We start from the raw sequence: 206632 nt of genomic DNA, 5'->3' as shown, positions 1-206632 counted from the left end.
CACGTTGCTTAGCAACGTAAATCAAAGTGTTAATAGAGACTGGTAAGGTGAAAACTTACAAGGAAAGGCAGGCAGTGCAAAGTAAACGGATGCCGCCGCCTTTCGTTATCGAAATGCTTGATGGCTAAGGGGAGGGAGAGGCAGTCTTGCTTCCCAATTTGTCTTTGCAGAAAGATACCAAACATGCCCTTGGGAATGGAAATGGTACATTAAGTCCAGTCTGAGTCTGTTGTTAATTTATTGCGTAGGCATTCTAATGTGGGCACTGTGGTTAGCATGGGTTTGTTATGAATTTATTATTTCAGCAGGTAGTTAAGGACTCATTGTGCAAAGCACATGTGCATCACCACAGAATCGTCTTTATTCTTCATATATATCTGCAATCACCCGTTTTTATTTTTATTTTTTTTAAAGCCAGTCAAAGTTAGCAGTGGGGGGTTTATACCAACTTTAGTGACACTAATGTTAGTAAGTTCTCATAACCTACTACCATTGGACTAGCTGTACTCTTTTTTAAAATTTATTTTTTCAGACAGTGTCTCACTATTTTGCCTAGACTGGTCTTGAACTCCTGGCTTCAAGCAATTCTACCACCTCAGCCTCCCAAAGTGCTAGGATTACAGGTGTGAGCCACCGCACCCTGATGGCAATCACCCTTCTGTATCTTCTTGTGACGACTTTGCCCTCCTATCCAGAAGAAAGGCAAAAGGCAGGGAAGATGCTGAAATGCTGGGCATGCTAAGTGGGGAGGGTAAACAACTGATAGTTACTACCTGAAATCTTGTCCTAGGGGCTTCTAAAACCAGCAAATATGAAAACAGGAGTTGAGTCAAACTTTGGTATTCTAGCTCTCAAGAAAAACTTAACAAACCTTGCAACCATAACCTATTAGTTACACCCTGCTAAGGTATAGATAAATGTGGTAACGAATGGAAAATATCTGCAACTGGTTAAAAAAAAAAGTATGTAGGTAAAGTTTATTTTTTGGAAATTATCCTCCCAGTTGCTGCATCTACCGTGTAGGTATAGAAAAGGAACATCATTAGTTTAACTCATACATGGCTAACCGATTTATTAATAAAATAAAGGGCTGTAGTAATGTTTGGGTGGTGTAGTTCAATAGAAGGCCACCAGAGGGCACCCAAGTTTGCTTCCTACAGAACTCCACGGTAAGTTGTAGTTCAAAAGACTGGGACTCAGCCCAGCATGATTTCAACATCTGGAGGTCCTGTTGCTGGGAAGTATCATGGAAACACAGGACTGATAACCTCAGGACCACTGGTATGAACTGGAAGATGGTTGGGCTAATGCTCACTGTTAGATTCAAAAGTCTTGACCTTGTTTTCAATTGTGGTTTGCTGCTGTGTAGTAGGAAGTTCCTTCTCGCCTCCCTCTCTGTTTGCTACCTCTCTCAGCATTCTTGTAGTGGTGGTGGATGACGACAATCCCTGGGACAGTATAATTACAGCCTAACAAACAGATCAGTATGAATGAGGGGAAATGTGTATAATCCACAGACGAAGAATAATGAGTGAAATCAGCCCTACCTAATCAAAAGAACTTTGTCGTATGTTCTAAAACTTAAGAATTCTGGGCCAGGCCTGGTGGCTGGAGACTGTAATCCAAGCACTCTGGGAGGCTGAGGTGGGAGGATTGCTGGAGCTCAGGAGCTGGAGACCAGCCATCTCTACTAAAAACAGAAAAATTAGCTGGATGTCTTGGCACCCGCCTGTAGGCCCAGCTACTCAGGAGGCTGAGGGAAGAGGATCCCTTGAGCCCAGGAGTTTGAGGTTGCTGTGAGCTATGATCACACCACTGCACTCCAGCCAGGGCAACAGAGCAAGACTCTGTCTCAAAAAAACAAACAAATTCTGAATATTAGAAATCCCTATTATTTTCAAATATATATCTAAATCTCTTTCATCTTGTTTACTGTGACTTGTATTAATTATCTATTACTTCACTATAAGTAACCTCCAAATTTAGTGTTTTAAAACAATAATAGGTTGGGCGTGGTGGCTCATGCCTGTAATCCTAGCACTCTGGGAGGCCAAGGCAGGAGGATCGCTCCAGGTCAGGAGTTCAAGATCAGCCTGAGCAAGAGTGAGACCCCGTCTCTACTAAAAAAAAATAGAAAGAAATTATCTGGACAGCTAAAAATATATATAGAAAAAATTAGCCAGGCATGGTGGCACATGCCTGTAGTCCCAGCTACTCGGGAGGCTGAGGCAGGAGGATCGCTTGAGCCCAGGAGTTTGAGGTTGCTGTGAGCTAGGCTGACGCCACGGCACTCTAGCCCGGGCAACAGAGCGAGACTGTCTCAAAAAAATAAATAAATAAATAAATAAATAAATAAATAAATAAAACAATAATAAACATTTATTCCTGCCAGGCGTGGTGGCTCACACCTGTAGTCCCAGCTACTCAGGAGGTGGAGGTGGGAGGATCACTGGATGCCAGGAATTCAAAGTTGCAGTGAGCTATGACTTCATCACTGCCCTCCAGCCTGGGCAACAGAGTGAGACCCTGTCTTAAAAACAAAAAACAAAAACAAAAACAAAAAACCCAATTCTTATCTCAATGTTTCTGTAGGGCAAGAATTCAAGAGCAACTTAGCTAGATGGTTTGAGCTTGGAGTCTCTTTCATGAGGTTGCTGTGAGAATGCTGGCTGGGTCTGCAGTCATCCGAATGTCTGATTGGGCTGGGGGAGCCACTGCCAAGATGTTCACTCACATGGCTGTGGGTAGGAGGCCTCAATTCCGTGCCCCCTGAACCTCATCACAGGCTCGCTTGAGTGTTCCCCACAATATGGCAGCTAGCTTCCCCCAGAGTGGGAGATCTAATAGAAAGCAAGGTGGAAGCCACAGTATGTTTTCAGATCTAGCTTTAGAAGTTACACCCCATCGTTTCCTTAATGTCCTAATGTTTACGTGGTCAGCCCTATTCAATGTGGGAGGCGACTGAGTACCGAGGGTGTGGATACCAGGTGCTGGGCAGCACAGGAAACCCTACTGGAGGCTGGGAACCACTCACCTTGTTTTTCAAATGCATATTTAAACCTCTTTTCAAATGTACATTTACCTCGTTTAATGTTATTCTTCCCATTTTAAGAATGTATATGTGAACCACTTTTTAAGGGTATATCAAATGTTTATTTTCCTGTGAGTACAAAGTCCTCCCTATTCTGAGGATCAGAAAATAATTTCTGAAGAGGTTTGTGTTGAGGGGAGGAGGATGTCCTACCTTTAATAATATATATGCATTATTAAATATATATATAAAATATCTCACAACTGTAAAACTGATGTGTTAAAGAGAAGAGGTTGTTCACCCTGTGGTTGGGAATGTTTTCCTCATTTCTTTCTATATGCAGACTTTCTAGAAGATGGCAAGTTATATTAAACAATAAAAATCAATCAAAGCCATTCAGGGAGTTACTGGATCACTTTGCTTTAAAATTAACAATCCCAAGCCTCTTCTTGTGTGACCTGACACCGGCCGTCTCTGGAACGTAGCTGGAATGATTCTTTTATTTATTCTCTTTTCAAAAATGAGAGCTCTGAGGCAGAAAGATTTTATGCAACCTCAGAATTAGAGAATGGCTGAGAACTCACAGTTCTAACCTACGGAGTGACCTTGGGTGACATTAATAAGTTAAGAGAAGGGCTCTGACAATCCCTCAGCAGAGAGCCTCCATTTCTGTCAACAGCAGAGGCGGCACCCAGGCATCAGATAGCTTTGTCACTGATTCCAGCACAGTATCGGTGCTGCAACAATCCCAAGAGAGCGGCCCTTGGCTTCAGAGACTTACCTGAATGCAGTGCCCTCGGCAGCGCCCTCCAGTGGGAAAGGGCCCGAAAAGGTAATGCCAAGGCAGGAGCTTCCCTCTGTGTCAAAGTCAAGCTTAACGAACATCCAGGGAATTTGGTTGTTTCTTTTGAGAATAAAGAACAAGGCAAACAAGGCCAAACAGTGGCTAAGAGCAAAGTTACCCTCTTAACTCTAAAACCCTTTAATTTCTATATATGACTAGTAACAGAAATCCTCCCGTGGAGGCTGGAGGTGGTACACCAAGTTCCACCAAAACCATCCACCTCTGTCCCCAGCATACAGGACCATCCAGGACATAGTTTGTCATAGTTGTTAAGAGCATGTGGCTTTTGGAGTTGAAGAGATTTGAGTTTAGATTCTCCCTTCAATTCTCATTGGTTATGTGAGCCTAGACATTTTATTTCACCTTTCTAAGACTCGATTTACCCCTGTGGAATATAGAGATAATAATATTTACCTTCCTGGGTAGTTGATATAAGTGAGATGATCTAATCCCTACTATGTTCCTGGCCCTACTAGGTGGTCAATTTGTGGTAGCTATTATCATAAGAGGGAGGAGGCACAACATTGACATGCAAAGGTGGTTTACAGTCAGGAGTTTTATCTTCAGGCCAAACAATAAAAAATATAACATGACATTACACAGACCTTTTCTTTTTAAAAAATTGAAGAAACTCTCTGGGAAAAATCAGAGCACTAAGAATGTGTGATGTCCCAAATTTAGGTCCCCCACATGCTGGCATTTCAGGATCCCCAGAATGGTGGCCAGGTTCCCACCTGCTCACCCTAAAGCAAAGTCTGTTGGTGACAAATCCTGCCCACACACAGAAGTCCTAATCAAACATCCAATTTCCTGGTTTAAAAAATGTGAACAAATAGGCAAGAATCACCAACAAAGCCTTTAGCATGAAAGAAAGACCAGGATAAACAAACAGAAAACAGATATAACTCAGAGGACAGAAAAGCACAATTCCTCTAATTGGTGTCCCCGAGAAATCCACCAAGCAGAATGCTAGGAAATGAGAAAAATCAAAGAACATGAGCTCTTAGAAATGAAAAATTTTAATTAAAAATATTCTTAATTGAAGGACTAGACGGTAAAGATAAGGAAGTCTTTCAGAAGAAATTTTTTAAAAAAAGGCAAAGGAAGAAATTGAAAGAAAAGATTAGACATTTAAAGAATCAGTTTAGGAACCAACCTCTGACTAATGGTAGTTCAAAAAAGAGAAAAGAGAGAAAATGGAGGAGAGAAAATTATCAGAGAAACATAAGAAATAATTTCCCTGAGATGAGGGTATGTCTTCAAACTGAAAGTGATATTGAGTGTCAAGTCAAGTAAATGTAGAAAGACCTAAATTACTATGACACATCAGAGACGTCACATTTAGTGATAACACTAAAGATAGAGAAAAATAAAAAGCCCCTCAAAGAAAAATTAATCAGTCCTAGGAACAATCCTATGTACCAGGAATTCTTCCAGGCACCATTCCTCTATTAAATCATTTAATCCTTCCAACAGCCCTATGAGTAGGTATTATTATCATTCCTACTTCACAGACAAGGAAACTGAGGTCACAGAGCCGCAGACAGAAATAGAGCCAGGCAATCAGTTCTCTTAACCATTACACACACTGCCTCTCAACGGCTCACCTACCAGGAAGGAGACGCAGACCTCCCCAGCAATACTGGGTGCTAAATCAAAGTGGCTCAATGCCTTAGCATTTCCGAGGACAATTATTTCAACCTGGAATTCTATCTCCAGCCAAATTATCAGTGAAACATGTGGGAGAATAAAGACATTTCAGACTTAGAACACTTACTTCCCATATATACTTTTTTCTTTTTTTACATTCATTCATTCATTCATTTATTTAGAGGCAAGTTCTCACTATGTTGCCAAAGCTCGAACGCCTGGACTCAAGCCATCTTCCCCCCTCAGGTGAGTGCCACTGCACCTGGCTACCATATATTCTTTCTTAGGATGATATTTGAGGATGCAGTTTTCAAAAACAAGGGAGAAAACAAACAAAAAATATAATAAGAAAGTCGTAAGAGAACTGTCAGGACAACAGATGTATGTAATCCATTTTGGAGCAAGATGACTGAGGGTTCCAGGGGGAAAGAAGGACTGTATGGCATTATTAGCGTTATTGAGAACTTGATAAAACTTGAAGGTATCATAAAGAAAAAAACGCAATTTTAAACTCCAGGAAAACAAAATATTGTAGAAGATAGCCAGGGTCTAGTAAAAAGAGTTTGGGAGGGAGGAAGTAGTGATGGTGTGGAAACCGCACTTTTCTCTCCTTTTTTTCTTTTTAATTTTTTTTTTGTAGAGATGGGGCCTCACTATGTAACTCAGGCTGGTCTGGAATTCCTGGCCTCAGGTAATCCTCCCGCCTCAGCCTCCCAAAGCGCTGGGACTGCAGGTGTGGGCCACCGTGCCCGGCAGAACTGTACTTTTCTTCATAAGCCTCTGTGCTAGTTGGTCTTTGAGCCACACACATGGTGCTCTGATGTCAATATTTGTACCTTTATCCAGGTATAATTTTTTTCTTTTAAGGAGTGAAGCGTTCATAGTTGAGTGAGTTGAAATAAGGAGAAGGTGATTCCTTCATGCAGGAGTTCGTTCTAGAGCAAGATTCTGAAGCAAAGAAAAAAATATAAACAGGCAGCCAGGAACAGGGCAACTCTGAGCACATTTAAACTCTGAGAGAGAAGAAAATTTATTTAAAAAGTAAAAATATGGCCTTGAATAGATGGAAATAAACCTGTTTAGTATCAGGAGGATTTCTTTAAAGGCAGAGAAAGTTTACGGCATGGATGTTGGAGGTGAAAATGCATAAGCTAGTGATCTCTAGTGCTGATAGAGACCTGGCTCCTCACAAATTTTCACAGCAGATTTGCAAATTCCTTACACTGTAGCTCCTGAGGCTTGAGTAGAATCAGGGTAGAACTCAGGTCTGGACACACCATGACTGCGACTGCCTGGTGCTTAGAGGTGCTGGCCCCTTCCTCAAGGACAGTGCCCCCTAAAATGGCTGCAGCAACACAAGAGCACGGCGGTCTATGGACAAAGATGTTCACTGCAGCACTGTTTACAAAGCGAAGCAGAACAGAACAAAACCCAAGCCTGGAAACACCCTAAATGTATATTAATAGGGAACATTTAAATAAATTATGGTACATTCATATGATAAATCTTATGATGGCTGTTAGAAAGGATGAGTCTGGGCTGTATGAACTGATACAGAAAGATGTCAACCATATAGTAAGTGACAAAGGCAACTTACAGAAGAATATATATGCTTTGAGTCTGTTTGTATTAAACAAATAGAGAAGCTGGGGGTGGGGTACTGGGGCAGGGGAGAAGTTGGGCACAGACACTGGAGGAGAAAGCTTTGAGGAGCTAGAAAAAGACACAGGGGCCAGGAAGAGAGACAGGAGATGGCAAGGGGTTCTGTCCAGGCCCTGGCCCTCGCTTGCTGGGGGATCATTGCCAGTGGCTGCTCACTGGTGCCCAGCTTGGCCCCTCTGCCCTAGGCTGCCCACGGTCTGCAGAGCCCTGGGCCTGCCCTGTCTGCTGCCCAGTTGCTGCTGGCTTGATCCCTTCAGTTCAGACTGATGGGCACGCAGCTGGGAAGGACTCATCTCCCCTCTGGAGCGCCTCAGTTTCCCTCCAACGGTGGGGCAGGCGCTCACCACAGCCTCGAACTCCTGGGCTCAAAGCAATCCTCTCGCCTCAGCCTCCTGAGTAGCTAGGACTACAGCCGTGTGCCACCACACCTGGCTAATATTTTTAAAAAAAATTTGGAGAGATGAAGTCTTGCCATGTTGTTCAGGCTAGTCTCAAACTCCTGAACTCAAGCAATCCTCCCACCTCAGCCTTCCTGTAGTAGCTGGTACTACAGGCGCGTGCCACCACGCCTGGCTCGTACAGGAAGTTTTAAGTGACCTCAATTTTTTTCTGAGAATAGGTATCGTTCACATTGTTTATACATGATAAACTGAAGTGGCATGATTAGGAGTTATGTTTACAATAATTATCAAATTGTTTCCAGTCTGATTTCTTTAGGTCCTTTTCTTTCAAATTCTGGACATTGGAGCATGAACTAAACAGCTATTATGTGAGACTCCAGACCTCTCTTCATAGAAACAGTCAAAAGCTCTATGGTAACCACTGATTCTCAGCCAAGTGCATCCGTCTTTCCCTCCCTCCCTCCCAACTCTAGAGTAAGGAGCTGCTTCTCCACCCCGAGCAAGTCTCCCTGAAGCCAAGTAGGAGGACAGTGTCAGGTGCCAGAAAAACTAGATGAAGCTCCTGCAGGTCTGACAGCTTCTAAATCCCCCTTGTTGGATCCCCAAAAAAGATGCTTAGAAAGACAGCTCTTGGGATGACTTGGCCACTTGTATTAAGGCTATTTATTTTTCACCGACCACGCTTGAGGTCAGTCTGAGTGATTTCAGTCACATGCTAGAATTACTCTTCGACCCAATTTAAATTAATTTGGCAAGTCAGTCTTCATGAGCTGTGGCATTAACCACCCTCTCCAAGCCCAAAAGTAGATCCTGTGTAGGTGTAGCCTCTACTTTGAAAAATAACAGAGTTGTGCACTCATTGCAGCTGAGCACAGAAGGCAGCAAATAGTTGTTTTCAAAATAAGCTTTATTCATCATTTTAAAAAAAGATGCAGAACAAGTTCTCATATCAAGCTTGTACAAGGTATGAGAAGTCACCTACAGAGTGAATATTTATGTCCCCTTCCCAAATCTGTATGTTGAAATCCTCACGCCGAGGTGAGGGTATTAGGAGGTGGGGTTTTGGCGGGTGATTAGGTCATGGTACCCTTATAAAAGAGACACCAGACAGTTCTCTTGCCCTCTTCCCACCGTGTGAGGACACAAAGAGAAGCTGGCAGTCTGTAACCCAGAAGAGGAACCCCTCCAGAACTGTGGGAAAAAAAAAATTCTGTTGTTTGTAAGCCACCCAGTCTATGGTATTTTGTTAAAGCAGCCAGAATAGCCGCAGACACCAACTGTTGCACCAAAACAAAAATATGCCCAGACTTCTTGTTATCCTACAAAGGATAACAGACCTACTAGTCTCACCAGTTCAGAGATATCTCCTTGTATGTCATGAATGCTAAGGTACAAACCCAGCAAGGAGAACTCTGAGCATCATACAACTGATATTTTTTTGCTGATGGACACCCCAAAGCATACACGAGCTCACAGTGTGGCTGGCAGTGCCTGTCTCCCCAGGAGAGACCATGAGAGGCATTTGCTCCATCCTCTCCCACTGCTCTTATCGCCTTCTCAAGTGGAAGTCAGGCCTTGAAGGGCAAAGAAATCGGAGTAGACCTGGTAAGAGAAGGAACTAGGGGACTTAAAATCCCAACTGACTGGGCTGGGCTGGGCTGGGCACGGTGGCTCACGCCTGTAATCCTAGCACTCTGGGAGACCGAGGCGGGCAGATTGTTTGAGCTCAGGAATTCAAGAGCAGACTGAGCAAGAGTGAGATCCCGTCTCTACTAAAAAAATAGAAACAAATTAGCTGGACAACTAAACACATATAGAAAAAATTAGCTGGGCATGGTGGCACATGCCTGTAGTCCCAGCTACTCGGGAGGCTGAGGCAGAAGGATCGCTTAAGCCCAGGAGTTTGAGGTTGCTGTGAGCTAGGCTGACGCCACGGCACTCTAGCCCGGGCAACAGAGTGAGACTCTGTCTCCCCCCTCCCCCCTAAAAAGTCTCAACTTACTGGACTGGTATTTTGAAGGGTAAATAATCCACACTGTGGTGACAAATACTTCCTTTCCACATTTTCCTATTGGGACATTCACCCCAAGGAGGCACCCAATCAGGACAACTGACAGTCAAGAGGTGGGCATCTAGGGCGGGCTGTGCAGGGGTTGAAGGAACTTGCTCGCTGGCTCTGATGGCCAGCAGGTGGGGGACAGAAGATACCCGGCTTTGGGACACTTGAACTCATAGGGCTGTAAACCAGTTAGCAAGGACCTGAGAGCCAATCAATATTTACCATATTTACTTTTCTTTTATTCCAAACTGGAGTTACTCTTTGGTCTGTTTGATAAAGAGGATTGCTACTACCCAATATCAGATTTCCTTGGTCCCTGGCTTTTCACACCTGTTAATAGCTTTTTGGCCATTTCCTGTAAAGTGGCTGGAAATGAAAGGTGTGAAATGCAGGTTACCTTTACCATTCAGTGACAGTAGCTCTGAAAACAGATTCAACACTAAACATTTATCGAACTTCTATGTGGCAGGCACTGAGCAAAGCCACTCTATACCCTTGTCACCCTGCCTAGCCCCTGGTCATTTTTTGGTTTTCAGGAGAGTGCAAGGAGGCCTCCTAAAGCGCCCAGGTTCACACCATTGTTGCGGATTCATTCTCCAGTGCTCAGGGTAGTGTCAGGTTCACACCATCATTGTAGATTCATTCTCAAGTGCTCAGGGTAGTGTGAACTAAAATAAAACCTTAAGCCTCCCATCTGACTGAATGGATCCCTTCTTGGTCAAGGGGACCCCAGAAAAACCCTAAAGCTGAGTTGCTGGCCATGAGAAGGGAGGTAAAACACGCCTGGTCACGTCTCCCTCCCTTCCTGGAGACATTCTTTGTAACATGAGACACTAAATCATTAACAGGCCTAAGGCTATACAAGACAAAATACATGCAAGGCCATCAATTTCCTTCACAGATCACTTGAATTTCGGTATGGTGGCTTGTCTCTGATTAACAGACATCCTTATTTTAAAACATTCCAAGCCTTTAGACAAATCTTCATTTCTTTAACCAATTACAAAAAAAACAAACAAAAAAACTTTAAACCCACCTATAACCTGTAAGCTCCCCACCCCTTGGAAATGTCTCACCTTTCTGGGCCAAACCAATGTATGCCCTCCAGGTACTGACTTAGAGTCTTCCGTGTAATTCCTGTCTCCATGAATATATAAAACCAAACTCTAACCCAGCTACTGCAGGCACATTTTCTCAGCACTTCTTGAGGCCATGGGCTCTGGGCCAGTCACACACATGCAGCCTAGAATAAACCTCTATAAAATAAAATTGTTATACAGAGTCTGGGTTTTTTTCCATTAACAGTAGGGTGTGGGGTGTGATAACGGTATAGGTGAAATGTCGCTGTGCTTTTTCATGACAGTATTGATATTTCCAATAAGCTCTTCATGGCCCGGAAAACACAACCGCCAAACAGCCCTTTTTATTAGTTTTCTGGCTGAAAATGTTTGATGGGTGCAATTGCTTTCAGACCTGGCCAATGATCAGAAATAACTGTAGAGCTTTATAAAAATACAGAGCCAAGGCCCTCTCCCAAGGGACATGTCTCAGTTGCTCTCAGGTAGCGCCTACAGTCTGTATGTATTTCAGCCCTGTCCCCATCCCACGATCCTGATGAGCAGGTGGGACAGAGGATCCTGGGGCTGCAGCAGAGGCCATGGCCTGGGGGCTGGGTACACACAGGCCCAGCTCCACCACTGACAGGCTGTGTGGTGTCAACGTGTTACCGGCCTGTGCCTTTGTTTCTCTGTCTGCAGAATGGACACAGAAATAGCTGTTAAATTCTTTGAGATGCTGTCAGGTTTCAGTCTGAAATGTCGGTTCTTTGCGCACTCATGGCCAAAGAATGACCAGACATGCCATCCAAAGTTAGACAAGCACGAAAATGAGGTTTATTGAGGAGAGAAAGATGGGATTATAGAGCAAGTGCAAGATATAGGTTTACAGGGCAAGACACATACACCACAGATGACTGGACCCACTGTAGCAGCAAAGGGAGAGCAAAAGGAAGGGCGCAAAAAAGAGGGTTGGCTGTGGTCTGCATCGTGTTTTATAGTGCCCGGACAGAGTCACTTTGATTGGACAGTTGGGAGTTACATGACCTGAGCCTAAACTATGCATGCAAGTTGTTCTAGTTCAATTTCTGGACTCTATGGTACCCATGTGGCTTGTCCCGTGGGCTAGAGAGTCCTCTGCATTCTTTTGCAGCTGGTACGCGAAGTTACGATTGGCAGATTCGTAGGGCATTCCCTCCTCCCCAGGTATGGCAGCCGCTCAGGAGATTAGGGTGGGGCAGGACCAAGATGGGGGCACGGCACCCACTTTCATCCCTAGGAGACTGGGAATCCCTCGCTATCCGCCTAACAATGCTAGAAGTGTTTCATCAATGCACACTAGCAATGTGTGAGTACAAGTATCACCTCAACCCTGTCAGATCTGGGGATTGTATTTTTAAATTGCTGCCAATAGTGTGTGCAAAATGACGGATTACTGTTGCTCTCACTGCCCTTTAGTTTTCTTCCTCTTCTTAGGCATCTAGTAGTTAAACACAGACTACTTTTTTCTTTTGTAGTTTGCATATTCTGTTGTCTTTACACATAAAGCATGAATTTTAGGCTGGGTGCAGTACCTCATTGCCTATAATCCTAGCACTTTGGGAGGCTGAGGCAGGAGGATCGCTTGAGGCCGGGAGTATGAGACCAGCCTGGGCAATAGTGAGACCCTGTCTTTACAAAAAATAAAATAAAATTAGCCGGATGTGGTGGTGCACCTGCAGTCCCAGCTACTTGGGAGGCTACGGTGGGAGGATCACTTGGGCCCAGGAGTTTGAGGCTGTAGTGAGCTATGATGATAACACAGCATTCTAGCCTGGGCAACAGAGCGAGACACTGTCTCAAAACAAAACAAAACAAAAAAAAAACAACCCACAGATTTTAGAACTGGAAGGGTCTTTTCCTCATAACTGTCACCACTATCTTGAAATTTCCTAGTGAATCTTTTCCCCAGTGGTTTTACTATCTCCCTTGATTGTGGAACTCAGACCTCGGCAGAGAATCTTACCAGAGTGGAATGTGAAGGAGCCTCAGGACTCATTCTCAGATGTGCGTTCCTGAGTTGCTGACTCAGTCGGCAGATGCTGTGGTCTTTCTGGAGGGCTCAGCTAGACACGAACCCTTCCTTGGGAAGCCCCAGCCCTCACAACTGCAGCTCCTGCTGCAGGGGCCTCTGTGGCCACACATGTGCTCTCCTGCTTCCCCCCTCTGGCCTTGCTGATCAGAGTAGGGGTGGACAACTGACCCAAGGCAGGCAGCAGGCAGACTGTTCCGAGAAATCTGGAGATGGGACCCACCATCAGAGTCAGTCAGCTGTGGGGAGCTGAGCTGAAAAGTCACACAGAATCGAGGCCAAAGCTGGCACCATATCAAGACAGCACAGTACATGCAAGTTACACGGGAACTCGAGCTGCGTGGAGCCAGGGAGGCCAAAGTGTAGAGAGGAGGGTGGAGCAGATACACAGAGGCAGGTGGACAGCAAAGACCGTGTGGGCTGAGAGAGGCAGGGCCAGTCCCCAGGACCGTGCCTCCTACCTTTCAGTCACCTTGAATAGACTTCTCACAACTGACAGTCTTGAGTAGGACAAAGCTGAGTAAGGACTGGGTGACAAAGACAAGCATTTTGGGTGTGTGCGAGAGACTGTAGAAGCAGGTGGGCCCACAGCAAGGGCCAGGCGAGGCTGCTGCAAAGCCTCGCAGGGAATGGTCTTTTCCCAGAACACACACACCTGTCTAGTGCCTGTCTCCTGTCCACAGTGGGATGTCGGTGTGTACAACTCAGCGGGTGTGTTGTAGCTGGGCCTCTGCCATGTGCAGAGCCTCCGGGTGAGAAGAACAACACAGCAAAGCCCTCGCCAGTCTTGGACTGGGTGAGGCTGACGGCATCACAGAACCTTCAAACCACAGGGAACTTAGAGATTGTCCGTGCCAACCTCCTGCCCAGTACAATGACACCCTCTTCTGGTTTTCTTTTTTCCTTTTATTAGCACTTCCCTGTGGTAGAAGACACCCTCTTCTGTTTACCAGCCGCACCTCAACCACTTCCCCCAAACCAGGGCAAGTTATTCCATCTCAGCTACTGACGATGGCAAACACCCAGCTAAAATAAGTATTAGGTATGATGAAGAGTGTGCAACCCCAGCTCTACTTCCTGCCTTCTTTTCTAGTGCAAGTGATGCCCTAGTCTTGATCGACACATTTTTTTTATGTGGAAATCAACCAATTGAGCCCACTGAAAAGTGGTGTTTTTTTTTAACTGTTCATTAAAATAATCTTGTTTTTCTTTTCTACCCTTTCCCAGTTGATTACTTGATATCCATTTGCAACATCAGTAAATACAACTTGAGAAATCAACCTGCCGAGGTGTTTTCATTTCCATTTAAGCTTAGAGACTAACGTTGGTGGAGCTTTCTGATGAATCTTTGTGCAGGTGGTTAACAGAATGTGATCCCAAAGCTGAGTGTTTGATGTCGTTAAGGTTTCACTTGCTGATGCTGTCTGAAGGTGATTAAGAGTTTTATTTTTGAAGAAATCTTGGTGAGTAATAAGGGTTCACTATCTGCAAAAACTACGCTTGAACAGGAGAAGGCTCTAGCAGCTGTCAGTGCTACTTTCCATGTGCAGGGCCCAGGGCCGGGGCGGCAGGCCCGTGCCAACAGAGCGCCGCCTGGAAGTGGAGCATGCGCCTGCTCTCCTCTCGGGCCTTGGCTCCACCAGGGAGGGAGAAGCTCCTTATTCAAAGACACCAGTAACAAGAAAAGGGACGTTGTGTGGCTAGCACTTTAGCAAAAAGCTCCAGCTCAAGCTAACTTGAATTCTAGCCTTAGCTTTTTCACCGTTCCACCAGGACAGGATCAAGAACTTACCTTGGTTTTTCTCTGCTTTAAAACCAGTGCATCTCTTACCTCCCCTCCTACTATAGGAAATGTTTACTCAAAATTGCTTCCACGAACATTTGGCAAATCATCCAAGCAGCTGTGGGTTTCTCCTTCCTCAGTGCCACTCTCCTCCCAAATTTACCGTGGCAAATAAATGCCTCACTCCCTTATCAGCTTTTTGTGGACCCTCTGCCAATGGAGGGTTAATTCAAGGCCTCAGTCACTGAATGGACCAGGCATTTTCTTCCCTGTGTGACACAGAATTTACCTGTTAATCCTGAGAGAATTTGTGAAGGCCTCCAACACTGTTAAAAGACCCCCAACCCACTTCTCTCCCCACTTTCCCTGGCAGGAGCCATCTGCAGACGCCTGGGTTGTGGACGCGGGTGTGTGAAATTCAGGAAATGTCTGCTGAACTGCCTCTATCCTCTTCTCCCACTTAGTCGTCTAAGGAATGGTTCTTCCTTGAGAGCAGGGTTTCAGGTGTGTTCTAATCTAAGCTCAGTGGGGTAGAAATGGACCATTATGTATTCCTTGGAGTGGTCTTTAGATTACTTCATAAAAGGCATGCTCCTCTTTTGGGCTTGATTTTTGTGCATATCATTAATATATATATTCTCACTGTAAAAATATGCACATAAAGAGAAGTTACCTTTGTCTTGCCTCCTAGTCTCCTCCTCAGTAGCACTGTTAAGAGTTTGGTATGTTTCCTTTTTCCTGTGTTTGTATATACATATCTGCTCATGTAGAAATATTTTGTTTTGTTTCTATTAATATAAACGGAACCTTGACAAACACCCCTAAACTTAACTAGCCAAGCCAGAAATTTTCCCATGAGCCTGGCACTGAAGTCACTGGGTGGTCTTAGATGTAAGTAACCAAATAAACTGGCCATTTGCAGTCATTCCCGGGAAATATCTCCCCATCTGAATCTACAGCAAAAAAGGAACATGATTCCATAAGTAAGAAACTGCACAAGCTGAATAAGCATTGGAAACCAAATCTCAATAGGCAAAGCAACTGAGGCAGGATCCAGAAGCAATTATTTTTGGTTCAGGAAAGATAACTCTTGAGACTCTGCCACCAGTAGTTAGTGAGAAGTCAAACCCAAGAGACTCTGGGCAGGTGAATTACAGCTGTGGACAACAGCAGTGAAGAACCCATTATCTAACACACAGCTGTGACCAGGAGCCTGGCCAAGGTGGCTCTGCCCCTGGCTACTGTAGGACCCTGGGCAGGTTCTTGAACCTCTCAGTGCCTAAGGATTCACATCTATGAAACAAGGGCAATAAGAGAATCTAGGTTATAGGGTAGTTGTGAGGATTAAATCAGTTATATGAGTCAAATGCCTAGCATGGTGCCAGGCACATAGTAAGGGTCCAATAAACATGAGCTATTATTCTTCCTGCTTATCTAGTAACATAGGCGGAGAACTGGTGGTATGTGAGGCACATTATCACAAACACCCATTAACTTCACCCCTGGTGCCTGGCACACAGTGGGCATCAATGGTTTTTCATGGAATGATTAAATGACAAAGTGGTTGATAGGCTTTTGTTTAAGGAGAGACACTAGAATGGTAATCACAAGTAAGGCTTAGATGTCAAGAGGACCTGCCCAGTAAACTCCTTAATTCAACATTCTATTGAGATCACTGTATTACAGACACCCACTGTGTGTTCATAATGATCAGTCTTCAGGCACTGTATAAATCCTTTTGTCTCAGAAATTACCAATGATTAAATTATATTCAATGATGTTTTAAGTTTAAGCATACTGTACATTACTGTATTCAAATGCTTTAAACATTGGAAGTTTCAGGTAGAGAATAAATGGCAACAGTGAATTAACTGGAGTATTCTCCTCGATAGCAACACTTTGTTCACACCTCTGTGCCCACACAGTATTGTTACCCATTCACATCTCCATTTCCCACTAGACTTCTTATGCCTCGTGCTTTTATATCCCCAGTGCCTCACATATATTCATGTTCAGTATATACTTGCCAAATAAATAAACAGCCACTGTGTTTCATGACCACACCAGATTATAGTTTTTAGCCCAGCAACATATTCTTCTGGTGAACTTACACTTCCACAACACAACAAAAACCCTATATCCTCTTGAGACTGTTTAAATAGAGATTTCAAGATTTTAAAATATGGTACACTTTAAGAAAATCATTCTTGCAAGCCCTAAAATTTTAGACTAAATGACTTACCAGAATCCAATTTAAACTGGAAGCTAAAGGATCTGAAAAGTCCTTTGTAATTTACACAGTTTCTAACAATCAGATACAAGCCACTGCTTTTCTTATAATGAACTATTAAAGGCTTGTACTGCTGGCGTGTCTGTCAGACGTTTCATCATATTACTGTACTATGGATGGTGGTACCTGCTCCAAGGAAAGGAGGCAGGAAGAAAAAAGGATGGGAAATATTAGGAAAAGTGAGGTTAAAAAAAATGACTTCTGATCCTTCCTCTTAACACATTACGAAAATATTAGGCTCAGAAACATGCTCTGAACTCATGTCAGAAAGAAAACAGAATCAAAAGTAGAGCCAGCTTGTCATCTCCTGGACTCTCACATGAATGGCAGGGAAAATGGCCAAAGGACTGCAGCAGGTGACATGTGACCACAAGGCAGCTCCCCCTTCAGCGCAGCACTCCCCCGATCCCATCCCCCCACATTCCACTGGGAGTCTCAGCTCCTAGGAGGTCTAAATCACAGAGCCTACTCCACAGTCATGCTCTCACTGGGGTAACTGTAATGTAACGGGGGTCTCAAACTTTAGTGAAAGGATCTTGGCTTTAAAGGTGGAAATTTAGTCTTTATCCTGTGGATAGTGGGGTTTGGGTGTTTGGATTCAAGTAACGATGCCAAAGACAAACTCCAATGCCTTCACAATTTTGCCTGGCGTCAGCTCCATTTCCTTGGTTTAGGGGTGGGAGGGGGTGGGGAGGATGGAATTGTGGGAAAGAAAGCACACTCTGATTCGGCCCCAGGGGTGGAATTCCTCCAAAGACGGACCAGCATTCATGATGTATGTTGGGCAGGAAAAGGTTCCATAAAATGGTATTACCTACCTTTCAGCATTGTTTCTGAGGATTAAATGAGATAATATTTTAGAGCATATCACACTACTAGGCACATAGGGCCTGATAAGTGTTCACTGTTATTTCACTGATACGTGGCAATAATGATGAAAATAAAGTTTCCAAAGAAATTTGTTCACAGACTATTAGGAACAACTGTAAGTCTGCTGAAATCCAGAGCTGCGCATGATACAATAGAGCACAATCTGTTCTTTTTTTAAAGATGTATTGCTTGAGAAGTTACTGTGGCAACATGTAATTTCAAATCTTTGCAATGCCCCACAACTATAATTTTATTATATTTTGTCAGTTAAAACATCCTAGACTGGGTTGAGTTTAACAATCTCATCTATTAAATATGGCCTTCCTGTCCTGTGATGATGTGACATCCTACCAGAGATGTGCATCTCCCTTATCAGCCTTCCCCTCTCTCAAATTCACAGCTTACAAAGGTTTATGATCTTTGGCTGTCAAAAGCATGTCTGTCAGAGCACGAGGCAGTCCTGAAATAAAAAAAAAAAAAGATATGGGAATCTGGGTGGAAAGGAGAGTCTCCGCCATGGCCAACAGCTATATTTTAATATTAAATAAAGCAATTTCAAAAAATTAGTCAGGAACAACACTGGTCTAATACCTAGATTAACCACCCTACTTAAGAGATACCAAATGTTTAAGAGGCCCAAGCAGATGCACAGGTGCGATGAGGTAAAAGGCAACTAAAAGAAACCAAAGAAGCCAGGTTTATAAAAACATCAAAGCACAGCTTCAAGTAAGACACAGCTCTGCCCTGGAAACTGGTACTGGCACGGCCACCATGTTCAGTCTGGCAGGGACTGTTACCACAAAAACAAAAGACATGGGTACAGGAGACACAGGTCTGTTTCAGGACAGTACCATGTAGCAAAAAAGACAAGGTTTGGGGGGAGAAATATGCTATGAGCCAAGCATGTGGCAGGCACCCCAAGTTCTCAGTTCTATATGAATCTATAAGACCATTATCCCCTGGGTTTCCTTCCACTGAGCCTCTAGCTGTCAGGAACTGGAAGCTAACACGTATACCATGTTTGGCTCCTGTCTCAGAACAAGGTAGGATAAGACAACTTGAGGTGGGGCAGGGAATGAGAACACCCTCCTTAATCAGAATTTTATATTATAGTGTGAATGCAAGAATAAAAATCTTAGTGCTGTGGCACTCAACTTCAGAATTATTTGCTCAGAGCAAACAATGTAAAAATAATTTCTCTCAATGGCTAGATATTTCCTTGCTTTAATTATGTAATATTTTCTTGAATTTTTTGGCATTTGCTACATATCGGTTGCAAGCATCCAGAAGCAGCTGACAAAATGAACAAGTATAAAAACAACTTTTCAATGTGCTTAGTTTGCTAAAGCTTTTTTTGTTTCAGTGGTCTGGTCTGTTGGTATGATTTTGGAATTGCCTAATACATAACATGCTGTGTTAGAAAAAACTTTGACCGTGTACATGTATTGCTTTTATTTAAAAATGAAATCACAGAGAAAGATAAAAGAAACATTTTCATGCCCCAGGAATTGACACGAATCTTCTGTTTCAGCTGTGCCCCCACAGCCCTCCTTTGGTTTACTGGTATCATTTGCCTTATGCTGCTCAGTACGTGTCTGCCGAGTGGGCAGCGAGATTCCGGAGCAAGCCAGTCTTTGAGGAGCTTATAATCGGACCGGGGGAGACATAGCTTGAAATTTTGGAAAGGTATTTAGTTTCTAATTATTTTAAAAGGAAACAAAAACATCAGTTGACCATGATTTTTTCCATTTCTCATATCGATATCACTGGGGTAAAATAAGCTAATGATGAAAACTGCCATTTCGCTGCAAATTTAAATGCTCTTCTTTTATTAATGTGTGTATGAACATGAAACATGATCATCTGTTTAGAGCAAAGACAGCTTTGTTCTTTGACAACTTCAGAATAAGAAACTTTGGCTTTTCATTCCTTTTAAGAGTTTCTGTAGTTGATCATTTTTATCCTGCTAGACCATTCTCTTTGGATCTGTATTACCTTGGCTCCTCAGAGATACAGCAAGGATAGAGAGTCCTCATTTAAAAAACATTTCCTAATTTTACATGTTAAAAGCCAGTATTTAAGAAAAACCCTCTTAATCCCCCAACCCCAACTCCCATTGAATAATCTGGTTTAATACAAGTTAAGTCTATAAATAAAGTTGTTCTTTCTCCTCAAAAAACACTAAACTTTATAAGAATTAGAGGTTTAAAAAATTTACCAAGAGAAATGGAAATACTATTTTACCCCTGTTAACATACGGTGCTCAAGTATTCCAGCAGCAAGCCCTTTGCTCAGCATTCATTGTTCTGCTAGCATGCTGGCTGGGGTCTTCTTAGTCACTCTTCTCTTCTCCTTGATAGTGTCTGTACTCTGGCTTCAGCTCCCATGTGTTTTTGTGGATCCCTTTTACATTCTGAACACCAATTTCTTTTAAGATTTCCTTCAGGTACCCCTAAAGAAAAACAAAACAAAACCAAAAAACCCTAACAGATTAGATTATAAAGGTAGGAAACAAAATTTAAAATAAGTTATATGCCAAAGCATGTTTACAAGTGCTTTGTAGGAACCAACAAGATTCAAACAAGCCCCATCTTGGGTCATCTAAATCAAAATCTCTCAGGCTAGGCCCAGGAATTTCAACAAGTCTCTAGGTAACTCATTTGACTACACTAAAGTTCCACCACATCTGCTTTAAGGTCCTTCCAGATCTGACATTCTAGAATCTTTGAGTCCCTGGTGTGTTGCTTAGTTCTCGGAGCCTCATGATTGCTGGAGATTACGTGTTACCAACATAATCTAACACCACATTACACTGACTGATATAACGCTTTACTGTTCATAATGTCCTTTCAGTTAGGGGTAGGTTGTCACCTAGAAACATAACAGCTGATTACCACCTACACATGAGTTCTTTATAAGGCCCTGACAGCTTAGCTCTTCCTTGAGCAGCCTTCCCATTCTAGCAGCCAGGTCCCAGCAGGTGGCAGCAATGAGCCAAATGAACCCTGGGTTCCCCCAGGAAGCTTGCCAGCTTCCACACCCACAGTTGGCTTCTCTGGCAGACCTGTGTGAATGAGTGAGCATAAAGGCTTGAGACATCCAGGTAATACGCACGTCTGCCATCTGCTACTTCAAATTACATTTAAATTGGAACACTGTTCATAAACTACTTTCTAATTGAACAAGATTCATAAATGGGAAATGATGGGTTAGGCACAAATGATTCTCAATTTAGGTGCCAAGAATGACATCTTTGTAAAATTCCAAAGAATGGTTTATTATGAGACTGGCTGAGACACTGTTGCACAAACAATCACACAACTGTGGATGCACTGCAATGGGTCAAAAATGAAAAGAGCAATTGCCAGGAGCATTTTGGTGGCTTGATAGAAAACAGGCTCTTTTAACTTCAAGTCCAGTGTGCCCGTTTATAATCTAGGCACACAAAACGAAAATCCTAAAAAGGGCTAAACTCAAAATATTAAGAAAGTCTGCAGTGTACAAATTCAGTTGCTTTCATGTGCAGTCTACCTTAATTTTGGTCATCTAGCATGTTATGCAGAATATTTTTTATACACCAAGGTATCACTCTTTGTTCCTTGTAACAATGAGAATGGAATGAGATATTCATAGTCTGTCAATTTGTCAAATAACAAAATGGGATTAGGGTCACAATACCTAGCCATGGCGCAGATTTCTTTGTTTGAGGTAGTTGGTGGAGGAAACATCCTAAAGGATGTTCCAAACTGCAAGGTAAGACCACTTTACTCAAGTGAATTAGCTTGGCAGGGGAGTAGGCCAAAGTACTAGCAGAGAAAGCAGTAGTGATGACAGGGAAAAAAGAGGTCAGAAAATCCCTAAAGGGCAGAAGACATAGATAGAGACAGCGAGAATCGTGTCATTGCTCTGTCTAAAACGTTTTGGTGACTTTCCCTTTGGTCTACCGGTTGAAGTCCAAACTCCTACACAGGCATCTGCTTGGGCCTGCCTTCTCCTTTTGGCTTCATCTTCCAATACTCCCTCTTACACATCTTGTCACTTCCGTATCTGCATGCTTCTGGATTTTTCCCATTTGCTATTTTCTTTCCCTGTGATATTTATCCCCTTTCCTCAAATCTGAACCCCTCATCCTTTAAGAGCAGGCTCAATGTCACTTTCTCAGAGAAACTTTTCCTAACAACCTTACCCCTTAGATTTACATTTTACACTGCACATACTTCAATGATAGCTCTTATTATACTATATTATAATCCTTTATTTACATACCTCACTCTCCTCTTAAACACGTGTTCCTATTCTAGTGCCTGCTTGCACATCAGAGACCTGGTGTACTGATGCGCAGTGAATAGGATGTGCTTAAGAGTGACAGGCAGCTAAGAGGATTGTGGGGGTAGGAGGTAGATCACTAAGAAGGTCCATAAAAATAGACTATTTGAACTCTCCTTCATTTTCAGAACTCAAGCAGTGACCCAGTTTGAGAAACAAAAGTTTACTGACTAAACTGTACTACCTGAATTTGAATGACATTAATTACTAAAATCTGTATTGTAGTGCTAAAATATTGTTGGAGGCAATGTCAATTTAGGAAGAGATTTTAAAGGTTCTACCAGAATTGAAAATTACTTTATTTATGTATTCACTCAAATATTTATTCCAGCACCTACAATATGCCAGGTAGAATGGTACACAGCTATCGTCTTCACAGAATTCACAGTTTAAGATTAGGATGGGAGCGGGGCAGAAACAACGACATACAAGGAGCAATCATACAGTAATAAAGGTATATGTACAGGGTATTATAAGAGCACTGAGAAGGGGCACCTAACTCAGCCTGCATAAAGATGTTAGGTTCTTTGAGGATAGATATTTGATCATTTGAATTGAATAGCAATTATGTGCAGGGATCATGAAAAACAAGTTCTCCGCCTCTTACTTATTCTAAACATTGTGATTTTCCAATTTAACCCTTTGTCTAACCACCTGTATTTTAAACAAAAGATTCTAGAACTGAGTAGATTGCCTTTATGTCACACAGGATTGGGGATATTTCTCATTATAGACTATGTGCCATGCTGCAGCACAAGATCTGAATAAACTGGCTCAGGTCCAGCAATTCTTCATCAAAGAGATGTGTGGGAGAGAATTTACAGCAAGTCTTAATGCAGAAGAAAAAAGGGATAGAACATCACTGCTTCCTTGGAAAGAAATGGCACAGTACACACTCAAGAGGTCAAGTGATTAGGATGTTGTTTGCATTGGTGGGTCAAGGTAAAATTGTGGTGGCCAAAAAGCCAGAAACCTATGGATCAACTTCCTGATTTTTCCCCAAGACTGAGACAAATCTATGTAGAGTCACAAGGCACAGGAGCCTGCTATTTTAGTGTTTTTCTATTTCCTTCCCTCCCTCCACCCCCCACCATTTCTCATATCATCTTTTCCTCTACTGCTCTGTCAACCAAATGGAGGACTTACCTGTATTTCATTTGATCAGGCATTTCAGTGCTAAGCATTACATACGTAATAATAACTCAATTATATCTAAATTCTTAGAAGTTGTTTAAAAACATATACCTTTGACAGGGAGCTGATCATCAACTACTAATATGCTAATGATTTGGCACTACTAGGCTTCTAGTCACAAAATCTTCCCAAAAAGTTTAGATGGAATAAGCAAATCTACACAAAAGATGGCATTGATTAATGCAGTTACCAAGGGGAAATGCACTGTGTGCTTTTTATGAAGTGATCCAATGACAAGAAGGCATCTTTTGGTTCTGTCATTGAATTTCAAATTTATCATTTCATCTTTATGTGATTTTTGTGTGAATGACTGCAACTCCTTTAAGAGACATCAACAGAACGAAAGCACTTACTGATGAAGATGTTAGTGACTCCAAGGCACAAAATTCTTCCATTAAAAAATAAACTACACATTAGGAAGAAACTGTGAACAAAGGCAACAGATGTTTTTGCTCCTTGGGATAGAGAAAACTGTGAACACGAAAGGGAAAGTGATGCTGGTGACTTCTCCAAAACAGGGACTGGGACCATTTCTGCATTTTTCTTCTCCTTTCCTTCTGGTTCCACTTCCTCTTCCCCACTAGACCCCACCCCGTCTTCCTCTCAGGGTCCCACTGGCTGAATTCCTCCCTTTGAAAACTTCTTTTGAGAAGAAGCAGACACATGGGTAATGAAATGGTCAAAGCACAAACCCTACCCCAACCCCCCAGCCCTACTTTATTACTTAATCCAAATCTTGAAAGAGTGATTACTGCATTAATATTTTTGTGCTAGTAAATTACCTCACTTTAGTAACACCTCATCTATCTGGCACTGACAAATACTTCACATGTTTGAATATTCCAGATAAACAAAGCTTACTTCTTATGGGCCAAAATATTTAATTTTAACTTTGTTTAAAAAGATATACTGAACATAACAACGTTGGAATATTACAAGGTATTTATTCCAAGGCTGGGACATAATGGCTTCCAATCGGGAATCTATCTATCTATATGTATTTTTTAAAATTAGACTATATAGTCTAATACATATTAACTATATAGTTAATTGAGAAATTGTTAACTAGGAAAATATAATCAGAGATATTCAAAACAATAAAGATGAAAACAATAAAATTCCTTTTGAAATATAAAGCAAAAAGAATTCTTATATTTAGAGACATGTCAACTACTATTAGTACATTTGGTGTGAGGTACAATTTTGAATGTACAAAGAATAAGAAAATATCAATTGGCATAGTTATTATTAGTCTACTTGAAAATATTATTGAAAAATGGCAAGCAAGGAGCCCCTATAGGTGTATATTTTACTAAAAGAAATTTTGCAGTAAATTAGCTAATATTCCGAATGAACAAACATTATCTGCCTTTAAAAGATTTAAAAACAGAGTAAAGTTTTACTACAGGGCAGTGGAAGATAAAAGTTCTCATTGTCAGAGCCAGGCATGGTGTAGTACCAGCTACTTGGAAGGCTGAGGTGGGAGGACTGCTTGAGCCCAGGAGTTTGAGCCCAGCCTAGGCAACGTAGCGAGACCCCATCTCTTAAAAAAAAAAAAAAAGTTTTCACTGTCTAAGCACTAAAAAAACAGTGATGACAATCTGGCAGTTCCTCAGAAGGTTAAACAGAGTTACCACGAGACCTAGCAATTCCACTCCCAAGAGAAATGGAAACACATATTCACATAAAAACCTTGTACATGAATGTTCATAGCAGCTTTATTCATAATAGCCCCAAACTGGAAACAACCCAAATGTCCATCAATGGAACAATGGATAAACAAAATATGGTATATCCACTCAATGGTATATATTTGGGAACAAAAAAAGAAATGAAGTACTGTCATTCTTCCATATCTGTGGGTTACATATATATGGATTCAACCAACTGCAGACTGAAAATATTCAGAAAAAAACTGCATCTGTACTGAACTGAACATGTACAGCTTCTCACTGCTGCCTAAATAAGACAGTATAACAACTACTTACATAGCATTTACAATGTGTGAGGTATTATAAGTAATTTAGAGATGATTGAAAATATACGCGAGGATGCATGTAGGTTTTTTACAAATACTGTGCCAATTTATAATATATCCAGGACTTGAGCATCTTCCGATTTTGGTATCTGCAGGAGGTTCTGGAACCAATCCCCCTCTGATACTGAGGGATGACTGTACTGATACGAGCCACAACATGGATGACGCATGAAAACATTATGCCTAAGTAAAAGAAGCCAGTTGTAAGAGATCATATATTATATGATTCCATTTATATGAAATGTCCAGAACAGGTGGTTGCATGGTGGAAGAGGACAGAAGTGGGGAAAAGAGGGGAGTGACTGCTAATGGATATGAGGTTTCTTTTTGGGGTGATGAAAATGTTCTAAAATTGAATGTGCTGATGATTGCGCAACTCCATGAATATATTATTTATTGTCCACTGAAATGTACACTTAAAAAAGGTATAATTTATACTGAAAATAAAGGTTTTAAATTGGGGGGAGAAAAGGAGACCTCTCCAGCTTATAACAACAAATTAACATGACTATTTTTATTTCCAAATTATCTGGGCAAAGTGACACATCCAATAAACACTGGCTGGCTCTGTAAGTTAATCCATAATTAAAATATCTGTCTCGGGACATTCTAAAAAGAAGAAATGGCTCTGTATGCTGCAATACAGAACCAGTGCTGGCATTACAAGGTCCTCTGCCAAGCAGGCTTATCCTCTGGTATCTGAATCTACCTGCTGAGGCAGAGAAATGGGAGGCTTGGAACACTTATTCAAATCAACACAGTATTGTTTTCTCAAATGCATAGACCAATCCAAGAAAATTTCTTTCTTAAGCGAAATTATTTACATAAGGATGACAAGCCTAAAAACAAGTCTTTCTAGCTTGTTCAGGAACTAAATAAAGAAACCAGCAGAGGCAGTTAATAAGCTTAAAAATTTACTTTACTTCTCTTTAAAATCAAATGAGACTTGAAAGCATAGAGATGGAGATTTTATTGGTTAAGGGCACTTTTTTCAGAATAAATATAAATTTTGTGGCTTACTGCTTAATTGAAAATTGTATGTAAATTTTGTATATAAATAAATGCCCAGTTTTGTTTACTGGGTACTTATCTCAGATATTGCTCTTATCTATGCAATACCTTATATACAATCTTGACTCAACTGGTTATATGTTACTAAATTCACCCCAATTGTTACCTCATCCAGAAATGAGGTAAAAACCAACATAAAAAGGCTGAAACAAACCATATGGGAAGATAAAATGGATAATGTTACTGTTCCATAATAAACTTGATAGATCTTTGAGTTCTTCTATTAGAATCTATTCAAAAGGAAAGTATTAAGGCCATCATGTGAGGACACCTCGAGAAGGAAGCCTCCTGCAAGTGAGGAAGAGAGAGCCCTCACCAGCGCCCGACCATCATGGCACCCTGGTCTCAGACATCCAGCCTCTATAACTAACAAAATAAATTTCTGATGTTTAAACAAACAAAAAAAAGCAAAGTATTAAAATTTCAAAAATGTGTTTAAATCTTACCTACTTATATTCAACATAGTTAATAATTTATTTTAGTGTGACATTTCATATTCTAAAACTTTTAATTAAGACTCTACTTCATAAGGTAGCAAATAATTACTTTTTTTAAAACAGAAGTCTCAGAAAGAGCTGTCATTAATTAATATGCTGTTGGGAAACTGGTTGTCTTTTTAGTTTTAGTGGTACCATTCAAAAATAACAATTTACACATATAGGAAAAATGAAGAGAACTGAAAGGGAATATGTGAACAGAAAGAAAATGATGCAGATTTAAAAAGAAAAAGAAAAAGAAAAAAGGAATCAAGTAAGCAAACGGAGAGTATTCATCAGGACAAAGCATTATAATAAAAATAGCACTTATTAGGTAGTAAATTTGGGAATGAGCTCCAAATGTTAAAAATATCTATTTTTTACTTTTAGATTAGGAACTGAATGAGCTCAGATAAAGCTTAAATTCTATTCTCTACATACCTGGCTTAGATTGGTGATGATTCTTAAAAATATAGAAATTAGCAAGCAGCCTGCCTGATTGAGAAATTAGTTCTTTTTCCTCCCCATCAAAAAGGCATTCCTATTATTAGAAAAGTATTTTCCTTGCTTGTCCACAGATCTATATACATTTCTAAAGGTAGAAAAGGCAATGTGGTAAGACACATTCCTAGGCTGAAGTCACAGGACAACTGGGTTCATGCCAGTAGCCAGTTCCTCTCTCTGGATCCATAAATTAGAAAATGGAAGTAGATAATTTCTAAGATACCTTTTACCTTTATGATCTTGAGTCAGAGATCTATACATCATAATTTGTAACATACATGATGAAGAAGAAACAGGAATACAGGTGGCTTGAGCAATTCGGGGAATGGTGGTGTCACTTACTAAAATGAGGAAGTCTCGGGGAGACTTTGGTGGGCTGTAGAGTTCTGTTTTGAACAAATAACTAATAGCGATTAGGTCCTGACTCTGTGTGACACAAGGGTGGGAGATGCAGTGGGCCTTGGCTGGCCCCAGAGTACTCTTACTCCAACCCCTTAGTTCAAGAATGGGCATACAACCCCTACCAGGTCAATTAAAATCTTCCCTGAGGCTTTTACTGAAATATCCGGACAGATGTTCTCTTTTTTCATAGGGGTTACTAGCTGTAAGGTGCTTCAGGAGGCGATGTGTCTGCCATATGGCAAGAACCTCCCTAAAAATAAAGACAACAAACAAGAAAGACAGAAAGATGAGAGATATGGAGAGATGGGAAGGGAAAGCTATAACTAAATAATATTAGTAGCTGGATCACCTATCTCTAAAGCTAGATGCATTTTTGAATTTCCCAGCTACATAAGCCAATAAATTCTATTTTTGTTTAAGTCAGTTTGAATCTTTGTTCCTTGCAACTGAAAGAGTCCCAACAATTTCACAGACCCATATAATAACATCCATATACCTTGTAAATTTTTATTTTTGATAGAAATGCTCAGTGTCTTAAATTCTCTGGCCACTTTATTCTTTTAAAAAGCCTATGCTCCGAGGCTGGGCGCGGTGGCTCACGCCTGTAATCCTAGCACTCTGGGAGGCCAAAGCAGGTGGATTGCTCGAGGTCAGCAGTTCGAGACCAGCCTGAGCAAGAACGAGACCCCCGTCTCTACTAAAAATAGAAAGAAATTATCTGGCCAACTAAAATATATATAGAAAAAATTAGCTGGGCATGGTGGCACATGCCTGTAGTCCCAGCTACCCGGGAGGCTGAGGCAGTAGGATCGCTTAAGCCCAGGAGTTTGAGGTTGCTGTGAGCTAGGCAGATGCCACAGCACTCACTCTAGCCCAGGCAACAAAGTGAGACTCTGTCTCAAAAAAAAAAACAAGAAAAAAAAGCCTATGTTCCTATATCTTATTGATTCCAAATTTTCCTTACTTTTATTCAAGCCCTTACTTAGGCCTATCTGGAAACAAACTGTGAAGATTAGGTTAATGTCACTGTATTGTTGATACAGCACTGTAACCATTTTGTTTATTGGAAGTCTACCTTGCAAATAAGTAACTGTCTTTTGGGCATTATTTAAAGCTGGAGAATTTAAAGTATGTGCACTAAGCTTTTCTGTCTAGCTTTTCCTATTGATTTGAAACAATTTAATAAAAGCATACCAGTTGTTCAATTACATATTCTGAATTTAAAAATGGTGCATTGGACTGACATGATTGGGACCACTGATTCAGAAGAGATCATCAATAATCAAAGATAAACTTTCCTGATTCATGACCTGAAATTGGGTGGATGGAGCACAAGGAAATTAAGAGGTTCAGTTATAATCAGAGCTGATTTTCGATATGACACTTTCAATAGAAATGTGCAGTTAAAAGAACATTGGTAAATGAATGCTATGTTAGAGAACAGTGTGTTTGGGCTCAAGAGTGGTCTTGGCAGTTTGGTGTTTCAAAGGGACCAATTAGATAAAGTTTTCAATGGTTTGTAACTTCAAAGGAAATGCTGTGTATGCTTCTATTATACAGATATAACAAAATATGAAAAAAAACTAGCCATAATACATCCAAGGTTAAAAATCAAAGACTGCTGGGGAGAAATAATAGGCTTCCTCTAATCTTCCATTTTTGAGGGGGAAAAAAGCCAAAAGTTAAAACCATAAAATATTGGCTATGGGCTGGAGTGGTGGCTCACACCTATAGTTCTAAAACTTCGGGAGGCCAAGGTGGAAAGATTGTTTCAGGGTAGGAGTTCAAGACCAGCTGGGGCAATACAGTGAGATACCATATCTATAAAAAAATTAAAAAATCAGCTGGGCATGGTGGTGCAGGCCTGTAATCCCAGCTACTCCAAAGGCTGAGTGGGGAGGATCACTTGGGCCAAGGAGTACAAAGCCTGCAGTGAGCTATGATCGCACCACTGTACTCCAGTCTGGGCAACACAATGAGACCCACCTTTAAAAAAAAAAAAAACTTCTAAATCTGCTACGGTTTGAATATATGTACCCTCTAAAACTCATGTTGAAACTTAACCCCCAAGGTGGCAGTATTGAGAAATAGGCCTTTAAGAGATATTGGGTTATGAAGGCTTTGCCCTCACAAATGGATTAATCCATTCACGGATTAATAGGTAATGGATTAATGGGTTACTATGGGAGTGAGACTGGTGGCTTTATAAAAATAGAAAAGAGAACTGAGCTGGCATGCTCAGCACCCTTGCCCTGTGCCACTTCTCTCTGCACAGAGTCCCCACCAGCAAGAAGGCTCTTACCAGATACAGTCCCATTGACCTTGGACTTCTCAGTCTCCATAACTATAAAAAATAAATTCATTTTCTTTATAAATTACCCAGTTTCAGGTAATCTAAGCAACGGAAAACAAACTAAGGCAACACCCTGTGAAAATACCATGTTCCAGACTTTATATCAGTTACCAAAGCTTGGCCTTTTCAAATTGGCTTATTTGCCCTTGATAAGTAACTTTCACTCTTTCTGGTTGCTTTATGCAAGTCACATACTAGTGATCAGAGAAAAAGACTGGCCGTGATGACAGTTACTCTAATCAATAATTTTGCTTGTAGAAATGAAAATTTTTAGAAAGAAAAACTAATATAGAAAAGGAACTGCAAAAACAAGAAAATACTTCAGATTCACTAAACAAAATGCCAAATATGACATTGTAAAGGTCAGAAAGCAGATGGTATCAGTACTCCTAATAATAAAGATGTGCTAGAGTGATGGACTTCCTGGTTAAACACTTGTTATCAAAAGTGGCATTAGGGCTGGGGGCAGTGGCTCACGCCTGTAATCCTAGCACTCTGGAAGGCCAAGGTGGGAGGACTGTTTGAGCTCAGGAGTTCCTATATCAGCCTGATTAAGAGTGAGACCCTGTGGCTGGGTGCGGTGACTCACGCCTGTAATCCTAGCACTCTGGGAGGCCGAGGCGGGTGGATTGTTTGAGCTCAGGAGTTCGAGACCAGCCTGAGCAAGAGTGAGACCCCATCTCTACTAAAAACAGAAAGAAATGGTTTGGACAGCTAAAACATATATGTATATATATATATATATACATATATATATATACACATATATATATATATATATATGGAAAAAATTAGCCGGGCATGGTGGCGCATGCCTGTAGTACCAGCTACTCGGGAGACTGAGACAGGAAGATGGCTTGAGCCCAGGAGTTTGAGGTTGCTGTGAGCTGGGCTGACGCCATGATGACACTCTAGCCCGGGCAATAGAGCAAAAAAAAAAAAAAAAGAGTGAGACCCCATCTCTACTATAAAAAGAAAAATTAGCTGGGCATCATGGCATGTGCCCGTATCCCAGCTACTTGGGGGACTGAGGCAGAAGGATCACTTGAGCCCAGGAGTTTGAGGTTGCAGTGAACTATAGTGATACCACTGCACTCTACCTGGGGTGACAGAGTGAGACTCTGTCTCAAACAAAAACCACAAAACACAAAACAACACCAACAAAAAAAACAAGTGGCACTGGGAGCCAACAGAAAATGAAAGGCTACCATGTGAGAATGCCATTAAATGAATATGCTGAAGAACTGATTGGCACAAATAAGGTCTCTTCTCTTCTCTTTTACACAGGGCTCAAAAATGTGTTTAATACTACTAATACTAAATATTAGTAAAATACTTTGCAGTTGACAAATTATCTTTCACAAACATTATTTGTCACAAGGATCCAGTAAGCTAGGTATTATTTTAAACACATTTACATATTATAATTTCATAATATTTTGAACAAACTGGTGAATTTTATATTAAGTATGCCATATGTTAAATAAATTAAATATAAACAGTGTATTAAATGTACTTAAGTACCTTGTCCAGAACTGAGATTTCGTTACTCCAAATCCAGTGTTCTTCCCACTATACCAGGAAGCCCCCCTTTCCTGGATCACTGATTTCTATACTGGACTAGATTCTTCAATTCTCTTGGGTACTGCTCAAACTGAAATGAAATCAGTAGGGGTGTACTGATGACCATTAGTACAGCCTCACTTATGTCCTGGGAACCTCCTAAAGGGGAGAGGTACCTACTTGGAGGAGAGCTAGGCTTTGGCAATTTTCTTTCTAGGTCAATGGACTTTGCCAATCAGTTCAAATGTGAGAGGGAGTTGGAGAGGAGATGAAATAGGAGAGGGAAAGAATCACAGATTTAGAGCTGGAAGGGATCATAAAGATTAGCTAGTCCAACTCCCTCAATCTGAGGAATGGAAGTGACTTCCTCAGATGCCACTGAGGTAAACACAGGCCTGGCATCTGTGCTGACACTTCTTGTCCTCTCCTCTAGATGGGGGTAACTCTACCTCTGGCCTACCTCCAGCTGGGCAAAAGCATTCCACACTTTCTTGACACTGGGCCTTGTCTCCCACCTCCACCAGAAATGACATGAGGCCTGTCAAAATGTCGTGGTTCTTGAAGACTGAGAATTTTCCTTTTTTCAAATCAATTCATTAAATATTTACTGAATTTCTACTAATACCATATTTATGCTGTGGGCTATAAGAATATTTAGGGATAGGGATAACATACAACTGTGCCTTCAAGAATCTTATGCGTGTAGCTGAATTTCTGAAGGAAAAAAAATGAAAAAAAAAAGAATCTTATGCTTGCTGAGGCAATTTAGTCTCTAAATACTTAATAATAAAACCATTTTAGTTTCTGTATCAGTAGTTGTCTATGAAAATCTCTGATACAAACTATGGATCTACTCTTCAAAAAAATCTGTTATGTTTTTGCACATATTCAGGAAGTTAATGGATCCCCTAAAGCAGTGGTCTCCAATGCCCGAGCTGAGGACTGGTACTGGTCCGTGGCCTGTTAGGAACCTGGGCACACATCAGGAGGAGAATGGCGGGTGAGCAAGCACAGCTTCACCTGTATTTACAGCCGCTCCCAACTGCTGGCATCACTGCCTGAGCTCCGCCTCCTGTCAGATCAGCGGCAGCATTAGATTCTCACAGGAGTGCCAACTAATGAACTGTGCATGCCAGGGATCTAGGCTGCGTGCTCCTTATGAGACTCTAATGCCTGATGATTGAGGTGGAGCTGAGGTGGTGATGCTAACACTGAGGAGCAGCTGCAAATACAAATTACCATTAGCAGAGAGGTTAACAATGTAATAATAATAGAAATAAAGTGCACAATAAATGTAATACACTTGAATCATCCCGAAACCATCTCCCCCACCTCCCACGGAAAAATTATCTTCCACAAAACTGGTCTCTGGTGCCAAAATGGTTGGGGACTGCTGCCCTAAAGTCTATCCACTGATCATGAGTTAAGGGGCTCTGGGGATTCTTTGAGTACCACCATATAAAAATTATCTGAAGAACCAAAATTGAAATATATACTAGTAATCCCTTTTCTTTGATGTAAAACAAATAAACCTTATGTCCCATGTAAAGACAAAGAAATTGCTTTCCCTAGTATCATATGAATGCCCTTCTACAAGTGCCTATTTTCCCATATGTAATTTCTGTTGTGCTGTTTTACTCCATTATAATGTCTGCTTTCAGAGTTTCTGGAATGGCCTTTACATATACATATATTTATATATATAAATACAAAGATAAACTTCATTAAAATCAGAAGAAACACAGCTTAGCTAATCAATTATTCTATTTCAATTTTTTATCTAGCTTGGAATGCCGTTTCTAAGGCTTTGAGGCCAAAGGGAGTGAAGTCATTAAGACGAGTTGATAATACTACAGTATGAGCACTTTCTTCTTCTCTATTAAAAAATGTATTTAGAACTTTCAGAATTTAAATTAATTTCTTAATAAAAAGTAAAAGGTTAATGTACAATAGTAAAGAAATCTCTGCAGAAGAAACTGTACAATCAACACTGAAGTTTCATATATCATTTCCTAAAGCTTTGTATAACTCAGAAAAATATACCAGGCCCTTTAATAAATAGGTCATATGCTTATGTTAAAATTTTTAAAAAATCTTCTTATATATTCTGAATCAAATAAATGGAGTAGCAACAATCAACATATTCTTGAGTATACTGGCAGAGTGGACAAAATGGTAAAGGAAATGAGAGAAAATGTTTCCATTCAACTTTTTAAACTATAAGTACATACTGTTATAATTCAATCTGATATTTTGATGACATTTAGTGTGAAAAAGCTGAATGGAAAAAAAATGTGACTCAAAGACTGGAGAAAGGATATGGATGCCTTATTGTTACCAGCACTTTAAATGAATGACTAATATAAATTGTTAGTAAATAGGCACAAAATTCTAGAGAAGAAAAAAAAAAAGACTATTTATAGAACAAAGATAAACTTTCTCAAATATCAATTTATTAAATTTTTCCCTAAAAATGAAGAATATGGGCCGGGCACGGTGGCTCACGCCTGTAATCCTAGCACTCTGGGAGGCTGAGGCGGGAGGATAGCTCCAGGTCAGGAGTTCGAGACCAACCTGAGCAAGAACAAGACCCTGTCTCTACTAAAAACAAAATAGAAAGAAATTAGCTGGACGACTAAAAATATATATAGAAAACATTAGCCAGGCATGGTGGCGCATGCCTGTAGTCCTAGCTACTGGGGAGGCTGAGGCAGAAGGACTGTTTGAGCCTGGGAGTTTGAGGTTGCTGTGAGCTAGGCTGACGCCATGGCACTCTAGCCTGAGCAACAGAGTAAGACTCTGTCTCAAAAAACAACAACAACAACAACAACAAACAAACAAATAAAAAAAAAAAAAAAAGAAGAATAGGCCAAACCAACCACAATCTCAGCAAGCATAATTTGAAAAAGGGCAGTTTAGCTCAAGTATAAAAGGATCTAGTGCTAGGCAGATTCTAATTTTTTAAAAAAATCCACAAGACAGGGATAAACCCTCTCATCATGACAGAACAGTAGGATTCTTCTATGAGGCACATTTTTAAAAAAGAGAAGGAATTAAGCTTTTTCAGAGGGAGATAGGGGAACAAAAGACAGAATAAAAATGAAATAAACAAAGACTTCAAGCTTAATATCAAGGATAAATCAAAAGGAGGATAATTCCTTTTCTTTATATGGAATTGTTGATACTACACATATTTGAAATCTAAAATAACGAAGCTGATTTTACAAAAAAAAAAAAACAAACCCCAAATGGCTGCTTTAAGACATCTTTTCTGAGTGTTAACATAAAATTTGTCATTAGTATAGGTAAATGTAAACTTAGGCATATTGATTACAACACACTTTTCTTCAGTAATAACATGTTAATGAAGCAAGACATAGTTAAAGGATCAATATGAAAATATACATACCACAGGTTGTTTTGTTATGTCTACCAAGTCCTTAAGGTTATAATACTGATGTTTCTCAAAGGCTGAAAATAGCATGTCTAAAACATGTTGTTTATCAGCTCGGGCTCGCTTTCCATCTTCTTTCTTTTTCCTTTCATATTCAATCTATATGCAAAAAGCAAAAGAAAGGCATCAGTTCACCATGCTCACTCTGAAACACAGGCCTTCTCTTTTTAGTCATCCAGCAACGATTAGACTTTAAGTTTCGAGGCAGCAGGCCTCTGAATAGCAGTTCAGAACCTGGGGTCCTAGTTGCTCCGAGGGCTCCCCATACCTTCAATGTCTAACTGTAAACCATTTTCATCATTTCCTAAAGCTTTAGGTAGGTAGCATGCCCATTTCCCCCCAAAAAGGCTTTCTCTGCCAACATTATATCAGTTCAATGTGGCTAGCTGGTTAGCTTGTGTTGATCAGAAACTCCAACTTGCAGTTCCTTTGTTTTTGATTAATCAAAATACAGCAAAAAATAGTTTATTTAGTACATGCAGCTTGATAGGTAACATCTTTCAAAAACATAAGGTTTCTTGGGGGCAGACAGATAATATACTACAGGTTCTCCAGGGAAGGAGAAGTCTGAGAAGGATTGGTAAAAAGGAAAGACCATGGGCAGTGACAGCAGTTCTTTTCTCATCTGGACCCTGTGTGACCTCCTTGAACTTGTTTTTTCTCCTATAAAATGAATAAAGATTAGCCCAGTGTGATGGCTCATGCCTATAATCCCAGTGACTTGGGAGGCTAAGGAAGGAGGCTCGCTTGAGCCTAGGAGTTTGAGACCAGCCTGGGCAACATAGTGAGACCCTGTCTCTACAAAAAATAAGAAAAAATAAGCCAGATGCGGTAGTGCATGCCTGTAGTCCCAGCTACTCAGGAGGCTGAGGTGGGAGGATCACTTGAGCCCAGGAGTTTGAGGCTGCAGTGAGCTATGACTGTGCCACTGAACTCAGTCTCGGCAACGGAGCAGGACCCTGTCTCAAAAAATTAAAATAAATAAATATAGAAAATGAAGTTTAACAAGAGAAAGGGGTAATATTAATATATATACTCAGCATTTGGCCACAAGCAAACCATTTTTTTGAAATTCCCATTTTATCTTAAAACTTCACGTGATCTCTAAATTCACCTGTATAATACATCTTTATTTTTAATATATCTTTACCTTTAACACAAAAATAAAAAATAAAATACTTCCCATCCAAATAAAAATGACACTTTAGACCCATGTGTTATGTTTGTCCCATAGTTTTGTGTGCCCCCATGCACACCAGTTTAGAAAGCAGTGGCACTAAGAGAATGCAGATATTCTCGCCTACTGTTACCGTGCTGGGACTATTCATGTGTAAAGATTTACCTTTTTATTGAAAATGTGAAACTTCTATTCACTTATTTCAGTTAATTAAGTTTTTAAATTTTTTTTAGAAACACGTCATTTTTATAAAGCATCAGGAACTAGTTAGAGAGGAAATATATATAAACCTCAGCAGCCAACCTGGTAAATAAAGCATCAGTAGGCTGGGTGGAAACTGCCAAAGAACAATCTCCTGTGCATCAACTAGAATAACTATAATCTGGGGCCTAGCTTCAACAGCAATGAAGTGCATTTCAAAACTTACAAACTAAATTATTGCAAAAATTCTAGCCTCAGGTAGTTATAGGCTTACTCTCTATATTTTTAACAATAGATATTTGTTACTAAAAAGGATAAAATTTGGTTTTTATTGATGTGTTGATGTTAAAACTAAAAATATATCTTTACACATAATCAGAGATGGTCAAATTAGTAGCAAAAGGCAACTCTGACAAGCCTGAGTATCTATCTATCTTTCTTTCTTTCCTTTTGTTTTTAGAGACAGGGGCTCATCATAGTTCATTGTAACCTCCTGGGCTCAAGCTATTCTCCTGCCACAGCCTCCCTAGTAGCTAGGACTATAGTCACGCGCCACCATGCTTGGCTAATTTTTCTATTTTTTGTATAGACGGGGTCTCGCTCTTGCTCAGGCTGGTCTCAAACTCCTGGCTTCAAGCAATTTTCCCATCTCGGCCTCCCAAAGTGCTAGGATTATAGGCATAAACCACCACACTGGCCCTATCTTTTAATTAAATAAAATTAGGAGGGACACAGGGGAAAGGACTAACTTAATCATCCTAATTTTTTGATATGTCAATTCTGGTAGTACAATTCAAAATGCATTCAGCAGGTTAAGCATGGACTATGCACTAGGCACTGCACCATGATAAGGGGCGGATAAGACAGTGTTCTCTTTCCAAGGGTAAATCCTTCTTAGGGCTCATGGATTAAAATGTATATAAAGGGCCTTGAGCATTTCAAATGCAGTGACAAACCATAAAGCTACCTAGGGCAAGATCACGATGGTGAAAAAAAATGCAAATGTATGACTCAGACTATATTGCTGAGAAGGAATGAAATCCAGCCAGCCTCAAGATTTTCTGGATGAGAAAAGTAGGAAAGAGAACAACTATGGGCAGCTACAGAGGATTTAGAGAAGAGCCAGAAGCAAGACTGGAGAGAGGAGAGACCAGTGAAATCTTTGACTAAGGAGTTTTCCCAATGTGGGGAACAGGCAAAAACAGACCAAAAAATGCACTTAACAACAAAGGCAGAAGTGTACAGTCTGCCCCAATTCACCAAAGAAGGAAGCTATAGTGACAGCTAAGACCAAAGGGGATGGACCTGAGGTTCATTCAAAGAGGAATTTCCTTTTTCTAGGGTCAAAAGAAGGATAGAACTATTGTGGAGAAAGAAAATATGACAGACTAGGACAAAACTCCTAAATCCAAGCATCAGGGTCTTTGGATGAAAAAATGGAATGATATCATGGAATGTCTTTAGGGATAAATATTTTAAGCCTCTCTTTGCTGACCAGTGACTTAAACATACCATGTTTTTCATATTTACTTAGTTTGTATCCTGAAATCTCCTTTTGCTGTTGCACTGCACTTGAATGAGTTTATGTTTATATTGCATTGGATAGTCTAGAAAGGGGGCCTGCTGAAAAGTAGGAAAAAGTCTGGATCAGGGGATGAAGATATAATCCTTTGTTCTGGCCAAGCCTGGGATGAGAAACTTAACTTGGGACTTGGAAAACAGAAGAAGGACTAAAAGTAAGGAGAGGTGGGAAAAGCCACTCCCTTCCCACAGGCTTGAGTGGGATGTAGGATTTCATTTATAGCCAAAGGCCATTAGTCTTCAAGAAAGACAATGCAAAGAAAGTGCGTACCTAGCAACAGACCAGTGCTAGGCTTTTGTATTCTATAGGGGCCATAGCCGCATGATATTGTCTGACCTCCTTTTCCAGCTTTAATTTTTGCTGAAAGAAGATAGAAAAAGTTAAATTCAGGAAATAGGAAAGAGGAGAAGGGATAGCATATCCACTTTCCACACTTAGCAGGCTCTTCATCCCGTAAAATGATTGGAGAAGCTAGTAAGATTAATAGGAAAAATGTTTCCAAATAAACAAACCCACTGGTAAAGCAAGATAGCCCGCTTCAGGGAGGCTATTCTAGTTGGCAGTGGAGAGAAAAAGTGAAGTGTTTGTTATCAGGTTGTCCCAACCCCAGAGCCAGGTGCCAGAGCTAAGAGGGCCTGAATCAGAGGTAAGAATTTAGAATAAATTAGAAAGGAACTTTAAAATCAAAACTAGGGTTAAGATTAAAGGTAACATAAAGTTGTGATGAATAATGTTAATGGATAGTAAGAAAACTACCAAATTCTACCCAGATTAAAAAAAAAATCTTGGTTTACATGCTTCAATCTCATATAATTGCATTTCATGTTGGTGCCTTCCTCCTTTAAAATGAGAGGGAAAACAGACTAGAAATGCATGCTTATCTTTCTGTGTTAACCATGTCCATCACTGGCTCAATTCCCGGGAGCAGTGCACAGCCTAACACTACTTTTGCCTAGTGAACAAAAACTCTCGAAAGCGTAATCTGAAAACCCAGACATATAAATTAATAATAGCAATAAAAATAGAAATATTCCATTTCCCTATTTTTTAGAGAATTTTAACCCTACATTTGTTTAAAAATAAAAACAGGACCTGTACTATAGAATACTTTATAGAAAAGATTGTTTTAAAACAAAATTTTTGTAATACAGCAATTAGTTAAATCTTTTTTGATAATGTCTATGACAGGCTCATAACTCAAATCCTGCTCTTTGATATCAGATAAGTAGTTCCAGTGTATGTGTTAATTATAAAAAGGGATTTAAATAATTTCCATGGTTATTAAGTTATTAATATCTAAACTTAGGAGAAAACTAACGTCCCTGAAGTAGCTTTTCTTTTTTAAACTAAACAGTGTAGAAATGGTAATCTTAATATTATATTCACAACTTAGTACTACAAATAAAATTAATTGTACAAATAAACTACAAATGATATGAACTAGTCTATTTAGGAGAAGACTGTAGTTTTGAGATAATGTTATTTCTCTTCTTCTTAGCTCTTTTCCCTCTGGGCATTTTGTTTCTCACTGGCACACAGGCATTGTAAGAAAATGTTATTCAAAGCTGTCAGATATCTAACTTGTTAGCAGCCACTACAAATTATTAGTAAGACTGGAGTAGAAATAGCTCCTGTATTATGTGAATGTTAATTACTGATCTTCTACCTGCCCCCAATGACCTTAGATCACTGCCTGACTGCATAAAAATAAATGTCAGTTCAGAAAGCACTGTAAATTAAGTCTCCAGTTACAAATTTTTACAATCCAAAAAATTCATCATACACAATTAATTTTACTTTCACAATAGAACACAAATTATTCTCCACTAAAATGCAACCAAATGTTGAAAATCTATTGTGGATGTGGTATATAGATGTTCAACTGTCATTACTGAAACTTTAATCACTGACTAAAATTATAAATGCCACCTACTACCAATTAAAATATTATAATACAGATGTCTGTAAATTTCTAGATTGTTGTTTGCAGAAATACTTTGCTTTGTCAAGGCAGTCTTTGTAAAGGCTTTTAACTTTTGAAGTGAGCATGACAGCCTTGAATATCATGGCTTTGCGTGTCAAATCCTTATGAAAGATTACTCCCCCCACCCCTCAACCAATGCTTCTATTTCTGCCTAGTGTGTCATTATCTCTTGGGGAAAATTAATTCCTTAGAATCGGTCAGTCCTTGGTGTGCAAATTCAAATGGACAAAGCATGTAGTATATTTATACTATATAACAGGCAAATATTGCTGAAAAGCCTTCATGATACAGTCCTGCAGACATTCATTTTCATCAGTAAAATTCAAAATTTATGCATATAACTTAAAAAAAAGACCCAAAACCTTAGTTCTGGCTCTTAGTTAACATAGTTGGCTGACACACTGAAGGGAAGATCACATATACATAAAAATAAATTTCCTTTCCAGTTCCTGGGGGTTTACCTCAAGATTTTATATAGTTATTCTGTTCCTTCAAACAATCAGTTTTCTAGTTAAGCTTTTCTAATTCTCTATCACCATCTGACCAAGAGCTCTTACCAAGGGAAAAAAAAAAGGCAGAGAAAAATCTTTTTTTTCCAAACTGCAGGGTGGCAATAATAACAAAAATAAGAAAATATTAATTCTTTTTAAAAATCCTAGGTTTATTAGAAAGAGACTTCCTGGTTTCCTCCCAGGTACCATTACTGAACACCTTCCCCACAACCATCACATAGGAGATGGTAGGCAGAACTATAAAAAGTTCCTATCTCTTTGGATCAGTGGCTGCGTGCTTAATTACCCAGGGAGCTTAAAAAACTAAGATAGTTGGTTGTCCACATTAAATCAATTAAATCAATCTCTGGAGGTATATTTCTTTTTTAAAAAGCTTCCTGGGTGATTCTAGTCTAGTATACAGCCAACCCTGAGAAACAATATCTAGACAACAGACGACATGATTTGTCATGAGAAAAGGGATTCCTTATAAGAAAGGTTATAAAAGACTATAGAATACATACAAGAACGCTGTGAAATTTACACAGGCTAGATGAGGATGTACACACAAACAAAACACACATACAGAAGTACCCTTACTTAGATTCAAAGATGGAAGGAGTTGGAAGGAATCTTACACATCAGCTGACTCAGCCCAACTGTAATGCATTTAAATGTTAAGTCTCCACTCCATAGTGAACATGGGATGCATGTAACATATATGTTTATTCAGTATATGTGTTAAGACCCCCTTCGTGAATATTCACAGCTCATGCTGTAACCTGTTGAACGTGTATACTTAGCCAACCTGTTAAGCATAAATTTGTTCCACCGTCCCCTCCCTGGAAGTGCTTGCTTTCAGTTTTTGGCCGGAGCTGGGCTTCCTGCCTACAGGTTTCAATCACCGTCTTAAGAAATAAAACTCTCCTTTCTAAATTTATAAATTGTGTGATTTGTTTTAAATTGACACTTTGTATCAGCAATATCTAATATAACTTAAGGTATAATATCCACAAAGGTCAAGGGTCACAGTGCCAGTTATTGGCAATAAGCCTTCAGCTCCAGCCTTGGTGGTCATGGCTACATTTTCAAAAATTCCTTGCTAGCTAGTTTCCAGCTGGGGTTCTGCCAATGGGAGAATAAAAGTAGGAGAAAGGGAGATTTTTTTTCTTTTTTTTTTGAATTGTAGGAGCATTTCCTGCTACAGCAGCTTCCTGATCTTTGGTAACCATCCCCCTTCTCCCTTTTGCAACTTCAGCCCTTCCATTTTGTATTCATAAATCATTTGTAACCAACTCCCTGCATTAAGTCCCTTTCTGCTCAAAATATCTAGAGTTGATTTTGATTCTGTGATAGACAATGAGTCATTAAAGATAGGGCGTGACAAGCTATATTTAAAATGATACTGATAATTTCCTTTTTGGAATGGCCAAGTTCTTGTCACATCTGATTACATTGCCATTGTTTCTACCTCATAAAATGATTGATAAAGAGATCATTTTAGAAGCAAGATAAGTATTTGTTTTTCCACTTTCTTGTTCATATATGTTTGCTTTATTAGTATTATTTATAACCAACAGTTTCTTTGCACATTTTAAAGCCATTTCTTCATTATTTGAGATTGAGTTGAAAGCAAATGAAAATATGAGGGCACCACAGTCAGCCCCTTAGTGTTGAACCATTTCCACTCTTCTGCTGAAAAATGACTGACTGGCATACGGACTGCACAAGGGTGCCAGGGCCAATCTGCATAGTAAGTATTTCTAAAGCACCATTTCCTTCCTTTATTAGGGGAAGAACAAGATAAATGTTAAGTTACAATATTTTCCCCCTCACCCAATGGGCCCTCTTGTAAACCCTACTTTGATGTCCCTATTATTTCCCAAAATTTGTTTTCACTAATTCAAAGAATGAGAGAAGGAAAATTTGATGTTCAAATGTTTGCAAATTGCAGGATTAATCAAATTCCTGAAGGTCCCCCATCTTTAGTATATTCAGATGCAGTGTCAATTTTGAAAAGGGGGTGCATTATCAGAATCTACAAGTTCTTTTAACACAGAATCCTTTTTACACACCTTCCCCCCCTCCCCAGCAAACACAATGTTAGTGTTACAAAAACTTACTTTGGAAAACGCTGACTCACATGAACCAATTCAAGTTTTAGAAACTTAATGAAGATTTAAGGCACAGTAAATATCACCTAGGGAAAAACCCAATAGGTCATATCCTAGTAAGAGGAGGGTTTTCAAGGCTGCAATTTCAAGGAAGGTGTATTCTAAGACAAAATACTAATCATATAATTCTTTGTGGCTCAATAAATGCTTTCTGAATGGCAAGTATGGTAGATATTATATCCCAGAGTTTTGTGAACTAAGGAGATAAATTTGAAATTAATGCTTAGAGTAGCTTCAAGTACAAAACTGGATATTCTCCAGATGTAAATAATAATAAATGTAAATTCATTTATGTGCCATAGGTGGGTGAAAAGTTTCTGGGAGTAAATGCAAGGTAGTTTCTTTCTGATCAAATGTAGCAATATATTTTTGCAAATACTTACGTAATTTTCCACCCCCTCTTTCATTTATTGTACAAAATTTTTTCCTTATTTTTATTCTGAAATTGCATTCAATGTTAAAATGAAAAATACTGGGCTTCATGTTTATATAGCTCCATCTGGCAAAACTTTGAAAACATTTCAACATTATATTGAGTTTAAAGTTTTTTATTGAACGTCTTGATTATGTTACTTCTAAATCATTCTTGCTGACCTATGCTGATGTTTCTCAATCTTTTAAAAATAAATGTCCCCTCTGATAAATAACAAAAAATTTTATACTCTTTCTATAGTTGGTATTATACTACAATACTGAATATGCTTTTTAAAGCTAGGCAGGTACCCTCACCCATTCTGATATACTCGCATAGAAAATAATCACTGAACATTCAAATGCAATGTGGTAGATTATAGTCAATCTTTGTTTTTATGTTAAAAAAAACCTTAATCAAAGACTAATATATGATTCATTACTATAATGACTCATTTACACTATGACAACCTTAACACCTTGAACTGAAATGTCACTTAATGTTCAATGTTGTTAAAGTGGATGCTGTAGCTTTATATACTAACTAAGAAGGAGTTCAGAATATAATTTGTACTTACTTTAGTAGTAAAAAGAAAACAATGCCAAAACACACCAAAACATGACATTTGGTATCTGCCTTCTATATCTGCTAGGTAGAGCGTCAATGGCAGAAGTCAGAGCTCTGGTACTATCAAAGTGCCAGCTTTGATCAACCCAAGAGAGCTTTGCCTTTTGCCTCAGAAATGATGGTCTGCAGCAGTATAGCAAGGGTGACCCTTGCAGTGGAACTAAGGGAAAAATGATCATAATATAGACATGTGGACTCACTACTTGAAAAGAATTATACATTGTACCCCAACTGAAGATCTAGAAAGGCACAACCAGAGAACTGAAAGAAATGGTAGCTCCTTGAAGACAGGGATTTTATTTATTTATATATATACACCAGGGGTATGTATCTCAGGCACAAACAGGTATTTAAAAAATATTGGTTGTTGAGAGAAGATAAATGTTAGACAACTGTGGTAGGTACTGTCACGGCTGAAGGTCCCCCTGCTTTCTTCCCTTCCCATCCCAAAAGAAGAGCTTTACTGCTCACTGTACCAATTCAGAAAATACATGCTCACTATGACAACATCACGACTGGAAAAGATTTTATAAAGAGGAAAATTAGGATCAAATCACTCTAGATCCTACTATCCAAAAATAATGACTTAAAATATTTAACCAATCCCAATTTGGGACGGGATGTTTGTTTCCAGTCTTTTCCTATATTAAACAATAGAAAGAAACGTTGTATATGTACCTTTGGGCACTTGTCTATGATAAATTCCTAGATACAACATTGCAAAGTCAAAGGACATATCCTCTTATAATGCTTTTGACACAAATTACCAAACTTCCCGCCAGAAAGATAACAGCTCTTTACAGCCTATGGAAAGTGTGGTCCTTCCTGTCCTCACTGTGATGAAAACATATATGAGGGTGGAAACTGTATACAGAAGCCTGGCCCATGAGAGGAGGAAAAAAAGCAGAGGGGAAGCACACTAATGAATAAGAAAGATGAAGACAACTAAGACCTATACAATTTTACTTTTCTATTTCTACTGAGCTCCAGAAAATTGTATGAATTCCCATCTAAGAGTAGAAAAGGACAAGAAAGTAGACTTTTATCTATTTGTCTCAATCAAGGGACAACAGAAAAATACCTGTCTTGGATTAATTATCTGACACTCCTGTCTCTACTTATCGTGCCTGTCTTTATTTAGTTTACTTTTCCTCTGAAGTATAACCAGAGGCTGCAAAATGGAAGCCTGGCTAGATGCAGCTGAACTTTGATCTACTTAGTTTAATCCACGCAGTATAGCAATTTTAAAAATTTGGTTGTATTTGAAAGGGTCATGTGCTCTCCAGTTCACACAGTCCCTAACATTTACCTTCTTAAATGTCATCGTTCTACTTATTTAAGATGTCTGCTTAGCCCTGGTGGCATTTGCATTTGCTCTCTTTCATGTAAAATAACCATAAGGAACTCAAATATCGTACAGTAGTGGTTGGCAGATACTATTCTATGTCACTTAATAAATCTGTATATTTAAGCATAGTCTTAAAGAGGGTTTTGTTCCTAAACTCAGTGTCAAGAGGAATCTTAAGCAACAAAGTAGGACACAAGATTTCAACTGTTAATAGCTACTTAGCTTAGGCATTTTATTTTCAGGAAATCATCACACTGACTACATTACAGGTTTTTCAAAACCCCAAACCCTTGGCCCTTTTAGAATTGCTAATGAGCTGTGGCAACATACACAGTGGTTAAGAGTGTGGCTCCTAAGACAGACTGCATGGGTTCAACACCTGGTCTAGTCAATCATACCGTGTGACCTCAGGTAAGCTAACCTGTGTCTCAGTTAGCTCGTCTATAAAATAAGCATAAGAGTAGTAGTTACTTCATAGGGTAGTTATGAAGATTAAATGTCACCATTTATGAAGTACTCAGAATAGTGCTTGGCACAAATATGTACACAATACATATTATGTAAACAATAAATGTGTATATGACATATATAGTATATAAAAGATATATATGTCAATAAAAAAGATTTTGAAAACACATACAATAGCCTTTCCTCATCTTCATGAGATATGTTCCAAGACCCCCAGTGGATGCCTGAAACCATGGCTAGTAGTACCACACCTATATATACTATTTTTTTTCCTATACATACATGCTTATGATAAAGTTTAATTTATAAATTAGATATGGCAAGAGATTGATAACTAATAATAAAATAGAACAATTATAATAATATACTATAATAGTTATGTGAATGTGGTCTCTCTCTCTTTTAAAAGATTTTATTGTACTGTACTCACCCTTTTTCTTGTGATATGTTGATCTGACAACTGAGAAGGGTACTAAGTGACTAACAGGTGGGTAGGGTATACAGTGTGGATATGCTGGATAAAGGAATGATTCACATTCTGGATGGGATGGAGTGGGACAGTGTGAGATTTCATCACACCACTTAGAATCGTGCACAATTTAAAAGTTGTGAATTGTTTATTTCTAGAATTTTCCATTCAATATTTTCCAACTGTAGTTGACTGTAGGTAATTGAAACCATGAAAGTAAAACCATGGATAAGGGGGGGATACCGTACCGGCAGTCTTCACTTTGCAAGGTATATGAAACCATAAAAATGCCTCTGAAAGCTGAAACTAGGCAAAGCGATTCTAACAATCAAAGGGAAAAACTACTATTGCTCCATGACCTTTAAAATTTTTTGTCAACACATTAAAAATTCTCTTATGGTTAGTCATAAAAGTATAGGGGGAAAAAAGTAAAACTAATATTTAGTTCATTGTGATTTAGAAAATTAGTAACATTGAGAATTGAAGTGTTTTATTTCTTTGTAAAAAGTTATCAAGAGACATCTGAAGAGTGGCTGCCTTTTTCTCATTGTATAATTTACGATATAGAGCTAATATCTTTTCTACACTTGGAAAATTGTCACATTCCTTTTTATTAATAAGCTTGGATCAGGTACTATAATTCAAGCACCCGGCAGCAAGGTGTATGACTGCTGAGGTCCTTTCAAAGCCTAACACTCTATGATACAGAAAAGAACAAAGATATAACAGAATGAAAAGAGACACGCAAGACTTACATTGTACTGATGATTGGCAACAGGCTTGTAATTGGTTGTTACAACTTTGTCCAGTTGTTGTGATAGCCTTACAGGTTTGGAAGATTCTTCTATTTGCAATCTGAAAAACATAAGGCATTATTAACACATCTACTTGTTTAGGAGAATGAAACCTGAAGAGTTACTTCTATAATTCTTCTTCTTAATAAATAACAATTAATATATAAAAAGGTAACTTCAGAGAATATACTAGCCTTAATACTTGAAAAACAGACTGAATATATATATGACTGTAATGTAGAAACAAATACCATAAGCTAAACATACAAACTATCTCATCATAATTCCACAACATACTTCTCATCCTATATTGCACAGGCAAACCTCAACCACTAAAACCAAGAAACTAATCAACTTTAAATTTTTGGAAAAAAATCTGCATGTAAAAATGAATTATCTTAAATTACATGGTCTAAAACAGTGGTCCCCAACCTTTTTGGTACCAGAGACTGAATTCATGGAAGACAATTTTTCCACGGACTGGGGGCTGGGGCAGGGAGGATGGTTTCAGGATGATTCAAGTGCATTACATATATTGTGCAGTCAAACCTCTCCGCTAATGATAATCTGTATTTGCAGCCATTCCCCAGTGCTATCATCACCACCTCAGCTCCACCTCAGATCATCATGCATTAGATTCTCATAAGGAGTGCACAACCTAGAACCCTCGCATGAGCAAGTTTTCACTAGGAGTTGCACTATGAGAATCTGATGCTGCCAATGATCTGACAGGAGGTGGAGCTCAGGCAGTAATATGAGCAATGAGGAGTGGCTGTAAATACAGATGAAGCTTTGCTTGCTCACCTGCTGCTCACCTTCTGCTGTGCGGCCCAGTTCCTAACAAGCTATGGAACAGTACTGGTCTGCGGCCCCAGGGGTTGGGGAATGCAGGTCTAAAACTAAACAAGTTATTAATTCAAAACTTATATTCACCTGGTAAGAGATAAAGGTAAATGAAAAGAGAATACATCAACATTCAAGGTCTAGGGACTAGTGGCTCGCTTACTGGATAGTACAGATATAGAACCTTTCCATCATCACGGAAACTTCTACTAGACAGCACTGTTCTGGAACTATTGCAGGACTCAAATTAAAATATATTTCAAAATGCCACTTTTGGAAAAATAGCCATAAAATAAATATATGGCATCACACGGAGCATATATGTCCATAATACATACTCAAGTAACAATCTTGGGATATTTTGTTTTGTATTAAATATAGCATGACTCACACACAACCATTTATTTACAAATTAGATTAGTTCATTTGGCATATCAACACGGCAAATTTTAAAAACTGTTTTAAAGGGGAAAAAACTGCAGGCAACTATTTTTCACAAGCATCACTATACAATTTATATATATATATATATATATATATATATATATATATATATATATAGAGAGAGAGAGAGAGAGAGAGAGAGAGAGAGAGAGAGAGAGTCTCGATCTGTTGCCCTGGCTAGAGTGCCGTGGTGTCAGCCTAGCTCACAGCAACCTCAAACTCCTGGGCTTAAGCGATCCTACTGCCTCGCCCTCCCGTATTTTAGACTTCTCATCAGCAAGATATCAGAATTTAAGAATGTAATATATTTAAGAAAATTGCCTACCATATCTAGCTAAATTATAATTGAAGAGTATGAGTGAAATAAAAGTATTTTGGGGCAAAAAAGTTACATTTATCATTTATAGATCCTCACTTAGAGAAATACTCAAGGATTTATTTCAGTAAGAAGAAAAATGAACCCAAAAGGAACTAGTGAGAAGCAATAGTCACAGTAAAGAAATTGAGAACCATGTTAGAAAACTGCCTACTTAATAAAAAAGAGAGAGAGAGAAAGAGGTGATTTTTTCTAAAACAGTGGAACTAACATAAAAGATGGGAAGAGATCAGAATTAATGTATTTTAAGAATTCTGTATGTTTTCTAAGTGTTCTGCAATAAGCACCTATTACTTTTATACTCAGAAAAGGAAGTATATTCTCTTAAAGGAAAAAGAAATACTTTAATTTCTTGGAAGGTTAGTCTGAAAGCCATACAATTGTTAGTCATTTAAAAATAATACATATTCAACATTATATATTATTATTTTTTGAATGGGACTGTAAATTCTTTGGTTCAGGAGAATAGGACTAAAAATAATTTCCATTTAAAATCCCTTCAAAAGCATAACTTGAAGTATAAAAGGTATCTGTTTTTTTTTTTTTTGAGACAGTGTCACTTTGTTGCCCTGGCTAGAGTGAGTGCCGTGGCGTCAGCCTAGCTCACAGCAACCTCAAACTCCTGGGCTCAAGCGATCCTTCTGCCTCAGCCTCCCAAGTAGCTGGGACTACAGGCATGCGCCACCATGCCCGGCTAATTTTTTCTACATATATTTTAGGTGGCCAGGTAATTTGTTTCTATTTTTAGTAGAGACGGGGTCTAGCTCTTGCTCAGGCTGGTCTCAAACTCCTGACCTCGAGCGATCCACCCACCTCGGCCTTCCAGAGTGCTAGGATTACAGGCGTGAGCCACCGCGCCCGGCCAAGGTATCTGTTTTTATAACATTCTTATTATTTAATTCTTTGGATGAAGATAACTTTTAACTTCCGTTTACTTTTAGGTATATAACACCAAATTACTGAGAAGATATTAGATATCTACCAACTGCTCTTTAAATTTGAAATCTATAAATACTATAGGTTTTGTTTTTACTATGATTCCCAAATTCAGTATACTTATTTCTATATGAAAATATAAAACATTTTAATTCTTCCACTTATTTGTAAATCTCTATTTATTGTTTAAGTACATAAAATTATTTATTTTAGAAGTTGTAGGAAAAGTACCCTGGAAATGTATTTTAAATCTGAATGAATACATAACCATAAATGATATATACAATGTTACTTTGCTTTCCATGTGCCACATATACTTTCTATGAATGTGGATTACGTTTCCCTGTTAAGACTCAGAAATCACTAGCTAGAGTCTAGAAGGGAGATGTACACCCAAGAATGGATTTGGACTTAACGATCCTCTGATGGCCTCTTACTATGCTGGGGATGCAGCACAAGTTCCTTCATATGACTTCGAGCCAGTTTGGAACCTAGTCCCTTCTTGTCTCTTCAGCTTTCCCCACCATCCTCCCACATCTGCCTCAGGCTACAGCTGTGTCATGACCAGATTCTAGGAGCCTCTTGTTGGCAATCAACCAGCAGGTGTTTATTGGGTGCCTATCTCTGCCAGGCACTGGGTTAGAGGTTGGGAATACAGCAGTAAAGACTTGCTCTAGTAGGAAGCATTAAACAAATATCATAATAAACTGCAGTACTGAAGATGGTTGAGGAGGGAGGTGGTATTATGACAAATGATTGCATGTTGATATGAAAAGAAGATTAACCCCAAGGAGTGTATTTGAGGGTAAGCTGGAGCATTACCGCACGTGCTTATAAGAGGTGAGGCAAAAAGATTAGGTGGAAATGACTCCTCCAAGCCAAGATGTGTCAAAGCTACTAAGAAATAAACCTTCAGAGAGAGAAAAAGTGATTGAAGACAGATAAAGGAATGTTTAAAAAGTGTTAAGAGAACTATTAATAAACGTGTACTTCTTGAGGGGAAAAAACTAGTGGCAGCCTATTTCTGAACACACCTCTGTGCTCTAATTTTAGTCCTATCCGCTAATGTAATCAGCTCAAGAGTTTGGCCTCTCTAAATGGTAATCTATCTGTTATACTGCCACTAAATTATCCCCCCTGTTTCAGTCATCTCACCCCAAGATTTGATCTTATGAGACACTCAAGAAGGGAGGCATGCACTAGCTCCTTCCTTCCATATTAAATGATTGTTCCCATTACTTCACAATTTAAAAATTCCTCAGGGTTTCGGTTTGTTTAGTGAAGTACTTCTTTATAAATGGTAGCTTATTCTTGTCACACTCTTACACGTGTTTGTAGCCACTGCATCCTGATTCAGGTTCATGTGGTATACCTCCCTTTCAATTCTAATTCAACAATTCTAAAAGCCAATTTCATGATTCATGGAGTGTCATGTTATTTTTATCCTCAAAGTACTTAATCTTTTAAATATATAAAAGAAAATGCCAATTTAACTTTTTAAAAAAAATAAAGAGCTCATACAAAAATTTAACCTTCCTATTATACATGTAAAAAGTCAACTATGAGGGTTTTATTTTACTAAAAGAAGACATGTTAAAATTCAAAACTCAAAGATTAATCTAAAGACTGAAAATATATTTTTAAAGAACTAAATCTTAAAATACATTAATTAACCTTGAATAGTGTAAAATAATTTAGCAGGGTTCTTTACTTAACACTAAATAATTCATTTAATATTATCTCATAAGTGTCAGAACAATTTTTAACTCCATTTCATCACCGAAGAATGTACTAAATTATTACTTTTAAAAAAAACTTTATTGTTTCCTATCTTTTTTTCTATTATGAATAAAAAATTAAACATTACTGACCTCAACATGCTTTCAAAGTTAAGATACAGCTTATCTGGGTTTGTACAAAATAATATAATTCGGAGATAGTTGGTGTGTAAAGCAGAACAACAAACTACATACAAAGGTGTTAGGCTAGACTGGGAGCAAGCTAAAAGCATCACTGTTCTGATCATTTTTAGAAATAGGTCCTAATTTTTTCAGAAATTAAAAAAAAAGTGTTATTTTCAAGAAACAGGAATAGAAAAATAACGCTGGGCGCAGTGGCTCATGCCTATAATCCTAGCACTTTGGGAGGCTGAGGCGGGTGGATCGTTTGATTGAGCTCAGGAGTTCGAGACCAGCCTGAGCAAGAGTGAGACCCCGTCTCTACTAAAAAAATAGAAAGAAATTAGCTGGACAACTAGAAGTATATCGAAAAAATTAGCTGGGCATGGTGGTGCATGCCTGTAGTCTCAGCTACTCGGGAGGCTGAGGCAGAAGGATCGCTTGAGCCCAGGAGTTTGAGGTTGCTGTGAGCTAGGCTGATGCCACGGCACTCTAGCCTGGGCAACAGAGTGAGACTGTCTTAAAAAAAAAGAAAAAAAAAAAAAAGAAAAAGAAAAATAATGTTCTGTGATCACTTAGATATAGCCAGGCTTTGTTTTACTTTGTTTCATAAACCATTTGTAAAAATACTTGGTGCTAATTCAGAATATACATCTATATTTGTAGAAGGCAAAGAGAAGGTCTTTTTGTATTTCCCATAGAGAAAGTGCTTGGAAACATACAGTACGTTTATAAAATAATTACTGTGATAGTAATTATTGCTAGTCATAAATCATACTTATCTATTTGTCACAGTATAAAACTTCTTAAGTATCATGTAACAAATTTAGACAAGCTTGAACTAATACGCTTTCTAATGAAATAAAACTCCATTTTTTTAAAAATCCATAATTTTGAATTTTAGGTAATTTAGAATTGTATTCTTGGAAATTCAAGTTGGTGAAGTTTCAAAGTAGTTTCTAAAATATTTGCCTGAATTGTAACATCAAAACCACCAAAATACTTGGGGAAAAATAAAACACAGGTAAAATACTCCTCTGGCTGCTATGTGCAGAACAGAGTGGGGCAAAAATGGAGCTGGGTGACTAATCCAGAAGAAAGATAACATTTACTTGGAACAGGGTGATGATAAAGGAGTAAAAGCCAAGTTAAACAAATTTAGGAAATATTTTGAAGACAGATTCAATAAAAATTGGTGCCTAACTGAATGGGGGGATAAAGGAGAAAGAGATGCATCAAGAATTAACTGAGCTCAGATTTCTGCTTGAGCAACTATAACCTAAGAAGCGTGGACAGATTATATCACTGCAAAACTGTTTCCTATGGGATGCACCATGTTTTACTAAGAAATTTGTAACTGAGATGCTCCATTTTCAGACCTAGAAAACTACTCCAGTTGAAAATTAAGAGAACTGAAAAATTAACACCTATTTTGAATTCTTAATAAGTTTTACATAAAGATGTGAGTTTCTCTTTCTGCCTCACTTAGGTTAAAATAGATACAAATATCTTATGTAGAACAGCTTTAAGAGCAACTCACTTCTCCGGAGAAGAAATAATGATTAACAATTACTATCACTGCATAACCTTAGCCATATAAAATTATTTAGCTTTGTTACTATCATAAGGAAATAGTCAAACTCATTGAATTACAAGTCTTTCTACGATTATTATTTGAAGAGTCAGTTTTATCTCATAGAAATTCTACCAATCCCGCCCCCCAGCCAAAAAAAGCTCAAAGCTCAAGGGCTACATGACCTAAGAGCTAAAACACTAATAAAATGACAATAACTGCAACAGAAATAATAAGACATTTAAAGTGTACTTACTATGTGCTAGAAACTGTGGTAAGAGCTTTACCTATATCATCTCAATCTCACTGTTTCCTCAGAGTAAGCAAAAACACAGCTGAAACTCTGGCAGTTAATCATTACTTTAAATGGTCCCATAAAAGGCCGTATAATAGAATAAAATTTCTAATTAAAATCACACAAAACTTAGTTCAAATAATTCCTCCTTGACTGTCATCTGCCTTCCTACAACTAATCAATTCTACACATACAGAAACAATATATTTTCCTGTACAACACTTTTAAAAAAGATTCCTATTAAGGCAATGTCACTAGTCATTAGGCCATAACCATGGTTCATAATCGCCCTTATCAAAACTAGTCAGCCCTCCATATCTGAATGTTCTACATCTGAAGATTCAACCAACTTTGGATAGAAAATATTCGGGGGGGGGGAAGCCCCAATAAAAATAACAATGCAACAAAAAAAAATACAAATTTAAAAATATAGTATAACAACTCTTTACATAGCATTTATATTGCATAAGGCCTTATAAGTAATCTAGAGATGATTTAAAGTATACTGAAGGGTAGGTTATGCAAACATGACACTTTTATATAACAGACTTCAGCATCCACAGATTTTGGTATCTGAGCGGGTCCTGGGACCAATTCCCTGTGGATACTGAGGGATGACTGTACTTCTTCATTATTATAGACAGTTATGTATTATATGGGAATTAAAATTACTTTATATTTTGAAAATATAAAATTCATATAAACATAAAAGAATAGTAGCCATATACATCCTCCAACTATTTTAAAGGATGAACACTGGTAAGACTTAACAAAATTAAGAAATGCCAACTCTCACTCTAAGCTGTTGTCAGAGTTAGGAAGAGAACTCTATTAATTTTAGTCAATAAGTCCTCTATAAGTCCTCATTTATAAGTACCATGTTTTTCATGTAACAGCAACTCAATAAATATTTGTTGAACAAATGAATAAATGACACCTTTATTGGACAATTAGATCACAAAGAAAAAGGCAGACTCCCGTGTTAGCAAATACCATAATACTGCCTGGTTTCATACAAGTGGATTATTTTAACATCTAAGCAGAATTGCTTTGTTAACCTGGTTATCAACAGAATTAAACAACAAAAATCCTGAACAACACGTTTCCACCAGCAATTGCCAATGTAGGAGTCAATTCATAATGTAAACATCAGTTTAGCATTCATCTTTCCTTTATGCTGTAGCTATACTTGATTGCAATTTTTGTTACTGTTAAAATGATGGGTTTTACAAAAGAATGTGCATTTTCTTAAAATTTAGATTTCATTTTTGAAAGGGAGAGAGCGAAGCAGTGAAAGGAGGTAAACAGTGCCTCCCTCAAGGGGAGGAGGCGGCTGACATTTGCAGGGTAAGAGGAGAAAAATCACATGGCAAGGAGAAGCAGGAACAGCAGTGGAGCGCTAGGCCTGCCTGTGAGAAGGAGCAGGCACACCCAGCCCAAAGTCAGGTAATTAAAAAAGGAAGTTCCAGGAGAAGGGCGCAGCTTGGGAGCAGGACAGAAGGCTGGGGGAAAGGCCAGCTGAGGTAGTAACCAGGGTGAAGGCTGAGCTGCTTTATCAATATCAAAAGGTTCTCAAGAAGCCTAGCTTTCAGACGGTGTGTTTATAGGAAGTTTCAATATTTTGGGAGCAGGACAAAGCTTCTCAGAGGGATTGTAATAAGTATGTGTCAATCTATTAGAATGTGGATCTGAGTGGCGATGAAGAAATTTTAGGGCTTACAGCTAACAAAACAAGTAAATGAATTATATCCTTATCTGGCAGGGGTATTTGCAGAATTACAGATAGTAAATACTAAGTTACTTGGACAAATGTCTTTTTACTATTAGTATTTATTATTTTTAAGCTTCATAAAAATAGGGCCCATGAACAGGCATATGATATCAATGTGTTGAATAAAAAAAGAAGTTTTAGGATGCATTTAATCAGAGAGGATAATTTGGTTTCCAAATCATAAGACTTATAGTAATGTATGCTAACATTTAGATTTGGCATTTAAGAAAAGAGACATAAAATGTATTAAAGTTTATTTTTCACCTTGTAGGAAATATCCAATAAGGAAAATAGTCCACTATGGACTTGCACTGTCCAATATGGTGTCCACTAGTCATAAGTGTCTATTTAAATTAATGACAAATGAATAAAATTTAAAATTTAGTTTTCCGGGTGTATAAGCCACATTTCAAGTGCTTACTTGCCACATGTGGCTAGTGGATATCATATTGGACAAAGATATGGAACACTCCTATCATTGCAGAAAGTCTATCAAACAGGACAAAAATCACAAACTCAACCATGTACAGGGGCCTACAAGTGAAGCAGAAGGCAAAAGTGAGAGGTGGAGGTGATGGTGAACTGGAAATAAAGCATATGCTTCACCGCAGGTGGGCAACAAGTCCCCAGCTCCAGCTGACCCTTACTCTGTAGGGAGGTAAGCACAGTACTAATAGATCTCATTATTCAAGGAAATGCAGAGAATCAGATTTTTATGTAAGATCACTCATCACATTGCCAACTAATTCAATTTAGAAAATGGGCAACCTTGCGCTCTTTTCCTGGACTTATGGGGAAAAAAAAATAGGAAAAAAAAATGGGCAACACTCCCACCCCAAACCAACCAAACAAGAAACCCATTCGAAATCAAAAAACACGTATATTAGCTACACCAGGCCACCAGTTAGCAGCCCTTTGATCTATGTATCTATGTTCCAGGGGCTTTTTGTTTTAAACAAAGCAGCAGCAAAGAATTATCAGTAGAAGCAGCAAAGTCATGACACAAGCGGGAAATAACCACTGGCACCAAGACTACAGTTTATTGAAGGAACAGCAATTCTCTCCACCTCCATTCCCGCGCTCCCCTCCTGGGGAGAATCCAGGAGTTGGCTGATGGACTCTCGCCCAGGCTGCTCTCAGGGGAGTGCATTTCAGTCGGTGCACAGGCAAAGAATCAGAAAATATCTCCCTCTATTTAATACAGAAATTTGATCATTTCTGGCTTATAAAACTGGCAACTTTATATGATTCCACCTAATACCTCCCTCTTAATGAAAGACTTAATACTGAGTTGAATTCTTCTGTATGAGAAAAATACATTAATAATTTAAATCACTAGTTAAGACCCAGCATAGCTGTGACTTGCCCATGATCACACAGCTGGTCAGAGACAAAGGGGACAAAAATCAAGATTCCTTGTCTGGTGCTCACCACCTATATCATAATGGCATCTTAAATATAATGAAGTGATTCAGATGTCTCATCAAGTTTGGTAAATACATGCTCTCCCAATTTAAAATATTTATATCAATAGCTATTTAAGAAATCATGTGATGTCCACAACATGTCCATCACATTAGCTAGCAAGGGGTTCAGAAGGGCCTACACCCAGCGAGGGAATGATGATTCACACTGGACTTTGTTTTCTCCTAGATTTTTGTTAGAAACAATAGCTACCCACAAGTTGTTGGTATGTATTGAGTAAGGTAAAATAAATGACAGTGTAATGGAGACTTTTTGTTAAGTGTCTTGTTTTGTTTTTGTTTTTTTAATTACTAATTTCTGTTTTTTATGGAAACACTGTAAGACTGTCAATCTCTTACCTAATTTTCACTTCTCTATGAAGAATATACTACCAGCATTCCAGAGAGTATTTAGTTACCTCTGTTAGCTAGATAACACAACATCTGCACTAAACAAGTAAAATATAAGTATCTTACGTCACAGTCAGAACATTTTTACTATCATACATAGTTTCCTTTTCTCTTATATTCTTTCCTTACATAATCTATTCATTATCTTGAACTTCAAGGTATGTTCAGTAGACACCTTTACTGATAAAGCAGTAACATTACCTGTAAGTCACCAGTGCTCTGGTTGCACACAAGCACCACAGGTGCCCAAGCTCAGGAAGCGTGGCGAGAAAGGCAGCACACCTAACAACTGCTGCTTAGGAATCTGGGAGCAACAAGGTATTTAAGATTTGCACTGCCTGAAGATTTTGTTTAAATAATTATTATAAATTTTGGTTATTTTCCATTTATTCATTGCAGTACTTTTTTCTTTAGTTCAAGTAAGGCATGATTTCTCATGCCATCTCATGAAGTTGAATTGCTTTTCAGGATGGAAAGCTCGAGTTTCAAAATAAATGTGTATGCAATGGGGAAGGGGAAGGAGAGGGTATGAAAGAGGGAGGGGAGGCAGAAAGAAGGGACAGCATTTGATGGAAGAAACCCTTTAATGCTAACGCATTTCCTGTTAATCACTCTAGTTACTATTTTAGTACAGACATAATGTAGACGTGTATGAGGGAAAAAAAAGTTGAGCTGATCAAGGACCCTTTATTACTCCTCACTACACGACCAAGTGGCCATCCTTTCCATGCTAGAAATAAAATTACTTTAAACTTCAATGGATGATGAACAGGAAAATACTTCAGTTTCATTCTTTAAGATAATTTGGTATAGTTCCTAGGAGTGGTGGGTGAAAGCTTTTCTACCAAAAGGACCAGTAATATTTATAACTCAATATTAAAGAGAGCAAAAAAAGAAGTATCTTTTGAATTCGGATTCATGTCAGTAATTTCACATTTAAAAAATTAGAGACTAAAGCAAATTTGTGGCATACAGATTTGCCTTAAATAATGCTTAGAGTAAAAGAATGTACTACATCATGGTATGTATGGCAGGGTCTGAAACTAGATTTTAAGTTCCCAGTTCCACCACTAGGTGTGACCTTGGTCAAGTTAGTCAAGTTCTCTAACTCCTTGGTGTCTGCATGGAAAAATAAGGATTATAACAGAAATAAGTGCTATAATCTTTATAAAACACTTAGTGAATGGCCTGCCCCATAGTATGCATTCAGTATATTTTAGCTATGATTAAATAATACTTCTTATCACTCAAGTACCCATATTGAACAGAAATGTATGGGAGTTATTTGAATAAGCACAACTTTTAATAATTATATGAGTTTACCCGTTGAATCTTTTTTTTTTTTTTTGAGACAGAGTCTCACTTTGTTGCCCGGGCTAGAGTGAGTGCCGTGGCGTCAGCCTAGCTCACAGCAACCTCAAACTCCTGGGCTTAAGCGATCTGACTGCCTCAGCCTCCCAAGTGGCTAGGACTACAAGCATGTGCCACCATGCGTGGCTAATTTTTTTCTATATATATTTTTAGTTGGCCAGATAATTTCTTTCTATTTTTAGTAGAGACAGGGTCTCTCTCTTGCTCAGGCTGGTCTCTAACTCCTGACCTCGAGTGATCCTCCCGCCTCAGCCTCCCAGAGTGCTAGGATCACAGGCGTGAGCCACCCCGCCCGGCCCACATTGAATCTTAGAACCAAGACTTACGAAATTTGTGTTCATCCTTTATGCTGATGGAGGATATTTGGCTATATCAGATTAAAAAGCACTTTCTTTATCTCTTTTGATGTTTTCAAGGGTAAGAAAATTTCTCTCTAAATGCCATTCAGCTGCAGGTAAAACATGTAATGCTCATGGAAATGCTAATTAGAACTAATTATAACTTAATCACAGCACCAAAAGACATTAAAAAATCATGGTAGCTTACAGTTTTGGGTAACATACATCTGATTCAAATAACTCACTGAACTTTGGAAGTAAGCAAAATATTTTTTGAATTTAATCCTTTAGGGCACTCAAATCAATCCCTCATATATGACTCTCAACCAGTACTGACTAGAATGTGTGCCTGAGTTTAATAAAAGTAGAAAAACACGTTTGAGTGGAACGTCTCCTTAAATTACACAGATTACTCATGATAACCATTTTTAAACAACTAGTCTCAAAAATTATTTTTCCCCATCTCCCTTGTCATGTTAAAATATGATTCAAGTAGGTTATGTAACTGTCTTCACAAGAGACAAGGTCACCTTCAGACAAACTGCACAGTGGGCACAAATGAATAAAGTAACTGTTTCACACCCCTCCGCCCTTAATCTTGAACATCTGTTTTACTTGGCTAGTGTTCCCATTATTCACCTCCTTGACCTTTTTAGTTGATTTTCTATATAGCTCTGGATTACTTCACATCCATTATTTTACCTCAGTAGCCAAACACGCTAATGCTTTCAGAGAATATTAAATAATAACACTTAGGCCCCCTTCCTCCCATAATCCCAACAGATTAAAGTTTTATATTCCTTAAATACATTACCCAAATCTTATCTACACTGAACTTCACGAACTTTTGAGTGTGAGGCGGGGAATTAACGTAGACAGCATTTAGCAATCTTCTTGACACAATCATTTTACCATGGGCAACTCAGGAGATTTCACTATCCATTTCTCTCCCAGATTACTTTCAGAAATATAAAGTGAGTTTTGCCTAAGTACTAATTCTAGGGGCTCCTATTATTTAAACTCTCCCATCTAGATACGTAATTCATTCCAGCCTTCTGCCTCTTTCCTGGTTTCCAATCATCAACAAAAGAGTCCAGAGTCTCATGATGATGTCTGACTCAGGAATGACTGTATGTGGGCCCTGGAGGCTGCAGACACTGTGGCAAGTCAGTGTGATGTATTTGGGACGGCCAAACCCTTTAATATTCTTGAATCACATCATGTATATCTTGATTAGAATATTTGAGAACTGGATAATTTGTCCAGAAGGATTTAAATGAAATCTAGGCAGTGGCATCAGGGACAAGACTATCACATAAGAATTTCTTTCAGTCCCACTTTTCTATTTTGTAATTTTTAGTTTTATGCTTTTTGTGGTAAAGTCTCAGCAGCAAAAGCTGTGAGGCTAATACAGAAATGAAAGTATATAGATATAATTTCAATATTTACTTCATAAAATTCCCATTTAATTTGCTAAAATTTCATTAGCATTTGAAACTGCTAATCAAACATTAAAAATAAAAAAAAGATAGGTGCACCCCCCATAAATTTGTCCTAAGAAGCCAAGAAGAAAACTCAAAGTCTTTCACTATGCCAAAATGATGAACTCTAATGCATTACTCATGAGATAAACAGTATGCAAAAGCCTTTTCCTTTCATTAAGGATCGAAATGTATTCATTAAAGTTGGGATTTAGCTGTGAGACTTTATTTTCACAAATTTTACCTTTGTGGATAAAATTCTTTAAAAATTAAAAGAGAAACTGCTGGAAATTGCCAATAATATAATAAAATTAATTCAGTTTCATCACGGAAACACTAATGCTTTTAATAAGTTCACCATACTGATAATAATTATTACACTAAGACCGTCTATTTTCACAATTTTGTCAGTTCATGTTGTCAGACCTCTCAACAGACATTCAACTACCACTACCTTTCTGTAAGCTCCCAAAGTGCTTATCTGCCGAAAGATATCTAGGCTTGTGGTTTGGTACCACCTCATGGGCCAACATGCAAACTCTTCTCTTACATAGAACCCACGGATAGATTTTTAAAAAACTGAATACATCATTTTATGATTTTAATTTTAAAAATCTTTTCTTATTATTGGGAAGAAGGCATTATAGAAATGTTTCAGTCAGTTTTTTAAAATAGCTAGTCTTAGTACAAAGGCAATTAAACTTAGGAAAAGCATAGGAAAAGGATTTGTCAACAAGATATTTCTGAAAAGTCTTAATGATTTACAGATTTAGACTCTGTGTTATTTTATTTGCATTGCTAGTTCTATTTACAAACAGCTTCACATTTTAGTCACTTATTTTATAGCCTATAACTCCTACAAAATGTTAGGGATATCAGGCTATTCCTCATGTAGCGCTGGTTAGTCACAGAATGACTATTATTACAGGACAAAACCCAATGTATGAAGATGTTTTCTGCACGAACATGCATAGATGGTAAAAATTATAATACAGGCTATGTATAGCCATTACACATGCTCAAGAAATAATGGGAAAAAATCTATTTTATTTTTCTAAGCTGCTGATGCTTTGGGTCACTTATGTACATTTTTGCAAATGTTGCTTTGGTAGATATCTTTATATTGAAAGATGATGAGGTTGATTTACCAACAGGAAAGCATAAATTTCTATATTATTTTTATCCAGTTGTAGTGGTAGTTTTATAAAAAGTTCTTTTTCTCTGCTTCCTCTATGACTAACTAGAAGTAAATTCACAGTGTTGCTAACTGAAGGCAAGGGCAAAGTCTGTGTCCATGGTAGGGTAACATGCTCAAATGGCAACCAAATGGCTTTGGTTTCCTAGGAGCATAATCCATTCAATAAATGAGTTAAACAGGAAAAAAATGAAAAAATATATATGTATATGAACATATATATTCGAATGAACATAGTCTAGAACATGCTCATGTTCCTTCTGGTTCAATACTTACAGCCAAGAAAGAAATTAATAAGGATTTGAGCTTGTTGTGTTTTTATGCAGATCAAAATGGAAATATAAAGACTAAAAGGAAGTGGGCTTCTGTGGATTTAATTAATATACAAGGTAGATCTTAAATTATGGAGTATGTTTGATAAAAGCAATTTAAATATAAAATAAACTTGGCAGTTTAAAGTGAGACTTTACATAATTTATACCAGATGGTACAGTAATAATCTTTACATCATTTAAGATTAGATCAGATTCTTGAAACTGTAACCACTATCACCATGAACAGGCTACACAATCTTCCCCAAATAATGTCTACTAGTGAATGTGTATTTTTTGTAAAGTACATGTTTACCCTATGTGAAATCTGAAGGAAACACATTTAAAAAGTGAAAATAGATTTATGTAACTGTTAGTTTAAGCAGTGACTAAAGGAACTTAAAGTGGGTGTGTAGGAGGGAACAAATGAAGTAATGTAGTTCAAGGAGGCTGACCTAACAGAAATTAGACAATAAAAGATTAAAAAAATTACTGTGATTAGAAGTAATTTCCAATTTTCATATTTATACTAAAAACTGAAGGCTTATAATCAGAATTATTTGAAATTATTTAAGGCTAAGCATCCAAGATTATTAAGCAGCCTCAATTTCTAACTCTGATTAATTTCTTTGACTCTTAAAAATGTTTAAGTTAGGAATTAAATAAATAAGCTGTTTATGATGATGGGAGCAATGTTTCTCTAGCCAACCACTTTGATATATACCTCAAGTATGAATCATGTTTCTTAGTGTTTATGATCTGATGACTATCTGATAGATGCCAACAGAATACAGCGATGGGATCAAACAACTTCCATTCAGCAAATTTAAAAAATACCATGCTGCAGAATTCCAGTTTCCTCTGAGCAGAAATCAGAATTATTAGCCGCAGATCATGTCAAACTGTAGGAAGCTACCCAGGCATACACTAACCAAGACACTGTTGCTATGGTAACTAAGCAAATACAGCAAATGGCTACTTCATTAGTGACTCCAAGAAACTAAATGCTGGAATAATAGATGGGAAATATCTGGCAGTATGTGGGCACCAATGTGGGCTGGGATTCAGAGAATATTTCTTAAAAGAGAAGGTAAATTTTAATATATTATTTAGAAAATTAAGAAGAGATTCTTGTGCTAATTAGAGCCAAATCAAGCCAGAAAAAAAAAATTGAGAAAGAGTGGTTGACCTTTCAGGGAAGAAAGCTCCGTTTAGGACCAGCTGCTGTGGTGCTGATATTGATATTAAAGAATGAAACCACTGGGACTGTCATTAGGACTGCAAAGCAGGAAAAGACTCCTTATTGATTCGTGCCCTGTGGATGGGGTTTCAGGCTATACGGTCTTTCTTTCTCCATCAAGGGATGAATAAAAAAGTGAGAGGATTTCTGCACATGTTTCAACCTTGAGGAATTTAAACTTCAAATTCAAAAATGAAAATAAAAGCTGGATATGAACTTCTGTGATACAGTGACAAATGATTAATGCTAGAACTGGATTTATCCTGAAAAAGTTAAATTATCCAGTATTCCATATTCTTTTATTCCAATCTCACAGACAATGAAAGCTGCAAACCAAGACAAACAAAAAACCTAAATGCTTTTGTCTTTTCCTCGTGAATTTACATTGTCACTAAGAACTTTTAGCTGATACCTTATGGGAACTAACAAAAGATATTCTTACATTTTAGTAGATGTTAATGTTACGACCTTTTGATGACACAATGCCACAAAAATAAAATCCTAGTTCAAAGTAAGCATTGTAATTACATGACATGTACCTTGTTATGTAGAACATACTGTTATGAAAAATTACAGCATCTCATGATGGACAAGTACAGTAGCAATACCAGCTCTAGTTAGATTTCTCACAAAGCTACCATCATTATTGAACAAGACTGGCAAGACACAAAACTTTCTGACTTCTAGTAAACACTAGGCAATGCTATGCTTGTTTTTGTCCTTGCTTTTATAAGTGTAAACGTCAAGTGGAAAAAGCCATGCTTACTAAGCACTTCAGTTTATCCTCCCAATTTTCTTCTATTAGGTCCTTCTAATCCCATCGTATTTACCTTAGTAACTTGTGCACAGATGTCCCACAAAAAACTTTCCTCCCAACCACTACCCATCTCTCTGCTTTTCTAATACTTCCTATCTGAATGGCTTCCTCATCAGCATTGCTCAAGACATACACATTAGTACTGGAATCACCTCTCCTACCATACTCAAGCACCCTAACCACACACAGGTTGCCATTATTAAACTTTTTAGTCTAATTTCTTATATATTTATTTTACCTTCCTTGACAAACCGAAAGGCTTTTTTAGGGATGGGTAGGGAGGGGGCATGACCTGTACCTTACGTATCAGTCCTTCTTTGTAGAATAATGCCTAATTAGTGCTCTGAGTATTTCTTTCATTTTTTTTTTTTTTTTTTTTTTAAAGAGATGAGGTCTTGCTATGTTCCCCAGGCTAGTGCTAAACTCCTGGGCTCAAGTGATCCTCCTGCCTCTGCCTCCCAAGTAGCTGGGACTACAGTGCCATTGCACTGCCTGGTATTTTTGTTTTTTTGTTTTTTTTTTTTAGTGTTCTGAGTGTTTCTAAAATAAAATATAAGACATAACAAAAACCATTCCTTACATCATTGTATTTGTTCTTCTGACCAGGATTCCTTTCTATCAACTGCTAACATCTCACCTTCACCATTTCAGTGTCTTTCTTACCGCACCTTTTTCCCTCACACTGGATTATGAACAACCTCTCCAATTTCTATTAAATACATATATTAAATACATATTTATACTGTCTTCTCACCAGCCAACTTCTATCCCCAACAAAAACCTCTATTCTCAAACTGATATCACATCTCTAACCATCTCTCAACAGACTATCAGAAGCAAGCCCCACAGAGATAAACAATAGCATGTAGGAAGAGCTGCCACGGAGAGATGAGTAAAGCACACGGGGAAGATGGGGCAACTGCCGGGCAGCGAAGGCTTTTCTGGGGAGGTGATGGCCTGCCTAGTTTGCTGTGCAAAGAAGAATGGTGGGGTAGGGGCAGAAATGAAGGTGGTAAGTTCCAGGAATGACAAGGAATCCTCAGAAGCTCATGGAGAGAAAGAAAAAGGAAAAAAGGGAGAGCAAGAGAGATTTACAGATCAGGAGAACGAGAGGGGAAGAGAAAACAAAGGGAGAGAGGGGAGGAGAGGAGGAAGTCAGGCTGAAGAAGCCCTCATATGCCAACCTTAAGATATTAGGAACCAGTTGTTAAAGTGGGGGAGCTATAGGAAAGGTTCATTTAAACATGAACTCTGGCAGCAATAAGGAGAATGAGCCAGGATACCCAGAGACTTTGGTGTCAGGGAGAACAATAAACAAGGGATGAAGTCGGAAAGCTGCTCAATACCAGTGAGTTGAAGGGAAGAACAGTGTGTCAGCACGGTAAGCGACCACGAATTCAAGAGGTTTTGGGGGCCTAAAATAAGGCTGGCCCAGGGTCAGGTACTGCAGGAGAAACCAAAAGGAAAAAGCTGCTACCTAGTGGAGGAGTGGGCAAGACACGCTAGTATCCAAATGAAAGAGCTTCTGAACTTCCAAGGGTTCTTCATTGGTGAGTCCTGGGATTTGTCACCTTTTCCCCTACCCTCCAGTCCCTCTTCTTTGCATGGCAAACTCCTCCCTGAGTCATCACCTCCCTAGAAAAATCTTCCCTCACTCCCTAGGCATCTGCCCCTTTTCCCCATGTACTTTGCTCATCTCTACTGCAGCTCTCACTAGAGGACTCAGTATTCCCCTGGCCACCTGAAAAGTGAGCACAAGCACGATGTTAAAGAAGGCAAAACGATCCAATGTGTTAGTTACGTTCCATTTAATAGATTCAAAGTGCCTGTTGCTTGTCAGGGACTACATTAACTACTGATCTACACTCCTTCTAAAAGTCCATTAGCAAAAACTGTAATAGAAATCTTCAGTGAAAGCAAATGAAGGCAAGACTATCAGAGAGAAATCAAGCAGAAGTTTTATGATTTTTTTTTTTAGCAGCTTTATGGAGGTATAAGTGACATACAATAGACTGCAGATACTTAAAGTGTATAACTTGATAAGTTTTCACATATGTATGTACCTGTGAAATCATGTGCTATTTGTTTTAGAAAAATTGTTCAGCCTTATATTAATAATCTAGGTTCCTCAGTGCTGAATTTTGATCAATAAACTGAAAACTTTTTAAAAAGTTATTATCTCTCTGATCAATAATCTCAAAATTTTATTTTACATTTTTAATTGAATAACTCTGGAAATTTCCACATATACCCAATAGTATAATTTTAGAGCTATGGTTACAACATGATATACATTCTCAAATTTATTTTTGGTTAGGTAATACGGTAAACATGGAATAGAATTTGTAATGTATGAAAGGATACATGATTAAAAACAAGTCTTCCCTTAGGGCCCCTGGACAACCACAGACATAATTTCTGGTACATATTTCAAGATACATTCTATGACATTTTGGTTTTTTTCCTCATATAATCACCACTTATTTTATGATCATAGGCAGCCTATGAAAGGATGAAAACAGGTGCATTTTTCCTAATTCCAAGAGAATCTGACAATTCCTTTATACCTGAGTTAATTACAAGATCAGTCACAATGTTGACGAGGAAATTCAAATTGAACTTCCTATAAACAATGAGGAAATAAAATTTCTTGAAATAAAGAAGTAAAACAGGTACCACTGTCTCAAAATTAAGGGTTATATAACAATAAACCATTGTAATTAAAAGCCAATTAGATTTAGCTGGGGAAATTCTTAAATGCATTTTAAGATACAGTCTAGCCGGGCGTGGTGGCTCACGCCTGTAATCCTAGCACTCTGGGAGGCCGAGGTGGGTGGATTGCTCAAGGTCAGGAGTTCGAGACCAGCCTGAGCAAGAGCGAGACCCCCGTCTCTACTGAAAAATAGAAACAAATTATCTGGCCAACTAAAAATATACATACAAAAAATTAGCTGGGCATGGTGGCGCATGCCTGTAGTCCCAGCTACTTGGGAGGCTGAGGCAGGAGGATTGGTTGAGCCCAGGAGTTTGAGGTTGCTGTGAGTGAGGCTGATGCCACGGCACGCACTCTAGCCAGGGCAACAGAGTGAGACTCTGTCTCAAAAAAAAAAAAAAAAAAAAAGATACAGTATGACATTTCATGTTTAAAGAATCCTTGGGTAGAAATGTTTTGCCTTTGCTCTAGCTCTCTCTCTACTGCTGCCTTTGGGAGATCGCTTGTCATAGGCCAATGTTATTCTGATAGGAAAGATTAATTGTTGGTGAGGTATTTAAGAAATAAGAAATTATACTTACAGTCAACTACGGTATTCTGTCATTTTATCTCAATATAAAGGCAATAAGTAAAAATATAAGCCAGTGATTAAAAACAATAGACTTTTGAGATAGTTTAAATTACAGATGAAATAGCAATCACATTAAATATGGCATTATATTTTGTTCTTATCCATATGCTATTTGAAAGCTGCACTTCCTTGTTAAGAATTCTTTAGCTGGCCAGGTGTAGTGGCTCATGCCTGTAATCCTAGCACTCTGGGAGGCCGATGCAGGAGGATTGCTTGAGGTCAGGAGTTCGAGATCAGCCTGAGCAAGAGTGAGACCCCGTCTCTACTAAAAATAGAAAGAAATTATCTGGACAACTAAAAATATATAGAAAAAATTAGCTGGGCATGGTGGCGCATGCCTGTAGTCCCAGCTACTTGGGAAGCTGAGGCAGAAGGATTGCTTCAGCCCAGGAATTTGAGGTTGCTGTGAGCTAGGCTGATGCCCTGGCACTCTAGCCTGGGCAACAGAGCAAGACTCTATCTCCAAAAAAAAAAAAAAGAATTCTTGATCTGCTAGATTAGTATTTCTCAAAACATACTCTAAGAACCACCAACATCAGAATTATCAGGTTGCCTGCTAATAATGCATATTTCTAGCTCCAAATCAGATCTATTGAGTCAAAAATTCTTCAGGGAGGGGCCCTGGAATCTATATTTTTAATGAAGGCCCTAGCTGATGTGTACACATACACAAAGTTTGAGAATAACTGGGTGCTACGTAAGCCCCATAAACACAGAAATCCTGTCATTCTTATTCACTGCAGGCACAGTGCCTAGCACAATGACTGACAAAGAAGATGTCCCACAATGTATGTTGAAGGTTTAATGAATTGGGATTGACTATAGAATATTTTGATATGTTGTCAGTACTCAATTGATTTTGAAACTGCCTGCTTCATCCATGATAGAGATATGAATAAAAAACAGACAAACACCTTTGGCAATCAACAGCTCAACAGAGTTCATTTACTTGCAGGATTCAGTTTCAAGCAAAGCACTTGGAAAGATGGTAGGAAATTTAATTAGCAATACTTTATTATATATCTGAGTTTCAGATAGATGCTACAAGTGTATCACATTAACAACAAAGAACAAGTGACTCAAAGGAAGGGTTGTAAAATCAGATATTCTACATATTTTCTATTTTGTGATTTATTAAATACAATGACATCTGCTCTAACCAGAATCAGGAAAAAAGCAAAAAAGGGGCATCTCAGCAAGCAAAACAGATGTCCCAAGGCCAAGCATGACAGCTTTGGGCACTTGACTCATAGGCAAGCCCATTAGACCTTCACTCAGAGTCTATTCAGTCTTCTTTTACACACACTATTCATTCTAATGGAATTTTTAAACCGGACTCCTGGCTCACAGGAAATTAAAAACACTAAATCAGAAGGAAGAGAGGGGCTGCAACAGACAGTAACACAATCAACATGACAAAATGATAGCTGACAAGAGAGGACTGAAGAACTCTGTAAAACAAGAAAAGAACTTGCAAAGCACAATACTCTGGGGCCGTCTTGTGAAGAGGCAAACAACCTTCCTCTTCTTGACAGTGTTGAAGGCATCTGCCACATAATTCAGAAATGGGTGTTCATATGAAAAACTAAGTTAAAGAGAAGGCTAAATTATGGTCTCAAGAAACTCTGTATATGAGGTATGGATATAGGTAAAATATGAACATAGTTTAGAAAAATTCTTATTAAAGTGAATTAAATTTTTTTTTAAGTTACAAACTTTCAAAAAGACTTTAATAACAGCTATTTGGAAAACTCAACTATTAGGAATGACTTATTCCTCTAGTTGCAGGAAAGAAAAACATATAAATGTACCAAAGCAACGGAGATAATTTTCAAAACAAAATGTCCTTTTAAAATTTCAGTTATTTCTTTGTCAACATGGTTAGCAAAAGTTATTCTTATTTTATATATTTGAAAGACTATATCACATATACACTGTCATTTATTCACCATTTAGAGCCTACATAGAGATTTCTAGAAAAGTCATGGTGCTGTAGTCTGCGAATTATTTTTATCTTGAAGGATAATTTTTTTGATGAAAAAGGAATATCTAAAGTTATATATTACAAAAAAATAGTGCTACTGAAATGCACTAATGGTAACACAAATAATAATGTCTTTTTTTTTTTTTTTAATTGAGATGGAGTCTTGCTCTGTTGCCTGGGCTGGAGTGCTATGGTGTCAGCCTAGCTCACAGCAACCTCATGTTCCTAAGCTCAAGCGATCCTCCTGCCTCAGCCTCCCGAGTAGCTGGGATTACAGGCGTGCACCACCACGCCTAGCTAATTTTTTCTATTTTTAGTTGCCTGGCTAATTTCTTTCTATTTTTAGTATAGACGGGGTCTCGCTATTGCTGAGGCTGGTCTGGAACTCCTGACCTCAAGCAATCCTCCCTCCTTGGCCTCCCAGAGTGCTAGGATTACAGGTGTGAGCCACCACTCCAGCCTTGGTAACACAAATAGAAGTTTAAACTTCCAGTAATTTAATGAGCTACAATAAAACACCATATGGCATTCAATGTAATTATGTAATAAGAACTGAAAATTCTGTGAACAATAGCATTTGGCCATCACTACACCCACCCCTCCAAAAGTGGTGTGTGTACCAGACAGTACCAGTAAACAACAGATTTATAAATTAATTTAAAATATTTCTTGTTCATGTTAGCCTCATAAGGGATGTGTGTGTGTATGAGTTTCTCCTATATAACTACATTATTTTGGACTATGAAATCAAGTCTTAAAAGCTAAAAATCTAACCATAGCTCATCAAGTAGAATTAGTATTTACCTTTTTGAAACTACACAGAATGTTACATATCAAAGAACAAATTACCTACAACAAGCAACTTAAGGGCAGGAAAAATATCTTATTCACAACTTAAGGGCAGGAAAAATATCTTATTCACCTTTTTGTTTCTGACTGTCTGGTACATAATAAGATGCTCCAGGTTTACTGAATGGGTTTATACAAATCTGTGAAGCCTGGGCTGTAAAACCTTTGGTATTATGGTATACGATATGGATTCTGAAGGGAAAACTCTGCTCATCCTACAGTATTAACCTTAGTTTTAACAGGTAATGACATCTTTAATTCCTTATCCAAGCTATGGTACCTAGATGTCATATGTATGTATCATGGTATATAGTAACAAAGACATGCCATTTTAAAGAGAAAAGGATTTCTTTTCATTGAGATTCTAAAATTAACTTTGGAAAAAGTTAAAGTTAATTCAATTTTAGGAGAAGTCAACAAATAAAAAAGCATTAGAATTTAACAAAGGAAAAATATTTAGTTAACTTCAGACAAATCTTCAGATAAATGAAAGAAGCTAAAAAGATTACAATACACATTCATTCATGCAACAAATATTTACTGAGCACTATCATGTGCCAGGTACTATGCAAGGTGATAAGTCATAAGCCATAAGTAATTAATTAAGATATACTGGTAAGTGTTAAGAATACAATAAATCTGAGTAATGACCTAGCAAGTCACTAGACAGTGGTGGGGCGGGGAGAAGGCTATGCTATTTCACCCGGGCATGGTCAGGAAAGGCCTATCTGAGGAGGTATCATACCAACTGAGGACTGCACGGTAGAAAGGAGGCTGCCACTTCAACATCTGGTCAAAGACTTGTGCACAGGCATAACGATGAGCCTTGAGATGGGACTATTCTTGTTCTATCTGATGGACAAAAAGGTGGCCACTTTGGTTGCTACCTACTGAATGAGAGAGGAATGTGGTTGAAGAAGAGGTTGAAAAAGCTTCAGGATCAGATCACAGAGTTTCAAAGGCCAGATCATGCAGGATTTATGAATTTTAGTTTAACTGCAATAAGCAGGAAAGTAGGAAAATCAGGTCTACACTAATGAGTCTGACTGATCTTTGAAGAATGGTCTAGACGGGAAGCCACTAGTTAGGAGGCTACTGCAGCAGCAGATACAGGTCCAGCTTTATGGATAGGTACCCTATGCAGTCACACCAGCCCCCATTTAGAAGAGCTCTGTGCTTGACTTAATGCACCACTGTCATCGTTCTGAAATTCTTAATAATTATTTATGAACAAGGGGCTCTGTATTTTCATTTTGCACTAGGTCCTATAAATTATGTAGTCACTCTTGAATCTATATTCAGGAGCAAAAATGGCAGATTGGACTAGAGTACCTTCTTGTGGTACCCTGAATCCTACAGGACTCGATGATGGACTAGAGGTGTCTTGTCAAGAAAAGAGAAATCATGGATAACTACCAGGTTTTTTACCTGAGTAACTGAGTGGAAATGGGAAGACCAGGGGAGAGGAGGACACTGCATTACAGGTGGAAGGGTGGATAACAACCAGGAATTTAAATTTAGGTGTGTGAAGTTAAGACATCTAGGAGACATCCAAGTGGAGCTATCAAGGGGAATGTTGTATATACAAGCATAAAGTTCAAGAGAGAGGTCTAAGCCAGAGATACAAATTCTGGAGTTGCCATATGTATGCATATGTATTTTTTTTAAGTGGATGAGATCACTTACCAAGATAATGTAGGGGGAGAAAGAGTTCAGGATATAAGTAGGAGCCTACAAAGAAGAATAAGGATGGCACCAAAGGAGGAGTGTGCCAAGAACAGAGCCCTGAAGGAGACATAGGAAGCTCCCTCAGAGTAAAATATACTTAATCAGTGGCTCTTACTAGATCACCTCCAGCCTGTTCAGACTGGTACTGAAATACTCTATCATCAATCTAACACACCAGGCAAATTTTATGTATTCCTTTATCTATTTATCTCTTCCTTACCAGGATGATCTAAGATTCCTAAAACACTAGTATTGCTTTATCCTGATTATTCTATGCCTGACATCCATCTCTCCCTCCCTTCTTTATCTATTCAAAGTCTACTGATTCCCTTCTCTGACGTCATTGTATCAGTATTTTCTGAAATCTAGTATTTACTACCTGTACCAACCTTTCATAAACCAGCATAAAGTAATACCCTAAGTTATTAATTACATTAAATTAGTAAGATATATTTTCTAAAAAAGATAAGCTCTAGCTGGTTTTTAATGTTACACTGTTTAGTATACATTAGATGCTCAGTAAATATCTGTTGAACAAATGAGTAATAAATGACACTTGAAGCTAGGAAACATAGGGAGGTAACAGAAGTAGATAAATCAACTTGGTATGCAAATAGCTTAAAAAGGAATGACTCATTGTGACCAAACCCTGGGCAGTCTGCAAGACACAAAAACATAAACCCAAGTCACATACCTTCCATTCCTTCCTTTACCCAACAAATATTTACTGTCCACCTACCAGGTGCCAGGCACCCTTCTATTCATTAGAGACACAAGTGAAAATGAATCAGAAAAAAAGTCTTGTCCTGCATTTTAGTAAGAATACCATCTAATGGCATATTTTGTTTTGAATAACCTTACTAAGCCCACATCATCCTTTCCCATTTTTCTGACATGTCTACTATTTTTCAGTTTGAAAAGTTTCTGCCTGAACATTATTAGTTCCTTCCTTTGGGTTTTCCTCAAATATATAACATATTACAAGAAAACGGTTTTAGATATTCTAAGGCTTTCAAGTTATTTCAAAAAAATAGCATACAATATATGACAACTGTAATATCTGGGGTACATTTCAGACAAGTATAATAGATCTTCAAAATGGCACAACTACTAGCTTATCAAAACTACCCAGAGCTTTACAGATTTCACATAAACTTCACAAAAGTAAAATAATAAACTCCACAGACACATAAAATCATTTAATGTTCTACCTCTCTCTTGTAGATATGTGGAGCTTTGAAATTCAATTAAATCATGCTATCAAAGTTCATTGTCAAAGTGTAAAATTAGAAAGTAGATAAAAATTCCAAACCAAAACAATGAAGTTATACATCTTATATAAATCTTGTAATTGTTATCATATTTATTTTATAACGTAACAGAACCATAGTACTGACAATGTTGGTTTAAGTTGGGGCTTTAGGAGCACGGGTCATCCAATATAAGAGAGGAGAAAAAGAGTACAAGCTCCCTTCTCTTTTCCTATAGATAAGCCAGGCAACTTTTTGAACCTGTTAATTTCAGAAGAGGCAGCCTGTCACCTAATTCCCTTGGAATCAACTGTTCCTGGATTTAAATTCTAGCTTTGCCATTTATAAATTGTGACATTGGGAAAATCATCTAACTTTTCTACAGCCCAATTTTCTCATTTGTGAAATATAAACTAGCTTTTTTAAAAATAGGATAGTAACTAAAAATAACATCTAATTCATAAAGTATGAAGCCATTTAAGAGTGAGGGACCCACCATGCAGGCTGAATATTCTGCCTAAAGGTAATTTCCTTTAAGTAGTCTTTTTTTAAAAACCAACATCTTCTTTCTCTACTTATAAATTCTTACAAATTATAAAATACTTATAAAATCTTATAAATACTTATAAATTCCTTAAATAATTCAAGTTTTCTTTGCAATACATCCCATGGCAATTGCATTAGAGTCTCAAGCAAGACAGATAATACGTAACGTATTTATGAACCAGGTCTTCTTTTACTTTGAACGCCAAACTGATAAGAATATTTAAATCCTGATCATCCCAAAGTCTAAATTAGTTTTTCCAATAGTAAGCAAAAGGCTTGATTAACAGCATTTAATAGCCCCAGACCATTTTCTACCCTGTTCATTCAAGGTACTAAATGGGACCTTCTTTTTCTAACAAAGAAACATGTGGTATCTTTCCTTAGTCTTCAAATGCTTCAGAAAATCATAGACCAAGGGTTAAAAGTTCCAGTACCTGCAAGGACTAGGTAAGTTTATTTAAAATTACTTAAATTTTAAGTAAACCAGTAAGGAAGTAGGACACATAAACATGCAGCAAACTAGAGAGTGCAGCTCCTTCCTAGGTGTGCCCATTTTGTAGTGCACATGCCACGTTAAAGGGGCACATTCACATCAGAGACAGCAAAGATTCCTATTAATTACTGTGACAATTTTCTGGCAGATGGCAGTAACTTCTTGTTTAACAAAATCTGTAAATGAGCACAATTTTCGGACAGATAAAAATAAAAACACTTGAGGAAGGAGTACCATTTTTTAATTTGTACAAAGGCACCATATGTACTAGTCACTGAGGGTCCTGGTCCTGCCCAAGGGAATTTGGCCACTTCTGCGGGTCACCTTCAGCAGTCAGATTTAAATCCTCAGAAAAGCTCGCCAACAAATGCAGCTAGCTAGGCCAGATCTGCCCATTTGGCCCAGGAAGCAGAGACAGTTGTCCTGGTGACAAATCCTCAGGCAAACTAAAACAATTAGTTAAATTTGTGTTTGGGGCCAACCTATAAATGGTATAATTTCAATGACTTCTCTCCCTTTCCCATGGAAAAAAAAATCTGCCTATTCAAATTCCTGGAGCAGGTAATCTAATGGCTTTTATTTCATACTTAGTAATAAAAGGTTTAAAATCAAATGCCCAGTTTGACTTACGCCCATTCATTTTTAAAATGTATTCAGAATTGATAGACCAGAAAGGATCAGAGAACAAGATAAAAAGTAGATGCCTAAAGATAGACATTGCTAAGGGGGAAAAGTGAGAAAAGGAGATGCCCGGATAATAAAGACAAACTTTCCATACCTCACAGTTTTGCCTAAGGTTAGCCCAATTGATTTTCAACTGTGAGTGAACAAAGAGAAATTGTGCACTGAGGTATTTTTATCCTGCAAGGCTGTAAGGCTTTGTAGAAAAACACCACCACATGCCAATATTGCTTGTCAGGACTTGTAATTTGAATCTTAAACGCAGCTAACTGCATTTTTAAAAAAAGAGTATCAATTCTGGAGATTCATTAATTAAGGTATAACTCTAAATCCTTAACCTTAAAATGGTGATCTTTGCTAAGTTCCTCTGCTAGTGTTTACTGAACATAAGGCTCTTAGAACAAAGATAAACAAGATACAGTCCCTGACTTCAAGGACCTCACAATCTAGCAAAGATATAAACAAAAGTAATAAAAGTAAAATAAAAAGCAAAATGTGATTAGTGGTTTACTAGAAAAAGTATAGCAGGAGCATGGTGGAGATAGTACTTTCCTGTGTGGAGAGAGACAGTCAGGGAGATTTGACATCTGAGCTGAATCTCAAAAGGATGAATACAAGTTTGGCAAGTAGAAAAGCAACACAGAGCATTGCAGAGAGCAGGGCATGGATGCCCAAGATGCATCTGGGGAAGAGTGAAAATGACTGCCTTTGATATAATGTATACTTGAGTTGGAATGGCAGCAAATAGAAGAGGCCAGACCCCTGAGGAACTTTCTGTTCTATAGCCTTTAAAAATATCTGTAAAAAAAAAAATCTTTAATTAAAAAAAAAAACAGGCCCACATTTTAAAAAATCACATATTTGGGTACCTCAGGAGAGTGACCACCTGAGGAACATATAAGAAAGCAGGCAGAAGGGGTGGGGAATTGCAAAGATGACAAGATGTTCAAGATGAGACAGCTCTTAGGTACTGAAAAAACTCCCCCTTTTCTCCTAGCTTAAAGTGAAAATACCAGAGAGCTTGAAAGAAGAAAATTATATATATAAAACCTTTGTTGTTTATTTATATCAGTGCTTTAATATTTTATATATAGTCCCAATAGCTTTTACAATTGTTTGGAAATCCTGGTTTTGTCACAATAGTAAATCTTTAGGGGCAGTCTACAGCTGAAGACCTGTGGGAAGGATAGCTGCTAACACTCTTGGGGGGAAAAAGGGTGATTGCTACTCTGGAGTTTTCCTAAGGAGTCTTTCTTACACCAAACAGCATTCCCTATGAGGACCTGTTTTTAGTCTTTTAAAAATTTTTGGTTAAAACACCTTGCCTAGCTTTCTGTGGTAGTTTTATCTCATTGGCATTTTTGTGCTTTTATTATAGGTATTTATAATATATTTTATATTGTAAATTATTGCAGTTTTAATGACATCCAGCTTCTTTGACACAATCCTTCACTTTTAAGTAGGAAATAAAAAGGAGCAGTTCAAGGGAAAAGTATGTAGGAACAAGGACACTTACAGTAGAGACAGTTAGTGGCCTTCTCTACTTGGGTTAGTGCTTCAGAAGTCCTTTTTGTTCCCTGGATTTTAAAAAATCTTTTTTTATTTAAAAAAAAAAAAAAACACTTAAGGCCAAGTGTAGTGGCTCATGCTTATAATCCTAGCACTTTGGGAAGCCAAGGCGGAAAGGTCGCTTGAGGTAGGAGGTTCAAGACCAGCCTGAGCAACATAGCAAGACCCAGTTTCTACTGAGTAAGCAAATAAATAAATAAATAAGACTTATAGCTCCACATTTAAAAAATGCCAAATTTGGGTACCTCAGAAGAGTCACCAGCCAAAGTATCACTGCAAGAGAGAATAAGACTATTTCCAAAGACAACTTAGGAAAATTTCAGGATTATTGTTCTTTACGCTTTCCAGAAAGCGTAAAATCCAATAGGAGATTTATAAACTAAAATCCCACGAGTTTCTGATAAATACATACAATTCATGGTAGCCACAACATGGAGTCCTTGAAGACAAAGAACAGAATAGATGAGAAGATTATGAAAAGAGATTTTACTCACTTCCCTGGTTGTGAATGTGGAGAATATCCAAGTGTTCTAAACTATCCCTTAGGATTTTTGTTCTGAAAAGAGAATTATTTTTTTTTAAAGAGATGGGGTCTCACTATATTGCCCAGGCTGGAGTACACTGACTGTTCATAGGCATGATCACAGTGTACTACAGCCTCGAACTTCTGGGCTCAAGCCATCCTCCTGCCGTGGCCTCCAAGTAGCTGGGACTACAGGCGTGCCACCATGCCCAGCTCTGAAAACAGGATTGTTATCATGGACTCTGTAACAAAATCTTCAGATTCTTTCTCACCGATCTAGTTTTCTTTTGGCTGTACGTCTAATTCAAACTTTATTAAACTAATTTACCTACTTCAGGCCAGAGATTTAAAAAGAATCGGTCTTTTGTGCAAGTCTCTTCTCTCATGAGAAGACAAACTGGATAGGGTTGGGAATATCTTCAGTGGTTTTTAGGACAGGTTATTGTCTCAAGACTAATAGTTAACACTTCTTGAGTAAATACTCTGTGTCAGACACCCTGCAACTGCAGAGTAGTATTTTATTTAATCTTTATCACAACACTGAGATAAATGCCATTATCCCACTTTACAGATGAGCAAACAAAGATCATTTACTGTGCCCAGGATCACACAGTCAGTAAATGTCTTTTTTTTCTTTTTTGAAAATGTCTCTTGAGTCACACAACCTTAATTATTGAGGATTGAAAATGTTTTTTAATAAAACTATTTTTAGTTTATTATTCATTTTGCTATTTAATAAACTTTAGATAAAAATTCACATGAAAAATTAGCACAACCCTATCACACTGCCAACTTTGTGGGGCTATCGGGAAGCACACAACAGTTTATATTCACCTGGAGTGCTTTGCTCAAACCTAGAATTTCTAGTATAAATGTTCTAACTGCCAGTGCTTTCATTATTTGACTCATCTATTATTTCTTGTTTTAAAGGTTAGCATTTTAGTATGCCTGGGCTGCTTATATAAGGGGTGACCACATACATGTCCTAGTTCACCTGGGATGGTTGCAGTTTACACTGTTGTCTCAGTGTGGTGTCGTCTCTGGTTAGTGCCTGCTTTCATTATCAAAAGTATCCTGTTTTAAATAATAAATTATATGACCTCCCTATTTACAATTCACCTGGAGCTTCTTTTTTAAATATGAAGAGATATAGATAAAGCAATCATCCTAAAACATAAGAAAAATCACTTATGAAATTTTATCAATAAGAATCAAGATTACAAGTACTAAATTCACTTTAAGATGCTTGGGACCAAAGTGTTTCAGATTTTGGATTTTTTTGGATTTTGGGATATTTTGCATTATACTCAGCATCCCTAGTCCAAAAATCCGAAATCTGAAATGAGCATTTTCAATGAGCATCTCCTGAGTGTCACACTGGTGCTCAAAAAAGTTTTGGATTTTGGATTAGGGCTACTCAATCTGTATATTCAAATACTAGTTTAAATGTGGTGAGAAGAAAATGCTTCAGTGCTGTTATTAAGCAAAAATTTTATTTGCAGAAACTTCTTCAGGCACGAATCTAGTTCACTTGTATGAATCACATCACCCACAAATTAAGTAAAGATCTACTGAATAAGGGAGTCCTTTTTCCTCTTCCATTATAGGAAGATATTCTAAGATATCTTTCACCATATACTGACGTTAGGAATTTAGGCAGGTACGGCACGGTAACCTTTCCCCAGGAAGGAATGTGAATCACAACGTGCTTCCTGGTGTCTGGTGTCTTAGCATAGAAAAAAGGCTCAGATTTTTCTCTCCACACGTTTCCACAAGGGAGGATTTTCTTACTTTTTGACGAAAACCCACACTGACATAATTAAAAATGTTCAGATCAATCCAAATTAATGTCCAATAAAGAGAAAGTAATAGAGGTGTGGAAACATTTTTTTTCTTTTCTTTATGAAAAGATGGGTTGTCACAACTTTAAGACTGGCAAACAAAGTTATTAAGTTTTTCTTTTTCCTTTTGATTTTCTTGGTGTCTACCTGGATTCTTGCAGGATTTTTTATGATGTGATCTGATGAAAGAAAATTACAGCATAATGATTTCTTTCTTGGTCAGAATTTCATCAGTTAAAGGGTTTCCATATTTCTTGGGTTAACTGTGTGTATTTTCTAGTATGTATTTAATTTCCACATTAATCTAAATGAATGACAGAATCTTACTAATTTACATTTGATTAATATGGAGGTTATAATTCTCATAACATCTGGTTAATTTATTAGCCAAAATTTAATAGCAGAGAGCTATAAGATTTACTACTAAAATGAAATTTCCACCAAGATAAGACTGATCATTCTTAAAGAACAAAATTTATATAGATTAAATACATCTTATTAGCCATTTCTGTTACTAAGAGTGTAGCTCAGCTGCTGCTTGCTAAAATATAATACAGTAAAAACTCACTGAATAAAGAAAACAGACTCATAAACTTAAGGAAAGAAAAGTCGCTTTTGATAAAAAGCCCCTCTCCGCTATTTTGGAGACAGTATCTTTGCTCTGTCGCCCAGGCTGCAGTACAGAAGCACAATTATATCTCACTGCAACCTTGAACTCCTGGGCTCAAGCAATCCTCTTGCCTCAGCTTCCCAAGTAGTTAGGACTACAAGCACTTGCCACTATGTCCAGCCAATAAAAAGGCTTTCTCTTCTAGTCCTCTATAAATGGAAGACTACTCATTTCTTACTTTATATTTTGAAAAACTAATTTTTATTGTTGAAGGAACGTTTCTATATGTGTGTTGTAATCACTTTCCCCTTCTCAGAGCAAGGGATGTGTGCATGCACACACACACAAATATGTATATGAATAAAAAGGAAAAATCAAGTCCAGGATTTAAGTAGTTCTGAGCAAAAAAATTAAATAAATAAAGCTAACTGCTGATGATTCCCATGTTTCTGTACCTATCTCCACTATTCCTTTCTATTTCAATCCACTTCAACCAACAAATACTTTTATAATAGATATTAATTATTTGTAATGCACTATACTAAGTGCTGAGAACACAAAGAAGGAAGGAAGGAAAGGAGGGAGAGTAAGAAGGAAAAAGAAAAATAAACCTCAAAGTTTCTGCTCTCATGGAGTTCATAATCTTGAGAAGATGGAACTATGTACTACCTAAAAAGTAGAAACACAGACATTGATACATAACATTAAAGAAGAACAAGTAAGTTTATGGAAATGTAGAAAGGAGGAATGGAAGATCCTAACTGGGGTAGGGAATGGAAACTATGAGGAGGTTCTGCTGTATAACACTTGGGTTGGTTTTAAAGATTCAGAAGGATCTTGGCAGAGGGTAGATAAGACATTCGAGGTAGAACATGCAGCATGTAAGTAACAAATGCATAAGATGGGAAAGTGCCTAGCATATCTGGGATAACAACTTGTAGTGTGATATAATTATAATATGTGATGTCTATGTAAAAGGAAACAGCTGAAAATGAAACCAGAAAGTGAGACAAGAGCCAGATTATAAAAAATCTGAATGTCACTAAAAAGTAGGCAGTCAGGAGGAGCCTCTGAGAAATTTTGAGCATATGTGTGAAATATCTAGGTATAGGGTATCTCAGACTTGCCAATTCTGTTCTCAAACAATTTTACTTTAATGGCACCTACATCTGGAAATCTGCCTTTCCATTTTACATTCAATGGCACATTTCTATTCCTTTCCCCACTATATCGTAAGTAAATAGACTCTCTAGATAATCCTCTGTGTGTGTGTGTGTGTGTGTGTGTGTGTGTGTGTGTATGTGTGTTTCTTCAAGTTCAATGACTAAACTCTCTGGAGTAAGAATAGTATCTTCTGATTTTTTTAAATTTTGAGCTTCAACTTAGTTATAATATTGAGTAATTATCCCTCTCTTCTTATCAGTGTAAACCTTCCACTGCAATTCATAGGACAGGAGGGAGCCAATCTGGGATATTCACAGCAGGAGGTACACCCAGGCCACAGGAGTCATCAACAACTAGAAAAATTCCCCATCCCACAACCAAGGAAGTTTGAGGTGAGTTTAAGTCCTGCTGACTCTACCACCAACTATCCTCAAAATCTAGACTCTCATCTCTCTTCTGACTAAAACCGCCTTGTTTATTCATTCAGTCATTTGCACCCAGGTTATCATAGCAGCCTCTAGCTTATTCCCCTGCTTCTAGTCTTTATACTATGGTCAGAATGATCAGAATGGTCTATCTAAAATACAAATCCCTTCACACACCACCCAACTAAAAATCCTTCTCTACCTCTCTAATAGCTATCACACACAAAGTCCAAATTTCTTACCATAGCATCTAAGACTCTTTAACATTTCACCCCTTATCACTGAGTATTTATTGACTGCCTACTATGTGTCATCAACTATTCTAGACACGTTTGTTCATGTATGAGTGAATGAAATAGACAAGCACAAAAACATAAAACAAAATAACAAAAAAACAAACTCTTGTTTTCATGGGAGCTTTAACTGCAGTAGTGAGAAGTTGGCAATAAATATAAGTAAACTACATAGTTTAAGTAGGAGGTGATGTGCTATGAGGAAAATACAAGTAGGCAGGGTGGTCAAGGCAGGACTTATTGAAAAGGTGGTATTTGAGAAGAAACTTGAAAGAGGTGAGGAGGTGAGTCATGCAGTTATCTGGAGAAAGGCTGTTCCAGTCAGAAAAGAACATCTGGTGCAAAGCCCCTGGTGTAGAAGTGTGCCTGGAGTGCTCGTGAACTGTTAGAAAATTGGTGTGGTTGGAGCACAGTGAGTGAGGGGGAGGGAAGAAGGAGATGAGGATGGAGACAAGGCACAAGGAGTGGTGGGGTGCAAGCCCCTGCAGACCATTACAAGGACTTGGATTTTATTGAGTAATATAGGATGCAATGCAAGTGACACTCGAGCAGAGGAAAATGGCATGATCTCAGATTTTATTTCAAAAAAAATTTTTTATTTTTACAGATTTAGGGGGTACAAGTACAGTTTTGTTACACGTATATAGTATGCAGATGTGAATTCTGGGCTTTTAGTGTGGCCATCACCTGAGTAGTGTTCATTATATCCATTAAGTAATTTTTACCCTTCCACCCTCCAAAGTTTCCAGGGAATATTATTCCACTCTCTAAGTCCATGTGTATACATTATTTAGCACCCACTTATGAGTGAGAATATACAGTATTTTGATTTTCTGTTTCTGAATTATTTCACTTCAGATAACAGCCTCCAGTTCTATTCATGTTGCTGCGAAAAACATGATTTCATTCTTTTTTATGGCTGAGTTGACTTAGATTTTAAAAGAACTACTCTGCCTACGGTGCTGAGACGAGATTATAGCAGGGTGAGGGTGGAAGCAGGAACTCTACTAGGAGGCTACTGCAGTAATCCAGATGAGAAATAATGGCAGCTCATGTGGGTAGTGGGAGATGGTCAAACTAGATGTATAATATTTTGAAGGTACAGTCAACAAGATTATTCTGACACACTGAGTGTGGGATGTGCGAGGAGTTGAGATGTAACCAAGGTTTTTGAATTGAGAAAATGGGAGGACAGAATTGGCATTAACTTACATGAGAAAGACTGCTGGTGGAGCAGGTTTTGGGGGAAAGATCTCGAGTTCAGTTTTTTACATATTTGAAATGTCTATTGGACATTCAGCCAGGCTTTTGTATTTACGAGTCTGGAGTTCAAGAAAAAGGTCTAGGCTGGAGCTTCTGCCATCACCTCAAACAAATCCTGCATTCCAGGCTACAGAACTACAAGCAGGTTCCTGAGGTCTCTCCACGTCTTTGTGTCTGCATGTCTATTTTGAATGTTCTCGACCCCTGTCTTTTTCTACTTGGTCAAAAAAATCTCAGTCTTCAAGACTTACATCATCTATCATCTACTTCAGAAACTCACATGATCCTCCTGAATCACCTGTTTCCTTCTCTAAGTCATTTAAGCAAAGACTAAAATACAGTCATGTACTGCTTAACAATCAGGGCACATTTTGAGCAATGCACCCTTAGGCAATTTTGTTGCTACACGAGCATCGTAGATTGTACTTACAAAAACCTAGACAGGATAGCCTACTACACATCTAGGCTACAGGGTATAACCTCTAGCTTCTAGACTACAAACGTGTATAGTATGTTACTTCACTGAATATTGTAGGCAATTATAACATGATGGTTAAGTATTTGTGTATCTAAACATAGAAAAGGTACAGTAAAAATACAGTATTATAATCTTATGGGACCACCAAAATGTCATTATGTGGTACATGACTGTATATAATGGCTAGTCTTTTAGCATAATTGAAAGGCTAAATAATTTTTACTTTTTTTTTTTGTCGTTGTTGCCAGCATTTTACTCTATTGCCCATGCTGGGCTCAAGCAATTCTCCCGTCTCAGCCTCCTGAGTAGTTGAGACTATTCAGTGTTAGCCACTGGGCTAATTTTTCTATTTTTTGTAGAGACGAGGTCTCACTCTTGCTCAGGCTGGTTTCGAATTTCTGGCTTCAAGCAATCCTTCCACCTTGGCCTCCCAAAGTGCTAGGATTACAGGCGTGAGCCACCATGACTGGCCCAATTTTTATTTTTTTCGTTACAAAAAAAAAAAAAAGCAGGCATTTTATAAACGTAGTAGATGACTTGCATGATTTCATCATCAGAAATCTTTAGAAACCTTTTAAAGAAAATTAGGGCCACAGAAAAAAGATCTTGGCAAGCAGCTCGGTAACCAGATTTTGCCTTTTTCAATTTCAGTAGTTATTTGAAGAAGATAAATCTTCAAAAAGACTTGTATTATATAATAAACTTTACAGGCTAAAAACAAAGAAACATCTTCTGCATGTTTTCCAAAGCTGTTATAAAAAACTTTCATTTTGATTGTCATCCTTTTACTTGCCCTAGGGAGCCATTCAAATGAGAGGGATTATTGGACAAGAAAACCAGCCTTGTGTGATTCTCAGGAGACAGAGTCTAATCTAATCAAGAAAATGGGAAAAATTTTAAAGATGATGTGAAACTTAGAATCCAGCTCACCTGGCCTCTTTTATAGATGAGAATGCTGCTATCCAAGAGGTTGCTACTACATCAGCAGTTCATTCTCAACTACCAGTTCAGTGTAGCTGTAATTTGCTAAAACGAAAGCTCTGTGAAGGTAGAGGTTTTTGTCTGTTTTGTTCACTACTATTTCTGTAGCTCCTAAGAAAGTATCTGGCAGACCTTAAGTGCTAAATGAATGAACAATCATAATTCTAAATCACAAGGGGCTAAAATACATTAAAAATATGAAACAGGTAAAATATATTTCTTTAGGGTTTAAAAAACTGCTGACTGAAAGTCATAAAATTTGGGGCATCAAGAATTTGCAACCATCATTTTTAAATAATAAAGGGGCAGGGGGCAGATCCTGAAACAAAATCTCTAACAAAGTGCATACGTTTATAAAAAGTTCTCTGTAGATCAAGAGAATGGGATGATATTTTGGCAACTATATTTGCTTTATACAGTACAGTATTTTGGATATATATATCATTATGGGAAAATTACAGCTTTTGAAAATAAAGTAGTAAAAAGACTTTTTTACATGCCTTTAGGGTATAAAGATTTATAAGGTCAACTAGAAATCACAGTTTAAAAACTCTAATTCCAAGATATATTAACATAGTAGATTAAAATACCTCAAACAGCCCAGGTTCTGAAAGTTCCCTAGTGTCAAAGAAACTCTTACTTGGTTTTAAAACTAAACAGCCTTTGAAGCAAATATTTTCAACGATAACTATGGTTTTCATGCAGTTAATAGGCAATCTAATATATGTATCTCAATCTCCAGAGGGAAATATCGGGTATCATTTTAAAGTTATAAAACACCAACCTCTTTAATCTCATGTAGTTTTCACTGGCAGCTGGTCGGCATTCAGCTCTTTGTACCACTATTCCTTCCAATGACAGCTTATCTTGAATGGAAAAAAAAATAAATGTATTCAGACATAACATTTATCATTGATTGTATTTTAACACACTAACCACAGTAATATGACAATCAAATCTAATTGATAACAAAAATCAAGGAAACAAAAGGAATAGTATTAAATTTACAGTAACATCACTGGTCAGAATAGAGAGAAGGAAACCTTATTCTTGGCTAGTAATAAACTGAGCTCCTGTCAGGTTTGTTTACTAGGCTGCTGTAGCCCCTTGCTAATAACAGCTTTTATACATTTAGCTCCAAATAAGGTGGCTTAAGAGGGCACAACATCAAATTTTAAAAATTTTGAAGCATACAGAGTCTATCATCTTTGGCAGAAAAAGAACTTCTGAAAATACAGCTAGTCTAAACCACTAAATCAAAGATGTGTGTGTGTGTGTGTGTGTGTGTGTGTGTGTGTAAATAAATTAGAATTCTAGAATACACTGTGGCTAGAACAGCCAGCCCAGAAAACACCGAGAAACTGGATGGTTCCGTTGTCTGAGTTATACTGTGTACCACTTCAGCCTGCCAGTTGCTCTGATTTCTATTTCCCATCAGAATTATAAATTTGGGTGTGTCAAAACAGAACCTTTAACTACTATGAATATCTGTCCAAACAGAAAGGTAATTTTCTCTACCATTGGTAATTCTCATAGTGACCCTGACATAAAACCTAGGAAAAACAGAAAAAGCAAACAGAAGCTAGCACCAGCTGTGTGCCTGGTGGGCACCAAGCACTCTGGTGTGGTCACTTGATAGACCTTACCTTATTATGTAATTAGTACACGAATGCTCATAATGGTATCAGCTTTACATCCTAGAAATGTTTGACTATGGTTAGGAAGAGTTCAGTCATACGTTCATAAGAATTCAACTGGATTTTCAGAAGAGACTCAGGCAGGAAAGCTGCTGGCTCATCAGCAATGCATTTATGATTCATCTCTTTAGGGAAAATTACTTCATTCACTCCACTAATATTAACAGAATGTCTACTATGCAAAGTGCACCATCTCAGCATTGCAGAGTCAAAGATAATTAAGATATAATACTGTCTTAAAGAAGCATACCGTTCACACGTAGTGTATATAGAACCATGCCTACATGATTTACACTAGAAAATTTTTCTTGTAAGTGACCTTTGTTGAATTTGTCTCCAAAATCTGGAGGACTCTGTACTGTACTAATTACAAACACACAGTGTGTATTCACTATATCCAGGGTCCCTCAATGCAACATACGCAACAAATCTCAAGTAGAGGCTGTCAGAGGGCTGGAAAGGACAATGAAGAGAAGCATGCCTACCTTATACCATATGCCAGGAAGGAAATAATTAAAAAGCCATACTTACTTTATATCAAATTTAAGTTTAAAAATCTAAAAACAATATCCTCTCATTAGTGAATTTATTTAATAAGATTAAAATTTGTAAAAGTTCTTAAAGCATAAACAAATCTTATATTTAAGTTTGCTGCTCACTGAAGCTGAAAGTTCTATGAAGAAAAATTCTTCAGTCATCACAATAGACAGATTTGTGAAATTTTGATGTATAAAGTGTGCTAACTGTACAAGTCCAATATTGGAACACAAAGGAATTCTTTTTATTTTTCAAATCCCTTTATCTTCTAACAAATTAATCCATTTAAAAATTAAATCTAGAGTGCTATCCCTGAAAATAATTTTGTCACATATACATGTGTTTATTAATGTTGAAAACTTAAAGAGCTACCTTTTAATAAGGGAATGTCTCCCCCCCTTTTTTTTAGCAATACCTACTCTAGGGACACAGGCTGAATTTAAATTTTAAAGGTGTGCGCTATCAACTTTCTCCATATGATACACGAAAGGGCAGGAAACAGCTCCAAAGCACTTGCCCATTTCAACTTGGCCACTATTCTCCTTGCTATTCTTCAATCAAGGTCATTCACACAAAGCAATAAAATTCACTTCCTCAAACCATAATTTTCTGTCCATCACATCATCTTTTTAAACCTAAAATAGCTTTCAAATGCTACTTAAAGTAAAAGGAAAGGTGGAAAGGTCTTCATCAGCAAAGAATTTTCCCACCAATTCGCTGCTCTGAAATAACCTCACATCTCTGTTCACTTCCCCTTCTCCCCTTCTCGTAAACAAATTTTAAAAAGACCAATTTTCTTATGATATTTTTAAAAAGACCAATTTTCTTATGATACAGCTTCCTAGGCATGATTTGCCTGCTCTCTTTTTAAAGCCTTTACATACTTTTCAAAGCCTCACGGGAACCTGTTCTCATATTCTTTCCACTAAATCATGCTTTTCTTCTTCAAAACACTGCTTAGGATTTCAAGGGAAAGGCATTCAATTTTCTTTTAAAAACATTTAAAAGTACTCACTTGCACACTACTGCTGTTAATTATAGATCCTATTCATTAATACATGAATCCTTACTTAAAACTACTTTATTGGCCCAGTTTGAAAGACCACAAATACTTTAAAAATCATCCCTTTTATTCTCATACATTTATCAAATATTTACTGAGTGCCTTTTATGTAAAAGATAATGCAAGAGCACATCAGGAATAACAAAGATTAATGAAACATGGCTCCTGCCCACAGGGAGCACAGAGTTGAGCACAGCCATTCTCAAACGTTCTGTGGCATAAATCCCTAAAAAGTATGGATGTAAACAGCTTGATTTAGTCATTGCACAACGTATACATATTTCAAAACATCATGTTGTACATCATAAATATATGCAAATTTTACTTGTCAATTAAAAAAATAAATCTTAGAAAAACTTAATAAATCTAAATTTGTTTTTGAAAAGAAAAAAGTGTAGACGACCCCCAAGGAACTTCTGTTTATGTGAGTTTTAACTATTGCTATCTACCATATTAGCAATTAACAGTAAGAAATTTTTAAAGAATGTTGAGTGAAGAAAACCAAAAAGGCTTAGTATTATTATAAAAATAGTTTTGATCTCACAGATCCCTTGAAAAGGTCTCAGGGACCCCTCTACACAGCAGTTCCCAGACCATAATTTGAGAGTTACTGGTCTAGTAGGATAAGACAAGTATATACCTCATTTTAATGCAACAAAAATACTTTCAATATACCTCCATTTAACTCACTTCGTATTAACAAAGGCTCTTAATTCCTTGCTATTAAACACAGTGACAGATGCCCACGGCTCACTATACACTAGTGGGTAGTAGGTCAATCTCTAGTACTCCCACATACTTCTGCTCAAACTATGCTAGAACTTGTTTATGTTAGTTTTAGTAATTATGCAATTTGATTATATATTACATAAGCCCATTAAATTATGAGTATGTGGGGGGTATTTTTATGAAAACTATGTTGAATGCCTTTGTAAGGCTTCATATAAAAATGAATTGTTAAAAAATACTGTCAAATTAGATATGAGGAGACTGGAAGAGAAGCATCAAAGTCTAGAAAGAGTCTACATTTGTATTGTTTCACAGTATCTAAGTTCTTGCTCCTTTTTGAAGAAACCAAAATGAAAATCTAAACTAAATTATGGGCTTAATTTTCAAAAAAAGAGAAAGCAATGGTCAATCAGCATCCTATACTCAAAGTAAAGGTCTTGTCCTATATGCACATCAGCAGCTAGATGAACATTATAGGTTTTAACATAAAATGTTTAAGGCAGGTAGGAATGCACATTGGTATCATTTTTTATGATTTCCCGTCTTTTAATTTAACTGACCATCTCCTGGTCTTTCTATATGGGCTGTGGGATTCTCTTGGACAAAGTAGAATGCGTTAAGGGTTATAAAACAGAGACATACACAGAGTATTAGGATTAAACACAGACACACAGATTATGTCTAGCTGGGGGTCAAAAAGTGTTTTGATAAAGAAAGCAATGTTTGTGCTGGACCTTGAAAAATGGGTAGAATTTAGACTGGGAAGTGAAGTGAGAAGGAAGGGCAGTGAAGGTGGTGGGAATGGCCTTAGCAATGGCTTTTGGTGTGTGCACATGCTTATTTTCTCTCTTGTACTTGGAATTTTCAGCTAAAGGACTTATGTTACTTGAATGACGTGGTCATGCCAGCACTCTAAAGAGAAGCCACACAAACTCACCTTATTGAAGGCCTTGGAATGATCCAGTTTTTACCTTTGGCTTGACCATTTTGTTCAATTCTTCTTTGGATTCTGAGAAATATTGTGGCATCCTTCCTAAATTCTCCCTCCCCAGCTTTTTGGGTAGATTGATTTGTTAATTGGTTTCTGCTATTTGCGCCCAAAAGAACCTTTGATGATATTTTATTTGTGTATATTCTGCTAACTAGTTTAAGAAAAAACTTGAGAGAAAATTTTAAAGGATAAATACACAAAGCACATCCTATTAAAAGAATTGAAGTCTTCTAGTTACGATTCTGTCACTAAATAGCAGTGTTACTCTGGAAAAGTCACTTCACATCCCTGAGCCTCGTAATCTACATAATGAAGTTACTGGACTCTCTGAGATCTCTTCTAGGTCTCTTTCACTAAATAGAAACACTGGATTTCCTCTCCAACTGGGGATGTTTTATTATTTCATTAGTGTTTATTTTCTTTGCTCTAATACTTTCTAAAGGATCTAGATATAATTAAATTTTCTTTGAGTAGAAATAAGAGAGAAATTTTTCTTGGAACAACAACCACAAAATGTTAATAAGCTGCCCAAGACTTGAAAATATTCAAACTTGTGTTCTAAGCTGGCCATTCCTACTCTATATCTGAAGTTGAGATACACTCTATGCTGAAGACTTGAAGAGAAATGACCAACTGGCACTTTTTACAAGTTAATGGCATTCTTAGTTTGAACAAGTTAAAGTAAGCAGGAAGGGTGTTTATTAGCATTGGCATGTAAGTAATGCGTTCAAGTATGTTAGGAAGTTTTAGGCATCAGGAAGTTATAGGCATTCATTTCCTCAGAACCATTCTGGATCCAGTTGAATTTGGAGGTCTTTAAGAGTACTGCCAACTTCAGTTAAAATATAAACCAGTGGGCTACTAACCATGATTTTGGAGTGATCCAAGACTTTTGAAGTTACTCTCCTGACTCTTAATTATATTACATCTGTCTCTACACTCTCTGGAAAAGGACAGAAGAAATCTTCACAGAGAAAGTACATTTAAAAGGTAAACCATTTTTAATATTCCTAGTGTTTTACTTTATTTGCATTTAAAATATTTTCCTAGCAGCTGTTTGCCTGTGGTTCTCAGGTAAAGCCTATTAATAAAAGAGACTGGCATCTTAACAAACTAGTTAGGCAAACTTTCTATCCCTATATTATTAAAAAGTTAATCTTTATTCAAATTTGTGAATTGATGTTCTGATCCCTTTTAATTTTCAGGAATTTTAGGAATAAAAGATTATGCTCAGATTTCAGTAACCTATAGAGTTAGTATTTTATTATTTACCTTAAAGGTAATGAATGAGCAGTCACATAAATATTCCCAAAAGTTATCTGTTTGTATGTTTTCTCATAATAATATTCAAATTAAAAATATGCCTAATGTGCTGGGAATCCCAATTTTAAATCAAATACTGAAACCATAATTTGAGGACTAGATAGAATCTTGCAACCATCTCAACTTCCTCACCCAGAATAAAGCACTCCAACTTCTCCCCATGGACTTAGGGAAAGAGGTAGGTTTGCAGGCACATTGCTGTACAATAGATGTTTTAACACTGACCAAAGAGTATTTGTGAATGACAGGACTGGTTGCCCAGGAGTAGAATGGAAAACGGTTAGCTAAAGTACAAAATGGAGGCTTTAAATGGGCAAAGGAGTTTGGATTGTCCTATCAGGCTATAAAAGCTTTAACAGACTTTTGATCAAAGAAATAATGAATGAGTGTTTAAGAAAAATTGTACTACACATTTTAATGTTTACAAAGCAAAGTTCACAAGTTATTATCCCACTTATACTTCAGACTATAGTCTTTTTGCTTGCTTACATCACATATATAATTAAATCAATACAAAAACCACTTACCCCTTAATATTTTGAAATTAAAAAAAAAATTTAAAAAAACCTCTTAAATACAGATGTGGACATGATTAAACAGACATGATCCCTACTTCCAAAGTTGCTTTCAAGAATAAAAGGCTGAATAAAACCCAGAAATAAAACTCAGCTTTCTAAAAAACAGAAAGTAATGTTGTCTTATAATAATAAAAGAAAAGGGGCAGGAAAATCATAGTACTATAATAATTTGTTTTAGTTAGGTTTTCATTAAAGACTGCTATCCAGCTTTGGCTGCTGCACTTGAAATTAGACAAAATTTAAAAACAAGAGCAAAAATGATTAAATGGATAGAAAACAAATCTTTCTGGAAAGATTAAGTCTCCTAAAGCACAGACTTATATTGTAGTGCTATATTTTAGTCAAATAGTGCCAAATACTGTGGTAGATGTGAGGAGGAGTATAAGAAAGAAAAATACAGACCACTGTGCTTAGGAAGACTATGATATAGTTGAGGGACTATTCATGAAATAATTATAGACATCCAATGCCATATGTTTTTAAATCAGTTCAATGTAATTCAAGTTCTATGAATTTCATCCTCAATAATTTTTGTTCTTTTTACCATGTTTAATTAGTAATAGTAATACACTAGAGTTTAGTGCTTTATGATTTTCTTTTCTTTTTTTTTTTTTTGAGACAGAGTCTCACTCTGTTGCCCAGACTAGAGTGCCATGGCATCAGCCTAGCTCACAGCAACCTCAAACTCCTGGGCTCAAGCGATCCTCCTGTCTCAGCCTCCCAGATAGCTGGGACTACAGGCATGTGCCACCATGCCCAGCTAATTTTTTCTATATATTTTTAGTTGTCCAGCTAATTTCTTTCTATTTTTTAGTAGAGACGAGGTCTTGCTCTTGCTCAGGCTGGTTTCGAACTCCTTAGCTCAAACGATCCGCCCGCCTCAGCCACCCAGAGTGCTAGGATTATAGGCCTGAGCCACTGCGCCTGGACCATTTTCAAGATACTTTGATATCTTTTAAATGATCCTCACAACTACAGGGTAGAAATTACGCTCCCATCATTAAGAACTCCCTTGAGATAAGTCCCCTTTCCTGAGCTCATCGATTTCCTTACTAAGGTGATTCTTCAACTCTGGTTGATCATAAGACTCACCTAGGGAGCTTCTTACAAAATACTGGGCCCATCCCAGAGATTCTGCTTTAACTGCATTGTGTGGGGGAAGTAGGGGTATTTTTATAAAATCCCTAAATAATTTTAATGTGAAGCAGCCATCTTTCTTTCCCTCTTTCTCTCTCCCCACCTACAACTCTTTGCCCCTCCTTTCTCCGTTAATTTTACTTTCTTGTGATATGGAGGGAATAGCTCACAGAGCTGCTTAAATATTTCATTGATTCAAAGATGCCAATTGTAATATTTGCCATTATTTCATGTACTACTAAGACAAAATACTGCCATTAAACTTTCACAGGCCAATGATTTTAAGATATACCCCAATTTCAGAAATGTTAAATATGAAAAAATGTGCAATATGATAGAGTTCCTCCATCCCTAATTTATAATTGCTCTACTCTGTAAGAAACCACATTTGCTCCCACGGCTCATCCAGTCCTCCTGTTCAGGCCCTCCTCTCTCTCTTCCACACCATCTCATCACTGAAGACATAAGAAGATGTACAGTGAAGGAAAACAGAAGGAACAGTGGTAGGGGGCAGCATTTGGGAGCAGAGACCTTCTTTGATTACTGACTTCATAACAATAGTATCTTTACAAGAGTTTTCAAAGTCATGTCCCTCATTTTGAGATTGTAAATAATGGTTATTAGCTGAAGACATCTTCCCAAAGAGACGGTAAAATTGTATTTTGCCAAATAGCACTATAAAAAATGAGTTTTGTAAAATATCATAATTTCAATGCTCATTTGATGGCTTATAAAAGTGCTTTGCTCATCTGGTTACAATAAATTTTCCAGTAAATAATTATGCTTAGGCCACACTTTGGAAAAAAAAAAAAAACTGTTTTAAAAAACTTAGGGTTTGACTTCTCCTCACAAAATGAAACACTCATCTCCCAAAGTACATTTAAAACATGAATTAATAAGATTTGTAAATTGTTGTCAAGATTACCTCTGTAGTGAAAAGCAAAGAAATGTGGAATGGAATTTTACCTGAACCTTTCAGCTAGTCTGTCATTTTTATTTGTGTTCCTTTTGACACACAGTGCTTTATTCTTTTCTACACTCTGCAAATGAGGCTAAAAAATTTGCCAGTGTAGCCAAGTTTCCTGGGCTTCTTTAATGACTCAGTTCAACATTGCAAAACATTTACAGTTACATTCATTGGGCTGGAATGACATGTTTGTATGACCTTTCAGCCAGAGGTTACGTCCTATGAGTCCTAGGAAGATTCAGGCACTCTACATAGTTTGGGAGATGCTGTGGTCAATCAGTTACATAAGGTAGCCTGACACAATACTTCTGCTAGTACGTTACCGGTCCCAGACAACATTTTTAAAGACATATTTTATATTTCAAAATGAAACTAAAGTTTGGACATTCAAGAAGAATTAGATTAACATGGAAAATCCTTGATTCTTAAGATATGTCAATATATTACATGGTTTAATTTATTTTTAACACAAAAAAAGGCTAAAGTAAAATATTCATAGGGAAATACCAAAATGAATGTTTCTCACATTCAATGCTATTAACAGGAGGCTAGGAAGAGGCAAGCCATGTGTTAAAAAAAAAGAAACTCAGCTTGTGAAGGGCATAGGAAAGTCAAAGCACAGATCAATAAACTTGAAAAAATGTGGGGAAGACTAGGGCAGAGGGACAATATCAGGGTTAAGCAAAAGAAAATAGACAGCTTCTTCTCTAGTTTAGTTGCTTTTATTTTCTTTCTAAGGTAATGAGAACTAATCCTTTTAAAAGAAAGGCATAGAAGCATGAAGGTGATTACAACCAAACAGATCTGGTAGAGGTAGAGTACACGGAGACAGAAGCACCATGTTCTCATCAAGGGCAGCTCCTAAGACCATCACTGTTCCTTGAAAAGGGGTGAGCCAGGCACAGTGGCTCACACCTGTAATCCTAGCACTCTGGGAGGCTGAGGCAGGTGGATCGTTTGAGCTCAGGAGATCGAGACCAGCTTGAGCAAGAGTGAGACCCCGTCTCTACTAAAAATAGAAAGAAATTATCTGGACAACTTAAAATATATACAGAAAAAATTAGCCGGGCATGGTGGCTCATGCCTGTAGTCCCAGCTACCCGGGAGGCTGAGGCAGGAGGATCACTTAAGCCCAGGAGTTTGAGGTTGCTGTGAGCTAGGCTGATGCCACGGCACTCTAGCCTGGGCAACAGAGTGAGACTCTGTCTCAAAAAAACAAACAAAAAAAAAGTGACCTGTTGAGTCTAGGGGAATTATCACATCTTGTATCTTTCAACTAGGAGAGATACCTTCCCAATAAGGTTCTACCTCCTTCCATGACATGGGAATATCTCTGGCATATAAATGGAGCAAGTGTATATTATAATGATATCATCATCAATCATAGTTATGACATGGACCTTATTTCCTCTCAGGAGTTGGCAGAAAAGATGGGAATTCCTCCCACTGGCCTAGAATGAGTTCTGCCTAAGGCAGATGGGAGAAGATTAGCATTACCTCCTAGTGAAAGTTTTCACAGAATTGGGTTAGGCATTGGGCTCCACTATAGACTCATACCAAAGACCTGTTTAAATTCTCAAACTTGATTAAAAGGCTCTTTTATATGTGTGATTACAGATGTGTAAGAGAGAGGTAATCTAATTCTAATAAGGGGCTAAAGTACTGAATAGAAAACACGGTCCCAACCTTTCAAAATTTTCTATCTTTCCGCCTGCAAAGGCAGATGAAATCCTCAAATCTACTGGTCAAGTGGACCTAGATAAACTAATCTTTGCTGTGTGGTTTAAGCCCTTCTGCTAAAACCACTGAACTAAATAATAATACCTGTTTGTATCTTCAGTGAGGCAGAGAAGGATAGTCCCATAAACCAGGGATATTTCCCTTTGGTATATGTACTAAAGTACCATTTTTACAGTTTTAGGGCTATGTGGACCTTCCTGACACCACCTAGGACAAGCACCCCCAACCCCTAGTAAGTAATTATAAATTTAGAATACACTAAAAAGAAGACAAGCTGGCTTTCTCCTAAAGGGCATGTGTATAGGCAGCAATGATCCAGGAACCCCTGCAATTTCCATGAATTGCAGTCATCTTGCTTTACTGGAGGTAATGTGGAATAATGGGGATAATGTAGGGACAACTGGATGTCATTTTTCTTTTTTATGACTGCAAGCCAGGGCAAAGAAGACAAAAGAAAAGTCCTATGGATTCATATCAGCTTGTAGTCAGGCACTAAGTCAGGGCTTCAGTTGTAGTACTGTTGCCAGGCCATGGGTGGAAAACAAATTACACATGTCAGGTTGGCAGAAGACAAGAACACCAGAGTGAAGTCTAGAGTGAAAAAAGGAGACCAAGGGTAAGAAGCACATGATGGGGTGGTTCAGAGTCTGTCAAGGCAAACCTGCAGAAACAAGGAGTATTCATCAGGTGAAAACCGGGCAGCAGAACCCAGTGAGTTTGCAAGCGTAAGGTGGCTCTGGAGTGACAACTGAAGAGGTCGGTATCCCACTTCCAGCAGTCCTGCCTCATTCCTATCATCTCGCCACCCTCATGGAAGCCCATCCTCTAGCAGCAACAGTGTCAAGGTTTCTCCAAGAAAGTACCCACAGACAGGCCCAGTGCTACATAGTATCCAACTACATCATTTTATTTAAACAAGAAAATTCCAGCACAGTCTCCATAACTATACTACAGTTACATTGTAATGATTCTGGTGTTCCACAAAGTTCACTGAAAGAGGACTATACCTATAAATGAAACTGTTATGCCTTTGTTGATTTTGTTATTATATGATGCTACTCATGGGCAGTGACTATTTGCAATGGTAACATCAGAATTCTACGAATACATTTCCAAAGTTGTACCCTTGGCCCCCCCCATTATATTCAGTAGTTCTTAAAAAGTCATATCCACAGAAAAGACTTAATTGTAAAAAGACCAAAATCAATACACACATGAGTACTCATCACCAATAGTGTACTGGGGACAATGTTCACATTTCTTGCCACTGGGCCTTTAAATTCTGGAAATGAAAGCTCAGAATACAAAAGTAACCTCTTAAATGTTGCAGGACTAAGAGGAAGCTTTAGTCTAAGTGTTGGCTTTGCCATTAACAAGTTGTAAAAGTCCTAGATAAAACACTAAGAATTCTCTGGAATGCAATTTTACCTTTGGTGAAATGAGAAAGTTGAATTTCATGGTCTCTAAGCAAAAACTCAGCTCTAAAAATATGTCATAGTTTTCTAGTTCAATTTCAACAGACTTTTAATAATCTCAGTGATACAAAATGTTAAATTAAAAATTGCTACAATTAAGGATATAATTTTTTATATCTGAAGAAAATCTAACATTGTTTAGAGAAAATAAAAAGTAGGCATTTTTAGAAAAATCTGTTCCAACCACTTCTATATCAACATACAGTTGAAAATTTAAAAATACCTTTAATGCAAGAGAAATATAAATCAATTTAATATAAAATCTAAAGTCGAACACTAAGAACAATGTAGTTCCTCAGAATAATTTAGCAGATAGGTCAAGTAATAGTATACAGGGGGACAATGTTCACATTTCTTACCACTGGGCCTTTAAATTCTGGAAGTGAAAGCTCAGAACCCTAAAATGCCCTGGAAGGCAAGTTATAAGGGAAAGAAGAAAAAAGAGGGTGGGGGGACATCACACTCACAATGTTCCAGCTCTTAAGTTTTTTTTTTTTTTTTTAAGGTTTAATTAGGCTTTGGCTGTTTCTTTTGTCCTTTGTAAAACAAAAAAGAAACAAAAACTTAGCCATGACACTATTTTATAGTAGGTATTTTGAATCTCCATCCTTTCCCTATCTTTCTAACATGTGCGCATACACACACACACACACACACACACACACACACACACACACACTCCACAGTCCTTTTTTATAGTAGTCTAAGTCTTTGTTCAGCACTAAAGCTGGTTTAGGGTAAAATAAGTTTATGAATTTTCCACAATCTTAACCAAAAAATGTAAACAATTACCACAAAGCCTATTTGATTTTTTTATCTTTAGTGTAAAAGGATGTTAAGAAAATTTTTTCTCCCTTAACAAAGATCCAAATCAGAATTACACGCAAATCCAATTAAATTTAAATGTGGTGTCACAAATAACAGGTTTAAATATTCTTATCTGAGTTTCAAAAATAACTACACCACTGAGAAACGTGTGAGTTTTTCTGGGAAAGAAAATTCTATACACCTAGTTCCTTTCACCTTAGGTTCCTACTTATGATTTACATTTTAAAAAATGATGCTAATATAAATTATTTTCCAAAAGATGACAGTATTATTCAATATTAAGCCTGCCTGATTAAAAAATAACTTAAAAGACATTTAGAAACAGGTAAAAATTTACATTTGACTGGAGAATTAAACATTTGTAACTGTTTAACTGGCAAGAGGAAATTAAATTTATTCTGAATAAGTCTTATTACTTCAAAGAATATATGTGAAAATCCTTTCACAACAAATCCCTTCCCTGATACAGTTAAATGCAAATTTTCTTTTCCGTCTTACTCCAGAAAGCTCCTGCATACATAGCTGATACGCCACCTACTGCAAAACCGAGCTGACAGCGCAGGCGATGCTGCCAGCATTTCCATTCCATCACCAGGCTGGGGCTGAATAAAGGCGTGTTTGTGTGGTAGTGTTTCTTTTTTAAAAATCTCAAAGCCAAGAAGAACAAGCTGAAACAGCATCTTCAAAAAATGGAGCGGAAAATAAACAGAAGAGAAAAAGAAAAGGAGTATGAAGGCAAACACAACAGCCTGGAAGATACTGACCAAGGAAAGAACTGCAAATCCACACTGATGACCCTCAACGTTGGTGGATATTTATACATTACTCAAAAACAAACACTGACCAAGTACCCAGATACTTTCCTTGAAGGTATAGTAAATGGAAAGATCCTCTGCCCGTTTGATGCTGATGGTCATTATTTCATAGACAGGGATGGGCTCCTCTTCAGGCATGTCCTAAACTTCCTACGAAATGGAGAACTTCTATTGCCCGAAGGGTTTCGTGAAAATCAACTTCTTGCACAAGAAGCAGAATTCTTTCAGCTCAAGGGACTGGCAGAGGAAGTGAAATCCAGGTGGGAAAAAGAACAGCTAACACCCAGAGAGACTACTTTCTTGGAAATAACAGATAACCACGATCGCTCACAAGGACTGAGAATCTTCTGTAATGCTCCTGATTTCATATCAAAAATAAAATCTCGCATTGTTCTGGTGTCCAAAAGCAGGCTGGATGGATTTCCGGAGGAGTTTTCAATATCGTCAAATATCATTCAATTTAAATACTTCATAAAGTCTGAAAATGGCACTCGACTTGTTCTAAAAGAAGACAACACCTTTGTCTGTACCTTGGAAACTCTTAAGTTTGAGGCTATAATGATGGCTTTAAAGTGTGGCTTTAGACTGCTGACCAGCCTGGATTGTTCCAAAGGGTCAATTGTTCACAGCGATGCACTTCATTTTATCAAGTAATCACCTGTGTCACAAACAAAGGCAACAAGCATGCAGCCAGCAAGCTTCGGAAAACCACAGCATCAAAGGCATCCCAAATAACGTACCCAGCTAGCTCTGTACTACAGAGCCCTGCTGCTAATCAATTACTGTGAGCTAACGGTATGTAAATTCTATCGCTAAAGATGTCCTTCCTCTGGGGTGTTCCTGCTGATCAGACTCTTCTACCTAAAATGAAATCAGTAATCTTCTATATATTGTAAATAAAGACTGAATGCTTTTGCTATTTGTTTATTTTTCCTTAAGCTGTCTTTCAACCAGAATGTCTTGGGTACTTAACACAAAAAACAAGCATGTACATTATCATTAAGTAAATGCTAATAAAATATTTTAAGGGGCTATAAGATTTAAAATCCTTTCTACTTATGGCAAAAATCTACAAAGAAACTGAACTGGTAAAATTAATTACTGAGAGCAAAATAGATGTGCAGACCTATCTAAAACAGAGTTATAGTGAAATGAGACTGAAAGAAGGTATTAAAGCTATTGATTTGATTTTTCACAGCAGGCACCAGAAGCTAACTCACAGTTTCTGTATTTCATACTAGAATTATAGCTGAATTGATATTTTGCTGAAAATTCCTAGAAAACTGCTTGATGACAATAAAAGAATAAAAACACTGCTAGCTTCTTTGCTTGTATTAATAATCACAATAAAAAGTTATGTGTCACTTTAAAAACAAATAGTACTACTTGATGATTTCCCACAATATTATGTATTTGATGTAGTCGACTCGCAGGCTTCAGTAACCCAGGCTGGTCTTGCAAGCGACAAAACCCAGCAAATTCATTTCTTTGCAAGCTCAGCTCCCACAAAGCATGGATAACTTAGTCTCAATAGAGTACATGGTAGGCTATTAGAATAATAAAGGAGTTCATTTTCAGAATCAGCCTAAATATCTGCTCATTTGTCAAGCTCAAAAATATTAAATGAATATCAGTTAGTCACTCTTATGAAAGAAATGTATTGATTTTTTTCAATACCTATTGTGATGCTAAATCTCAGACTCACTGAGTTGTGCTAATTACTTTATGCTAAACAAGAAATTGTTTTTTTAAAATTAAATTTTACATATGGCTGTTTAATGAAATAATCAACTTAACTTTAAATGTGAGTGTATTTTTTACCCAATCCCAAAAAGAACTACTAAATCATTTCTATGCCATTTATTCTTGGCTTCTAAGAACAAATTGTATCTTAAATTTGCTCCTTTAAAATTAAACCATTCCTGCAGATCATTCAGGGCAGAGGAAAATAAATAAATAAATTAAATCATTAAAACTGGTAACTAAATCTTAATTTTAATAAACTTCAACAAAAGATTTCTATAAATCTTGACTGAGGTTACACAGTTAAATTAGCATATATGCCAAAAGTTTGATTACTCATACAAACTTGAAATAAATATTATTCATTCCCAGAACCATAACTGACTTCCAATTACAACATCTAAAGTAATACAAAAGTTAGCTGTATATACTAAAAGAAAATTTTAAAAATTACACAAAAAAATCCTTTTAAAAAACTCCTCATGAGCTACACAATCTTCTTTTATGTACACTAAGGAAAAAATATTTATACTAAAACATTAAATTACCTCTTACGTACTTTAAAATGGCTTAATCAGGACTTAATGGGACTATGAAAACAGGAAAAAGATAGTAAAATTTATTTTAACAGTCACTATAATTGAACTGTTTATATCCCTCTCCAGCTTACGAGCTGACTTTTTTCCCCTTGGCATTTGGACTTTGGTAATGAAAAAAGTGGTAGTGATTTAATGTCAAAGCAAGATTTTCTCTAATAAGATTTCATTACAGATAATAAAAATAGCCTTGACGTATCTTTTTACATGAGATAGAGCTGAACAAATCTCCTTAAAAGTATTACAAGTAAGGTTTTTATCACATCACAAAAGGAGAATTTAACTGTTACAACAAAGTTATTATTGATAGAAACTACTAAAGAAATCAGATTCATTTTTATGTAGCATCTCTAAAAATCATAACTGGGTACATTTAATTCTTCAAGCTTCTGATAAAACATAATATTCTAAAAAGAATTTAATAATCTAGAAGGAAATTTACCTACATGATTGCCCTTGTAACTTTGTATAAATGTACCATTTTAAAATTCAAAATTACTTGCACTTAGATTTACATACTTAAGTGTCTAAATATTGTGCTGTACGTGTATAGTGTATAGAAAATATCTAGATTTTATTTTTAGTATTTTCTCTTTCCATTCAAGAAACTCAAGAAGTCCTACAAAAATCACTTATAAGTTAGAGTGAAGCTTTCATAATATTTTTGTTTGCAAGTCACTGAAGAATTTCTCAAATTTTTTCTCATGAAATTGTTTCACAGAACAAATCACAAAGCAACTCTGTCTTACTTTTTCAAAAGAAAGGTTACAAAAGTAGGTTACTATAGTTGCCATGAGCCAAACATTTATTCTCTTGTATTTGAAATTATCCCACACACTGATTCTAGCACCATCATTAAAATATGAAAAGCTTACAGCTCTTACTATACATTTAAAATGTATATATGGCAGCATGCAGAACAAATGAAACATTTACAAGACTTTTCAAATAATACCAGGAATATGACTACCATCCCAGAATGAAGATGATGATATTGAATAAGCTTATTCAGTTTGTTTTTATCTTAAAAGAAAATATTTATATTTCAAATGCTACTTTTAAGATGATAATAGAAGGAAGCATTTAAGTGTTTTATTACATGTCAGATACCATGCTACAAACATACATTATCTCAATTAATCCCCCAAATAACCCTAAGAAAAGTACAATTATTCTTTTCTTCTTACACATGAAGAAACAAAGACTGAGAGGGCTAAGTAACCTGCCCAAGATTACACAGTTATTAAGAGGTGGAACCAAGATTTGAAACTCAGGTATACCAGCACCAGAGCCAATAGGAATAATGTCTGGTTTTGCAGGCCCTTGTATCTCTAACACCTAGAATCTGTCAGAAAAACAGGCATTTATGAAGTAGGTGTTGAATACAGAATTTTAGTATTTTGCTGAATACAGAATACCAAAATATAGGTTTGGCTCACTTAACACCATCTCACAATACAGGTATTCCAAAATGTTGAGTGAAAACAATTTAGGAAAAGTAAATAATATTTTTAATGTCATGCCACTTAAAGAACATGAGATGACTCATCCACCTCATAAGAGTGAAGAATATCATAGATTTGTCTATTAGTGAATTAGATTTTCATATATCAGGTTTGCTGAGAAGGAGGTTAACTTTTTATGACTTGTACAATCCACAGAACTGACATATTATGAGAAAAAACATGGCACTGTGAAACAGACTTGGGCTCTAGAGTCAGACTTGGGTTCAAATTCCATTAACTGCCACTAAATTGCTTACGTGATCATAAGGTAGCCAGCAAGAAGGAAGGGTGATTTTTGGAGAGAGTTGTTGCCATGATATCTGAATATCAGTTTTGGTTTTTGGTGACTACTTATGACAAAGACCACTTAAGAGACTGGCAATTTACCAGTTCAAAATTATACTTCTTTTAAAGGAAAATTAATGCCTTATTTAATTCATTATACCCTTCTAAAGAAAGCATTAAGACATACATGGAAAAATTAATAAATTTTTATTGAATAAATTAAGGTAATTTAGATTACAAACATCCATAATAAGCCCATCAAAATAACTAACAGTATAATCCATTTTGCTACAAACACACAAAACCAGAGTAAAACAAAATGAGCAGCCATTTTTTACATGATATAAGCAATAGGATCAAATTAGATCAGAGCTTATAATTAAGACAAAAATACGTACTTATTAAAAATTAGATTTCAACATCAAAGGAAATAAAGACAGGAAGTACGGGAAAGAGAGAAAAGGAAAGAAAAGTATAGTTCAATAAGTAAATCAATACTTCAACAAAAGCATTTATAGAGTGTACAGCCAGCTCAAAAAATAAACATTTAATGACCAGCTAGAATCCTGCTTTGAGGAACAAAAGGAAGATATAGATATACATATTTACATGTACACACTCACTGAATAAAATGAGAAAATTATAACTACTTATCTAAAATAGACACAAAATGGCCATGAATCTATAGTATAGACTAAAATTTCACAGTGGACCTCAAAAGAAGCTATGCATGTTTTGTAAAACTCACCCCTGAACCATTTTTTTAAAAAAGGGATCTAACATTAAAATCTAGACAATAAGGAATAAAAATAAATAATTCAAAAATAAGATAGCATGATCAAAAGACTAGAAGAAAGTAAAAATTTATTTATAACTTATACTAAGGTTAAGCGGCAGGGGAGTTGGTTATGGAATGTTAGTCTTTAAAGCCTTGACAAAGTGATAATACAACCGAGAAAAATTGAGAAACTGTTTTGAGGAAAATAATTTCCTAATTCTTCATGACAGAGAATCAACAGATTATCAAAAAGTGAGACATGGAGTTTTAAAAAGTGATAATATAATGATTCCAATTCTTTAATTCCTTGCCCACATCTACACTCTCACCTCTCAACTTTAGAAGAAATTCTTGGGAACTTATATTTCTGGTGGAATAAAAGCACTTATTTGATGTTAAGGAATTCTTTCAGTTCTTTTTCCTCTGTTATTTCAAGTACATTAATTATACTTGTCCCTATTCTCTAAAATGGTGGGGTAAGTTATTTAGATCAACTCTTCCACTGAAAACAACTACAAAAGCTTAATAAAAATCTTTTTTTTTTTTAGACAGAGTCTTGCTCTGTCACCCCATGCAGTGGCATCATCATAGCTCACTCCAACCTTAAACTCCTGGGCTCAAGTGATCCTCCTGCCTCAGCCTCCCAAGTAGTTGGGACTACAGGCCCACACCACCATACCTGGCTAATTGTTTCTATTTTTGGTAGAGACCAAAGGTCTCCAAGGTTTCCACTCTTGCTCAGGCTGGTCTTGAACTCCTGACCATAAGCGATCCTCCCACTTCGGCCTCCCAGAGTGCTAGGATTACAGGCGTGAGCCATGGTGCCCAGTCAATAAAATCTTTAAAGTATCAAAAGGACCACAAGATAATAAGGAATTACAAACCACAAATACAAGGAAAACAAGAATCTCTGAGGTCATGAGCCAATCCAGGGAACGTGAGACTGCTTAGATAGCCTCCCAAGGCAAAAGGGACGGAAATCAAAGTCTGAAGCCTACATACCATATACAGTCTAACAGGAGTTTCTTACCACAAAAAATTAAAACCCCAAAGGACTATACTTTCAGGGTGGTGGTAAGCAAGAAATGGAAAAAAAAACCCAATAAATTATAATAACTAGAGTAACCATGGATTCTAGTTTGCCAGAGACAATCTAGTTATATTTGAGAGTATGGCATACTTAAAATAGTGCTCCTTTTTATGCTCAAAAATATTCTAACTTGTAACCATGTAAGTTACACGGTCCCCTACTCATCACCTAGTTTCATTCTGTGGACTAGTCTATCGAAGAAATTTCAAGCCCTGAGCATGTTTTAATGTGACTGTGATAGACTATCTCTGAAGATGACCGTCAACAATTTCTTCCATCCCTGCACCTGCGTACCACTAGTCTCATCAAGAGGTGAAGTCTATTTTATCTTCCCTCTCCTTGAATCTGGGTTGGCCCTGTGACTTACTGTGACCAACTGATTGCAGCTCCAGTGATGCTGCACTACTTCCAAGCCTAGCCCTTAAAAGAGACCTAGTAGCTTTCACATTTGGTCTCTTGGAAAACAGCTGCCATGTAAAGAAGCTTGGGCTGTGCTATGAATGAGAGCACTGGAGAGAGGCCACACAGAGGAGAACCAAAGTGCCCCAGCCAACACAACAGCAAGTCTCAGACAATAAGTTGAGGCAGCCCTGGACGCTGCACCTTAGCTGACCTCTCAGTTAAATGCAGATTCATGAGTAACTCCTGTCAACACTGTGGGGAACAAAAGAACCCCAAGCTTAATCCAGCAACCCACAAATTCATGCAAATATATTGTTGGTATTTTAAGCCCCTCCCCGGTTTGGGGTGGTTTGTTACATAGCAGTAAATCACTGAAACGGTGGATCAAAACTGGTAGTAATCACGAGCGCCTGGTGGAAGCAAGTGTAAGTCCTCTCTGGAGGAAAGAACTTTCATGAAAGTCACATGTTATTCCTATAAATTATTTTATAAATATAATGCACAACACACAGTGAAAAAAGTAGATTTCTTAACAAAAAACCAGTAAAAGTATCAAAGAGACCCTAAAAAACTTCAGAGATCGGAATACTCAGATATACACTATAAAAAGACTGTGATTAAAAAATTAATAATAACTAGATGAGTTTAAAATCAGATAAAACACAAGTGAAGAAACCATTGGTGAGCTGGAATATAGGAAAAATACAGACTCAAAAATATCTACAGGGAAAAATTGTCATAGATTCAAAAAAGAACCAAATAGGACATCTAGAAATAAAAAATATAGTAAGTATAATTTAAACCTCACTGGACAAGTTTAATATCAGATAAAACACAAGTGAAGAAACCATTAGTGAGCTGGAATATAGGAAAAATAAATTTTTCGGAGTGCAGCACAGAAAGAAAAAAGGCAGAAAAATCACTGGAGAGATGCAGAGGATATAATGACACAGTTTGGCATAGGTTTAAAATATTTATTTAATCAGAATCTCAAAAGAAGGGGAAAAAAAGAACAGAGCAGAGGCAACATTTCAAGAGACGGTATTTGAAAAATTTCTACAAATACAGGAATATAGCAATTCAACAGACACAAGAAGCTCAATGAATCCCAGGCAGCTTAAATAAAGAGAAACCCACACATCATATTAAAACTACAGAAAATCAAAGATAAACAAGAACAGTTTTTAAGTAGTCACAGGAAATAAAAAGATAGATCCCCTTCAAAGAAGCAGCAATAAAACTAACAGAATTCTCCATGACAAAACTGAAGACTGTGGACTTCAATAAGCTGAGTGAAAACACCTGCCCCCGAGAATTCTATACCCAGCAAAATTATAAATTACCAATATCAAGAACAGAAATGAAGTTATTACAAATCCTACAGACATTTTTTTAAAAGTGGAAATTTATGACAATATATCTGACAGAAAAAACAATTCCAGGTAAACTGCAGATCTAAATGTGAAAGACAACACAAAGAGGTTTCTGGAAGATGACAAAGGAAAATGTCTTTACGATCTCAGAGGCTGGAAGATTTCTTAAATGAGACACAAAAAGTATGAGCCACAAAAGACCAACAGATTGGACTATATTAAAGATAACTTCTGCTCATCAAAAAATACCTGTAAGTGTTACACCTCTTTTAAAATTTGCCTAGCAGGTTTTCCAGTTTTCACCAGAAAACTCTTAAAAAAAAAAAAAAAAGGTGTGGTGGCTCACACCTGTAATCCTAGCACTTTGGGAGGCCAAGGCACTGAGGCAGTAGGATCGCCTGAGGTCAGGAGTCTGGGATCAGCCTGAGCAAGAGCGAGACCTCATCTCCACAAAACATGGAAAAATCAGCCAAGTGTGGTGGCGCGTGCCTGCATTCCCAACTACTTGAGAGGCTAAGGCAGGAGGACGGTTCAAGCCCAGGAGTCTGAGGTTGCAGTGAGCTATGATGATGCCATTGCACTCTAGCCCGGGTGACAGAGCGAGACTCTGTCTCAAGGAAAAAAAAAAAAAAAAAAAAACCCATATACTGCTGATGGGAGGATAAACTGATATGACTCTTAGAAAACAGTTTGGCATCATCATGTAGAACTGAAGACATACATACTCTGTGACCAAACAAAGTCCATACTTGGGAATATGCTATTAAAAATTTATGTGTCAGGATACAGGTACACAAATGTGATAAAACATTGTTAATAAGCCATGATGGTAAGCAACACAAATATCCACTAACAGTAAAAGTAAATAAAGTATGTTAAATACATACTTTGGAATACAGTAAAGAAAATGAATAAACTACTGCTATAAACAACATGGATCAGGCTTGGAAAACAATGCTCCATGGAAAACCCATACCAAAAAATGGTTCCATTTATGAAATGATTCCATTTATATAACATTCAAAAACAGGCAAAGTAAAATATAATGTAGAGGAATAATGGCTTAAATGCTAAAATTATGGAAGAAAAATAAAGTAATCATCATAAATGCCAATGATAATGGTTATCTCTGTGAAGGAAAGAGTGAGTTGTGATTGAGGAGCAATACTCAGCAGCTTCTAAGGGGCTGAAATGTTCTATTTCAGCTTTTTATATTAATGCATCTTTTCTGTATGTGGCAGTGGTCACATTTTCAAATATTTTTTAAATTATCTATACTTTCATTTTTAAAAATAGCCACTCTTGGCCGGGTGCAGTGGCTCACGCCTGTAATCCTAGCCCTCTGGGAGGCCGAGGCGAGTGGAGCGCTCGAGGTCAGGAGTTCGAGACCGGCCTGAGCGAGACCCCGTCTCTACTAAAAATAGAAATAAAAATTATCTGGACAACTAAAAATATATATAGAAAAAAAAATTAGCCGGGCATGGTGGCACATGCCTGTAGTCCCAGCTACTCGGGAGGCTGAGGCAGGAGGATTGCTTAAGCCCAGGAGTTTGAGGTTGCTGTGAGCTAGGCTGACGCCACGGCACTCTAGCCCGGGCAACAGAGTGAGACTCTGTCTCAAAAAAAAAAAAAAAAAAATAGCCACTCTCTGAAGTCACAGTCATACAAACCTTAAGTCAAATGCTGGCTTGATATAGGAAAGTAACAGTGAGTCCCAATATATAAGTAGTACAGCAGTGTTATAAAAAGCCCAGAATCTACCTCGAAGACTGTCTGGGTTCAAATCTTGCCTTAATCACTTAGTAGTTGCATGAGTTAGAATATGTCACTTAACATTTCTATGCCTCACTTTCTTCATCTTTAAAGTGGGGATATAATTACAACTACACTTCATAAGGTTGTTGAGGATTAACTGAAAAAATGTAAATTCATGTATGTGCATTGTTGAGCATATACCCAGCACACAGTAAACAACATATATTAGCTGTGGTAGTCACTATTACTGTCATACTTCTTGTAGTAACTCATATATAAATTAAGCTGAAATGTGCTCATATTTAATAAACCCTTTTAAAAATTTAGAATTATTAAAAATCTAATTACAAAAAAAATAAAAAAATAAAAAATAGCCACCCTGCAAAACAGTTTGGCAGTTACTTATAAAATTTAACTTGCAATTACTATATGACCTAGCAAATGCACTCTTGGGCAGTAACCCTAGAGAAATGAAAATTTATGTTCACACAAAAATCTATATATGTGTTTATGAACACATAGTAGTTTTATTTGTAACAGCCAAAAACTGGGAACAACTCAGATGTCTTTCTATAAGTGACTAGTTAGATAAAACTGTATCTCATAGTATTTTATCCATACTATGAAGTACTCAGCAATAGAAAGGAATGAACTGTTGATTCACACAAAATCTTGGATGAAATCTCCAGGGAATTTATGACAAGTGAAAAAAGCATTTATATATTTATTTACATAACATTTATGTGACACTTTTTAAATGACAACAGTTATAGAAATGGAGAACAGATCAGTGGGATTCCAGGAGTTAAAGACAGGGCTGGGGAAAGCGAGAGGTGGTGGAGGGTAGGAGGAAGGTAGCATGGTTACCAAGGGTAACACAACGGATCTGTGTGGTGATAGAACTGTTCTGTATCTTGAATGTGGTGGTGGACATAAGAAACCACATGTGATAAAACTGCATGGAACTAAAAACACGCACAAATAAGTACAAGTAAAACTGGGGAAATCTAAACAAGATCAGTGGACTGTACTGATGTCAATATCAGTGTCAGTGGTTTGTATCATACATGAATTATACTGCAGTTTTGCAATATGATACCATTGGGGAAAACTGGGTAAAGGGAACTCTCTGTATTATTTTTTACAACTGCATGTGAATCTATAATTACCTCAAAATAAAAAGAAGACAATTTTTTTCTCTCTGTACATCTTTCTCTCTGTATCTCTATGATGCATAGTTTGGAATGATGTTCACCAAATGATAATTGCTTATTTCTTGACAATGGAACTCTGGGTGATTTGAATATTCCCACACTGTTATATTCTTTTACAATGAGTATCTCTCTTTTTATAGAAACAACAAGTCATTACTTATTTAAAAAGGCAATATAGCACAAAACTTATACTCTCAAAACAATAAAACACTGTTGAAAAAAATTACAGACCTAATAAATAAGTAGAAGGACATGCATATTCACAGATTGGAAGACTTAATATTGTTCAGATGGCAATACTCTCCAAAATGATTTTTAGATTCAAAACAATCCCTATCAAAATCCCAGTTGGTCTTTCTGCAGAAATTAACAAACTGATCCTAAAATTCACATAGAAATTCAAGGACCCAGAATAGACAAACAATCATGAAAAAGAAAAAGGTGGAGGGCTCACATATCCCAATTTCAAAATGTACTACAAAGTTATACTCTTCAAGACTGTGTGGTATTGGCATAAAGACAGATACATAGAGTGATGGAACAGAATTGAGAGTCCCTAAGTAACTACTGATCAACTAATTTTCAACAAAGGTACAATTCAATGGGGAAAGAATTTTTTTTTTTTCAACAAATAGTACTGGGACAACCAGATAGCCACATGGAAAAGAATGAAGTTGAACTCCTACTTCATACCATATATAAAATTAACTAAAAATGGGTCATAACCTGAATGTAAAAGCTAAGGATATTAAAAAATTCTTAGGAGAAAACACAGGAGTAAGTTTATATGCTCTTGAGTTAGGCAAAGCCTTCTTAAATATGACACTAAAAGCACAAGCATCAAAAGAACCAATAAATACCTTATGGGTTCCTTTGTGAGGTGATAAAAATGTTCTAAAATGATTGTGGTGATGGGAGTACAACACTGTAAATATACTAAAACCACTGAATTGTACACTTTAAATGGGTGAATTGTATGGCATGTGAATTATATCTCAATAAAGCTGTAATATTTTTAAAAGGCAATATAATGTAAATACTGCTTTTCATTTATAAAACCACTAAATAATATCTGACTTACCTACAGAGGAACAGCAAATTATATGAAATTCAGAAATTCGATATCATAGCTGAGCAAATAATGGGCAGTTTTCATTCTGGAGCTAATTAGTGTTTCATAATACTATTTTTTTTAATGGAGGGAAGGTTGGGCACAGAGGCTCATGCTTGTAATCCCAGCGCTTTGGGAGGTGGAGGCAGGAGGATTGCTTGAAGCCAGGAGCTGGAGACCAGCCTGAGTAACATAGCCACATCCCATCTCTACAAAAAAATTTTAGGCCGGGTGCAGTGGCTCACGCCTGTAATCCTAACACACTGGGAGGCTGAGGCAGGCGGATCGTTCGAGCGCAGGAGTTCAAAACCAGCCTGAGCAAGAGCAAGACCCCGTCTCTACTAAAAAATAGAAAGAAATGATCTGGACAACTAAAAATATATAGAAAAAATTAGCCGGGCATGGTGACACATGCCTGTAGTCCCAGCTACTCGGGAGGCTGAGGCAGAAGGATCGCTTGAGCCCAGGAGTTTGAGGTTGCTGTGAGCTAGGCTGACGCCAAGGCACTCTAGTCAGAGTGACAGAGTGGGACTCTGCCTCAAAAAAAAAAAAAAATTAAATCAGTCAGGCATGGCGCATGCCTGTAGTCCCAACTATTTGGGAGGTTGAGGCAGGAGGATCACTTCAGCCTGAGAGTTTGAGGCAGCAGTGAGTTATGATCAGGCCACTGCATTCCAGTTTGGGCAAAAGAGTGAGATTGTGCCTCTAAAATAAAATAAATACAAATAAAAAATAAAATTAAAATTAAAATGGGAGGGAAAAGTGGAATCCCTAAGGAGGGAGAAGGATCTGAGAACCATCCCAAAGTATATACAGGTGAAGTGATATACCTCGGATTTGCTTTAAAATAATCCAGCAGTGGATAAAGCAGGTGGGAAAGGAAGGTACAAATGTAACACAATTAACCATTTGTTGTTAATTTTTAAAGCTGAGTAACAGGAATATGAAGGTTCATATGTTATTGTCTCTACTATATGTGAAATATTCCATTAAAAAAAGAAAAAGTACAACCATAAGCACCAAACTTTCAGATGAAAAATGATTAAAAATATTACAAGATCAGGTTTAAAGTTATTTGTGGTGCTACAGAAATGATATAACAAATGATTTTCAAATAAATATGGTTTCCTAATCAGTTTATACAGCACTACAGTATCCTCCAAAATAAAGCAGAGCACTTTAAAATGGAAATTCTTACCAACTTGTATCAATTATGTATCATCTGATTAGATCCAAAGCAGATTAAAATGTGTTTCTTATTATTTATAAAACACCACTATACCCAGGTAACAATTTGCATACTCAATCAGACAATATATCAAACAAACCAATTAAAAACTGGCTGCAAATGACGGCTAATAATTAACACAACTGAAAGGATCTAAAACAATTATAAACACTTAAAGCTAATTCTTTTCACTGAAGAGTAACTGCATATAACAATGATCATAAAATGTGAAATCCTTCACAAATATATTTAAAGCAAATTAAATCTTAGAATGACAAATATTCAAGTGCTAAGGCATCAGAAGTTCTGTTCATTATCTGAATAAAAATAATGGGAAACAATACTAGAAAACAGCCACTAGTAGTGAAAGAGGCACTTGCCCTCTAGAAGGAACAAAGCTAATAGTTGTCTTGGACACATTCCCCATTCTTCAGTATGAGCAATAAAAAGAAATGCAAAGAAAATATTTACAGCTGGGTTACAGGACAACCTACTTCAAAATAACACTGGGTTAATCTCTTATGAGAACATGGAAGCCCCCCAAAAGGATGAGCACCTCCAAAACTAAATAATGGTGTCTGACAAATCCTGGACATTAAATATTACTTCTCTTCTACTCTTCTTTCTCCAAACCTTTATTAAAGTAGCAGTGCTGGCCAGGCTTGGTGGCTCATGCCTGTAATCCTAGTACTCTGGGAGGTCAAGGCGGGAGGATCACTTGAAGTCAAGAGTTTGAGACCAGCCTGAGCAAGAGCGAGACCCCCATCCTACTAAAAATAGAAAAATTAGCTGGGCAACTAAAAATAGAAACAAAAAATTAGCCAGGAGTCGTGGTGCGCACCTGTAGTCCCAGCTACTTGGGAGGCTGAGGCAGGAGGATCACTTGAGCCCAGGAGTTTGAGGTTCGTGTGAGCTAGGCTGACACCACGGCACTCTAGCCCAAGCAACAGAGACTGTTTCAAAAAAAAAAAAAGTAGTGGTACTGACTCTGAGTTGCTCTGCACCATAGCCCCTACCTCTTGGACTGTGATCCCACTGCTAATCTTCAACATTACCATTACCATTGCATTTCCACCAAGATTCATACACCCTTCATGAACTACCATACTCCTTCATCAATACAGTTGGATTCATTCCCCCACAGGTACATACCTCCAGCCCCCCATGTCTCATTCTCTCTCTTTTTTTTTTTTAGGCTTCCATTTGAAGAGGAAATGCCTCATCCTTTATCCTTTGGCAATGTTCCAGATCTATCATGCTCTCTCAAATTTTGTAAATGCTATTTCAGTATGCAAGATGCTTTACTTGCTCGTGATAAACACCTAACTAATACTTCAGGTTTTAACTGAAATGTTAGCTTCTCAGGGAAGCTTCTCTCACTCATCCAGAAAAATTTGGCTGTTTCCTCTCTTTTGATTCCACGGAACCCCTTCCTCTCTTACCTGCTTTCTAGACTGAAACTCTTTGAAGACAGGAACTGTATCTCTTCAAAACATTTGGTTCTTAGGGCTTGGTATAATATTGATCTCACAGTATGTGGTCAATTAAATCTGCTCAACCCGCCTCATGTTATTACACTCCCTCTCAGAATTCTTGAGGATCAAGTGATAGCGTTGCAAAAGTATTTTGTTTTTATAGGCTATACTTATCTTTGAGATAGTGAATCACAATCCTAATTTACAGTTGGGAGATATAAAAACCCTGTTAGTCTCTACTGTCCAATTTCTTAATTTCCTAACCAAATAAACATATGATTCCATCCCTAAGACCAGTAACCTTCAGGATTGTAAAGATTCCCACCCCAGTAATTTTTAAATTTCTCCTAACTTCAGATAAGAAAATCTATAGTGCTCCAACAAGGATCCTTCTTATTTTGTTGCAGAGGTACAAGATGAATATCAGAATGGTTGGCTGTTAACAGTCACGCAGGACCCTCACATTACTTAAACCTGTTTCTTTTAAAGTTTTGTCTGGACTCTTAAAACAATACCTATAGCATACATTATCATTCTGTCCTCTGCCCAAAGAGGTAGAAATTGGCTTTTACTCATCTCTTCACTTCTTTCCTATTTCTTTCCAAGGCAGAAAGGATATAGACATACAGTAAGGAAATTAGTCTCCAGTCCTATTTTTCAAATCATTCAAAACAATTCTGCTAGCTCAAAAAAGGAAACTGGACTAAAATCAGGGGGTCTCAAATGTTTTCTGGGATGGAGCAGGTAAATAAGTTAGTGAAGTAACTGAGTGGGAGATAAGGAATAATGGTTATTACTTTGGCTTCTGGAGAATGAATGAACGCCCTGCCTAGAAGCATCAATATTCATTAAAAAAAAATCAGATGCAAGCCAAATAAAATAGACCTGCAGAATGGATTTAGTTTCCCACCCCTGAACTTGATAATCTTTAAGTACTTCCTCTCATTTCCTCTGTATGTCCTCCTTTTATCTGTGCAGCAAAGCCACTTTCTTTAATGTCAGAATTACCTTTATTAGTAAAATTAGTTCTCTTCCAACGAATATCCCACAACCAACACACACATACACACCCTGACTCCTCCTATTCCATAAAGCAAGTCTCTTCTAATACTATAAGAAAACTACTAAACAGCACCTCTCCTAATTCTATAAATTTAGCCAGTATGATTCTATTGGCTGAAGTAGCACCTGTATACTATCTTACAATGATGTATAAAACATAAGACACATATAAATCTTGTTCTGCAAAGTCACTCTCAGGTTCCCAATAAAATGTCATAATATCATAACTTGCAGGGTTGGCTTCTGGAGAAATCTAATCCAAGACAGAGATAGTGAACACTCTACCTTTCTCTCCCATGCTCAGAAATGTGAAAATGATGTCTTTATAGGGATAACCTAATATACATCCCCACCATTCTAAAAAATTATGGACCGGCTGGGCATAGTGACTCACGTCTATAATCCTAGCCCTCTGGGAGGCCAAGGCGGGAGGATTGCTTGAGGCCAGGAGTTTGAGACCAGCCTGAGCAACAGTAAGACCCCATCTCTACAAAAAAATAGAAAACTTAGCCAGGAGTGGTGGTGCACACCTGTAGTCCCAACCACCCAGGAGGCTGAGGCAGGAGGATCGCTTATGCCCAGGAGTTTGAGGTTGCAGTGACCTATGATGATGCCACTGCACTCTAGCCCAGGTGACAGAGAGAGACCCTGTCTCAAAAAAAACAAAAAAACCCTCCAAAAATATAATATAAAATAAAATATCAGGGACCAAATTTGAAATTACAATCCTTATCAAATTACTTAATGCCACACTTCACAACTGACCATATATACTCACACTAGTATTTTTGTGAAAGCACACATGTGTTCCTTGATCCTCAGCTTTCTCTCTTATGGTGTTGTGTAGCCAAATGATTGTGGTTCCCAAAGACACTGCACATAATGCATACTTTAATAGACCCAAATATCCTAAAGACTGAGGTTCAGAAGAACTACAAAGATGTAGTTTTAGACACCAACTTTTTCATAGCTATGTTACTACAAACAACACTGCTTTCTCTCCTTTAAATTGCTGCTTATTTCTGCTGCTGTCCCAGTCAACTGCCTGTTACCATTCTGACTGACCACCATGACCTTCCTTTACTCTCTCTGCTACCCACTCAGTATGACTGACCACACTGCTACTGTCTTCACTGGGCTTTCATTACAACCTCCCCTAAGTCTACTGGGCTAATCATATCCATTCATCTCTGCTCTTCTCTTCACTCGGACTTCCCCAATTTCTCCATGAACTGATCTCATGATGGTTCTCTCAGATAACATCGTTGGTCCCTTTCTTTGACTTCAGCCCTGAGTCTTTCTTACATGCAGATTCTCTATATTCTCCAGCTTCCAGAACTAACTACTTCAAAGCCACGGAACCTTTCCATTAGAATGTAATTCACTCAGACAGTTGCAAGGGGAAAATGTTCTATGCACAGAGTATTTCACTGTCTGAAAAAAAAAAAAATGACATTTGTTAGAAACAATTTCATTTCAAGACTATAAAACTCATGGAAAGTAATTCAAATAAATTACCTGCATCACTGACTCAACTGACATTCACTTCCACAAAAGTCTTTATTTGCTTCTAAGTCTTGTTAGAAAAAAATATTAAAAGATTTAAGTGGGAGAGAGAAAAATTAATTGGAGCCTATGTAATGATAAGCTTACCAGACTATGTGTCTTACAGAGATAACCCCAGTCTCTTCTTTTAAAAAGAAAAATAAACAAATGTTGGACATATAACTCTCTGGTTGGTTTTAACAATCGAGCTCTTAAGAAGTTTAATACTTCTAAAATGGCAACATTTCTAAACAATACTGGTTGTGTCCTTGTAAAACTTATTCTTGAAAGCTGAAAAGCAAACAATAATCTACAATAGGAAAGAAACAAGTTACTGAGGATGTGTAAGAGATTAGTCTAGAAAATTCAATACTGGATCCATAAATGCCAAAGTCAAAGCCCAGCTGACAATGTTCTTTTATTACCTAAGTGGTAGTTAGATGGATGTGTTCACTTTGTGAAAATTCATCAACCCTATAAACTTATGATTTGTGTACTTTTCCTAAATGTAGGCTATGTTTCAATAAAAATTTTAATAACAAAAAAGCAAAGCACAAGAAAAAAATACATTTTTCTACAAATCCATTAACTAGAACACTTAGTTCGTTCCAAAAAATTAATTTACCAGTATTAAATTACATTGCATCAGTTTGCGAGGGCTGCCATAACAAAATTCCACAGACTGGATGGCTTAAACAACAGAAATGTATGTTCTCATAGTTCTAGAGCCTAGAAGTCCAAGATCAAGGCACTGGCAGGTTTAGTTTCTTCTGAGGTCTCTTTCCTTTGCTTGCAGATGCCCTCTTGCTGCCTCTTCACATGGTCATATTTCTATGTGTGTGCACCCCTGGTCTCCCCCTAAGTGTCCAAATTTCCTCTTCTTGTAAGGACACCAGAAAAACTGGATTAGAGCCCACCCTAAAAGCCTCATTTTAACTTAATCACCACTTTAAAGGCCCTATCTCCCAATACACTCACATTTTGAGGTATTTGGGGTTAGGGCTTCAACATATAAATTTGGGGAGCCACAATTCAGCACATACACACGAGTTAATGAGTTATTAACAAATTCAATATTTGGGTCTATTAAAGTATGTTTTCCTCACAGTATCCCTATGAATTACACTAGGGTTTAAAATCAATTGGATGTACGGACACCCAGAGAGAGAAGGTTGAGCATCAGAGAACATATGTGGGCTCTCACAAAAATACTAGTGTAAGTATGTATGATCAGTTGTGAAGCATTAAGCAATTTGATAAACATTTTAATACCAAATTTCATCCATGATCTTGAAAAGAGGTTGGGGGAGGCGGGGTGTCAAGGTTATTTTTATAAAGACATCATCTTCACTTTTCTGAGTAAAGGAAAGAGAGACAGAGTTAATAGTTTACTATCTCTGTCTTAGTTTAGATTACTCCAGAAGGCAACTCTGAGACAAGACTTTTTAAAGTTCAGGTAGTCTATTTATGAGATGACTCTCTGGAAACAATGGCAGAGGACGGGGAAAGAGAAAGAGGAAGAAGTAAAAGAAGCTAATGGAAGTGATTATTGTAGATAACTGGTACCAGTCAGGTACCACTGTAGAAAACTGTTGCTCATTCCTGCTGCAGAACTCTGGAAGACAGTGTAGGACATGAGCCTCAGAGTTACCCCACCTGAGGATGAAGGGAGTTTACCCACCAACTCCTGGCAGATACTGGTTGAAGACCACTCCCAGAATGTATTAGTATCCTGGCATTTCCAGCCTGCTCTCCAGGTAGGCGGAGTAGCTGGCAGCAGAAAAAGTTTTCAGGCAGAGACAGAAGTGCTGAGATTTAGAAGTTGGCCCGTGTGCATGGAAATGGCAAAGGCTGAGTGACCATAGGCAGGTATTGACAGCATCTGGGGCATCTATGCCAAGCCCCCTAACCCATGGGACTCTGTGCCTAACTTGTGAATGTAAGAAACATCAGCTTTCATCTAGAAGCAGCAGAAAAAGGGTTAAGAACTGCTCTAAACCAGACCTTTCCTTTGCTCAAAAGTATAGGTGTTCCTCTCAAGAAATGATCTAATTATGGGGCATAACAAGTTACACAGTAAGGAAAAAATGTGTCAAGTCATTAAGTTCTGCAGAGTTATATAAAAGAAACAAAAGCTGTAAACAACCCTGGGCGGTATACTTTTTTTTCTCTATGAGCAGAAAATGCCACAACTTCCAACCATATTCTCAAGAAAGGCTCTTTTAGAGAGAAGAAAAAAAAGTGAAAATAGTATGTATCTGTAGGGCTTTTTCCCCCTTCTTCTTCTGGAATAGCTAATGACACAGTCTGCATAAGCAAGAATCTGCAGACTGACACACATACATAGAGTTCTTAAAAAAAATAAATAACAGACTTCAGGTGAATTTCTTTTCAAACACAGCAGTCTTTCAGAGCACACTGGCTACTATCAGTGTTTCAACTCTGGTCAGGCCACAGCTGACTATTTCTAATAGCTGGTATAAACACATATGAATGAGGCTTTATTTTAGAATTTAAAAATGTGTAGCTAGTCATTTTGCTTTAAAGATATATAAATTAACCTAATTTTTAAGAGATTTACTTTACATTTAAACTCAAATGAAATCAGTTTCTCTATCCTTGATCGATGTCTTTAATTTTCCATGTAAGAAATTCATATTTTAAATTGGGGCTTGCATATAAGTTGTTTATGATGTCCCCATTATTTATACTGAGATATATCAATACAGTCCTTATCCATATTTACTCTATTAAACATTTTTTTGTTCTGTTCAGCATATAAATTCTCCTACCACCTGCTTCTATTTTACTGTTAACTTTTATTTCAAAAGCCCTCTCTATTTCTTAGAATTTGGTCATATTGGATTGACAAGATTTTCTTTTTCTTTCTAAACTTATCTACCCATTAACTTTAACTTGATGCAATCTGAAAATAATCCACCTGACAATCAGTGGACACAGCTTCAGTACTTTTCCCTCAGCACTGTCTCAAGTTTGATATCAGTGCCTCAGTACTGCTCTAGAAATGATTTTCTATTCTGTCATTTCTTTATCAGCCAAATTCCCCAAACAGTTCCACAAAGAGATTGCTTCATGTCTTCACAGTAATACAAACGACTTAATGAACTACATCTTCTCCAGTGGATGTTGTAAGCTGTACAACTGCAAACCACAATGACTTCTGATAAGAGCTCGACCACACACCAGAAAACAGAATGTATTTTAAGGAGAAAATAATCAGAAAGCATTGGAATTTGAGTATTAAATAATTCCCAGTGACTATATCTACCATGACATTTTGGAATTATTGTTAACTTTTCTAGGTATCATAATGGTCTTGTGCTTATATACTTTCTTTTTTTAAAGAATCCATATGGAAAATGTACCGAAGAATTTAAGGATGACAGAATGGTATGCTGTCTGGGATACACAAAGGGCAGTGGCTGTGGTATAGTTGCAAAAAGACTGACTATATGTTGATCATTTCATGTTGGATGATAGGTATATGGGATTTCACTATTCTATTTCACTGCTTTTTTATATGCTTTTAAAATTTCCACAATGTAAAGTGAAAAAGCCAGGGGGCGGTGGTGGTGGGGAGTTAAAGTTTATTCTCTTTCCTGGTAAGCTTTTATTTATCATGAAAAACCCTGTAAATAATTCTTCCCTATTAATATATAGGTGAGAAATCAGCCATATTTTAATTTTCTGTTGCATATTTCTCTTTATTATATATGACTTCAAGCTTGAAATAAAATAATTAAGCTTGAATTAAAGTATGTCGGTAAGGCAAGGCAGAAGAAGATAAGACATGTCTTTCCAAATGTAAGAATTTTTTAAAGAGCAATAAAAAGTCATTTTTAAAACAACATATGTATTGCTCTAAGAATTTTCTTTAGTCAGGCTGCTACAGAATCAGAAAATTTTGCTTCTGTGATCATGTTAAACATCCCAAATTGTTTTAAAGAAGTGTTCACTGTGTTGAACATTTTAATCACCTAAGTCTTTGCTGAAATAGTTCTTTTGATTCTTAAAATATATGCCATCCTTCCCTGAAAAAGAATAAGTGTAGTCTTAAAAATTTGTTATTGAACTTAAAGTGTCATGTTTTTATTTCATAAAAACAATTATTTCTTATTAAAAATAACAATAAAAAAAGAAGTAATCTGACAAAAAATGGCTAGTGAAGAAATACGGTGTTTATGAGATTTTTTAAAAATCAGTATAAAGATAAAACCTCAAGAGTAATCTCTGAAAAGCACACAAATTTCCTCTGATATAACAAAAGTGAGGAAAAAAGGAAGAAGGAAAATGTGCGGAGGAGGAGAAGACCAACAAAAACAACTGCTGGGAAGGTGAACAAGGTTCTGGTCCCTCCTGCTGGTACCTTCAAAAAACCATCCATTTTATAACTTCAATATCATCAGTAGTTACACTAAATAACCTGTTCACTAAAAATAATAGCTTCACTTACACTAGACCAGGGTTTCTCTACCTGACATTTTGGGCTGGATGATTCCTTGCTGTGGGGCTACACTGTGCATGGCAGGACGTTTAGCAGCATACCTGATCGCTAGATGCCGGAGTATGCACCCAGTTATCACAGAGATGTTTCCAGACGTTGCCAGAAGATGCCCACTGCACCAAATAATATATACATATACATCCAGAAAGTGGCAGGCTGAAAATAATGTTCATGATTTGCAGATAATGAGGGGACGGATCATTTTTGTTACTGCAGGGCAAACCAAACAGGGAATTTATGAAGGAACTGAGGTTTATAGTAAGTGAAGAAACTATATATCACTTTGATATATTTTGACTTTATCAAAGTTGATATACAGCCTCAAAGAACCTTAGGAGATAAATCTTACCAGGACAATGACTGGGGAGGAATGTAAATATATATAAGTAAAATTACCTACTTTTACAAAAGTAATTTGCTCTTTGTCACTGAGAGCACATTTAAGAACCTACCATAAATTCCTAAAGCTGGATGACGGTACACAGTATCTGTTATATTATTCTACTTCAGTGTACATTTGAAGTGTTCCAAAACAAAAACTTAATATTCTCCATACTATTTCTTTTTTTAATGTTACCTGCTACCCCCCAAATTGATTTTGCATCCACACACTGTGCAGGTGCTCACCACAGCAAACAAAATAAGTGCCCAGGAGGTTACCTATTTCTGTGCACTCAGTAATAAAACTATTGCTTAATCATAAATAACATCATTGCTTAATAAGGATGTAAATGTCACTTATATGCCTTAATAAAAAAATTCCCTCAATTCTTCTAAACCCAATCTTTAAGAGAATATAAAATAAGGCAAGGTATTTTGTATCACAGCCAATGTAATAAAGAATATAGTTAAAGTGTAGGCTTCAAATTCATTTTGGTAACCCCTCCTATTCTGTTGTGATGCAACTTTTTGTTACATAATCTTTTCGCCAGCACTGGGTACCAGTGGCACTATGGGAGAAGGGGCAGCTACTTTTTGCTTGAAAGCCATCCGTACTCTATGCAAGTTTTTTTTTTTTTTTATAAAAAGTACGTATTGCTTTTTAAAGTAAAGTAATAAACCAATTTTACAGTCTTATGTTCTTTTTTCCCAAGGGAATTACCATATGAGTGCTATCACTGCTATGTTGCAGAGAAAGAAAAGTCAGCTACATGGCATAGTTTCCATTTTAAATTTTGATATAAAAGTACAATTATGCTCAAAAAACTAGGGAAGAAACCATGCCTGTGTGCAACAAAAACCTTGAATGAGGTTTAAAATAAAATAACAGCAATAACGTTAATTGAAAGAGCCAAAGAAAATAACATTTAAAAAAATATTTTTTTCTGCCTACCGCATCTGTGGCTTAAAAAAAAGAATATATATATTATATACCTGTAAATATATATATATTTTTTAAGAGACACGGTCTCTGTCACCCAGACTGGAGTGCAGTGGTGTCATTATAGCTCACTGCAGCTTTGAATTCCTAGGCTAAAGGGATCCTCCTATCTTAGCCTCCTAAGTAGCTGGGACTACAGGTGCATACTACTGCACCCAGTTAAATTATTTTTTTTTTAAGAGACAGGGTCTTGCTATATTGCCCAGACTATTCTCAAACTCCTGGCCTCAAGCAATCCTCCCACCTCAGCCTCCCAAATAGCTGGAATTATAGGCATGAGCCATCACCCCCAGCAAGAAATTAAAATATTTTTAATTTAAAATGGTTTCAATGACTTAGTTAATACCTCTACTAAGTAATATACATTTTTAAATTGATTTTACTATGCTGGATTTGGTTTACAAAGAAACCAAGTTCTTCCCAAGATCTTCAGTATATTTCAATCAAAACAAAGAACCAATTTTATGAATTGAAGTGACAGAAAATCAAAAGGGAAAAAGAGAAACATGTTTGTACAGCCTGTCATTCTCTCCAGGTACAACACAAACTTCCTAAGTTCTTCCCTACTGTTTTACCAAACATTAAATAGACAACACACAATAAAAGTACAAACCTGATGATGCTTTCTGACATTCTCCATAAAAATCATAAGAAGGATATACAGAAAACAGAGGTCCAAAATAAAGTCATATATTTAATAGAAATCACAACCCAAACTTAAATTCGTTTTAGGCCATAAAATTTAAGTGGAATTCATGAGTACTAGAAGTAAACATTTAGGTGACATTAATAAATTCATAGCAATGACTAAAAGTGAAGGAAAAACAAATGAGTCAATATTCCTTGTATAAATTATAGATTAATCTTCTGAGGAAGAATACTCTAAATACTATATAATTCACATTCAAAACATTGTCAGTGTAATTGTTACAATGCAGATGAAGCAGCAGCGACCACATTACCGAAATAAAAAAAATACATGGGTGGCAAGGCTAAAACAGAATTTATACATCTTCTTTCTTTCTTATACTCTACTGATATTTCACTAGAAACCATGGGGCTGAATTTTTAAATTTCTCATTAATAATTACTTTTGATCACCTAATTTATGTTAAAATACCAGGTAATTTTTAAAAATTCATGTACTAAAAGAGACAGAAGAAACAAAAAGGCTTGTTAAGATATGCTTTACAATGAAATACCTCTACCCAATCTAAACACTGACCTTCCATAATTGCTAGAAATTTGGAACATATTGCCTAACATATCTCCAAATTAACGTTGGTTTTCTTCAGTTAAACTATACAGATTTTGTTGTAGGCAACTGCAGACTAGTTACAATGAATCACAATAATACATGCCAACTCCAGGACAATAGTTACCTCTGGAAATGTCAACCATATCTTGAATGTTTTATAGCTTTCAAAAAATATAGCAAATGTCAACATTTATGAAATACAACTGTTACACCCAGGTTATACTATTCTCTACACTTTTCTCTAGGCTTGAAATATTTCATTATAAAAAAACTGAGGAGTTAATCATAAGTTTTAATGAATTTGTGATTCTAAACCTTAATATTATCCTGCTCTGCAATTTTTTTCATTTAATCTTCCTCACCCTTCTGCTCAGATTACTAAAGCTACCACATATTTATGCATACATACTTGTATATGAAGAGTACATTCTTTTTACTCTCTTTCCAGCCACTGAATAAAGGAACACTTCTGCTAACAGGTTTAATTTTCAGAGAGTTGACATAGGTCAGGCAATTGGCAGTAAAATGCAAAACTGAACCTCTGGAGCCAGCCACAAACCTTGGTGGCAGTTCAGAAAATGTATAAAACACTAAAGTCATATATATTTATTTCCATTTGTTCTTCCTCACAAGTATAAGACTGTCAGAAACTAGTATGTGTTTGCTTAATAATAAAGCTATTGCTTAGTAATAAATAAAACCATTGCTTAATAAAGATATAAACGTGTATTTATATGCCTTAATAAAAAATTCCCTCATTGTCCTGTGGCAAGGCTGTTACCCTAGGGAGTAAGCAAAAAACTCCTGCAGGGCCTTTGCATTAATTCACCAAGACAGTGAGAAAGCCAAGTGTAGTTCCTAAGGTAGGTGGGACTTGGAGATGGTTGCCCTGTAAAGTGCAGTGTGGCAACAGACAACTTGGAGTCACCAGAGGTGGTAAGCAGGTATCTACCCAGGCAGACCTAGCAGCATTTTTGTCACCTACCTAAAAAGAGGATGTTTTAACAATATATTTCTAAATATGAGGAAACAGAGAGGGCGGGGCTAGTCACACAATCTCTTAGAGCTTTTGTTCTCTCATCAGCAAAATGGAGATGTTCAAAGTCCCTGCCTCATGGAGTTGTAGGGAGAATTAGATAAAGTGGTATTGACCAAGGCAGGTTATACACAAACAGAAGTGAAATAAATACATATTTAAAGAAAACAGCTTAGAAGTGGTTCAAATCCAGTTTTAAAATATGTACTATATTCTTTTTCTTTTTTTTTTTTTTGAGCCAGAGTCTCGCTCTGCCCAGGCTAGAGTGTGCCATGGCGTCAGCCTAGCTCACAGCGACCTCAAACTCCTGGGCTCAAGCAATCCTTCTGCCTCAGCCTCCCGAGTAGCTGGGACTACAGGCATGTGCCACCATGCCCAGCTAATTTTTTCTATGTATGTGTGTGTATATATATATATATATATATATATATATTTTTTTTTTTTTTTTAGTTGGCCAGATAATTTCTTTCTATTTTTAGTAGAGATGGGGTCTCGCTCTTGCTCAGGCTGGTCTGGAACTCCTGACCTCGAGTGATCCTCCTGCCTCGGCCTCCCAGAGTGCTAGGATTACAGGCATGAGCCACCACGCCAAGCCTGTACTGTATTCTTAGTACCAACAACAAACACTGAAAAAGGCTATGAATGATGCTCCCCTGAGAAGCAGTGGAGGGATAAAGTGTTTGTCTCTATTAGGCCATACCAACGAAAAGGGTTCAACATATAACTAGATTATCTTAAAACAGAACTTGCAATCTTTTCTCATTACAACACACTAAATCAGCATTCCTCAGAGCATGAGCTATCAATCCCTGGGGGATCCTCAAGATCATCTGAAGGTCTACAAAGTCAAAGCTATGTTCATTAAAATATTTAATTGCCTTTTTCACAGTGTTGATGTTTGCTGATATAGCAAAAGCAATGGTGGATGAAGCTGCTGATACCACCACAAATCAAGGCGGTGCTACTAAACTGTACCACTGGACTCTTCTCCACCTCACACTTGCAATAAAAAAAAAAAAAAAGAAGCCTGTTTTATTTTAGAATGTCCCTGATAAACAGTACAAATTGTTTTATTAAATTTCAATCCTTGGCCAGGCACGGTGGCTCACATCTGTAATCCCAGGACTTTGGGAGGCTGTGGAGAGAGGACCACTTGAGCCCAGGAGTTCAAGACCACCTGGGCAATACAGCACGACCTCATCTCTACAAAAAATTGAAAGAAACTAACCAGGAGTTGTGGCACGTGCCTATAGTCCTGGCTAGTTGGGAGGCAGAAGCAGGAGGATCTCTTGAGCCCATAAGTTCAAAGCTGTGGTGAGCTATGATTGCGCTACTGCACTCCAGCCTGGTTGTCAGAGCAAGACCCCACCTATTTAAAAAAAAAAAAAAAAAAATCAACCCTTGAATACTCATCCTTTAACATTGTGTAACATCAAATGGGAATGCACATAAAGTGCTTCTGATGGATACCAACATAAGGTGATTGACTCTTTAAAAAAAGCACCATGAGTTGAGAGCTGAGCTAGATACTTTTTTCATGGAAGATCACTGTCACTGAAAGAACACAGACAAACGATGGCTATTCAGACTCGGGTATCTGACAGATAGTTCTCTCAAAAATGAATGAAAGAGTCCATCCTTTCAAAGAAAACAACTACTAGTATTTGTTGCCATTAGTAAAATTCAACTTTTCAAATGAAAATTTAAAGTTTGAAAATCTTGTACCCACCACCACAAACTTGACAGCTCCCTAATACTTAAAAGACTTTTCTGAGAAAATCAGTGGTGATATCAATGAATGTAAACTTTTGATACTATATAATGAAATGGGGCAATATTTGAAAGAACTACATATCTCAGTGAACCAACAGTCTCCAGATGATGGATGTATGATACCTAATAAAAGATTCACTCCAAGTACCAGACAGACCAGTACATTTTAATGGAACAGAGTATAAAAAGTTTGCTGAAAGGGTTTCTGATTCCATATTGCAAATGAGCTTTAACAAACTACCACTTATAGAGTTTAGACATAGTAGTAGCAAAAGAAGAATATCTACAATTATCTGAAAATGCTGATAATTACTCTTCCCTTTTCCAAGTATGTATTTTTAAGAGGTAGATTTTCTTCAGATATTTCAACCAAAACAACATATCCTTATAGACCGAATACCGAAGTGGAGATGAAAATCCAGCTTGTGTTTTAAGCCAGACATTAATGAGATTTGCAAAATGCTACTCTTCCCACTATTTTTTTAGAAAATAGATTATTAATAAAAATATGTTATATTAACATGTAATGTATAAAGGGGCCCTGAGATCAAAAAGTTTTAGAAATACTACATTGAAGTGACACAAAATAATTACAATTATGAGAGGTAAGGTAAATAAAATCTCAGAGTCACACTGCATGGCAATTAGTAATATGCATCTGGTAATAATTTACGAAACAGTGTTATTCATGTTTAAAACCAGCAATAAGAAAAAATTTAATGAAGCAGCTGTACCTTGAATGCTAACAAGCACATGCACATACAGAAGGTTTAATTCAAAGCTCTCAAAATCATATACCTGATATGCCATTCCCAACTAATAAGGGAAATGCACCAAATTAATGTTTCCCATAAGCACCCAAAAATTCAACCTAAAATGAAAATATTGCCCGGTGCAGTGGCTCATGCCTGTAATCTCAGTGACTCAAAAGACTGAGGCAGGAGGACTGCTTGAGGACAGGAGTTTGAGACCAGCCTAGGCTACATAGTGAGACCCACCCCATTTCTTAAAAAAAAAAAAAAAAAAAAAATTAGCTGAGTGCATTGACTAGCCACACCTCTAGTCCCAGCTACTTGGGAGGCTGAGGCAGGAGGATGGCTTGAGCCTAGGAGTTCAAGGCTGTAGTGAGCTATGATCATGCCACTGTACTCCAACATAGGCAACAGAGCAAGACCTTATCTCTTAAACAAAAAAAAAAAAAAGAAAGAAAAAGAAAACATTACCCTTATTTAAGCTTCATTTATAATACCACACTTGTAGGACAGTACTATACAAGGCAGATTATAATTCTACAGTATCAGCTCAATTTTCAGAACAACTGGCAATTTAGCATCTTCAAAGAGAATTTCCATAGCTACATGTTTTTATTCAAATACAAATGAATACATTCTAAGATGTGTGTTGATATATGTTACCAAATTCAGGATTGAAAGTAAATAAGGCAGGCCACCACCAATTATCTCAGCTGCTACTTTATCTGGGGACTATGTCTTATGATAATATGTATAGTGGTTAACCAAGCGTCACCAAATATAGTACTGAACTAATCTGATTAGTCAAGAGAAAGTAAAAAAATCATCTGTGCCAAAATAAAAATATAATGAACAAAAAACAAAGTGAGGAACAAAGGGATTTAATATTCAATGCTACACCTCAAATGTCGTAGGAAAAATACTTTGAAGGGAGAACAGCCATCCTGTAAGTCACTAACAAGCTATGTCACTTAAGAACCATTCTAAAAAGTGTCTTCAGAGTATCAGCAATTCTTAGAAAGAAATAATTTCAACACATTTGCTTTAGCAAGCCCAACCATTCTGTGCTCAATCCTGTACCATAGATGTGCTCAATGCTACACTAGGCACCATGGAGATAAGCATGAGACATAATCCCCTGCTCACAAGGTTTAATTACGGGACAAAATGAGTAGTATAAACTTAACTGCCACACAAGTCTACATTAAGAAAGAATGAACAAAGGCTAGATCAGTAAAGGGAAGGATGATTATGACTATAAAAGACAAATCCCTCGCAGAGGAAAAAAGGTAAGGGATTCCAACAGACAGCACTGGAAGAGGGTTGGAGATGACAGGTAGTGTTTGCAGAGGACTCCTTTGGATTAAGTGGTATCCAGAAACGTGTATGTATGATTTCTGCTACAGAAATGACCAAATGAGGCAACTGACTGAATGTGAGAACAAGAGAAGGCTAAGAATTATAATAGAAGACAATAGAAGACATCTGAAGACAACAGAAGAATCCTGTATCACTGACAGAAATATGGATATAGGGAGAATAAAGAAATGAATTTGATTTTCTATCTTCTGGGTTTCAGATGACAAGAAATCCAAGTGGCCTGCCTGTAAGACAACTAAAGATATGGGACTGGCAATCAGGTGAGAGACTAGACCTTTGTCATTGCTACCACTCTGGTCCAAGCCTTTGTCACCTGTCCTCTGGATTAATGTAACAGTCTCCTGCTTCCATTCTTGACTCCCATTGTCTCTTCTCAACCTACCAGTCAGCGAGCCTTTAAAATGTAAGTAAGATTATATCACTATTCTGCTCAGAACTCTCCAGCAACTTCCCATTTCACTAGCAGGAAAATCCAAATCCTCACCACGCTTTACAAATCCCTATATGATCTGGCACTGTCAACCCCCTTCCCTCTCTGCCTAATAACCTGCTACGCCTCCCCTGCTCATCTACTCCACCCACACCAACCTCCGTGCTACTCCTTGAACACCCGGCTTGCTCAACCTTAGGGCATTAGTAACTACAGTTCTCTCTCTGCCTTGAAAACACCATGTTGGCTAAGCAACTCCACATGGCTAACTCTTTTGTCTCCTTCGAGATTATTCAAATTCCACTTCTCATATTCAAATTCCACTTCTCAATGAGGTCTCCTCCTGACCAAACTATTTTAAATTCCAAGCCCCATTCTCAAGCTAATACGCCTGATCCCACTTCTCACTTGTTTCCCAGAAAATGTATCACCTTCTAGCCAGCAATATAATTTACTTATGTTTATTGTTTGTTGCTGTCTCCTTTTACTATTAAATAAAATGAAAGCACCACAAGGGCTGAGCTTTTGCTCACTAAAGTATCCCAAGCCTAAAAGGGGACCTGCAAAAAGTAGGCACAAGTATTAATTTACTGAATTAACTGCTACAAAGGGATCAAAGATAATCAAAAATGAAAGCAAAAAAGTCACTGTGTTTCTGTGTCAGCTCTAACCCTGCCCATTTCCTCCAACATTTGCTACCTCAGTAATGGTCTCACTGTCCATTCTGATGCTCAAGGCAAAAGAAGCCTGGAAACCACTCTAGACTTCTCACTCTTCCAATTTCCCCACAGCGCATTCAACACCAAAAGCTGTCAAAATTACCTCTATCATCTGTAGAACACAACCCCTTTTTTCCACTCCCACTGTACCAATCCAAACTTTTTTCATCTCTAAACTACTAGACTATGAAGTCCACAACTGAGCTTTTTCGCTTTGATCTAACCAGGACTATTTAATAGATTTTTAGATAGATATGACAAAGTGGGATAGGTAGGAAAATGCAAAGTAAAGAAGAATAGGATACCTGAAGGCTAGAAAAAGAAATTTTATCTTCGCCTTCTCTCCTCCTCCTACTCATGCACTTATTAACATACTTCAAGGCCCAGCTCAAGTATTATCTCCACTGATGAAGCCTTTCCCAGTTCTTTCAGGCAAAGCATACACTCTATTTTTTCCTCTTTGTACATACCTGCATTAGAACACTTACTGTAGCAATTATTTATTCACATAATGGCTTGCCCCACAGGACAGGAGTCTAGCACCAAAAATATGTTGAACGGATGAATGAAGACTTTTGTCTAGAATTGGCAGTTATAAAGAAGAAAAGTCTAAATTTGAATAAAAGCAGGGATGCCAAAGGAAAAAAATAGAAATTATCTATATAGTTACCAATAAATAGTACATAAAAATACTAAACTGAAGACCCAAGTGGGGAAAAACGTGAAACACACGAGGCATTTCCACAGAGATAAGAGTAATAGATAATAGAGATCCCCATGAATGCATTTAACAGAGAAAGAGATTGTTCAGAATTTCAGAGAAAAGCAAAGGTGGAAGAAGGGCTAACCCAAAACAGCCCCTAAAAATAAAACTTATTCTCCCAAATCAGAATACTCAACTAGAAGCAAATTAATTGAGTTCATAAAATGGTAATGATATGTAGATTATTTTAATTAAGGGGAAGCACTGTATAACTGATTACTAGTCTGCTCTAATTCCATCTCCCCAAAAGATACCCAAACATGTAGAATTCAGCCGTTAGAAAAATGGGCTCTAAGGGAGCCTCTCAAAAACCAGCAAAATTATATTAACAAAAGGAATAAAGTTATTAAAAAACAGCAAAATTACATTAACAGAAGGAATAAAGTTATTAAAACTAAAACTCTTAACATATTGAATTCAAGTGTGGTTTTAATTTTTTTTTAAAAAACTACATTTTATAGACCTGTGTACTATTAAAAAGAAATGACGGCCAGGCAGGGTGGCTCATGCTTGTCATCTGAGCACTCTGAGAGGCTGGCCTCCCTGGAGGCCAGAAGTTTGACACCAACCCCCGCTAATTTTTTAAAAAATTGTTAGTATCTGGGGATGGTGGCACACGCCTGTAGTCCCAGCTACTCAAGAGGATAAGGCAGAGGGATAACTTGAGCCCAGGAATTCAAGGTTACAGTGAGCTATGATCACATCACTGCACTCCCACCTGGGTGACAGAGCAAGACCTTGTCTCTTACAATAAGTAAATAAATAAACAAAAAAGAAAGAGCTTAGAAAAGTAATTTTTTATAAGTAGGTACAGTTCTATGTTTGAGAGAAAATATAAAAATATTCAAAATAATACCTACTTCGTTTATATTTCAATATAAAATAAACAGCTTACTGACTATAAAATGGCCTAGTCACTTATTATTCTTTGGCAGGTTTGTGACCAACCAAGGTAACATTAGAGTAGTGCTCTGCAGCTTTTGTTTCATAGATCCCTGAGTCACCAATGAAAGCTACGGTCCTGTACTATAGAAAAACATGCATACAGACAACATATATCCAGCATTTTAAATATGTCATTACAATCTAGAAGCCCTGCTAGATAGATGACTTCCTGGAGATCCAAGGAACCTACTTATACAACTGCTGCTTTCATGATTAGAAATAGCAAATACATAAGACTCCTTAGAGAAGGAGATAAACTGTTAACAACTCTAGAGCTTTTTTTCTCAGTCATCCAAGCAATCAAGAAACATTTAATACAAAAATCTCTACTGGCTGAATTTCATCAAGTGATATACACCCATATTGAGCTAAAATGCATGTGCATGCCTTAAAATAAACTTGAAACCCAAAGTGTTTAAAAATAAGATGTAATATTAATAGAAATAATAACAGCTAATCATTGAGTATTCACTTTGTACCAAGCATTGTTCTAAGTGTTTTAAATATATTCATATTTATATAAAAATGTAAATAATTGTCCTCATTTCACAAACGAGGAAATTAAAGCACAGAAAGGTGCAGAGAGTCAAGGGACAATGACACAAAACAGAAATAATTAATGAGGTCAAGAGCAAAAAATTCCATTATAGTTTACACCATCTAAAAGCAACTTAGACCCGCATTTGTACTATCACAGCTCTACAAAGCAAGAACATACTGTCCAAATTACAGAATGATGGCAATTTTGATCCTTTTCCATATCCCTGAGAAAATAATCCTTATAAAACCACATTCACCATGGAGTACCCTGTAACCAAAAATGTGAACATGAAATGTTCAAAAAGCACACAACACTAAAGGATTTAAAAGACGCAAAATGGAAGATTTTGAGGCTAACAAATGTTAGCTTTCTAAATCACTGTCTTTGTATAAGTACCAGCAATAAATCATGCTCTGGAAAAATTAGTCACTTAAGATATAAAAAATCTGAAATAGGACACCTTTTTCTACAAAGAAAGTTCAAGTTCAAACTTTTATCAAGGCTGTGCCTCCTTGGTAATGACGTTGGTGCCATGCCTCTCCCACTCCAGGGACAATCACAAAAGTAGAGAAAACATCACAGGTTCAGCAGGTTTTATTAGATCTCACCAATCAAATGACAAATTTCAGATTCCTTGCATATGGCTACACTATGCCCTCAACAATGTTGCATACAATAAATATCTGTTGAAGGGTTGAATCTTCTCCAGCATAAAATGGATGTGTTGAAGATACTGTTACTTTAACATTTTTTACCTCCCATAACATTACACTACATATTATTATAGCATCAAATAATGCACTAAAACCAATCCTATATTAAACTACATGATCAAAAAGTTATATTAAATAATTTACCATTTTGTTAAGTCTACATCCAAGAAAAAAAAAGGACTAATTTTTTAGATCAGTTTTTGCAGCTATTGGATCCAAGACATCACAACAAATTTACCTGAGGATATTCCTTTTTTAAAACAATAATGCTCTTAACATACTATAATTTCTTACAGCTTTCTTTGAAATGTTTGATTAGATACAACAAAATCGACTTTTTCCTTCACATAACCAATAAACTTTTTGAATTAGATATGAGAAAATTAGCTCCATTAAGAGGCAGCCTGTTGCTTTAACAGTAAATATTCTAAATTCAGTGAAAGATAAAAATCAAGAAACAAGCAAAAGAAACATATACTCATGCTGTGTGTATGCCACAAAAAGTTCCCCCTGTATTTAATTCAAAGATGGAAATACTTGCTCTGATTTATTGAACTGTTAAAATATCTCACTGCAAACACACACAATTTAAAAATTGTACACAGATATCCAAGTCACAGCACCAAAAAAAAAAAAAAGAATTAAAAATTATACACAGAACTTCTTGGAAGTGGATATCAATTAGAAGTTAATCTTTATGAAACAAAAAAGCCGCTTGGTATACAAAGCACACAAGAGCAAAAACTCAGACTAAAATATTCCCTAATATTAAGCAGTATTTTTTAAAGTACAACTTATACTTACTGAATATCATCAATTTATGAAAACAAGCAAGAATGACCTTATCTTGGCAAAACTCAGAATACTGTTTCTTCAACATCTTAGAAGGCAGCTTGATGCACCACATTTTTCCATCTGCTTTGTTCTTTCTATATCTTCATACAGCAAATGGAAATTAAACCCTTCTCAAGTAATAGCCAAAATTTCATGAATCACAAGGAAATACAAAGAGCAAAGCATGATATGAGTAACAGAGGTAGACAAAATGATAGATGGAACCGCCTTGGTAATGACCTTAAAAAAGCAAACAGGAGTATATATTGAGACAGAAAATCTATATAACATGTACAGGAATCACATTAAATAATTCCATTCTCACTTACCTGATGAGCTCTCAGTAAATACTGTTAATGTCTGTCCTCCAACACTTTGCAAGACAAATGGATGTTCTCTAGGTGTGCTGACTGAAGCTGGTTTTCCACCAATATCATGAATATTTGCAAGATCCTCATTCAAAGTAAATGACACCTAATAAACACATTAACCAGAGCATATTACAAAAGACCTTTGTATTCAAAGTAACTGCAAAGAAATTTTGATTATAAATCAAATACTTTTTTAAAAAATGTCAGCCATTCCCAGTTATTTTATTATAAAAATCCTTAATACTCAGTTATAAAAAGAGAATCTAAGCTGTGTGACACAGGCCTATAATCCCAGCTATCAGGAGGCTAAGGCAAAAGGACTGCTTGAGACCAGGAGTTTGAGTGTGCTGTGATCGTGCCTATGAACAGTCACTGCACACCAGCCTGTGCAACGTAGCAAGACCCTGTCTCTTAAAAAAAAAAAAAAAAAAGACTCTATTCCCAACTGTCAGAATAATGGGACTAATCTAACATTATAAAGAGGGACAGCTTTCAAATATCTTCTCTGGTCTGTAGCTGAAGAATTCTTTCCAAAACAGGAATAAAATAATTTTTTCCTAAGGTCTTTGAGGTTAAGGGATCATGTCTCATTATCCTTTTATCCTTAAGATCTAGAAAAGAGCCTGACACATAGAAGGAAAACAACATTTGCTGAATGAGTGAATATTTTAAGAATATTAAGAAAGCAGTTGTCCCTGAAATAGGAGGAAAGTGAAAGGAAAGCTTTTTACCCTGAAAAGCTTCAATGCTCCCGTAAATAGGAGGATATATTTCATTTTTAAGTCTTAATGACTACTCCATGAGTACATAGCATACTGTTTCATTTTTGAATATTTGAACAAATTAAATATTTACAAGGATAACCCAATAATAAGAATAAAAAGACATAGTTAAGTGTTCTTTCAAAATGATTTTTATTACATATCAAATCTCCCCAAAAGAAAATCAAATTTTACATTAAAAAGATTTATAAACATAAAATTACTGATCTCCCAACCACAAAGGAAGACCATGAAGTATGTATTAAATATCTCTCTCCTATATGATAGATACTATAAATTATGAGCTGGACTCAATGGGTCAAAATATAAAGTTCTCAAAAATCAAATGCCTTTGCCACACTGAAGTAATACTAAAGTAAGTTATTACTAAAGTGTTACTGAAGTCCTACTCAGTTTCATAGTACTGAGACTGAGAGAGGGGATATTTATGTTAAAGAAGAAAAATGCTGAGAATGAACAACTAGGAAAGAGTCCACTCATTGATAAGGGTGGCATTTATACCTTTATGTGTTCCTCACCATCAGCCACTCATTTAATGTGGAGTTTTCCAAAATGCAAACAACACCCTCTCTTTACTATTGCTAAAGAAAAGTAACACAATCTCTTGTTTTAACTAAAATTTTCATATAAATAATCTTACCTCAGTCCTTCCTTGATTCCTAAAGGAGAGGAAAGAAAATATTTAAAATTATTTAGATTCCATATTGTTTTCAAATGCAAATTAAGAGCTAAAATAAATAATGCTACTTCATATTTACATAAAATATTACATTTACAGAGATTAATATTTACTCTTGGCTCCCTGCCACTGTCGTATTTGTAATCCTATGGGAAAAACAAACCCACATAATCACTCATGATTATTTTGATATTATGAGTATGTGTTACTTAATGCTATTATAACCTATCCTAATTATATTTTGTCTAAATAATGATCTTATTATGATTATCTTTATTTCTGAGCACTTTTAGCATTCAGCAGCATGTGAGTGCCTACTTAATACCAGATCTATATAGTACTTCAGTAAATTTTAGTATATATTTTGTCTAGTTGAAGGTTTCATTTACCTAGCAAAGTCTTAAAGACCAAAAGTTATTAAATTTAACAATTTTTTAAAGTTATAAGCAATTTTTCTCTATTATAAAAATTTTTCTCTATTATAAAAATAACATATGCCCATTATACAAATGTTTTTAATACAGACAAGCAAAAGTTTTATAATAGCCATAATTACACTGTTAAAATATTGCTACAGTAAATATCCTTCCGCACTACTTTCTATATACTGTATTTGAATTGTTTTTATTATTTTATATTTTATTTTTTTTTACAAATGTGGAATCAATGCACACGCACACCCTACATAATAGCCTAATTTTTTTAAACACACATATATTTAATACCTACTATATGCAAAGTACTGAGTGTAAGGTCCCTGTTCCAAACAGCAGAAAACATAAAAGGTACATCCATAACTATTAAATAAGTTTTAATGTTCAGTTAAGAGAGCCACAATGTGATGGGATTGGATAGGAGGACACCATTTCTTCCATTTTAAGAGTTAAGGAATGGTTCAACAAAGAGGTAGCTCTGAGCTGAGCTTTGAAGGGTACTAGGACTGTAATAAATTGAGGTGGGGAAATATAGTATCAGAAGTAAATAGCTGAGCCTAAAGCCATGGAAGGGTCTGATGAAAAACAAGTGATTAGATTTGGCTGGGAAGGAGAAGCAAAGTAAGGAGCAGTGGGAGATGAACTACAAAGGAAAATTGGGGCTAAATCATAGAAGATCTTGAATATCACGTACAGAAGTACAGACTTTATTCTTTAGGCAATGGAGATCCACAGGTATTGTTTGAACAAAAGAATAACAAGTACAAAGATGTGCTCCAGGAAACTTGCACCAGAAAATATACAGAGAATGGACAAAAGGGTGACTAGAGATATGAAGATCAGTTAGAAAACCATTGTTTCTCCATAACACAAAGTTTACTTCCAACCTGCCTTTATTCAGTTGCTTAGTCAATCACTCACTGTATCATTAAGAATCTACTATACATGCAGTAGATACACACTGTGCTAGGTGCATGGCACAATATGAGCGAGGGTCCTTGTCCTCAAGAGGTCCCAGTTTAATGAAAATAAATAGGGCCAATCCATGAACAACTACAAATAAGATAGTTATATCTTGCCATAATGTCAAAAACTTTATGGCAGAGGTACAACATACTGTCATATTTAATAGAAATGTGGATTAGAAAGCCAGGAAAAGATGAATTGAGTGAGGGATGAAGTCAATAACATGGGGGCATTCCAGGCTAAGGGAAAAGCCCAAGTAAAAAATGGAAATGAGAATGTATCTAGCACATTCTTTCTGGCATCAGTGAATGGCAGCCTGGAGTCAAGTGGTAAAGAGTTTCTTAGGACACACTAAGGAGTGCAGATTCTTAGATTTGCTCACTGTAGGACTTCTCAGTCTTTCATGTACTAAAGTGCAATGTCTGTCTCCTAAATGTCTAAAAAAGAAATGAGAAAATATTAAGATGTCACAAAAAAATATGACTTTTCACCTTCTCTTATAAGAATCCAAGATTTGGCAACAGTTGGCCCCCAATTCAGCATGACAACAATCCCCTGAATATGCCTTTGGGGCAGGCACTAAATTCACCACGATCCCTTCCCTATCACTCTTGAATCTAGCTTCTAGAGGCATTTTATTCAGCTGCCTTTAAGACAGAGGTGCTGTAGACAAAGGAAAGGAAAAGACACAGAAGATATTTCCATAATGTTTACTGGATTGAACTGAGGCTAATGCAAAACGCCCACATAAAAAGTAATGAAGGTTTGAACCAGGTAATGGTAGAACTCGAGGAGGTAAATGTTAGAACTGAGAGAAGAGGAAATGATTGCAAGTGGGCAGCATAGGAAAAAGGATGAATTAAAGATCACATTGACATTTCTGAGTCACTAGAAAATCACCGAGATGCAACCTAGGGAACACAGGAGGGGAGAACAACTCCATTTTCACACATATATAATTATAACAGTATCTTAACTGGAATGGTAAGTGATTAATAAGCTCTGGATGAGTTAATATTCTAGAAAAAAGCAAATCCTTGAAGACAAACTTATTTTAAAAGGATGACATATTCCCTTTCGTGATGTGTGAATGTATAAAGTACAGGTGACATTTTCTTATTCTGCATTACAACTATAATACACCCTTTGCTTGATGATCTGTGGTCAACATTATAAATATCAACTATTGTACAACACAAAAATATCTTCAAAAATTAATGAAGTAAATATGTGACTATCCTTTCACTGAATTTCTCATAATGCTGTACACTTTCTCCTTCACTAGTCTGAGTCCATTTCTTAACATCCCACATCTATAGACTCCAGTTTCATTCCTCTTGCCTTTCAAAATTTTTACTAATCATGTCTTTCCTTTTTCTTACACTTTTTAAATATTAATATTTCTTGTATTTGACATCATTGAGGCCTGACTTTTCACTATCACTGATAGCCAATAAAGCACCACCTTTACCAGGCTAACAAAATCAACAAAATAGTATTAAGTCTTCAACTGCACTTGGGGGTTTTTGTTGCTTTTGCTTTGTTTTTATTTCCTATTCATATTTCCCCTACCTGAACAATTCAGCTCAAAAACCATTAGGTGAAGCCAAGCAAGGTAGGTATCTGCAGAGTGGGTTGGGTAGGATGGTCATAGTCTGCATGGGGTGAAGAGGATGCCTCCTGGTCAAGTTTGTGACCTGCAGGTTGCCATAGTTCCATGGGAAGCTCATGCTGATTAAGGGGTTCCAGCTGGTACCAAACAATACCAGAAGTCCAGACTCCCAGGAGTCCGCTGGACCAGACTGCCCACGCCTTCCACCTGTAACCCTTCCTCAACACGGGACATGGGAACCTGCAGGCCTCCATGCCCCAATTCAGCTTGAAGCAGCTACAGAAGATGGACCTTCACCCCTACTCCCAAAGATTTTCAGGTCCCATGTTTCTTGGGGGGTGGAGGGGAATGTTAGGTAGGGACCAGGAGGAAGGGGAAACAGGTGTGGACACAAAGTGAGGGAGATTCGGTAGAGATATTATTGCCGGCCAATTAGAGGAGGGTAAGAAACCCACAAACCTAAGAGATGGCAGAAACAAACAATCTGGTGCGTGGGCATAAATGAGCTGGCACTGACCTAAGGTGAACTACCCCTTATTGGCATAGTAAAAATCACATCCACCCATGCCAGGACAGTTTACAAATGCCATGGCAACCCCCAGAAACTACCTTATAAAGCCAGAAAAGAGGAGGGATGAAATTCCAGGAAACTCTCTACCCCTTTTCTGAAACTTCATGAATAATCCACCCCCAGCTTAGCATATTATTAAGAAAATAGGGTAAGAAACCAGACCCCTTTCCAAACTAGGGTTGTCTCCACTCGCAGAGATAGACCTGTCCCCTCTCCAGGACATTCTGTGCTCAATAAATGCTGTTTAGCTTGCTTGTATCTGTTTGGCTTGCTCATTTGCTCCATCAACTCGGTACCAGTAACCATTCTTCAGTACTGGGAACCAAGAACCAGGGAAAAACACACCAAACCCAGAATTCACACCTGATAAAGCCCAATAAGGAAAGGAGGGTGTAAAAGCAAGAAGTGTGTCAGAGCCTAGTGGGTGAGGGCACCCATGCAGGACAAGCTGAGGCAGGCTGCTGGCCTCTAGGAGGGGAAGGAGACATCCCTACGGGCTAGAGGGGGAGCCTGCGCAGGGTGAGGAGGGTGACCCTGTGAAGGACAGCAAAGGTGGCAGCTCAATGAGGGGAGCTACAGCCCAGGCAGGGTGAGTAGGGTGTTCATGCACAAGGTGGGGAAGGGATTGAACAAATAAGAGCAGAGGCTTGAATAAGTAAACATATTAAGGATAACAGGAACCAGATTTCTCACTTTTAGAAAAGAGGTACAAATATGAAAAGGGAGAAAACCAGAACACTTAAATTGGAACTAAATTGGTATGAATTCGTGATTTTCTATATACGTAGATAGAGAAATAAACACAGATGTAAAGAGTGTGTGAGAGTGTGTGTGTGTGTGTGTCTGTACATATACTCCCTATCTCTCTGCTCACTGAGAAGGCCTAGAAGCAGCAATGAGCACTTGGGTTATGAAAATCTTAGTTTCTAAATATCACCTCTTCTCTAAACAGAACCAGGGCTCCTTAGAGAAATGGCCAACTTCAGGGCTCAGGGAGAAATGTGTAAGATGAATCTAAAACATCTATGTCAAAATGATCAAAGAATGATAAGGGCATGTTGAAAGGACTTATACTACTGAACTGTGCATTTAAAAATGGTTAAAATGGTAAATTTTATGTGTTTTTACAAATTTTTTTTTTAAAGGTCATGGGAGCCAGCTAGAAGTTCCTACTGGCTAAATTTTGGATAATTATAACATCATCATAAATGATTTGGTAACAAATTGTGATCCACTGAAAGAAACTGGAATCCATGAGTTCACACTAAAATAAATGAATAAATTGAAAAACTCAAGGAATAGAATATTTATATAGTCTCAATAGACCACCCCCCAAAATACCTAATAATTACAAAGGGGAAGAGTAACAGTGAAGAAGCTTAGAAGACACCCATTAATTGAGTGATCAAACTTAACACCATCCATCAGTAATGGGACAAAATGAAAATATGCAAATCTTGCTAAATACACTAAGAAACCAGTTTCACCTTTGTCATACTCCTCCTAAAGATGCATAACCCAAATCTAATCATGAAGAAAATCCAGACAAATCCAAATTTTATAAAGTAACTGTGTAGTGAATGTCAACAGTATTGACATTTACACATTATAAAAGTCATGGAGGCTGGGTGCAATCCTATAATCCCAGCACTTTGAGAGGCTGAGGCGAGAGGATCACTTGAGGCCAGGAGTTTGAGACCAGCCTGGGCAATATAGTAAGACCCTGGCTCCATAAAAAAATAAAATCAAAAGAAAAAAGTCAAGGAAAGGCTTTGGAATGTGCTAGATTGAAGGAAAATAAAAAGACACAATGATAAAATGCAATGTAAGATTCTAGACTAGATACTTTTGCTATAAAACATTATAAGTCTAAAGATTAGGTAGCAGCAATATGCTAATTTACTGATTTGGAGAGGTGTATTGTGATTATGTAGGAGAATGTATCTATTTGTAGGAATTATACATTAGAATATCTGTGTAACTGTTTTATAGAGACAAGGTTGCCCAGATTAGTCTCAAACTCCTGACCTCAAGCAACCCTCCCACCACAGCCTCCCAGAATGCTGGGATTACAAGCATGAGCCACTGCGCCCAGCCTGTCAACTTAATTTTAAAGCCAACCTTCTTTCTACGTCGGCATCCTGCCTCAGAATACTTCAGTTTTCTAAATGTTTGATACATGTATTTTACTGACATTCATGCAGCTGGTACTAAAATGGCTTCCCCCAGAGATTTTTAATTTCTGTCTAATTTCTAGTTTTATTTCCAAATACATTTAACATTCTAGGTGATATAGGGGCCCACCAATAATAAAAAGTATGCAAACAAAAAATCAATGAGACACAATTTTTCTATTATAAAATTAAGTTTAGAGCAGTGTTACACTGTTGATAGTTTAAATTGGTAAAACTTTCTGAAAGGCAAACTGGCAATATATATTTGCATATATATGTAAACACACACACACACAACATATACAACACACACATACTGCTGCTCCAAACAAAGCAGAATAATAACCCCACTGTTTTCTCTGCCAGACAGTTTACAGCTCGAGCTTTGTGTTCAGTTCTTGGTGCTGCCATTATATAGACAGACTAGGCTGGGCAACCCTATCTCTACAAAACAATTTTAAAAATTAACCAGGCATAGTGGCATGCGTTTGCAGTCCTAGTACTCAGGGAGGCTGAAGTGGGAGGATCACTTGAGCTCCAGAGTTCAAGATCACAGTATGCTATGATCATGCCTCTACCTGCCAGCCTGGGTGACAAAGACAGACCCTGGAGAGAGACCCTGTTCCCCACTCAAAAAGGTGGGGGGGGAGCACAAGGCTTCATTTCAAGTTGTATGTCTTTTCTCTTCCCTCTGTCTCTCCCAATCTCTCCACTCCACAGCATCATCTCTGCTGGAATGAACCACCACGTCATGCAGATCTTCTTACCTTCTGGCCTATGCCACAAAGCAAGATGCTGCTCAGCCTTGGGAGATTTGGTAGGGAGGCAAGATCCATACCCACACCACATTAGCACAATGCAGTGCCTACTCTCCAGACTGTAGTATGTGTGGTACGACAGTAAGTGAACACTTACTGACCAAGTATTTTACATGCATTGAACCTGTGAGGTATTAATGCCATCTCCTTTTAACAGATGAGGAAATAGAGGGGGTAAGCAACTTACCCAAAGTCACAAAGCTAGTAAGTGACAAGGTCGGGGCTAAACCTCAGGTTGACTCCCAGGTCCACACTCATAACCAGTATGCCAAATTGCCTTTCAAAAATGTTAGCTGTTTTTAACAACAGGTAACCCCAAAACTGGTTAATCTGCCTCTAAGAATCAATAGTTGATTATATATCTTCTAGTCTTAAAAATATTTGAAGACACTTTACCTGGTCTGCCCTAAAACGTCTCTTAACAGTCCTAGTATCTTCAAATGTTCCTCATAGGACATTGTTTTCGTTTTTTTTTTTGTTTTTTTTTTTTAAGTTTTATTTTGCTGAAGGATCTTAACTTGACCATGTATCTCTTTTAAGTGCAGCTCTAAGAACTGAACATAATGTTTTCACTGTGAGCTAACTGGCAAAGAAAAGAGTGGGATTATCATTTCACTTCATTCTAAACAACAAACGTCTATTAATGGAGCCTTTTGTTTATAGCCACACAAATTTGCTGATTCACATTAAGCTCCAAATCAACTATAATCCTGATAACCTAGTCACATGCACTATAAGCCATTCCTCACTCATCCTACACTTGTTTAAGAGTGAATATAATAATTCAGTAACAGCAATGAAAACTAAGTAAAGTGGGAATATAAACAAGACAGCCTGGAGAATACAGCCAGGAAATCCCCTAAGGAACAAGCTGTTTTCAAGCATTCCCATAGCAATCTTAGGGTATTAATTACTATAAATCTGTTCTCATCATTAAAAGGATCTAGATCTTCTGTAAGACTGATTGGATGTTATAATGTTAGGTAGAAAATCTGCTAGATCTTTTGTCTACATATAAAACACATAAATACACACACACACACACACACACACACACACAATCTGCTCCTTGTTTGTCCCTTATGTTGGTATAAAACCTCTTCTCAACCACAAGATTCCCTTTCAAGAAATTCTAGTGGTTTCACTTTTTCTTTAACCGTGGTGTAGGAAACTGATTTGAATACAGGGATTTAAAGTCACTTCTACTAGGATTTTATTTTAAAGAGAATTCAGAAACTGGAATGAGAACAACAAGGAATAGATGTATTGGCCATATACCCTAGGGAAGAGATAAAGGAAAATGGAGCAAAAAAACCCAAAGCCTTAGAACTAAATATAAGTGAAAATAACAAAGAGAACAAAATCAGAGTTCTGTGATATGTTCTGAAGTTAGCAAAATTTAGCCTGAAAGCGTTTAAGAAATACTTTGCTATGGTCAGTGGAATAAAGATGCTTTAAAATTTGTCCATATTGAGCATCCAAAATGATTTGTATATAATCTGGGGGGCTACATACACAATTCTTACCCATGGCCAACTCTAAGGAGTGTGAACAGGGAAAAGAGACTTTTTCATTTTGTACAAAGATAATTTTTTTTAAAAAAGCATGTATTACTTATACAATAAAACATACAAATACACAATATTTCTGTGGGACTTTGGTTGGAATCCTAGAGGAATCAACAATGTCAGCTCAGCCAGGTGTCGTGGCTCAAGACTGTAATCCCAGCACTTTGGGATTCAGGAGGATCGCTCGAGGCCAGGAGTTGGAGACCAGCCTGAGCAACACGGCAAGACCTTGCTTGTCTCTACAAAAAAATTCTTTAACAATTAGCTGAGCATGGTGGTATATGCCTGTAGTCCCAGCTACTCAGGAGGCTGGGGTAGGAGGATCACCTGAGCCCAGGAGTTTGAGGTTGCAGTGACCTATGACACCACCACTGTACTCCAGCCCAAGCAACAGAGCTAAGACCCTGTCTCCAAAAAAACTCATAAAGTCAGCCTGGTGATGCGTGAAGAACACATACAAACACATCTGCTAATATTTAGGATGAGCATACAGTTTACTGTCAAAACCAGGACACTACGGAAAGTGAAACAGGGGACACTATTAATAATTGTGTAAGAAAACATGTAATCTGGGACTGTTCCAGATAAACCTGGACGTATAGCCACCCTATGTGAATTAGATGCAACTATGTAAACTAACTGCTTTGAACTAAGGAAGAAAAAGAGCTTGAAATTTTCCACCAGGTAAGGATAAAGAAAAATTGCAGCATACCCATTATTGCTTATTTAGTATAGTATCTTCAATATATTACTTTAGTGATCAGAGCAGTACTTGAGGGTTTCTCTGAACCTTAGTTCCTTTTACTCTATCTCCCATAACAGTTTCTCCCTACCCCACACCAAAAGAAAAGACTTTACATTCCTCAACCAGGTATTTTCTTTACACAGAGGTTTTCAGGAATGTAATATTCCCTTCCCATGGTAGAGGAAGGAGAACATTTGAGTTTGCAAAGCATTTTAACAAACTCTAAGTCATATCATTTATTTTATAAATACCCTACAGGTTGGGAAGGCATTAGTGTCCACATTTTACAAACAAGAGGTTTAAGGCCCAAAGCTGAACAACTATCAACAGCCATTTAGGACGAAAATCGTGATCTTAGCGCCAGTGAAGAAACCCCACAATATCACGGGGCTCATGATCTAAGTACTTTCTCCTCCAGCCTGCCTTTCTTCAGTGACATACATTTCTGAGGTTTTATCTTGGTGGTAGCTCCCATTTCAGTAAAATCTAACATAAACGTTTGAGGTAACAGATAGCCCAACTACCCTGATTTAATCATCACACTTACATAAGGACATCAAAATATCACATGTACCTCCAAAATATGTACAACTAATATATATCAATCAATCAAAAAAGAATGAATAGATGGAAAGAATGAAACATACCACCTCTGGCTGACACTAGGTGAGCTTTAGAGGCTTTCCTTTCTAACAAGGCCACTTACTCAACCAGAAAACTATATTGTTACATCGTTTATTAGATGTTCCCTACCCACTTCCAAAGCCCCTATAAATAGATACAGTGGCACAGTGGCAAAATCCTACTGAAACACTTTCCTTGGTGCATACAGTTATACCCAACCCAAGCACACCTGCTCAGGAAGGTTGGGTGTGTGTGGGGGGGGAGGCACTACATACTCTGCTGCTTCACTGCCATTAAATTTTACCAATAAACTTGATGTTATATTTATACCACCTGTCACCAGGGGTGTGGGTATTTGCATGTGTGTGTGCAAGCACATCTTACAGAGTACCTAACCATCTCTTGACAAGCCCTGACATGTTCATTACTTCCTATTTTCAAGTAAATTCTGTCTGAGAACTATAATCACATTTAAAAGCATCTGTAAAAATTTCAAAAAAAAGCTTTTAAAAATGTCAATAATATATAAATAACTTACTTGGCAATCCGCAGCTTCCCAACTTCACCCCTTCCAGGGGCCTTAGCCCATTGCTGTGACAAATATTTAGGAACCTAAAAGGAAGTAAAACACTAGTAAGACTGTGTTTTAGATGCTAACAGATCTTTCTAAACATAAAATGATACACTGCTTATATTTTATTTTCCACCTCTAATAACTGATCATTAATTGTATCAAGTTCTCACTATATGTTCTGCACTATAAGGGATACTAAGACACATAAGAAATGTCTTTAGCTCTCAAAGAGCTTAAAGTCAATCTTGCTGTTAACACAAAACTAACACAGGTCAAATAACGTAACAATAACAAAGTGTCAATTTATATTCCCAAATAAGTCCAATAAAAGATCAGAAAAGAGAAAGGATATCGGAGAAGGTTTCTCAGAAGAGGATAACACTCTCACTAGTGTTAATATTATTTAGAGACCCCGCTGGGTTTAAGATGATTTCAAAAGTCAAGTTTTATTGTGTATAAGACTGCAACTACTATTGATGAAGGAGCTACTAAAATAAAAGGAATATTAAATGTAAGAGCTAACATTTTTATAGTACTACTTTTCTGACAGTGTTGTAAACATTTTATTTGCACAGATTAACACATTTAATCTTCACATCTCTATGAAACAGGTGCTGTTAATTACCCCCAGTTTACAGATGATGAACATGGAGCTCCCAGGGCTTACATAATTTATGTAAGGTTATATAATTTGTAAAGATGGTGCCGGGATTCAAACCCAGGTAGTCTGGCTCCAGGGTCTGCATTCTTAACCAATACACTATGTCGTGTCTGTAACTGGATACATGCAATCCGAACATTTTTAATTTTCAAAAAACAAAGAGAATAACATATGATGAATTCTTACTATGTACCTTACCTCATTTCTTCTAAGAAGTAGTTTGGACTCCAGAAACAGTACATATCATACCTACATATCATACCTTTAAGGTTATCCTATTAAGAGGAGTAAATGAAATACTACATATGAAGTATGAAACATAATGCCTTACACAAAAGAAAGTACTCAATGAGTGTTAAGTGCCATTATCATCTCTCACAGTAATCTTGGAATGAGAAATGAATGCATAACTGAGTCAGAGACAGTTGCCAAGGAAAAGGAAAGAAAAAATTCTACCTAGCACGATTTCATGTGCAAAAAAAACCCCCACCTAACTATTAGTCAAATAAATTGCAATACTTTAGTGTAGTAAAAATTCAGGAATAGAAGGGTCAAAAGAATACCCTAACAGGATTTATTCAATTATGTGCGCATTTTTCACACCAAAACTTACTGAACTACTATGTGTCCAGCAATATGCTGGGGGCTGGGAAAACAGGAAGGGAGCCAAGAATGTCAGGTACCATGCAGGACATTTTACATCCGTTATCCATTTAATCCATCCAACCATCCTGAAAAGTCACTGTCATTCTCCTCACTCTACAGATAAGAAAACTGAGGCTCAGAGGGTTGAAATAACATAATTAGCTAGTGTCAGACACAATTCTTGACTCCAGGTTGGTCTTTTGTTCTCTCTGCTACACCCTACTGCCTCTCGTGAGAGTACACACGCTAAAGAACATGTGAAAGATCAAATGGAAAGAGGGTTTTGAAGATTCCACATCTTCAAATTTCATCCAAATAAGCTTAGATTTGGTAAACTCCTTACAGTAACTGTGTCTACCCATTAGGTCTCCTTTGATTATGGGTGACAGAAAATCCACTTAAGAGGATTTATTTACCCAAATAACTAAAACTTTCAGAGATAGCTTTAAAGTGGCTTGATTTAGAGCTCAAATGATGTCACCAGGATGCTTTCACCATTTCTTATCTATTCTTTCCCCCATGTTGATCCAGTTCTTTGACAGATTTCCCCCTCATGTAGCCAGATGAAGCAGCACCTGGAGAGCAAGTGTCTCCTTCCCAAAAATTTGTCTCGCACAACACTAACTGGGGCAGGTGCCTTTCCTTGTATCACCATGCCCAGAGAGGAGATATTTTCACGGGCCAGCCTGAGTCAATGACATTTTTGGGGAAAGGGGGTCAGCACCACTAAAATCACATAGGCTGAAAAGGAGAAGCAGTAAAATCAAGTAAAATCAAGGTGCTGTCACAATGTCAGAATAAGTAGATACTGGTTAGTCAAAGAAGCAAATATCCACAAAATTACCTGTTAGACACCCCAGAGGGGTGGGAACCTGCAGCCTCAAGGCCACATGTGGCCCCTCAACTGAGTCCAGGACCTTCTCATTATCAACAACAGTATCCCTTCCATAATCTGTATTTCAACCAACCACTCTCATGACCATCCCCTAACTTCCTAGCTCTGTCCTCAGTACTTCCACTACAACAATTCTTCTACCCCTTCGATTCACTGGCTCTAATTAACATCTTCTCAATGTCCCCCATCTGCTATCTCCTCACTTCTCTCTTTAATGAAACCAGATTTCACGGTCCATCATTATAATCATTCCCCCCATCTCCCTTGAGCATACCGGCCTGGCAGAACCTCAATCTTGACTAAAGGCAATCTCTACTTCATATCAATTTATTTACCTATTTATTATTTTATTTTATTGTGTTATTCCTCCTCTCCTCACACTTGTGCCTGAGCAGCTGAAGAAAAACTCACAATCATAACTGGTCTCACTTTAAATACATGGCTACAGACATCAAGTAAGCCCTTCCTGATGCCTGGCAAGTGAACTACATTTCCCCACTCCTTCACTCCAGATGATTCAAATGTTCTCTTCACTTCTCAAACCTACAACACCTCTTCCTTCCTCCTCCCTCTGTGACCTGCCTCTTCCACTGAGAAAAGGCAAACAATCAAAAGAGAACTTTGAAATCTGCCACTTAGTCACAGTCAGATCCTTTTACTCTGCTTTTCCCTTAAAACAATCATGAACTATGGCCAATCCCTCCACTTGTGCACTGAATTTCCTTCCCTGTTATATAATTAAGGACATCTTTCCTTCAATTCTACCCTTTCTCTCCTCTATCCCCTTTTCTACTTAATCAATCCCATCAGAACAGTAACAATAATGATAATAATAGCAGCTAACACAAAGTGCCCACTAAATATGGCAGGAAGACTTTAAGATGGCCCCCAACAATCTCCACCTGCTGATATCATCCCCATCATCCACCTGCCTGTGTAATCCCTTCTCCTTAAGAGCAGGACCTGTGATTCATGGCAAAGGTCACAGAATGTCACGTCTCTAATTAGGTTACATAAGTTTGTGATCTCCACCTTGTTTCTCTCATTGCTTCTTCAGTTTGCACACTTTGATGAAGCAAGCTGCCACACTAAGCTAGGAACTTAGACTCTCAGTCCAACAACGCTGCAGGAACTGAGTTCTGACAACCACCACCTGGGCCTCCCCAGCCAAGACTTCAGATGAGAATCCATCTCTGGCTGACACCTTGACTACAGCTTGTGAGAGACTCTGAGGCTGGAGAGCCAACTAAGCCGTGCCAGGAGTCCCAGCCCACAGTAACTAGGAAGTAATAAACATGTGTTGGTTTTAAGCTACTAAGTCTGTGGTAATAGGTTATATAGCAATAGATAGCTAATACATTAAGCACCAAGCATTCTTCTAAATGCTTGAAATATATTAACCATTTAATCCTCACACAATTCTATCACTACTTGCTCCACTTTACAAGTGAGGAAACTGAGGCACGAAGAGGTTTATTAATTTGCTCAAGATCAAGTACCCAGGAAGGGCAGACTCTATAATCCTTTCCACCCACCGCCCCATTTCTCCGCCTCTCTTTAGAGCAAAACTCCTTGAGAGAGTTCTCTACATTTACTCCTCTGCCACTTTGCTTTAAACTTACTCTAGACAGGCCCTCCTCCCTACCACACCACTGAAACTGACCACAGGGTTACTAAAGATCTCCATATTGCCGAGTCAATGTTTAGTCCTCATCTTACACACCTATCAACAATATTTGAGAATGAATTATTTCCTCCTCCAAACACTTTCTTTGCTTGGCTTCTGAGTCACCACATTCTCTTGATTTTCTTTCTACCTCTCTGAACTCTCCTTTTCGGTCTCCACATCTAAATTCTTATCTTCCTGGCCTCTTAACTCCAGCAGGCCCTGGATTCAGTCCTCAGATCTCTCCTCTTCTCTATATACCCACTCAATCTTATATAATCGTCTCATAGCTTTAAATACCATCTGTATAATGACAATTCCCAAATTTATAACAAGCCCAGGCTCTCCCCCAAAGTCTCAACTTATATATCCAATTGCCCACTCAAACTCTCCGTATGAATATTCAGTAAGCATTTCGACTTAAACTCTCCACACCAGAACTCATTTCTCCCTTATGAACCTGCTGCTGCTCCTGAAATTTTCCATCTCGGTAAAAGGCAACTCCATTTTCCCAAACAGGGTGAAATCTTGGAGTCATCCTGAATGTCTCCTTTTTCGTACAATCAACTAACATATCCTGTCAATAACATCTTCAAATTATATCTGGACTCCAGCTCCTTCTCACCAATTCCAGAGTTACTATCCTAGTCCAAGTCACCATCATCTCTTAGTCACCATGCCATACTGCCTTTCTACAGCTACTGGCTTCCCATCTCACTCAGAATAAAAATCCTACAATGATGTCCAGATGATCCGGTCCCCTGCTATCCCGTGGCCTCAGCCCCTACCACTTCCCTCTCATTTTACTCAAACCACACAGACCTGTGAACACTCCCAGCACTGTCCCATCTATAGGCCCATTTGCTGTTATTTCTGTCTGGAAGACCCTTCCCACAGATATCTGCATAAATTCCATTCAGTCTCTGCTCAAGGACCACCTTATCAGTGAGGTCCTTTCCCACCCTATTTAAAATATTATCACCAGTTACTTTCTAGACCCCTTACCTTGCTTTATTTTTCTTTGGAGCAGTCACCACCTGTTATGTATGTATTTGTTTTTTATCTGTTCTCCCTCCATTAGAATGTAACCCCCACAGCCAGAGCTTGCTCAGATTTCCCAAGACCAGAGAAAATTACAGAAAATAACTCAAGTACTATTTCCTCGAGGAAACCTCCCTTGACGCCCTAGGTTAGGTCAAGTCCATTGTTATTCACATTCACAGAACAGTATTCCTTACTTCAGGATCCTCCTTTGTTTGTAATTGTTTGCATTAGGACTAAAATATGACTGATATCTGTCTCCTACAGTAGGCTATAAACCTTAGTACATGGATCATGTCTGTTCTGTTCACTGTGACACACTCAGAGCCTAGCACAATGACTGCCAAGCACTGAAAGCTTGTTGGATGAATCAATCTGCCCTTCCATTCACTCAAGCTAGACAGAGGAATAATGTCAACCATACCTTTAAAGCCAAGAGACTAAGGTAACACGAACAGACATTACTCCCCTAAGCTTCTTTGCCAACTTTGCTTGACCAAATACCTAGTTGTCCAACTACTTACTGTCTAAAGCCCTTTTCTCTTTCTCCTAGAGTACAAGCAAATAAAGGGCACTAAAGTAGACACTGTGATGTGACACTCACATTTCCCCATTAGGATTAAAGGCTTTATTTCCCCCAGCTGCTGGGAATGTGGCCAGCAGAGGGCCCTCAGCTGTTAGCCCTCTTTTGAAACTGCCTCCACTGAAAAGAGACCCCTTACCCAAAGTCATACCCTCTTCCTGGGGCAAACCACATCCAATGATTGGTTGTCACAGCATATACCTTGCCCTAACTCAGAGCAACTCTGTAGGGCTCCCTGTGAAATCATCCTTGACTTTGAAAGAGACTACATCATACCTTCTACCCAATCCTGCTTAAATCCTTTTCCTTCCATAGGTGCTAATCCCAAGAGCACTCCCTAATAAACCTCTGCACGCTAATCTCCATCTCAGAATCAACTGTCCAGGGAGCGCAATCTATGACAGGAACCATTTACTCCCATGTTTTCTTTTTTCTTTTTCTTTTTTAAGAGACAAGGTCTCAATCTGTCACCCAAACTGGAGTTCAGTGGCTCTATCATAGCTCACTACAACTTCTAACTCCTGGGCTCAAGTGAGCCTCCTGCCTCAGCCTCCCAAGCATATGGGACTACAGGTGTACACCACCATACCCTGCTAATTTTTCTTATTTCTTTGTAGAGACACGGTCTCACCATGTTGCTCAGGATGGTCTTCAACTCCCAGCCTCAAGCGATCCTCCCACTCCAGCCTCCCAAAGTACTAAGATTACAGGTATGAGCCACCCACACCCAGCCCCAATGTTTTCTTAAAGATACAAAGCTGACAAGACCAAGGACAGAGAAATGACTCTCCAGGGAGACAATCCATTAAAGAAACCCATGGGGGAAAGACATCTTGTTGGCATAAGCTTTGTAGCCAAACAATTTGAATCACTGTTCCATGCTTGGACAAGATAACCTCCCTAACCCTAAATTTTATCATTTGAGAAATATAGATAATTAGTAACTACACCATAAGTTTGCTTTGTAAAATACTTGGAACATAAGAAATGTAAGTTCCTTGGCTGGGTGTGGTGGCTCATGCCTATAATTCTAGCACTCTGGGAGGCCGAGACAGGAGGATCACTTGAAGTCAGGAGTTCAAGACCAGCCTATGCAAGAGCAAGACCCCATCTTTAGTAAAAATAGGAACAAAAATAAGTTAGGCAATTAAAAATAGAAAATATTAGCCAGGCGTGGTGGCGCATGCCTGTAGTTCCAGCTACTCGGGAGGCTGAGGCAGGAGGATCACTTGAGCCCGGGAGTTTGAAGTTGCTGTGAGCTAGGCTGATACCATGGCACTCTAGCCTGGGCAACAGAGTGAGACTCTGTCTCAACAACAAAAAAAATGTAAGTTCCTTTTTCTCCTACTATCTGCAAGGCTTTGGAGTATCACCCATTCCAGTTTCATCCCTCCTAGTCCATAGCTTTCTCTTTGGCCACCAATGTCCAAGTGCCTGCCTGTCTGTGAAGAAATAAAAGCTAAGCTTGGTGGCATTAGAACTGTTGAATGAAGGATACCACATTCACAGGGGATGATGCCCATCCCCTCTGTCCTAATTCTCTCTTCCAACAAACATTAGTCAAAATGCTTATAAGAGGAAGGTTGACTGGGCTAGAAACATGTCTTTGTGCTGACTACAAAGCTGTTGGTTAGACTTAGTGCAGCTCTTGTCAATATCCCTACATTTCCACTCCCCTTCCCAAAAGACTGCATTTCTTATCATTCAGGCCCCAGTATGATATTGATTACTTACAAAAATCCTACCCCTAATAACCTTGCCAGCTTTAACTTCTCTTCTTCCCCATTGCGTACCTTGTCTTCCAGCCAACTATGATTTTTTCCATAAGTCTAAACATTAGAAGCTAAACAACAGAACCATGCTAAATATTTTAAATATCATCCCATTTTTAATGATTGGTTTAGAGTGTATAGTAGCAGTGTGCCTGGTGGGTAACCTAACAGTGGCATAAAATGAACAATACAAACAGGGTAGTGCAAACTATAAGGAACTAGTTCCCTGGCAAGGTAAAAATTATAGCTAATTATATGTTTTGGCAGGTGACAGCTGTTGTAAGGTGTTAAATCCAATCATATCTACTATCTATCAAAACTCGTTTGGATCATCATTCTCTTGCAGACTTAAGATATTCAAAACTCCAGAAACAGCATTTCATTAGGCCAGAACAGTACAGGTCCTGGATATTCTGGTAAACAATCTACTACATTTGATTTTTCATAAACACACTCTATTTCTCCCCACCCCTGCTGGGAAGTTTTTCCTAATTAATCAACTCCATAGGCTCTTCTTAAATGTCACCTTCTCCATGAAATCTTCCCTATTCTGGCCAAACATGGATTTTTTTCCTGCTCAAAAGTCTCAGAGATCTTATATATACAGCTCTTACCGTATTTATACTGTTCTATACCTGTCTAGTGATGGAATTAATTAAATATGTACAAAATGACCCATAAACTCTGAGATACTCTAGGCAGAAACTCACAAATTTTGCAACAAAGATCAGAACTCAACGTATTATTTATAATGGGAGATAGTAATGTAAAGAGAAAAGACCTGAAATCAATGTGTAGTTCCATTCACAAATTCTGATTAGGTAAGAATGAAAATACACTTTCTAAGCAACAAGTTATATTTTAACATCACACAAAGACAGGTGAAAATGAAATAGACCATCATAATGTGATACACTGCTTCATGTAACTTATTTCTATAATTCAAAGATGGAAATCCAAGTATGCTCAAGATACAAGCATGGAAATCACAGTGCAAATGAAACAAGTTCAAATTATCTGACAAGTGTACAAATCAAACCTCATTGCCTACTGGACTCCTTTAGAGCAGAAATAAAAGCTGTCAAATAAAGGGGAAACATGGATAGATTTTAGAACACAGTATTTGCTGGCAATTCTCATCCTCTCTCAGAGATAAGGTTATCAGAGGACAAGAACTGGCAAGAAAGAGGAACTATCCAACACATCCCCTTCACACCCTGGAAAGACATATTTCCAAGTCTGTTCATTTCTTTGCTACACAGGATTAGAAAAAAAATAATGCAAGCCAAGTTGATATGAGGAAGCAATGAGGTCACAAACAAAAAATAATCAAAACATCACTACTACTTTTTTAAAACAAGAACAAATCATTGGCTTGAGTTCTTTTTCTGAGTTGAATTCTTTTCAGTAAAAGTTATCACCAAATCCTGACAACTTTTACTGAAAAAGTTTCCCTAACTCCTTAGGCTTTACTATCACATATCTATGATCCTGTGATAATTTTCTAATTCCGGCTCTGGTTACTCTCTCCTCTAATTTGTACTGCACACTGCCAGCTTATTTTTTTCTGCAAGAATCTTTGGCATCCCTGCCTTACTCAAAACCCTTCAAAGGGTTCCTCACTCCTTACAGACCAAAATTTGGGACACCTCCATTTCATAATATGACAATCTGAGTATACTGTTCCAAACTTTCTTTACACAGACCTTCTGCTCTAGGGTCTCCTCTGTTTTCCCGGATAGGCTATACCACAATAAAATGCATTTTCAGTCTTGCATTTCTGTTGCACTCCCCATGGTATACTATATCTACTACCCATCGTATCCTGTAAGGCAAATATTTCTTGAACATTTTACTGTGTTTGAAGCACAAATGCATCATCTCAACTCCCACCACTTTTCCAAGCTCTTTCCTTCAATCTGCAAGGGAGATTTTTTTCCTTAATGACTCTCGTCCATTTAACATACAATTGGAGAGAAAAATGCCCATTACTCCATCCTTTTAAGTCATACTGACATAACTATAAGTCAAATGAGTGCCACAGACTAAGGCTAGGGTTGAAGAATGAGAGATCTTGCATTCATTCATGGTATATCTGAATAATTACCATGTGCCAAACACTATTCTGGGTATGACAGGCAAAGATCCTGTTCTTATGGAATGTGATTGTGGGGTGGGGGAAGAAGGTAACCAACACTGAACATATAAACACAGAATCATTTTACACTCTGACAAGTGCTTTGAAGAATACAATACAGGTTTGATGTGCTAGCAAATGATCATAGGAGAGCTACTTTAGAAAGGTGGGCAGGAAGTACTTTGTAGATTTAATTAATGAGAACTAAACCATGTGATAAAAGTTAAATAAACATAAAGCAACCAAAGGTCCCTATATTTTATTTGAGGTTCAAAGACTTTGGTGATTACATTTCGAATGTGCGTAAGTCTTATGAAACTTCCCTAAGAGACAACACTTCCCAGTATGAAAAAGTAAAGCACAAATAGTGCCCACTAAGGGCTAACCAAGGCTGCTGTCTTTACGTCTAAACATGCACTGATGGTCCGTTTCGTGAGACCCAACAGTGCTCTAAAAGAACACTCCAGTCCAGTGACATCTCCTTCCTTGAGTTCAGAGCTCTCAGCTCTTTTGAAAGCTTCATTAAGGACGCTCAAACTAAGAGAGCATTTAACGGTACGCAGGGACCAGCTCTATTACACTTTCCGGCCGAAAAACTGTACAGAAACCAACTCAACTGCCTTACACAGACTCATGACCAAAGTCAGTCTCACCAAGAAATTCTTCGGTCTGGGGTAAAAGTCATCGCTCACATCGGGAGACACCGAGACAGGGCCTCAGGAAAGCCAAGTCGTGGAGAAAAGAGATCTACTTCAGGCAGGCTCAGACTATTAACTGGCTGAAAGACACTTTGCCTCCCTAAACTAACTTCCGCGTCTGCAAAAAGGCATGACTCTCGCGTTCCAAAATATGGGAAGCTCTCGCAAGACCGTAAAAGAACTTTAAGAAGCGCACGGAGTGGGATAATCTCAAGTTACTTGAACTACTTGTACTAGGAGAAGCGCAAGTGGAGCCCAGCGAACATTACCTTGACCAGCCACACTCCCGTGTTCTGTTTGGCGCCGGTCAGGTCGAGTTCTCCGCGCTCGGCCATGGGTCTGTCTTCAGCTGAGGCGTGCGGGCCGGAGCAGCGGCCCCGGGAGCTGGGGTGCTGTGGTCCGAGCGTCCAGAGCAAAGGGCGAGCCGCAAGGGGAGACCAACCGTGATGAACCGGCGTCGCTCACCTACCAGGATACAGGAAACCTGGGGAAAGAGGAGCACGCCGCTGGCTGCCGGGAACTGCGCCTGCGCGCTGCTACCGTCAGTACGGCGTGCTGTTGCGGACAAACTTCCTGTTTCGGCAATTTCTTGTGTGGGCGTGGCTACTGGTAATGGTTGTATGTGAGAGATTAAAACTTAGGGTGGCGTGAGCCAAAACGTCAGCAATCCATTTAAAAAACAATGTAGCAAGATTAAAAAAAAAAAAAAAGAGTGTCAAAAAGGAAAAATGGGCGGGGCGCGGTGGCTCACACCTGTAATCCTAGGACTCTGGGAGGCTGAGGCGGGAGGATTGCTTGAGGCCAGGAGTTCCAGACCAGTATGGGCAGGAGCGAGACCCCATCTCTACTAAAAATAGAAAGAAATTAGCTGGACAACGAAAAATACATATAGAAAACATTAGCTGGACATGGTGGTGCATGCCTGTAGTCCCAGCTTCCCGGGAGGCTGAGGCAGGAGGATTGCTTGAGCCCAGGAGTCTGAGGTTGCTGTGAGCTAGGCTGACGCCACGGCACTCACTCTAGCCCGGGCAACAGAGCGAGACTCTGTCTCAATAAAAGGAAAAATGGGAGAGACAAAAGCTGTCAGTATATGCCCAACCCTAGCCAAGGAGAGAGAGACAACGTTTGAAGGACATGGCCAGGCTAATAAATTGGCGTTCTTGGCCCAACGTCATTAGCACCAGTGGGCTCTGGGATGGGACTGAGTAGCCTGGGTATATTAAAAACATGCGGTTTCTAGACCTGAAAAGAAAGCAGTGTCCTCTCCTGAGCTCTTCTGATTAAGCAAGCAGAGCACATCCCTTGCAGACTCCAAAACACAGACTTCATTGAAGATGCGAACGTGTAACAGACAAACCTGCTTGTTTAACTCCTCTGCTTAAACAGTTTCCTGTTTCTCTTCTTGCCTCTAGAATAAAATTCAGTTCTCTCTGCTTCAACTGGGCCTTCTCAATTTGATCTCTCTCAATCTGATCCCTTTGCATCTCCTGCCACTCTCTCCACCACACACTCAACTCACCAAACCCAGCAGACATCCCTTACCATGCCAGGATCTTCCTCAGTGATTTTAGAGCCTCATGCACACTCGATTCCCTTTTTTCAAATGCCCTCTTTTCCCCTTACTCTCACCTCTGTCCTCTGGTTGGCAAACTGCGACTTATGTTTCAAGACTAACAGAAATGTCACTTCCTGAGAGCCTTTTTTTTTTTTTGAGACAGTCTTGCACTGTCACCTAGGTTGAGTGCAGTGGCATCCTCATAGCTTGCCTAATTTTTTCTATTTTTAGTAGAGACAAGGTCTCGCTCTTGCTTGGTCTGGTCTCTCTTGCTCAGACTAGTCTTGAACTCCTGACCGTAAGTGATACCCCCACCTTGGGCTCCCTGAGTGCTAGGATTACAGGCGTGAGCCCACACGAACGTGCACTCGGCTGCCCTGCAAGACCTTTTATCAACTCCCCCAGAGGAAGTTCGTTTTTCTTCACATCACAGTGTGTGCTGCTTAGCACACTGCGCTATAATATACATGTTTACATGTCTGCCTTTTCTCTCTAGACCATGTACTCCTCCTAGGTGGAAATAGTACTTTTCCTCCCCAGCTTTACTGAGGTACAATTGACAAATAAAAAATAATGCTTTATTCATTTTATATCTAGTACAATGTTTGACACATTGTCAGATTTCAGCAGGCTTTGGTTGAATGTTCACTGAAGAGAAACAAACAGTAGGATAATGTAAGAATGGGAAGTAACTTACTGAATCACACATCAGAGCCATGCACAAAATTGAACAAATTCCTTGTGTGTGCAGCGTAGGGCCAGGCAAAGCTGTCCAGGACTCTGAGACCAGCTGGCAAAACTAATAGGAAAGATGGGAGAGACCAGGCGTGTGTTGAAAATGAAGGTTTTATTTTTGTATAACAGCTTGGGAAATGGCCTAAAGTACATAAAGGGCAAGCGGATGCTGGGAACTGCTTTAAGCTTTAATCAAGTAGCAGGAATGAATTAAGGAATGAGAGAAGGGAAGTAACGTAGCCTGGAGCCTACCCATCTCCCTTGGAATGTACTTTAGAGTAAAGGATTAGGACCTTGGCCTTGATCTCTGGGTCATGGGAGGAGGCATTAAAATGTGTGTGTGTGTGTGTGTGTGTGTGTGTGTGTGTGTGTATACAGAGATTGGGAGAGAACAATGATTGAAGAAAAGGCTGAGGATTTAAAAATGATTATATAGGAAAAAAGAAAAAAATGTATTGGGCACCTCTTCTTCATACATTGCTGAACAAAAAACAAGCTTCCCCTACCTGTCCTTTTCAAAGCCCCTTCTGTCTTCAGGATGGATGTTTACAGAGCTTCTAGAGAAAGGAAGGACATGGCCTCTGTGAACCAGATTCACAGATTTACTCTGGAGACCCACAGGGTAACATATTGCAGCTAGATCCCCACCTTCCTAAGGACCCATCATATGCCAGACACTTAGCTAGGTGTTTTATGTGTATTATCCCATTTAATCCTTATAAAAATTTGCCAGAGTAGGTATTATTATTCCTCAATATTGCCCCAATATGTCATTAAAGTATCACCTTCCAAGAGCTGAGACCACGTCCCAGAATTGTGCTCACAGAGCATCGGATGCAGAGGTCAGTACCTAAAAAAGATAACTCTAAAATTCTTTACTATCCCAGATGATTGACTAGTCAAATTCTTATCAAAATTTTTAAGTTACAAATGCAATAGTAGGAGGGAAGGCCCAAGAACTCACTGTTGGCTACAATTTTTCCAAGAAGTCTAGAAGTGCTTAGACAAACTTGAGATCCTGTCTTTATCTAGGGCTAGATAAAGATTCTGGGTACAGATTCTGGGTCAGACCTCAAGGCTGTCCTACCTGCTTAGCAGGTAGAACTACATTCTCCTTTGTGGGTCTTCTGGACTAGCTGCAGCAGGAACAAACTACAATGCCACCAAATATGCTTCATTCTAGATGGGTGTTTTCAGCATCTGGTCCCTAGGGAAGCTGCATTAGAACTCCCTGAGGGATGTGCTAAAAAAATGCAGACACCTGAGCCCCAATCCAGGTGAACAAAATCAGAATTTCTGGAGGTGGGTCTGGAAATAGGCATCTTAGCCAACTCCCTGGGTATTTACTAGGCTCACCAACATCTGAGAATCATTGTTCTAATCACACATCCATAGACTTCATTAGAACTGGGCCAGCTTCCAAGGTCTGAGGCACGAGAGAAAGTTTACCAGAAATTTTTCTCTTTTTGTTGTTTGCCTTACAGTTAGAATTCCCTCATGTTTTGTTAATTCAGAATGCCACAATTCTCTCAGGTAGCCATTAGAGTATAAGCAGCAAAGCCATTAGAGATGTTACAAGTGAGTCAAGAGAATTAGAATGACATTGGCTGGTAGCTGAGTCCCCTCTCAGATTTTGTCCTTGGTTATCACACACAAGCCTGGTATCTCTCCAGGCCAGAAATTTTCTTTGTTCACACTCACTCAGAAGCATCCTAGCAAGAGGAACTATTACCTCCAAGGGAGTTCACATAGGCAAAAAATACCATCACAAAGTCCTTCTTAATGACCTACACTTATTATTTATTGGTTATAATATAAATATTGTCTTCCAAAAACTACAAATGAATATGGCAACATGATAATTCAATTTCCCTGACATTAGTGATGTCACAAGTAGATGATTTTGCTTCAGTATCATGCCAAAGCTATACGACTCATTCTGTGAATTCTCCCGGTCTTTCCCTTCGACCTTCACACTTCTTCCTTTCAGAGAATGCCCAACTTCCTGGGAGATTCCTTTTTTCTCCAGTTATACACAACCAAGAAGAAATACTCCCTAAAATGTTTCCATATTGTTTAGTGTAGAGAGCATGAGCTTTGGTGTCAAACATATTTTCAAGTCATTGCTCTGTTGTGTACCAGCCTAATTATGTTAACCTCACTGCACTCATTTCCTTGCTTATAAAATAGGATTATTATACTCACTTCATAGAGTTATTATGTGATTTAATGAGAAAACATAGCAAAAGAATTTAACACCATGATGTGGATATTGTTTGGCAACTGCATTTATTATATCGGGTCAAAGAATTGAAAGGAAACACAAAAGTTTTATTATAGACAACGGTGTACTGGTAAATGTTTTAACAACTGGATTTCCTAACCACACACCACCTCCCTCCCCAGGAAAACCCTGATTTTTGGTATTTGCCAATTTCTGCAATGTAAGTACTTCTACCATGGCCAATTTCAAGCTACCAAGAAGATAGTGCTGAACGTAGGATTGGAAGAGATGCATTGTCCATTGTATAGTATACAAATCGTATAGTATTAGAATACATTGTATAGTGTTTTCACCATGTAGATACATTAGACATAACCTCAAGAGCATGAATAACATAAAATGCAGTAAAATAATTAGGAAGTGATGAGTTTTGAGTTTTTATTACCTTTGTGTTTGATATAATTTATTTCATGGTAAATGTTATAGGAAAAGGGAGTATCATCTGCAAACCCTGAGGTGGGAAGGCCCTTGTATGCTGGTGTCTGTGGGACAGAGAGGATGCCAGAGGGCAGGCCACTGTGAGGACATGGAGAAAGGGTGGCAGTGTCCCTGGCTGGGGAGGGACGGAGGGGACAGACCATGCAAGTCTTTAGAGCCCTTGTTCAGAGCAAACATAAACTTTAAGGAGAGTTTTAAGCTTGAGTATAAAATGAACAGATTTACATTTTTAAAAAGTCCCTCTAGTTGCTGTGGAAAAAGTGGATTGGAGAGGGCTGGAATGGAAACCAAGAAACAAGTTGAGACACAATTGCTCTAATCCAAGTAAGGAGGATAGTGGTTTGGATTAGGAAAGTGGTAATAGAGATAAAAAGAAGTGGATGAATGTGAAACATGTCAGAGGTAGAAGGTAGAATTGACAAGGCTTTGTGATTCCTTGCTGTTTAGCAAAATAGGACCATCAACCAAGTGATAACTCAGTACAAGAAAACAAAAACACACACGCAAACACACACAGCATTGCTCCTTCTGGGAGATCAGACAAGGCTCTGCATATATTTTGCCTGATGGGTGACATGATTCAGTTGAATTGCTACTGTTAAGTGCCTTATGTCTGATGTAACATATGGCTACTGTGGCCTGCAAGAAGCCTTCAGTCTCAGTAAGTCAGTTTAATTGCTCATTAGGGATCACTGTGGGAATAAAGTGTTAAATAAAGCATGAGAAAATTTAATTTGTCATGCTGTAATGAAATCCAGTTTATTTTCATATAGGATTTACCAAAACATTTATATCATACTTTCTATATTAAATAAAATTTTAGTTAGGAAACAGCACTGAAATACTTGATCAAAGTGCTCAGATAAAAATCACAAATAACAGTAAGTCCTAAAATACCATATTAAACAGATGGATTACACTAGTGTTCAGATTTCAAAGCCAGAAAAGACATGTGTGCTGAATATCAATGAAGATGTCCACATTCCGCGAAGAGCAAAAGCTAGGGACTTCCTTTTTGAAGGGATCAGACTTTCTGCCCAAATACACAAACATCAGGAGCAGGATAGTTTTCACATCCAGGGTTAGGTAAACATATTAAATAATTATCAATGGGTAGAGTCAAAGAATGTTCAGTTCAAGGCCCCTTTCTGTAGGCAGAGCTCTTGCCATAGCTTTGTCAACATAATTGTCACTTTCTTCTTGTGTAAACAACCGAGCTGACATGGTAGCTCTGCTGCATGACGTTGTTGGGGGCCACGGATCCTTCCATCTTATTATTTCACCATCCCTGGTATGTTGTCCTCATCTGCGCAGTGGATCACAATGCCTGCACTTTCCAGCCAGCGGAAAAAGAGAAAGGGGGAAGGAATTGTACATCACGTTGGCCAGAGTTTAAAAAATGCTTTTTGTTTTTTAACAGTCTCTTTGGATTGGGATCCAAATAAGCCTCCTATGTTGCGATTGATTTTGATGTCTCTTAGTTCTCTCCTCTCCTCTTTCCTTTTCTCTTCCCTTCCCTACCCTTCTTTTCCCATCTCTCTCTTTCTCTCTCTCTCTCCGCCCCCCATCTCTTTCTCTCATTGTTGCTAAAAAAAAAAAAAAAAAACTAGTTTACTTGTCCTATACAGTTTTCTACATTCTGGATTTTTCTGATTGCAACCCTAGGGTTTTCTGTATGATGTTTCTTCTTGTATTTTCTAAAAATGGTGGTTATGTCAGGTTTCATTCCGAAAATGTCAGTTCTTGGCACACTCATGGTTGAAGAATGACCAGAGGCACCAAAGCAAGGCAAGCATGAAGTGAAATTTATTGCAGGGGACCAACATAGGATTACAACAGGATTACAGGGCAAGATACAGGTTTACAGAGCATCACACATACACCATAAGATGACGATTAGGCACACTGTTGCAGCAAAGAGAGAGTCAAACAAAGGGCAAAAAAAAGGACTTGGTTATGGTCTCAGTCTTGTTTTATTGTGCCCGGATTGGGATCTCCCTCCTGGTTCAGACCTTACCATGGAACCACTTTGATTGGAGAGTTGAGAGCCGCATTACTACATGCAGGTAGTCGATTTCCAGACTCTATGGTACCTATGCAGCTTGGCCTGTGGACTAGAGAGTCCTCTGCATTCTTTCGCAGCTGGCACTCTAAATTGATTGGCAGATTTGTAGGGTATTCCCTTCTCCCTAGGTATGGCAGTCCCTAGGGAGATTAGAGTGGGCGGGACCCAGATGGGGACCTTCTTCCCAGGTGGGGCAATTGCACCAAAGCAACAGCACCCACTTTTGTCCCTAGGAGACCTGGAATCCCTTGCTATCTACCTAAAAGTTAGATCTCAAGGCATGATCAGACTAGGTTTGATTTTGGTGGAGGGGAAGACTACTTACTTCACATGTGGTCTTCTGCACTTCCAGCATGAAGTATGTAATGTCTGCTTTTCTTTCTTTCTGTGATGTCAGCAGTCATTGATGAATACTGCCTAGACCCATTAATTCATTAGGGATTGCAAAATTGTTATATTCTAATTATGACATTCCTTCTTTGGAGAAACTTCCTCATCATCATTCCTATAAGATACAACATAAAAACTTGATTCTAGTGCAGACCTGAGCAAAGGTGGTGTGGGGTTTTCGTCCTGTGAAGGTGGGGTAGTTGGCCAATGAGTCTTGGATTCAAAACTGCATCCTGAGTACTGGAAGAGCACCCCAGGCAAATCGGCTCTCAGTCCACCTGCAGCACTCTGATTCCCGGGGCTCACATCCTCTTTCATTCTCTTTACCTCTCCACCTCAAAGCCGTAGTCTTCCTGGTTTTATTTTTCCAGAACATCCTTTGACCACCCATCAAGAAGAGCCTCTATGGCCCATTAAAATTGAAGCCCCAAAATTCACAGTTGCTTGATTGCCTAATTGTTTTTATTCCTAAATATAATAGATTTCTACAGCATTTGCCAGTCAAGCATCCAGAAAGAAAGGTATCGTCTTTCTTCTGGGATTGCTAAGCTAGGAGAATCAAGTGCCAGGTAACTGAATACATGTTCAACTCTGTGGACGCTGACACCTCACTGCATGACCACGAAGGGGGGATAAATTGGGCTGAGTCTGCGACAGGGCAGGGACCCCTTTTAGGGGCCTGCTGGGCCCCTCAAGCATGGAAATAAAGGAAAAATCTTGAGTCCCTTCAAGGGAAATTCCAGGCACCTAGCTGGCTTTGAAAAGTAAATGAACAACCTGATAAGCAAGAAGACAGTGATGACAGTCTCCCAAGCTAGCCAGAGTCACAAGGTGTTTGGTTCCCTATAGAAATTACAAGATAACCACTTAACATATGTCCTTGAGTTGTGTTTGACAAGCCCCTACTAGATGGAAGATGCCTATCACACAGAACCCAGATAAGGAGGAAATAAGGACTAAACTCTGACCACGATTCTTTGTTTTAAATTTCTTCCTGAGGGGGCCTGGAGAGAGTTGCACGCTTGGACCAAAACAATGTATAACCTCCATGTTTGGATTTATAATTTCACCTACAACTTCTACTTTCCTGGAATGTACCCCTGCCTTTAAAAACCCTTGCTTGTAAGCCATCTAGGAGTTCGGGTCTTAAGCATCAGTTGCCTGTTCTCCTTGCTTGATGCCATACAATAAATGCCTCTTTCTCTCACTGCAAATCTCAGCACCGGTGCCTGGCTGTACTGCGCCCAGCAAGTGGACCACAGTTCAGTTTGGTAACAGGTGACAAATCTTTGCTCCGTAACTAGTTGCCCCATGTGGACACATCTCTAATGTCTCAGGACCAGTAAACTCAAGCTACACGTGGGAGGACAGAATTGATCAAGAGGGAATGACTCCTGAGAGGAGTCATTATAGTTAGTGATGTATTAATAGGGATATTTCTGCTCCATTGCTATTTATTTTTCTGGCTTCAAGACTCAGATTCGACTATGGCAAGAGAGAAAGCCCTTAGTAGTTACTTACCATTTTATATTCTTTTATTCCTATGTACCCCTCATTAATAAGATAATCAGAGTTTGCCCCTTTTCTGAATCCAGAGACCATTGTATAAATTACATCTTCAAATTGATTTTATTATATTGATTCTTTTGCAATTACTTCAGCTTTCAGAGACTTAGAGCAATGAATGCTATGGTGTGAATGGGTTGTTAATTGCTTTCCCTGGGGTCAAACATCTTACTAAATCACAAATGCAGTAGCCACAAAGAACCCAAATGAAGAATTGACCATTAGTCTTACAAGAGTTATAATTGAGATTTTTTATGCAATTCTAATGCAAATTTGCTTTCAATAGATTTTTTCTCTACTTCCACCATCGTCTAAATGAAATAATTACTGCAAATCTTTAGATTCAGCTTATTCATTATTTTGGTTAATTCTATGAGGCTTCAGTCCAAGAATCTCTTCCCTCAGTGACTAAAATATGTCTTTTTTTTTTTTTTCACCATAAAGCGTGGTTCACTGATGATTTTCCAAAGTGCGCCTAACAGTTCAGATTTTCTGTATTGGTTGTGGGGGTGGGGTTAGCAGATGGTAGAGAGACAAATGCTGGGATAAAAATTCCTCTTTATATCCAGACAGATTTAACCAATATCCTCTTGTGTGAGGAGGCTGACTAGAGCAAATATTTTGCACCTGCTATAGTACTATTTGAATTTAGATAAAGTCTCTCTGTATTATTTTAATTCCACCGAGCAAGAAAAATGAAGACTATAATGCATAAGTGTTGAGAGAATGCTAGAACAAGCTGCTGTTGGACCTGAGGTGTGCCTGTCTTCCTGGGCAACTCTTGCTGCTGCCGTTGTCTGTGACTATCAGCTGGTTTTAAAATATGTCCTAATTGTCTGATAGACCTTCCTTTAAAATGCTAAACCTAGTATCCCCTGCCTTGATGTGGGCAGACCTTTGATGACTCACTTCAGACGAATCAAACGCGGTGACAGTGATGTTAGAGGGCTTCCACAGCTAGGTCATAACTAGGACAGTTTTCCACCTCTCTCCCTCTCTTCTCCTTACCGTCCCCCACCCCCAATGTCTTTTTTCAGGCTATTGCACTCCAGATCTGAAAATCAGAGTGTCTTAGTAGTGTGGTTTTACCTTAGGCTTTTTCTTTCTTTTTTTTTTTTTGGTGGAGAAACAAGTTGCAGATGGGTGACTTACAGTTTGGGTTCTTTTGCAAGCAGGGGAAGTCACAGTTATCTGAAGAGGAAAGGATTTTTTCCGTGGTTAGTTGGTTTCCAGGGGGACAAACACTTATAAGCTTTACTAATCAATCATGAGACAAAAAACGAGAAGTTGGAGGATCATGCTGGAGGGTCTGCCTTGTCAGCAGGTTCAGGAGAAAGGGGAAAGGTCTGTCTGTGTCTGTCCTCAGCTCACTCACTCTTGGAGAAACAACCGCCATATTGACACTCAAGCAGTGAGGTGGAGAAATCTTTGCACGGAGACGTTCATATATAAAGATACCCATGTGGAGTGGAACTCACTTGCTAGCTCAGAGGTGGGGAAACTTTTCATATTGGAAGGCTGCATTAATTTAGCTGTAATCAAATAAGGCTGCATTCAAGACATTTCAATTATATATATATTTAAAAATGTACATTATTTTGTAAAAATCTATCTACTATGTACTTCATAATTTCAAAAAATGAAAACTATTTGTTAATTTTAAAATTAACTAACCTTTTAGTGACTTTATTGTGTCTGCCTATTGCTGGAAAGCATTTGAATATTGGGTTACAGCATGGAGGTCCGCAGTTTCAGTTGATCCTCTGGATGGGTACCAGTCATTTGTCACCTTAAGGGCATCTTGGTTTGGGTTAGGTAGGAGAATATAGATTTGCAGCAATAAGTGGTTGAAAAGCAAGAAAGCATTTTTGGGGCATGTTGCCAAAGGCATGTGTATTCTACTGCATTTTTCCGTATTTCAATTGGATATTTCTTAGCATCAAACCATGATTTTAAAATGTCATCTACTGAGAGCTCAATCTATCTCATCTGTAGGTCTTTAGGTGCCTTGGTGATATCAACTAGGTGAGGCTGAAATGCTAATTTGAGTGTAATGTCATGATTCTCAAAGTCAGTGAAGCTTTCATTGTATTCTCCAATTAATAGGTCTTTAACAGCTGCATATTCTTCAGATGATTCACATATAGCATCCTGCTCATGAATGACCTTTCCTAACTGGGAAAAATGTTCATACAAAATTTCCTTTTGAAAAATAAGTGCTTTCAAAAAAGATAGCTTTTTTCAAAATGCTTGGATTTTTTGCCACATCTCATATATAGTCTTAGTTTTACCTTGGAAAGAAATATTCAAGTCATTTTGACTTGACATGATATCACACAGAAATGCTGCATTCCTATAGAAATCTTCTTTTAATAATTTACATTGCTGATTCTATTCTTCATAAAATTTAATGTCTGTTCTTGCAGAGATAAAATTTTGGTTAACACCTGTCCCCGAGATAGCCAACACACTTTAGAATCCACACTGAATACCTCATCTTCAACTTTAGCATGTTACGAAACTGACAATGCTGTGTTGCATTTGCACAAATATAGTTAACAATACTTATAACTTGTTGCAAAGTGTCACTTAAAATAGTAGCTTTAGCACAGAGATGTTGCTGATGCAAGATACAATGAAAAGAAATGAGAGCATCTAGATCTGTTTAATACTTTTTTTAATCTGTGTAATAAACCCTTCATGTTTTCCTGTCATGGAAGGTACACTGTTTGAATATATATTCACTAAATTTACCAAACTCAGTCCAACTTCATGACATCTTGAAAGTTGTTGAAGATATCTATTCCCTTTGTTCTGTTCACAAGACTGCCCAAAGTAACTCTTCTTAGCAAAGAAAATCTTCTGTTATGACCCGAATGAAGTATAAAACCTGTGCTGAGTCAGTATTATCAGTTGATTCATCCGAAGAAATTGAATAATATATATTTTCCTTTTGAAGTATTGCATGAAGTCGTTCTGTTAAGTTGAAGTCTAATTCATGCGGCTAATCAGTTACCGTTCTCCTTGAAAGAAGCAGTTGTTTGTACTTTGAAACATTATCAGGGTCTAAGCATCCTACAACTTTGATAATGCATTCTTTCACAAGTTCTACCTCACTGAATAGCTTCTTTTTTTCCTGAATATATAAGTTACTTTATAAGTTGCTTCAGTGGCATTATTTTCAGTTCTTATTGCTGCTTGAAAGAATTGTCTTTGCTTTGGTTTTCATCTTTTAATTTCAGCAATATAATTTTTGTGCCTTTCCCTCTAATTTAAAATATTTGTGTTCATGAATGTTACAATGCTGATGCGCATTGAATTGCCTTAATGTTGATTTTGCAGTATCACAAAGCAAGCAAATCATCTTATCTTTAGCAGAAATGAGATAATATTGCAATTCCCAATCCTCATTAAAAAATCTGTTTTCTTTCTCTAGTATACTCTTGGTCTTCTTGAACATGACAGGCTGTTAAGCAACTATTCACAAATTCCACTTCAAACGGAAACACAGTGCACTGTTGTCAAAAGCTGTTAACAGACTGGCATACTCCGCCCCCATAAACTTTTGCTAACCAGCCTTGTGCAGTAGTGGCACCAGTCAGGTGGCGGAAGTTAGAACTAAATCATGAGCATAGCAGCCATCAATTTAGCTCTTATAGCATACTGATGTTCTAATTGCACTGGTCAATCTGGGAGGATTATTTTGTTGAAACTTATTTTATTATTTGGTATTTTAAATACATTCGTTGAAAAAATAAATTAAAAATATAAATGATGAACAAAAATGTATTAAAAATAAAAGCATTTGCTCTGTAAAATTTGGATTCAGTCAAAAGGCTGCACTTAAGGCCCTAGAAGTCCACAGGTTCCCCACCCCTGTGCTAGCACCAAGTCGCTAGCTGTGCAAATGAACCATTGGGAAGTAGCTCTTCCAGCCTCAGTCAAGCCTTCAGATGATTTTAGCCCCTAGTCTTTGAATCTTCCAGCTGAGACCCAGCAGTCTTAGCACAGAGACAAGCAGCACTGGAGAACTAATAGAGGCTTTCTCTGTCAATGTGTGGGTATACCGGTATTGGGAGAAACACCTCTACACACTCCTTCAAAATCTCTTAACACTCAAGAGGTAAATGGGGTGCTTCCTCTAAGAGAATCTGCCCAGAGAGACCTGAATCAGCCAAAGTTTTATTGTGTGTGAAAGAAATGACCATTTCATAAATGCAAACAGATTAAGTACTCTCCTTTTAACCATGCCTCTTAGCAACTAGATAAGTCAGTTCATTTAGTATACAGTCCCCAAATTTTCATTTGTAATGCAACAAGGGCCAATTGTAACACAATCCAATTTTTAAATCTCAGCTTTAATGCATAAAACAAAATAGCTGCTATCATAGGAAAAGCCAGTTGTATATTTTGTAACATGGAAATACTTATGAGAAGTTTGAAATGTATCATTTAGAATTTTACTATCCATACTTCCTTTAATTTGACTAACAATATCAAATTACCTGAGCTTTGTTAAAAATGCAGAATTTAGAAGCCTATCCCAGACCTACTAAATCAGAATCTGCATTTTAACAACATCCCGGGTGATTCCTTGTGCACATGAACATTTGAGAAGCCTGATTTAGACTTCTGCCTTCCCCAATTTACTGTAAAACTCTAGGTACATTATTCATCCCTCTGACTTCAGATTTCCCATCTGTAAAATAGGAAAGATTGATGGTTAATTCATATATTCATTCAATAAATATTTATTGAATATTCATTGCACTGGGAATAGAGCAGTGAATAAGACATACCAATTTTTCAGTTCTCTTTCAGCTCTAAAGGTTTTATATTTCTTTAATTTAAATCTTGACAGGTAGAATTATTTTTCTCTGGTCTTTTTCCTCCCATCTCCTGATAGCAGTGACAGTATCATGCAACTTTGCATAGGAAGACAGGTGCCAGAGAGTGTGGGGGGAAAAATTCCCTCAAGAGCAGAAACCTACTTACTTAAAATTGGAGTAAGAGAATGTGCACATACATTAAACACCCACGGCTGCTGCTGACAGCTTGCTACAAATCCCCTCTGTAAAGATGCTAAGGTTCTCCGACTTCACTTTCAAAATTGCTCCACAAATCCCTGGCAAATTTCACAGTATTTTACAAACAGTGAGATTCTGACAGCATGTCAAGCGTCTACCTTTGTGTCTTCCGAGTTCTATCTCTAACAACAACCCATGGGGCATGCTTAGAAAAAGTGGCAGAGTTTCTTCTCTAATTATAAAGCCAAAACTTGCTAATATTTGCCACTGGCCATGAGGCTAGAAACCTTTTTATCTTTTAAATTCCTTTAATAGGCCCTTGGGTAGACAAAAAGAAAAAAGAAAGAAAGAAAGAAAGAAAATGAAAAGAAGGATAAAAAATAAGAAAGATAAAGCAAAAAGAAAGAAAGAACTAAAATACCATCAGGACTAACCTCCATTCCCATTCAGTGGCACCTAAGGCTGCTCCTTTGGTCTAGTGCCTTCATTTATTTAGCAGCAAGTAAAGAAAAAGCTAAACCTATTATTTTAAAATGTCATTTCTTTTCCCTCAGAGGTTAGATTTTCGAAGCAACTCTTTTCAAAGGCTGCAGGAAAAATTGATTTGTAAGACAAGACACTTTGTCGATTTTACAAAATCACTCCTTTATTGACCCTTAAAAATAATATTATTCTCCCTTATACGAATGAGAAACAGGGTGCTATTCTGCCAGTAACATCTCTCATCCTGTAAATTTACATAAATGGGATTTAACAAGATGGTTTAGATTATTTGTTGGTAGGGAAATTTTCTTAACTAATTATACCACTGTGTTTTAATACTTTTAAGTCTTAATGAGCACCTGACTCATATTAAGATCAAAATATACCAATAAATATTTGCTAAATTAATAAATAAAAGTGTTCAGAAAAGCAACAGAAAATATAATTTAGACCCCCATCTGTCAAGGACTCAGCAGTTGGTTATATGACCCGTCACCACCTGCTCCTTCAGCAAGACTGTTTTAATGAGCAAAGCACATTGATTTATATCCTTTAGTTACAGTTTGACTCCAGGATTTCTCAGTATTATGGTCTTTTAGGAGGCAAGATCATTAAAAAGCAATGCTGGGTGAGACAAACACATAATTGTCCAATGGCTATATGACTAAAAAATCCTCCTGAACCAAACGTTCACATAATGAGCTCGGTTTGGGAATTTTGAATTATAATGAAGATCAGACAGTGTCTTAAGCCCTACAGATTGTGTGTGTGTGTGCGTGTGTGTGCAAGCAATGGCTTCTGAAGCACACTTTATAAAAGTAAATGCTTCAAAGAAGCCAGCTGAATGTTTTATGTTCACTACATGCTCATTAGTAACTGCTCTCGTTTCTCCTGTTTACTTCTTTTTACTGATTTTAAGGATGCAATTAAAATCCCAGTGACTGGTGGTTTCTGCTGGAGAGATAAACAGCACCTGACCCCATGTGATCTGCTGCATAGAGATCAGGATTTCATCTTCCAGCAACTTGCTTTTGGATGGTTGCTAAGGAGACTATTGGCATCTCTGTGTCCTAGGTGCCCTATTGCTTGAAAAGAATTACAGCAGCTTTGCCTTTTATTTTCCCAGGGAGAAAAACCTGAAAACTCATTAGGGCAGCAACGTTTTAAGATTCTGCTGGTCTCATTAATGTTTTGAGTGCCTCTGGCCTTGAGTGTAACTTGTGAACATGTTGGCATCTAGACTGACACACTTTCAGAAATGACAGTGAAGCTTTGTTTTGGAAAAGAGAGGTGTGAGTGATCAGATACCAAATTCTCTGACCCAGCTTGTGGCACAGGCTTGTTTTGTTATTTGTTTTTTGGTTGTTGTTGTTTTGTTGTTGTTTTTTTTTTTTGAGCTGCCCACCTTGTAAAAGTTAGAGAGTCAGGAGACCAAGATTAAATTTCAGGATTTTTTTTCTAACAAGCCATACAGCCCTGGACAAATACCCTCTCAGACCCTCAGTTTTTTTATCCTAAAAGCAGAAAAATAGTAATGCCTCACAATGTTGTTTATGAGGATTAACGAAGATGATATAACGAAAACATGTTGTCAAAAACTACTTATAAATTGCAAAGTGGGTGTTAATTACTGTTCCAGGTATGGTTCCCCTAGGGCACAGACTTTAAGGAGTTGAGGAGCCCTAGGATCAGCACTCTCAGAAGGAAGGAGAAGGAAGCAGGATGAGTAGAGGGAAAAGTCAAGTTGTGAATGGATGTAGAACCAACAACAGCCTCAGCTAACGCTGTGGTGAGCTCTGAAGCTCTTCAAGGTTGTCTCGGATGGGACAAGCCTTTTTTGCCTCCACTGTAATGGACTATTTGTATCCCCACCCCCTCAATTGTTGAAGCCCTAACCCCCAATGTAATGGTATTTGGAGATAGAACCTTTGGGAGGTGATTATGTTTAGATGAGAGCATGAGAGTGGGGCCCCATGCTGACATTAATGTCCCTAGAAGAAGAGGAAGAGACCAGAGCTCTCTCTCTTTCCACCATGTGAGGACGCAGTGAGAAGGCAGCTGTCTGCAAGCCAGGAAGAGAGCCCTCACCAGGACCCCAGTGATGCAGGCACTTTGATCTTGGACTTCAGCCTCAGAACTGTGAGAAAATAGATATCTGTTATTTAAGTCATGCAGTCTATGACATTTTATTATAGCAGCCTGAGCTAAGATACCCTCCATCAATCAGTTATTGGATGTGGGCTGCCCCAGGAAGGTGCATGCCCTTTGTCTAGCTCAGGTAATCCTTGAAAAGGCTGATCAGCTGAGGGCTATCTGCAGGTATTGCATCACTATCACTACTAACTAATTCTTAGTCCTTCCTAACAGGAAACCACACTCTGCCCAGCTATTTTATGTCAGGCATAAATAACAACAAACTCTTTATTGACTTCGCAATTTCTCTTGTATTGTTCACAACTATTTGGCTCCATTCCCCTCTCCTTTTGCACAGATTGCTTTAAACTGTGGTTCCTAATTACCTTTTCACCTGCAAGGCATGCAGACATAGCACACACATCTGTTAGTCATGGTGGCTTTTTGCACTTGTAATTTTCTCCAGGTGGACATGGGGAAGTGCCGAGCTCATTCTCCCTCTCAGGGCACTACATTAGAATCTTGGAACAAAAAGCTAATCACATTCATTCTGTGTGGAGGCAACTCACTGTCACCCTCATGTAATGAAACCAAATGGATTTAAGCAGATGAATACTGTGGTATGATTTGCATTTTAGAAATATTTCTCATCCTAGAGTGTAGACCAGGAGGGGCAGACTAGGAGCTGAGAGATTATTGAAGGACTTCCAGTTAGAATTGGTAGAGTAACTGCACATTTATTTTCTCTTCCTTAAATTCCCCATGAAAGGATTCCACATATATAAAAAAGGACAAAGAGAATATTTGAGGAGACAACAAAAGGAGAAAGAGTCCAATGCCATTTTGGAAACTAGAAAATAGATAAAAACTGACACAGCAGTGAGGGGCAAGGTACAATCTAAGTGCCTGGGAAGGAGACTTCTGTATCAGTTAGGGATGCATTCAACCACAAGTAATGTTACATATAACAAGCAGAGGCTTCAGTGTCAGGGTTTGTTTTTCTCATATCACAAGAGGTCCAGGGGAGAGTGGTTGCTGGCATTGGTTCAGCTGTTCACCTGTGCCAGGCTCTTTCAGCTCAGCAATCCTTCACTTGCTGACTTTCCTTTGCCTCGTGGCCACAAGTTGGTCCCTGCAGCTCCAGCTATCAGGTCTACATTGAAGAAAGAATGCGTGAAGGGGAAGCCTCATGGCAGTCAGATCTGGTCCTTTTTATTGGGAAAACAAACACTTTTCTAAGTCGGCACACATCTGCTTACATCCCAGGGAACAAAAGTGGTTATATATAGTCTCTTGTGGCTACAAGGGAGGCTGAGAAAGTAAGTACCTCACCTGAGGCTGGGCACCTAGCTATCTTCAAGACAACTGACGTCCTGTGAGCAAGGAAGAAGGGGGCACTTGGTATAGTAGGCATGTGACAGTGTTGGCCACAGAGACCCTTAACAGGTGAGTGATTTGCCTGAGAGGCCTCAGGTACCATGGCAGGCAGGGGTGAGAGCTCTGAATCAGGGGGTACTGGGCTCTGCAGAGGGCAAGAGTGAAGTTCCAGACTGAAAGGTGGGGCTTTGCAGGTGGAACAGTGGTGCCCCAAGGGGACTGCTCAGCTCCTAGCATGCCAGCAGCCATGTATATCACCCAGGCAGCAGCCCGAAGGTCCCCTTTCTGGAAAAAGGGAATATCCTCAAAGAACAGACCTCCTACTACTCACTGCCTGTCACTGTCATTTTTACAAGTCTTAAGGGTTAATGAAAAAGAAAAGTTGTCATTTTAGTGAAACAACCTGACCAAAGGCTTAAGAGTTTCGCAAACCAAATTGGGCCCCGACCAAATCAGGCCCTGTTTTGCAACAGGCAGTTGCAAAATAGGCTATTTAGATTGTGCTCAAGAGAAGGTATTCAGGACAAGCACTCTGGAAAAAAAAAAAAAGAGTTGAAGAAATCAAACGCTTTCAGTTTGGTCAGGGCTAATCATTATAACATTCCTGATGTAATGGCCCATAATAAGAGACCTAACTGAGTGACAGAGAGAATCACCTTGTGACAGCCTCTCAGGCATTGTGTCCTCAGTCCTGAAATGTCAATGGTCAACCTGACTCCACAACCTTGGCTTGTCTGAAAATAAACACTGCTTCTCTGGGTTAAAATCATACCCCTAGGAAGAAATAAAAATAAGAAATAGGCTGTAGATATGGAGAAAGATATGTAAACGTAGATAATAAACTTAGATATAATGAAAAAATTTAAATCCAAGGTATTAATACTTTTTCATCTGTTTACTATGAATATTCTGATCAGTTTTATAATATTGAAATATATACATGTTTAGCTTGCTTTTACTTTTTTTTTATTGAGACAGAGTCTCTCTCTGTTGCCCTGGCTAGAGTGCTGTGGCGTCAGTCTAGCTCACAGCAACCTCAAACTCCTGGGCTCAAGCAATCCTTCTGACTAAGCCTCCCGAGTCGCTGGGACTACAGTCATAAACCACCATGCCCGACTAATTTTTTCTATATATATTTTTAGTTGTCCTGATAATTTCTTTCTATTTTTTTTAGTAGAGACAGGGGTCTCGCCCTTGCTCAGGCTGGTCTCGAACTGCTGACCTTGAGCAATCCTCCCGCCTCGGCCTCCCAGAGTGCTAGGATTACAGGTGTGAGCCACTGTGCCCGGCCTGTGCTTTTAAAGTAATTACTGCATTTAAAGGAATCTAAGACATTATTAGACTTTTAAAAAATTTAATTGACTATATTTGCCATTAGTGTTTGAATGCCTGAAGAAAACGCATTTGTAAAATTATGACTTTGATTTATTACTTGTATAAGCAGTTTGTGAATATTGAAAGGAACATTAATTATTTAAATATTAATAAATTTGAGATTAGACAAAGACAAAGTACAAGTAACAGTGAGTATTCCTCTTGAAGAGGAAAAACCCTAGACAGTTCAACATAGATAGCCTTTGAATCAACTTGCACACACATAGTACCCAATCAACTTTTTTTTACAGCTTTATTGAACTATAAGTAATGTACAATAAGTTATACACATTTAAATTGTATAATTTAGTTTTTGCATATGTATATCCTTGTAAAATCAATACCACTATCAAAATAATGAATATTTTGATCACCCTCAAATATTTCCTTTCGCTCCTTTGTGATCAAATACTTCTCCCTCCCACCTGCTTTTTGTCCCTACAGATTAATTATATGTTCTAGAATTTCATATAATGGAACAACACAGTATATCCTGTTTTTTGTCTTTCTCCTTTTAACCACTATAATTATTTTGACATTCATCTATGCAGTTGCATATATCAATAATTTGTTCTTTGATATTGCTGAGTAGTGTTCCATTATATGGATATACCACAATTTGAGCGTTCACCAACTGATGGATATTTGGGCTGTTAGAAATAAAGTACTGTTAACATTTGTGTGCAAGTCTTTGTGTGAACATATGCATTCATTTCTCATGAATAAATACCTAGGATTGGAATGGCTAGGTCATATGTGTAACTTTTAAAGAAACTGTCAAACTGTTTTCCAAAGTGGTAATTTCATTTTATATTCCTATCAACATAGCATAAGAGTTCCAATTGCTCTACATACTTGCAACATTTGGTATGATCAATTTTTATACTTTAAGCCCTTCTAGTGGGTATATAATGGTATTTCATTGTGGTTTTAATTTGTATTTTCCTAATGACTAATGATGTTGAACATCTTTTTGTGTACTTATTTGCCATCTATATATCTTCTTTTGTGAAGTGCTTATTCAACTATTTTGCCCATTTTTAATTGGGTTGTTTGTCTTGCATTATGGAATTATAAGAATTATTGATATATTCTAGATACAAATCCTCTATCAGATATGTGTTTCGCAAATATTATTTCTCAGTTTGTAGCTTGCTTTTCATTTTTCTTAACAATATCTTTGGAAGAGCAAAAGTCTAATTTTGATGAAGTTCAATTTATCAAAACTTTGTCTTTTAGTTAGTCATGCTTTGTTTTTTACTTAATAAATATTTGCCTGTACAGGATCATTAAGATTTTCTCTATGTTTTTTCTTAGGGGCTTTATAGTTTTAACTCTTAGACTAGGAATATGATTAAATTTTAGTCATTTTTTATTTGTGGTGTTACATAAGGATAAAGGTACTTAGTTGGTTTTTGGATATGGCAACCCATGTTCTAGCATCATTAATTGAAATAGTTTACCACTTTGGAAAACAGTTTAACAGTTTCTTTAAAAGTTACACATATGACCCAGCCATTCCAATCCTAGGTATTTATTCAAGAGAAATGAATGCATATGTTCAATTGTCTATTTCTCCCCTTGAATTATCTTGAATCTTTTCTTAAAAGTCATATGTCATATATGGCTATATCTCTATTCTGTCCCATTGACCTGTGTGTTTATTATTACCTTGCTGTCTTTTTTTTTTTTTTTAGATAGAATCTTACCCTGTTGCCCAGGCTAGAGTGCCATGGCATCAGCCTAGCTCACAGCAACCTCAAACTCCTGGGCTTAAGCAATCCTTCTGCCTCAGCCTCCTGAGTAGCTGGGACTACAGGCATGTGCCACCATGACCGGCTAATTTTTTTCTATATATATTTTTAGCTGTCCAGATAATTTCTTTGTATTTTTAGTAGAGACGGGGTCTCGCTCTTGCTCAGGCTGGTCTCAAACTCCTGACCTCGAGCGATCCTCCCGCCTCTGCCTCCCAGAGTGCTAGGATTACAGGCGTGAGCCACTGCGCCCGGCCAGGAATAGAGTCTTAACAAGAGATTTCCAGGTCTAAGAGAAAGCATATTTAAACACTGATATATCCTGGCAAATCAGCTTCCTAGAAGATTGTTCTGATACATAATTTCATCCACAGTCAGGCTATGTCTTAACATCACTTATTTCTGTCGGGTATGGTACACATTACCCTATTATTCACACATATTATCTAATTTTTTTAAAGTTTTTTTCTGATTCTAAAAGTTTGTTTCAGGAGATGGGGAAAATTTCTTTCCCTTGACTAGTCAAAGAAAGCACTGTAAGTGTTTGGATGAAATACCTGAATACGCTGCTTAGAGTGAGGGACAACTATCGCCTGGGAATGTTGAGATGACTGGCTCTCCAGCGGGGATAGGCCTTGCTGAGCTTGCTTTTCAGAATAAGCCCTGAGACAGAACTGAATCTGTTGCATTAGAGAGGGGAGAAGAATTTGAAGTCAGCAGGTGGGGTGGAGACTCCGAGAAAAAGGCTCCTGAAACCAGTGACACTGAACCTGGGAGGGGGAAGGACCAGGGAGAGGTAGACCCTCAGATACAATGCAAGTGGAAAGGGATTTGGGAAGCGAATGCTCCATTTCCTAGAGTTCGTAAAATTCCATTCTTTTTGGGTCAATTATGCCTCGAATATGTATTTAACCTCTCATTAGAGATTCTGTGAGCTGATTAGTTCTGGCCTTCCTCCCAGGCAGGCAGCTGTACAGCTTTCATGAGTTGTTTCAACACAGCGAGGAGAAGCCAGGATAGCCAATTTCTGACAGCAAGAGTTGAAGAGGGTAAGGAGAGGTCGCCACTGATGGGTAAGAAAGCATAGCAGGGGGCTTGCCCTAGGTACTGCTCTAGGTAACAAGTCTAAGTCTGTTTTCACCTTCATGTCAGGACACCTGTGTGAGGGAGTGGGGAGGGTCACTTCAATGTGAAGCTGACTTCCAAAGTTTTAGTCTGGAAAGGGGTCTGGGAATCCTTCCAGGGGAGGGAAACCTGCAGCCCTAAGGCCACATGTGGCCTTTTAGGTCCTTAAGTGTGACCTTTTGACTGAATCCAAATTTTACAGAACAAACCCTAGATTTGTTTTAAAAATAAAAATATAAAAGATGAACAAAAATGTATTAATAAAAATAAGAGAATTTTATTAAAATAGAAGGCTGCAGGTTCCCTTCCCAGGTTGACCAGAAAATGCAACAGGAACAATGGGAGAAACCACATGGCAAGTGTGATGGCCCCTGGGCAAGGTGAGAGCAGGGAGGGCCCACCTCCCTCTACCTGGATGGTCAGGGAGTCCTCACAGAGAACATAATGCCTGAGCTAAGTTTGCAAGATGAGCAGTAGATCACCGTGAAGGCCAGCATATGGGAGGGTGGAGTTGTTGCCCAGGGCTGCAGTAACAAATGACCCCAGACTGGGTGACTTAGAGCAGCAGAAATCTATTCTCTTACTGTTCAAAGTTTTGCTAGATGTCCAAAATCAAGGTATCAGCAGTGCCATGGTGCCCCTAGAGAAGACTCCATTCCTTGCCCCGTTCAGTTTCTGGTGGTTGCTGGCCTCCATGGCTTGTGGCTGCATCACTCCTGTCTCTGCCTCCATCTTCACATGGCCTTCTCCTCTATGTCTGTGTCTTCTCCTCTGTCTCTTGTAAGGACACTTGACATTGAATTTGGGGTCCACCTAGACAACCCAGGATGATCTCACTTCAAGATCCTAATTCCATCAGGGAAGACCCCTTTCCAAATAAAGTCACATTCACAGGTTCCGGAGTTAAGGATGTGGACACATCTTTTGGGTGGTCACCATTCAATAGACTACAGAAGGTGTCCATGCAGAGGATCTCTGGACAGAACCCAGACTTCTTAACAAAAGACCTTTGACAATCAGGTCTCCACTATCTTTCAAGTCCCATCACCCACCATACCCTGTGACCTCAAGGTGTGATTTATTGCTTTCATTTCCACAAATGAAAGATTTTTCCATGCCTCCATGCGGTTCTCCCTTTCAGTTTTAACTAATCAAGTTAGGTGCTGGAAAGGAAATGAACAGGTTGGAGTGGTTGCTGGGAGCAGGTTTACAGAGTGAGACTCTCTGATTCCAAATATTCACATTTCATCAATAAAGGCTTCTTTTGGACAATTTTGCTAAGCTCTGGAGGTCTCTTTACTGTTTAGCCTGACTTTATGTAAGTAACAGTTAGAAGGTTTATTTCTATGAAATGTGAAAAGTTGCTCTCTGAAATTTGATTTCATGTTTACTCATGAACAGCAGCTGCTCTCAAAGTTGTTCACTTTTTAAGTAAATGATAAGTTTGGCTCTGAGCACATAAATATTCTAAAGGTTTATTTTGTTTTATGTCTCAGGAGAAGGAAGTGGAACAGAATGAGCTGGATATTCATAAGGTTGCAGATAACTTGCTTTGGATGCTCTCAGTAGACTGAGAAACAGCAGTTGATGAGGAAACATGCTTGAATTTCAATGGGAATAGTCATCATGAAGTGAATGACAAAGACACCAGCCACAAGATCAATCTATTCATATCTTTCTTTTATTGCCCCTGGCAATTACAGCCTAGATTATGAAAATATACAAACAATATCTTCCACCTTGGATTTACACCTGGCGTGCTGTGAAATTGTGGTGGGATGTGGTTGGCATATGCACATCATACTCTAAGGCAGTGGAGGGGTCCCCAACCTTTTTGGCACCAGGGACCAGTTTCATGGAAGACAATTTTTCCATGGACCAGGGCGCGGAGGGGTAGGGAGGGATGGTTTCGGGATGATTCAAGAGCATTACATTTATTGTGCAATAAATATCCACACTGTTGATTGTAGGGTATTTAGCAGCATCAGTGACCTCTATTCACAATAAAACAAGCAAACAAAGAAAACCCGCAAAAAACCGTCCTGCCCAAAATGTCGATGGTGCTACTGTTGAGAGATCCTGCCTTAGAGTAAAGCACAAGTTGCTAAGGGGGCATTTACGAGGAGTGCCCACCTATATGAGAGGGAAAAGGAGGAACAAGAAAGGAAGGGAACAGAGGGATGGGCATGAGCCCAAACCCATGGGATGTGCAGGGCATGTGAAGCACACTGGCTGGGTGAAGCCCCGGGTGGGAGGCGTCTGCAGACGCGAGCCCAGGCAGGAAGAAGCTAAAGGCATACACAGACACACTCTGGACTTGGTTTCCAAAGGCCTAGGGAGACATCAGAGGTTTTTTGGTAAGCCTGTGTGAAGAGGAGGTTTTCCCTTTACAGCTTAAAAGGGAATCTCAAATGTTTCTCATCGAATCTTTGTAATACTCAGTGAGGAAGGAAAGGAGGTTGTTATCATTTCTATTCTAAAAATACATTCTAGGCTGGGTATGATGGCTCATGCCTGTAATCCCAGCACTTTGGGAGGCCAAGACAGGAGGATCATTTGAGGCCAGGAGTTCTAGACCAGTCTGGGCAACACAGTGAGACCCTGTCTCAATAAAAAATTTTAAAAAATTAGCTGGGCATGGTGGTGTGCACCTGTAGTCCTAGCTATTCTAAAGGCTGAGGCAATAGGATTGCTTGAGGCCAAGAGCTTGAGGTTGCAGTGAGCTATGATTGCACCACTGCCCTCCAGCCTGGGCAACGGAGTGAGACCCTGTCTCTAAAAAAAAAGTTTTAGAAAGTACATTCTGTGTTTCTTGACTTTCCTCACTAAGCAAGGGGACACAAATTGCCCTTCTGCCTATGACAGGAGAAAATAGCAGGGGAAAGAGAAATGAAGAGACTCTTTTGCCTTGCACATGCAAGAGGGGCAGAGCTGAAGCTATGTGTACAGGACCTTCACTGCCTTACTCTTATACCTCCCCCTCTGTGTTGTTCTTGCTCTGGTTATTTTCCCTTTTATGAACCTTGACTATGCCTCAACTACTCAAAATTGCATAATTAAATCAAATTCCACTCCAGCAACTGTCTGCACATGAATTGTGATATCAGTGTAAATAAAAATGAACTACAATAAGAGTTCACACATGCATGAGGTAGTATTATCACCACGGGAGTGTTATTGACTAGTCAAACATCAACGGGCTGTGAAACTTTACGGAAACCAGATGTTGGTAAATTACATAAGTGTGGAAAGATGAGCATAAAGGACATGTTCCCTTAATAAATAGATTAATAAAATACTGGTATTCCTACAGAAGAAGTACAGCACATTTAGAACATCTTGCTTCAAGTATGGTTTGTTCATATCCCTTACTTTCAGAACATCTCCTACTCATAGTCCATAAACAAACTGCGCTGAGTTTGCAATGTGCCGACTTTTCCTGGGAGGCACAATGAAACTTCTTTGTGGACTCTTTTATTTATAATGTCCTCTAACTATGCTGAGGGTGAAGGTGCAATGTTTTACTTCTGTTCTGCAGGTGGTGAGGAGGAGGATTCTGTGAATAAATTGCATAGTTGCTGGCCAAGGGCAATGATTGTTTAACAACTTTTTGGATTTATTCGGGAGATATTTGCCAATAAATACAAATTAAGTTGAAGATGAGAATAAATTCAAGAAATAATTTTCATCACCAACCATTATTGTTTTTAGTCATTTAATGTTAGTGATTACACTAATGCTTTATCTCCCACACTGCTGTTGGATTTATTTTTCTAAACTGTGCATGACATTGACACACTCCTGTGTTGCAGAACCTTCAGTTTTCAAACCTTCCTATTTTCAAAATAAAGCTCAGATGGCTGGCGTACAAAACCTTTCGCAATCTGATCCTACCAAACCTGCTTGCGTTTTGTCCCTCCATTTAGGGTCCCAACGTGGAATCTGTGCAATAGTCACACCATGGCTCTGGCCACTCCTCATTTATGATGCTCATCTTATTCCTCTTTATTTCTAACCCTGAGGCTTCCTCTGTCTAGACTGCTCTACCACTCCACCTGGAGTCTTTTAAGAATGACTTCAAATGATGAGTTAATTGGGGGTGCAGACAAAATGGCTGCACTTGGAAACCCAGATTTGGGGAGTGACAGTCAAAATCCTTGTCCTTTGACCTGTACATGAATATCAGTTTGATAACTTGCATGGGTCATCTGCAAAGAGATACCTGCTCAGCTACAGGGATCCCCGTCTTTTGGGAATTGCCACCTGGATCCACAGGTCACAGGAGTGGACCTCTGGCAGCTGAATTTGTATCATTTGATCCATAGTTTTGGGGGCTACCACTTGACATCCTGTAAGATTCTCTTTTCTGGAAATTTTAAATTGGGATCTATGGAGAATTAGGTCACACTCATTAAGGGGTTAGAACTACAATTTATAAATTTAACAACTATGAAGTAGACATCTTCACTGTGAACCTGCAGAGAAAAGAATTTCACAGGGAGAGAAGAGTATCACAAGTCCATATGGAGGAGTAGAGATGAGTGATGGAGAAAGAGACCTGGAAGCTTCCCAGGCCTTAATTTTAGTTCCTTTGCTACATTCTTGTCCTTGGAGTCTATGAGATAACAGTATATCCTTATAATAAATCCTTGCCTTTTAATGTCTTTCCTACTCATTTGCAGATTATAGCACACTATGCTCATTTGACATGCAAAAAACCTCTCTTGGTTTTAATGATTTTTTCCTCTTTCATCTTCAACTCTTTCTTCTCTGCAACCCTACTACTGAAGAGGATTCTATTATGATTATAACACAAGTTATTTATTCATTTTCCTGTGGATGGACATTTGGTTTCTTTTATTTTTTTTCTATTTCAAAGGCAGGTTTTAAAGATGTTCTCGTATATGTCTAAAATTGCACACAAGTAAATAATTTTAGGGCACATTAATAGGAGTGGAATTACTGAGTTGAAGGTTATGTAAATGTTCAACTTTACAAGATAATGTCAAATTATTTTCTAAAGTCATAATAGTTTACACTCCTGCCACTGTTAACAGGCAATAATAATTGATACTTACTGAACATTTATCATGTGCCAGGTAGTCACCCACTGATAGAGTTTAATGTTGTCCCACCCTTGCATTCCTACAATAACGTTACTTGAGCATGATAAATTTATTTGTAATATATTGTGGGATTCAGATGGTTAATATTTTATTTAGATTTGTACATCCTTGCTCATAAGTGCAAAAGGCCCCAAATTTCCTTTTTTTTTTTGTTCTTGTTTCTTATCTAGGTCAGAAATTGGAGTTATACCAGCCTCACGAAATGAGATTATCCTTAATTTTCTATTTTCTGGAATGATTTGCATATAAAATGGTTATTTTCTGTTCCTTGAAAATTGTCAGAACTCAAGAGTAAAACCGCTTGGAGCGGGACCTTTTTTGTTAGGGGCAAGATTGGAGATGTACTTGATAGTGATAATCATATCAATTTCTTTAAAGATTATTTGTCTCTTCAAATATCTTTTCCTTCTTGTATTAATTTTGGCATTTGACGATTTTTATACCCCCAGAAATTTACTTCTTTTAGGTAGGTTGTCAAATCATTACTTATTTTATTCTTTTATTATGTTGAACTCTGTTGTGTTTGTATTGTTGTTTTTCTTTTTCTATTTCTATGATTTAGTTACTTCTTGTCTGTTTTCTTAATTAGTTTTGTCAGTTCTTTTTTTTAAAAAAAACAGCTTTAGTTTCATTGATGTTCTCTGTTTTGTAATTGTTGTTGATGTTCTTTTTAATTTTTGTCTTTATTTTTATTGACTTCTTTCTTCTAGTTTATTTGGGTGTGATCTGTTACTTGTTTTCTGATTTCTTAAGTTCATTTGCTTTCAGTATCTGATATTTGCTTGTTTCTTGGTTTTCTTATTTTTCTGCTTGAAGCCATCTTCCCCTAGACAGCTCTGCAAAGCTTTTTCCCCTCCTTCCAGATGTCATTTAAATGACACCTTCTCAGCCCGGCTTTTCCTGACTTATTTAAACTTGCCACTCCTCTTTGCTCTCATGCCTCTTTCCTGCTTTATCTTCTCTATAGCATTTATTAGCATCAAACATAGTATACATTTTACTTTTTATTCATTGTCTATTTCATGCCTTTAGAATGTGAGCTCTTTTAAAATCGTGGTAAACTTATAGGTTTGTTCAATCGTGATCACGTCTAGAACATTTTCATCACCCCAAAAACTTTCCTGAGCCCTTTTACCATTCATTTACACTCTACTATAGCCCAAGGCAACCATGAATCTGCTTCTGTCTCTATAAATTTGGAAGATAGGGGTTTTGACTGTTTTGTTTGCTATTGTGTGCCCAGCGTCTAGAAAGCACCCGGCACTCAATAAATATTTGTTAAATGAATGTTTCATAATCTTTTTTTTTTTTTTTTTTGCCTATATGTGCTATCAGTTTCTAGAGAGATTGTGTTAAAAATCTCCAAAACTATTTATTGACTCATCTGTTCTCTCTGCGATTCTGCCTATTGATGTTTTATATATTTTGGAGTTATTTTTGCTATATGCAATATGTTCATGATCATTATATCTTCTTGATCAATTGTTCCTTTTTTCACTATTTAATGTTCTCTTTATGATATTTTAACTTTGAATCTTATTTTTTCCCATAGTAGAATTGCTGTCTTTGTTGTCTTTTAGCTCCTATGGCTTCATCTTTTTCTGCCTCTTCATGTTTTATTTGTCTATATTCTTTTTGTGTTAAGTGTGTCTCTTGTAATTTATACATTACTAGATTTTGTTAATTTAAAAAAACTCAAAGTCTTTATCTTCTGATTGATGAGTAGCTCTCATAGCCTTTGTAGTTGTCCAGGTCCATATGCTTTTTCTCTTGTGCATTTATCACCATCAAACATACTACATATTTTATTTATTTATTATCTGTGCCTCTCTGTTAGAATGTAGACTTTTTAAAATTTTAGCAAATTTATAGAATCATTCAATTACAATGCAGTTTTCTCAGGGCCAGTTTGGGCTGGGACAGGGAGCCAGCAGCCTTTGCTAGTTTGCCACCTTCTAAATTTCCATCTTTTTGCTTAGGCTAAAGCTATGGCCTACATGTTTATGTTCCCCCCAAATTCATATGTTGAGACCCTAATCCCCAAAGTCTGTAGGAGGTGATTTTGAGTCATGAGGTTGGAGTCCTCATAAGGGGTTTAGTGCCCTTATAAGAAGCGATACAAGAGAGCTTGCTTCTCTGTCTGCTCTCCACCATGTAAGGACACAGCAAGAAGGTGGCCATCTGCAGGCCAGCAGGCGAGCCCTCACTAGACACTGGATCTGCTAGTGCCTTGATCTTGGACTTCCCACCCTCCTGAACTGTGAGAAATAAATATTTGTTGTTTAGTCCACCTAGTCTGTGGTATTTTTGTTATAGCAGCCAAAGCCAAAACAGCTAGCTTGAGTTGATTCTTGTTATTTTTAGCCACAGTCCTAGGATAACATGTCAATAATTGTGGATTAAATTGAGGATTAAATTGCATATTTCAACAGGATAAACTATGTTTTTTTAAAAAAAGTTCGTCTTTAGAAATATGTAAAATACCACAACGAGGATGCAATCATCAAAATCCATAATGTGGGAAACTCTATAGGACAAATTCTCCAGCTTTTTCAAAAAATAAATTGCATAAAGAAATAAGGAGAGTGAGAGGGAACTTATAGATTAAAAGAGACTTAAAAGCTATATGAACCAATTGCAATGATTTTAAAAAAACTAAAAATGTTTATAAGCCAATTTAAGAAATTTGAACATTGGCTAGATAGTTGATGAGGTTAAGGAAGTAATTTTTAGTTTTTAATTTTTTAATCTTTTTTGGCCAGATGAACAGTCTTGCAAAGGAATTAATTTTAAAAATATATGTTAATGGCATTGTGGTTATGTTTTTAAAAGGAGAATTATCTTTTTGAAACATTTCAGATGAAATGATATCATGTCTGTGATAAGCTTCAAAGGAATCAGGGTGGGGGAGTGGGTGGGCGTATAGATGAAGGAAGAATGGCCATGAATTGATAAGTGATAAGTATGTGGATGTTCATTATACTATTCACTCTGCTTTTGTATATATTTAAATTTTTCCATAATAAATGTTTTTTCCCCTCAAGTTTCTTCTTTATAATTACTGGCCTGGAGATCTAAAAAAATAAATAAATAAAGGAGAAAAGAAAACTGCAAAAGCTGTTCATGTAAAGATTATACTAATTACTGTCATTGTCTAGTAGGGGAGAAAGGCAAGTAAATATGCAATTATAACACAATGCAATTAACTTCTGTAACAGACGTATCACAGGGTGCTATGTGTATAGGCAAGGGTCGCTCAGCCCAGCCCGGATTATTTGGGAAGGAGAAAGGGTTTGGAGGACAGCACTCTGCCAGGGTTGAAATGAATTACAGCTCTGTTTGGCTTCCACGGTGGCTGGGACCCAGGTATATCCCCTACTATTGTTAGCCTTTGCTTAATCATTTTTTTTATGTCCTCTAAGATGCCTGTCCATTGGACAACACAGTCTCTTAGTCCATACCCTCTGTACCTCCTCGCCTTAACTGAAGGCTGACTCTCTGGAGATACTGCCTCCCTGGTGGCCTCCCAGCTGTCCACCCTCCCACACCTGACTCCATGTCAGGCAGGGGATTGGCTGTCTCCTTCCTCTGGATACTCCCCACCTCCTGGCCCCTCAGGCACCCTGCTCCTGTTTCTCCTCTTACGTCCTCAGCCTCTCCTCTCCGTTGGTCCTTTATTGTACAACCATGTTCAAGTTTTTTCATCCTAAAAACGGGAACCTTGACTCTCTGTGGGCTACATCCCCCTTTAGTAATTGGCTCTTTCTTTTCCTTCACAGCCAATCTTCTTCAAAGAAGATAACAGATGAAATGGACAAAGAAGTATGCTCACATCTCATCCTTCTTGAGTCAGTTGTGGTGGTTTCTGTGTTTCTAGGAATTTGTCCGTGTCATCTAAATCATTTAATTTGTTGACATACAGTTGTTCATAGTATCCCCTTCTAATCCTTGCATTTCTGGAAGGTCAGTAGCAATGTCCCCCCTTTCCCTTCTGATTCTAGTAATTTGAATCTTCTCTCTTTTTCTTGGTCAGTTAGCTAAAAGGTTTGTTCATTTTACTGATCTTTTTAAAGAATCACCTTTTGGTTTCATTGATTTTTCTCTACTGTTTTCTATTTCATCATTTCTGCTCTCATCCTTGTTACAGTTGAACCTTGAACAACACGGGTTTGAAATGCATAGGTCCACTTACATGTGAATTTTTTTCAATAAATATATTGCAAATCTTTTTAGAAATTTGCAAAAATTTTTTAAAAACTTGCAAACTCCATAGCCTAGAAATATGGAAAGAATTAAGGAAAAGTTGGGTCAGTCATGAATGCATAAAATATATACTAGTAGATACTAGTCTATGTGTAAACTGTTTATGTTATGGGTAAGGCTTTCAGTCAACAGTAGGCTACTAGTAGTTAAGTTTTGGGGGGATTATAAGTTATACATGGATTTGTGACTGCTGGGGGGTGGCATGTCAGTGCCCCTAAACCCTGAATTGTTCAAGGGTCAACTGTATTTCTTTTTTCTGCTTGCTTTGGGTTTAGTTTGTCCTTGTTTTCACTCACATCATAAGGTGAAATCTTAGGTTATTAGGTTTCTTCTTTTTTAAAAGTGTTTACAGCTATAAATTTCCCTCTAAGCAAAGTTCAACTTTGTGTTTTCATTTTCATTCATCTCAATGTTTTTTCTGATTTCTCTGTGATTTCTTCTTACTGAAAGTAATGCTGCAATTTCTAAATGCCATGGACATACATCTCACTTGTACTCAATGCAGCATTTGACACTGTGATCATCCTTCCTTAAAATTCTCTCTTCTCCCAAAGCTTAAAAAAAATTTTAACTGCTTTCCTGCTAGATGGATGGTGGTGATAGTTGCACAACAATGTGAATGCACTTAATGCCGCTGAACTATACCCTTAAAAATGGTTAAGATGGTAATTTCATATGTGTATTTTACCACAACTAAAACAATATAATCCCCAAACATGTGTCATTAGTTATTTAATATATTTCTCTTCTGCTAGATGATAAGTTCTGTTAGAGTAGGATCTTGTTCATCTGATTCACTACTATATGCCCAACATCTAGTACAGTGCCTAGCACATAGCAATTGCTCTACAGATGTTTGTCAAAGGAATAAAAATCCTAGGAGTGGGATTTGTGGGCAGAGTATGCCCCAGGAAAACAGTATCTCATATAATGAATCACCTGGGAAACACTGGCAGAGGATTGCACAATTTGTTACTGATAATATTCAGTTGCCATAGTGCTTTGGAGTTTGTGAACATGTATCTTGATTAAACATAGAAGGAGGAAAAATAGGTATTATGTTATGCAGATAGTCACACTCTTAATTATTCAGTCTGTTACAGAAGAAGGCTTCTTTCTTGTAGCCTTTTAGAACAAAGGATATTTCTTTATTTTATGATATTTATTGTATTTTCTTGTATTAGCCCAATAACTTACATTTCAGTTTATAAGATTAGACTTAAATATTTCAGCCTTTTGATTGTAGCAAACAGAAGAAAGAAATGATATAGCAGGGAAATGGGGAAAGAGTAGAATTATAGGGAGCTAGGGAGAAAAAATGATGACTCAAAGGAAGCAAGCAAATGCAAATGCAGGACCCAGCAAGCTTATGCCTGGGAATATATCCCACAGAGATAAAACCACTAGTTCATATAGACATTTGCACATGGATGCTGCTGCAACATTATTCATTGTGATAAAAAGCAGGAAACAAAGCCCATGGCTGAATAATTTATGGCATATCAGCATCATGAATTATTATTCAGCCATTAAAAAAGAATGAATTAAATCTAAATCAATCGATTTGGAGAGATGTCTACATGGTATTGTTGAGTGAGGAAAAAAAGATACAGAAAAGTATATATAGTATGTTCTCACTTTTATAAAGCAAAAAATGACCCTCCCAAAAATCTCTATACATGATTTTGTAAACACCAAGACAAATACGGGAGAATTCATACCTGGTTGGCGATCTGGCTTGTATGCATTGGTGGAATAATGGCTGGTGTTGGAGGGGAGGGAGAGGAGGAAAGGAAGATAGGAAAGAAGCAGAAAAGAAAAATGAAAAGCATTGCACAGAAATAGCAAAAGCATATATTAATATGATGTGCATTTATATAAAATCATATGTGAAACAGAAAACATTTTAAGTAAAAAATTATGCAGAAAAGTTAACTACTTGCTTTCTTAGATTAAAGGGCTGTTCTTTAGCTTTGATTCCATCATCTCTGAAACGTACATGTTGATAGCAGAGAGATGGGACAGCCTTAAGCGATATTGACCTTCAAGAGAGATGAGGACTCTTGATCATGGTCAGCTTTCTTCTGAGTATGATGGGGTGGGATGGAGGATGCTGACTGGCCTGTTGGGAACCAAGTTACTTATTAATAATAATAAAAAATGAAGGTGGTCCTGAGGACCTAAGGAGGAACTTTCAGAAGCAAAAACATATATGACAATTGAGTGAGAAGGGAAAAGTATCAAAAAAACTCTTGGAGGGTATTATATTTTATTCACCCTGGGATCTATTACAGATCCAGGAAGTGAGCCCCATCTCCATCAAAGTGTTCTACCGCACGATCTGTGATACATAAGATATATGACAGAGAATGTTACTGCCCAGCTGGGTCCCTTGCCCACCGCCCAGATAAAGGCCAATGTAGTGAGACAGCAGGGGTTGCAGCAGAGAAAGAGTTTAGTATTACAATGCACCAGCAAGGAGATGGGAGTCGTTTCTTAAATCCATCTCCTCGAGAATTTCGGGGCTAAGATTTTTAAAGGTGATTTGGCAAACAAAGGGCTGGGGAACTGGGTCTGCTGATTGGCTGGGGATGAACTCACAGGGTTGGGAAACGAATTGTCTTCTTGGTAAACAGGAGTTCCTGGGTAGAGGGTCACAGGACTTGTTGGATCAGTTCCCACGCATGGCCCCTGGTCTGGTTGATGTCAGTTGTTCCCCACCAAATGCAGACTCTGGATGATCGCATTAAGCAGTTATGGTTGTAGGGAACTTAGGGAACAATGGCTGCTTAACTTCTAGCTGTATCTATACTTCTATAGAAATCGGACTTTTATCACAATTCCTGTCTTATGGCCTTACATTATTTTAATACAGGCAGTTTCAAGAAGAGGTAATGATGTGGAAAATATTATGTTGTGCTGGTTCAGAGCTTGGAATCTGGGGTCAAGGGGCCCTGGGTTCCAATCTGCGTTTGCTGGATATAGGCTGCTTTAATAAGAGACTCCACACAGTGGCTTAAACAGGAAAGTGGTGTAATTCTTTCTCAGGATAACAATCTGAATAACGAGTGGAGAACCAGTTCAGTAGCTCAATGGTGGTGGGCACCCAGGCTCCTTTTGTCCCTCCACTCTCCCTCCCGTCCCTTCCTGGATTCACCATTACATTTGCCTTGAGGCTGTTGGAGGGAGAAAGAGAAAAGAGGAGGGTGTGTTCCTTCCTGCTAAGGACCAAGCAGTCCCACTGGCCAGACTCCAGGCATACGGCCACACCCACCTGCAGGGAAGGCTGGGAAATGGCGTTTCTGGCAGGCAGGTACCCAGCCAAAACTTTTGTTACTAAAGAATACAGGGAGTTAGATGTTAACCCAAAAGCGATGCAAAACCCACACAAGCGTATCCTTATAAACCTAAGAAGGCCTGGTAGAATGAACTCTGAAAGCATGTAATGGGCAGCACTGATCCAGTCCTGGGGGTGGGATGGGGAGAGTCGGGGAATTGACTTTTTCTTGAGGAAATGGTTTTGAGCAGAGATCTGAAACAAGGAAGAGGGTTCTAGGAGGGGGAACAGTGCACAAAGCCCTCGAAACGGGAGTTACAAGGCATGCTTGAGGAAAAGAAGTTTAAGGGAAGAAAACATAAATCAGTTCTCTTCCCAAGGAACTGAGGCAGGCTAGTGAAAGATTCCAACATGTGCACGAGCTCTAAAAGACACCACTTGTTTTCTGTGGCCTCAAGTATCCCATGGTGGCTTGTCTGGCAGCCCAGAGAAAGCTGACATTGGTTTGAGAAGGTCTGATTATTTGGGAAGGTCTCGCGTAAGATCTGGGTGAATGAGTAAAGTCTTTGTGTGGGTTACCTTAGAAGAATTTGGCAAAGTTGTGTGTGTTCTTTGTGTTACTTATGCTTTTAAGTAACCTTAGGAAAGAGTCCTATCATTTTGTCTACAGCATGTTGAAACATGGTGGCTTTGAACATCATTTACCATTTAGCATTAAAGGAATAGATTGGCAATTCGGTGATGGATCCACCCTGAGATGTGGGAGAGCAACAGTAATTGTTGACTCATTGAGACTCATTTCCATACGTGTGGTAACACATGAAAATCAGTTTCATCACTTTATAGTTTCACCTCTTATTACAGCCCTGTGAAGTGTGAGTCATAGGAAACTTAAGGTACTAGAATTTGAGAGAGCCCCGTATAAGGAATTCATGAAATCTTTCTGCACCGCTTACTCTACTTTTTCTTATTGCAACTGGGTAATCGTTTTTCAAATTTTAATGTGCTTCTTTCCTTTGCTTTCCCAAGGACACAACCTTTACCTTCGTTGTCTCTAGGCATCTGTCTGATTGGAAGAGATGAAAATCTGTTATGGAAGGAAAGTCGAGAGAAAGATTGAGTAATTTCCAATTTTTGGCATTTAGAACCAGGCCCAGGCAGCTGCGTGTCATCTTGAAGGTGGATTTTGCACTTCTGCTTCTTCAGACTAGGCCCTGGCACCGTGTAGACCTAACACCTTGTAGTGCAGTGTAGCGTAGAGATCGCCCTAAGGAGTGTTGCCAGATAAGATACAGGATGCCCAGTTAACATTTGAATTTTAATAAACAAAGAATAATTTTTTAATATAAGTATGTTCCAAATATTCCATAGGACATACCAATACTCAAAAAATTTGCTGTTTATCTGCAATTGAAGGTTGCAGACTTCAAAAATACAAGACTCGGCATCTTGTATTTTTATTTTTAAACCTGTCAATCCCACCCCCAAGATCTAGGACAGATGGGCAAGCACCATTCTACAGCAGGAAAATCCGACAGGAGGGAAGTGTAGAGCATTCTAGTCACATCCACTGGCCCACCATGGAACGCCTTTTCTCTGTTTGAGCAGAGCCTGCTCTCACTATGGAATCAGAAAGTACCAGATCCTTGCTTTCTCAGCCTCCTGCGAACAAAAGTGAGGGCACGTGCCAGTCAGATTCATCTTCCCCGACCTTGATGAAGAAGTAGGTGTTTGGAAGAAGCAGGTGCAGCACAGAGCCCATTCTGGTGATGGGTGACAGCAGTGACCTTGGCTGCATCCAGAGTCTGGTATTGTCATTGGTGGAAGCTGTGGGGTCCAGTGCCCATAGCAACAGCAGTGTTTCTAAGGCCTCATCATGGACAACTGTTCCTGGCTGCAGAGCCTGACTCTGGCCCTCCCACGGACTCTGTAAGCTATCCAATACCCTTCCATTGAATTCCTTCACTCCTTAACTCCAGTAGAGTCAGTTCTGGTCCTTGCATCTAAAACTGTGAGTGATAAATTAAATAAAACCCTCTCAGGTGTGAGGAATTGTGGAGAGATGAACAAGAGGAGTGAGGTAGGGGAACAGAATGGGCAGAAAAGTACCTGGGCAGGAGGTGGCACACAGTGAGTTAGGGGAGGACAGAGGCCTTCTTGGAGGACATTCTGGGAGGTTGCAACAGTTTTGATGACATGATGGAATTTGTAAGGACCAGTTTCCATTGACCGCATGGTGCTTGTGCCCTGCTGGCTTTTAAGTATTTTGAATCACTCCTGGGTCCACCCATTTCTTCTTAGTTGGGCAGAGGGGGTTTCTGAGAGTTAGCTGTCCAAAGCCTCCCTTGACTCCAGTGTGGTACAGGTAAAATCAAGAGTTCAGCTGGGGAGCTTGACAGGGTTGAGGAGCAGTAGTTCTACAGCAAAGACCCATGCAGGGAAGAGCACTCAAGCCTGGGCTGATGGGAGTCACAGACACACTCCACAGTGTTAAGGGGCCCAGTGAAGGCTTGTAGTCTGGGCAGTGCCCCTGGGCCGGGTCAAGGTAAGTTAGATGAGGGCAGCCACGGACTTGGAGCCTCAAATGCTGGCATGGCCGGCAGCATCCCAGAGGAAGGAGATGCTCCCCCAGGTTCCCAAAGTCCTTAACTCTTCCTGGTCATCATGAGGGTGTAAAAACCATAATCTTCAACACTCCCTTAGGGAGAGAAGCATAGGGCAAGGTGGGCTACCTGAGAGGCACCACATGGATGGAGATTGCCTACATGGATGGTCAAATTGTTGTGTTGGATATTTAGATACTTCTGTTCCTGGTAAAAGTGTGGGTAGCGACAGAGAAGGAAAGTAGACCAGTGATAGACTGAATTAAATAGCTAGTTTTGTCCTGCACATGATGTGGGTTAACTTTTGTGACCCTGCTATCTTTCCCCATTTCCCAGCCCACAGTCTTGCGCCCCAGCCACACGGAGCTGCTCACCACTCTCCAGTCCACACGCACATCACCTGTCAGGCTTAGGAATCCCACGTTCTCGCTTAGGAATCCCACATTCTCATGGGGAGCTCTGAGCGGTGGCTCAGCTGCTGCTGCTTGTGTACTGGGGAAATCAATGGTTTCCAAGGTACCTGTGTACTCCTGTTCATTGCGTTCCCTCGGTCTGGAACTCTCCCTTCTCCACTTGAAAAAACCCATTAGCCCCTAAAGAGCTAGACAGAATGTCACGACTAGGAAATTTCTTGAGACCTGTGCTCCACTCTGCGCCCTCTCTAAGCAGAGTTATTCGCAGCACTCTTCTCCTGACCTTTGTGCTTGAAGGTTGTGTGTCTGTCTGCCTTGCTGGGCCAGGAGCATACAGAAGGGAGAGCCTACATGGGTTTCATTGTCATACTCTAGCTCCCGACTTAGACCTTGGCAAAGAGCTGGGCCCCAACAAATGTCAGTGAACTAATTGAATGAGTACTCTCCTCTGTCTCCCCTGTTTACCTACTCACATCTAAATGGTCTTTAATTGTATTTATCTTTGATCTAAATGTTGGTAAGTGTTCCTTCCTATCCATTCATTACAACATATAGTGCAATAGCTTGCACATCATAGGTGTGCACGTGGTGGTTGGTTTGATTGGATGTCTTGGTTTGATGCCTCTGTTTACAGAATGTCAGAGTTTGAAGAGAAATTAGAAGGCATCTTGCGCAACTCCTCACCTGGTGTGTGAGTTGGTGAGGTCTGTATACCCATGGGTTTATGTCACACACGTGGGATGTGTACTAACACACGCCCTGCCTCTAAGTTACCACATGGTCAGTTCTCTTTGTTCAGTTACCAACAGCATTTGCTAAGTGCTTTCTGATGTTGATGGTGGGGGGGGTGATGAAAGTATTAGCTACCGAGGCAATTTCTCTGCTATCCCCTTGACAACAATACTAATAGCTAATATTTAATAAATGTCTGCTGTTGTTGAGACATTTTCCTGGGCACTGGAGGGACAAAAAGTATGAGAACAACAAAAAAATATTAGTTGTTTTTAAGGAGCTAGTAAGTTTAGGAAGGGAAATTGATCAGCCCAATGATCATATAGTATAAAAAGAAAATTGCTGGACAAGAGCATGTGGAAAACACAAGGAAAGCCAGGCCGGTGAGGGGATGGATGGTGGCAAAGAGGAAGTGGAGAATATGGATGGGGAGTCACTGGGAAAGCAGTTCCAGAAAGAAGGAATGGAACATGCCAAGTGGGGAGGTGAGGGAACTGCTTCGGGCCATTCCATCGGCTCAGTATTGTAGCCACAGCGCCAGGGAGGCAGAGGTTAGGGAAGGGGAGAGGCAACTGCTGCTGCTGGAGGCAGAGGCAGGAGTCAGATCATAAGGGGCCTTTCTCGTTATGCAGAGGAATTGGTTTGCATGATGTTGGCACTGGGGGTCTTTGGGGATTGTGTGCAATGGATTGGTATGCATGTTAGAAAGACCTCACTGGTATCATTACAGTTGAGGCTTAGGGAGGAGGGAGATGGGTAAGGAGGTGATTTTCATATTTTAGTAGAGAAAGGATGACTAAGGCAGTGGTGGAGGGGACGGGACGAGGAACAGAAAGAAGAGATGCTTAGATGTCCACATAAGGGGTCGGGGGGATGCAGGCCAGAGGGATGAAAGCCTGGAGGGTGACTTAAGTGTTGTGGCTTGGGGTCCTGAGTGGGTGCCAGGGAGGAGCTGAGGGTGAGGAGCCCACAGGTCACCGGGGTTGAGATGGTTAATCGCCATTTTTATCCATTGCTGTGGTCCTCAGAGGGGAGGCTTGGTTAAAGATCCAGACACGACACTGACAGTCCCCAGAGCGAGGAGGAGTAGGTTACAGATCCACAGAGACACCCTCGTGTAAGGAACGGGCGATGAGGGAGGATCCCGTCAAGGAGACAGAGAGGAAAAGTTGGAGAGTGGAAGAACAGGAGAAGGTAATGGAAGGCACAGTTTTAAAGGGGAGAAAGTGATCAAGAGTGTTAGATGCTGCTGAGAGGAGCAGGACCAGGACTGTGGAAAGGCCATTGCTTTTCGCAACTTCGGGGGCTTACCGGGAGAGCAACTGCAGTGGGGTGGGGGCCCCAGACTGCAGGGCTGAGAGCCATGGGAGGTGGGGGGTGAAGCCGAGCATGGGGAACTCTGTCCAGGAGCTTGGCTGGGGAAAGGAGAGGAGATGGCAAGCAGAGAGAGTCAAGGTGGTGGTTGTTTTTTCTTTTTAAAACAAAGTAGGACAGACTTGGACCTGCTTCCATGCTGACAGGCAGGTGCCCAGTGAGAGGAAGCACTGAGGGTCAGGAAGAAGGGGGTAACTGGGAGTGCAAGGGACTTGAAGTTGGGATGGGGGCACTGAGGAAGGTGCGTCCGTTCCTCTGAAACATGGGGGAAGGCTCTTGGGACAGGGGCTGATGAAGATGTTGGGTAGTGGAGCAGACGCAAGGGTGGAACAGGAGACACCTGAGGGAGTTCATGCCCACTGGACTCTACATTCACAGTGAGCTATGAAACATTGTCCTTTGAGAGAGTCGGACTGTTGCACAGTGGCTGAGAGCACAGGCTTCAGAATCACCGTGCTGGGGTTCAAGTTCTCTTTCTGCCATCCTGTAGCTTCCAACCTTGGGAAATTTACCTAAACACATGTGCCTCAGTTTCCTCATCTGTATAATGGAGATGATAACGATCCTTGGTGGATTGTTGTAAGAACTGAATGAGTTAAAATATGGGACGTGCTTAGAACAGTGCCTGGTGTCTAATAAGCACTGCATAACAACTGTGGTTGCCATCATCATCTCCATCATCCATCATTTTCCGTTGAGCCAGGGGGTTTGGGATGCATTGTTGGAAGCTGTAAACATTTGGACCAGCTACTGAGTAAAACAGGAGAAAGGGCTAAGGACAGGAAAGGTTGCTGAGTGACGCTGGGGGATACAGATAAGACCAGAAGATGGAACTTTGCAGCAGTCTAAATCTTCACGGTTGTGTAAAGTTGCCACTGAATAGCCTAAAGAAATAAATTTTATTTCCCTCTTATAGATGAGGAACTGAGGTTGAGAGAGCTCCAATAGCTTGCCTAGGGCGACACACAGGTAAGTGCCAGGTGCTAGTGATCTGACTCTGTTCTCTGCCTTTTAACCACACTGGTGTACAAAACACACCACGGAACAGCTCCCAAACCAAACAGTCATCAAGACCTTTGAAACTGTGGCTGCAGGGGAATGAAATGCACACAGGGAAAAAAGAAAATAAATGGCATAAAGAGAATGATCTGACTTCACGAAACACTTGTACCACGTCAGAATAGTGAAAATTTCCTTCAAAATGAAAAAAGGCTAGTTCACATCTCACTGGGAGCACAAAGCCAAATTCTGACAGATTTTGGTAAAGGAGACTTTTGATAAATGGATCCTTTATTCAAGGACTTGCCTGAGCATTAAAGCTGGTGGGACAGATAATGTATATTACTTGGGATATATACAAACACATGCGTTCACACCCACACACACACCCCCACACACACCCACACACATACACACCCCTGAGATTTTATACATATACATAGTGGGATGCAGCAGAGAGCTCAGCACACCAGGGTGATTAGCATGTGGTTGCTGAATGAATGACTGATGAAGTGATGACTACAGAGGCGTGTTTAAGAAGGCAGGGGAGAAAGATTTGGGGGATCCTTTAGAAATTAGTCTAACAGAGGGAGTCCTCTGAAAAAGCTTTCTCCCTAACCTTTTAAAGTGTTGGCAGTAACCAGAAATCACTTAAATGTCTGTAAAACAATTGACATCACCTGACCATATTAACTAGGCTAACTGTCCTTCTAACAGCCACAGAGCCCCACCAGCTTTTAGACGGAGATGGCCCAGCTGGTTTAAATGGGTCTCCATGGTTACACTCATGCTCTGGTTTCCATGGTTACAGTTCCCAGTCCCTCACAGGAGTTAGATATATATTTGAAATTTAAAAGGATGTTTTTCTCTCTTGCCTGCCTACACAGAAATCCAGGGTTCAGAGGTCTGGGATGAAAGTTTCAGGGACCACTTGGGGATTACCAAGGGGGAAATGATAGTAATATTTGTGACAGGTGTGATCTATCATGGAATGTGGAAGAGAGGGCTCAGTTGGGAAATATTCTCATGGTAGAATGATAACCCAATATTATGAGCCTGAGTATTTTGCTTAATTAGAGGAGAGGAAAATAGGAGCGAGGAAGCAATATGCTGTTGTTTGCATGCATGGCTGCTGGGGGCAGGGGTGGGATATTGTCCAGAGGGGGAGGAGGGGTTCTTCTATATTGGAATCCCTTTAAAGTGATCATTCCTCTCTTTATCATAGCAGTGCTGTGGCCCCCTTGCACTAATGTCTCCCGTGGTCCTCATTTCAATCATCTTTCTTGGTTTACTCGGCTCACCCAGGCATGTGTTACAAGGTAGCAGCCCAGGTGAAGACTCTTAGCTGGATCTGGCTTTTCTTGGCAGAGGGAACCAGGTGGAATTCTAGTGCCTCCTTGTGGCATCTCTAACATTTCCAGCTCTGCATCATCTTTTACAAAAGAACTGAAGTTTGTTCTGCCAGTATTTAAGAAGCAAAATAATCTTTCTCCATTTAGTAATATATCCATCCCTCCCTCCCACAAACTTTACTGAGTATCTATTATATTTCAGCTTGCCCTAGAAATAATATTAATTAAAAAGATAACGTATCACCTTCGCAGCGTTCATAATTCGTTGCAAAATAAGTAAACAGCTCATAAGAGACCCAAGAGCTAATGGGCAAATGACAAAGTGGGTGACCCACTGGCCGAGAAAGCTGTGTAAGCTATCGAGCTGGAGGACATTTTTAAGCTGGATGTTCAAGGATTCAGTTCTTCAAGGCTGAAAGATGAAATAATGACAATATTTCATCAGTAGGGGATTTTGTCATCAAAATAAACCAGAGAATAAAATGTGGTAATGCCCGCCTTTGCTTGGGTTCATATCCTTGCTACCTTCAAACAGCTCTGCAGTCAGGAGCAGGTGCAAGGACTGAGTGCTGGTGGAAACACCTGAGAAGAAGCTATCAGTATTAAACTAAATGCAACACGACATCCTCCACTGACATTTACGGGCTTCCGGAGCAGAGATGGAAGGCACCTCCTTGAAGGAACAGGCTGCTCCCTGGGCAGAGGGAGGGGAAGTGTGTGAGGAGAGTAGTAGAGGCTGGGGGAGGGGGCAGGGAGGCAGGGACACCTCCACCCAGCAGGGAGGGCTTTGTGAGCTAGTTGGAAGAGATGGCGCTTTAATCTCAGGGATATGGAGTCCGTGAAAGATTTTAAGTAGGGTATTACATCAGTCTCCTATGTAATCAAATTTGCATGTTACAAAGGTCATTTTTTATGGCATTACATAAAAACATTACATTCATAACCAAGTTCAAGAATGAGTCCTGGGCTCTGCATTGGGTGACTTCTGTTGTCTTTGGTTCCCGTTCACAGACAGAGGGAATATCAGGAGGAGATGCTGGAACATGGCAGCTACACTTACCCGTTTCTCGTGCTTTCTCCCAGAGATACTCTTTGCTTCTATGGGCATATTTTGATTTAAAGCAAATATTGAATTCTCTTTTGGTCATGCTGTGTTTGAAGTACCCGTGGAACATCCAAGTGGAGAGGGCAGGTAAGCAGGCCCTCCTTCCTTTTATTTATTTATCTTGGTAACACATTGCCTGCACGTCAATATTCTTACTATATCTTGGAGTTGGATATAGAGGACAGACTGTTTCTTTTAAACAGCGGTGTTAGTATTCCACAGACTGGAGGTAGCAAGCTATTTAACTATTGATGGAAATGAAGAGGCCACACCAATTCACACTCCTACCAGCAACGTATGAGAGAAACAATGTCCCACCATCCTTTCCAACACAGGGTGTTGCAACAATTTTTTTGCTTCTGCTAATCTATTAGATGAATAATGATTTCTCATTGTGGTTTTAAATCGTATTGCTTTTTTACGAGTAAGATTGAGTTTCTTTTCACACTATTTGAGAAGCCTTTTGCTTCTGTGAATCGTATGTTCATATCTCATTTATCTATTGGTTTGCTGACTAAGTTTTCTTGTTGAATTTTTCTGGATTTTCATCAGCTATTCAAATGCTAAGGAAATTAGGTTTTTATCTGTGATGTGAGTTGCAAATATTCATTTGTCTTTTGACTATGCTTTCTATGCAGAATTTTTTTTTTTTTTTTTTTTTTTTTGACGAGTCTCGCTCTGTTTCCCAGGCTGGAGTGCAGTGGTACGATCACAGCTCACTCCAACCACTAACTCCCGGCTTCAAGTGATCCTCCCACCTCAGCCTCCCAAAGTGCTGGGATTGCAGGTGTGAGGCACTGTGCTCGATCGACCCCAGAATTTTTCTTTAGTAGAGACCAATTTATCAATGTTTTATTTTAGGGTTTCTGGATGTTATATTGTCCTTAGAAAGTCCTCGCCCATCCTAAGATTACAAAAAAATTCATTTTATATTAACAGTTATAAAAATACATAAAATAAATAAAAATATTAATTCCCTCATGTTTTCTTCCAAAACTTTTATGTTTTTCTCTTTTTACATTTAAAAATATTTAATCTCTCTGGAATTTATTTTGATCTACAGTGTGAGACCAAGTTCCAACCAATTTTTTCCCCCACATCTACCTGGTAGTCTAAACACCATTGAGTGAGCAATCTACTTTCCCTCCCACTGATTTGAAACGCCACATTTGTATTTGTGGCTGTTGCAGAACTTTCTGTGACAGATGAGCTTTAATTCCACCCCCAACCTTGTCCTTGAAGGAAGCTTCATTGTTACTGTTGTTTTGTTTTTGAATAGGGGAGAGACTTGAGCATATTTGTATGTGGAGGGAGAGGAGCAAGTGTTCTAAGAGAGGTGCTGAGGGGACCCGGAAGGGACCGTGAAGGGAAGATGGCTTATGGCAGTTGTGACAGATCCAAAAGGTAAGTGAGCTGGTGTGCCTTTCTCAGCAAGGGAGTGTGTGCTCTGCATTTTTCAAGCAGCTTTTTGCATAATGTGAGTATTTTACCGCCCTCTCTCCCAGTTTGTCAGTCCCCTCCTGGCCTCTCTTCCTCCCTATGCTGTCTGGAAAAATTGTCTTAGTCACTCAAATGTTCCCTGGTGGGCATTCTACTTCTCTCATCACCCCAACCTGGATCAACACTACAATTGGCCTTGACACAGCTGCGCCACTGGACATCTTACACTGTGGCTTCTAACCCAAGTGGGCACCCTTAGCCTTGCATTCTGCTTGTCTTGGTGTAGGCCCCCCTTTTTCGGCCTTCAGTGCTTATTTCAAACCTTCAAGCCCCTGATCCCTTTCTCTCAGCAAATGACCTGAGCTGAGTAGAATGCAGGTTCTCTACCTGGTGTCTGTGGTTAGGATTCAGCAGGTTCAGAAACTGAAATTATATGTAAAATCTTGAGTGATGTGCCTTACTGAAAGGAAAACATTCACAGGTTTCATCAGATTTTTCAACAAATTGAGTATGCCAGGGATGCTCTCCCTTAACTTTCTGTCCCTCTACCTACAGACTTATCTATACATATAACCATCTTTACCTGCTTTTCTCTAGGTTTGCAGGATGTTGGGATCCTCTCCCTATTTATTCAAGGACAATCCCTGCACATCATCCTGTAAGTCCAGCCTTCCAGCTAGATCTGTTTTCTTTCAGTTACTCCAGGTCTCTCCTTCCATTGTTCCTTTCTTTCAAACTGGTCTCCTCCCTCTTAAATGTACACAAACAGCAGCGACACCCCCCCACCCCCAAGCCCCCTTGGATAGCTCACTCTCTTTCTGTTTCTGTTCTCAACTCACCCCTACGCATTCCTGGTGCCTCCCTTCCACGACCTCGATCAGTGTAATGTGCATATCTCTGTCTTGTGCTCACCTCACTGCATAATTATAGCTATTTCTGTGTCTCTGTCTCCTCCACTAGACTGTGACGTTGAGGACTATGTCTTATTTATTTTTATATCTCCAGACCAGTGTCTCGCACATTGTGCAAGCTCAATAAATATTTGTGGATGGGAACTAATCAATGTAGTTGTTCTCTAGACCTTCTTCTTCTCTTATTATGTTTTTCCTTGAGGTACAGAAACCAGAACAGGAAACAGTCTTCTAGGTAGACACACCATAGGCTTCTCCAGGCACAGCACAATTTTTTGCCTTGTATTTTTTTCTCTCTTCTGTTATCCAATATTCCACTAGCAGCTTTTTTGGCTATAGCTACCTACTGAGTTGGGATAAATGACTCCTGAGCCCTTTTTCTCATTAAAACTGAGAACTCAAAGCCCATACTCTAATAAGTATAATTTATATTATTAATGCCTAAATTAATGTCATTATTGCCCACACTGAAGCTCAAATGCTTGCTAGGCTGTGTTAACAAAGCTCATTTAGGAATAGTTACCTACATAAGAAAAAAACCCGTCTTTTATTCTCTTTAGAATGATCCATTTGCAAATTATCTAATTGCTATGAATAGGAGGCCAGCAGCAATGTGGCATCATATTTAATTGCTAATTGTAAACAACTGTTTATTAAAGAACTACCTCTACTTGGCAATGCTTAAAAAAAATCCCTTTCTAACTATTCTATGTCAGACTTTTTCCTGATTGTAGTTATTAAAATTATTGCCTGCTCAGAACATGTTCTCTTCTTTTGCTAACAATACCTCCTGTTTCCTTTAGGGCAGTGGTCCCCAATCTTTTTGGCACCAGGGACCGGTTTCACAGAAGACAATTTTTCTATGGACTTGGGGGAGGGGTGATGGTTTTGGGATGATTTGAGTGCAGTACATTTACTGTGCAGCCAAACCTCTCTGCTAATGATAATCTGTATTTGCAGCTGCTCCCCAGGGCTAGCACCACCTCAGCTCCACCTCAGATCATCAGGCATTAGATTCTCATAAGGAGTGGGCTACGTAGATTCCTCACATGTGCAGTTTATAGTAGGGTTTGTGCGCCTGTGAGAATCTAATGCCCCTGCTGATCTGACAGGAGGCGGAGCTTATGCGGTGATGCTAGGGATGGGGAGCGGCTGTAAATACAGATGAAGCTTTACTTGTTTGCCCGCCACTCACCTCCTGCTGTGTGGCAAGGATTGTAACAGGCCACAGAGTGGTTCTCGTCTGCAGCCCCAGGAGTTGGGGACCACAGCTGTAGGGAACCATTATAGCACACAGAGACTAGGGATCTGCAGAGCACCTGGGGAATCCCGTGGCCCCCTAGTGCCTTTGACACATTTGTTTACTAAGTAAACTTGAGTTTACCCGTATGATGGGTAGCTGGAAGTTGCTAACACTAGGTCCCATCTTGGGCTTGAAGAAGTGAGGGTGAGTCTGGTTCTAACTTTGGCTAACTTCTCTCCAGGGCCACCTCAGTCACTGGACACCTATCCAAGAGACACAATTAATTGGCAAAGTCAGACAGGCTTCCTTGCTATTGATTAGGTTGGAGATGGCAATCCTTCATATTTTTTCATTTCCTTTCTTCTTTTTTTTAAATCTTATTTGTAGATGGAAAGGTTAAATAAATCATTTTGAATTGTACTGTGGTTTATAAATTGCAGCAGAATGTGGTCTATAAGCTGTGACAGCCTCATTTCTCATCTACCTTGTCTGTGCTAAATGTGCTTCTTGGTGTCAGAGGATTTGATGGAAGCAAACAAGGAGAGAATGAGCAGGTGTTTTAGAAATAATTGGGCAGAACCTACTTTGGTTAAGTCATCTCTAAAGCATGTCAGTGTGTTTGTCCCTCCCCCTACTTCTGCTGCACACAAAGATTCATAGCCATCAGACTGAACTAGCAGATACCTAATAAAAAGGGGGTTCACAATGGCCAGATGCTAACACTGGTACACCTGACATGAACAAATTGGTGGGAATCAAACATGAGAGGGGCGCCACAGCAAGCATCAGATGTTTTTGCCTTTGTAGTATGTGTTACCCTTGTTTCCAATGATAGTATTCCACTTTGTTTTAGGGAACTACCCTGCCAAGTTCTAAGTCTGTGTAGTTTACATAGAGTTTGAGTTTAGTCCATCCTTTGGGTCCATGGTGAGGATACCAATCAGCCTGGGCTACTGGTATCTCCTGACCACAACTGATTTAGGCACGAACAAGTGACCAAAGCTGATCCCTAGAGCCAGTGAGCATCAGTTCTTGGACTTCGGCTGGAATTATTGGGAAAGAGCAGCTTTCTTTTCATTGGGTTGCTAAGCTGGAAGGATGTCACTTCAGAGGTGCTGCTATCTGCATTTGTCACCATTTAGGAAGCCCACCAAGGATGAAATCTACACAAAGGAAGGCAGGCTGAGGGACAGAGACAGAATCCTGGTGACATATTTTAGGCATCTAGATCCAGTTGTACCTAAAGCCAGGGCTACCATCTGGACTTTTTTTTTTTTACATGATTGAATAAATTATCTTTTTTTTTTTTTTTTGATTAAGCCAGTTTGAGTTGGGTTTCTATCACTTGCTGCCAAGAGTCCTGATACAGGAAATTTCTGAGGTCATAAGAAATGAGTGAGTCTCTCTACCAAAGTTGTCTGAATGTGTCTATTATCCAGGGAACTACAATAACAACAATTATTTATTGCTGGATTTTGTGCTGTTTAAATATGTCATCTCATGTAATCCTTACAACATCTTGTGAAGTATTATTGTCCCCATTTAAAAGATAAACTACAGCTGAGATAGGTCAAGAAACGTTCTCAAATTTACACAACTAGTGGCAGGAGCAGGGTTTGATTCCAGGCTGCTGTCACCAAAGTTTATGCTCTTAACTAGCATGGTATGACACCCTTATGTTAGCCAGGGATCTGAGTTGCAAACAAAGTAATAAATGCCGGTTAGTTTAAGCAGGCCCAGAAGTTATATGAGCAGGAATTTGCCCACCCACACTGCAATGCTGCTCTAACGAAGCCCCAGTGTCACCACCCTTCCACACCACACCTGAGGCCTCACAGGCACAGCAGTTGGCACCAGTGACACTTGGGACTGGGTGCCAGCAGTGCCAACTCTGCTGCTGTTGAAGTTCTGGACACTTCAACCACCAAGCCCACCAGATGATTCTGGCAATGCCTATTTTTTCCCTTTTCTCCCCTAGGAATACCAATCCCATATGGGTGCATCTGACTGGCAAAGCCCAGGCCACATACCTGTGCTCTAGCAGCAAGGGAGCCTGGGAAAATTAGTTTTGTCGTCTATATTTTGAATCAAGAGGCTCAGTGGCCACAACCTGACACCTTTGGTTCTAGAAATATTAATGTCATGTTTGGACCAGACCAAGTTTGGTTTTCAAATGTTGGAGTGCATTAGAATTACCTGGGGAGCCTGCCAAAAATAGATGCTTGGGCCCAACACCAAATCTGATAGAATCAAAACCTCTGGTAGGAAGGAGAGGGCATCTTTGTTTTTAATAAGCTCCCAGGGGATTCTGATGAACATCAGAGTTTGAAAAATATTGATTTAGAGGTTTTTATTGACTAAACTGGTCCACACCATTTTTGTTCAACTATCATCTCCTGTGCCCCTGAGCCTAGGTGTTACTCAGTTCTGGAAAATGCTGAATGAAGATGCAGCCCTACTGGGTGCTGACATATGCTCACTGGAAAAGATATAAGTGTGATTTTTAAAAAGCTCTTTATGATTTGCTGTAAGAAACACTCTGAAGTAATCTTCTCATGTCATTTTCTTAGAGGCAACACAGTATGATGGATTGACTAACATCTTACAAATTGATAAGTTGTGAGTTTTAATCTTATCTTTATTGATAAATTGCAGTTTGCAAACATTTTAAACTCTAAGAACCTCAGTTTTCAAATATGAGTTTTATTAACCAATATACAAGGCTGCTGGGGAAAAACGAATTAAGACCATAAACATTCTTTTACTTACTGTTATCTTTCCTTTGTCAGCAAATGCAGAAACTGGTGTCTAAAAGTAAACTTACTTCCTTCTGAAGTTAATACTTAGCTTCCAAATCACGGCTACCTAAGACCTCCAAGTACTTAAGTATCAGTAACTGGTTAGTTCCCCCAAGGAAAACAGTCGTAAGGTCAGGACTGCCCTTGTAGCTTAGCTTCAGCACCCCGGTGCTGCCTTGCCTTTTCAATGTTCTGTACTTACCAAGCGTCCAGTCATTTCATATGGTCCCAAGTCAGCCAGGGACCAGGACCTTATAAGCTAATTATTCCTCTTAGGACTTTTCTAATTTAAAAGGTGCTGAAGAGAAGGCAAAGTCCAATGAAACTGAATTACCATTGGCAGTATACTCTGGAGCACTGTAGAGGCTGGTTGGTAGACGTTTGAAGAATGAAAGCTTTTAGGCATTAATTCACTCAACAGAAGTGACACGCCACTCTTCCTAAGGCATGTACTCTTAGTACTGGTGATTGTAGCTATGCAACATAAAATGATTACGTATTTAGGAATATATAACAGAAAAGCAGAACATATAACAAGGGAGAAGGGTTTGCTTATAGTAACATATTTAAGTGCAGTGGTTCTCAAACTTGAGTTTACAAAGAATGGGATGACTGTTAAAATGGAGATTCTCTGACCCCAAAGATTCCCATTCAATAGGGGCCTGGGAATCTGCATTTAAACAAGCTCCCAGGTGATTCTGATAAAGGTGGTTCAAGGATTACAAATTAGGAAACAGACCAATCTATTGTATTTTCCAGTCCCTAAGTTAAAAAATTCTACTACGTCTTGGAATTCTAAAGATTGCTCAACTAGTAACAGTTAGTCAACAGTTACTCAAGTGGTAACTGTTAAATTCATCAGGTGCTATTTAGGCTCTTAAAAAGAATATAAAAATGGCTCATGCCTGTAATTCCAGCACTTTGGGAGGCTGAGGTGGGAGGATTGCTTGAGGCCAGGAGTTAAAGACCAGCCTGGGCAAAATAGCAAGACCCTATCTCTACAGAAAATTAAAAAAAAAAAAAATTAGCCAGGTGTGGTAGCATGGGCCTGTAGTCCCAGCTACTTGGGAGGCTAAGGCAGGAGGATTGCTTGATCTCAGGAGTTTGGGGTTGCAGTAAGCTATGATGGAGCCACTACACTCCATCCTGAGATTTAAAAAAAAAATTAAACAGGAATGTAAATAACCCTCAATAATTGATTGGGCACAGGAGGAAAGGAATAATATAAAACAACTTCTGAAAAAACAGCTATTCTTAAATAATTATGGTTTTAGTGATAAAGTATAAACTCAATTGCAGTTCAATGTATTAATATTCTGATAACTGATGACAGTTATTAGTGGAGTTATATACAGGAGGTTTTCGGAGGAAGGGCCTAAGCCTGAATTTACACCTTAGCCCCTAAGCTGTGAATTTTGACATGTTTGGGAAATTCTAGAAGGCCGGTAGGGCAAACCATTGGTACCAGAACCATCAGGCCAACTTCTTTGTGATGTTTATAACTTGGTTAGGAAGTATTCGCCACTGGGAGGCTTCCTTTCACCTTCTAGGACTGGGTTAGATGCCCTTATATGGGCTTCACAGTATCAGCAGCAAGGCTCAACTCTGAGCCACGATATTCCTTGCTATATACCAGCCACATTGGTACAGTTCTTCAAACACCACGGAAGTAATGCTTCAGGGCCTTTGTATATGTGGTCAGTTACTTTCTCATGCTAGCTTCTTTTTCATTTTTTAGGTTTCAGCTTAAATTATACCTCTTCGAAACTTTTCTTATCATGCTGCTTACCAAGTGTTTAGACTCATCCTCAACTACTTGCTCTAGTCTCTCACTACCCTGTTTTCTTTCTAATACCTATCACAATTTGCAATTACTTGATCTTTTTTACTCAAATCGTTTTCTGCTCTCCCACTAGAATATAAAATCATGGGACAAGGAATCTGCTTTACTTACCTCTGACTACCCCACAGTGACCACCACAGAATCTCTTGAAGAGGACTACGTCTGTCTGGTTCACCACTGTGTTCTTTGAACCTACCACACACTGGAGCATTTAATAAATATTTACTGAATAAAGGAACTAACATATGAGTTCCTTAATAAATACATAGTATATAGAAGTGATCTGAGAAATCAAGGGTGCTCTTTCTTAGACCCTACGTGTTCCCATCACTCAATGCTTAGCTTTTATATTGCAAAGTATCTCTTTTGGTCACTTCCAATTTGGGAAGTAGAGAGACCCACCAAAACAAAAACAAAAACAAAAAAGCTCATAATCAAACAATACAGAAAAACCCACTGTTACATGCCCTGTGATGTGAGAACAATGGAATTCGGTGCCAGCCCTCTTATGCCACAGTGCTCTTAAGAGCATTTCCAGTTTATCCGTCTTGTGTTTGTAAATAAATAGATATTACTTGTACTTATATTGGAATAATGAAAATTGGAGTGAAAGGCTTTTTTTCCCCACAATAGCCCACAATGATGTGGTGGGCTAGAATAAACCTTTACGGAATATTCTCTTTACCAATATTGCTTGCTTCAGCAAAGCTAATATTAAAACAAAAATAAAACCCACAGCTTATTAGATATAGATGAAACTTTATTTATACATAAAAAATTACATTTCAGGAATTCCCCTTTTCTAAAAACAGTCTTTTAATTGTAAAGCTCAAAATGAAAAGAACAAAAGGGGCAATGAATAGCTTTTTAATTTTGTACATACCATGGTCACAGTTAAACAACTTTTTAAGCTGCCAAAAAATATACCCCTTCTACAGTAGCGTGAACTTTTGTAACTGCAGACTCAAATCTCATGATGGCATCAAAAGCCAAAACAAAATAAATGAATACTCTGAAATAGAAGATTGGACTGTTGATGTTACATGGGTCCTGTGTCTAACCACTTCCTTCAATGTTAATTCTTCCTCTTCGGTATAACTCAACAGAAAACTTTTTGCTAGTAATACCTA

The 206632-nt window shown here is 38.4% G+C and overlaps 2 protein-coding genes and 1 non-coding gene across 3 annotated transcripts; 2 read left to right on the top strand and 1 right to left on the bottom strand.

The window, feature by feature from the left end:
- Positions 1 to 19516: 19516 nt before the first annotated feature.
- GTF2F2 (general transcription factor IIF subunit 2) lies at positions 19517 to 155303 on the bottom strand. The gene is made up of 9 exons (XM_045567247.1): positions 155260 to 155303; positions 153987 to 154201; positions 143584 to 143657; positions 133495 to 133513; positions 132031 to 132175; positions 84394 to 84475; positions 46786 to 46885; positions 35053 to 35196; positions 19517 to 20168 (listed from the first exon to the last, which is right to left on the bottom strand). The coding sequence occupies exons 2-9, from the start codon at positions 154050 to 154052 to the stop codon at positions 20049 to 20051; spliced, it is 750 nt and encodes a 249-aa protein (XP_045423203.1). The 5' UTR covers positions 154053 to 154201; positions 155260 to 155303; the 3' UTR covers positions 19517 to 20048.
- Positions 89575 to 99069, top strand: KCTD4 (potassium channel tetramerization domain containing 4). The gene is made up of 2 exons (XM_045567246.1): positions 89575 to 89616; positions 97178 to 99069. Exon 2 carries the CDS (start codon positions 97364 to 97366, stop codon positions 98141 to 98143), a length of 780 nt encoding a protein of 259 aa, XP_045423202.1. The 5' UTR covers positions 89575 to 89616; positions 97178 to 97363; the 3' UTR covers positions 98144 to 99069.
- Positions 105515 to 105576, top strand: LOC123649552. The gene has a single exon (XR_006739055.1). It is a non-coding gene; the product is annotated as a U7 small nuclear RNA (small nuclear RNA).
- Positions 155304 to 206632: the final 51329 nt, after the last annotated feature.

The sequence above is a fragment of the Lemur catta genome, chromosome 13 (assembly GCF_020740605.2).
Source record: "Lemur catta isolate mLemCat1 chromosome 13, mLemCat1.pri, whole genome shotgun sequence".
Taxonomy (NCBI): Eukaryota; Metazoa; Chordata; class Mammalia; order Primates; family Lemuridae; genus Lemur; species Lemur catta.
This window is presented reverse-complemented; position numbering and strand designations above follow the sequence as displayed.

Excerpts from the sequence above, each read along its gene's own strand:
- KCTD4 (XM_045567246.1), top strand. The coding sequence starts at position 97,364 with ATGGAGCGGAAAATAAACAGAAGAGAAAAAGAAAAGGAGTATGAAGGC.
- GTF2F2 (XM_045567247.1), bottom strand. The coding sequence starts at position 154,052 with ATGGCCGAGCGCGGAGAACTCGACCTGACCGGCGCCAAACAGAACACG. Across the intron at positions 84,476-132,030 it reads ATTTACTGAGAGCTCATCAG|ATAAGCTGTCATTGGAAGGA; the intron begins GTAAGTGAGAAT and ends TTTCCATTCAAG. Across the intron at positions 35,197-46,785 it reads TTGCCAATCATCAGTACAAT|ATTGAATATGAAAGGAAAAA; the intron begins GTAAGTCTTGCG and ends TTTTGCATATAG.